The sequence below is a fragment of the Taudactylus pleione genome, unplaced genomic scaffold (genome assembly GCF_031769625.1).
Source record: "Taudactylus pleione unplaced genomic scaffold, aTauple2 ptg000464l, whole genome shotgun sequence".
NCBI classification, from domain to species: Eukaryota; Metazoa; Chordata; class Amphibia; order Anura; family Myobatrachidae; genus Taudactylus; species Taudactylus pleione.
In genome coordinates this window covers 1,173,374-1,461,731 of record NW_028284866.1, presented here as the reverse complement: position 1 = coordinate 1,461,731, position 288,358 = coordinate 1,173,374, and the positions used below count along the sequence as shown (strand labels likewise).

The window sequence follows — 288,358 nt, the reverse complement described above, 5'->3', positions numbered from 1 at the left end:
ACTATACTCTAGCTTCCTGGTGATTACGTTGGCTTGTTTCTGACTTTGGCTTCATTTGTGACCTGACTCCGTCTCCTTCCTGGTACTGAACTTGGTATTCCAATTTGACTTTCCTCCATGACTTGTTTTACATCTGCTCCCTGGTACCATCTTGTCCATTTGGTTCCGACCCAGCTTGTCAACTATGTGGTACGCCTGCATTGTACTCCACTTTATCCAGAGAACACAAGCACCGGTACAAGGGAACCAAGTCTGAAGGCCATGACCTGCATGTCGGACGTAGCTAAATCCAAACCTCCTTGCGGGGGTCCCTCATGAATACCACTGACACATTAGAGACAGTCCCAAAGTACGTGCTAGCATCCACTACCCGTTGTTACAGAAAACTCTGGCCAGAAACATGGATGCCGCTGGTAATCTTTCACCTCGAAGTCTGCCAGAGAACCTCTTAGCCAGAGTCGAGAAGCAAGAACAAGACCAGGCCCAGATTATGCAGTGCCTACAGACACTTATGCAACAAGTTGGTGTAGCTCAGCCACCTCCAGTACAACCAGCACCACCTCCTGTGGTTGCTGTTCAAGCTGCAGGTGCTTTCGCACTACTATGGTTTCTGAATCCCTCAAATTTTAATGGGAATTCCAAAGGCTGTCGAGGATTCCTGTCGAGGTGCCTAACCCAAACCCTCTGGTAAGGTGCCTAACCTTAACCCTCCTTTCTGGTGCCTAACCATTGGCGCGAGAAGTGAACTCCTCCCTATAAAAGGGAGTCCTTGGGCACTAGGCAGATGCCAGGGTATAGGCTTCCATAGTCCGGCATCCCAGTGATTACGCCGGCTCGTTTCTAAACTTGTCTTTGTTTCTTTGTTTGTGACCTGACTCCATCTCCTTCCTGGTACTGCACTTGGCTTTCCGGTTTCGACCTTGGCTTTCCGTCCTGACCTGGTTTACGTCTGCTCCCTGGTACCGTCTATTCCATTTGGTTACGACCCGGCTTGTCGACTACATGGTACATCTGCATTGTACTGCACTCTTTCCAGAGTACACCAGCACCTGTACAAGGGAGCCAAGTCTGATGGCTGCAACCTGCATGTTCAAACCGCCTTGCGGGGGTCCCTGGTGAATACCACCGGCACGTTAGACTCCGCGCCTCAGTACTATCCCGAAGTACGAGCTAGCAGCCATTATCCGTCCGTGAGTTGTGACAGTAGCGTAATACAAGCAGGGGAAGGGAAGAAGCATAATACAAGCAGGGGAGGGGAACCGGAGCATAATACAAGCAGTCACAGTGTGCCGGTCACCAGCAGTCACTTACCGGGTACGGCAACACTGGAGCCCTGTGCGGCGGTGGGCTGTGGACAGGAAGTCCCTGGCGCCCGCTGACGGAGTCCCTGCTTCCGGCTTCATCCCTGGCTGTGCTGCAGAGTGCCAACCTGCAGAAGAATTTAAAGAGACAGATGCGCCAAGTGTGATGTCACGTTTGGCGCGAGAAGTGAACTCCCTACAAAAGGGAGTCCCTGGGCACTAGGCAGGTGCCAGGGTATAAGCTCCCAAACTATACTCTAGCTTCCTGGTGATTACGTTGGCTTGTTTCTGACTTTGGCTTCATTTGTGACCTGACTCCGTCTCCTTCCTGGTACTGAACTTGGTATTCCAATTTGACTTTCCTCCATGACTTGTTTTACATCTGCTCCCTGGTACCATCTTGTCCATTTGGTTCCGACCCAGCTTGTCAACTATGTGGTACGCCTGCATTGTACTCCACTTTATCCAGAGAACACAAGCACCGGTACAAGGGAACCAAGTCTGAAGGCCATGACCTGCATGTCGGACGTAGCTAAATCCAAACCTCCTTGCGGGGGTCCCTCATGAATACCACTGACACATTAGAGACAGTCCCAAAGTACGTGCTAGCATCCACTACCCGTTGTTACAGAAAACTCTGGCCAGAAACATGGATGCCGCTGGTAATCTTTCACCTCGAAGTCTGCCAGAGAACCTCTTAGCCAGAGTCGAGAAGCAAGAACAAGACCAGGCCCAGATTATGCAGTGCCTACAGACACTTATGCAACAAGTTGGTGTAGCTCAGCCACCTCCAGTACAACCAGCACCACCTCCTGTGGTTGCTGTTCAAGCTGCAGGTGCTTTCGCACTACTATGGTTTCTGAATCCCTCAAATTTTAATGGGAATTCCAAAGGCTGTCGAGGATTCCTGTCGAGGTGCCTAACCCAAACCCTCTGGTAAGGTGCCTAACCTTAACCCTCCTTTCTGGTGCCTAACCATTGGCGCGAGAAGTGAACTCCTCCCTATAAAAGGGAGTCCTTGGGCACTAGGCAGATGCCAGGGTATAGGCTTCCATAGTCCGGCATCCCAGTGATTACGCCGGCTCGTTTCTAAACTTGTCTTTGTTTCTTTGTTTGTGACCTGACTCCATCTCCTTCCTGGTACTGCACTTGGCTTTCCGGTTTCGACCTTGGCTTTCCGTCCTGACCTGGTTTACGTCTGCTCCCTGGTACCGTCTATTCCATTTGGTTACGACCCGGCTTGTCGACTACATGGTACATCTGCATTGTACTGCACTCTTTCCAGAGTACACCAGCACCTGTACAAGGGAGCCAAGTCTGATGGCTGCAACCTGCATGTTCAAACCGCCTTGCGGGGGTCCCTGGTGAATACCACCGGCACGTTAGACTCCGCGCCTCAGTACTATCCCGAAGTACGAGCTAGCAGCCATTATCCGTCCGTGAGTTGTGACAGTAGCGTAATACAAGCAGGGTAGGGAAGGCATAATACAAGTGGGGGAGGGAAAGCAGAGGATAATACAAGTGGGGGAGCATAATACCAGCAGAGTAGGGGAGCGTAATATTTGCAGAGTGGGGAAGGCATAATACCAGCAGGGGAGCATAATACCAGCAGGGTGGGGAAGCAGAGCATAATACAAGCGTGGCAGGGGAGCAGAGTAGAATACAGGGGGGAGCATTATACTAGGAGTGAAGCATAGTACAAGAAGTGGGGTGGTAAGCTTAATACAAGCCGGGAAACATAATAAAAACCGTGTGTAGTAAGCTGAGTATAATACAAGCAGGGGGGTGCACTATACCAGGAGGGTAGTACATGAAGTGGGGTGGTAAGGATAATATGAGCAGGGTGGGGGAGACATAATACAAACAGGGAAGCATAATAAAAGCTGTGTGTAGGAAGCTGAGCATAATATAAGCAGGGCAGGGGAGAACAGTAGAATACAGGGGGTGCACTATACCAGCAGGGAACGTGGGGTGGTCAGTATAATGTAAGCAGGGTGGTGGAGGCAAAGCATATTATGTCAGGGGGAGCATAATGCCAAAAGGGGAGGGGAACATAATACAAGCAGTACTATACTTGTTCACTGGGCGATACAAACACAAAACTTTGAGGTCCCTTCAAAATGTTGCTTTTGGTCCCACAAAGTTCTAGTTATGCCCCTGTGAAAGTGAAAGTTAACTAGTTAGGTGACCTCAACCGTGACTGAACTGCATCAAACTCGATCTCTATGGGATGAATCCATCCAACTACACAACCCGTACCCAAAGCATGCCTTCCATCTCTCTATCTGGAACACAGGTGTATCACATACATATCCAGCTCCTTCCTGACATCTGACATGACACTGCATGGCCCTTGCTCACTTGTGCGCCTGTCTGATTATAAAGACGCAAGACTGGGCGCATTTTGTGACGTCGGGTGTCAGCTTGCAGCAATCACTTGCTCTGGTTAGTTAATGTGCTCTGTGATGGGGCTGAGCAGCCTGTATTCTGTGCCAAACCAGTTCTATGACTCCGTACCTACTACTACTATTCTGGTTACTCGTGGGCCTCGGAATATTTTAATTTATCACTTTATTTCACCTTTTTGGCCATGCAACACTGACCTCAGCTCATTTACAGTTATCAACACCATGATTTCATGAGGAGTTCTTGGAAATATGTTGCATTGGTGGCCCTGGAAACTAAACTAACTAGATAGCTTTCTAGATTCAATATTATCACATGTAAACCATGCACACATTTCACATGCAAATAAATCACATGAACGTACATGCCTGCTTTTCCTATCTCGCTCCAGGAAAATGCTGGAGCGTGGACACAATTGAGAAATACTAAAGTAGATGGCTTTTGCACAATTTAAAATCATCACACAAAGCCATACACACATTTCACATGCAAATAAATCACATAAGCACTTTTGCTGCCATTCTTCTGGGAGACGCTGGAGGGCATTCCTGGGTCAGCCCCAGAGTCGTAACTAGACTTTTTGGTGCCCTGTGCCAGAAAGAGCATTAGTGCCCCCCCTTCAAATAGGGACATAACGCACCCGAAAAAGGGCCATGGCCTCATTGGGAAGAGCCAGGGAAGAGATAGGGGAGGCCAGGAGATGTTGGGGATAAAAGAAGAGGAAGCTACAAGTGAGAATGATAATAAATAGAAAATTGACAGGCCCAAACAGCGCCCCCTGCCCTGCAGTGCCCTGTGCCATGGCACTGGTCACACTACCCTAGTTACGGCCCTGGTCAGCCCTACTATCTTTGTAGCACTGTGTGATGTTGCTGGCTATGTGGCCACATGAACAAAGCCTGGTTAGCAGTTAATCTGCTGGTACAGTGATTCTTTTGATGTTTTACTTTTCTTTTGATCTTTTTTTGTTGCATTGAAGGTGTGGTGGTACCCTTCGGCGGAAACATGTTTGCCGACTAACCAGCAATGGCCGTGAGGCTCCAGAAAATTGAGTGGTGGTCCCGGCCGCAAGCAAGAGAGGGCAAGTCTCCCGGGCTGGCTGCCACCCCCCTTTCCCCCACTTGCCTGGCGAAAGTGGGTGGTCCAGAGAGGGCCGATGATGCGATTTGCGCTGAATCATGTCATCATAGCCCCCCCAATTTACAGTTTGGAAATCTCTGTATTGCATAGCGAGAAGCAAGGAAACGCAATTGCGCCGCCACGCAACCGCACCACCCACTATTGCCGCCTCCATGCCCGGCAAAAAGTCTGCATGTATGAGTGGAGAGGAGATGACAGTATAAGCGAGGGAAATAAGAGCACATGAGGGAAGAGGGGCCTGCTCATGAGTGCTTACATCTAAAGGGGATCGGGAGACAGACAGGGGTGACACAGAGGGGAGAGACATTGAGCAAGGAGCATAGAGCAGTATGTTTAAACGAGCTGGGAGGCTTAAATAAAAAAAAGTGGGTCTTAAGAGCCAGTTTGAAATTTTGAAGAGAGGTGTAGAGTTTGATAGGGAGAGGGATAGGGTTCCAGTGGTAGGGAGCAGCAAGGGGCAAAATTTTGGAGGCGGAAGTGGGAGGAAGTAATCAGTTGGGAGGAGAGGAGGCAATCTTTTGTGGAGCGAAGTTGGTGGGTGGGAGTGTGAAGGAAGATGGGGATCAGAGATGTAAATAGGAAAGGATTGGGTGAGGGCTTTGTAAGTGAGTTTGAGGAGTTTGAATTGGGTTCCGAAAGTTAAGGGGAGCCAGTATAGGGCTTGTAGGAGAGGGGAGGCAGATGTAGTAAGTTTGAAGAGGAAGATGAGCTGGGCAGCAGCATTGGAGTGAAGAGAGGTGGGAGACAGTGAGGCCAGATAAGATAATATATACATATATGTTATATTTGTGTAAAATGTTGTTCCCTGACATGCGCAGTGATAGCTGGATGAAGGCGTGTACATGCCCCCCACTCACCCCCAAACCCCACACACATATATACACTCACAGATGCCACTGCCTCACATGACAGTCATAATGCTTCAGCAATTAGCATGAAGACACCAGCCATCCCGAGAACCTGAGGGTTAGTCTGATGACCGATGGTCACAAAGAGTGATCCAATGCTGCATCCTCAGACACAGCAGCGGATCACAGGAACCAGTGGGGGGCGCCTATTTACACAAGACGCCTCCTGTGGCATTAGCACATTTTACCTAATAGCATACGGCTCTGAATCAGGACCTGTGTCGGTCTAAAATGCAGCTCTTCTTAATTCTGCCACTGAGGGGCCTATTCATCATACAATAAATGGCCCGGTAACCATGCAGAAGCACTAGTTTCTGCATATTTAGGTTACCAGACTATTCATCATCAGGGGTTCCGATAGGGGTCTGAGACTTGCGCCCTTACGAGAACAAGCACCATCTTCAGACGGCGCTTGTTCTCGGTTCCCCACTCCTTCCTATGGAAAAGAGTTCCGGAAATGCGAAGAGGGATCTGAACGGATCCCTCCGCCGCGTCCTCACTACCTCCCCGGCGGCTTTGCGCATGTGTGACCCGAGGTCACGCATCCGTAGCTGGGACGACGGGGAGCAGGTAAGTAACGTTTCCCCCACTGCGAGTTGGATAATTAAGTATCCCTCGCAGTGAGTTCAATACTTCATCATCAGAGGCCATATGGCCTTCAATGATGAATAGGCCCCTGAATCTGAACTGCAAGTCACTTTATGTACAAGAGTTACTCAGTAATAATATTCACACACATATAGGTGAGTTCCCACACATTTACACAACCGGGGATGTTTGACAATCTGCTTACATTTTTCCATTAGCTGAGCAGTTGAATGCAAGCCATTGTTTTGTGTTATCAGTTATTTTCTGTCATATGTGGCTGAAAGAGGCTGATTGTGTCCTTCAAAGGCATTCCTGATAGGAAGTCTAGAATACTGGATCTCCCCCATGGCTATATTTTTATTACAAATATACTCTGTGCTGATACGCTTTTGAAACCAAATTATGTGGTATATTCAATTGGGCGCGAGCAGGGCCGGCTCTAGGGGTGTTCGACCAGTGCGGTCGCACAGGGGAGCCACCCGTAGAGGGGCGGCACCCCTCCCCAGGAATCCGATTTCAGCGGGACAGTACTGTCCCGCTGTTTCACCCGCGGGCCGAAGACGCGCACGGGTTGGTCAAATCGGGTGGCTGGGGACGCTTAACGCGACAGCTGTGCAGCGGTGCCGGACCCCCGGAGAGTGAATGGATGCTGCGCGCATGCGCGTGGCAACCATTAACTGACGGGAGAGGCTGGGGGAAGCCCAGCCAGTGACGGAGAGCCACTTCGGCCCGCAGGGTGTTCAAATCAGGAGGCTGGAGACCCTCACTGCCGCAGCTGTGCGGCAGTGCCGGACCCCCAGAGAATGAATGGATGCCGCGCACATGCGCATGGCAACCATTAACTGATGGGAGTGGCTGGGGGAGGCGCCCAGCCAGTGACGGAGTGCTGGGCTTTACCCCCAGCCTGACGTAATTTGGAGGCATGCCATGAGGGCATGCCTACAAATAACGTCACATAGGGGGCGTGGCCTATGGTAATTAGGCCACATCCCCAAATTCGGTCGCAAAGCCACGCGCGATGTTAGGGCGCCATTTCGATGGCCGGCACAGGGTGCTCCGAACCCTGGAGCCGGCCCTGGATGCGAGGTTTAGTGAGGCTAAAACCTCACGCCCCTCGCGGCCAATTTCGGAATGCCCGCGGGATTCAATTAAAAAAACAGTGGACGCGGGGTTTTCATCAATGAAAACCCCGCGCCGCGTAAAAAAAAAGTCACTTACCTGCCCGGGTCTCCGCGGTGGCTTCCCGATTGATGCTAGATCCTATGTGGCTAAAGGACCTCTGTGACGTATCAACCACGTGACCGCTGCAGGAGGCTGGACCGCTCCTGTGTTACCATCCACTAGGGCATAGAGGGGGAATAAATAGCGCGGCGAGCGTAGCGAGCCTGCGAGGGGACAGTTTTGGTCCCCCGTTCTCATACTTGCCCCTCCCCCTTTCAGCGCTGGTCACGTGGATGTGATGTCACAGGTCCCCTGCAGCCCCCTATTCTAGTCATAACCGTGGCTTCCCCTCTCTCTTCTTACTGGAGAGGGGGCTGCTGGGAGGAGCAGGGGCTGCTGGGAGATGTAGTTCTCCCAGCGCCCATCCTGGGGGGCCCACACACACCGCACCGCAGGTCCCACACACACACACACTCATGCACATACAGACACACACTCACTCGCTCGTACACACTTACATACACCACACACACTGCAGAAGAGCCGGATCCCGACGCTGAATGCAGAAGAAGATGCAAAAGACATCGCTGAGGAAGGTGAGTAATTAAGGACTAATTAAGCTAATTGTATACTTCCAATTGCTTAATTAGTCCTCAGAGGGTTGCTGCGGGGGGTGTCAAAGCAAGTCCTGGTGATTTTTCCTTAAATCATCGATTTTAGGAAAAATCACGCTTGTTCAGGAGGTGCGTGAAAAAAACCTCCCGGCGCGTGTTTTTTAAAAACCACGCACCTAATAGAATAGCAAAAAACCCGCACCTGCAGGAAAAACCTTGCAGTTGCGGGTTTTTTGCTAATCTCGCACACAATTGAATATGCACCTATGTATTTTAGGTTTTGCTGTCCTTTCATTAATCCCTTGCGGGTAGATTTACTAAAACTAAAAAGAAACAGTGGAGCAATTACTCCATATAAACCAATTCTAGCTATGATTTAGATTCTAGCACATTCTAGTAAAGATAGCATTTATGTACACTGGAGCATGAAGCCAAGTGTAATGTACTGTACGTGCAAAATAGTGCTAAATGAGACACACCATTGTACACTGTACTGTACTCTACTGCTGTTACTGACCCACAGTGCGCTTATTTATATCTGCTTTCTAGATGTATGGTTCACCATAAAATAGTGCCATGGTGTTAAAGTTACTGCCTAGCATTGATTTACGGTGCTCTCCAGTCCTTGTATATAATGGTGTATTCTAAAATATTTGTCTATACGGTGACAATATTAGAAAAAAATGGCTTCATCACTCACACCCATGCCCTTGACAAGACAATGAGAGCAGGACATTCCCTGCATAACCTTGAATGCTGTGGGGAGAAGGTGTGAGGAATACATTATTCATTAGGGAAAAAGATACAAAAGAAACAGTCAATATCGCCACATTCCTTTCACCAAAGCTGGAATATAATAGTATTGCAGGTAGCAGTATATTTTACCCTTTAAGGGCCTGTCACCAATCAATAACATTTGCATTAAACCATAATAAAAAATCAGCAAGTATCTTATTTTCTGTCTGGAGTAAAGCTGCCCATCCATTACACGATGCGGGGACGACGGCACGATTACGACGCCGTCGTCTCCCGCGGGGTGAAGTGCATACACTGAACGTTCAGACATTCAGTGTATGCAGATCAATCATCCCCGAACATGACAACCTGGCAGCGGTCGTCAGGTTGACCATCATATTCGGGAGATGATTGATGTTAAAAACGACCAGTGGGCACGCGCATTGCTGGTCGTTTTTAACCTTTTACTGCCTGATTTGCAGGCGATTACCAAGCGATGGAGCGATAACGACCGTCGTTATCGCTCCATCGCTAGGTTTAATCGCCTAGTGGATGGGCAGCATTAGTTATGCAATGCACATGTCTGACAGGTTGCTATGGCTATAACGTATGTCTGCACTATAGGGAAATTACAGTAAATAACTGTTTTAGGGATTAGTCACACTCATGGGGGAAGAGGGGTATGTATCACACCTAAGCAGGAGCATACACCATTTATTTTTACCCTATCCTACTATTAACACCAGCAACAATATCAGCAATAATGTCAGTGAATTAGATCAGTTTAAATGAATAGGGAATCTTACATCGCTGCTATTTCTGTTATAGGGGGAGATGTCTCAAACCTTCCAATGAGGACAAGTGAAGTTGTTCAGAGTAACCATATTCTAGTCGCGGCAAATCCCAGAAGGGCCGAAAGCCTGATGGGCCGTTCCAACTGCCTGAAGATCTGGCCTAGCAGCACCACCTCCAACCGACATGCTAAGATGGGTCGTGGAGCAAGGCCCTGTGATGCGTGGCAATGCCCTTGTGATGCATGACCATGCCCATTTTTCCGTGCGCGCACAAAGAATGCCAGGGCCGACTCTTGCCTCCAATCCATCCCTGATTCTAGCCATTATCATTTATCTAGTTCATTCTATCAAATGACAGCTAGAAGCTGATTGGTTACTATGAGTAACACCTCTACTTGTCCTGTTTAGAAGGCTTGATGAATCTCGCCCATACTCTATCTGAAGAAATTATTAAATTAGCTGATCTATAAGTTAACTGATCAAAATGCGTACATGCCCATGATAAGGAGATTAGATTGTGAGCTCCAATGGTAAAGAGTCTGATGTGTCTGAGAAAAAGTATATTGTACATTATTGTCCTATAAGGGTGTTATACTAATAAAAGTATTGTAATAACAATATAATATGATAATTGCTGCAGTAATCTTCAATTCCATGTTTGTACCTAATCAGTATTTCACTATAGCTTCCTAGTGTTCCAAGTCCAGCAGAGAGAATTCTGCGTTGCCCTCAGTCAGCGGCATCACTACATGCGGGAAGTTGAGGTGCATAGTATGTAACATTCCTTACCCCTCCGGCAGGGGCGTATCTATACTGGGTGCAGGGTGTGCGGGGAACATGGGCCCCTGGGTCCAGGTGGGCCCCGCACTGCACACCCTGCAACCATAAACTGACCTGTGCATACATTATAGACTCTGGGCACACTCTAGTGCCCAGAGTCTATAACTCCGGTGCTGGCCGCGCACCGCTTAGTGCCGCCCGCCGGGCGGAGAGGAGCGGGCCCTTGTCGGAGACTGCACACGGGCCCCCTCCTCTCTAGAAACGCCCCTGCCCTACGGTGAGGTCCGGTGGCGTCCCCCTCATCGGCGGTATCCTCTGCTCTGTTGCTGACAGTCTATTGCTGCCAGTGACGGGTTGTTGTGCAATACACATGTACGACAGCGAGTCTGCGCCTGATACTTTCACCCGGCGGGTACTCGGCAAAGCCTGAAAGAATTTGCTAAAGTTGAAAAGACTGTTGCTGGGTCCCCATTGCCGGCAATGAGGACTGTATCGATCTTGCCAGCTGTACATGTGAATAGAGCGACAAACAGCGGTATACTTAGTTTACCACTGTTTGTTAAATACTTAAAGGAGGACATAACCCCTTTAGTGATTGCTACAGGGGTTATGTTTCGTTAAATGGGTTAAATGAAAAATAATTTACCTGCATAATTTAAAGATGCTTCTAGTACATTGAGTCATGGCTGTAACTAGGGGTGTGTAAGTGGGGTGCCATGGATAAAGCCTGCCGAAGCTTCCAGCTTCTTCTTGGCCCTGGCAGCCCCACCCTTTATTATGACATCATGAAGCTATATACAAACAAAACAGAAAAAGTGTTCCAACTTCCAAAAAGGGACACTCATGGATGGTTGGTATATAGAATTATGTGATTACAAATTCACCATTACGTTGACCCAAAAACTAAGATTAGAAATAAATAAAATATAACCTTTAATTAATTCTTTAAAATCTGAGACCAGCGAAATATAAAGTGCAAAGGTGTGTTTGTGTGATATATTTGTGATTCAATAAACAATTAATTAAAATATTGCGTCCACTCACAATTCCATGTTTATATTTCTATAAAGTCCAAAATCAGGTATCTCTAAATTAATAAGGTGCTACAACTGTATTTCATGTAGACAATTAGTTCATTGGCATATTCCCATCACTGGTTCTAAATTTCATCTCAATTATGACGGAACCAATTGTGGGATGCCACTACACAATTTCCCCATAAATGGTTTATAAGTCAACTACCTTACATCTGTATACTAGGCATATTCTATCTTACATGTGATTATTTATAGAATAAGAAACTGTAGCAAAACCTATGTCAGACGGCACAGTACACGCAGGATCACGTGTCTGTGGTTTTAAATCTATTGTAATCCACTCTATGGCCATACTATTATTAGATATGTGAAGACGAGACTGCACACGCGAGATCGCGTGTCTGTGGTGTCTAAAACCTATTGTGACTTAAGGTGCCTACACACATGGCGATATTTTACTCGATCTGGCTGATTCTGACGTATTGGAACGTGTAAATTATTCCCAAATCGTGAGTCCCCACTCACGATCACGATGCGATGCACGTCCCCGCAAGTCACACATCGCATCTTCAGATCTGCCGTGCAGTAGGGCAGATCTGAAAATCTCAAGTCACGATGCACTGGATAGTTTAGGAGGTACGATAGATAGTGTCAAATTGGACAGTTTTTTCAGACCAAATCGTGCCCACGACTGCTAGGGAGGGTTCAGGGGGAAATCGTACACATGGTGGGATTGTGAGCACATCGCTATGTGTGTAGGCACCTTAACTCTATGACTACATCTCTGTCAGTAATGCGATGTGGATATTGCTGATATAGAACCACACTTACTGAAGATTCCCATGTGTTTGGAATCGGCACACCATGTCAGTGAGCTTATGTATTTGATACTTAGTGCAACATTGTTTCCAATATATATCCAGTGAGAAAGAGCAAACAGGATTCATTCATTTCTACAATTAATGATGTTTCATGAATAAAACTAGTAGGATGACATAAATACAATACCCTAGAGATTTTGTGACTAACAATAAAATTGTATATAACCCCTGATCTGATTGTATTACAACACACACCCTATTATATACTTATGGGTGATTCAGATCACAAGGGGGAATGAACGATCTATCTATATGATACTGAAAAGACATTGATGGTGGGAGACACTATGTTAAATAATCACATGTAAGATAGAATATACCTAGTATACAGATGTAAGGTAGTTGACTTATAAACCATTTATGGGGAAATTGTGTAGTGGCATCCCGCAATTGGTTCGGTCATAATTGAGATGAAATTTAGAACCAGTGATGGGAACATGCCAATGAACTAATTGTCTACATGAAACACAGTTGTAGCACCTTTTTAAACATAGGAGTGGTCACTTGATCTTAAATGAGAAGGCAATACCTGATATTGGACATGATATAAATATAAACATGGAATTGTGAGTGGACACAATATTTTAATTGTTTATTGTTTCACAAATATATCACACAAATACACCTTTGCACTTTATATTTCGCTGGTCTCAGATTTTAAAGAATGAATGAAAGGTTATATTTTATTTATTTATAATCTTAGTTTTTGGGTCAACGTAATAGTGAATTTGTAATCACATAATTCTATATACCAACCATCCGTGAGTGCCCCTTGTTGGAACACTTTTTCCTGTTTTGTTTGTATATATCGATCTGTTCCTGGGTGCACCTCCCCATTAGAAATGGTATTCATAAAGACAACTCAATAATTGAAGGAGGAGGAATTGAATTATATAAAGGTCTGTGCGGACGATTCGAGCCCTTTTCTAAGACGTCATGAAGCTCACAGGTAAGTATGGGTGGGGAATGGTTGGGGGGGAATGGTTTTTTGGCTGGACCAGAGCATATTATCACCATGCACTGAGTTGCATATGATCTAAATTTATTCACTTGTTAGAGCCATCTTGCAACTTTTACTAAACGCATTATTTTTCTACATCCTTTTGTGCTTATCAACATTCATATCACCAGACAGTATTGTATATTTGTGTTGCCCTAAGATACGAAAACTTTAATGGTTTAATATTTAGTGGGGTTTTTTTTTATTTCTAGCCAGGACCTAATGGCGGAACTCCCGAAGACAATGGAGTCATTTGCCGCTGGGCGCCCGCCCTGAAGGGGGCACCTGGCTCCATTGTCACCGGGCCATTCTGGGCACTGCTGAGGAGCTGCTTGGAGGAGCGCCGCTGATCGGCGCTCCACCTCCATGACCTGCTGCTACCGGAGTTGTCTATGGTCGCGGAAGTCACTTAGTGTGTGACTGCTGCGACCCGCCTGAGCACCCGACACGCACGTAGAGGGGGTTTTGAGTAAACAGAAACCCCCCCTTGCCCGCCGATCAGTAACAAACAAATCAGCACCGGTGCCAGCGGCGATGTGTTTGTTTTAGCAGTCAATGAGAGTCAGACAGACTCTCATTAGCTGCTTTATCTACGGAGGGAGCTGGGCGAGCTCACTCAGGCGCTTCGCATTCTGGCTCCCGCAGTGGTGATGGGAGAGACCTCATGACGTTTCTCCCATAGTGCCGAGCGGGAGGACAGAGGAGTGGACAGTGGCGGGCGTAGGAACGGGGATTCAGGTAAGTAATCTGTGTGTGTTACATCTGTAAAGGGCACTGCATAGGGGGGACCCACTACTGGGGGCACTACATAACGGGGCACTGCATAGTGGGGATCCATTACTGGGGGCACTATATAATGGGGCAATGCATAGGGGGGACCCACTACTGGGGGCACTGCATAAAGGTGCACTGCAAAGGGGGCCAACTACTGGGGGCATTACATAACGGGACGTTGTATAAGGGGCACTGCATAGGAAGAGCCACTACTGAGGACACTGTATAAAGGTCGCTACAGGGGGTACTGCATAGGGAGACCAATACTAGGGGCACTGTATAAAGGGCACTACTGGAGGCACTGCATAGGGGGACCATTACTGGGTGGCACTATATAGGAGGGCACTGTATAAGGGCACTGCATAGGTGGACCACTACTGGGGGTACTGCATATGGGGACCACTACTGGGGGCACTGTATATGGGGCACTGTATAAGGGGAACTGCATAGGGGGACGGTGGCAGCTGGGGCTGGCATAGGTGCTGGGGGGGTGGTAAATTTAAATTTGGGGGTGGGGGGGGCACCAACATTTATCTTGCCTCTGGACACCTGGGATGAAGTTACAACACTGCCAGGACCACAAAATGTTTGATATATTCAGTTGTTATAACCAGATAAATTGCATCAGTGTGAATGTGCTTCTGACTGCGCTGAAATCTCCAGACACAGCATAAAGGCTCCTGCAATGCCATGTGCAATTCCAAATATATGAAGATTTTTACACATATATTTGTGAATGCTATGAACAGCTCTTTAACACTTCTATCATTTTAGCTAGAATTTTCCATTACAGCAATGGGTATAAGTACGTCAAGCAAGTTCGCTATGATACATCCACATTCTCTTTGGTGAGCACATTTGCAATGGAACATGTCCCCAGAGGCCTAGTCTGTAACTTTCATCTGTCATTCAAGTCTTATCATCACTGGCTGACATGGAATATGCCTTTGTCCTTTATTCGCCATGAAGAAATTAATGTGAGAGAATTGCTGAATATGCTGTCGACATTACTATATATTCATTTTGCTTCCCAGCTTTCATTTCTCATAAAGCTTACAGTGTCGCGGTGGTTCAAGTGTTCATCCTCAATCTCTCTCGTTATTTCCCATTGGTCTAGGCAGTGGTATAACTAAATTATGGGGTGGACGCAGTGTCGAAGCCGTAAGCAGTTGACCGATGTAAGCCTGCGCATGCGTCTCTCAATGGTTACCACAGAGAAACTCAGAACGATTTTGGATGCAAGAGTTGTGGATTTCAGCAGCTTTCCTTGGTTGATAACTGGCTTAGACTGCGTCTAAATATGCAGCAGCGCTGACACAGGACGACATGTTGAAACAGATAAATTGCGCCATGCCATAACGCTGGTGTAAGTTTTGATGGTGAAATCTGAATTTGAAAAAATAAGGGTGAAATTGACCCACGTCGATCCCCCTTTGGCAACTCAACAATTCGCTCATCAACGGCCGTTAACCATTCTCCCATACCCCCTTTTGATTTGATGAAAATCGATACTATCCTAACAAAAAGGGAGACTAGGGGGTAAAATTGCTAAAGGTTGATTTTGCATTTTGAGTGATTTGAGGTGCGATTTTCATTTGATTTGTATTCGATTTTACATTTGGGTATTTACTAAAGGCCAAATCGAATGTAAAATCGAATGTAAAATCGAATTTTAGTCAAATCGGCCTCAAATCGAACATTGGGAAAACATTGGTACTTTTACATAGCCCAACACACAAAACCCGTATTTACTATCATTCGATTTGAAATTACCTCAAAATCGAACTTCAAATCACCAAATGAATAGACCTGCTTCATGCTTTCGATTTGAGCATGAGCAGGTCGGATTGACACAGATACATGCAGACATCAGTGAGATGCCTGCATGTGTCTAACTGTAACAAGCAAATAAAGAGTTAAATGTAAAAAAAATGATGTGAGGTCCCTCCCCCTAAAACAGAACCAGCCCCGGACTTTGCAAACCCAGGTCTTATTGACTAAGTACAGGGAAAAAATTGTGTAGGGTCTCCCTCTACTTAGTACAACCAGCACTGGGCTATGGGAATCAGTGCTTGTTCTGGAATTACAGGGAAAAATTTGCATAGGGTCTCTCTGTAATTCACAGAACCAGCCCCGGACCCTTTCTAATGGGGGACTGATGCCACAGCCAGGGGAGCCCTATCACTGGGCCCCCCAGCCGCAGCATCAGCCCTGACCCGCCTCTCAGCCAATGAACGGCTCCCTCCATTGAACTCAATGGTAGGAACCGCATGATAAACTTTAGTTACCCTGCGGCTCCCACCATTGAGTTCAATGGAGGGAGCTGTTCATTGGTTGAGAGGCGGCGCCTGACCTCTCTCAGCCAATGAACGCTCAGACCCAGACCTTCAAAGGAGAAAGCCGCGTCTGTGCGCTTCATTCGGGAAGGAATAATCATCCATGACCTCACTTTACATGGCCTAGCTCCTGCACTACACCAGCTGTAGGGCTATGAGCTGCCGAATGCTGGGTCTAGCCGCTGCAGCAATTCTGGCTGCATGCTGCCTAGTACTGGGGGACTAGGACAACTAGCTCCTGGTACACCTCCAGCACTGAGATGGGACAGCAGCTAAACTGGGAGGGTCACTCATTATGTGTAAGGGGCATTATTACTGTGTGCCATTATGTGTAAGGGGCACTTCTACTGTGGGCATTATGTAAGGGGCACTACTACTGTGGGCATTATGTAAGGGGCACCACTACTGTGGGCATTGTGCAAGGTGCACTACTACTCTGGGCATTGTGTAAGGGGCACCACTACTGTGGGCATTGTGTAAGGGACACTACTACTGTGGGCATTGTGTATAAGGGGTACTACTATTGTGGGCATAATGTGTATAAGTGGCAGTACTGTTGGTATTGTGAATAATGGGCACTACTGTGTGTCGTAACATAAGGGGCACTACTATGTGGTGTAATGTGAATAATATTGTGTTACTGTGTGGAGTAATTTGAATTGGGGACAATTGTGTGACCACGCCCTGCTTGCAGCTGTCCAAATACGCACTGATGACAATTGACAGCCACCTCTGATTGGCTGATTGATCCTCTCCACTGATAATATATACATTACTAGCATGGCTGCTGCAGACTATTTGTATTATTTCACAATATGTGCATTCAGTCCATAGAAGGTAAGAAGATTCCATTTGATCTATAATCGAGGAAGACAACAGATGTTTGTATTTAATTGAACGTAATACTTTTGTGTTTGCATCAGTACTTAATTGTTTATTCCTATTTTTATAAGTTACATTTAACTTTAGCATTAATTAATAACACTTTGCTGATACAGACAATATGTCTATGGTATATGGCACTTTATGAAAGTACTACTACACTGTCATATACTGTACACTACTACTTTTTCCTGGCACAGATATTGCTATTATTGCTGGTGTACACCTGGCCCATATGCCGCCTTTGCAGAGCTGGACGGATATTGCCATGCGTCCAACTCATTATTCAGTATAAAATAAAAAAAATGTCAGGCCCATGTGACACCTGCGACTATTGGGTACAATGCGTCTGTCATTACATGAGCCCCTTTGTCTCTGTCTCAGTCTTTTTAAGCACTTTGCTGTCTACAAATCAGAGTTTAAAATTGTGCCAAACCACCAGATGTACTGCTAGGTGCAATAGAGCTGAGGTGTAGAATAGTATAGACTACATGATTAATAGGTGACTATTTATTTATTACCAGTTATTTATATAGCACACACATATTCCGCAGCGCTTTACAGAGAATATATGGCCATTCACATCAGTTTCTGCCCCAGTAGAGCTTACAATCTATGTTCCCTATCACATGCACACACACATACACACTAGGGGTAATTTTTGTGGGGAGCCGATTAACCTACCAGTATATTTTTGGAGTGTGGGAGGAAACCGGAGCACCCAGAGGAAACCCACGCAAGCAAAGGGAGAATATACAAACTTCACACTGTTAGGGCCGCAGTGGGAATCAAACCATGACCTCAGTGCTGTGAGGCATTAATGCTAACCATTACACCGTTTGTGCTGCCCTATAACAATATAATTGTCTTTTTAGTATTCATTAATAATTATTACCAAGCAGTTGGGATAGAAGTGTGCTGCAAGTCGATACACGAGCTGTTCGGTGATGTGAGGCTTAAGGGGCGTACACATTGGCCGATATTATGGAGGATTGAACGACAACAATATCTTTATCGTTCAATCATCCATAATATTGACCAGTGTGTATGCCGTCAACGACCAGCAATGCGCGCCCTCGCTAGTCGCTGACGACATCTGTAATCAGCCGAACCTGCAGTCCAACCTGACGATATCGTCAGGTTGTGTAAGTTCAGGAATGAGGGAGGGTGCACGCACTGAACCATATCGTTAACGGTATCGTTCAGTGTGTGGGCTCAATGTCGTTAACGAAATTGAGCACACCCCTGCCGGGGACACACTAAGCGATATCGCTCATGGAGCAAATCGTTTAGTGTGTATGAGCCTTTAGGCTGATCACTGTATCATCTACAAACAGGTGCATTTTGGCTCATTGTTACCTGACTCAATATCGTAGATATATGGGTCAAAAAAGATGGTTGCCTGTGGGATTATTCATTTTAACAGATTTGAGGGGACTTGTTCACCTTCGGCTGTGATCTTGTGGTGAATGCTAGAGATATACTTATGGAACCAATGCAAGGACGTAGAATTTAGACAAGAAGCTTTTTATGAAGAAAGAGAAGGCTTTGGTCTCCAGTGTTAAAGATCTTATTTTTTTAGAACTAACCACAGTGGTGGATAGTATATAGTTTGGTGGATTTTTTTTCCAACTAATCTTGAATATAATCCTAGGATGTAAGCTTAGCTTTATACTTTCTGAATGAAGTCGTAACAATATAATGATTGAAATCCTTGCCCCAGATAATGTGAGGGAGCTAATCATTTGAACTGTTCTTTAGACCTCCCCTTGTTGAAAGAACATATATGGCTCAGTCTAGAATATTTTATAACAAAAATTTAGTTATTTTTGTGCACTACATATTTTTTGATTTGAATGTGTATTAGTTATAGTTTTTAAATATATATTTTTTATTTCCATCAGTATATGCAATAAAATGAATGGATATGCACAAATGTATAATGATGATATTATTAATTCAATAAGAGAATTTAAAGTGTTAAATAAGTGGTGGCTTTGGACTAATGCCTGATACTTTTCAGCCTTTCTGAGAATATATATGATGTGCATCTCAAATGGGGACAAAATAGACTGCAGGTGCTGTATATACTAATGAATAAAGCTGATTGGGAGGAACCTCCTATAAATTAGAGATGTGCGCCGACCCCCGTGTTTTGGATCTGTATCTCCTCTGGTTTTGGATCTGGATTGGTTTTGTGAAAACTGCCCTTGCATGTTTTGTTTTTTGGGTTTGGATATTGATTTTTTCTAAAAAAAATCCTAAAAACAGCTAAATTCACATAATTCGGGCCTGTTTTTGTTGCTACAGTATTATTAACCTCAATAACATATATTTCCACTTGTTTCCAGTCAATTTTGACCACCTCACAGCTCACAATATTGATTTTTTTTTCAACTAGTTAAGGGGGTTGCATCCAGCTAGCTGGCTGACTAAGCTAAGAGACAGCAGTGGGCGACACTAACATGTGGCAGTTCAACTTCGAACATGGCACAGAGTGACATTGCAGTGGTAGACAGGATGACAGTTTAATAAACTATATGACCCCTAGGAATTTTAAAAACCAAGAATGTTTTCCTTAATTAGGTCAGAGGCCCGATGAGTTGGAATGTTTATGGACTGAAGATAGGGAGAGGACGGAAGGAATGATTCGTTTTTAATTTATTTTATGTAATATTTTGATTCTTAAAAAAAATTATGAGGGAAGATCAATCTAGGATCAAGTTCTTCAGTTCCTAAAAGACGTTTTTGATCTGGATTAGGTTTTTTTATTTTTTATTCATCATGATCTAATAAAAAAATGAGGTGGCCTTGCTTGTGGAGGTGCTGCTACAACATACTGTAATCAGACGTTTACTAGTTAGTACTCAGGGAGGTTGTTAGGGATAATGGAACCAAGACTTGCTGTTTAGATCAGAGGAAAGTAGCCTGTAGTTCTCTGGCTGAATTAAAACTCCCAGCATCTGTGATGTTTGCTGGGCCTACTGGAAGTTATTTGTTGACAACAATAGGTGGCGTGCTTCAGGTTACCTCAGCCTGCTTTACGCACTGTATGTACTATGTAAATATATTTGTATGTGACCAATATACACAACTAAGGTTTGTATTAAATGTATTTGAACTTTATTGCACACATACTGGCAGGAAGATGCTCTGTGCTGCTGCTCATATTTGCCCACCCCATCAATTTGGTGGTTCAGAATTTTCTTAAAAAAATGAAAGGGGCATGCAGGAGATGCTGTCTGTGGCCATTACAATGTCTGGACATTCATAAACCATAAAATTAAGAATGTCTGGCAGCAATGCCCCAAACAGCACAAAATGCAAAGGAAAGAGGTGTAGATGGAATTGTCCTTGGGCACTCCCACCCACCCTTATGTTGTATATATGAAACAGGACATTCGCAGTTTAACAAACCAATCACTTCAGCGACAGGGACTGCCACTTGTGGTTTGTTTTGACCCGCCATAAAACAAGCTGCCAATGCGCAGTGGACATTGGTGGCAATGATCCCATACACAAATTGGCTTTACAACATAGGTAATATCAGATCTCATCATCGTCATCATCATCCCCATCAGTGTGTACATCCTCTTCTTCACACAATATGAATTTGTCCCCGCTGCAGTCCACCATTACAGATGCTGACAAGGTTTCAGGCTGTGCTGAAGACGCTTTCAGAGTACACACTGGAGGGTGGGCAACTTAAGTAAAGCAAAGCCAATTTGTGTAAGGGACTCCAAATTGCCTCTTTTTCCTGCCAGTAATGAAATGGACTGTGTGATGCCTATTTGGATGCTATCCCTAAAATAATTATCCACGATTCTCTGAATGGTGACCATATCAGACAAAGTCACGGTAGACATGTCACTCATTGTTGGCAGTTCTTTCAGACCCAACCAGATGTCATTAGTTTTTGCTGACTGATCTGCATCACCACCAGCAGTGAGTCTCTTAGGAAAATTTAGTTTTTTCCTGGCAGCCGCAGAAACTGAAGGAGGAGATGCTGCCGTGTCACGTGCCGCTTGAGCTGACAATTTTTTCACCAACAGCTCTTTCCATCTTTTCAGATTTATGTCCATCAGAAAGAAAGACACAAGGTATGACTTAAACCTAAGATCGAGTATGGTCGCCAAAATATAGTGATCTGATTTAAAGAGGTTGACGACCCTTGGATCTTGGCGAAGTGAATGTAGGGCTTGATCTACAAGTCCGACATACTTAGCGGAATCACTCCATTTCAACTCCTCCTTCAGTTTCTCAAGTGGCTTTTGCAAAAGTCTGATTAGGGGAATGACCTGACTCAAGCTGGCAGTGTCTGAACTAACGTCACATGTGGCAAGTTCAAAGGGTTTGAAAACCTTGCACAACATGGAAATATTTGTCCACTGCGCTTGACTAAGGTACATTCTCGCTCCTCTCCCTATGTCATAGGCTGTAGTGTAGTCTTGGATGGCCTATTGCTGCTCCTCCATCCGCTGAAGCATATAGAGGGTAGAATTCCACCTAGTTACTACCTCTTGCTTCAGCTGATGGACAGTTCTTGCTGGTTCTGCAATCTTCGACACGCAGTTGCTGAATGTCGAAAATGTCCAGAAATCTTTCAGGCCACCAAGAGCATCTCCTGCATGCCCCTGTCATTGCGCCATCAAATTAATTGTGTGAGCAAAACATGGGATGTGTTCGAATTCACCCGCATGTAATGCTCGCACAATATCAGTGGCATTGTCAGAAATCACAAATCTCGTGGAGAGTCCAAGTGGGGTAAGTCATTTTGTAATGATTTCCATGAGTTTTTCAAAGAGGTTCTCAGCGGTATGCCTTTAATGAAACTGGTGATACTCAGAGCAGCCTGCCTCTGAATGAGTTGGCATTTGTTAGATGCTGCTGCTGCTATTTGCACTGTTGGAGGCAAAACAACTACCCAGTGGGCTGTCACAGTCATGTAATCTTTAGTTTGCACTGTCCCTCATATCTGTGGTTAAGTAGACAGTGGTCACAATGGCATTTTGGAGGACATTAATAAGGTTTTTTTTAATGTCCTTGTACAGATTGGGAAATGTTATTCTAGGGAAGTGGAATCTAGAAGGGACATGGTAGAGGGGACAGAGGACCTCCATTAACTGTGTAAAACCCACTGCATTAGTGGTGGATACTGGATGCACATCTAATACCTGCATAGCTGTTATGGCATCAATTATTATTATTATTATCATTTATTTATATGGCACCACAAGTGTTCTGCAGCGCCTTACAAAGTACATGAACAAATAAGTAACCAGCGACTTACAATACAAAACAAAGCAGGACATGGACATGTATAATAAACATTACTATATTAGCGACCTTTATGCCCACATAAGCAGACGAGTATTGGTTGCCCTAGTGGGGAGTGAGAGATAAATTAAATTACAGTAGGGAGAAGCACAAGAGGGTAGGGGGCCCTGCTCGAAAGAGCTTACACTCTTTAAGGGAGGGGCAGACGAACAGGAGTGACACAGATGGGGTAGGCGGAGAGGAAGGAAGATGTAGCAGCAAGTTAGGATAAGAGCTGGAAGAATTTAATGAAGTAGTGTGTCTTAAGAGCTTGTTTGAAAGATTGCAGATAGGTGCAGAGTCTGATGGGGAGAGGGAGGGAGTTCCAAAGGTGGGGAGCAGTGCTGGCAAAATCTTGGAGGCGGGAGTGGGAGGAAGTAATCAATTGGCATGAAAGGCGGTGTGTATTGTGTGAATGAAGAGGGCGGACAGACGAGTGAAGGGAGAGGAGATCAGAGATGTAAATGGGAGAGGAATGGGTGAGGGCTTTGTAAGTGAGTGTGAGAACCTTGAATTGGGTTCTGAAAGGGAAGGGGAGCCAGTGGAGGGCTTGTAAGAGAGGGGAGGCAGATCTAGAGCATTTGGAGAGGAAGATGAGCCAAGAAGCAGCATTGAGCACAGACTAGAGAGGAGAGAGATGGGATTTGGGGAGGCCAGATAGGAGGAGGTTACAGTAGTCCAATCTGGAGATGACCAGTGAATGTATGAGGGTTTTGGTGGCCTTCTGGGTGAGAAAGGGTCTGATCTTGGAAATATTCTTGAGATGGAAATGACAGGACTGTGAGAGGTTCTGAATATGTGGTTTGAAGGAGAGGGAAGAGTCCAGGATGACTCCAAGACAACGCACTTTGGGACTAGATGAGATAGTTATGCCATCTATTGATAAAGAAATAGTGGGACATGATGTTATGTGGGAGGGTGTGAAGATGATCAGCTCAGTCTTAGACATATTAAGTTTGAGAAATCGCTGGGATATCCAGGAAGAGATAGCAGAGAGAAAGTTAGAGATACGAGTCAGTAGAGAGGGGATCTGAGTATCATCAGCATAGAGATGATAATGGAGGTCAAAAGAGCAGATGAGTTTACCTAGAGAGGACTTATAGAGAGAGAATAGGAGAGGTCCAAGAACAGAACCTTGGGGAACACCTACTGTAAGAGGCTGTGGTTGGGAGGAGTTGTCATGAGAGGAAACAGAGAAGGAGTAGTCAGAGAGATAAGAGGACAGCCAGGAGAGAGCAGTGTCACGTAGACCAAGGGAGTGAAGGATATGCAGCAGTAGAGGGTGATCCACAGTGTCAAAAGCAGCAGAGAGGTCAAGGAGAATGAACAGGGAGTAGTGGCCCTTGGATTTGGCAGAAAGGAGTTGCTGACTTTTGTGAGGGCAGTTTCAGTGGAGTGGAGAGAATGGAAGCCAGACTGAAAAGGGTCAAGAAGGGAGTGGGAGGAAAGAAATGTGGTGAGGCAGTTGAAAATAATATGTTCAAGGAGTTTGGAGGCAAAAGGGAGGAGAGAGATTGGTCGGTAGTTAGAGGGAATGTTAGGATCAAGGTTAGGTTTTTTAAGAATGTTTAATGCGCTGTGCAACAGGGTGTCTGCTGTCTTACTTATTCCCCATTGCAAAGGATTGTTTAACAGTCAATTGTTTGATTAAATTAAAAGTAGTCTTCTTCCTGGTCCCCTTCTGGGATGAAGATCCTCTCATAGCAGCAGCAGCAACAGGCGTAGCATTCAAGGATCCTTCTGAGGAACCACTAATTGGAGAGGAGTCAGTCTTTCTTATGAAATTGGATGCAGGACTACTTCTAATCACGATTGAGGATGTTGATGATGATGCAGGTGTTGGTAATGGAGATTGCAGACGTTTGGATTCAGATAGAAGGGAGCAGCTAGGTGACACTGGACTGATTGATGTTATGTTTATTAGCCAAAGTTTCTGAATTTGAAAAACCCTTTTAAATTTGATGAATGCACTGCAAGTGACATAACAGGGAGGAGGTTCCTAGATGGTTAAGGTCCTTACCTCTACTCACTGTTACTTAGCAACGGTTAAAGATGGCCTGGCAAAGGTTGTCTGGATTTTGGTGGAAATAATTCCACACATGAGAAGTTGATTTTTTGGTCCTTTGCCCAGGCATGACAATGGGATTTTTCCCACCATGAGCAACAACTGTTGCCTAATTTACAGTTTTTACACAAACATCCTCTGCATCAACATCCTCATCATCATCAACATCCTCATTATCCTTGTTGTTATCACCAACTACAGAAATATTCTCCGTATCCTCCTGGTGCAATTCCACAGAAGCATCCTCGATTTCTACGTCAGCATGTTGATTTGTGTTGCTCGTCCCCACATTGGTAGAGGGCACACAAATGGTGGAAGGAGGATCCTCTTCAAGTACAGCATTAGGAAGGTCAGGCTCACGCATGGCAACCGCAGACACACTTGGACTCTCCTCGGGATCTGTGACTTTTCTGAGCACACAGTTGGTTCATGTGCCTTAGCGATTTCAATTTTTTTGAAACTTCTACAGGGAGAAGGGCTTACATCATCATAAGATGCAGAAACACCAGTCATAAATGAAGGCCGAGGACTTATCCTTTCCTTGCCACTTCATGTAGTAAATGACATATTGGCAAATTTTCTCTCTCAACTTAGTTTTTAATTTTTTTTCTTTAACAATATAAATCATTGTTTGCTTGATTTTAGATGCCTTGGCTTAAGCCCTGTATGCCCTTGGGACTGAGGCTGTATATCAGCCCTGGCAGTCCGCCCTACACTTCCGTGTAGAGGGGGGCGTGGTAAATGCAAGGGGGCGTGCCACGAGTCATGGGGGCTGGCCTCACAGCACACCCCTGTCTCTTTTCAGCCCAGCATAGCCGCCGCTGGCCCATACACGCCTCCACCCCTTCCGGCTCCATGAAATCTTAATGAGTTCGGAGCCGTTGGGTGGAGGCGGGGGGTCTTTTCCTTCACCCCTCTTCGAGCCGGTCCTAAGGCCATCAGCCCTTCTGGCATATGCCAGAAGCGCCCGACGGCCAGTCCGGCCCTGGCTTTAGTAGATGATGTAGATGGACTAGTATCATCATGACTGGTGATACTGGCAGCAGCTCCCCCACTAGTATGTGGTTCTTGCTCTCCTCTCAGCTGATCATTCTCCATATTCAAACACGAATGAAGTGGAGTACAGCATACATGTCAATTTTTACCAATTTTAATAATACACTGCGGTATCAATGACCTACAGTGTGACAATATTTTTTATGAATACACTGCGTATCCACTAACAGTGTCAATATGTTTTACGAATACACTGCATTTTGCACTTAGTTTTACAATATTGTTTATTTATACACTGCGTATCCACTAACAGTGTGACAATATTTTTGACGAATACACTGCGTTTTCCACTTACAGTCTGACAATATATTTTATTTTTACAAACACACTGCATTTCCAGTGTCAGTATTTTTTACAAATAGACCCCTGCAGCCCCTGCTCCTGGATGGACACAGGCCCTGATTCAGAGCCGGACGCTCTGACAGAGTGCTCTCGCTCCATCCCTGCTCCTTTTTGGAGCAGCCTCCTGGCCGCTCGCATAGCTGTGGGTAACCACCCACAGCTATAGCGAGCAGCCAAAATGATGGTCGCGATGGTCAAGACCATCGCGACCATCGGGCTTGCGACGAGACCCTTGTGGTAGGGTCTCGCTGCCGCAACCCCTAGAGTGCTTTTGGCCAAAAGCACTCCCACTGACATCACTAGTGATGTCAGTAGGGCCGGCCCCAGACGGTAGGTGTTCCCATGGGAACGCCTCCGTCTGGGCAGCCACGCCCCCAGCACGCCCACCAAAGGGGACGTGCTGTCAATCACCATCGACAGCACGCCCCCTTTGGTGCGAGACCCATAACGACGGCTTGGCCGTCGTTATTTGGTCTCGTGCATGCGCACGATGGAGCAGCCTCCGTCGTGCGCATGCGCACTTGGGCAACATCGACCTGCTTGCGAGCGCTCACAGTCAGAAACCAAAGGATGGACACAGCAGCCCCTGCCCTAGATATACACAAAAACCCCTGGATGAAGTGACATAGCAGCCCCTGGATGTACCCAGCAGCCGCTGCACTTGGATGGACACAGCAACAGCAACCCCTGGATGGATTGCACACAGCAGAGATGGACACAGCAGACCCTGGATAGGCACAGCAGCCCCTCTTGGATGAAGCACAACCCTGACAGCCCAGGACTCAGCAAGCAAATGGCACCGGTCACCATGGGGGAGGGACTTTTATACAATCCAAAACCTGCGAGAATCCAACACAGCGGGATGATAACATTTTGCCTCGCTTTGAGATCCGATTCAGGCGGGAAAACCCGAGCTGGAATTGGATCTCGCCTCGGATCTGTAAGTTCAGGTCGGTCCGGTTCTCTGAGTACCGGACCTATTCATCTCTACTATAAATTAGACATCTTCCTGCTTACTGACATCCTTCTGAAGAAATTCTCAGGGGCCTATTCAGCAACACTAAAGAAAATTGATGGAGGTAATCACATGGAGTTCTACATGGAGTTCTACCTAATTACCAGAGGAATTCATCATCCCTCCTCTCCATAACTATATATAACTATATAATTTTTGCATTGACAGCTTTTCAGAAAATAGATACTTTTCCCTGCCTGCTCTAACTTACCGCAGCTGGAATCAGTTCTGCGCATGCTCCATTACGTTTACCAAAGCGGTGCATGCACAGCCCTGATTACAGCTGCAGTAATTCTGTCCCACCCAAATTCACCCCCCCCTCCGCTCCCCTCACCCACCTACCTACTTTGTTTTAAAAAATTTATTTTATTTTTTTTTAACTTTACTGTGTTCTGCCAGGAGAACACACTCAGAACAGCAGCCGGAGCCGGAGGAGGGATCAAGGAACGACGGAGGGAGCTGAGGAGGACCTGCTCACGCTGAAAGCAGGTAAGTGTAACCTGCTATATGCCACCTGAGAATGGCGTATAGTAACACCATCAAATTCCGAAAATACATAATTTTTGGAATTTGATGAATAACCTAATTTCTACATCTCCATACTAATGTATGGGGACTGTGGAAATTAATGCAGACGTACTTAACCAGGAGATATCAGTGATATCTCCTGCGTTAAGTGTGTTAATGAATACTAAAAAAACGGTAATTAAGGAAAATGTCCTTAAAATCGTTATTTTAGTGTTGATGAATAGGCCCCTTAGTGAGAAAGAAACGCGTCAAGGGTGTGCCCAGATCAAGATTGCACACCTGATTTGTACTGCTGATCCACAAGAGACTAGGCTGAATAAACTTCCAAATCTGATTTCCACCGGTGATTAATATTAGCCAGTGAATACCTCACTGCGTTCAGCTCCTTGGATATCATCCATAAGGTTATTCTATCCTGAACCCAGAACTTAGCTGTGGTCGGGAACTCTGAATCCATTGTTGGCTATACCTACTAGGGGAGCAGATCGTCTACATCTGAAGCAGCCCTATAACCGCGGCCTCAGCGGTGGGATACAGCTCACAGTGCACCATTACACGGATCCCCTGGCTGCGGCTACAGCAGCCAGAACTTCACACGTTTCCCGAGCCGCAGCAATAACAGCGGGATCTGGCGTGCAGTTAACACCATACGGACCAGGTGAGCACACAAACCTGATACAGTGGCTCCCCATATCACAAATCATAGAAAAGTTCTTCAGGTTTTTTTTTTTAATATTGTTTTAAAGCTTTAAAATTTTCCAGATTGAAAGACGGTTCCTTTTTGTAGTGTACTCACAAGAACATTGACAAGAAAAGACTTTCTCAATACCTCCCAGATTTTCAATAATTCCTTGTTGGTAGTGTTATGTCCTGGTGGTTTATCTTTCTTGATCAAGTAGTTTTCTAAATGACCTCAGATAACTTAGAAAAAAGGACAGTTCCCCTTGTCCTAGCATATTAACATGAAATCCTCCATAAAATAACAAGGTATTCCACTCACATTTAGTGAAATATTTAATATTTTTGTACATAAAAATCACATCCATTATGAACTAAGTGAGGCGATTGCTCCTACCACCCGAATTTGTCAGGTCAGCATGTAATTATGATGGTAGTCCCGGGATATCTGTCTGCCTCGGCTTAAACAAAACCAGTTATTGCTGTAGGTCAGGGTACAGAGTTTCTTTCCCACATGTAGTATCCACCAAAGCATGTCAAACCTTCACAGGTCTTTTCTTAAGGTGCTTTAGGTACAGTACAGTCAAGTCATGATAGACATAATAGGCAATGTTTGGTAAGGTATCATCACTGGCCCTTTTTTGGTGTCCAACTGGGGATCTGCAACCCCTTTAAAATAAAGACTACATCTAAGCTTCTCGTCCCAGTTTACGGCTCTTAGTCCTCTGGGGGTTCTCATGCTTTGGCTCCCAGGTTATCAGGTATGGCTTCCCAGGACAAGAATTTCTACTGATTGACCTTATCTGGATAGACTTGCTCTTGGGATCCTAGATCACATTGTTCAGCTGGGTTCCTTGCCGACTTGGCTCCACAGAATATGACTTTTGCTCGAAGGACAGATTGTCACGGCCCGGGTTTCGTGGCATGGAGGTTTGCAGTCCTTACCAGTGAGGGCGCTGTGGCGCGGTACTTCTGGCGGGGGAGCTGGCATGTGGCATGTGGCATTGCGTGTATGCAGAGGCTGTCTGGGCGCCACCATCTTGTCTTTGGCCATGTGACATAGCAGGCCAATCGTCTGTGGGTCACCTGCTCTCTCTGGCCTATCACGTTCCGTTACTGGGTACTTAAGGGTGTTTGGAGCGCCCCGTAGTTGCCAGTGCAAGGTGTTCACAGCATCAGCTGTGAGAGAGAGTTCTCTGCGCTCCTGAACCTTAGACTTGGACATTCGTTTATTCCCACTCGCTACAGTTCCCTCCTGCCACATATATTAGTTGTTATTACTGGAATTTAGTTCATCTTATTGCTCATGTCTACCAACATTCATTAAAGAACCCACCTTGCAGTTTAAACCTGTTCCAGTGTCTACTCCTGTTACCACTCCGGGGCCACAACAAATACAGATGATCTGTGGTAAAATAAGACCAGCAAAAGGATTGGGTTTTGGCTATCTGTGACTTTGGGCCTGATTCAGCAAGGAACGCAGTTGTTTATACGCACGCAATCGGCCTAATGTTGCATATTGTGCATGCATATGCATCGCAGTGTGTGCGAACCAGTCACTGCGACCAGGAATGAGATTGCAGTGTGTACGCAGTGTGTAGGCTGTGTTTGAAACATGACAGTTGGGAGCTGATTGGCTGGCACTTTATCACTTTCTTATCACTTTTCACTCTGTCTCCTAACACTGCTTAGTAAATAGACCCCTAACTACTAAGGCCGTACAGAGAACCTTAGCATTCACAAATAAATAAGTGACAGTTACAGAAGCTTATGAGAACTGAAAGTATTTGCAGCTGCAGAGTTCACTTGCATTTTGGGATTTTCAGTCTTTTAAGCCATGTTTCTTTTATTCATAGGGCAGAGCTGACACCCTGAGGCTAGGGTTGGATACTGACTGCCAACATAGTCAAAGGGTTTGTCTGTTCTCTTACTATTGGCTCAGCTGTCTCATCCTCTTCTTGCTATATTACCGTGTGACTTCTGAGGCCTGAAATAACTATAGCCACATTTGTGAGTAGCTGCTGTCTGAATGTGTTTTTTATTATCCTAAAATGGAAAATGTCGCCTCTCTATAACCTGAGTCATACTGGCCATGACTCACCATCTATTATATATAAGATGTCAACATGAATGTCAGTAACTGGATAATTTCAACTTCATCCAGGCACCCTCAGATAATTGCATCTATGTAATCATTTTAGGTATACTGCAGCATGGACAAATATTATGTCTTGGTTTGACTGTAAACTTTATTTACTACAGTATGTTGAGTCTATTTTAAGAGAGGACACAATGCAGAATTGTTTTTCATTATTTCTATTACTCTATTAATGTTGTTCATTTTTGGTGGAGATAGTGAGATTGGTTACATTTATCAGAATGCCATAAGTGGTCCAGGGGTATCCTCTTCTCCCTCCCCATCTCCTCTCCCTCCTCCTCCCTCTGCATATATATATTTTATGAGAAAGTATTAGAAATGTAATTATATCTGCAGTATGTAAGGGGGTTGGTTGGTAAGGATGGAGGTTGGGGCAGGAATGTTTATCATATGCAAGAAAAAGTTCTTATCTGGAAAACAAAGACAGTGTCTTAAATTCAGTTAATTGCTATGCATAGCAGTCATGTTTAAGGAATATACATACAACTTCTCTGTGCAAATATATATTATAGATATATATTTCTTTCTAGCTCCATCAGATATATATGGCAAAGTTTAAAGCAAACTTCAGTTATGGCCTAATGGTGGAACAGTGGTTGGCATAGAAACCTCACAGCGCAGGGGGTGGAGCTTCTAACTGAAGTATGTTCTCCCCATTTTATATGGGTTTTCTCTTTGTGCTCCTGTTTCCTGCAACACCCCAAGGACATACTGGTAGGTTTATTGGCTTCTGGCAAACATTACTCTGTGTGTGCCTGTGGTAGGGCATATAGGGGATGCCGATGTGGATGCATGCCAGTTTGTAGTAGTAGTAAACATACAGATTGGTTCTGTGCATGCCCACACACTAATGCCCTCATGCAGACTTTCTCTCACCTGACACTTGTGCTTGCTAGTGACAGGAAGGGCAGGGAAGGAAAAGGGGGTGTCTAGGCCTAGTACAGTATGATTAGACTTCACCTCTGAAGCGGATAGGTGCTTCCTTGCATTGCCCCGGCATACTTTATATGATTTTGGTGCAAGATTTTTATATTCTGTACATAAGAGAGGGAATTATACTTGCTGCACTTGCACAAATAACATACTAGAAAACACTGTTTGCTATATATAAAATTATATGGGCAAGTACCTAAATCTTTGAATTTTCATTGCAATAATGCACATATGGGGAGATGTACTAAGCCGCGGGAAGAGATAAAGTGGATGGAGATAAAGTGCCAACCAATCAGTTTCTAACTGTCATTTTTCAAACACAGCCTGTAAAGTGACAGTTGGTCGGTACTTTGGTTGGTATTGGTTTATCTCTCTCCACTTTATCACTTTCCAAGGCTTAGTACATCTCCCCCATATAATTTTCTGGCCACAGGTTGATTCAGGAGTAGCAGATGGAAGGGTGCTTGGAATATAAGTTTACAAAGACCAGTAACTGGAAATAAAATTGACGCTTGAGTCTTAGGGAACAGAGACATTTTACGTAAGTGTATTATTTACCATAAATAAGTGTGAGTCTGTCTGTGTGCACATATGTTAGCGGGATTGTTGGGGCTAACGGTCATTGTCTGCCTAGTTTCTTCAGCATAGGAGCTGTTAAATTATATAGCCTGCAAGCAGGGGTGCACTGCCTAGTACACTAACTACTGGGCATAATAAGTGCATTATAAGAAATGCACAGGACCGGCCCAGAGACTTATTAGCTATCAGTGAAGACTGGCAGAAAAGGGATGCATGCAATCAGGAGGGGAATATGGGGGGGGGGGGGCATGACAATTATTACATTATTATGTGTCATTATTACTAATGGTTTTCTCATAAAAATTGTCTCAGATGTCTTTTTCATGCACTAAATCAGGCATGTTAAACTCAAAATACCAACTGGGCTGAATATTCAAGGTCTACGAGTCTGTGGGCCGCAGCAAAAAAAAAGTCTTATGCAATTTTGAAAGGTTTATTATTAATAAAAACCAATGCAGTGCCCCCTGTAGTAGTGCTCCTTATGCAGTTCCACCCTGTATTAGAGCCCCTTTTGCAATGCCCCCTGAATTTGTGCCCATTATGCAATGCACCTTATTGCAGTGCCCTAGTAGTGCCCATTATGCAGTGCCCCAGTAATGCCCCTTTATGCAGAGACCCCAGTAATGCCCCCTATGCAGAGCCCCCAGTAATGCCCCTTTATAAAGAGCCCCCAGTAAAGCCCTTAGTAGTGCCCCCAGTAATGCCCTTAGTAGTGCCCCCAGTAATGCCCCTTATGTTGTGCCCCCAGTAATGCCCCTTATGTTGTGCCCCCAGTAATGCTCCTTATGCAGAAGCCCCCAGTAATGCCCCTTATGTTGTGCCCCCAGTAATGCCCCTTATGTTGTGCCCCCAGTAATGCTCCTTATGCAGAGCCCCCCAGTAATGCCATTAGTAGTGCCCCCAGTAATGCCCCTTATGTTGTGCCCCTCAGTAATGCCCCTTATTCTGTGCCCCCTCACAGGATAGAACAGACCCCACTCACCTGTCGTACTTACCCTTCTTCACTACGGCCCCTGGGCACCGCTCCAGTCCACGCCGTCATGACCTCTGCCGTCCCGCACAGACGCTGTCGCTGACTGGATCTAATTAGATCCAGAGTGGCAGGCGCAGGCGATGCGGGTGACGTCATGGCATCACTCGCACGCTGCATCACTGGGAACGCTGGTCTCTGAAGTGATCAGAGGCTTCTGATCGCTTCAGAGACCCAGCATTGCCAGCCTGGTAAGTAAACACTGCCCGATCGGAGCTGTGCTCCGATCGTGGCAGGGGTGTGGGCTGCATATTATATATTTGTGAGCCCACACTCTGGGGCCGCAGATAATGTCTATTCGGGCGGCATGTTTGACATGCCTGCACTAAATGGACAATTAGAAAGGATGCATTTTCCTAGCACATTGCCGATCTTGAGACATCCCCACTCTGAGATTCCCACAAAGGAGGTGCAAGTGGCATGTGCAAAATGAGGCAGCGCAGTTTGCACCATCACTGCACTGCCCCCAGCGCTGTAATAACATCAATCATGTCATCAAGCCCTAAGTGATTTGTTTTGCAGTAAAATCTAAGGGCCGTCTGTTCTCTGGGTAGTCTGGGAGAACTCACGGAAATTCAGGAGTCACCTACACATTATGGGAGAGTATGCAAATATGCATTAAGGTCATGTTACACATTAGCTATACATGCATACCTTCATAAACACACATATGCATCTGTTATTAACTGCAGTTTCTGCATCTATTATACGCATTTATATTTATAGAGTACTGATGAGGAGGAGGAGTACATGGCTCTGTGTATGTTTTCCATCTTTTTTTAAATAGATTTTTACAACAATTTACATCTATATTGCCACCAAATCTGCATCACTGACTGGGGCTTAACTTAGTGTGCTTTAATTTAATTTATTTTTCCATCAATAACACAGCCAGATCCCCAAGTGGAGTGAAAGAGTCAGCACGTATGATAACAGGTGCTATTCTTGTGGGTTTGAAGCTGTTTATTACATTGGTCAGATGCATTTTTAAAAGAGTTTAAAGTTTGTGCCATTATAACTCCAGGGATGGGGCACAAGCTCCAGAACTTTAGAGGTGGAATAGAGATCAGTGTGCAGAGAAGAAAGGCCTATGCAGTTTATTGTAATAATATCTGGCATTTGTGTGTTGCATGAAACATGTGTTAGTTTATGTGTCATAGAAAGATTGGGAGCATTGTATAAAATAATTAGTAATCTATCTCTTTCATATCTCTCTTTCCTCCCATATATTATACCCACTGGTCAACTGCCTCTTTTATTACAGGCAATATATATTGCAGATCAGATATGTTTAACTTGTTGGAACAGTATGAAAAGAAAATTAGATGCAAGCTGACCAGACACTGGATGAGAACAAAACAAATCTGTTAAGGAGGCAGAAAATTCAGTTTATTTAATAATGTTGGTTTGGTCGCATTGTTTCAAAGCCGTTTACAGTGTCATATGTGATGGTTTTTCATGCAGAAATGTAATGGTGCGTGTTCAGTGTGAGTGGATGATTAGGATCTTGGTTTTTTGTCGCAAAAATATCAATTAAAAAATATTTATAATTTGTTTCCCATGAGGTTTTTTTATACTGGTGCTAGTTATCAGGGGCCCCTGATAATTAAGTATCCAACTTGCTGCAAGTAGCAAACATTGGATACATAATCACCGGAGCAATTGAACATTGCTGCAATGAGGAGACAGCTGATGCGAAGACCAGCTGTCCCTGCGATCTCATCCTATCACTGCTACTTTAGTACTGGTGAAACTTGCACTGCCGTCTGACTTGTGCACATGTGTGAACTGGGGTTCACACATGTGCACAAGAACCTTGCGTTCTGCGAAAAGAGCCAAACAGAAGCGGACCTGCAACCCCTAACCTCCTTCTCATATGCTGGGTATACACTACTAGATATATTGTTGGATCGAACAAGGAACGATATATCGGTAGCGGATTGGTGGGTGTGTACACATAATATGTCTGTGAACGACTTTGTTCACAGACATATCAGGTTGGCCCTGCACCACAGCCGATGCAGATATATCGGTACATCTGTCTGTGCGTTTGGGCGACCCACCGACCGCCGATACACTGGATGCAGGGACCACCAACACATTGACATAATATGTGATGTCTGGCCGGACATATCGAGCGGCCGATTGGTAAGTGTGTGTGTATAGCTTACATAATCAGCCACTCGGTCAGCGTGACAGCCGGTCAAACGCAAAAAGTGTGTACCCCAGCCATAGGAAGGATTGGGGATGCGGGAATAAACGTCATCTGTGCATGGTGAATGTTTCTGCTGTCAAGCTCCAAAAATGTAGTATTTTCGGATCTCGATGAATTCAGATCTTGATGAATATAGCAGGACAGATCGGGACTGAAAGGTTAACAGGAGATATCCGTGATATGAATGGCCCCAATTCTTAATTTCTACAAAAGTAGGTGAAAATTTAAATCCGCATTTAAATTAAATGTAGTAAATTGCGCTTATATGTCACCCTTAGTTCAGTTTTGTGGTGTTTGACAGGGCTGCGCTCCTTTTTGTCCACATATTTTTGATTGGCAGCCATTAGCACTGGTTTTGCCTATCACACTACCTAAAATCACTTTATTTGGTACTGGACCACCAACCCGATGCACCCCTGCAAGTTCTCTGAGGCACCCCAGGGTGCCACGGCACCCAGTTTGGGAACCACTGCCATAGTGTTTTTTTGTATACAACATGTAGCTACACAAGTGTGAACAGTCCCATTGACTTTTATATGTTTTATTTGTCATCCAGTATCATGCAGGCAAACCACATGAAAGTCCTTTATCTCTCTCTATGTATATATATAAAATAAAGTCCCTGGTTTAGGGGTCTGTCTGTTTGTTCGGGCTAATCTCTTGACCACTGGATGAATTTTGATGGGGTTTCACTATTCTATACAGCAGGGTTCTTCAACCTTTTACACAGTGTGGGCCACATTAAAAAAATCAGTGAAGGACCACTAAGTAAGACGCCACACAGTAGCACAATCTTGATTCACCCACTTCACATTACACCACATAGTTATGTCCCTTTTTCATGTATGGCACACAGCAGTGGCCCTTTTACACAATGCCCACAGCAGTAGTGCCTCTTACGCATAATGCCCACAGCAGTAGTGCCCCTAATTCAATACCCACTGTAGTGGTGCCCCTTATGCAATACCCCCAGTAGTGGTAGTGACAGGGGCGTATCTATAATGGGTGCAGGGTGTGTGGGGAACATGGGCCCCTGGGTCTAGGGGGGCCCCGCACCGCATACCCTGCACCCATAATATTACTTACCTCTCTGGAGTCCCACGTCGGCACAGGGGTCCGGCGCTGTAAAACAACTGGAAAATGGCTGCGGTGACCATTTTCCCGTTGTTTGCGCATGCGCAGTACAGGGAAAATGGCCACCCTTATCAAGTGCCCCCTATGCAATGCCCCCATTAGTGGTGCCCCAGTATTAGTGCCCCCAGCAGTAATGCCCCCAGTACTAGTGCCCCTAATAGAAATGCCCCATAGTAGTAGTCCCCCTAATAGAAATGCCCCTTATGCTGTGCCCTCAGTAGTGGTAGTGCCCCATGTACAGTGCCCCCAGTAGTGGTAGTGCTCCATATGCTGTGCCCACAGTAGTGGTAGTACACCTTATTCAGTGCCCTCAGTAGTGCTGCCCATTATATAGTGCCCACAGTGGTAATGCCTCTTATGTAGTGCCACCAGTAGTGGTAGTGCCCCTTATTCAGTGCCCCCAGTAGTGCTGCCCATTACGTAGAGCCCACAGTGGTAATGCCCCTTATGCAGTGTCCCCAGCAGTGGTAGTGACTCCCTTATGTAGTGCCCCCAAGAGTGGTCCCCCTTATCAAGTGCCCCCTATGCAATGCCCCCATTAGTGGTGCCCCAGTATTAGTGCCCCCAGTAGTAATGCCCCCAGTACTAGTGCCCCTAATAGAAATGCCCCATAGTAGTAGTCCCCCTAATAGAAATGCCCCCTAGTAGTAGTGCCCCTAATAGTAATGATCCCTAGTAATAGTGCCCCCAGTAGTAAGGCTGCTTACAAAAAAAAAAATACTACTACTCACCTTAAACCCGCTCTCGCATCTGCTGCCTCCGGTCCGACAGGCTGCTCTTCTGTCTGAACTATGGGAGAGACGTCATGATGTCTCTCCCATAGTGCACTGCACACACTGCGGGAGACGGAAGCAGGAGCTCAGGAGTGAGCTCCAGCCTTCGGCTGGCGGTGAGGTGCAGGTAGGGAGCCAGGCGCCGCTGGTAACAAAATCTCAGCGGGCGCCCGGCAAATGGAGCCTGTTGGCTGGCCGAGGGGAACAGCTCCCTCTGGTAGGCGGGCCACCCGGCTGAGCTCCGCGGGTTGAAGACCCCTGCTATACAGCATTGGACGAGGAAGGTTTAGGTGTATGAACCATTCATCTGTGACAGAAGGGAGCCCAGCAGTGACAATTTTAGTAAAGCAAAGTCACAGAAAACATCTTGTACCAAGCTACTGTATAGGAGCTGGCTAGGGTACTGAAACAGCAAGAGAGCATCTGAAATTGAGTCTTGGAATGAAGCAAGTCACAGAAAAAACTGTTGTGCTGTGTGAGTGACTGACTGCTGCTGCAGGGGCCAAGAGCTGTGCTCTGATCGGCTCTCTGAGACAGTGAGATCCAATCAGAGATAGCAATGTGCCCTGTTGCTTAGCAGCAGCCCAGAGAGGAGAGGGGCACAGGGACTGAGCAGGGTCACGTCTGAGGCAGACAGAGTGTGAGACAGCCTCCAACGAACCCATGAAGATGCCCTGATGCAGACACAGTAGCCAGGAAGGAGAAATTGCAGGCATAGCTATCAGGAATTAAAAAAAAACACCTAACCATCGGAACACCATCAAATGTTTTCCATTCAATGGTGGCAAACATCGGACTACCACCATCAAGTGGTGAAAACACTACCATCGAAACAAAAACATCGATGGACAGTAACCATCGGATTGCAATGTCCATCCCTTCGCTGAACCTGCAGATGGACTCTGGCCATCACATTCTACCATGAAGTGCTCCCTCTCCACCGTGATTTACCACTCAGCCACACACGCCCACGGTGAACAAGAGGCACCTTCAAATGGAAGTCAGCACTGTTCTCGGACGGGGCACCATGCCGAGGAAGCTCAACAGGAAGCCCAGGAAATACAGGGTACATTGTGCAAAAAGGACGCACATCCCAGTGGCCAGGCCCCAGCCAGTTGCAGGGCAGAGGCAGTAGAGATTTTGGTGACACTGGTGAGTTGCAGAAAGCAGGAGTGAGAAGCAGGGTGTTGTGGTGAGATGCAGAGGACTGTGGTGAGATGCAGGGGACTGTGGTGAAATGGTGTGGGTTGTTATTAGATGCAATGGGCTTTGGTGAAATTAAATTGCTCCCGTGCGAAGCCGGGGCAGGTAGCTAGTATAATTCTCAGAGCCGGAACTAGACTTTTTGGTGCCCTGTGCCAGAGAAAGCATTGTCCTCCCCCCTGCCCATTTTTTTAAATAGAGACATAAGATAGTGCACCTGAAAAAGGGCCATGGCCTCATGGGTTAGGGCCAGGGAAGAGATAGGGGCAGCCAGGAGATGCTGGGGATAAAAGAAGAGGAAGCTACAAGTGAAAATGATACTAAACAGAAAAATTGACAGGCCCAAACAGCGCCCCCTGCCCTGCGGTGCCCTGTGCCGTGGCTCAGGTTGCACCACCCTAGTTACGGCCCTGATAATTCCAAACACCGATTGTGCACATTTTTCTAAGGCACGTTATTCATTACATCAAATCCCACTGCAGTAGTGAGATGGTGTAGAAGCATAGAGCAATATGACTACCATCTTTGAAAGACAAAGTAATGAATACTGGCCACAATATGGATACAATGGTCTTGTCCCTTTGAAGCCAAGTCACTGTTGTTAACAGGCAGGTCCATGAAGGCTGCTGGAAGTAACATAAAGGGGTTGGCTTAAACAGAATACAATCCCTTTATTGAAATTTGCTAAGTGATAATAAAATACAAAGAAAGCTGAACCCCCCAAGGGGATAGCTTGGCTGATTATGTGTAAGTAACCCCCCTGCTCACTCCTCCCCCACCTTTATGCACAGGCACACAGGAGAACCTTGCTCTATCTTTGGGTGATCTGTCTAAAAACATAGACTCTGCATGTCTGATACCCAGCAAAACCCGCTCACAATGGTAAAACAGTAATAGGTAGGTCATGTATTTTTGAATTATTGTATACGGGCACATGGCATTTCCAACCTTCTGTATAGGAGATATTGTGCATTTTACATACTCTATGTTAACAGTAGGTATCATCAGTCTCTCCTGCCAATAAGGATACAAAAGGCAAAAAAAATTATTTGGTAGAACGTAGAACTGGTTTCTCAAATTTGGTTTGCCCTACAAAATATATATGGATATTGGATGTTAAAAGAGATAATAAAGGGGCAAATTATTAGTTCTAAAAAAAGGAGATTTGAGGTTCTGTATGGTATATGTGTGTCTTTTTATGGTTGATATATAGTTGGTACATAACATATATACTATCATTCCTAATAATACATCTTTACTTGACCATATTAGCAGGCTATCACATGTAGAGCAAAGTTGATTGCAGAGGTGAGTTTTTAAAATGACCTTAATGAATATGGATTAACCAGTCCTCACCTGTACTGCAGGAGGGTGGGGGGGGGTGAACATGCCCAGAAGGGCAAGCCATTGCATTTCTGACACGTCTAATGCATTCTGAGGCGCACATAAAAATGGTAATCTGACTGCATTACCCATACTGCATTATCTAGTAATCCTTTTGAGGCTCTATAAACACTGAAATAATTATTGCTGTGACAATTACATTACTTAGCTGTGAGATAACCAGATCACAGTCCCTAAAGAGCGAATCTAGTCTATAAGAGGCTAAAAACCTGCATTAGATCACAAGTGCACCTAGAACAAAAGAGCTATAGACATTCTTCCCAAACGGCACACCTGAAACATGACCTGACTTACCAGAGCCCACCTGCTTGAAGGGGGAGGTAGGATGAGTGCACAGGCGGGATATGGTAATTAACTATAAAACATTGCATTGCCCTGTCTTCTGACCCAGGTCAGCGTCTGGAAGAGAAACATAAGGACTAGATCATGCAGTCTGCATAATAAGTGCTGGATTTCAGTCCTTGAGGGCCCATTCACACCTATCCGCTGTTACAGCCATGATCGTCTGAAATGCAAATTACAAATAGGATGAATGGATTTTTGTTGGCAGGTGCTAACAGTACAAAAGATTTGCATGAAAGACTTTTTTTTTTTACCCATTTTCCCAGCACGTGTGTGAACTGTTGTGAGGGCCACAAACATAATAGAGTTTAGCGATTTAAGGAGACGTCAGTTTTTTTTCTGTGGCGCCTCGGGCCTGATTGGCAGCACGTATATTGCGTGTTTTCACACTGCGCATGCTCCAGAACAGAGCACAGATAAGTACAAACAGCAGCATCATTGACCACGTCACTGGATTATTTTATAGCCAGAACTGCTCGCAAAATTGTGGTAGCAAAAACCAACCCCAAGAATAGCGAGCAGTTCATACCCTGGTCGATGTACTCGATTAATCAAATAAATAGCGGACATGACGTAGGATGCGAGCGGCCAGGGGGCGTATTTTTAAAAAAAACTACCGCAAGTTTTGTTCGCTCATTCAGACCTAGAGACGTGAACAGACCGCAAAGAGCGAACGGTTGATTTGAATAGCCACCCCTATTTTCTGGACGAGCGAGCGCTAATTGCGTCCAGCTCTGAATCAGGCCCCAAGTGTTCACCTAGGGGAAGGGCGTGCTGCAAGATGAGAACAACTCTGTATACAGGCAAAAATATGCATTTATTTCCATGCATACAATGCGAGAGCACATACATCCACTTTACATCCAACTTTGCCTTAGTGCCCTTATGTTTACTATGACTTACAGTAGACAGAGCTTTTGCAGCACTTACACACTGGGTTTTAAATGTAATGCAAAAATGACACCAAACTTATGGACTTGACCTGGTCAAAGTTCTGTTCATCGAAGTAGATGACCATTTTAGGCACATCAGAATTCCATGCGTGTGTGACTTCCGGTAGTGGACAGGCAATAATGGTATTTGCCATAAAACATGGGGCATTGGGCTGGTCTGGGCTGTAACGAAGCAGTGTTCGCATGTAAGGAAAGTTCAGTAAGGGAGTGTTGATGCAACTACGGGCTTAGCAGAGTTGGACGTAAGATTAAATACACCCGTTTCTGGTCTGCACCTATTATAGAGTAGGTGCAAATGTGCAGTGATGTCGATGGTTAGTAGCAAACCAAGGGCCTGATTCAGAGCCGCTCGTAAGCGGCCGCTCGTTCGCTCCGAGCGATGTTTGCCCAACTGCGCATGCGTACGGATCGTTATACACATGCGCGAGCCAGTCAGTGCGGTCGAAATTCACGTGCTCGCAAAATAGCGAATGCCTGCTAATTTGAGTGACAGGAGTAGGCGTATGTGGGTGGTAACGGGGGAAGGTGCTTGAAAACGGGGAGTGGAGATCTGAACGCAGGCGTGCTTAAGGGTCAAAACCGGCGTTTTATGGGTGTGCATAATTAAAACAGCAGCGTCATTGACCACGTCACTGGATTATTTTATAGCCAGAACTGCTCGCAAAATTGTGGTAGCAAAAACCAACCCCAAGAATAGCGAGCAGTTCATACCCTGGTCGATGTACTCGATTAATCAAATAAATAGCGGACATGACGTAGGATGCGAGCGGCCAGGGGGCGTATTTTTTAAAAAAACTACCGCAAGTTTTGTTCGCTCATTCAGACCTAGAGACGTGAACAGACCGCAAAGAGCGAACGGTTGATTTGAATAGCCACCCCTATTTTCTGGACGAGCGAGCGCTAATTGCGTCCAGCTCTGAATCAGGCCCCAAGTGTTCACCTAGGGGAAGGGCGTGCTGCAAGATGAGAACAACTCTGTATACAGGCAAAAATATGCATTTATTTCCATGCATACAATGCGAGAGCACATACATCCACTTTACATCCAACTTTGCCTTAGTGTCCTTATGTTTACTATGACTTACAGTAGACAGAGCTTTTGCAGCACTTACACACTGGGTTTTAAATGTAATGCAAAAATGACACCAAACTTATGGACTTGACCTGGTCAAAGTTCTGTTCATCGAAGTAGATGACCATTTTAGGCACATCAGAATTCCATGCGTGTGTGACTTCCGGTAGTGGACAGGCAATAATGGTATTTGCCATAAAACATGGGGCATTGGGCTGGTCTGGGCTGTTAGACTGCCCAAATGACAGACAGCTGGCCCTACTTCTATAAACATAGTATTTATTTCAGAGCCGTAACTAGACTTTTTGGTGCCCTGTGCCAGAAAGAGCATTGGCGCCCCCCCTATTTTTTAAATAGGGAGGTAACACACCCGAAAAAGGGCCATAACCTTATGGGGAAGGGCCAAGGAAGAGATAGGGGAGGCCAGGAGATGCTGAGGATAAAAGAAGAGGAAGCTACAAGTGAGAATGATAATAAATAGAAAATTGACAGGCCCAAACAGCGCCCCCTGCCCTGCGGTGCCCTGTGCCAGGGCACCGGCCGCACCACCCTAGTTACGGCCCTGATTTATTAACTGACATTCCTGCACTGGGTCCCCATGACTGTGTGATGGGTCCTTCTGTAACATCATTAGGCTGATTGTACATACAGTAAATTCTGGCTGTTGTGCTCAGGGCTGCTTTTTACTCCCTCATCCTATCCTGGTGGCTACCAATGGTTCAATGGTCCAATGGTTCCCAAACATTTTGATGCTCTAACATGATTATTAACATTATTATTGTGATTTATTTATATAGTGGACACAGAAGTAAGAGGGCTCTGCTCACTATCCTACAGTCTATAGTATACTTACCTACTCTCCCGGAAGGTCCAGGAGACTCCCTATTTTTCGGATAGTCTTCCTGCCCCACAAACACTGCCATAACCAAAGGTATGCAAGCAGTGCCATCACCAAGAATGCAAGAGCCCTGAGGGTGGTACTATCTCTGCCAAACGGCACCTGTATGTAGCTGGAATGGAACCATGCAGCCAGTGATGCTCCGGCACGCACCATTCAACCTGTAAAGCTGCCCAAAGTGTCCAAAGGATGCTGCGGGCTGTACTTATTTCCTAGTGCTGCCACAAGGCAGCATAGAACCCTGCTCTGGCCCTGCTCCCGTAACAGTGGGTGGATCTCCTGCATTTGCCCGCTTCCTAGTGAAGTGAGCAGGATGGTAAGATAAGACCAATATGGCGCGATTTTGTCCCGCCCCAGGGAGTGGTCACCTGCATGAAAGTGAATAATCAAGGAACTGAGGGCCTAATTCAGACCCGCTCGTGAGCGCTGAGTCCTCGCAAGCGGGTTGATGGTGCCCTAATGTGCATGCGCACGACGGAGGGAGCTCCGTCGTGCGCATGCGCGAGACCCGGGCCATTCATCATCAGGGGTCCAATAGGAGCCCCATGGTATTCAGCAAACTCCAAAAACTGAAAGTTTTCGGAGTTTGCTGCAGAGAACAAGCGCCATCTTCTGACGGCGCTTGCTCTCATAGTCCCGCTCTTTCCTATGAGAAGGAGTTCCAGGGATGCAAAGAGGGATCCAAGCGGATCTCTCTGATGCCTCCTCATTACCTCCCCGGCGGCTGTGCGCATGCGTAGCCTGGACGACGGGGAGCAGGTAAGTAACGCAGCTACGGAAGAAGCTGTGATACTAACCACGGGGACAACTGCTTTTTGGAGCAGTTGTCCCCGCAGCGGAGCAATGATGAATTGCTTCGGTGTCACGTTTCGCCCGCTGTGAGTTGGATACTTGAGTATCCCTCGCAGCGAGTTCAATACTTCATCATCGGAGGCCATACGGCTTTTCTTTGATGAATAGGCCCCTCAGTCTTGCAGTTATGGAGAAAATGTAGGACTGAAATACTAATAAATGACAGTATCTATCATGGTAGAGCTACATTCATAATGTGGCTGGATATTTTTCCATTTAAAGCAATTGGCCCTATCTCGCAGCATGTAAGACCTGAACACTACCATCAACAGTAATGATACCATGGTAATCATTAGGATCATTATTTGTAATGTTTGTGAATGTTCTAGAAGACAGACAGTGCACACGGAACCTCCTATATCCAGGTTAAAAATAATAATCTTTATTAATATTTATTAAAAATATTGATATCTCTGTATGAGATTCCCATTATGGGCTAAATGTAATAGAGTGCGAGCCTGCGCTGCTGCGGCAATATATGCGAATATTCCCGTTTTTTTAAACCAGCAAGCATGTTAAACCCATGGTTCTTTTCCCTGATTTTGACAGCTTCCTCCTGTTATATATAAAGCTGGCAGCCCAGGAGTTTGACCTGTCTTTATTAAGCTCCACCCTGAGATCTGCTAGCAGAAGTGAGAGCAGAATCTCTCCCAAACACATATGGTAAGTCCCTTACTTTGCCACAATTGTTACACTATTAATTGACATACATAGCCACTATGAATTACATACACAGTTGCAAACATTTTAAATGAATGTCCAGGGGCACCTACAATGATACACTACACTCTTAAATAGCCCCACCAATAGACATAAACGTAAGGCAAATTAAATTATGCTTTAAATACACAGAATAAGAACACTGAAAAACTGCACACTGTACAAGGGAAGTGGTAGTGTGCAGTCTGTCAGCATTGAAAAATTGACTTTTTCCAGAACACAGCTTCCCCATGACTTCTAAGTCTCCTACAATAGCGAAAAAAAAATTTGTACAAGATAGATACCCTGGCTAATTAGAAATGGTACATGTGCCTTTATTGGTCTCTTTCTATGCAAATGAGGAGGCAGCTGCAGAGCACAGTGACTCATTTCCTGCTCCAGTGTCAGATTATGGTCAGACTAGTTCAGCAAATGATTCAGACCATAACAGTGCACTGTTTCTCTGCATGTTCCCCTGTCTGTCTAGATCCTGGAACTGAACCATACAGCTCCTGGCTACAACACAGAGTGCTAACCCTTTCACTGAAAGAATCACATTAATACCCCTTTTCCACCTAAATTCCGGGTCTGACCCGGAGTTGGAACAAAGTTCCTATCCGGATCAGACCCGGAATTTTGCCGGCGCCGACTCGGGATATTCCCGAGTCAGCGCCGCTCACACCGCAGTCGGGTCTGCATAGACCAGGCTTTTGCGGAATGAAAGTGGCCGCTTGGAGATGACGTCATCTCCAAGCGCCACTGAAGCCGGACCAATCGGCCGGCTAGCAGCGCACTCCAGGTCATCGTGACCCGGAGTGCGCTGTTCTCACAGCAGGGTTTCACGGGCTACGCCCGTGTTAAACCCTGCTAGTTACCTGGGTTGGATTGCCGGGTCACTCGACCCGGCGATCCAACTCTCTCCCCTTTTACACCAGGGAGCTGCCAGGGTTAACCCTTCAAAAACCCGGGTTTTAGCTCCGGTGTAAAAGGGGTATTATTGATGTGCAAAAAGTCCTATTGCCGACAAAAATGGGAGTTTTTAGTCATAGTGCTCTATATCCCTCTATATCCCTCTGCCGATACATGAAAGGCTTCTTGCCGGCGATTTCACTTCTACAAAAATGTGTTCTTTTTTTACAAATCTCATTATGTTGTTGTTTTTTTTATGTTTTCTCCATATATTTCTACAGACTCTCCCTGTGATGCAGTGAGTTAACCACTTTGGGCCAGTATCACTCAGCAGCTGCAATAGATCTTTATTAAACTGCAGCAATAAGTGATTTTATTATAGTTGAGATAAAAGGCATAAAATAATCAGCTTTATCGCCAGACTAAGGTCCTATTGATAAATAGGAGACCCCCAGGTGTCAGACCATTGTTAAATGATTTTCTTATGTCTCTGCATGTATTTCCTCCACTAGATAGATTGAACGTCTGCTGATATGAACTGGAATGACCAAAAACGCAGCAGATCCTTTAAATCCTGTAAACTGCGAGGTGGGGCCTCCAAGGCTCGGCCTTGTTACTCCGCACATCCCGCAGGTGCTCAATCAGATTTAGATTTGGGGAATTTGGAGGCCAAGTCAACGCCTTGATCTCTTTGTCGTGTTCCTCAAACATTTCCTAAACAATGTTTTCAGTGTGGCAGGGCACATTATAATGCTGAAAGAGGCCACGGCATCAGGGAATAGTGTTCCCATGAAGGGGTGTACTTGGTCTGCAACAATGTTTAGGTAGGTGGTACATTTCAAAGTAACATCCACATGAATGGCAGGACTCAAAGTTTCCCAGCAGAACATTGCCCAGAGCATCACATTGCCTCCACCGGCTTGCCTTCTTCCCATAGTGCATCCTGGTGCCATCTCCTCCCCAGGTAAACAACGCCCACACACCTGGCTGTCCGCATGATGTAAAACAAAACGTGATTAATCAGACCAGGCCACATTCTTCCATTGCTCCATGGTCCAGGTCTGACGCTCACGTGCCCATTGTAGGCGCTTTCAGTGCTGGACAGGGGTCAGCGTGGGCGCTCTGACCAGTCTGCAGCTAAGCAGCCCATTATGCAGCAAGCTGAGAAGCACTGTGTGGTCTCACACATTTCTATCATTATGTCAGCATTAACTTTTTCTGCCCTGTATGCTGCAGTAGCTCCTCTGTGGATCAGACCAGATGGACTAGCCTTTGCACCCCACATGCATCAACGAGCAGTGGGGGCCCATGACCCTGTCGCTGGTACACTGGTTGTCCTTCCTTGGACCACTATTGGTAGTTACTTACCACTACATACTGGAAACACCCCACAAGACATGCTGTTTTGGAGATGCTCTGACACAGGGCCTATTCATCATCGGAGGCCGTATGGCGCCCGATGATTAAGTAATGGTCTCGCTGCCAGGGATACTTAAGAATCCAACTCGCAGCGGGGGAAACTTGAAACCAGAGCAATTCGCCATTGCTCCGGTGCAGGGACAGCTGCTTTGAAAAGTAGCTGTCCCCTTGGTTAGTATCGCAGCTACTGAAGTGGCTGCATTACTTACCTCTCCCCCGTCGGCACGGCTACACATGCGTGACCCGAGGTCACGCATGCGCACAGCCGTCGGGGAGGTAGTGAGGAGGCAGCGGAGGGATCCACTCGGATTTCTCTTCGCATTCCCAAACTCCTTCCCGTAGGAAGGTGTGGGGATCTGAGAACAAGGCAAACTCCAAAAACTGTTAGTTTTTAGAGTTTGCTGAATATCAGGTGTTCCTACCGGCCCCCTGATGATGAATGGCCCGGTAACTAAAATAAGCGGAAACTAGCGTTTCCACATGGTTACCGGGCCATTTATCGATGATGAAAAGGGCTCACAGTCATTTAGCCTTCACAATTTTGCCCTTGAATTAGTTCCTGTGACCCCTGCTTACATTTCTAGGCAGAGGGCTGGATTTTAGCAATGGGTACAGTAGGCTCGGGCCTAATATTGGAAGGACTGCAAGGAGGTTAGTCTTTTATGCAAATATGTGGTCTTGTGAATGAATTGTCTGGGGAATGGATACTGATATCCTCATTGAATGGAATGGTAAATAGAATATTCTTTGGAAAAATGAAGGACACGTGGATGAGAGATAAGGCATAGAACACCAGATTGTCTGTCTACAGTCTCCAATAATATACAGATGGAGCCAGCCACATCACTGTTGCGATGTGCCCATACGTGCGCACGCATCGTGGCATAGCTAAGCAATCACCAGGCTGCGAGCACTCGCAGCCGGCGATTACCCAATTGAAGTCCATGGTGTGCGCATGCATGTGACTGCCATAGTCGTGGCATGCTAGTCGCGCCATCCATGCTGCGATCCGCTCGCATCACAGTATAGATGAGCGTGGCACCATCTGTAAATCAGTCTTTGGAGTCATAACCTTTACTCTGTTGACATTTAGGGGCCTATTCATCATCGAAGGCTGTATGGCCTCCGATGATGAAGGATTGAACTCGCTGCGAGGGATACTCCAGTATCCAACTCGCAGCGGGAGAAGCGTGACACCAGAGCAATTCATCATTGCTCCGGTGAGGGGACACCTGCTCCGATAAGCAGCTGTCCCTGTGGAAGGTTACTTACCTGCTCCCCATCGTCCCAGCTACCTAAGGTCATGCATGTGCAAAGCCGCCGGGAGGGAGTGAGGAGGCGGCGGATCCCTTTTTGCATCCCCGGAACTCCTTCCCATAGGAAGGAGGGGGGATCCGAGAACAAGCGCTGTCTGAAGATGGCACTTGATCTAGGCAGCAAACTCCGAAAACTCTGTTTTCGGAGTTTGCTGAATACCGGGGGGGTCCTGTCGGACCCCTAATGATGAATAGCCCGGTAACCTAAATATGCGGAAACTAGCATTTCCACATGGTTACCGGGCCATTTATCGTATGATGAATAGGCCCCTTAATCTTATATAACTTATCTATACTTACATATCGAGTGGTGAAAAATAAAAAGTATTATATTACTACCAGAATGGCCAGGTATATTTACCAGTTACAATTAAAAAAGCTATTTAGTGAGTCTCAGGACAGTGGAAGTCAATGACAGGGAGAGAAAGCAGCACCATAGGATGAGTTACTACAAAAGCAGGTGAAAATGAACATTATCACTTGCTGTTGTAGAAATTAAGTTTTGGGGCCATTCATCAAAAAGTTAATGCAGGAGATTTCACAATATATCTCCTGCTTACCTTTCACCTCCGATGTGGCCGCTGTCCCCATACACTAGTATCACAGATATATCTCCTGCTTACCTTTCACCTCCGATGTGGCCGCTGTCCCCATACACTAGTATCACAGATATATCTCCTGCTTACCTTTCACCTCCGATGTAGCCGCTGTTCCCATACACTAGTATCACAGATATCTCCTGCTTACCTTTCACCTCCGATGTGGCCGCTGTCCCCATACACTAGTATCACAGATATATCTCCTGCTTACCTTTCACCTCCGTTCTGGCCGCTGTCCCCATACACTAGTATCACAGATATATCTCCTGCTTACCTTTCACCTCCGATGTGGCCGCTGTCCCCATACACTAGTATCACAGATATATCTCCTGCTTACCTTTCACCTCCGATGTGGCCGCTGTCCCCATACACTAGTATCACAGATATATCTCCTGCTTACCTTTCACCTCCGATCTGGCCGCTGTCCCCATACACTAGTATCACAGATATATCTCCTGCTTACCTTCCACCTCCGATGTGGCCGCTGTCCCCATACACTAGTATCACAGATATATCTCCTGCTTACCTTTCACCTCCGATGTGGCCGCTGCCCCCTTACACTAGTATCACAGATATATCTCCTGCTTATCTTTCACCTCCGATGTGCCTGCTGTCCCCATACACTAGTATCACAGATATATCTCCTGCTTACCTTTCACCTCCGATGTGGCTGCTGTCCCCATACACTAGTATCACAGATATCTCCTGCTTACCTTTCACCTCCGATGTGGCCGCTGTCCCCATACACTAGTATCACAGATATATCTCCTGCTTACCTTTCACCTCCGATCTGGCCGCTGTCCCCATACACTAGTATCACAGATATATCTCCTGCTTACCTTTCACCGCCTATGTGGCCGCTGTCCCCATACACTAGTATCACAGATATATCTCCTGCTTACCTTTCACCTCCGATGTGGCCGCTGTCCCCATACACTAGTATCACAGATATATCTCCTGCTTACCTTTCACCTCCGATCTGGCCGCTGTTCCCATACACTAGTATCACAGATATATCTCCTGCTTACCTTCCACCTCCGATGTGGCCGCTGTCCCCATACACTAGTATCACAGATATATCTCCTGCTTACCTTTCACCTCCGATCTGGCCGCTGTCCCCATACACTAGTATCACAGATATATCTCCTGCTTACCTTTCACCGCCTATGTGGCCGCTGTCCCCATACACTAGTATCACAGATATATCTCCTGCTTACCTTTCACCTCCGATGTGGCCGCTGTCCCCATACACTAGTATCACAGATATATCTCCTGCTTACCTTTCACCTCCGATCTGGCCGCTGTTCCCATACACTAGTATCACAGATATATCTCCTGCTTACCTTCCACCTCCGATGTGGCCGCTGTCCTCATACACTAGTATCACAGATATATCTCCTGCTTACCTTTCACCTCCGATGTGGCCGCTGTCCCCATACACTAGTATCAAAGATATATCTCCTGCTTATCTTTCACCTCCGATGTGCCTGCTGTCCCCATATACTAGTATCACAGATATATCTCCTGCTTACCTTTCACCTCCGATGTGGCCGCTGTCCCCATACACTAGTATCACAGATATATCTCCTGCTTACCTTTCACCTCCGATGTGGCCGCTGTCCCCATACACTAGTATCACAGATATATCTCCTGCTTACCTTTCACTTCCGATGTAGCCGCTGTTCCCATACACTAGTATCACAGATATCTCTGCTTACCTTTCACCTCCGATGTGGCCGCTGTCCCCATACACTAGTATCACAGATATATCTCCTGCTTACCTTTCACCTCCAATGTGGCCGCTGTCCCCATACACTAGTATCACAGATATATCTCCTGCTTACCTTTCACCTCCGATCTGGCCGCTGTCCCCATACACTAGTATCACAGATATATCTCCTGCTTATCTTTCACCTCCGATGTGGCCGCTGTCCCCATACACTAGTATCACAGATATATCTCCTGCTTACCTTTCACCTCCAATGTGGCCGCTGTCCCCATACACTAGTATCACAGATATATCTCCTGCTTACCTTTCACCTCCGATGTGGCCGCTGTCCCCATACACTAGTATCACAGATATATCTCCTGCTTACCTTTCACCTCCGATGTGGCCGCTGTCCCCATACACTAGTATCACAGATATATCTCCTGCTTACCTTTCACCGCCTATGTGGCCACTGTCCCCATACACTAGTATCACAGATATATCTCCTGCTTACCTTTCACCTCCAATGTGGCCGCTGTCCCCATACACTAGTATCACAGATATATCTCCTGCTTACCTTTCACCTCCAATGTGGCCGCTGTCCCCATACACTAGTATCACAGATATATCTCCTGCTTACCTTTCACCTCCAATGTGGCCGCTGTCGCCATACACTAGTATCACAGATATATCTCCTGCTTATCTTTCACCTCCGATGTGGCCGCTGTCCCCATACACTAGTATCACAGATATCTCCTGCTTACCTTTCACCTCCGATGTGGCCGCTGTCCCCATACACTAGTATCACAGATATATCTCCTGCTTACCTTTCACCGCCTATGTGGCCGCTGTCCCCATACACTAGTATCACAGATATATCTCCTGCTTATCTTACACCTCCAATGTGGCCGCTGTCCCCATACACTAGTATCACAGATATATCTCCTGCTTACCTTTCACCTCCAATGTGGCCGCTGTCCCCATACACTAGTATCACAGATATATCTCCTGCTTACCTTTCACCTCCAATGTGGCCGCTGTCCCCATACACTAGTATGGGAACAGAAACTCCTCAAGCTCAGAAAGTACAATATTTTCGGAGCTTGACTGCGGGAGCATTCACCATCTTCAGATGCCATTTGCTTCTGCTCGCAGTGCACACCTGCTTCTTCCCTATGGATCCCTCCTCCCCTGACCGGCTCCTTCCGCCAGACACCGAGACTTTATGTGCCTGCTTGAACTCAGGTGCACTAAGTTTCACTGTTCCAAAAAGAACGGGGAGACAGCTGATTTTCGGATCAGCTGTCTGCATGCCGGAGCAACGACAGTTTGCTCCAGTGATTGCGGCGAGTTAATATGTTAATTAATGGATTCCACTCGGACCCCAATAATTAACATATTTAACAGACCCCTATATTATGTGCTTTTATCAAGCATGTAATCACAGCCCCACCATAAGGATAGCAAACAAACAAAACAGAAATGTTTCTGTTTTAGAGGTCATAGTGACGCAAACCTCCACTTGTCACATCAGAATACATTAGGTAGGTTATATAACACAGGCTTTGGTGCCCTGTGGTGTACAGAATCCAGCAGTACCCGGTGGCATAATGCTGAGTGATGGCTGATCGGTAACTGCAGGGGCAGGAGAAGCACTGACAGATTCAATAGTAACAAGTCATACAATCCTGAGCCTTGGAAACAGCATAGAACAGATTCAGAGAAAATGTAGAATTATAGAACATACAATATTCCATGATGGAGACTTGTAGTTCCACACCAGCTGGAATGCGGAACATTGCTTTCCTCTGATAAATGCATTGTCTTTCACCCAGGCTCTCTCTACATTACAGTCCCCATTGAGGGGGGGGATTTTATAATTAAAAGAGCACTAACTCCTCTCTCCTCTCCCTAATTGCCTGCTAGGTGTGCACATTGGGAGGCAAATGACACTCAGGGTAAGTTCATCATGATCTGAATATTTGCTGAGTGTAATTTAAGAACCATTCATTTCTCAAGGGTTTTACATTTTTTCTGCCTGAATTGTACATTAGGATCCTGATTTTTTTATTTTTGCTGCATGCATTAAGGATACTTTTTATTCTAGAATAGACTCTGCAATTTTTTACATACAAATGAAGCATCTGTGTAGCATTCTAAATATAATTTGTATTCAGCAGTCTGAGTTATGCAGTATTGATGAGCCATTTGTCATGGCGTACCATGATAAAAAGCACTAATTGATATAGGCAACAATGCCGGGCTGCTCTTTGCAGACTTGGCCGTCTTTGTGTATCAATAAAGTTACTATGGATTATTCCTAATTTGTTTTTTTTTCATGTGCTGGTCTCCTGGATGCAACGATTTGCGTCTTTAAAATAAAAAAAAAATATATATATATATATATATATATATATATATAGAGAGAGAGAGAGATATATATATATATATATATATATATATATACATATATATACTGTATATAATTGGTCAGTCATCCGGCACTAGTTTTAAATATAGTCAATCTTTGTGCTCCCGTGCCTTCCAAGGGTCCTCAACCCGAATATGTTAGTCAGTAATGGCGGCACTGGAAGACTTGGTAATTTTAGTAAAATGCCTTTAATATCCCACGTTTCGGAGATGAATCCGTCGTCAGGGAAGCAGAGCAAGTGAACATGTATAAACATGGATTCCCACACAGACAATTACCTGATTGCAGACAGCTGATGGACACCTTCCTCCGACATCCACGGCGAGACTCGTCACAACGCTGTGCACAGACCCCGCCGGTGACATCATCAGGACGCATCCCACAGCTATCCAATGAGGCCATAGAATGGATGTCTTAGCAACTCGTTGTAAATTGGTCGCTGTGCAACCCATTGTAATGGTTACAAAAACACATAATAAAAAACATTTACATACATAATAAAATATTTATATAAAAAATATATATTAAAAAACGGCATATGTAGATTACTGGTTAACTATGATGCTCAATATACAGTACTATGATTGCTCGTTTCTGTACAAAGAGAATTCACTTCAACACATTTTATTATGGTAATCATTAAATACCCATAAATGCTATAAAAAGCATTGCAATCCCAGATTCTCATTTAAACCTTTCGGGGCTATAGTATTTAGTTGGAAAATCCATCTACATTCTAATTTCAGGAGCATTTTGCACACTGCAGCAATATTGGCAAAAATACTTGAATCCTACATGATAACAGAATTCAGAGGTATTAGTTGCATACATTTGCAAATATATGATTAAGCACCGGGCCAACGTCAAGGCTCCTCTATACCGGCGTCCCTAACATTAAGGGGTTCACGTCCGAGGTGCATGGCACCCCAAAATAATCCAGCCAAGGACCATTCCCAGGGTATCACACGAAAATGGAAGAAAGGTTATAGTGAAGTGTAAAGTATAGATGTGTAAAAGATAAATCAATAAGTGTTAATATAATAAGAAAGAATTAAAATTACATAGATAATATACAAACAAATAGAAAAGTGATGACAAAATATTTATGTGAATTAAGTGGTGATGCCCTGAAAAAGGCCCAGCCAGAACAACCCTGGGGCCCCCACGCCCAAACGTTCACCCCAAAATAATTATTGCTACCAAATAGTAGCACCCACTCTGGGTCATTGTACTGCATGATAACAGCACATATATAAGATGAGAGCTGACTCACCGAGGAGGTACCCCAGAAACCTCCAAATGGCACTATAAGGACCAGCACATCCTCCCAATGCTGGCTCCCTTCATGCCTCTCAGAAGTACAAATAGAAAGTATGGTGGTCGCTCAAATCAGCTTAATGATATTGCCCAGGTGCTTGTAAAGGGCGGGGTTTACACTGAACCAGAGAAAATAAGGGGTATTCCCTCCAGCACACTGCAGCAATATTGGCAAAAATACTTGAATCCTACATGATAACAGAATTCAGAGGTATTAGTTGCATACATTTGCAAATATATGATTAAGCACCGGGCCAACGTCAAGGCTCCTCTATACCGGCATCCCTAACATTAAGGGGTTCACGTTCGAGGCGCAAGGCACCCCAAAATAATCCAGCCAAGGACCATTCCCAGGGCATCACATGAAAATGGAAGAAAGGTTATAGTGAAGTGTAAAGTATAGATGTGTAAAAGATAAATCAATAAGTGTTAATATAATAAGAAAGAATTAAAATTACATAGATAATATTTTGTCATCACTTTTCTATTTGTTTGTATATTATCTATGTAATTTTAATTATTTCTTATTATATTAACACTTATTGATTTTGGGGTGCCTTGCGCCTCGGACGTAAACCCCTTAATGTTAGGGACGCCGGTATAGAGGAGCCTTGACGTTGGCCTGGCGCTTAATCATATATTTGCAAATGTATGCAACTAATACCTCTGAATTCTGTTATCATGTAGGATTCAAGTATTTTTGCCAATATTGCTGCAGTGTGCTGGAGGGAATATCCCTTTTTTTTATCTCTCTGATGGGTTTGTTTTGATTTTTCAGCCTAATGATGACTTGCTTCACTGATAGTGACAGCTCTTTGGATCTCATATTGAGAGTCGACAGCAGCTGATTCCAAATGCAAATGTCACACCTAGAATCAACTCCAGACCTTTTACCTGCTTAATTGATAATGAAATAACGAGGGAATAGCCCACACCTGTCCATGAAATAGCTTTTGAGTTGATAGTCCCATTACTTTTGGCTCCTTAAAAAGTGGGAGGCACATATAGAAACTGTTGTAATTTCTACACCATTCACCTGATTTGGATGTAATTACCATCAAATTAAGAAAGTCAGCACATCTTGTTTGTTTCATTTCAAAGCCACTGTGGTGGTGAATAGAGGTGAAAATATGAAAATTCTGTCATTGTCCCAATATTTATGCACCTGACTGTATATAACAGGGTATACTAGCATGTTAGGCGCTCTATTCCAGTCTTTTATTTATGTTTATCTATGTGTAGCAGATTACCTCTGGTACAGGTCTTCTGGTTGAGCGGACACCCACATTATTGGGGGGTGCTTCAAATATACCTGAGTTCGAACCATACATACATATACAAGTAATACCACTATATATAAGTAAAACTTATTAGAACTATTATTAGTGAGAGCCTATACTAAAAGTGGCGCTGTAATCTTTCTGTGTGTGTGTGTGTATATATATATATATATATATATATATACACACAGTATATTGTTAAAGAATGTGCAAATTTAATATCACTATTGTAGACTAATTAATAGTCAATCCAATATATATAACTGAATATTAAATTCCTGTTCAAGTTATAGTCACATAACAAGATGACTATATCAAGCTCAGAACTAGCTTGGTTGGTCCAATCCATGGATTCCCACACAGACCAGAGAGGACACAGACCAGACACTATCGCTGCGGCAGCCATAACAGAAGGATGGGATCTCAACACTCCCCAATGGAGAATCTGGCTCCTTTTCTCTCTGATGGATAAGTCTCTCTCTCCCTCTATGGCATGGTTAATGATTTATTTAATAATGTAGTTATCTGTACAGTAGTTAGTTTATATGTGTAAGTATGTAATGATTGGTGTTAGCATCAGGCTTGCCTACCCTCCCGATTTGGCCTGGAGCCTCCCGATTTTCGGGTGCCGCTCCCGGCCCCCCGGAAAGGCAGGCAAGCCTCCCGAAAGTCTCTGACCCTCCCTACCTCCCCCCCTGAAACAACTAGAAACCCCCGCAGCGGGGGGGGGGGGCGGTGACGTGATTCGCGCTGAATCGCGTCATGGTGGCCCCGCCCCCTGCTTCACAACACCGAAAATAACGGCATTGTGAAGAGGGGGCGGAGCCACGATGACGCGAAAGTGCGGTCCCGCCCCCGGCTCCACCCCAATGAGAAACAACCTGACCAGCCCCACCCCCGGCTCTGCCCCCAATGGCCGGGCCCGCCCCCCGCTGCTAGCCGACAATCAGCTCCCTCCCGGAAGGCTGGAGCTGATTGTCGGCAAGTATGGTTAGCATACAATAGACGCTTGTGTGATCTAGGTTCTTTATATTTTTTGTATTTGTAGAGAGAGTAGTGTTTTGTGGGCAGCATGCATAAAAGGAATTCATAGTGGAATCTTTGTGCGTATACACAGCAAGGTTATCAAGCTGTAATGCTTTGATTAAGAGTGATGGTTATTTTGTGAAACAGCACTATGGTGGTTTGTGAATAAACAGCAAGATATGCTGTTTATTGTGAAGTTCTGTAGTGGTCAATTATAGTTTAAATAGGCTTGTTATAATTAATATCATGTGAAATGAAAGCTACAGTTTGTTAATATGGCCGCTTGGACCAATAGTATAGCCTGGGATGCATAGGGATGTGTTATAGTCTTGTGGTTTAGCTGTAATATGGTGTGGTTAGAATTAAGATGGAACTATTCTCTCTCTATACGTCTTCTCTAGGTAAACTCATCAGCTCTTTTGACCTCCATTATCATCTCTATGCTGATGATACTCAGATCTACCTTTCCTCACCTGATCTTTCCCCCTCTATACTGACTCGTATCTCCAACTGTCTCTCTGCTATCTCTTCCTGGATGTCCCAGCGATTTCTCAAACTTAGTATGTCTAAGACTGAGCTGATAGTCTTCCCACCCTCACACATAACATCATGTCCCACTATTTCTTTATTAATAGATGGCATTACTATCTCATCTAGCCCCAAAGTGCGTTGTCTTGGAGGCATCCTGGACTCTTCCCTCTCCTTTAAACCACACATTCAGAACCTCTCACAGTCCTGTCGTTTCCATCTCAAGAATATTTCCAAGATCAGACCCTTTCTCACCCAGGATGCTACCAAAACCCTTGTACATTCACTGGTTATGTCCAGACTGGACTACTGTAACCTTCTCCTAGCTGGCCTCCCCAAATCCCATCTCTCTCCTCTCCAGTCTGTGCTCAATGCTGCTGCTCGGCTCATCTTCCTTTCCAAACGCTCTACATCTGCCTCCCCTCTTTTGCAAGCCCTCCACTGGCTCCCATTCCCTTTCAGAACCCAATTCAAGGCTCTTACACTCACTTACAAAGCCCTCACCCATTCCTCTCCCATTTACATCTCTGATCTAATCTCCCTTCACTCTTCTGTCCGCCCTCTTCGTTCACTTAATACACGCCGCCTTTCATGCCAATTGATTACTTCCTCCCACTCCCGCCTCCAAGACTTTGCTCCTCACCTTTGGAACTCCCTCCCTCTCCCTATCAGACTCTGCACCTCTCTACCATCTTTCAAACGAGCTCTTAAGACCCACTACTTCATTAAAGCCTTCCAGCTCTCATCCTAACTTGCTGCTACATCTTCCTTTCTCCCGGCCCACGCCATTCTGTGTCACTCCTGTTTGTCTTCCCCTCCCTTAAAGAATGTAAGCTCTTTCGAGCAGGGCCCTCTACCCTCTTGTGCTTCTCCCTACTGTAATTTAATTTATCTCTTACTAGCCACTAGGGCAACTAACACTTGGCTGCTTATGCGGGCGTTAATGTCACTAAAATAGCAATGTTTATCCATGTCCTGTCCTGTATTGTATTGTATTGTAAGTCAATGGTTACTTTTTTGTCTATGTACTTTGTAAGGCGCTGCGGAACACTTGTGGCGCCATATAAATAAATGATAATAATAATAATAATAATAACTGTTTGATAGTTTATACCTTCTGAAATATTATAAATATAATGGAATCTGTAGAATGTGTATATTTCAGTTTGATGTCAGCTGGTGATTGTGGTTTGTTGAAGGAGAATGGCGACTGCCATGTGCTTTTCCCTTTGGTGATAAGGCTTTGAACCATGTGCTTGATTCAGTGAAGGTTGTGAATTACTAATATTGTGATAATAGTTATAATCCTAGACTTTAATTGATGTAATCGATTTGTATAGTTCAAATAGGCTTGTTATAATAATAACTGTGTGGAATGGATGTTGCAGTTTGTTAATATGGCCACGACCATGTGGTTTAAACAAAGGATTTCCATGCAGTCTCCATTCCCCCTTACATTTCCCTGCATATCTGTATATACACACACACGTCCCCTTAAGTGTTAATTTTGATGAATATACCCCACCAGTCATCTGTAGATACAGTATCTGCGTTATTGCAGAAATAACTTTTATCCCCTATAAACATACATAATTCATAGCAGAATATACACACTGATCTCCCACCATGCTTTCTAACAACCATCTTGGTTTTTCTCTCTCTCTCTCTCTCTCTCTCTCTCTCTCTCTCTCTCTCTCTCTCTCTCATCATCATCTCTGTATATCTTATATTGTATTTGACTCATATTGTGAGATTTGTATAATGTTCTATATGTGGACTTTATGAGCATCAATTTGAATATATAATCTTTTACTTTAGTACATCTGGTGTTCAAAGGTTATTGAAATCAAATTATCCTAATGACCTAATGATTCCTGGGCAACACTTTGTGAGTTAGGATATTAATTATGAATATTTGCCTCAGACATATGAGATTAAAACAGGCAACTGTACGTACAAAAAAAAAAAAAAAAGAAGGAAGGAATCTACCCACACTTTTACATTATATATATATATATATATATATATATATATATATACATACATATACTGGCTGATGTACTGTTTTCGATTTCCATCTCACAACTCCAGTAATACATTAAGCCTTTGCCTCTATAATAATGCATCCCCTCCACCACTGCTATAGTAAGACATTACCCCCTCACCTCTGTAGTAACACATTTCCCTCCCTCGCCCACATTATAACACATTTGACATTCCTTTCCCTTATCTGTGTAGAAATATAATCCCTCCTTCACACCTGTAGTAACTTATTCCCCTTCCTTACCTCTGTAGTAACACATTACCCCTGCTCACCCAGTAGTAACACATTCACCTCCATCACCTCTGTAGTAACACATAACACCCACTCAACCCTGTAGTAACACATCCACCTCCCTCACCTGTGTTCTGACATATTACCTCTCCTCACCCCATAGTAACACATTCCCATCCCATATATGTGTAGTAACACATTCCTTCCCTCACACCTGTACTAACACATATACCCTCCCATACCTGTGTAGTAACACATTCCCTTCCCTCACTATTCAAATAGGGGAGACACACCAACTGCCAGTGATGTTTGGCATCACTTGGGGTGACAGTTGGTGTTTGAATATTGAACTGTGCTGCAGCCACAATGAGTCAGTCAGTCAGGAAATTGCACAGGGGGAGGAAACATTTTAGCCCTTTTTACCCCCGTAGGAGTTAAATTTAAAAAAATCCCTCCTTAGTGGGTACCTACTTCATGGAAGGCATTTATTCCCTGATTTTCATGTTTCTAGGTCCAGGTGTTTTGGCTGGGCATTGATGAGTCAACGAGGCAGTCAGGACAGATTAAATAGATAGATAGATAGATAGATAGTTAGATAGACTATTATATAATCGGCTTAATGTATCTAGCAGTTGTGCAAAGAGAGTTGGAGTAAGGCATCAACCCCTTCCTTTCATTGGCTTTCTGACCTTCTCCACCAGTAAACCAGAAAGAGAAATTGAGGAAAGAGAAAGAATGAGAGAGAGTGTGTGAGAGAAATGGGAGGAAGATGAAGAAGTTGTAGAGAGAGATATGGGAGGAAGATTAAGAGACAGAGTGAGAGTGAGTTGGGAATAAGAAAGGGGAGACAGAGAGATGGGAGGAAGAAGGCGAGAGAGAGGTGGGTGAAAGAGGGGAGAGCAAAAGGGGAATAGAGATTGGAAGAAGAAGGGGATAGAGAGATTTGAGGAAGAAGGGCATAGAGAGATTGTAGGAAGAAGGGGATAGAGTGATTGGAGGAAAATGGGAAGATAAATAGATGGAAGGAAGAGAGAGATGAGAGGAAGAGGGGAATAGTGTGATTTGAGGAAGAGAAGGAGATATAGGAGAAAAAGGGGGATACAGTGATTTGAGGAAGAGGGGAGATAGATGGCAGGAAGAGGTCAAAAGAGAGATGGGAGGAAGAGGGAAAGAGTGGTGGGAAGAAGAGGGGGAGAGTGATGGGAAGAAGAGGGACAGAATTAGAAAGAGATGGGAGGATCGGGGGAGAAGAGAGAGATGGAAGGAAAGGGAGAAAGAGAAATATTTGGAGGAAGAGAGAAAGATTGGGAAGAGGGAGTTGGAAGGAGAAGGGGTGAGAGAGATGGGAGAAATAGGGGTAGAGGAAGGTAAGAGCAAGAGGGGAGAGAGAGAGATGGGAGATACAGGGGGAGAGAGATGGGAAGAAAAAGGAAAGAGAGATGGAAGGGAAAAGGGGAGAGAGATATTGGATATAAAGGGGGGAGAGATATGGGAGGAAGAGGGGAAACATGAGATAAATGGGAGGAAGAGGGGAAGAGTGAGAGAGATGGGAATAAGAGGGAGAGAGGTGGGGGACAAGGGGGGAGAGGGAGAGAGAGAGAGCTGGGTGGAAGAGGGGAAGATTAGGAAGATAGAGAGATGGGAAGAAAAGGGGGGAGAGAAATTGTAAGAAGATGAGAAGAGAGATGAGTGTAAAAAGGGAAGAAGAGAGAGAGAGATGAGAGGACAATGGGGGGAGTGATAGGAGGATGGGAAAATATGAGGAAGATGTAAGAATATAATTGTAGGAAGAGGGGAAAGAGAGAGATGGGAGGAAAAGGGGAAGAGAGAAAAATGGGAGGAAGAGGGGTAGAGAGAGAGGTGGGAGGAAGCAGACCGATAGAGATGGGAAGAAGAGGGGGCAGAGAGAAAATAGGAGGAGGAGGGGAAGAGAGAGATGGGTGGAAGATGGATTTGGAGGAAAATGGGGGAGATGAAAGGAAGCTGAACAGATAGAGATGGTAGGAAGAGGGGAGATGGTAGGGAAAGGGAAAGAGAGAAATATAGGCAGAGGGGAAGGTGCTGGTGCAATAAACAATTGTCTCCAGTACACATAATCACTCACCGCAGGACTCCTGTAACCAAGTGTGAAAACCAAGAAAAGTGGAGAAAATAGCTGTCACTGCATAAATAATACAAGTACTTAGTTCTAATGAAACAGCTATCTACTCTTAATTGTAGACCACTCTCCCAGAATGTCTTGGAGACTCCTAAATGTCAGCCTCCCGGATCCAGCCCACTTTCCAAGTGAAGTATGCAGAGCTGTTATCCACAGTTCATGGTGAATCCCGTCATTGTGGCCCTGCCCCCCACCGCACAATATGGTAAACTGCGGCATTGCACTGCATGGGTTGGGCTGGAATTTATGGCACCATGCCTTGTGGTTGGTACACAGAATAAGTAAGCATATGTCCAATATATATCACTTGTCACTCAGAGGGTCGCAGCTGTAATGTTTGTGCCTATCTCCGCACCCTGCAAACAGTGTAGAAAAATAGAAAAGAATGATTCAAACCACTACGAAATTGTTGTGTACATAAGCCCTGATTCAGAGCCGGACGCTCTGACCAGAGCGCTCGCTCTGAATCAGGGCCCTCCTCCATTAAAATGGAGCGTCCTCCTGGATGCTCGTATAGCTGTGGGTCACCACCCACAGCATATACGAGCGTGCAAAAAGATGGTCGCGATGGTCTTGACCATCACGACCATCGGACTTGCGAGGGGAACCCTGCGGTCGGGTTTCCCAGCCGCAAGGCCAGGAGTGATTTTGGCTCTATCAGAGCCAAAATCACTCCCACTGACATCACTAGTGATGTCAGTTGGGCTGGCTTCAGACGGTAGGCGTTCCCATGGGAACACCTCCATCTGGCAGGCATGCCCCCTGCACGCCCCCGCCAAAGGGGGAGTGCTGTCAATCAACATCGGCAGCACGCCCCCTTTGGTGCGAGACCCCGAGCGATGGAAAGCCCGTCGCTCGCCGGGTCTCGCGCATGCGCACGATGGAGCTCCCTCCGTCATGCACATGCGCACTGGGGAACATCGACCCACTTGCGAGCGTACTGCCACTCGCGAGTGGGTCTGAATGACCCCCATAATCCCTATTTTTCTTCAAGGTCTGCAGTAACTGACAACAGCACCAGTGATGCCAAATGACATAAAAAAAATCAGGATAAATGTCAATGAAGGTTCACATTGATTTGCATTTTAAGCCTGCAATATCTATCTAAGAAATAGCAGTGTTTTACATATAGAAAACAAAGTATATATATATTACTTTATTACCATCATATCTCTCTAAACTCAAAACTATATGTCGGAAGTGGAACGACTGTAATGAAGTAAAACTACACTCCCCTCCCCAACCCCTCAGAAAGAAAGTCCTGTTACCCCATAACCCTTAAAGAGAGACATTGATTGTGAATCTGGCTGTGACACTTATGTGCTATTTCCTTTCTCGTCCTCGCTGTGTACCAGAGACTCCTGTTATCCTTTCAGTCTGGTCAGATAACCAAAGCAACAGAAGAGAAGGTGAGCAGGTCTCAGCATGCTCTGCCTGTGGTGATACTAGACAAGTGTGCCAGAAGCTGGGATGTGGGAGTAAGGTGACAGTCACTAGGCCAGGTCATTCCTGTAGGCTCATGCTGTCCCACCATGCTCCAGGCTCACAGTTGGCAGTTTACGTGTAAATAGCTGCTGATGGTGATTGTTGATGCAGCTTTACATGCAAACAAAATGGGGTGGGCTTCAACAAGCCGGCAGGTGTAAGATTCCTCTGGGAATGGAACTCCACTGGTTACGTTAGTTAGGGGGGTCATTTTTTGTCGTTCCCAAATACCAGTTCTATTTAAAGTGGCCTCATCATACCCTCTGGAAACGACATGGCGTATAGCTTGAAGTTGAGATTACTGCACTTTTTCAAACAGATGTGGTATATTAGGTCAACAGTTCTCATGTCAACATGCATAAAGTCGACATGGTCGCCATGGCGTCAGTGTCCATGTCGACATCCGTCATGTCTATGTGGATGACATATCGACTTGATAGAACGTCGACCCGCCTCTTCCTGTCCCTGTCGCCCCCTCCCCTTCCAGTGTCCCGCAGGGGGGTTAAAAGTTGGGGAGCAGTGAGCAGAGGGTGAATAGATGCAGGTATCAATATATAGTGCAAGAAGAACATGGGGGCAGCCCAGCATCTCCACGCCCCTTTGAATGATGGAAAGGGGGCGTGCTGCGAGGCCACATCCCTCTCCTGAGAGGCCACTCCCCATTTTTAGGCATGTGCAGAAGTACCCTGCATCATAATCAGCTCTCTGCCCAATCATGCAGCTAGAATTAATGCTGCTCAACTGCATTGCGTCATCACTTACTGCTGAAGGGGAGTAACTGGGTGGCACGGGGGCATATGTTGGGTAAGTTAATGAAGGATGTGTTGAGGACGTGTAGACAGAATTGGGGGCTATGCAGAGTTGTGTGGACACGTAAATACAGCGGTTTTCACATGGATCTCTTGCACCAAATATAGGCCCCCATTTATTAACGAGTTTTATCACCAAAACGAGTGATAAATGTCACTGTGTATGATAAATGGTGCTCCAGCCAATCAGCTCCCAACTGTCATTTTTCTAACGGTTGACAGTTGGGAGCTGATTGGCTGGAGCACCATTATCATACACAGTGATATGCATCACTCATTGGTGATAAAACTCGTTAATAAATGGGGCCATAGATAGATATGTAGGCAAATATCCTAATTATTTTCTGCACACTGAGGACCTCATTCAGAGTCGGTCGAAGCGGCCGCACGGTCGTACGCCACCGATGTTCGCTATACTGCGCATGCGTAACGTTCGCAATGCGCGTGCGCAGACTAGCCGCTACGGCCAGAAATTTCTCTCTCCTTGAACACAGCCAGGTCAGTAGTTTGAGTGACAGATTGAGGCGTTTGTGGGTGGTAACAGGGGAAGGTGCTTGAAAACGGGGGAGTGGAGATCCGAACGCAGGCGTGGGAGTGCATAATTAACAAAGTAGCGTCATGGCACATGTGACATGGGAGGTTTTTACACTGACATGATCGTAGAGCTTAAGAGAGGGTATGGTCAACCTTAAGCTCTACGACCAGTTCCGATGGTTCCCGATGGTCTCGATTAATCCTTATGTGCCCGGAGATGACGTGCAATGCGTACGAGAAGGGGGCATATTTTTTTGAATTCCGGCCGCTTCCTCCCCTTGGTCGGCCAGCTACCGATCCGAACTTAGGGACGCAACTTGTGAGGGAACCATTTGCATATCCGGCCCCTTTTCCCGTACGACCGTGCGGCCGCTTCGACCGACTCTGAATGAGGTCCTGAATACGGATGCAATCGCAGCTGACTTGCGTTTCACTGTACACCAACAGCGGCAGTAATTCTGTGTCCCCCTCCCCCCTCTGCTCACCTGCCCCCGTCCCCGCACTTACCTGCCCATTGCAGCGCCTCTGGCTCCCGAGGCTGGTCTGACACGTGTTCTCCCAGCTGACCACAGTAGTTTAGAAAATTTAAAAAAAAGTTGTTTTTTGTTTTCTAAACTGTATTGTGTTCTGCTGGGAGAACACTTGTCAGACCAGCCTCCGGAGCCAGAGGACAGACCAGAGCGCTGGAGGAAGACGCCGGAGGACCTGCACACGCTGACACAGGTAAGTGTTACCTACTATTCGCCACCTCACAGAGGCGAATAGTAACTCAATCAAATTCCGAAAATGCATAATTTTTGGAATTTGATGAATGTCATAATTTCCATATCCCCATACTAATGTATGGGGCGTGTGGAAATTAACGCAGGGGGATTTAGCAAGGAGATATCAGTGATATCTCCTGTGTTAAGTCTCTTCATGAATACTAAAATATCGTTAATTAAGGAAAATGTCCTTAAAAACGTTATTTTAATGTTGATGAGTAGGCCCAATAGTGTGGGAAGAGCACTTATGGTACAACTAGATCTTCCATTCAGACTTCTCCTGATTTATCATGTTACCCATCCATAAGGAATTCTTACCTATAGGATGAACAGCATATAATGCTTTCCATTTCCTCCATAAGAACATAATAAGAGCAGCCATAACACTGTATATGGGTAATCGGTCCTATGTGGGGTATTGCAGTGTATAGAGGTCCTACTATGCAGATGTGCCACTAAACAAAGAACACCATCCACCGATGATTATTACATTAGTTCTTTCTTTCTGTAACCATCAAGTTACCACTGACTGAAAGAAAGTTGAATTATTATATCACTATAATTGATAGAAAATACAACTACGCACATAATTTCTGTAAATCTGATTTTGCTTTTGGACTCTCTTTAAAAAAATATAAGTGATAAACAACAATACATCTTAGTATCATTTACATAATTTTCATGACACATTTTGAGAATTCATGTGATTAAAATGACAATTACGTAGTCATGTTTTGTGCATTAATTTGATTAAGGAGATTCATTCTTAATTATCATATGTATGAGTTTACAGATTGCCAAAGGCATGACAAGTAAGTAACTGGCATTTTCTGCATAGCAGATTACCCAAAATCTAAATTCAGGGCTGGGATAGAACTCATTCCTGGTTTCCTCCTAAATTTACACATCTTAAAGCTTTACCCTAAAACTCCTGCCTATACTCGGAGGCATGGGTTCAAGGAACGTGAAGTATAACGGGTAACACTTATATTCCCTTATTAGCTAATTAAATGCCTCTGTACCAATTTTCACCTGCCTTTCACTCTGCCTTGTCCTCTGGCAATTTTCCCATCTGTCATCAAATCATTCCTGTCATTTCTTAATTTTATTGCACTGCAGCTGTAGTACTCTGTTCCCTGATGTCTTCCACATTGTAGAAGTACTTTGTACAATATTTCCCTTGTATCTTGTGCAAGTCTTTAGTCTGTCATTATAGAAACAGAATGAAGCAATGCTGCCTAGTTATTATAATGAATGAGTAAAAATATACTGTATTCTTTCTCAGTCATTTTAAAGGATGTGTCTGTAACCCTTCTGAATGTATACATTTGCACTCAGCACAGTCATGTATGTATACCTCTGTACCGTGTATCTCTGCACGAGCCCTGTAAGGGGTTAGTACTCCAATGCATGTCATATCTGCTCCTAGCCTAATGGGAAATGCTACTATCCTCTGTGAAAAGCTCCAAAAAGCACATTAAGTCCCCTTGTAGCTAGAAACCTTCAAGACACCCTCTTGGGAGCTTCAGATTGGACTATTAAAATTCCATCCACAATGGTTTTTGCATAGCAAACAGAACACATGCATCCAGGCAATCTTATATGGTACATAATAGCAAGAGGCCGGTTCTATATGACCACATTACTGGTACACGCACCAGCTTCCATGTAACAGAGGCCCTGATTCAGAGCCGGACGCCCTGACAGAGCGCTCGCTCTGAATCAGGGCCGTCCTTCCTGATTTTAGAGCGGCCTCCTGGCCGCTCACATAGCTGTGGGTGACCACCCACAGCTATAGCGAGCGGATAAAAGATGGTCGCGATGGTCAAGACCATCGGGCTTGCGACGAAACCCTTGTAGTAGGGTCTCATCTGCCGCAAGCCCTGGAGTGCTTTCGGCTCTATCAGAGCTGAGAGCACTCCCACTGACATCACTTGTGATGTCAGTGGGGCCGGCCCCAGATGGTAGGCGTTCCCATGGGAACGCCTCCGTCTGGCCAGCCACGTCCCCGGCACGCCCACCAAAGGGCAGCACGCCCCCTTTGTAGCGAGACCCATAGCGACGGCTTGCCCGTCGCAATCCAGGTCTCGCGCATGCGCACTGGCCCAACATCAACCCGCTTGCGAGCAGGTCTGAATCTCTACAGCTATTCACTACCCACATGCCACTCATACACGCACGCAGGGGGAGTTTCTGAGTACCTAGAACCCCCCCCCCCTGGCCGCTGCTCCATCGCCGTGCAGCTGAACGACATATATATATTTTTTGTTATTAAAAGAAGGAGCAGCCGGAGTTCAGGCAACTGTGCCTGCTCTAAAGGTGCCCATCCACTAGGCGATTTAATTGAGTGATTGAACGAAAACGATATCGTTAGTAAATCGTTTGCAAAAAATGTCTAAAACGACCACCGATGCCCGCTCCCACTGGTCGTTTAGACATCTATCATCGGGCAAACATGCTGGACAATCTGACGATAACATCAGGTTCAGCATGTTTGCAGATGATTGATTGTGCCTACACTGACCGACTGCTCGTTACGTGTAGGCACATCACAGACCTGACAAACGACTGCACGATTACAATGTCATAATAGTGCAGTCGTTTTCATGTCTTCTAGTGGATGGGCACCTTAACACTGAGGGCCTGATTCAGAGCCGGACGCTCTGACCAGAGCGCTTGCTCTGAATCAGTGCCCTCCTACCTAAAAATGGAGCGGCCTCCTGGCCGCTCGCATAGCTGTGGGTGACTACCCACAGCATATGCGAGCGGCCAAAAAGATGGTTGCGATGGTCAAGACCATCGCGACCATCGGGCTTGCGACGAGACCCTGCGGTAGGGTCTCGGTGACCGCAAGCCCTGGAGTGATTTTGGCTCTATCAGAGCCAAAATCACTCCCACTGACATCACTAGTGATGTCAGTGGGGCCGGACCCAGACGGTTAGGCGTTCACATGGGAACGCCTCCATCTGGCAGCCACGCCCCTGGCACGCCCACCAAAGGGGGCGTGCTGTCAGTCACCATCAACAGCACGCCCCCTTTGGTGCGAGACCCGGAGCGACAGCTTGGCTATCGCTGTCCGGGGCTCGCGCATGCGCACGACGGAGCTCCCTCCGTTGTGCGCATGCGCATTGGGGTAACATCGACCCGCTTGCGAGCGTCCTGCGCTCGCGAGCGGGTCTGAATGACCCCCTGAGCTGGCTGAATGTAGGATGCGCAGCTCCTCCCAGGAAGTTCTGATAGGGCATTGCAAGAGGGCCAGGCTGAGCTGCCGCCGGGTAGGGATGGCCGTCGGTACGGATACCATCGATGGCAAATTATAAAGTGGCCATCGATGGTAATCAACTATGCAATGGATGACCATCGATGGCTACACCAAACGATGGTCATCCCTATTCCATGACTGACTGGCCTGTTGGTCAATCAGAACTGGGGTGTGTGGCTTCGCGGGTGTCAAGGGGCGGAGCAATTCTCCTTCTCCCTTCAGATGAAACAAATAAAATAAAATAAACTATTCGGTTATGTTCTTCCATCAATGGAGGGAGACCATCTGGTTCTCCCCCATTCATGGGAAAAACATTCAAAATCAGCCATAAACCTTCGATGATTATGAATCATCGATGGTCGATGGCCATCCCTACCGCCTGATGACTGTATTCATAGCGCTTTCTCCTGGACCTGTAGCCGCAGATGAAATGATGTGGGGGCTGCCCAGTGGGGGAGGGGCTACCGTCGGGGGGTTACTGCCAGAGCCGGTGGGGGGGAGGGTTTGCTAGTGGGGGTGTTCTTTAATAACTGATGCTGTACTTGTTTGCCTGCGCTTATGTGTTTTTGTGAAAGAGGTGTGTGTGTATGTGCCTGTCCATGTCAGTGTGTCTGTGTTGGTGTGTGTGTTTGTGTGTGGTCTTTGTGAGTGTTTGTCAGTGTCAGAGTGTGTCTGTGTGGCTAGATTTTTTTTGGTATTTGGAAACCCCCCTTTCAAAATTCTACGTTTGCCACTGCCACAAATCTCAGCATACATCACTCACAGCCAGCAAAAGAAATATTGCAGAGTATTCCCAAAGCCGGGATCACATATACTGGAAACCTTCTCCAATAAACTCAACCAGAACGCTGCCAACCTCAAACTTAAACAAAAAAAAAAGGTTAGAATGCAATTATACAGTGAAATGGAAAATGAATCACTGTAGGCAGAGATCAGAATCCTCACTTTATTATAATTATTATTGTCATTATTTATTTATATGGCAAAAACCTAACAACTAAATATACACTGCGCTATAACACAGGTCTGCGAAATATAAGGTATTGAAAGCTTTTTTAATAATACTTTTATATTCTTAATTATACTCCTGTGTACATCAAGAAATAGTATATTAAAAAAAATTACCACATCACATTTACCTATAAGGGGGTTACATACATTTTTATGAAAAAACAAGAAGTTTAATTGTTTTTTACATATTTATTGTAAAATACGAAGAAGTGTAGATGATATCACTGTGTTTTTGTCTTAAATACATAATAAAATAACAATAAATCAAATAGAAATAAAACCATAATTATTGAAAAAATCGTTAATAGCTTGTTTTTTTTTTTTGTCTTCAAACTTCCTTTTGTCGCTTTTCGCTTTTAAGCTTTTTCTGTGTCGTCTCTGTGTATCATCCAGCAGTAGTAGTCAGCCATCATGCTGACGTCTCAACGACCCTGGTATCTTCTTTCTACATCTTTAACGTCTTGGTGGAACCATTCACCCTGTTCTTCACTGTAGTCTCCGAGATTATTTGGGAAATGCTCAATATGGGAATTCAAAAAATTTACCTTTAAACTCATATTGTAGCCAAGATTTTTGTAACTATTAAGCATTTCCCTGACAATTTCTTTCAAGTTTGGATCCTTGACATTGCCTCAAATTTTTTAAATCACTTGTTTGTTGTTATTATTGTAGTTGTAGTTGGTGTGTGTATGCATTGTTCCTTTAGACAGTATGGGGTTTAGGCCCCTTGTAAGTTTCAGCTCCAGGCCCATGTGGACCTTAATCTGGCACTGGGCGGGGGGAAGTTTTATGACGAGAACTGAATTGCAACATTCTATACTACCGACTGAATTAATTTAAGACAATGTTTTATAATAAATGTAGGCAGAATACATTTATTACTTTAAAGAATATGAAAAAAATTACTTATTCATAGATACACATGTTGCAGAAAAACGTGATGTGATATGCAAAATCGGGAGACAATTTTGTGTTCAGAAGCCAAAAATCTATAAGTATCACATATATTCATTAAAAAAGCTTTTTCATCGCAGACCTGTGTAATCAGGGTGATGTGGTGTGTCAGTATGTAAAAAGGTGTCTATACACAGCTGGTTCAATTTATAAATAATTTTACTTGTAAAATGGACACAAAATAATTATCACATTAAAACAATCAAGCAAAGTAAATCGACATAAGGCTACATAATAATAACATACAAAACATATAAATAAGTATATACAATGTTGCTAATTGAAAAAAGCAGCTACTGTAGATGGAAATCAGGGCCTGATTCAGACCCAGATGCTATGCTGCGCTCGCTCGCATTGAGCGATTTTTCGCAATCTGCGCGTGCGTATGAGTCACATTGCGTATGCGCGTACCAGTCATTGCGATGGGAAAGTGCTCGCCCGTAGCACGCAGTCGGGCCACTATTTTGAGTGACACATAGTGCCGTTTGTGGGTGGTAACAGGGGAAGGTGCTTGAAAACGGGGGGGTGGATGTGCGAACGCAGGCATGCCCGACCGTCAGAACGGCATTTAATGGGTGTACATAATTAGCAAAGTAGCATCATTACACACGTGACTAGGTTGTATTTTAGCCTGAACTGCTCGCAATGTTGTGGTGGGAAAAGGCTACCACAAGCGCTGCGAGCAGCTCCGATGGCTCTCGATGTTCCCAATTAATCCTAAAACTGCCGGAGATGACGTGTGTTGCGAGTGGCAAAGGGGCGTCTTTATACAGGTGCGAGCGCATAGTTAGTGGGCGGCTTTACACGACGCAGTGAGAGCACATGATTTACATAGCCGGCCCCTTTTAGCCAGCGAGCGGACGCAAATAGCGTCCGGGTCTGAATCAGGCCCTCAGTTTGAATCTATTAGACGATATTGCAGTTTGTAATAAGTTTGGCTGATTATGCTTAGTTCCTAGTATATTATGTCCAGTATGCTTAAAAATAAGTACACTTCATAAATCCATTAAACAAGAACAAATGTCCAGAATATTAATAATATAGTATTATATTGTGCACAAATAGGGTAATATGATCGCATATCTATGCTTTTGTTACTCCTGACTTGTATGCTATTGTTCTCTCCTGGTGTAGACCTGGTGTCCAGTATATGCTACTGTTTTTTTTCCTTGACTTATACCTGATGTATTTGCTACTGTTCTCTGTTCTGCTCTCCTGGCATATACCCAAGTTATATGCTACTGTTCTCTCCTGGTGTATACCTGACTTATATACTACTGTTCTCTCCTGGTGTATACCTGACTTATATGCTACTGTTCTCTCCTGGCATATACCTGAGGTATATGCTACTGTTCTCTCCTGGTGTATACCGGACTTATATACTACTGTACTCTCCTGGTGTATACCTGACTTATATGCTACTGTTCTCTCCTGGTGTATACCTGACGTATATGCTACTGTACTCTCCTGGTGTATACCTGACGTATATGCTACTGTACTCTCCTGGTGTATACCTGACTTATATGCTACTGTTCTCTTCTGGTGTATACCTGACTCATATGCTATTGTTCTCTCCTGATGTATACCTGACTTATATACTACTGTTCTCTCCTGATGTGTACCTGAGGTATATGCTACTGTACTTTCCTGGTGTATACCTGAGGTATATGCTACTGTACTCTCCTGGTGTGTACTACCTGACGTATATGCTACTGTACTCTCCTGGTGTATACCTGGCGTATATGCTACTGTTCTCTCCTGATGTATACCTGACGTATATGCTACTGTTCTCTCCTGATGTATACCTGACTTATATACTACTGTTCTCTCCTGGTGTATACCTGACTTATATGCTACTGTTCTCTCCTGATGTATACCTGACTTATATGCTACTGTTCTCTCCTGATGTATACCTGACGTATATGCTACTGTACTCTCCTGATGTATACCTGACTTATATACTACTGTTCTCTCCTGGTGTATACCTGACGTATATGCTACTGTACTCTCCTGGTGTATACCTGAGGTATATGCTACTGTTCTCTCCTGGTGCATACCTGACGTATATGCTACTGTACTCTCCTGGTGTATACCTGAGGTATATGCTACTGTTCTCTCCTGGTGTATACCTGACGTATATGCTACTGTACTCTCCTGGTGTATACCTGACTTATATGCTACTGTTCTCTCCTGATGTATACCTGACTTATATACTACTGTTCTCTCCTGATGTGTACCTGAGGTATATGCTACTGTACTTTCCTGGTGTATACCTGAGGTATATGCTACTGTTCTCTCCTGGTGTGTACTACCTGACGTATATGCTACTGTTCTCTCCTGGCGTATACCTGAGGTATATGCTACTGTTCTCTCCTGGTGTATACCGGACTTATATACTACTGTACTCTCCTGGTGTATACCTGACGTATATGCTACTGTTCTCTCCTGATGTATACCTGACTTATATGCTACTGTTCTCTCCTGGTGTATACCTGACGTATATGCTACTGTACTCTCCTGGTGTATACCTGAGGTATATGCTACTGTTCTCTCCTGGTGTATACCTGACGTATATGCTACTGTACTCTCCTGGTGTATACCTGACTTATATACTACTGTTCTCTCCTGACGTATACCTGACTTATATACTACTGTTCTCTCCTGGTGTATACCTGAGGTATATGCTACTGTTCTCTCCTGGTGTATACCTGGCGTATATGCTACTGTACTCTCCTGGTGTATACCTGACGTATATGCTACTGTTCTCTCCTGGTGTGTACCTGACGTATATGCTACTGTTCTCTCCTGGTGTATACCTGACTTATATACTATTGTACTCTCCTGGTGTATACCTGACTTATATACTACTGTTCTCTCCTGGTGTATACCTGACTTATATACTACTGTTCTCTCCTGGTGTATACCTGACTTATATGCTACTGTTCTCTCCTGATGTATACCTGACTTATATGCTACTGTTCTCTCCTGGTGTATACCTGACGTATATGCTACTGTACTCTCCTGATGTATACCTGACTTATATGCTACTGTTCTCTCCTGGTGTATACCTGACGTATATGCTACTGTACTCTCCTGGTGTATACCTAAGGTATATGCTACTGTTCTCTCCTGGTGTATACCTAAGGTATATGCTACTGTACTCTCCTGGTGTATACCTAAGGTATATGCTACTGTACTCTCCTGGTGTATACCTGAGGTATATGCTACTGTTCTCTCCTGGTGTATACCTGACGTATATGCTACTGTACTCTCCTGGTGTATACCTGACTTATATACTACTGTTCTCTCCTGATGTATACCTGACTTATATACTACTGTTCTCTCCTGGTGTATACCTGAGATATATGCTACTGTTCTCTCCTGGTGTATACCTGACGTATATGCTACTGTTCTCTCCTGGTGTGTACCTGACGTATATGCTACTGTTCTCTCCTGGTGTATACCTGACTTATATGCTACTGTTCTCTCCTGGTGTGTACCTGACGTATATGCTACTGTACTCTCCTGATGTATACCTGACTTATATGCTACTGTTCTCTCCTGGTGTATACCTGACGTATATGCTACTGTACTCTCCTGGTGTATACCTAAGGTATATGCTACTGTTCTCTCCTGGTGTATACCTGACGTATATGCTACTGTACTCTCCTGGTGTATACCTGAGGTATATGCTACTGTTCTCTCCTGGTGTATACCTGACGTATATGCTACTGTTCTCTCCTGGTGTATACCTGACTTATATGCTACTGTTCTCTCCTGATGTATACCTGACTTATATACTACTGTTCTCTCCTGGTGTATACCTGACGTATATGCTACTGTTCTCTCCTGATGTGTACCTGAGGTATATGCTACTGTTCTCTCCTGATGTATACCTGACGTATATGCTACTGTTCTCTCCTGGTGTATACCTGACTTATATGCTACTGTTCTCTCCTGGTGTATACCTGACGTATATGCTACTGTTCTCTCCTGGTGTATACCTGACTTATATGCTACTGTTCTCTCCTGATGTATACCTGACTTATATACTACTGTTCTCTCCTGATGTGTACCTGAGGTATATGCTACTGTACTTTCCTGGTGTATACCTGAGGTATATGCTACTGTTCTCTCCTGGTGTGTACTACCTGACGTATATGCTACTGTTCTCTCCTGGTGTATACCTGACGTATATGCTACTGTTCTCTCCTGATGTGTTCCTGAGGTATATGCTACTGTTCTCTCCTGGTGTATACCTGACGTATATGCTACTGTTCTCTCCTGGTGTATACCTGACTTATATGCTACTGTTCTCTCCTGATGTATACCTGACTTATATACTACTGTTCTCTCCTGGTGTATACCTGACGTATATGCTACTGTTCTCTCCTGATGTGTACCTGAGGTATATGCTACTGTTCTCTCCTGGTGTATACCTGACTTATATGCTACTGTTCTCTCCTGGTGTATACCTGACGTATATGCTACTGTTCTCTCCTGATGTATACCTGACTTATATACTACTGTTCTCTCCTGATGTGTACCTGAGGTATATGCTACTGTACTCTCCTGGTGTGTACTACCTGACGTATATGCTACTGTACTCTCCTGGTGTATACCTGACGTATATGCTACTGTTCTCTCCTGATGTATACCTGACGTATATGGTACTGTTCTCTCCTGATGTATACCTGACTTATATACTACTGTTCTCTCCTGATGTATACCTGACTTATATACTACTGTTCTCTCCTGATGTATACCTGACTTATATACTACTGTTCTCTCCTGGTGTATACCTGACGTATATGCTACTGTACTTTCCTGGTGTGTACCTGACGTATGTGCTACTGTTCTTTCCTGGCGTGTACTACTAGACTTATATGCTACTTTACTCTCCTGGTGTATACCTGACGTATATGGTACTGTTCTCTCCTGATGTATACCTGACTTATATACTACTGTTCTCTCCTGGTGTGTACCTGACGTATGTGCTACTGTTCTTTCCTGATGTATACCTGACTTATATACTACTGTACTTTCCTGGTGTGTACCTGACGTATGTGCTACTGTTCTTTCCTGGCGTGTACTACCTGACTTATATGCTACTTTACTCTCCTGGTGTATACCTGACGTATATGCTACTGTTCTCTCCTGATGTATACCTGCCTTATATACTACTGTTCTCTCCTGGTGTGTACCTGACGTATGTGCTACTGTTCTTTCCTGATGTATACCTGACTTATATACTACTGTAATTTCCTGGTGTGTACCTGACGTATGTGCTACTGTTCTTTCCTGGCGTGTACTACCTGACTTATATGCTACTTTACTCTCCTGGTGTATACCTGACGTACATGCTACTGTTCTCTCATGGTGTATAGTATTTGCTACTGGGGCAGCAGCCTGTGGGTATCATCCAGCTTCTGCTCGATGCAATGTGCTGTTACGGAAAGGCACATTGCGGCCATCACATTTTATAGGATCGCCCTCCTTATGTTTGCTGCATACACCAGGCCTACAATAGAATGTTATTGGGAGAAACCAATAGAAGTACATAAAACAGATCTGTATATAAAGCAAATAGTACATCTCAATAAAAAAAAATTGTATATATTAACAAATGTAAGTTGTCAATAATAATAATACAAATACTTTTGTGAAAACCCATTATAATAACAGAGTGCATTCATTGAAAACACAAAAAATAAATCAGAAATTGTAGTCTTAAGGTTACCCCAAAAATTTTATAATTAAAAAAATAAAATAAAAATAAGATAAAAGAAATTCAAGGAAATATTGCGAGGGAGGGGGGGGGCCAGGGAGGGGAAATCAACGGAGTCCAGGAGTAAAAAGAGCCTGAGATTGGAACCATGGAGACCAGATCGAGTGGTATTTAACGGTCATGTTATTTTGTAAACTAGTATTATATTCCATGGAGGCATTATAGTTAATTTTTTCCACCAGGGCAACTCTTGAAGGAGGGCGGTGGTCTTTCTAATGTTTAGAAAGAAAGGTTTTAGCAGCATCACAAATATGGATGATCAATTTATCTTGGGTTATAGAAACCCCAGTGAGCGGTGCGTTCAATAATTGCTGTCGCAGGCTCCAGGGTATAGCCAGAACCAGGGGCCTGATTAATCACTTGACAAACATCATTCCAAAAAAGGCGAATAGTGGGACAAGTCTACCATATATCAAAGAATGTACCTTCCTCTCCAACACATTTAGGATGTGGCAGGGAAGAAAGTATGAAGTTTGGTGGGAACTAAATACCATCAGGTAAAAACTTTGTAGCAGGTTTCACGGATTGCTACTCTGATGGAGGCTTTAGCAAAAATTTTTTGCTCTGGGGGTAGAATGCCAGGAGATAATATGATTAAGATGACAGGCTGTGTAATAGGATTGCAAAATAGGAAGTCTTAAGCCACCCGAGACTGTACCCTTACTGAGAAACGAGTGCCGGTTTGTGACCAGCCCATATGAAGCGGTTACAGGCTTTTTGCAAGGAGGCGAGGGCTGCACGAGGAACTACAACTGGGAGGGTCTGGAAAAGATATAGTAAGCGGGGAAGAAGGTTCATTTTAAGAGCATTCACCCTTCCTATCCATGAAATATACATACGATCCTAACTGACAAGATCCCGTTGCAAAGTTTTAATCATAGGCATTAAATTGGTCTCCAGAGATAAGGAAACTGGGAAGTCAGTGTGGACTGTAGATGGGATGAAACATGAAGGGCGAGGGATAACCTGATAGGGAGCCATATAGGGAGAGTTACTGTTGTAGGTTAGGAAAAGATATTAAAGGGCCCATTCAGATTTTAATCCTACTTCTGCCTCATTGTGATCACATGTGTATTAATAAGTGCTACTTGAACACTTACCATCTAATGGTCACACAATTAAACAAAATGTTATAGTTAAATTGTATTACTATGGATAGCAATATGGGCATTACATCTACAGCCCTAATTCCCTGTTCTATTGGCAGATCGGTGAAACTCAACATGTAAAAAATCCCTGACTTGCAGATTTCAACCACTTTCGGGTCCGGAGCTGGGAATCGAGATTGTTCAACATGTTGATTATCCCCAATTCCCCAGCAGAATGGGGAATTGTGCCCATCAGTCACAGATGTATGGGCCCCTTAACATTAATGTTTGCTAGAAACATTGCACCCAATCAGGGCCGGTTCTAGACCTTGTGGAGCTCAGGGCGAAAGTTTCCTTTGGTAACCTGGGCTCCGCGGGCGTGGCATGATCAGGGGCATGGCCAAAAGCAAAAAGAAAAGACATTTGCAGCCCTGCATGCTGCACAGCCATTTGCTGGCGGGGAGGCCATTGCCATAATGGGGGGTGCTTGCCTAATTCTTACCTTAACTTGAAGGCAGGCAGGCCCCTCCTCCTTGCTGCTGCTCCTCCATACTCTCTCCTTCGCAGCCGCTCCCAGAATACCAATGCACGACGTCATGCCTGGCACCAGTTTTATACCCAAACTGTGCACTGTTTTGTTCCCTCCTACTGGGAGTCCCAGAATCCCAGCCGCAGTTACTAACTATAATGGCGGCGGACAAGAGCGGGCAGGAGCCATCAGATTAGACGGCAACGTCGGGGTGACTGCAGCCACGCCCTCAGGCCGCAGCACCCCGGGCAATAGCTCTGCTTGCCCAACCCTAGAACCGCCACTGCACCCAACATTCCCAAATCTCAACACTCCCCATGTCACTCATCACACCCACTCCTGTCCATTACCACGCTTTCCCATACATACTTATATATGGAACAATTCACAATGGATGATTCCCTGGTTTTTCAGTTACATAAGGTAGGGCACCTTGCACCCCGCCAGCCCTTACAGACATGAGCACAAATACTCACCCATTGTAATCTTGAGACATCTTATTTTTTTGTACACATTTTCCGCATTTCCACATGAGCCAATAAGATATTACAGCACCGTGTTGCCTTTAGTGTCATATTAATGTAAGGAATAATCTGTAACGTGGGAGCTTGAACGATGCTTTCAGCTGCTGATCCATTATACATGGAGCTCAATCTTTAATTAACAAGAATCTAGAAGTGTCCAGTGTCAGCGACCAGAAAAAGCAATCAGAGAAGATTTTGTCCTACATAACAAAGGCGTATTGAGGGCAATGACTATACTGGGACCAGCTCTAGTACGTTGTCAAGTGCAACATTAATTCTATACTGTAATCCGAATACGAGGAAACAGACTACACCTGGGACGAAGCACCATTGAGGCACAACCTGAACAACATGCATACATAAAACTCTGCCTTCACACAACTCTTTACAAAGAAAATCATTGAGCAAGTGTATCATAGTGCCTGGCCATTATCCAATTTAAATGTAATATAATTGTTACAGGTGTTCTAGATTTAGAAGATTTAATTTGTGATGCTGAGTCGGTAGTAACATGGATGCAAATCACTATTTAAAAAAAATGCATGCAAAATAGTGTATTTCTGCACAAATGGAGAGCTGTACACATCCAAAGATGTGTTGCATATTAATCTACTTGTGGTAGAGAATTTAGATTGTGAACTGTACTCGGATGAGGACTGATTAAAGTGCTGCAGAATATGTGTGCGCTATATAAATAACTGGTAATAAATAAAATAACAAGAGATGGAACGGAGCTACTGCACATGCCCTCAATCAGTGCATCAGACCAGAGAGCAGCTGCCAGCAAGAAGAGACAGGCGTCTTACCATGAGAGAATGTGTACTTAGAAAGCTCTGTTCAGTCTCGTACTGGTTATATCATATATCTATCTAATGGGATGTTTTGCCTTTTTCTTGTGTACACCCTTGTGTACCTTGTTTTCATGGTTGGCAGATGCTACGCAAAAATGCACATGGTGGAAAGTATAAAATCGATACACAAAATCCAACCTATGACTCCTTTTATTCTTTTATACTGTAACATTGGTGTCTTAACATACGGAACAATTTAGCTTTATTTATGTTATTAAATGATGCATGATAGGTTCACCAGGACCGCCTTTATTATTTGTTGTGTGTTTGAAGTTTTTGTATTGCATTTGTTGAGGCCTTTCCCGTAAAAGTAGAACTGGAAGGTACAAAGCACACCCTGTTTCATGAATAAGGATGAGACCTCAGAAGTGCAAGCTAATTCAGTTCTTTACACTCTCCCTCAGAGCAGGGAATGCACAGTAAGAGCCTCATTCTGATTCAGAAGCATCTGCAGCTGCTTCTCCTTTCTGCTGCAGCAGCCAGCTTGCTGCCTCATGTTAATGTGAGTATCCACCTATCTATGCAAGTATGCAACTGTTTTCATGTGTTAGGCCTCTGCCCACTGTTTTTATGTCCATAACCGCAGCTGTCATCGTTAATTTAGTCTAAAACTGGTGTGCCATCTTCGTTCGTAAGCCTCAAACAAACACGGAAGTCTTCTTACACACCCACAACACTGCCACAATATGGAACAATTACGTGCATCCGCACTGTTGCCATCCAGAAACACCCATATTCATTAACAGAGTGCTCAGTCAATGGGCGAGCTTAGCTGTCCGCTGGTTCAATCTCTGGGGTGGTCGAGGATCTCCCAGTCCAATGAGTAAATTGGATCTGTATGTTTTCATTGGCTTTTCCTAGGCCATCAACTAAGTAGAAGTGATACATAAAATTGGACCTTCTCCTGCCAGGTACAGTGTCATGTGGTCATTTACTAAGGTTAAAATTTCATTATTCTAAATAATGTCTAAGGGTTTAGTGAATTGTGTAACACAAGGTAAGCCATCATACTTAAGCGGCTTATGAAATCTTGTTTTGTTACTTCACACCAAACTCAGGCCCTGATTCAGAGCCGGTCGCTCTGACAGAGCGCTCGCTCTGAATCAGGGCCGTCCCTCTTAGTTTTTAGAGTGGCCTCCTGGCCGCTCGCATAGCTGTGGGTGACCACCCACAGCTATAGCGAGCAGCCAAAAAGATGGTCGCGATGGTCAAGACCATCACAACCATCGGACTTGCGACGAGACCCTTGTGGTAGGGTCTCGTTGCCGCAAGCCCTGGAGTGCTTTCGGCTCTATCAGAGCCGAGAGCACTCCCACTGACATCACTTGTGATGTCAGTGGGGCCGGCCCCAGACGGTAGGCGTTCCCATGGGAACGCCTCCGTCTGGGCAGCCACGCTCCCGGCACGCCCACCAAAGGGGGCGTGCTGTCACTCACAATCGACAGCACGCCCCCTTTGTAGCGAGACCCATAGCGACGGCTTGGCCGTCGCTATCAGGGTCTCGCACATGTGCACAACGGAGCCGGCTCCCTCGTGTGCATGCGCACTTGGCCAACATCGACCCTCTTGCGAGCGCTCAGCGCTCGCGAGTGGGTCTGAATTAGGCCCTCTGTGCACTCTTGCGCCTAAATCTGCACTTAATATGTTCCTCCAATCCACCCATCTTCTCTCATCACATGCACATGTGGAGCGGGGCCCCTACTCTGAGCATTGACCCTCCTACTCCTCACCCAGCCATCTTACGCTCTTACGTTCTTGTGCGCCGGGCGGCAAGTGGCTGCCTCCAACTTCGCCGCGTCAACTTCACAGTGATGCAGGAGTATGTGTACAAGAGAGCAAAGTGTCTTCCCGAAGATTTCACTGGGACGTCGCAGAGAAGGAGGGACCTGCTTGCCGGCACAAGGACCCAGGGGCCCATGTGAGTTGCACACCCTGCATTCACTATAAATACGCCTATGATCACATGGTACATACTCTACCAGCCCATGCACTTTGCCGTAAACATTGGTGCAATTATGCAATATTAGGCTTGTGATGTCACAAAACAGCATTTGCATTGCAATTTAGATGTTCCACAGTTTCTAAGAAAAGAAACCCATAACCTTACTGGCGCATATTACAGGCATGGCCTTTTATATAGTAAGCACCACCTGTATATATATATTTAGTAGATCTTGGCTTTCGGCATGTACAGCACTGCCAGCATTTAAATGGATTTCCGGAGTGTCTGATTGTTCTCTTACAAACAAATACACAGGAAATACAGTATACGCATTACATGGCAGCATTGGTATAAATTCAAATGCATTGTTCCATACTTGCAATTGTAGCTATGCAGCCATGAAATATTAATCTGATCCCAATGCTTCCTTGAAGTATGTATATTATTTTTGCCTCTCCTTGTAAACTGCTGACCTAACTAGGAGTTAATATGGGGGAAGACAAAGGATTATGACGGGTGAATTATAGAGTGGAACACATTATTATTATACAATTCAAGACAGAAAAATACACTACTAAAAATAAATGTAAATGATAAATCAGTTGTACATGGTCTTATCTGGACAAATCAAAGCACAGGAACCTTCCCAGGCATGTTATTTCTTTTCATTACAGTGCTGGCCAAGGTTGATTTACACAGTCTACATTGCTGAACAGAACAACATACAAGTCACTGCTTGTTTCACTCCATCGAGGTTTAACCATTTAAGGCCCATGCTGCATCAGTCAAGCAGTTACCATTGTAAAAATCAAACATTATAGTACTTACTAATTAGAGAATAAAAACTCAAACAACAATGATTAAAAAAAAAAAGAGAAATATATATGCATAATATACTATTTATTCATTTTTTTATAGACAAGTGTTTTACCTCATGTTTGAGCCATAACCGCCTGTTTCTGGCCCCATTAGCTAGAGAATACAGATCCTCAATGTTTATCACACCCGATTACAGCAGCTTTATTCTGGTAACAAGAAGTATCTCATGTTTTCCATGGCTTATTGTTGCAGCCACTGTAAACGGAGATATATTTGGTTTTAACAGCACAGGCGATTACCAGGGCAAAATTAACAATGGGGTAGATGGAGTTACAGCTCCAGGCCTCCATATAAAAATAGACCCATCACAATGACAGCATGATTATGACCAGCCACCCAGCTGGCCTCACAGTCAGCCATAAATCATAAGTATTAAAATTGTATTTCTATTTTCCTCACAAAATGATGCCATTCTTTCTACTTTTATATATTTGTGGAGACATTAGGACTAAACGTGTATTAGGTGTACACGCCCACATGGCACTGGCCAAACCCACTCAGCACTGGCCACTCCTCCTCTACTTCTCACAATAGGCTCTTGATCATTTTCAATCCCAGGTCCATGTGGCCAAAAAATCCTTGCAATGCTGTCATATGTGTAATTGGACTGTAATAGCAATGGAAGCACTGCCCCTGATCTGCCATTTGCATGACTGCACGGTTTTGTCAGGAGACTTCCCATCTAGCAGCAGCAGCTGATGGAGAGGTGACAAGCCTCCCGAAACACCACTATGGAGGAAGAGACAGTGAAAGGCAGTCTGTCCTTTCAATACATCCCAGTCCTGTTTGTAAATGGCATAATCTTCTGCCTGAAGGTGGCAACATAAAGGAACCAACAGTCTGCACAAGAGGTAACTGTACCACGAGCTACAGTGTATCCCCCCTGGGGAGGAAGGCCTTAGCAGGTAAGCCACCAGCAAAACGACATGGTACCCATTGGGCTGTGGATTACAGCTGCTCTGATATGCAGAAGTTTGCACATTTGGCCTTCCGCACAGCCCTCATTAGAGAGGACGAGATGGATGAACCACACATTAAATTGCTAAAGCATTAGGACCATTACTGTTTATGTATGACAAGGCTGACAGGGAAGATTAATCTATTTGCTCTCTCAAGTCTCTGGTAGCTTTTAAATTTGCTCTTCTTTAAGCTAGAAGCATAGCTGTCCTCATTATATGCAAGACCTTTAATTATACAACTAACCCCTGCCAGTCTTGGGGGATGTCCGGAAAAGCTCTGGCAGGTGTGGCCCTTAAATCTATGAAGTTCCCTAATTTAGCAAATCCACCTTGTCCAGGCCTCAGTTCATTGTGGTAAAGGTCTACCACAAAGCCAGCAAGTCACTTACCTCAAGAGCCAGTCAGAAGATTCTTTCATTAGGCAGGTAGGCGCTCCAAAGTCAGATGTCTTGTTAGTCCAGACGTGGACCTTTTTTTAGACAGACCCATTGCTTTGTATACAAAGGATGAAGGGGCCCATTCATTATCAGGATTTTTTCCTGATAATTAGAATTTCTTATAAACTACAATGGCTAACGCTATCTGAAGATGACATTAGTTACTGGGGCCAAGCTCTGCAATGCTTCACATTACAGAGATTGGCAAATCACAGAAATACCATCCCCACAGAAACCTATTGGAGCTGCTATTGCGACCAAAAACATGGAATCACAGCAGATATTGGAGGTGATACTGTAAATTTGCAGATATCCCCCGAAAATAGGGTGAGGGTGAGAACCACAAGGGTGGAGGGCCCTGCTCGTGAGAGCTTTCCAGTCTAGGGGAGTGAGGTTAACACTGGGAGATGAACTGGGAAGACAGAAGGCATAAGTTGAGTGTAAAGGGAGCTAGCAGGAATTGATGAACAGTTGTGTCTACAGGTCACTTTTGAAGCACTGCAGGCTTGTAGAGAGTCCTATAGGGTAGGTGAAGGAGTTTTACAAATCGTGTATTGACTATAAAAATAAATTGACACTTTAAATCCCAATATCAACTCCTCACATTCACATTATAAAACCCTCACCCAATCCTCTATTTACACGTCTAACCTTAACCTTATCTCCCTTCACACTCCCGCCCTCCTAACTCCTCCCAATTGATTACTTCCTCTGAATCCTCCTTCCAAGATTTTGCCCCATGCTGCTCCCTACCACTGGAACTCTCTCCCTCTCAGACTCTCCACCTCTCTTCTAGTTTCAAACGGGCTCTCAAGACCCACTTCTTGTTTTGTTCATACTGTTTCTGTCTACAGACTCTGTAAGGCGCTGTGAACCTCTTTTGGTGCTATTTACAAATACACACCCATGTATGTGCTGTGAGCTGTATGCTTCTATTATAGAACCAGAGCCAGGAGAAGAATCTCAAGTAGCCCATTCTTTCGAACCATGTTTGAGAGCCCACTCCAGCACTTTCAGTAAATGCTGCAGGTGTCCGATTGCCAATTCTGGTTCATTTTCCCCTTTGCCATGTAATGTAATGAGATTTAACAGAGCAGGAAGGAAGATGGAGGGGATGGGGGGGTATGAAGCCCCACTCCCTTCTAAAGGTTTCCAACACAGAGATAATTATTTTTATTATTTATTTATTACCAGTTATTTATATAGCGCACACATATTCCGCAGCGCTTTACAGAGAATATTTGCCAATTCACATCAGTCCCTGCCCCAGGGGAGCTTACACTCTATATTCCCTATCACATACATACATACATACATACACACCAGGGTTAATTTGTGTTGGGAGTATATTTTTAGAGTGTGGGAGGAAACCGGAGCACTCGAAGGAAACCCACGCAAGCACAGGGAGAATATACAAACTCCACACAGGTAGGGCCATGGTGGGAATCGAACCCATGACCTCAGTACTGTGAGGCAGTAATGCTAACCATTACACTGTCTGTGATAATGATACATCAGAATTAGCATTGAAAACAAAGCTTGTGATTTGGAGGGTTTTTATATCAAATATTCAATTATCACAGAAGAAATTTTCAAGGAAATGGGCTTTTATATCTGATCTTTAATTAATAGAATGTTATGCAGTAAAACCTGTGCTCCATACACTAATTACATATCACACTCCTAAAATTAGATACTTAGGGCAGATCATCCCACTAATACGTTACAGCCACCCCACACACATTTACTGAGATCATCGTCACAGCAACCAGTCAACAAGGCCAAAATTCTAGAGCTGATGTAAGTCTATATATATATGCAGGGATGATATGAGCCAAATTGAGACATATACTAACAATCTAATATTTTTAGTTTTTGAGTGACATCAGCCTTATGCTATATTTTTCTTTGGTCTCTGAACAGATAAAAAATAAGACCACAGAAGGACAGCCCTTTCAGTTTGGCATGATCCGTGATGATGAGGTGCATGATGCCACAGGAACCCATTGTGTAACAGTGACCGTGATGCATGGCCAGAGGTGAAGGGTGTGATCAGTTTGAGTTATTATAGAAGATCTGTGTACCATTTGTATAGTTATATATGAATAAGTAAATGCTACGGGCCAATATTGCTTTGAGATGCTCTGTAGAGTTTTTAAATACACTTAATCACATAAAGGACATGCAATCATGCATTGCAGGCAGTGCTACAGAATATTCAGCCCACAGGTTTAAAATAATAAGAATTAAAAGAAAAAAATTGATTAAAAGGGAAGCACTGCCGCATGGTGGTCAGAAGTGGTACTGCAGCAGCATTATACATTCCAGTAGTATATTCTTCAGAGCATGCATAATGAAGGTACAATGTTTCTATTTGTTGCTAGTACACTGAAAGGATATTTTTCTGCTGCTGAGAACAATAACTTTTGCTACAGTGCCTGGGATATCATCTTTGTAAGTACTAAGATGATCTAGCCTAGTTACTAATAATAGAAACTCTGAGACCAAATGAGAAATGCATTAATTTGCAGTCATGTCTAAGTCAGCATGTTATGCCATTGTCTACCTGTTCTTTTCATTATTCTTCCATTCATTGCATCCATTTTGATAGTGTGGGAACTCCACCCAAGCAGTTATTTTTTACCCAAAGTTCAAATGCAGAGTTGGCTAATCAGTATTGAGACGTCACTCACATCAGACAAAGAGCAGGAAGTAACTCCCACATTATGTCATCTATGAATAGTCACAGTAAATGAATGCATTACACTGGTTTCAAACCCATAGTTGTTATCAGTAGGAAACAGATGCACAACACAAGGATACAGAAAGTTGGTGGTGATTGCATCTAGACTGATCATGTACTGATTGCATAATCTGGAAGCTTTACAACAATCTGCGGTTTATGGGCCTGATTTATTACAGATCATAACTGCAACAGCGTACGCAGATCGGTCGATGGTGCATACTGCACATGCATCTCAGTGCACGTGCATGAGGTAGCATTGCGATCGCTCTGCAATCACACACCCAGAAAGAAAGCCGTCGCAGAGTGAGTGACAGGAGGTCAGCGTTTGGGGGTGGTGACGGGGGAGTGGTCACAGAAACGTAGATGTGCCTGCACTTGAATGCTGTTGCATGGGCGTGCATAAATTAGCCACTGCGACGGCATATGCAGCTTGAGTATTCACTGGGTGCAAAAAGATTAGCAATGGAGCCTGGTACTGACAAATTAGTCAGTGCCCCCCGCGGTATGGGGCAGAGCTGTTGATGTGGGTGGAGCTACTTCGGGAGTGAGGGACAGGGAGGGCTGGGGCACAGATTATTTGTTCCTAAGTGCTGTTATATTACTTGCTGTGCTGACATTTCTATTTGCATGTTTTTAATTTAATATATCTAAGCACAATATGTGTTTTGTGTGTATACAGTGCCTTGCAAAAGTATACACCCCCTCTGCATTTTTAATGTTTTGTTGCCTCAACCTGGAATTGAAATGGATTACAACTGTGAAGTTGTGTTTTTTTTTTATATTGTGAATCAAACAACATTTAGGACAACATAACAGAAAACTTCAGCATGCATAACTATTCACCCCCCTAAAGTTAGTACTTTGTCGAGCCATCTTTTGCGGTAATTACAGGTGCAAGTCGCTTTGGATAAGTCTCTGAGCGTTCCACATCTTGCCCCTGGGATTTTTGCCCATTCCTCCAGGCAAAACTGCTCCAGCTCCTTCATGTTGGATGGTTTCCGCTTGTGAACAGCAATCTTCAAGTCTGACCACAGATTCTCAATTGGATTGAGATCTGGGCTTTGACTAGGCCATTCCAACACATTTAAATGTTTCCCCTTAAACCACTTGAGTGTTGCTTTAGCAGTATGCTTCGGGTCATTTTCCTGCTGGAAGGTGAACCTCCGTCCCAGTCTCAAATCACAGGCAGACAAACAGGTTTTGCTCAAGAATATCCCTGTATTTCGCACAATCCATCTTTCCCTCGACTCGAATCAGTTTCCCAGTCCCTGCTGCTGAAAAACATCCCCACAGCATGATGCTACCACCATGTTTCACTGTGGGGATGGTGTTCTTGGGGTGATGGGATGTGTTGGGTTTGCGCCAGACATAGCGTTTTCCTTGGTGGCCGAAAAGTTCAATTTTAGTCTCATCTGACCAGAGCACCTTCCTCCATACATTTGGGGAGTCGCTCACATGTCTTTTGGCAAACTCAAATCGTGTCTTCTTATTTTTATCACTAAGTAATGGCTTTTTTCTGGCCACTCTTCCATAAAGCCCAACTCTATGGAGTGTGCGGCTTATTATGGTCACATGCACAGATACACCAGTCTCTGCTGTGGAACTCTGCAGCTCCTTCAGGGATACCTTTGGTCTCTGTGCTGCCTCTCTGATTAATGACCTCCTTGCCCGGTCTGTGAGTTATGGTGGGCGGCCCTCTCTTGGTTTTGTTCTTTAAATTTGATGATGATGGATTTAATGGTGCTCCGGGGGATCATCAAAGATTTGGATATTTTTTTTATAACCCAACCCAGAATTGTACTTCTCAACAACTTTGTCCCTGACTTGTTTGGAGAGCTCCTTGGTCTTCATTGTGTGATGCCTTTTGTGTAGTGGTTTTGCAGACTCTAGGCCAGCCATTCCCAACCTCGGTCCTCAAGGCACACTAACAGTCCTGGTTTTGGTGATATCCATGCTAAAGCACAGATGGTTTAATGAAAATAACTGAGGTACTAATTAAGTTGCTTGTGCTCAAGTATGGCTATCCTTAAAACCTGGACTGTTAGTGTGCCTTGAGGACCGTGGTTGGGAAACCCTGCTCTAGGCCTTTCAGAAAAGGTGTGTTTATACTGACAGATCATGTGACACTTAGATTTCACACAGCTGGACTTAATTTCACTAATTATGTGACTTCTGAAGGTAATTGGTTGCACCAGAACTTTTGAGGGGCTTCATAGCAAAGGCGGTGATTACATACAGTATGCACATGCCAATTTTCAGAATTTTATTTATAAAGATCTTTTTTATATATATTTTTCTCATTTCACTTCACCAAATTAGACTATTTTGTGCAGGTCCATCACATAAAATTCAGATAAAAAAAAAAAAAGCCCAGGGGGATGAATACTTTTGCAAGGCACTGCATGTGTGGGTGTGTGGGTGTGTGTGTGTGTGTGTGTGTGTGTGTGTGTGTGTGTGTGTGTGTGTATATATATATATATATATATATATATATATTATATATACACACACACACACAAAAAATAGCCTCTGGTGCTTAGCTATATTAAATTAGTGGCATACAAATGTAAGTGTCAGCACAGCAAGTAATATTACAGTACATACCACATGTGTGTGATTATATATTATACATAAATTAGGCACCCCCTCCCTACAACAGATCCCAAACTCACCTGGACACTCGGCCATCTCCGTGACTCTGGGCCGTTCGGAGCTCAGAGGACAGCCAGCGCAGAATGATGTGTGGTATCACATGTTACTGGTGGAATGCACCGGCAGCAGCCAGAGAAGAGGAAAAGAGTCTCGGTGCCATTTAATACATGGAGCCAGTCGCAAGCCAATCACAGCTCGAGGAATGGCAGCCAGCCAATCAGCAGCGGCCGCTACTGATTGGCTGGCTGCTCCAGGGCCCGGGACTGGACTCCCCACAGTCCTCCCTGATGCGCAGCCCTGCTCATTGGAATACACACATGCAGTCTATGCACCTGAGGTCTGAACAGAAGATAGAGCTGCGCAGATAGGATGAGTGGAGTGGATGGGGGAAGAGACAGAGCGGTGTGGATGGGGGAGACAGAAAGGCGTGGAGAGGGGGGGGAGATTAAGCAGCACAGGTGGGGACAGAGCCAAAGTAATGCAGATGGTGGAAAACAGTGGTGCGGATGGGGGGTGGGGGAGACAGAGTGGCGTGGTTTGGGGGGACAGAGTGACGTGGATGCAGGAAGACAGAGCAGCGCAGATGGGTAAGGAGAGATTGGCTCAGATGAGAGAATACAGACAAGCACAATGGGAGAACACACAACAGTAGGGATTGAGGAAGACAGATTGGTGTTTGACAGTGGCACGGTTGGGGGGGACAGAGTGGTGCAGATGGAGGAAGAGTGGCACAGATGAGGGGAATACAGAGCAGATGGAAAGAAAGAGTGGCATGGATGCAGGAAGACAGGGTGGCACGGATGGGGAAAGACAGATTGGTGCGGATGAGGGAACACAGACTAGTACAGTTGGGAGATCACACAGCAGTAGGGATTGGGGAAGTTATAGCAGCATGGAGGCGTATAAGGTAAGAAAGTGTACATGCATACAGGGCCGGTTCTACCGTTACGCATGGTACGCAGCTGAGTAGGGCGCCACATAGTGGAGGGCGCCTCAGCTGTGTACCATGCGGGCAGACTGTGTCTCTGTGACACAGCTGCACCGCGTGTGTAGCGCTGACGGAGTTTGGTCAGCACTACACAGCACAAACACACAGCCGCCGGCACCTGTGTGTTTGTTGTAATTAGCAGCCAATGAGAGTCTCAGGCTCTCATCGGCTGCTGCACCCACTGCCAGAGCCATCTTCCGCCTCCCGCAGTGGGTAATGGGAGAGACGTCATGATGTCTCTCCCATAATGCAAAGCGGCCCGGGAGGACGGACAGAGGAGCTGATAGCGGCGGCTGGAGTAGGAGCGGGGTTTCAGGTAAGTGGTTTTTTAAATTTTTTATTACGTGTGTCTCTACTGGGGGGGGCACTACACGGGGGGGCTACTACTGGGGGCACTACAAGGGGGGGCTACTACTGGAGGGACTACTACTGGGGGCACTACAAGGGGGGACTACCACGAGGGGGGCGCCTCCACTGGGGGCACAACAATGGGGGAGGGGGCTACAAGGGACACTACAAGAGGGGGGACTACTACAAGGGGCACTATAAAGGGGGGTGACCACTACTGGGGGCAGTATATAAATGGCAATACTGGGGGTACTGAATAGGGGGGGGGAACTACAACTGGGGCCACTGTTTAAAGGGCACTGCATAAGCGGTACCACTACTGGGGGCATTGCATGGGGGGGTACCACTACTGGGGGCACTGCATGGGGAGGGGGGGAGTATTACTGGGGTCACTGCATAGGGGGACTACTACTGGGGGCACTATATAAGGGGCTTACTACAGGGGGGACCACTACATAGGGGGGGCGCCAAAAAATATACTCGCTTACCAAAAAATTTGGGCTAGGGCCAGGCCTGCATGAATATACAGAGTATGATAGTTTTAGCAATTAGGGAGCTGAATGTGTATTCTGAATGAGATGGATGTATGGAATAAGAAGGATGTTGGAACCCAGTGAGATTGTTTTGGTGATAAAATGAGAAGATTGTGGGCACTGAGTGGGATGTGTGTGCCACAGAACTGCTCAGACCTCAGTTGCATAGACTGCATGTGTGTATTCCAATGAGCACACAACTCTGTGAATTAGCCGCTAAACCATTTTGTGAGTGACAGCAATCGCACCCTGTAACTGTACCAGTTCTATTGGACATTGTCTTGAGAAAGGTCCCAAGGAGGACCGAAATGCCGACTGATGCTGATGTCATGATGGAATAAAACCTTGTGCTTTAATACTTTAAGTGAAAACCCTGGTGAGTGCACTCTATTATTTTGTTTATATATATATATATATATATATATATATATACATATACACACACATCTACACATGCCCTCAAGGTATTTAATACAAAGACATTTTCTATAATTCATATGACTATAGAGAGCCCTCCAAACCATTGTCTTTAATTTGCCCTCTTCAGTTTGTTGCTTATCCTAATGACAGAACATGCATGTGTAATTGGCTTTCACATGTCTATGTAGATACATGTTTGGAAAAATGGTCTGCCATGTATCATTGCGTTTGGGAAAACAGAGCCATTTATGATCACTGACCTCTTTCATGTATGCAAGACATGCAGGTTTGAAAAATCATAAATGAATGCAGATTGAATAATAACCTGACTGCAATAATTATTAAGAGAAAATATGTAGCAAAAGACTGTGCATTTCCCTTTGCCTCTCTTGTACTGTACAGTTTGGCCATACTGGGTAATACACATTCATTTGGAAGTCAGGAGCGTGGCCAGGTGACCTCCATACCTCATGGGGGGCCTGTTGAAGGAGACCACACACACACCAGCCGATAAATGTCTTCTTCCATCTGGATTTAAGGCCATTCCCCATAATTACATCTGATGTTAACACTGTCAAATTGACGTTCTTTATACCTGCCCAGGGATTGGTTCCCATCACTAACCGTCACATAGACATGAAAGAGTTAAATACAGAGAAGATGCTATCCAGTCTTTAGGTGAAGCAGGAGAATATCCAGACTATTTACAATAAAGGATCGCTATATAATGACATGGGAGAGTTAACGCAGGAAAGTGCATCACAGGCTCTTGGTACCCGCTAAGCGGAATTTCGGACTTATTTTTACAAGAATACATTTTCATCGCATTTACCAGAAGTGAAGTCATCAGGACTACAGCGGCCGGGCACCGGCTGGTACTTTTTTATTCTCTTTTTGGCAGGACCTGATGGGAAACACTATAATACATGTCATCAATATGCAGGATAGGGAGAGGAATGCACATTCCAACACGCTTAATGAAGGCAATCCATCGTAATTAGCATTCAGTGCATGCAAGATGAATAAATAGAGGTAGCATTCATCATTAACAATTATACAGCATTAATTAACTTCTTCACATCAGATTGACTGAATTTCTCTGCATCTGTGGAACACATATCTAGACTATTATTGACAGGTATATATGGAAATGTACATGCCTGTGTATTATACATTGCATGGTGAACATGGTATGAAAGCTGGAGGCTAATTAGATGTATACTCACGCACACGTTACCAGCTCGTAGGTTATCTTTGTTCCAGAACGGCTATAATTAATGAAGCATAGGAATTCTGTAATACAGACAGGAGCTGGCAGACACTCGCTTTCACTGCTCTACAAACATAAGAGAGGTTGGTGGAATGCATATACAGTCAGGTCCATAAATATTGGGACATTGACAGAATTTTCAGATTTTGCACTCTATTCACCACCACAATGGCTTTCAAATGAAACAAACAAGATGTGCTTTAACTGCAGACTTTCAGATTTAATTTGAGGGTAATTACATCCAAATCGGGTGAACGGTGTAGGAATTACAACAGTTTCAATATGTGCCTCCCACTTTTTAAGGGGCCAAAAGTAATGGGACTATCAGATCAAAAGCTATTTCATTGACAGGTGTGGGCAATTCCCTCGTTATTTCATTATCAATTAAGCAGGTAAAAGGTCTGGAGTTGATTCTAGGTGTGACATTTGCATTTGGAATCAGTTGCTGTTGACTCTCAATATGAGCTCCAAAGAGCTGTCACTGTCAGTGAAGCAAGCCATCATTAGGCTGAAAAATCAAAACAAACCCATCAGAGAGATAGCAAAAATATTAGGTGTGGCCAAATCAACTGTTTGGAACATTCTTAAAAAGAAAGAACGCATCGGGGAGCTCGGCAACACCAAAAGCCCCGGAAGACCACGGAAAACAACTGTGGTGGATGACAAAATAATTATTTCCCTGGTGAAACCCCTTCACAACAGTTGGCCAAATCAAGAACACTCTCCAGGAGGTAGATGTATATGTGTCAAAGTCAACAATCAAGAGAAGACTTCACAAGAGTGAATATAGAGGGTTCACCACAAGATGCAAACCATTGGTGAGCCACAAAAACAGGAAGACCAGATTAGAGTTTGCCAAACAACATCTAAAAAAACCATTACCATTCTGGAACAACATCCTATTGACAGATGAGACAAAGATCAACTTGTACCAGAGTGATGGGAAGAAAAGAGCAGGAAAGGAACTGCTCATGATCCAAAACATACCACCTCATCAGTGAAGCATGGTGGTGGTGGTGTCATGGCGTGGTCATGTATGGCTGCCAATGGAACTGGTTCCCTTGTATTTATTGATGGTGTGACTGCTGACAAAAGCAGCAGAATGAATTCTGAAGTGTTTCAGGCAATATTATATGCTCATATTCAGTCAAATGCTTCAGAACTCATTGGACAGCGCTTCACAGTGCAGATGGACAATGACCTGAAGCATACTGCAAAAGCAACCAAAGAGTTTTTTAAGGCTAAAAAGTGGAATGTTATGCAATGGTCAAGTCAATTCCCTGACCTAAATCCGATTGAGCATGCATTTCACTTGATGAAGACAAAACTGAAGGGAAAATGCCCCAAGAACAAGCAGGAACTGAAGACATTTGCAGTAGAGGCCTGGCAGAGCATCACCAGGGATGAAACCCAGCGTCTGGTGATGTCTATGCGTTCCAGACTTCAGGCTGTAATTGCCTGCAAAGGATTTGCAACAAAGTATTAAAAAGTGAAAGTTAGATTTAGGATTGTTTAGTTTGTCCCATTACTTTTGGCCCCATAAAATGTGGGAGGCACATATAGAAACCGTTGTAATTCCTACACCGTTCACCTGATTTGGATGTAATTACCCTTAAATTAAATCTGAAAGTCTGCAGTTAAATCACATCTTGTTTGTTTCATTTCAAAGCCATTGTGGTGGTGAATAGAAGACAAAATCTGAAAATTCTGTCAATGTCCCAATATTTATGGACCAGACTGTATATTTGTTATTATGAAGACACACCTGCAGGCGCTAACAATAAGTGGCATCTTTAGAGCCACAGTGTTGGGGATCTCAATTTCTCTTGACGGAAACATGATTGGTGCCATGTACCCCCAACTTGTAGGTCCAAACAAAATACACACTAATCATTTTATCTATATAACGTCTTCCTCCCAATAGGACTTGAAACACTTTCCATTTGCACAATAAAAAAAAAATACAAATGAACCACTTAAAGGGCATTGCTGCATGGAACGTGACCGTTGTCAGATGGGCTCGCTCTGACCCAGTCACATCCCATGCTACTCTGCCAACCCACTGCGTACCTGCCGTTTTAAATAGGAAATCAGTACCGGAGTACTCATTTCCAGCTGCAAGTCCAGCCCCACTGCAGTGATGTAGCAGCTTCCGACCACTGACATCGCTGCTGAGTGCATACATCACACGTTCCAGAGCAAAAAGTGTAACTGAAGATCCCCACTGAGCATTATTTGTGGATCTCTGCCCTCCATGAGGGGTTGGGGGGGACCTCCATAGCCATAGGAGGGGTGAAGATTAATGCCCAAAGGCAATTTAAAGAATGAGGCGGATACAAAAGATTTTGACACAGAGAATGGCGAGGGGGAACATAAATGGGGACCTATAGACAATAGATGGGTAGGGGCAAAGTCACCGGGGGATCTACTACTTCTGATGGAGTGGGGCAAAGCCGCTTGGGAATCTATCACCATCTGGTAGCATATTGCCATGGGGGAAAGGGGGGGGGGTTAACGTTACAAAGAGGACCTATGGATACTGGAGGGGGGAGGCGGCTATACCACCCATTGGTGTATTTGTATCACTATAGTATTTATATATACTGTACTGAAAAAGCGGTTACTGACTTGATTACATTAAAAAAATAAAATAAAAAACATTTTGTTGTTTTTCAAAAAATTAATTCTCCGTTAACTGGTTACACATGTAACAGAACACAGAAGAGAGCTTAGCGCAGGGTATTATGGAAGTATAGGTGCATTAATGGGAATCTGGAGTAAACATTTAAGTCTTCAGTCTGTTTTTGAAGATTTCTAGAGAGGGCCCCTTGAATTGTACAAGGTAGGTAGATCCATAGCGCAGGAACTGCAGAGCTAAAAGCTCAATCTTCAAATACCGTCTAGGAGTTTCTGGGTTAAGTAGTTCTTCATCTGTGGATTGAAGTGAGCGTACAATATCTATCCCCCTGAATATGTTGGGCTTTGAATGTCAATAAGCCAATATTCAAAGAGCAGGAACGGGAACTAGGTAACAGTCGGGTGCTGCATTTTGTACCAGCTGAAAGCATTGCAATTCTTTTTCTAGGAGATCCACGTAGAGTGCATTGCAATAGTGCAACATAAGGACATAAATGCATGTCTGAGTGTAGCAAGATCTGGTGAAATCCAGTGTGCGATTCTGGCTCAAGTATGTGGTTCCTCAGATGGAAGATGAAAATTTGACCATAGCTGAAATATTATGTTTATGTGTCAATTTGCAATAAAGGACAGCACCAAGATTCCACATACAGGAGCTCATTTATCAATGAGTTTTATCACACACAACCAGTTTCAAAACTGGTTGTGTATGATAAACGGTGCTCCAGCCAATCAGCTCCCAACTGTCATTTTTCAAAAAGATGACAGATAGGAGCTGATTGGCTGGAGATCCATTATTATAGCAACAAGCTTTAAAACTCTTGCGTATGATAAAACTCGTTGATAAATGAGCCCCACAGTTTGATCAGTTTGGTCACTCTGCAAAGACCGTGGCGCGACTCTGTAATACTGAGCTCTTTGCATGCGACCTTTTTCCACTTACAGTGTGTCTTATTCACAAAGTGATGTGAACAAGACGCACATGCAGTTTCTGCTGATTAAAATGATATGTGGCATGCCTATATTTTGTGTGCAACTGCAGGTGTCTCTGCATGCAAAATACTACATTACAGTGTCAGCCTTCTGTGTCCTATGTGCATCACTGTGCAAATAAGTAGCGTTTACAGGGAAAAGGTTGCATGAAAAAACGCTCAGTGCTATCAAGTAATACCATGGCATGGCACAACTAGAAGGGCTGTTTAATGCACAAGGAGGCTAGATGTATGAGGACACATCTGTACAGGTACAGAGCAGGAGCAACTGGGACCTGGAGCCAGGGAGTAATACTCTTCCATGGAAGAGAGTTGTTCTGGGAATGAGTGGATCACTGGAGCAGGTTTAAAGAGGGCGCTCTTAGCAACTAGTGGTAGAGCAAGTCATGTGAGCACAACTCTGCATACGATTGGACTGGAGAGTTCACCTGAAAGAAATCCAACACGGCAGTCGATATAGCCAGACAGTTTGTGTTCAATGGAGAGGCTGCACTTCAGGAGCGCGGTGGACGGCCAGAAGTGCCGGCAACTACAATGTGATAGCCCCACTTATCTTGTCCACGCTAAGACCCCGATGTGTAATAGATGGAGTCTGTGCAACCATGATGTAACAGGAGCTGTCATGCCTGTCCCTTTTAGATCCAGGTAACACAGGGTTTCGGTATGAACAGGTAGCAGACTACAGTGACGAAATACCACATCTTGTATAACATATGACTGATATCACAGGTTTCTCTAGAACAGCTAAGTCATACACAACATTCACTTTATGTCCTATTACTACTGGTTTATTGTCCGATCTCTGGAACTGGCGACCTAGTTGATAATTTGGTACAGGCTTAGTAATGGGTTTCGTTGTTCCGCAGCGTGGCCACCTTTCAGCATGTCATCACTGCCAGTAACACGTTTGGAGGTGTGGGTTCCGGTCTGCCAGCCTATCCAAACACTTCCAGGTCTCTACACAAAATAACTTCTAACAAAGGAGAACAGCTTGCATTCAGATGTACAGAAAGCAGTGAGAGCTAGTAACAAAATACAAAAAGTAGAGTGTAAAAAAATCATCTGTGGAAAGACTTCCTAGGTTTGGGTTAATGTTAGTTCTAGCTGAAGAACAAGTTGCATCTTCTATTCCTAAACCACCATGGGGATAAGATAGACTCTTACCCAACCTCTCCAATTAAAGTATGCATATGGTTAGTGTCCCCTGACTTGGACAATGTCACTTAATCAAAAACAGCCCAGAGAGGCATAAAAGCAGCTAACAGATTCCGTGATTAGAGCATTGCTGATATAAGAGCTTTAATATGGGCTTTGTAGTGCAGATTTTTTTTACCCATTTGTGTTCGTATCAAACAAACTTTTCCCTACATCGAGGAAACTTTGTAAGTTCTTTCACAGAAGCCTTAGGCCAAAGGGCCCTTCTAGCCACTAGGCAGAAGGCTTCTGGCTGGCTGAGGATGCAACGGTATCCAAGGAAGCGTCACATCAGCTCTCAATTTCCTCTTTGCATAATATTTTTCAGCAGATATAGGGGTAAATGTAAGAGCCTGCAGACATCGGCGAGTTCCGTGATTGACTGCCCGATGTTTTAAAGTAGCAGTCATTTAAAAAGCAAAATCAACCTGGTTTTGCCTTTTAAACAACTGCTACCTGAAGTCTGCATCCTATTACATTTACCCTACATAGTCTTACTTGTGCTCCCAAACCATTTGAAGCGTACCACCCCATAGTCTGAGGGCTCCAGGCACAGAGGCTATGCCGCACAGATAAATATAGCTATTAACATATTTTTTTTGATACATGGAGTCTTTAAAAGGATTCTTACATCCTCAAATGTAAGACCCATAGTACTAGACATCCTAATAATAGCTGCATCCACTTTAGGGAACATAGAGCATTATAGAAACAGATTATATATATATATATATATATTCTGAATCATTAAATGAATACACACGTTGTAGCCTTTCAGTATTAGACTGCTGTTACTCCAATTGTGTCCAAGCCTTTAAGATTAAATCTTTAATTAGCCGATATACAGGAAATCCTTCATTCCTACTAGGTTCTTCAAACAAAGATCTATCTGTAGATATGGCTGTTGCTATGAGTTATAACAAGGATTTATAGAGCTGCTTCAGTAAATGTCCACATTATGCAAATCAAACTTTCTAAGGATCTCTAACTTCAAAATATATCAAACTAGAATAATTTGCTTCCATCTCTGGTGAAGCTTTTTCCTCCGCCTAATACTGTAGTAGAGAAGACTTTTTTTTTTTTAACCCCTTATTTGGGTTTTTGTTCCTCTCCTGTAACAAATAACTAGTTCAGTCCAAGCAGTAAGCTATTTAAACTCATTCTGGAAGCTGAATGGTTTGTACCCAAAAGGTTGCAAATGCAGCACATATTCTATGTGAAGGTATCATATTTGCTGGAGGGCTTGCCATAGCGGTGGCCATCAAACATCAATGGTTAGCAACCATTGATGTTCTGATGGCGAGTGTTCCCCATTGATGGGAGGCCGTGGCTGAACCCCCCGATGGTGATCGCCAGCCCTGCTTTGCACAGGCATCATCTTCACATAGACTAACCATTGATGGCTCACCACCAATTGTTAATTACCGATGGTGAAAAACATTGACAGTCAAAGGCAGAATCATTGACTCATCACTAGCCGGCCACAATACAGTAAATAAGCTTTCATTCTAACTTTTTGTCTGTAGTCATAAAGAGTTCCTCAATCACAACCTGTCTGTCTGACCCGGAGCAGGGAAAAGAGATGGAGGAAGGAGAGGGGTTCCCACCAATACCATCACAGCGAATACCTGTCTCTACCTATCCTAAAAAGGTAGCTAACGCATTGTAATGGGCAATATTGTAGATGAATTACTAATATGAAACAGAGGAGGGTGGTGAAGTAATTCATTACTAGGAAGACCCTTTTACAGGCAATGTTGTGAAAGCATGTGGTCCTGTTCATTACACCAATACTGTTTCAATAGAAGTGCCTAATATTGGAAGCGGGTAGATCCCCCAGTGCTGCTCTGGGGTTTAAAGAAAATGCAAAACAATAACAGATGGCAGCCACATTATCGGTCAGCTCTCTGCCCACCATCCCATACCAGCTTCATCTCACAAGCCTAAACCAGTTCAAAAATGGGAAATCCCAAGGTGGTAGAGAGAAGGACAGTGTTGTTTCAAGATGCCCCCATTAGTGAACATGGGAACAAATGTTCTGGCTCTCAGTGCGGGCACCATGAAGCCAAATAAACACTGTTCTGATAACTACTACACACTGGCGGATGACTACAGGGTGATTACTGCATAAACGGTTTACTTAACAGAGTGCAATTTATCTGCTTTGATCAGCTGACCAATAGAGGCCATAATCAGACAAACTATTTCTTTAGAATTAGAAGGGTCAGCTGTGGCCCGTGGGTCAGCTCCATGTGGAAAGATATAGAGTGTGGCAAGTATTCAAGTGTGATTTGCATAACGGTTAATCAAACAGTTGAACAAACTTTTACCAAAATTTGAGATCAGATTATATCAACTAAATTTATTACAGTTTTATATGTTTGATGAACATGGTTTGGAGTACGAGATGCACTAACAAAACTCTTAAAGCTATGTATCGAAATGATAGGAGCTGAGCTGATAACATTTTCAGAATTAACTGCAATAGTAACGAAGTACGATCTGGATATTGTGCCTGTTACAGAGTCATATCCTGGATACTCTCATCAGCTGGACCTTGGTGACCCGGCCGTGAGTATCTCCTCCCCGTCTACCCCATCTGTGTCACACCTGTTTGTCTGCCCTACCCTTTTAGAATGTAAGCTCTTGTGAACAGGGCCTTCTACCCTCTTGTGCTTCTCCCTGCTTTACTTTCATCTACTTCTTACTCCCCACTAGGGCACCTAACGCTTGGTTACTTATGTTCTGCTGCTTATGTGGGTGTTATGGTCGCTAATGTGGCAATGTATATTATCCATGTTCCTTGTCCTGTATTGTAAGTCTTTTGTCACCTGTTTTCATACATTGTAAGGCGCTGTGGAACACTTGTGGCGCCATATAAATGAGAATAATAAACAAACCAATGACATGTGTCACCAATGGCTGCTTTAATACACTTATCGCCAGTGACTACAAATGATTATTATGCCACTTTGCGTCTCAATTGTTCCCCCCCACACCTCTTACGTAAACTCTTATGTAGACTATAAACTTGTTTGGGCAAGGCTATTTCCATTATGTTACTTGTTGTTGTGTAATGTATCACCAGCCCCTGAATGTACAGCACTGTGTACTATGATGGTGCTTTATAATTACAGTAATATCCTCATTTACAACAAAACAATCACATATGTCCAGCACCATCCTACGCAAAGTGCTCTAGATACCCTCTCACAGATCAAACTGTTGCTGAACTAATAGAACCAGCGGCAAATACAATGGTGGGAAGCGTAAAGTCACAGTGACACCTACCAGGAGGAGTGGTCACTAATTTATAATAGAATGGTTCTTTATCCTGCCAAACCATTACTATAGTCTTACACCAGTATGCTGACCAGAAGCAGAAAATAAGAGGACTTGTTTTTGTTTACAATGTATCTGATACTTGTTGAAAGATGTAAGATCTTCAGGAAGAAAAACTAAGTAGGAGCCACTAAAGTCCATCATAGCTTGCTTCTGCTGCTCTGTTATTTAATAGAAAAGGCAAATTCTTTATGGAATAAATATGGAGCACAGTGTTCCAGACTCAGATATTTCATAGAAATACACTTTAATGCAGTTCGCTTACAAACAAGATAGATTTAGTGGTTTGCAAACTACAGAAAGTAATTTACAAGGTCATCTACCCATTCCCTAAACCAGTGAAAATTAACAATACAAACTACAGTAACAAAAAGTTACAAAATAGGTCATACCGAACACACTCAGATATTCACTTTTGTCAACGCAAATTTTTTTTTTTTTCTGGACACATCAACATACTATGAAGATGGAGTAATGTCAGTCTACTGAGCAGCAGGACTTGTGCATAGACTGCACTGTGCGGGCTGGGAGCTATGTTCTACATCATATAATCTGGGAAGTGGACATTAGATACAATTCACAAACTTGTCACCAACTTGTAGGGAGCCTGGGCTGAATGACCAGTTCCTGGGGTTGGGTCCATCTCCTCTTTTAGGGTTGTATCTGTTGCCCAACAACTAATAAGAATGTTCCTTTGGCGTGGTTACTTGGCATGAACAGACGATTTTGTAGCTTCCCTTTGCTTTAACAACAAGAAGAAATAAATGTACAAAAGTCCATGTTACAAAGCTATTACGGACTATGTGCAAGTTCAACTCAGCAAATGCTGTGCCTCCAAGTTCTATGTTCTGAAGAAACCAAAATAATGTAGGCGCAGGCAATCCAAACCCACAGCAGGTACAGAGAGGTAGCAGAAAGCCAAGTCTCTCACACTTACTTGGCAATACTAGACAATTAAGGAAATAATGAAGATTTGAGCCTACAGCAATTTTAATGAACCCACATAAATAATTGCTGGAGCTATACAGGAAGGCTTGCAGATGTAACAGGCTGTATTTGATGTGCAAATTCACTCAAAAACAATCATAAATCCAGCAATGAAAAGAAGGTAATTCAATAGGGAGAATGATGTAGGAACTTTTGCATAGCAATACATTGAAAGCCCTTTCACCAAGACTCAGCTGTGACAGAATCCGCTTAAATTAAAAGATTTTCAACATACAAGGTGAATACATACGGTATGTGTGATCATTCACATAAGATGATTTGCTCATTTATTTCAGTGATAAAAGGACGTTCCGCATGCAGCTGCTATAATGTTTAATGTGCACTAAGAAAGTTATGAAAGAAATAGTATTTAGGTGAAGAACCACTTTTTCCCAAGTGTGTGTTGTGGGCATTTATCTGTAAGTGCAGTGACTCAATCAGATGTCACCTGCAGGATGTCCCCGGTTCCTGTTCCAGGCAGCAGCAGTCTGAACCCACAGTAATCTCACAAACAACACGATCAAAAGTTTATTTTGGGAAAGCTCTTTAAATGTTGATTGCTGACAGGAACAAACGTCTGTTGACAAATAGAACTGTGCTTTTCTAGTATTCATCCAAAAAAGGGCTGCATATGCTAAATTAATTCATTAAAAAAATTATTTTACAGTAACAATTTAAGAACTTCACAGAGAATTGTTTTCCTGCATCCCTGTTCTTGGGGGTGCAGGGGGGTTAACTGGCATCAATGGTTAAAGCGGCAATGACATTTGGCATCAGCATGGCTCCTGGACAAACACTTCACCAAGGTGCAGCACTGGCAATTTGTTTTCATCTGTACAAACTAGTTAAGAACAGATATCCACAATGTGAGAATGGGATGGCTATGTAATGCCAGCTGTCGGGATGCCTCCCGTCACAATACAGACAGCAGCATCCCGATGTTTGGCATCCCTACACAGGTCAGGTAAGTATACTTACCCTCCCTCCTCCCCACCCCACACCCTTCCAGTTAGTTCCTAAACCTAAAATTTCCCCCTTCGTGCCTACCGCCTAGCCCAACCCAGTGGTGTGTGACCATAACCCTCCCCCATAAGAGGGCCTAACCCACCTAACTTACCCCACCCTGCAGCTAACACTAAGGGCGCCCCGGCTTACCTTCGTTCGGGCTGGCGTTCTCCTGGATTCCAGCGTCAGGATTAAGATAGGTGTCGAAATACCGATGCCTATCTTAAATCCTTTCTCGGTTTTGAGACCGGCGGCCTCTCATAACTACATCTCGTGAGGTTAGGTGCAGTTGCTGTACCTACATGCAATGCCTGGCTAGTATTAAGCTCTGGGTCTTGGAACGGTTCTTTCCATTGTCACATGACATATGTTGGAACCGCAGATCCATCATCTAAGGAATCATGAAAAACAGTGTATATTATTTTGAATATACAGGAAGGAAGCAGACACGAATACCCAAGTGACGATCCCACGGGACAAAAGCTTACTCACTTTTCATCTCTTCACAGTGAAATATACCAAGGTCCTGTATTTCTGTAAATAACAGAACACACAAAACTTACACTCCCCCTCTCTCCCTCCCCCCTCCAAAAAAAAAAAAAAAATTGTAAAAAGGCAACCTCTCCGTAAACACAGGGGCAGTACATCTTTCTGGGGCCCGTTAGTGTGATTGGTATACACAGGACAATGATGATATTTTGGCTGCATTCGTCATAATAGCCAACAATGGTCTTTAAGCTTTTTAAAAAAAAAAAAAAAAAAAACAACACAATTCCTTGGACAGCAGGCATTTTGGGAGTGAAACCCATAAAAGATCAGTGATCCTCATGCTTGCACGACAATCTTGGCCCCAGATGACCACTATCTGCCTGGGTGCAGTAATGTACCATGCTGACAAGCCCATGACATACAGTACAGTCGCCCAGCCTGAATGCTACATGATCACAATGATTTAACTTAGTCTGTCTGGCTGCCAGCAAACATTAATCTTAGAAGACTAGTTCTATTCACAGTTAACTGACAGGTTATGGTTTTACTTAATGTAATTTAAATAATTAAAAAAACAAATAAAAACAAAACAAAAAAAAACAAAACACTACAGGTAAATACAATATATACTGCTTGCAATAAATAACAGCAAGATACTGTAAAAATGGTAATAATTAGCCACTACGTAGGACACTGGCATTATCCAAACAATCGCAGCTAAAAACAGAATCCAGCAACTCTGTCCCAGTTTGTCACCCATCAATTACAGGTCCGGCCAAAACTAAATTAATGACCTTAGATTGCTACTCCCTTTACTTACATATGGCAAAGAGATTTTGCAGCACTGTACAAATACTATAAAGAACATTTTTTTTCTTACTTTTCCTGTAAATGGAGTGCATGGTATCAAATGTTATAGTAAAAATTCTCTATTAAACAAAGTCATGTTTATGGTGTAAATGTAGTCTGTTCACATTTGCTCAGTCCACTCAAAATGCACAAACACTATATTGAAAGTTAGCGTCACATTTCTATTCAATCTATGCTTTTCTCGTGTAAGGTTATAGGGCGTAATGATGTTTGCAGTGTACACGATTGCAAGCACTGTGCAGCATCTAAATGACATTTTAATCTGCAGTGTCCCCACTAGAGGGCAATATTATGTCAGAATATTCTCATTTAGCAGGTTAAATATGTGGGTTAAAAAAATGTCCTGTGTTATGCTGGGCATACACTGGCAGATAAAATGACTGAATGACCAACAGGCATATTATCTGGCAGTCTGACAACCAGCAGATGATATGATGGGCATACACTGATATATCTCACAGTGTATGGCACCAGATATCGGCTATTCTTCCCTGGGGAGAAGACATTTCCCCGTTCCGTCCATGTGAAGGTACAAAGGAAACGTGCACCGGTCGGCAGCGCATAAACTGCCCAATGTGGCCAACTTAACTTACAAAACACCGCATCGGCCATCCGGCAGGCCCAACCGATTGATATTTTCGGAATGAACACACAGTACACCAAGGGCGTATTAAGAGGATGAGGGAGCCCGTGTGCAGTCTGCATCCGAGATCCCCTCTTCTCTACCTGGCGGTCAACAGCAGCAGTACCCTCTGGGCATTAGTCTGTGCCAGAGTCACCGGGGAAATGGCGCACCAGCATTTTCCCTAATGTGCATGCGCAAAATGCCAGGAAAATGGATTTGGACTCCAGAGTTACATATTGAACAAATGGGTGCAGGGTGTGCAGTGTGAACCCCCCGCCATGTGCACCACACACCCTGCACACATTATAGACACGCCCCTGCAGTACAATCATATGGGTGATCCGTAGATATTGGCTGAATAGCACAGATAATTGTATAGTGTCGGCCCAGCATTACAGTTTAGTAGATAGAAACAGGGTACGTTATTGAACTGTATGCCGTTACTTCTATACTATGACACGTTCCGCCAGCTAAAATACAGTACTAACTTCTATTTTATTCTGCCTGCAGTATATATTAATACAGGGCACTGTACAGGTCCGCAGCTGAGCAGAATATATATCCAAGTTTAATACAAAAAAATTAAATTAAATTTTGCATAAATACCCCAAGGTAAGCTACGGCGGACCGATGTAATAGAAAGGCCAGGTTTTGTAAGGGAAAGTGGGTCTTTTTTTTTTTTTCTTGCTGAATTTGAATTTATAATAGTAAAAGAATATAGAATCATGTATTTTTACAAAATGCAATGAGACTTACAATAGGCTGGTGGAAAAATAGATACTGAGCAAGATGTCAAAGGTCCAGTTAGGGGATTAAAACATAATAAAGCACAGACCATGAATACTGCTGGTAGTAACACAAAGATGTGTATGCAAAGCTAAAAAATAAAAACACGCATTTGTTGGTGTGCGCTATGCTCCGAAATTCACCATCTGCTTAGGAGGCTCAATGATGTTTAATCACATGCACAGAGTTAGGCCACAGTGATCTCCTAAACGCTGGTAGCAAACCAGTCACTGACATGGAATTTTCATATCATTATAGAACCCATTTCCTGGAAGTATGTGACCTTTGTGTCACAGGATGTAAGGAGCTCCCCCTACAAATACCTAGTGAGTCATAATGAAAAACCATTTGATTCAAGGGAGCCTGTCTACAATATATATGGGCCAATTCAAATAGCTGCAAGGTATCTCGCCTCGCAAATTTGAGCGGCTATATGGCGCACTTACAGTAACTCCGAACTCATAGCTTTTTGTTTAAGGCCCCAGAGGGCGAGTCCAGGACTAGATCTGGCTGCAAATACAGCTGCCGTTTTGATGCCATTGTAACTGTAACTTGCACCATTTCACCCGCTCCCCGGCTAATTGAATTGACCCCATATGGTGAAGATAAGAGGATGAATTTTAGTTCAGTGCCTCATGCCTTAATGATGTCACTGGTTACTAGGGAATGGCAGGGTGAATATTTGTTCAGGTCACAGTGATGATTACACCTTCATGTAGTAACAGTCAGCTGGAAAGCAATTTCAGTCTGTACAAACTAAAAATTACACCACCAATAAATAAAGGTGCAAATAAATTGGCAGCTATTCTGTTACTATGGAAACATTAGGTTAGGTATTATTTATCATAAAGGAGTTGTGCTGTAGTCCCTGGAAAATAGTTTATCTGCAGAGGACCTGTCACTTATTATATGAAGTATTTTCGATTGTATGGCTAATGCAACAAGTGTGATCTAAAAAGTCACCCTCTGTCCTCAGACAGAGCACGTAAACTCTCACTGTGCTATACGCCAAATGCCAAATATCTCACACACAGCATGACTCGCCCCCTGGTGGCAACATCCTACATTACAGCTACCTTACATAGTGAACGCAGAGGAGCAGTAGCATTTTAAGAAACAACAAATCCTCCTTAAGGGCCAAAGGGGCACCAAGAGACACCTGCAATACTCTAGAACTTAACTAGAGGGTCACTTGTGGGAGAGGAGTTGAATGTGAAATGAACAGCTTTGGGGCCCTGTTTATCACAGTCTTGGATGTGATAAAATCGCCAGGGTTCACAACGTGATATTTGAATACATCGCAAGGATGTATCAATTTTTACCAGCTTCCACCTCTTCCCCGCACAGCTTACACTTACCCCTTTCAGAGGATCGGTGACCCCCTCGGTGATCTGGTCATCTAATGGGGACCCTGCTTTGGCCATCTCCAGGTGGTGTTATCACAGGGTTCTCCCCTGTATTTTTTTCACAATGTTCTTTAGTACATTTCAAGCAGATCACATATCCCATTACAAGTATGCTGTACTAAAAAATGAGAGTTATGGTAAAACTTACCTTTGTTAACTCTCTTTCTGCAAAGTCCATAGGGTCCACAGGGATACCTTGGGGTTTATGTGGAGGTTAGGACCAGACAGTTAAAGCTGTTGACTCCCAAGGTGCACTGGTCCTTCCCCCTATACCCCACCCCTAAGCCAGAGGCCCTTCAGTTTGTTAGCAAGCCAATGGCAGGAGGAGGACAAGAGAGAAGGAAGACTGGTACACAGAAGAAAGACTCTCACACACAAGGGAGACGGAGACCGGTGACCAGGAAAACCTAAATTAGAGAAGCCAGGGGCGTCAGGGTGGCTGCCCTGTGGACTTCGAAGAAAGAGTTAACAAAGGTAAGTTTTACCATAACTCATTTTTTTTCTTCAGGGTCCATAGGGATCCACATGGATACCTTGGGGATGTCCCAAACCAGTATTCAAGGGCAGGGACGCTCCTGAGCTGACAGGAGAATCGGGTGCCCAAATGCAGCATCCTGAGAGGCAAATGTGTCAAACGCGTAGAAAAGCAGAAAGGTGGACAGAGGACCATGTGGCTGCCTTACAAAGCTGTTCAGCTGAGGCGCCAAGGTGAGATGCCCACAAAGGTCCCACAGTGAGTGGAATGACCAGTGATGGTAGCTTTCACAGGGAGACCAGAGTGCAAGTAGGTCTGAGAGATAGCCATTCAAATCCATCTAGCCAGGGTCTGTTTGTTAGCTGGCCAGCCTTTCTTATGGAATCCATAGAGGACAAAGAGGATCAGTTTTCCTAAAGGAACTGGTACGGTCCACATAGAACCTAAGGGCACAGACCACATCCAAGAAAGCCTCCCCAGCCGAAACATCGGGTAAACAGAAGGCCGGGACAATTTCCTCATTGATATGGAATTTAGAGATCACCTTGGAAAGAAAACCAGGGCAAGTACGAAGAAACTGCCATGTCTGGATGAAAAATCAGAAAAGGGGGGCGACATCACCGGGCCAAAAAGTCTGACAACCTTCGGGCAGAGGCAACAGCCAGAAAAAAAAGAGAGTCTTTGCTGTTAACCATTTGGGATCCACTGATTCCAGGGATTCAAACTGAGGGCCCTGCAGAGCCTGAAGAACCACAGACAAATCCCAAGGAGCTACTGGAGGGACAAATGGAGGTTGAATGTGGGGAACACCCTGTACAAAAGGTGTGAGCATCCGGTAGCATAGCAATCTTGCGTTGGAACCAGATAGACAAAGCAGAGACATGAACCTTAAGTGAGGCCAGGCGAAGTCCAAGTTCCAGTCCAGCCTGAAGGAAGGCAAGGATTCTAGAGACCCGAAAAATCTGCGGGACATAAAGTCTAGCGCTACACCACTGCAAGTATGCCACACTGATATATACGGGCGTAAGCTGGTTTACGCACCCTGAGCATAGTCTGTACTACAGCATGAGAAAATACCATAGATCTTAAGAGGGATGTCTCAAGAGCCAAGCAGTCATAGATAAGCGCCCCAAGTCCGGGTGTAACACAAGGACCCTGTGACAACAGATCCGGCCGTTGAGGCAGCAAAAGAGGAGCATCGATGGAGAGGCTCTGAAGGTCCGAGTACCAATGTCGTCTTGGCCATGTTGGAGCCACCAGCAGGACAGTGCCTGTGTCTTGTTTGAACTTCTGAAGAACTCGAGGAAGGAGGGAGACTGGAGGAAACAGGTACGCCAGCCGAAAGGTCCACTTTGACAATGCGACTACAAAGGCTGCCGTGGCATTCCTTGTCCTTGATCCGTACATTATCGAGAGGCCATGAAGTCTACCTCTGGGAGACCCCACTTGTCCAGAAGAAGTTGAAACTTCCGGGTGGAGAGGCCATTCCCCGGCCTGTACACGTGTGACGGCTGAGGAAGTCTGCTTCCCAATTCAGAACTCCGGGAAAGAACACGGCGGAGATTGCCGGAATGTGTTTTTTCGGCCCATGTGAGAATGTGAGCTACTTCTGACATGGCTGCCCGACTGCGAGTGCCTCCTTGGTGATTGAGGTAGGCTACTGCAGTGGCACTGTACCTGCACAGACCTTCCTTGAAGAATATGCTGTGCCAGAGTGAGGGCTTTGTATACTGCTCGGAGTTCCAATATGTTGACCGGTAGGATTCTCTTAACCGTTGTCCAACGGCCCTGGAAAGAGTGCGGGCCGGTCACCGCGCCCCAACCCCGGAGACTAGCATCAGTCGTTAGAATCACCCAGTCCAGGACCCAGAAGGGGCAACCTCTGGTTAGGAGAGAGGTCTGTAACCACCATGAGAGGGGCAGACGAAAGTCTGGAGAGAGAGTACTATCGTCTGAGACTTCAGACGATGAGGCAATCCGTTCCACCTGCAGAAGATTAAGAGCTGCAGGGGGTCTTGAGTGGAATTGGGCTATTCCACCATGTCGAAGGTGAAGACCATGGATCCCAGGGCCTGCATCGCTGAGTGAATGGACACTCGGCGACTGTGGAGTAGTCTGTGCACACGTTGTTGCAGTGTGGAGATCTTGTCCGCTGTCAGGAAGACTCTTTGAACCTGAGCATCTAGAAGAGCCCCCAGATGGACTATTCTTTGGGAAGGAACCAGGGAGGATTTCTTCCAATTGATTAACCAGCTGTGATCTAGCAGAAAGGCAATGGTAACCTGAAGGTGTTGCTGAAGAACCTCTGAGCGTAACCTCTTTAATGTATTTGGAGATCTCAGCCAGCTGTTTCTGGAAATACTTTATGAATGTCTGTGGAGCCTTCTCTGTAATCAATGTATGGTAGAGTCTGACTCCCCGACAACGGAGATGAGCAGCCATAATTTTGGTAAAGACCTGTGGGGCTGTAAAGTCCAAAGGGTAAAGCCTGGAACTGATAATGTTGCTGATTATGTTGCTGTGTATGTAGGTAAGCGTCCTGAATGTCCAGTGACACCATAAAGTCTCACGGTTCCATAGCTAGTACTATAGAGCGCAGGGTTTCCCTCTGAAATCCGGGCACCCTGATGAATTTGTTCAGGGATCTGAGGTTGAGAATAGGACGGTAAGCCCCATTCGGCTTCTGAACCAGAAACAAGGAGGAAGAATAACCTGTCCCTCTCTTAGAGGGACGGGAACTATCACACTAACCTGCAGTAATGACTGAATAGCCTGTTGTATAAGCAGGGTTTTGACAGAGTCCGAGGAAAGGCCCGTGTGGAAAAATTGGTGGGGTGGTCGTCTTAGGAAAGAGAGGGTGTACCCGTATGAGACCACTTCCTGTACCCAAGCGTCTGAGGTGATTTTACCCAGCGCTGGAGTCAGAAGAAGTCGGCCCTCTACCCTGGAATCCCCCAGGGTGAGGTCCGCCCCGAAAGGGTGGACGGTTTTATCCTCTGATTTTGCAACAGGACAGCGGATGGCCCAGGCCTGCTTGGGCCTAGGTTTGGCTGACTTAGAGGAAGCCTGCTGTCGAGGAAAGAACTGGCCCCTAGGTTTGCCTTTGGGGCGAAACCCTCTAGAGGACGTTGTCCGTTTAGCAGCTGAAGCAGAAAAGCAGTCTTAGAGGCCGCCAAAGAAGTGACAATCTTGTCCAAATCATGGCCAAAAAGAATGTCCTCATTGTAGGGGAGTGATTCCAAGGTCTTTTTAGAGTCTGCATCAGCCTTCCAGGAACGTAGCAACAGAGAGCGATGGACAGACACTGACATGGACAATATTCTGGGGGTTAAAAGACTTACGTCCAGTGTAGCATCCCCCATGTAGGAAGCTGCATCCCTAATGTGAGCCACAAGGGAAATCATGTCCTGAGAGGAGCTCCTCGAGGGCATCTGTCCAGCCTTCAATCGCCTTGGCTACCCAAGCAATAGCCATGGATGGGCGAGCAGAGGCTCCTGAAAGGGAACACATACAGTTCAGACCAGCTTCTACCTTTTTTTATCTGTGGGATCCTTCAGCGAGGAAGCAGACGGAATAGGCAAGGTAGAACTTTTGATCAACCGCGTGATATGAGAGTTCACAGCCGGGGGAGTCTCCCACTTCATACAATGATCAGCTGAAAAGGGATAACAATGGGTCAGTCTCTTAGTCGGCTAAAACTTTTTACCGGGCGTCTGCCAGGCAGCCATCACACGATCAACTAGCTGATCGGAGATCGGAAACTCTGCAGTTTATCTTTTGTTTCTTAAACAGAGGGTGTTTAGACTTTGGATCGGGTTCATCAACTTCTATGTGAAGTATATCTCTGACCGATCGAACAAGGGCAGGGATCTTTGTCTGTAGTTCCTCTTCCCCTGAGGGAGATTCAGTATTAGACAAATCCGCCTCTCCAGGCTAGTCAGAGGAAGCCTCAGAATCTGAAAGGAGCGTGGACTGAGGAAACCAGAGGACATTTAGGTTTACTAGGTAGTGATTTCTCACCCTGCAATATATTTTTAACAGCTGTGGATACCATCATTTCTAGGGTAGCTGGCAGAGGGGGTACTTGTATAGCCTGTACCTGTTGTGGCAACCCCATAGGGGGAATTACAACATGTACATGCTGTGGCAACCCCAAAGAAGAAACTACTGCCGGGACAGTTAGGCGGTCTACAAGTGAATTTAGCACCTGAGTAACGGAAGCCCAAGGGGTCTCCTGGACAGGGGCTGGGGGAGCTGATGGGCTAGGTGTGTTATAACAAACGGCACAAAGTCCCTCTTGGATTAAATCTTCCCCATTCGATCCTGCTGCACATGATTTACATGAGAGTAATATGGGTTCAGCAGCCATTGTTACCCTTGCCTGAGTTAGACATATTGCAGAGTAAAATAGCACAACAGTATGAGGCAGAATATCACCACTGTGTTTTAACACGAGGGGAGAAGTAAATAACTGCACAATTGGCACTGAATACAACTACTCTGTGTTCCCGGAGAGAGCTGTGGAAGATGGCCGCCGGAGATCTCTGAGGGGGCGTGGTCAGAGTGTAAATTCAGCTGAGTGGTTTAGACCTCTGCGGAATCATGCCCTGAGCTGGGGGGAGGGGCCGCTTAAACAAGGAAAGTTGGCCTCCCCTGGCTGATTATTGACCCCAGGGAAGCTGGTTCCTCACACCATATGTACCCTGGTAGTCTTAGTGGAGCACGCGGACTTCCCCGGTTTACACACTCAGGATCCTCTGGTCTGTCCCCTGCCTGCAAGCGGTAACCCACCTTACCTGTCCCCGAGTTGCAGTCAATGGTCATCCCGCAGGGCCAGCTAGCAAGGTCCCCAGGGAGCCAGTCGAGAGTACCAGACTGAACTGGAGTCGCGATACCAGGAGGGGTGATGAAGTGTCAGCGCAGACATGTCATATACTGATGATGAACACTCAGCATGTAGAATCAATAAACTAATAAATCAAAGAAATAAAATGCTTATGGGCTGCCTAACGCAGCCCACTGTCTAAAACTGTGGTCTGACTCCTGCAGACACCAGAACTAACTGAAGAGCCTCTGACTTAGGGGTGGGGTATAGGGGGTAGGACCAGTGCATCCTGGGAGACAACAGCTTCAACTGTCTGGTCCTAACCACCTAAACCCAAAAAGGTATCCCTATGAATCCTGAAGAAGAAGAAATATGCAAATTTAACAGCCTGGACTCTTTTTTTTTTACAAAAACTACTCCAATTGCCCTTTTATACATTTAGGTGAAACTAAAATAATGTGAAACAGGTGTGAAAACACCAATTTTTATACTATTTTAGTAAAAAGATGATTAATAAAAAGGGCCCTTATTCCTTTCGTTTAACCTGCAATTAACATTATACCAATATACAGTCCATTATGTTCCCTGCTACGAAGCAAACATTAGCAAGTGGTGCAATAGATGTGCTCCAGGCAGCAGACAGTGATGCTGTAAGAGAAGAGAGGACCCCACTAGTACTCATGCCACAGTCATCTCATTCACACAGATTACAGCACTTCCTACCTGTCATCATCCAGACTCTTCATACAGGATATCACACAGAGTACAGCACTTCCTACCTATCACCACCCAGACTCCTCATACAGGATATCACACAGAGTACAGCACTTGTCGTCATCACCCAGACTCCTCATACAGGATATCACAGAGTACAGCACTTCCTGTCATCATCCAGACTCCTCATACAGGATATCACACAGAGTACAGCACTTCCTACCTATCATCACCCAGACTCCTCATACAGGATATCACACAGAGTACAGCACTTCCTACCAGTTATCATCCAGACTCCTCATACAGGATATCACACAGAGTACAGCACTTCCTACCTATCATCACCCAGACTCCTCATACAGGATATCACACATAGTACAGCACTTGTCATCACCCAGACTCCTCATACAGGATATCACACATAGTACAGCACTTCCTACCTGTCATCATGCAGACTCCTCATACAGGATATCACACATAGTACAGCACTTCCTGTCATCATCCAGACTCCTCATACAGGATATCACACAGAGTACAGCACTTCCTACCTATCATCATCCAGACTCCTCATACAGGATATCACACATAGTACAGCACTTGTCGTCATCACCCAGACTCCTCATACAGGATATGACAGAGTACAGCACTTCCTGTCATCATCCAGACTCCTCATACAGGATATCACACAGAGTACAGCACTTCCTACCTATCATCACCCAGACTCCTCATACAGGATATCACACAGAGTACAGCACTTCCTACCAGTTATCATCCAGACTCCTCATACAGGATATCACACAGAGTACAGCACTTCCTACCTGTCATCACCCAAACTCATCATACAGGATATCACACAGAGTACAGCACTTCCTACCTATCATCACCCAAACTCCTCATACAGGATATCACACAGAGTACAGCACTTCCTACCTGTCATCATCCAGACTCCTCATACAGGATATCACACAGAGTACAGCACTTCCTACCTATCATCATCCAGACTCCTCATACAGGATATCACACATAGTACAGCACTTCCTACCTATCATCATCCAGACTCCTCATACAGGATATCACACAGAGTACAGCACTTCCTACCTATCATCACCCAGACACCTCATACAGGATATCACACAGAGTACAGCACTTCCTACCTATCATCACCCAAACTCCTCATACAGGATATCACACAGAGTACAGCACTTCCTGTCATCACCCAAACTCCTCATACAGGATATCACACATAGTACAGCACTTGTCGTCATCACCCAGACTCCTCATACAGGATATCACACATAGTACAGCACTTCCTACCTGTCATCATGCAGACTCCTCATACAGGATATCACACATAGTACAGCACTTCCTGTCATCATCCAAACTCCTCATACAGGATATCACACAGAGTACAGCACTTGTTGTCATCACCCAGACTCCTCATACAGGATATCACACATAGTACAGCACTTCCTACCTGTCATCACCCAGACTCCTCATACAGGATATCACACATAGTACAGCACTTCCTACCTGTCATCACCCAGACTCCTCATACAGGATAACAAGAGATATGGTAAGAACTTACCTTTGTTATCTCTGTTTCTACGAAGTCCATAGGGTCCACAGGGTTGACCTTGGGGTATAGCTGGATCTGGATCCATGGGCACCACGCAGTTAAAGCTTTAGCTGCTCCCAGGATGCACTTGGGTCCGTCCTCCTCTATACCCCGCCCCCGGCCACAGCACCTCAGTTGGTAAGCAGCCAAGGCCGGAGGAGGAGACTAAACAGAGAGAAGGAAGACTGGAACACACAAGAAACCATACTCACAGAAATGGGAGACGGAAAACCGGTGACCAGCCACACAGCCCATTTGAAGCCAGGTGCGTCAGGGCGGGCGCCCTGTGGACCCTATGGACTTCGTAGAAACAGAGATAACAAAGGTAAGTTCTTACCATATCTCTTGTTTTCTACTTCAGGGTCCATAGGGGGTCCACAGGGTTGACCTTGGGGATGTCCCAAAGCAGTACAACTAAGGGCGGGGACGCTCCTGTGCTGAAAGGAGTACCCGGCGCCCAAAGGATGCATCCTGAGAGGCAAAGGTGTCAAACGCATAGAACCTCAAAAACGTTTGAATTGAAGACCAAGTGGCCGCCTTACACAGCTGAACAGCAGAAGCGCCACGTCTAGCAGCCCAAGAGGGACCCACAGAACGAGTGGAATGAGCCTTAACAGAGGCTGGCACAGGTAATCCCTCCTGTGCATAAGCCTCACAAATAACGGAACGAAGCCAACGGGCTAACGTTTGTTTGTTGGCAGGCCAACCCCTCTTGTGAAAACCAAAGAGGATAAACAAGGAATCAGACTTCCTAACCGAAGCCGTCCGGTCTACATAAATTCTAAGCGCCCGGACCACATCTAAGGAAGTCTCACCAGCTGAAAGATCAGGGGACTGAAAAGCTGGCACAACAAGTTCCTGATTAATATGGAACTTCGAGACCACTTTGGGCAAAAACTCAGGACGAGTGCGGAGCACCGCTCTGTCCTGGTGAAAAATCAGGAAAGGAGGGCGACAGGAAAGCGCCCCCAATTCAGACACCCTCCTGGCCGAAGCAATTGCCAGGAGAAAAACCGTCTTAAATGTCAGCCACTTGAGCTCCACCGCCTCAAGAGGCTCAAACGGAGGACCCTGCAGGACCCGTAGCACCACCGCCAAGTCCCAAGGAGCCACAGGAGGTACAAAGGGAGGCTGGATCCTGAGAACACCCTGGAAAAAGGTGTGAACGTCTGGTAGTATTGCAATCCGCCGTTGAAACCACACGGACAAGGCGGACACATGAACCTTCAGAGATGCAAGGCGTAAGCCGAGATCCAATCCTGACTGAAGAAATTCCAAGATCCTAGAAACTCGGAACACCTGAGGATCATAATGTCTGGACTCACACCACTGAAAGTAAGTGTGCCACACACTGTGATAAATCCGTGCTGAAGCAGGCTTGCGTGCCCTGAGCATGGTACCAATAACCGAACTGGAGAAGCCCCGAGACCTCAAGACGGCTGTCTCAAGAGCCACGCCGTCAAAGACAGCCGACCCAGATCCGGGTAAAGGCAGGGCCCCTGAGACAACAGGTCCCGACGCTGAGGAAGAAGGTACGGAGCGTCGATGGAGAGGCTCCTGAGATCGGAGTACCAAGGACGTCTGGGCCACGCCGGAGCTACCAGCACGAGCATGCCGCAGTCCTGCTTGAATTTCCGCAGAACCCGAGGATGCAGGGATATCGGAGGAAACAGATACGCCAGGTGAAACGTCCATTTCACCGACAGCGCGTCCACCAGACTTGCACCTGCGTCTCTTGTCCTTGACCCGTAAACGGGCAACTTGTGATTGTGACGGGAGGCCATCAAGTCCAGCTCCGGCAGTCCCCACCTGTCCACGAGTAGCTGAAACACCTCTGGGTGAAGCGACCATTCCCCGGGATGCATGTCGTGATGGCTGAGGAAGTCCGCCTCCCAATTGAGGACTCCGGGGATGAAGACCGCCGAGATCGCTGGAATGTGACCCTCCGCCCAAGTCAGGATACGAGACACCTCCGACATCGCTGCCTGACTGCGAGTTCCGCCTTGGTGATTGATATACGCCACCGTGGTGGCGTTGTCGGACTGCACCTGTACCGCCCTTCCGTGAAAAGCGGGGCCGGACGACTGCAGGGCCCTGTATACTGCCCGCAGTTCCAGGATGTTGATGGGGAGAAGTGCTTCTTCCGCTGACCAACGACCCTGAAGCGACAAAGAGCCGGTCACTGCCTCCCAACCCCGGAGACTGGCATCCGTCGTGAGCAGGACCCAGTCCGGGATCCAAAATGGGCGCCCCTCGACCAGATGAGCTGTCTGAAGCCACCAAGCCAAAGATAGCCGAACGTCCGGAGACAACACCAGCACCTGAGAGCGGATCCGGTGAGGTAACCCGTTCCATTCTGATAGAATCAGCCCCTGCAGGGGCCGGGAATGGAACTGGGCAAATTCCACCATGTCGAATGTCGACACCATGGACCCCAGAACTCTCATAGCCGAATGGACCGACAGGCGGCAACGGCTCAGGCAACTGCGTATCCGCAGCTGTAGGGAGGCGACCTTCTCCGGAGTCAGGAAGATCCTTTGCTGACGCGAATCCAGCAGGGCTCCCAAATGAACCATCCGCTGTGATGGAATCAGGGAGGACTTTTTCCAATTTATCAACCACCCGTGTGCTTGCAGGCAAGCGATCGTCAGGTGGAGATGTTGAAGCAGTACCTCCGGAGAGCTCGCCAGCAACAGGAGGTCGTCCAGGTACGGCAGCAGCCGTACATTCTGGTTCCGAAGATGTGCGGCCATGACCGCCATAATCTTCGTGAACACCCTCGGTGCCGTGGAGAGACCAAAGGGTAGCGCCCGGAACTGTTAGTGGTGTTGAAGGATAGCGAACCTCAGATACCGCTGGTGTGAAGATGCTATCGGAACATGGAGGTAGGCGTCCTGGATGTCCAGGGACACCATGTAATCCCCCGGTTCCATCGCCAGAATAATGGAACGTAACGTTTCCATCCTGAACTTGGGAACCCTGAGGAATTTGTTCAGAGACTTCAAGTTGAGGATAGGGCGATGAGAACCATTGGGTTTCTGCACCAGAAACAGAGACGAATAATACCCCGTCCCTCGTTGTGATAGAGGAACGGGAACAATGACCCCTGCTTTCAGCAAGGGCTCTATAGCCTCCTGAACCTGTAACGCCTTGGTCTTGTCCTGAGAAGGACTTGTGCAGAAAAACTGGTGGGGTGGTCTGTGCCGAAAAGACAGGGCGTACCCCTGGGAGACCACTTCTCGAACCCAGGCATCCGTGGTGGTATTGTGCCAGCACTGGGCAAACAGAAGAAGTCGGCCTCCCACTCTGAGGTCCCCCAGAGGGAGGCCCGTCCCATCAGGCCGCAGGTTTATCTTCCTGCTTGGAAGAAGGGCGCCGAGCACTCCAGGCTTGCTTCTTGGGTTTAGAGGCCGTCTTACTCGCAGACTGTCTCGGGAAGGACTGACCTTTCGCCTTACCCTGAACCCGAAAGGAACGAAAAGCCGAACTCCGAACCTTAGCAGGCAGTGCCGCCGAAGGGAGGAAGGCCGACTTGGATTTAGCCAGGGTGTCCACTATTTTGTCCAAGTCCGGACCAAATAGTAATTCCCCATTGAAAGGTAAGGCCTCCAGACCTTTCTTTGAATCAGAGTCCGCTCTCCAGGACCGCAACCATAAGGATCGGCGGGCAGACACTGCTGCAGCCGATACCCTCGAGGTCAGCAGACTAGCATCTAAAGAAGCTTCTCCAATGTAAGAAGCAGTGTCCCTCATTTGTCCCAACAACGCCCGCTGGACATCCGGAGCGTCGTCCGGGAAGGTATCTTCCAATGCATTGGCCCACCCCTCAATGGCCTTGGCCACCCAGGAGATGGCCATGGACGGTCGGGCCACCGCCCCGGAGAGGGAGTAAATAGACTTTAAGCAAGTCTCAACTTTCCTGTCCGTGGGATCCTTCAGCGAGGATAACGACGGTAATGGTAAGGTGGCGCCCCGAGTTAAACGGGTGACATGGGAATCCACCGCCGGTGGAGTTTCCCATTTTTTACAATGTGCCTCAGGGAAGGGGTAATTAGAAGCCAACCGCTTCTGAGGAAGGAATCTCTTACTGGGCGCCTGCCAAGCTACCGCCATATGATCCGTCAACTGATCCGACAGGGGAAACACCGCAGAAGCCACCTTAGTTTTTTGAAACTAGGAAACTTCGACTTAGGAACCGGTGCCTCATCCTCTATAAGAAGAATAGCTCGCACCGCCCTAACTAGTGCTCGCACATTAATGGATGACTTGGTATCCATTTCCTGGACCGAGGCGTCCGAGTCAGTGTCATCAGGGACCTCCCCATCATCTGAGGAACCCTCCGAGTCCGATACCTGAGCAGCCCGTGTCATGAGTGGGCGTTTAGAAATCCTAGAAGGCATGTCAGTCTGCAACATTGACTGAAAAGCCGAGGAAGCGGCCGCCAAATTTTGCACGGAGTTGGAGAGCACATCCACCCAGGGTGGAGGAGTCACCATAGGGGCCTGAAAAGGTACCACAGGCTGCTGCGGCACAGGGGAAGCCTGTATATACATAGGCAACCCCGCATAGGGACCCACCGACTGAGACCCAGGAGGACTCCGCAATAACTGCGGGACACCCGGGGAATGGGGGATGGTCGGCTGGGACAACGACCTAGTAGGGAGAGCAGTCGGGACCGACAGACGGTCCGCAATAGACACCAGCACTTGAGAAAACATCGCCCACGGTGGTTCCTGCGCCAGAGAAGGTCTGGATGGGCCAGGAGCCACCTGGCATCGACTACACAGGCCATCCTGTGACAAATCCTCCCTATCTACTCCTGCAGAACAGCGTCCGCAGGAGGCCAACACCGGAGCCACTGAGCGCTCAACCTCCTCGTCTGACATGACAGAATATATTATATATCTGGCACCAGGGTAGAAGTAAAACGCACTCACCGGTGTGCTGAACAACAGCCCACAATATGGCACTGAGTAGCACACAACTGTATGTGACGGACCTCACAAATACGTGATCTATATAAGTGAGGTCAGTAGAAACGCCCCTCCCCCACACACCTGTAGGGCTTGTAGGAGAAGTAAAGGGATAGGTATAAGCTGACAGTAAGTAGAAAATAAGCACAGACAGGCAGCACTAGCAAAAGTCACATACCATGCAGGAAGATATACTCACTGCACCTTTACACTACAATCAACCTGCCCAGATTCAGTGTCTGGGAGGGCTATAGTGCTGTGTACGCTGTCCTTAATCAGGGGAGAGGTACACAGGGGGACCGGTCTGCGTGCTCCCTGAAGATCTGCGCTGCCACTGTGAGAAAATGGCTGCTGGAGACCTGAGGAGTGGCCGTGTAACTGCAGCTCAGCGACGCCAGACTCCGTGCTGAAAGGCGCGCTGAGCTGAGGGGAGGAGCCACTGACAGGGAAGGCTTCCTCCCCTGGCTAGCATATTAACCCCAGGGCTTGCCGGCATCCCGCTTGCCATATATCCCTGGTGGTCTAGTGGTCCCACGGGTTATTCCTCCTCAGAGGGGGAGCCCGCCGCCACCGCTAGCGGCCCCTGGTCTGTCCCCTAGGACCGGGGGCAAAGGACTGCATCTGCAGGCAAAACCCGCGAGCCGCCGCTAATCGGCGACTCGCGGCTTACCTTGTCCCCGGCGACTCCGGCAGCAGTCCAGGGAGGGACCCAGAGTCCGGCTAGTACGGACTCTGGCCTCCCGCCGCGATCCCCAGTGCAGTACTGGCGTCGCGGCGCCAGCGGGGAAGGAGAGCGGCAGCGTGGGCGTCTGCATAGACAGCCCGTCGCTGCCACACTAGAGCCTCTGTTTTAAAATAAAAATCTAACAGGCTCTTTTTTTTTTTTTTTTTAAATAAAAATAGAAAGCTTTTGGGGGCTGCTCCTGCAGCCCCCCTGCGCAGGTGACCCGACTCCGGCCGGGCACCAACTCAAACTGAGGTGCTGTGGCCGGGGGCGGGGTATAGAGGAGGACGGACCCAAGTGCATCCTGGGAGCAGCTAAAGCTTTAACTGCGTGGTGCCCATGGATCCAGATCCAGCTATACCCCAAGGTCAACCCTGTGGACCCCCTATGGACCCTGAAGTAGAAATCACACATAGTACAACACTTCCTACCTATCATCACCCAGACTCCTCATACAGGATATCACACATAGTACAGCACTTGTTGTCATCACCCAGACTGCTCATACAGGATATCACACATAGTACAACACTTCCTACCAGTCATCATCCAGACTCCTCATACAGGATATCACACATAGTACAGCACTTCCTACCTATCATCACCCAGACTCCTCATACAGGATATCACACATAGTACAGCACTTCCTACCTATCATCACCCAGACTCCTCATACAGGATATCACACATAGTACAGCACTTCCTACCTATCATCACCCAGACTCCTCATACAGGATATCACACATAGTACAGCACTTGTTGTCATCATCCAGACTCCTCATACAGGATATCACACAGATTACAGCACTTCCTACCTGTCATCATCCAGACTCCTCATACAGGATATCACACAGAGTACAGCACTTCCTACCTATCATCCAGACTCCTCATACAGGATATCACACAGAGTACTTCCAGACTCCTCATACAGGATGAATTTCACAATTTTCAAAAAAAAGTTTTTTTTTTTATATTAAAACATATTGAGAAAAGTGATTTTTACTGCAAATGGCAAGTACTAAACAGTGTTATTAAATATAAATCTAGCCATGATTAGAACAAAGAGTGGAAAAATACTGATAAAACTCCCCTATTTGCCACACGACGCTCACTTTATATATTAAACAAAACATAACCTATTGTAACGTAACACTGTGGCCATGGAAAATACATCGAAGGAACATCTCTGTAGTTAGTATTGTAACTACTACCCAGTTCCAGTGTCAAAGTAGTATTAAATCCATGTATTGTGGAAATGCAACCTGACTGGGATACAGTATTAGCCAAACACTAACCTCAAACCCAAATTAATGGCACGTGTGATCATGTAGTACACCATTACCTGTCTAACTGACCTGCAAGACTAAACAGAACATTGATCATGTAAATCAGTGCGTACTATAGGCGCGGATATTCAGATCCCCACTCCCTCTGTAACAGAGCTGAAAGTTCACAAGTATCTGTGCTGATCGGTCCCGTTAGGCCAGGATTGTGCAGTAATTGCTTTTCCTTTGGTTTACAGCAATAAACGGTGCTGAGCGTTGGAGAGTCCATTAAAGTTTCTCTTGCATGGCAGGTATGTCATCTCGCCCTGTCCTCAATGCAGCGGATTATCAAACACTGTGTCTGGGAGGATGGAAATCTTTAGCTTCTTCTCCGGCCAGCTATACTCCTTTGGCAATTTCATCTGGGAGGAAGAAAAAAATTTAAAGCAGTCAAAAGCAATCTGGTGACATCAGACTTAGAGATAAACACTCGGCAATCTTTCCACAAACATTGTTTATATTTGAATTAACTCTGAGCTGCCGGGATTCTGCAAATCAGGAAAAATAATAAATGCAAGATAAATTTATCTACACCAGGTGTAGGCAACCCTTGGTCCTACAGCCACAAAGTGGTACTCAGAGGTTTTAATTGGCAGACCCTCTCCTGCCGTGCTGATTCTACCCCCTCGCTCCAACTCCTCCTCTCTGAGGAGACCTATTTGGCACATCAGACCCTCTCCAAACCAGAGAGGCCAAGAGCGGCCTGCATAGCCAGGGAAGCCTGGGCCTGTGGTGAGTGAATGCGGCCAGTAGAATGTCTTCATCTCTGGACTACAAATTAACAGCCTAAAGGAGCAAATTAGCTTCAAAGAAGAAGGACAGAGAAGCCACTAACTAAATGTGTACGTTATTGTCTGTGGTACAATGGTGGGGGCACTCAGGACATTTTTTTGGATTATAATGTTGAACATCTAGCACCCAAAAAGAAAACCAGTTTAACCCTAATCTATACCATCTCCCGATCATCTGATTGACATGCGCTAATAACATGGCCCTTTAAAGTAACATACTTGGAATACAGGAAGCTCAGACATCTTACATTAGCTGACACTGCACAGGTATAATTAATCCTTACATACACTATTGGATATGTAACAGTATATTTATGGCTGGATCACTTAGAATCACTGCTAACCTGTCAGTTTGTTAATTATCCTCAGCGATAACACAATAGCTCAGAAAATAAATACAATACAGTTACTGAGCCCCTGTTACATATCAGGAGTGACCCATCCCAATGCCTTTCTATGTACTCTGCCTCCAGCTAGCCTGTTTAGGAGTATCTGACTTGGGTTAATAAATGAACAATGATTGTGTGACCCTGTTGCTGAGTACTGCAGCAAGTTCCCATGTTTGAAGTGCCAGCCTAAGGCAGCAGCCTGGCAGCATTGTACAACCCTTACTCCCCTGCACACGGTATAGGGCTTACTTCCTCCGGAGTGCTCAAATCTTCTAAGTCTTCCAGCATCCTTTCCACCAGCTCCTCTGTCAGCAAGATCTGCAGAGATAGAATGGTTTCAGCCCATTACTCTGTCTTCCATGTAACAAGCAAGCATTTGCTCTGCCGCAAGGAAAGATTTTATATCACTCTGGATCTCAGAACTGAAAGCTCAGCTGCACAATACCTCCAAATACCCATGTATGCCAGGGAGGCGTCTTTTACATGAGAACTATAAATAGTTAAAGACAATTTTTTTACCCTACAGGCTGCATTCTGCGGGCAGAATCATGGGGCCTGCAGTCATCAGTTCCTTTACACTCGCTGCCTCATGGTGATCGGTCGCAAAGTACTTGAGGTCACTGGGTCCTAGTGAACTGCACTCTCCAGAACACTAGCTGGGATCACAAGTGTCTGCCTCTATATTATGTAAGCAAACAGTGGCCATCACCTACAAACACTATTCTGGCACAGAACGCCTAGGTATATACACAATGCAACTGGGTGTAGGTTGATACAATTGTCTAACATGTAAGGTGGACTTTAAAGGCAGAGGTTGCTGGAAATAACTGCAGCGGTGTGTATGAGAGCCAGGTGTAAGTGACATCGGGTAACTGCTGGAATGACACATTCCATCAGCTATAGCATGCATGCTGCAACAGTTTTAAGCATTAATGAGGTTGCTCACTTGTAGCCATGGTCCATGTGCTGCATATGGGTGCTCCTCCGTAGCAAACGCTCCTTCCACCCCTGTAGACACAAACGTTATGGCTGTGTCTCCAGTAATACTTTTGTATGTAAAGTGCCGTCCATGTAATAGTCTACCCCTGCATTAAACAAAAGAAAAAGTCAGTAGGTAATAGAACTTAACAATCAGAATGTGCAAGCACATATGCCAAGATATTAAAGACATGTGTAAGACTGAAACCCGAGGTAGCTCCTCTAGCAGCAGGTCCTCGGCACCCTCCCCAGGCGTCAGATGTGAGCCGCCCTGCATTCCCACAAGCACACGGGACCTCTTTCTGAGCATGTGTCATTTACTCAGCATCAGGCCCCTAAGTCCTCTGGCAGAATCTGTCCTGGATCCCCCTTTCATGTCCCATTCACATGGGCTTGTGTGAGGACAACAGGACAGCGTAGCAGGGACAGTCAGTATGCTCTGGGGAAAAACCCTGGGGATGTCAGATAAGTGGATGGCAAAGTGTGTGGGATATAAATAAATGGGAGAATGGGGATGGATAACCAGCACCTCCATAAGAGCCCTAGGGTCACAACATTGTTGGTGAGTAAAGTGTAACGCATTGATTACAGCTACTGATGGGCCTTTCATACGTATAATCTGGCGTCTAAATCACCTTAAACAAAGTGGAATGAGTGCTCCAGATTCCTGGTTGAATTTGAGATGGACGCTTTCTAGCTGTCGCGTGCGTATTAATTCATGAGGAATTATGGCTGCAGAACTTTCACTTTCCAAGCTATCTTTACGGCTCCTTAGAAAAGAGAAATTAAGATTGAAACATACTTGTCACGGTGAGATCAATCCACAAAACTAGATAATCCTACAGCAGTTTGCAATCCTGTGTAGATGTATTGTTGTAGCAGAAAATACTCTCGAGATGCCTTTCATTGCATTCTACAAATTGCTACTTCCGACTAGTTGCTGGTCTGCGAGCCGCGAGTGGCTCGCGGCCGATGCCAAATTCAAAAGACCGCCTCTTCTTTTGATTGGCCGTCGGTGGCAATCCTGGCTCGCGGCCAGTGACCGCCGAGACCCGATGCTCAGTCGTGCCTAACTGAGTTGACCCTATAGGCTACTTTGCATCTATTTTTGAGAACATCTAAGTATCATCTACAGCAGTGGTTCTCACACTTTCTTGAATCACGGCGCCATGGGGTATCAGGAAATTTCTGACAGCACCCCTAGGCCAAAAGTTTTTTATTGAGAAATTTAGCAAAGACGATTTAATGAAGTAAATGCTGCTCTAAGGGGATGGACAGTGCTGCACTTTAGTTTACATACTTTATGGCTGGCAGCCACCACTGGTTTTGCCTATCACATGGACCATAAATGGATTTGGTCCTGGGCCATCAATCCGTAGCAACCCTGAAAGTGCCCTACGGCTCCCAGTATGGGAACCACTGGCCTGCAGTAAATGCATTAGTATACCACTTATAACCTCTTCTCCTCCTCCAACAACTAAAAGCAAGCCCAACAGCTGCAATGGCTTCTGCCCATTCACAGACATGCACTACTGGGCAAAAGCAGTCCTCCAGACAATTAGGATCCTTAGAGAAACTGCATTTTGTGGTCAGATTTTAATCTACCATCTGCCACAGTAAAAATAGTACACAAAACTATAGCAAATGGGCACAAACAATTAATGGGGCATGAAGAAAATGAGAGGATCACCTACAATTCACCAATCGGAGAATCATGCAAATCACAGCGTATGCGTCGTCAAATGTTACAGGTCTGACGTTCTATAACAGAAACTTATATGGTCCCTCAGGCATTCCTACTTTATGGACTGCACTAACTCAAAGTCGATGTTGGTATGTGGATGCTATAACGTGAGTTGTGTCTATCAGTGGCCTGGCCCTGACTAGTCTTGATGTTCACTGATCAGTTACAATGTGCAAAAACAAGTTATGTACATAACAATAACAAGAGATATGGTAAGAACTTACCTTTGTTATCTCTGTTTCTACGAAGTCCATAGGGTCCACAAGGTGACCATGGGGGGGTATAGCTGGATCCTGGATCATCGGGCACCACGGAGTTAAAGCTTTTAGCTGCTCCCAGGATGCACTTGGGTCTATCCTCCCCTATACCCCGCCCCCGAGCCACAGGCACCTCAGTTGGTAAGCAGCCCAGGCCGGAGGAGGAGACGAAACAGAGAAGGAAGACTGGAACACACCAGAAACCATACTCACAGAAATGGGAGACGGAAAACCGGTGGTGACCAGTCACATAGCCCATATGAAGCCAGGTGCGTCAGGGCGGGTGCCCTGTGGACCCTATGGACTTCGTAGAAACAGAGATAACAAAGGTAAGTTCTTACCATATCTCTTGTTTTCTACTTCAGGGTCCATAGGGGTCCACAGGGTGACCTTGGGGATGTCCCAAAGCAGTCCAACTAAGGGCGGGGACGCTCCTGTGCTGATAGGAGAACCCGGCGCCCAAAGGATGCATCCTGAGAGGCAAAGGTGTCAAACGCATAGAACCTCAAAAAGGTCTGAATGGAAGACCAGGTGGCCGCCTTACACAGCTGAACAGCAGAGGCGCCACGGCTAGCAGCCCAAGAAGGGCCCACAGACCGAGTGGAATGAGCCTTAACAGAGGCTGGAACAGGTAAACCCTCCTGCATATAAGCCTCAATAATAACAGAACGAAGCCAACGGGCTAGAGTCTGTTTGTTGGCAGGCCAACCCCTCTTGTGAAAACCAAAGAGGATAAACAAAGAATCAGACTTCCTCACAGAAATAGTCCAGTCCACATAAACCTGGAGTGCACGGACAACGTCTAAGGAAGTCTCCCCAGCCGAAAGATCAGGCGACTGAAAGGCCGGTACAACAATTTCCTGATTAATGTGGAACCTGGAAACCACCTTAGGCAGGAAATCAGGACGAGTGCGAAGCACCGCTCTGTCCTGATGAAAAATCAGAAAAGGGGGACGACAAGAAAGCGCCCCCAAATCTGAAACCCTCCTGGCAGAAGCAATTGCCAAGAGGAAAACAGTTTTAAAAGTTAGCCACTTGAGCTCCACTGACTCCAAGGGCTCAAAAGGCGGACCCTGTAAGGCCCGAAGAACCACTGCCAAATCTCACGGGGCCACAGGTGGCACAAAGGGAGGCTGGATTCTTAAAACACCCTGGAAAAAGGTGTGTACGTCCGGCATAGCAGCAATCCTGCGCTGGAACCACACCGACAGAGCAGACACGTGCACCTTCAGTGAGGAAAGACGTAATCCTAAATCCAAACCCGACTGAAGGAAAGCCAGAATACGCAAAACCCGAAACACCTGGGGATCATATTTTCTGGCCTCGCACCACTGAAAGTAAGTGTGCCACACTCTGTGATAGATCCTCGCGGAAGCAGGCTTGCGCGCCCTCAGCATGGTGGTAATAACGGAGCTAGAAAAGCCCCGAGACCTCAGGACGTCTGTCTCAAGAGCCACGCCGTCAAAGATAGTCGACCCAGATTCGGGTGAAGACAGGGCCCCTGAGACAACAGGTCCCGCCGTTGAGGTAGAAGGTACGGAGCGTCAATGGATAGGCTCCGCAGATCGGAGTACCACGGCCTTCTGGGCCACCAGGATCAGTGTGCCTCCGTCCTGCTTGAACTTGCGCAGGACCCGAGGCAGCAGAGATATCGGAGGGAACAAGTAAGCCAGTTGAAACAGCCATCTCACCGACAGCGCGTCTATCAGACTTGCGCCTGCATCCCTTGTCCTTGACCCGTACACGGGCAGCTTGTGATTGTGACGGGACGCCATCAGGTCCAGCTCTGGCAGCCCCCACTTGTCCACGAGTAGTTGGAATACCTCTGGATGAAGCGACCATTCCCCTGGATGCAAGTCGTAACGGCTGAGGAAGTCTGCCTCCCAATTGAGGACTCCCGGGATGAAGACTGCCGAGAGAGCTGGAAAATAGCGCTCTGCCCAAGCCAGGACGCGGAACACCTCCGACATCGCAGCTCGACAGCGAGTCCCTCCCTGGTGATTGATGTACGCCACCGTGGTGGCGTTGTCTGACTGCACCTGAACGGCCCTTCCGTGAAGAGCGGTGCCGGACGACTGCAGGGCTCTGTATACTGCCCACAGTTCCAGGATGTTGATGGGAAGAATCGCTTCCTCCGCCGACCAATGACCCTGAAATGACAAGGAGCCTGTCACCGCCCCCCAACCCCGGAGACTGGCATCTGTCGTGAGCAGAACCCATTCCGGGATCCAAAAGGGGCGCCCCTCGAGGAGATGAGCCGTCTGCAGCCACCAGGCTAGGGACAGACGCACCTCCGAGGACACCACCAGCATCTGAGAGCGGATCCTGTGTGGCAATCCGTTCCATTCCGAAAGAATCAGCCTCTGCAGGGGCCTGGAATGGAACTGGGCAAACTCCACCATGTCGAATGCCGACACCATGGACCCCAAAACTCTCATTGCTGAGTGCACCGACATTCTGCCACTGCTCAGACAACTGTGAATCCGCAGCTGTAAGGAGGAGACCTTCTCTGGAGTCAGAAAAATCCGTTGCTGACGAGAGTCCAGCAGGGCCCCCAAATGAACCATCCGCTGTGATGGGATGAGGGAGGACTTCTTCCAGTTGATCAACCAGCCGTGCGCTTGTAGACAAGCGACCGTCAGGTGGAGATGCTGGATCAGTACCTCCGGGGAGCTCGCCAGCAAGAGGAGGTCGTCTAGATACGGTAGCAACCGTATCCCCTGGCTCCGAAGGTGAGCCGCCATGACCGCCATCACCTTGGTGCCGTGGAGAGGCCAAAGGGTAGAGCCCTGAATTGGTAGTGGTTGTGGAGAATAGCAAACCGCAGAAACCGTTGGTGCGATGTTACTATAAGCACATGGAGGTAGGCGTCCTGGATATCCAGGGAGACCATATAATCCCCCGGTTCCATCGCCAGAATGATGGAACGCAAAGTTTCCATCCTGAATTTGGGAACCCTGAGAAACCTGTTCAGGGACTTCAAATTGAGGATGGGGCGATGAGAGCCATTGGGTTTCTGCACCAGAAACAGCGTAGAGTAATACCCCATCCCACGTTGAGACTGTGGTACGGGTATAATGACCCCCGCCGTCAGCAAGGCCTCTATGGCTTCCTGAACCTGCAAGGCCTTGGTTTTGTCCTGAGAAGGACTTGTGCAAAAAAACTGGCGAGGCGGCCGGTGCCGAAAAGACAGGGCGTACCCCTAAGAGACCACTTCTCTCACCCAGGCATCCGTGGTGGTATTGTGCCAGCACTGGGCGAATTGAAGAAGTCGGCCTCCCACTCTGGGGTCCCCCAGAGGGAGGCCCGTCCCATCACGCAGAAGGCTTATCTTCTTGCTTGGAAGAAGGGCGCCTAGCACTCCAGGCTTGCTTCTTTGGCTTTGAGGCGGTCTTGGGTGCGGACTGCCTCGGGAAGGACTGACCCTTTGCCTTGCCCTGAACCCGAAAGGAACGAAAGGCCGAGCTCCGGACCTTAGCAGGTGTGCAGCTGAAGGGAGGAAGGCTGACTTGGACTTTGCCAGGGTATCTACTATTTTGTCCAGGTCCGGACCAAATAGTAACTCTCCATTAAAAGGTAAGGCCTCCAAGCCTCTCTTTGAATCCGCGTCTGCTCTCCAAGACCTCAACCACAAGGATCTGCGAGCAGACACTGCTGCCGCCGAAACCCTAGAGGTCAGCAGACTAGCATCCAAAGATGCTTCTCCAATGTAGGAGGCGGCATCTCTCATCTGTCCTAACAACGCCCTCTGGACATCCGGAGCTTCATCCGTAAACGTGTCCTCCAAGGCGTTGGCCCACCCCTCAATGGCCTTGGCCACCCAGGAGATGGCCATGGACGGCCGGGCTACAGCCCCTGAGAGAGAATAAATAGACTTTAGATAAGTCTCCACCTTCCTGTCCGTAGGATCCTTCAGCGAGGATATAGACGGCAATGGCAAAGTAGCACTCCTGATGAGGCGTGTTACATGGGAATCGACCGCAGGCGGAGTTTCCCATTTCTTACAATGCGCTTCCGGAAATGGATAATTGGACGCCAAGCGTTTCTGTGGCAGGAATCGCTTACTGGGCGTCTGCCAGGCCACCGCCATGTGATCCGTCAACTGATCAGACAAGGGGAACGCTGCAGAAGGAACCTTAGCTTTTTTAAAACTAGGATACCTCGACTTGGGAGCGGGTGCCTCATCCTCAATCAGAAGAATGGCCCGCAACGCCCTAACCAGAGCCCGCACATTGATGGAAGACTTCGTGTCTACCTCCTGGACTGAGGCATCTGAGGCTGAGTCATCCTGCACCTCACCATCATCCGAGGACCCCTCAGAGTCCGAAAAGTGCGCAGCCTGCGCCATAACTGTGCGTTTAGACGCCCTGGAGGGCACGTCACTGCGCAACATCGACTGAAAAGCCGAAGATGCTGCCGCCAAATCTTGGACAGTGTGGGAAAGCGCATCCACCCAGGGTGGAGGAGCTGCCCCAGGAGCCTGAAACGGCACCACAGCCTGCTGCGCCACAGGGGTGGACTGTATATACATTGGCAACCCCGCATAGGGACCAACAGGCTGAGACCCCCGGGGGAGTCTGCAATAATTGTGGGACACCCGGGGAATGGGGGATGGCAGGCTGGGGCAACGCCCTAGTAGGAGCGGCAGTCGGGACCGACAGACGGTCCGCGATAGACACCAGCACCTGGGAAAACATCGCCCATGGAGGCTCCTGCGACATAGGAGGTTTAGACATACCAGGGAGCGCCTGGCACCGTCCACACAGGCCGTCCTGTGACAAATCCTCCCTATCCACTCCTGCAGAACAGCGCCTGCAGGAGAACAATACCAGAGCCCCGGAGTGCTCAATCTCCTCCTCAGACATGACTTAGGAAGAAAAGGTGCGCACTCACCCGTGTGCTGGACAACAGCCCACAATATGGCACTGTGTAGCACACAACTGTATGTGACGGACCTCACAAATACGTAATCTATATAAGTGAGGTCAGTAGAAACACACCTCCCCCACACACCTGTAGGGCTTGTAGGAGAAGGAAAGGGATAGGTATAGGCTGACAGTAAGTAGAAAAAAAACACAGACAGGCAGCACTAGCAAAAGTCACATACCATGCAGGAAGATATACTCACTGTACCTTTCCACTACAATCAACCTCCCAGATTCAGTGTCTGGGAGGGCTATAGTGCTGTGTACACTGTCCTTGTCGGGGGAGAGGTACACAGGGGGACTGGTCCGCGTGCTCCCTGAGAGTATCTGTGCTGCCACTTGGAGAAAATGGCTGCTGGAGACCTCAGAGGAGGAGTGGCCTTGTAACTGCAGCTCAGCGACGCCAGACTACGAGCTGAAAGGCGCGCTGAGCTGAGGGGAGGAGCAGCTAGACAGGGAAGGCTTCCTCCCCTGGCTAGCATATTAACCCCAGGGCTTGCCGGCTTCCCGTTTATTTACCCTGGTGGTCAAGTGGTCTGGCGGGGTATGCCTCCGCTGGAGGGGGGGCCCGCCGCCACCGCTAGCGCCCCCGGTCTGTCCCCTAGACCGGGGGCATGGAACTGCATTTAAAAGGAACCAGCGCACCGCCGCTAATCAGCGGTGCGCAGCTTACCTTGCTCTCCCCGACGTCTCCGGCAGCAGTCCCGGGGGAAACCAGAGTCCGGCTAGTACAGACTCTGGCTTCCCCTGCCGCGATCCCCAGTTCAGTGCTGGCGTCGCGGCGCCAGCAGCGAGAAGGAGCGGCAGCGTGGGCGTCTGTACAGACAGCCCATCGCTGCCGCTCTGAAGAAAAACTTATTGAAAATATATTTAACCAAGTTAAATAAAAAAAAAAAAAATTAAAAGCTTTAGGGGGCTGCTCCTGCAGCCCACCCCGCAGGGTGACCCGACTCCGGCCGGGCACCATCTTAAACTGAGGTGCCTGTGGCTCGGGGGCGGGGTATAGGGGAGGATGGACCCAAGTGCATCCTGGGAGCAGCTAAAAGCTTTAACTCCGTGATGCCCGAGGATCCAGCTATACCCCCCCAAGGTCACCCTGTGGACCCCTATGGACCCTGAAGTAGAAAAGAGGCTATACCCCCCCAAGGTCACCCTGTGGACCCTGAATTAGAAAAGAGGTTTATCTTTTTCTAGATTTTCTGCGGAACGCAACAGCACTTCTGTGAGTGGGGCATATCTTAGCGACCCATTGTGGTATCAAAACAAACACTGCTGTACGATACATTTCTGCTCAGTCAGTTCACCGTCATATCCCTTTTCATTGCACAGTATTTAGGTTACTTGCTCTGCCACAGTTACACTGAAATGAAGGGGGAACACACCACCTGTCACACGGGAAGACCCTGAATATCATTCCTCACTGCGATGTGCTAGGTCTGACACCACCAGTACTCTGACCCACTGTCGCCGCTCCTTACAATTTAAATTGGACAGGAAGCCTCTGAATAAAAACACTGATAGAGCAAATCGCAGATTTAAGAAAAAGCAATAAAATTGTATCTGGATTACATAAAAAAAAATCTGGCTTAGTGCAGTCTTGCAAGTGGCACTCTATAAAACAACAATAAAAAATAATCCAGTCTCAGCTTTGAATTGCGCGCTGCCACGAATTCGGCACTGAAGGGAAATTTTATTCTCTCAAGTTAATAAGCCTACTTACGGCACTCGGTCGTGGTTCATGCCATTGTGTCTCTGTGTACTTATTGGAGGTAGGATTGGTTTACTGTTTATTTCTAGGCCTCTTCGTAAGGCCTCTCTGATCTGTTCTGTATCTGTAATAACACAGAAAATAATCATCTTACAAAAATGTCCTAACTATTGTACAAGTTTAGCCTGGCGACCGCATCAGCAATTCGGAGTTTGACTAGTTTCCAACACAATCTATAAACATGAAAGTAAACGCCCCGGGTTGCTGCAATTACAGCAGCTGATCCAAGGCACCAATACACAGAATGTCTCTATAGTTCATGGGTTCTAACTTTTATTTAGCTATCAGAGTAACATGATTACAATATGCCACCGTTTATGGCATTTCCACAGACATGGCAGCACACAATCATTATGGAGTATGTACCTTTGCCAGACAATCGCCTTGGTTGGTTTCCAATACAAATACTTCTGCTGTCGTCTTCATCGTCTGGGGGGCGACTTAGGTCATCCCAGGCACACTTGGCACTGACTCCACTGAGGTTTGAACCTTCTGATTCAATTCCCTTATCAACTCTCTCCTGCTTAAAAATAAAAGGGGAGAAAAGCATAAAACTTTGTGGGAGTTTACATGGGACTGTGCTCTCCTAAACAAATGCAGGATGGTTACAGGGTCATGTCCAGGAATCGGTATGAATTACCGCCGGGTACAAGTCCGGCGGTTCAAATCCCGACAGCGGCTGGCCGACATGGCTGAAAATCCAGATCATCCCAAGGTAAGTATTAACTAACCTAACCCCCACCCCCAACCCTCCTTAGGGGTGCCTAACCCTAACCTTCCCCCCAGTGCCTAACCCTAATCCCCCCTCTAAGTGCCAAAGACATTTAAAAACAAAAAACACACACACACGACGCTGTAAGAAGCAAGTTCAGCTTTATTTTGAAGAATCACCCTTAGAGGCTGAAACAGACTTAATTCCCTTTACCACCGAGATCAAAGAATAAAACATCCATCTAAAAATAAAAGGAAAGCAGACACGATCAGGGCTTCTTAACCTGGGTACATATTAGTTGATATTTGAACGATATGCCAGATTCAGACGGATTGGAACGGCAAAACGTTTGAATCGTCAAGTGTTTACGCACTATGCGCGCTCCCGCTGCTTCGTCGCACGCTTCTTCAGGTCTCCCCTCCATGCTGCTCAATCTGAAGATGTGACTGACTATGCCACGCATGTAGATGCGGCAAGGGAACATACTGTGCAATTGTTCACCAAATTGTGTGGTGTGTATGGACCGCATGATAGGTTGTCAGTCGCATCTGCCATCCGGCTGGGTACACCGGTCGTCTAATGTGTAGTTCTGCATTCATATTAGGGCAGAGGTTCCCAAATGCGGTCCTCGAGGCTCCCCAACAGTTCAGATAGATAAGCGATATCGATGGTGGAGCACAGGTGGTCAAATCATATTGACTGAGGTATTAAGTCACCAGTGGTCAAGCATGGATATCCTTAAAACATGGCCTGTATTGTGCCTTCAGGACCGAGTTTGGGAACCTCTGCATTAGGGGAATAACTGAGACCCCATTGATGGTGCTATGCGGTAAACATACTTGCAGATGAGGATCAATCTCGAATATGGTCTCTCCCCTTCGCATATCTGTTATCAGCCAAGGTCCGCCTGCTCTGTATAGATAAATAGAATACCATTAGCTTGTGAAGAATAAAGGACTACGTTCAAATGTGCAGAATATTAGGAAGAATGAAAAAGCGCTGTAGTGCTTCATTTAACACCAGACACTACTGACCATCAGACACAGCAGAATGCCTACAAATAGATGGTCCATGTTAGAAGGCATGGGAGTACTCACACACATTGTAGTAAACATGACACGCAGATGTCAATTATATAAGGAAGGAAAGAAAGAGAAAGAAAAAAGAAAGAAAAAGAAAGAGAAAGACAAAGAAAAACCATTGCAAAAGTGATAAAGAAAAAAAAAAAAAAGATTTGATGTATTTTATATAAAACAGTATAACAATATACATTTTACTTACACAGGTACAGTCCGCAGAAGTTCTAGTATTCCCTGCCCATTCCATTGCTGAGCCGCATGTAGTTCCTCAGTGCAGACACCAACGATCTAATAGGAAGACCAGCATATAAAGTTATAATGGATATGGCAACGGTGAAAGTATAGCTCTGCAGTGCTTCACATTTGGTAACAAACAATAATATAAACCAAAGTGGATATTACACAGACAGACAAAGAGGAAAGAGGGCCCTGCTTGTGAGAAATGGAGTTTAATCCACGAGGCTCAGTGTCACACAGAGCAGATGGCACCAGGAATAAGTACTTTGTGGGGCTAGGTCACCCAAGGCCTGATTAAGAGATGGATGCTAATGTGATTTTTACACAGATCGAGCGTTTGCTATAAACTGCATTGCGAACGCACTGCAAATGTCTTACGATTACGCATGCACACATTTGCAAAATGAGGCACAGGTAATCAGCATTTGGGGGAGGTAACAGTGGGTGGTCATTTAAACGCAGTTACATGGGCAAGGGCAAGATGGCCGCTCGATGCGCGTTGATGTTACAGATATTTAAGCAGGTAAGCCACGTTGTACGCATGAGACGGTAGCGGTGGGCGTTCTGAGGCTTTGGAATGATTAGCATATTTTGGCAGCTGCGATCGCATGAATCAGGCCCCCAGTCACAGCAATGTCGGGTGGGGAGTCAGATGGTTATTTGGGTGTGGAAATAGAACACATGTAAGCTTGTGTGAACAGAGTAGACACGTGATTATCTGGTATAAAAGACGGTGGGGGTCCAATTGGGGGGATATTTTGAAACTTGTGAAGATATATTGGTGCAGTTTTATTTATGGCCTTGAAGGTTAGAAAAAGTGACATCGAAATCAGTAAAATACAGGCGACTAATGTAGAGAGTGACAGAAGAGTGCGGTCAGTGCCAACACAGCCTGCAGGTCCAGAAGAACTAGGGAGTAATGGCCATTAGATTTAGCAGTGAGCATATGAACGACTACCTTAAGCTATCCACACAGCGATATTTTACCCGATCTGACCGATTCCGATGCATTGGAACGACTGGTCGTGTAAAATATGCCGAAATCGTGAGCCACCACTCACGATCACGATGCGATTGCCGTCCCCGCTGGTCGCACATCGCATCTTCAGATATGCCGTGCTGTAGGGCAGATCTGATAATCTAGGATACAATACACAGTGAAAAGTCTGATTGCAGGAGAGATCGTATAAAGACTGGACACCAAATTGTGTGCATATCGTGTGGAGATCGTGTGCAGAGCTGCCGGGGAGAGTTTCAAGGGAAATCGTACACATTGACTGATTGTGTGCAGATAGTTATGTGTGTGGGCACCTTAAGTCCCTTAAAGATCAGTTTCTGCACTGTTAGGGGGGTGACGTGACACCCGGTGACATAGGGAAAACAGTGTCCTGGGGATGTCTTCCCCCGGGCACCACGGTAGGACAGGCAGGAAAGTACAGTGACAGAATCACTGGCGCTTCCTGCAGAAGAGATTATCTGGATGTAATGAAACGCAAAGACACGGACTACCTATGTCAGAACTAGTGACTAACATCAACCCATGATATTGCATGTTATTAAATGTTTTACCAGTATCTAGTTGTAAAAGAAATATAACCTTACAAGTTAAAAAATGAAAAAGTCTCTCTGTAATTGTTGGAACATAAGCTTTAAAAAAAAAAAAAAAAAAAATTCTAAGAAAGCAAATGTGGACTATATGTTTATTGTAAATTTTATACAGTATCTCTACAGTTGTATTTGTGCATGTTTTTATTTACAGCACATCTACCTAACTGTGCATAAATAATTTACAGAACAGCTTTTTTATATTTATTACAAGTGTTTTGCTTACAAATAACGCAAACGGGTCGCCAGGAGTAACCAGATGGAAAAGGATCAAGGGCTGATTAGGTCACTGCACCTATATACTTCATTGAGCCAAGCAAGCTGAAACTATTCCCAAACCGACAATGACTGGAAGACTACTGTGTGCTAAAGCTACATGGTCACTTTAACAACTTGGGGAGTCTCGACTGCTTATCTACCAGTGTAGAGGTCTCTTGCTCACCTGTAAAAATGAGACCACACCAAACGGGGTCTGCACTGGTTGCATCTGAGGGTCTTCTGTCAGAAGCATGTGCTGAATCCGTGACTCGCTGTTGTCCAGTGGACTGTGCCATGATACATGATCTCCACTGCAGAAGGTGTTTTCTGAAGTCACAATGAATGCCTGTTAGATTGGTTTCCACTGACAGATATCCAAAAGGAAAAAATGTTTTTATTTGGCAAAATCTTCCTCTATTAATTAAAAAGGCTGCAAACTCGTCAGTCCAAAAAACCAACTGCATCTCTATATTAGTACATTACAACAAGTGACCAGGTAGCAGGTACAGCAAAGTGATGCCAATAAACCACATTAGGTTTAAATAACTGTTATAGCTGGTCAGAGACAGACATCAATAATGATTTATGCAGTAGCCAAACAAATTATACCTTGTATTTGTCAGACTGAATTTTATGAGAATAGCATTAGTCACATGGGACAATGGGCCTGATTCAGAGCTGAACGCTCTGACCAGAGCGCTCGCTCTGAATCAGGGCCCTCCTACCTGTTTTTGGAGCGGCCTCATGGACGCTCGTATAGCTGTGGGTTACCACCCACAGCTATAGCAAGCGTCCATGATGATGGTCGCGATGGTCAAGACCATCGCGACCATCGGGCTTGCGACGGAGACCCTGCGGTAGGGTCTCGCTGCCGCAAGCCCTGGAGTGATTTTGGCTCTATCAGAGCCGAGAGCACTCCCACTGACATCACTAGTGATGTCAGTGGGACTGGCTTCAGACGGTAGGCACGCCCCCGGCACGCCCACCAAAGGGGGCGTGCTGTCAATCAACATCGACAGCACGCCCCCTTTGGTGCGAGACCCAGAGCGATGGAGAGCCCGTCGCTTGCCGGGTCTCGCGCATGCGCAGTGGGGGAACATTGACCAGCTTGCGAGCGTCCTGCGCTCGCGAGCGGGTCTGAATGACCCCCAATATACCCAAAATGTCTTTACTCAAATTATAACACGGTGAACGTGAAGCAAATGTGTGTATTTTCCTTTCTAACCATCACCAAGTAAATGCTATGTGGTTCTAGCTTCAGCATTTGTCCCCTTTACTGAACAGCTAGAAGCCAGTTTCTACAGCTAGGTTTTCATAATAAGATCTGCATGTAAAATGTTGCTGATGCACTTGTTGGAATGAAACACATAAAATGTGAAAGAATAATACGCCAACTCAATATACTACAGGCATTGTACACAATTACCCTCAAGCTCTAATTTGAAAATAAACTGACCCCATCAAATGAGGGGAACCCCTGTGTTTATTGATAGTAAGATGGGGGAGATTTGAGGCTCTTATCTCTGAATATCCTAACACTTCTGTACTATAGGGTATTATTGTCTGGTGATAACATTGTGTAAAGGTGTGTGTAAGTGTCAGGATAGGTGAGAACATTCACATTACATGCCCTCACCATCCACCAGATCTTCTAGTCTTTCTGAAGTGCATGTGGAAACTGCCTGGAGATCACCAGACAACCACTAGGGGCACATCATTTGAAAAAGGGGACTCTCCTCTTACAAATAACTGTGCCCAACATGACTTAAACCTGGATGGGGAAAATATTCCTCCATACCCAGACTTCATAATTATTACTGTAGTGCAGGGAGCAGACTTCACAAACAAGGGTACCCCTGAGTATGTATGTGGCAGGATCGGGGAGAGGAGCACATTTAAGTTCTCTCCCGTATTACTAGGCATGTAAAATGTATGCATTGTGTTGCCTGGATGGGGCGGTGATAATGGCATCACATTCCTAGCGCATTGATTTTATAAGTTGTCATTTAAAATTTTTTGTCAGTGTTTCACCTTTACATAATGTATGTCCAAAGGTTCACTTTGCCTATAAATACTATGGATTGGAACACTGGATATGCGTTATCCATACATACACATGTACTGTGCATGTATGGTGGCACAGTATTTAGAATTTCTGCTGTGCTGTGTCCTTGGGGTTAGATTCCAATTAGGGCCCCGTGTGCATTTGAAGGTTATCCAGGTAAGAAGGTGTACACACACACACACACACACACACACTTCAAAAAACATACTGGCAGGATAAATGGCTGCTAATAAAATGGGCAGAGACTGATCTCAATGATCTGCATACAGTGCTGTGTAAGTCTGAGCAGACTGGATGTTACTTGCTATGTGTATTTTTAATGCTATGTGATGTTTTTTAGTACACTCCAAATTGCGTTTCAGGAGTTAGTGCCGTGAATCAGGGCCGGGTGGTGCTTTAACCTGCTTAAGCCATAGATAAGCTTATTTCGATCTCAAAAATATGCTCAAGGAGCTGTTACTAAATTTCCTTTTATAGGTACCTATGGCTTATTTTACCTACAGGCTCAATATTATGTGAGCAAAATATCTCAATTAAAGCTCTCTGGACACTATTATTGCAGCCTCCCTTATCTAAGGGACCATTTCATCATATTATAGAATCCTTATAACATCTTTGGAACACTCCTCTTTGCAAACGGGCATGGCACAATGGTTTGAACAGATTTCCTCATTGCCTACTGATGACCGCCTCGCCATGCTATTATATTCTATTAATACGTTCCCGGCAGCCAAATATACCAAAATGTAGCTTCATATTTTTTGTCTGTCCTAGATTCCTCCTCACCGGGTATTTTTAGTGGGTATATTAGACAGCTCTACTTGTCCCGAATGTACTCAAACCCTCCGCTAACCTCGATCACTTTGTGGGCTTGCCCCCTAGTTTGGCATTTTGCTACTACACATTATGCTCCACTTACCCCAGAATGGGCACTTTCTGGTCTTTTGCCACCAGATATTAGAGTTCCCAGAGATGTTAGGAAAGTACTACTAGCAGTTCCATCGGCTGCTCTGAAAACCATTCTGCATTTATGGATCCAGAATTCTGCACCAACTCTTGAGTTGTTTAAGGATAAACTCTTTATTTCCCACATGGAGAGAGGTTGGAGGCGTCTCCCCAGAAAGAAACAGTGTTACAAATATTTTTGTTACTTCGGGGAGTTTCATAGAGGTTCTTCCCCTTTCCACTAAAGAAGCTGTAACTGTTTGCGCAATACTCTGGTACGAAACTTGTATTTATTTAGGTGACCCACCAGTCTCCTCTTAATGATTGTGTTGTTCTGCTCTGTTCCAAACTCTTCCTTATGTATAATTTGATAAAGTGACTTTATAACTCCTGTTTCAAATCTTTGATGTTGTTATGGATGCGGATATCTCCATTTACACAGGGTCTTGTCCATAAATGGATAATGTTACTGTATTGTGCTTTAATAAAGAAATTATATTAAAAAAAAATTCAAGGGAAAAACATTTTTGAATATTTTGTAATGAACATATTTGTTTAACACTATGATCCTTATTTTATATTCATTCTGTGTGTATTTAAGGGGACCAGTTCTCCTTTAATAGGATCTGCTTTTCTATACTGATTCTCTATGAACAGTGTGGTGTATTAGCAGCAGAATGTAATAGTTTTATTTAGATATAAATAACAGTGGTGTCTATGCTAGTCACTAGATTGTGACCGTTTTGCAGAGTACAAGTAGATGGTATATTTAACCAAATACAAAAGGAGGTAGAGTCTTTACTTTCCAAGTGCAGTCAGTGGATTTATGCATGAGGAACGGTTCCCCTTCTTACAGGTCAGTAGAAGCACATGGTGCTTGCAATTCACCTCCCAGATTAATATGTACAGACTCCAGAAACACAAGAAAGAAAAAAAAAAAAAAAAAAAAAAAAAGGTAAAACCAGCAGCATGTACAAAGCAACAACCCAAACCAAATCCAATTGTCCGCAATGAGCTCGCAGCCCAAACTCGCATAAAAGTGATCGCAGCCCCATAGGGCTGTGAGCAAAATTGTGCGAATTCAGGCTCTGAGCGGGCCATGAGGGGTGCTAGTTCAGGTGCCGTTGCTAGCGTTTTAACGACGTGGCAATGGCAGCTTGCACCCTTCTCGGATAATTCGACTGACCCCACAATGTTCTACCCTAAAAATAAAAAAAAAGGAAATAAAAGTGTTATACTTACCAGATTGGAAAACATATCTTGCAAGCCCTTGAATCAACTCTGCCGGCCACGTTGGTGGTGCCGATTCCTCTGGCTCTCTTTTCAGCCGAAAGGAAAGTTCAAAACCAAAACCGCTTGGTCCATCAGCTCCTGTGTATCTAAGCATGAATAGACTGAAATTAGACAACTGGGTTCCCCCTCTACCCTGCCATACACCACATGAAAAACACAGACCCCACATAAGAAGAAAGCTGTAAAAATAAAGTCTTGCTAAAGTGAAATGAAACATCTTTAGTAGTGAAATGTTAGAATAAACTGGTGTTTAATGTGAGGTAATTTTTAAGAAGAGTAAAGTTGCATGTGGGTATTTAACCATTATCCAAGTCAATGTGTAACCAAGTTAAATGTTCAGGGCCGGCTCTAGGGGTGTTTTCAATCAGTGCGTTTGAACAGGGGCGCCACCCATAGAGGGCGCACCCCTCCCCAACATCCCGATTTCCAAGGGACAGTACTGTCCTGCCGCCCGCTGTTCCACCCGTGGGCCGAAGTGGCCCGCGAGTGGTCAAATCAGGAGGTTGGGGACCCCCACCACCGCAGCTGTGCTGCATCCATTCAGTGATGGGAGAGGGCTGGGGAAACCCAGTTAGTGAGGCTCCCCCCAGCCTGATGTTATTTAGAACTGTACCATGCCGGCACACCTCCAAATAAAGTCATGTAGGGGGCATGGCGTATGGTAATTAGGCCACTCCCCTATTTTTGGCCGTGCGCGGCTTAGCCACCGTGCGATGTTGGGGCGCACTGTAGAGAGCTGCCACAGGGTTCTCAGAGCCCTGGAGCCTGCCCTGTAAATGCTATACCCAACACCATCCATAGCTGGTTCCATCTATGCAACTGCACCTCTGCTTGTGAAATTGGCCCTCATTGTGATCAGTGTGGGCTTGTACTAGCCCTATCCTTTGTGCACAAGAAGTGGTGTCTAAATGTTCCAGAAGTCTTGTGGTTTGTTCAGATGCAACCTGAACCTAAGCCACGCTGCAATCTGCACTGGGGTTTAGGGTTCTCCATTTCAAAATAAATGTTCTCAATGTACAAACTACCTTTTAACCCTTTCCAGACCGATGATCAGCAATCGGTGCTCCCAGGTCATTGGAGAGGTCTTTTCTGCTTGTGATGCTGTTATGACAAACCTGAAAGCTCCATAGTAATCTGCTAAAGGTTCTGCCACTAAATAGAAGGGGCAGCACTTCCTAATGATGAAATAATAACGTATATAGATTATCTGCACCTGGTTTAGATTATCTTCTCTACTGAGGTAAAAATAAGGTTTTGTTTTTTTTCACACAAGGTTTATTTATTGTTGAATAAATAAAGGAAAAACTGGGGTTATTTGTCAAATTAAATGACATAGATCACATTAGGATTTTGTTAATTATGTCCCAATGTTTATAAAAACATGATTGAAAAGTGTATTTTCTTCTAAAGCCTCCCAAATTGTTTTACACTTAAGTTGGCCACACACATAGCGATATATCACCCGATCTGGCAGATTCCGACACATTGGAACGACAGATCGTGTAAAATATGGCCAAATCGTGAGTCCCCACTCATGATCACGGTGCGCATCCCTGCTGGTCGCACATCGTATCGTCAGATCTGCCGTGCAGTAGGGCAGATATGACAATCTAAGACGCGATGCACTGTGAAAAGTCTGGATGCAGGAGAGATCGTATGAAGATTGGACACCAAATCGTGAGCAGATAGTATGCAGAGCTGCCGGGGAGAGTTTCAAGGGAAATTGTACACATCGGCTGATCGTGGCAACATCGCTTTGTCTGTAGGCACCTTTACACAACTACTGTCTCCTATGACTCCCCTATGCAGGCTGCTATCTCCACACTGGATGTCCCAATGCTACCTAAAGCTCAACATGTCCAAAACATAGCCCAGAGTCTCCATCTCCCCTCCAATCTCTCTCACTATCACAAGTTTCTTAGTCTTCCATGTCCACTCTGCTTTGCTTCCAGTCCTATCACCTCCTCCCAAAATATTCCCATAATACAACAACATTTACTTACCCAAGATACTACCAAAACATTTACCCACTCATCAAATCCTGCACCGACTACTGCAACCTCCTCCTATCTGACGTTCCCATCACCCGGATATCACTGCTTCAATCCATTTCTTATGCTGCAGCAAGACCAAGCTCTTCCTCACTCGCCACTACACATCAGGTGCCTGTAAGCCTTATGTGGGCTCCTCAAATCCAACTCATATTAGTTACCCTGATCTACAAAGCCCACCACCCCTTAACACATTAACAATCTCACTGCAAAATATTCCATCTCTGGCCCACTTACATCTACCTCTGATCTGTGCCTCGCCTTAGGCAACAACCCCACTCCGGCATCAAATACATGAAACGAGCCATCCGTGTTAAGGTGCATACATACTAGGGATGTGCAGGCTCGGATAGGTTCGAGTTTGCACGTTGAGTTCGGATTTTTCCCTCCAAAAAAACGGAACTCAGAAAGAGGCTAAACGTCATCTTACATAGACGAACATCATCATTCCCGGACTTTTGTCCCGGAATGATGATGTTCGTCCATGTAAGATGACGTTTAGCCTCTTTCTGAGTTCCGTTTTTTTGGAGGGAAAAATCCGAACTCAACGTGCAAACTCGAACCTATCCGAGCCAGCACATCCCTAATACACACGGCCAGATTTTTCTTCAGATCTGAACGAGAACGATTTAAAAAATCGTTCATATCTGAAGGAAAATATGACATATCTGACATGTCTGAACGATGAACGATGCGCGTTCCCGATAGTGAGATAACGATATCTGACATCTGATGTGTTTGCAGTCAGATTTGGACGATTTGAACATTTAAATGCAGTCAAAAATAGTTCATAGTTCAAATCGTTGGTCAAATCGTTCACCTGACCGTGCAAATGTTCCATTACAGAGAAACCATAACGAGTAGTAGAGATCTAAGTCTGAGCCAGTTTTACTAGCTGAGGAGACAAGAGCTTAAAATAAAAACAAATCTGTAGAGTCGGCAGGCATCATTATGTTATATGTACAGTGGCAAAGAGGTAAAATGAACTAGCATTCTCACCTGTGCTCCTCCTGTCAGTGCATCTAGTCCCCTCTTGCAGTAACAAGATATATTCATTGGTTATGCATAACACAGCAGTGTAGCCCATCCCCCATTATACCGTGCATGATCGCTCGCAGATCTTGCCCTCCAGTACTAATATTTTATGGGGCATGAAATCATGTAGAAAGGATTAGTGCTCTTTCCTGTATCACTTATACTACAGTGGTCATGCCCAATCATACTGGCCATCATCAACCCAGTTCCAGGCATCTGATCCCATAGGAACGCTGTGTTAAAGGAGGGGATGGGTTTTAAAAGAAATTCTTAATTATGACTAAAACAACTTAAAAAAAAATTAAAACTATAGAAAGTACTATAAAGCACAGAGTACATGTCCTAGTTAGATAAAAATCCATTTACTAGATCAAAAAACAAAAGCTGTGGGCTCATAGACAATTTAAATTTTTGTTTATTGTGCAGTTACGGGTACTCTGAATACAGGTATTGTACCAATGAGAACAGAATGCAGGCACAGAATTGCTGTGACACTAGGAACAGAAGGCTCCGCACACAGAACACAAGACAATGCATGCAATGTATATTCAGTACTATCAGTGTCTAAGGACCAGTCCGTTCTCAGTGGTAACCAAGAACCAGTAACATTGTATGTGGTCTGAATGAAAGAGAAAAGGGGGCTCTATGTAACTATTGATATAAGTTGCAGTATTTCCCATGGTCACTGGAAGAAAAATCCCTTGTATATAAAACTCTAGGTGTTGGTTTTTTTAATCATTCCCTTGGGATTTGCAGATAATAAATGGACTGCTGAAATGTGCATGAGAATATCACAGTGTTGTGCATGTGGGGGAGAAATGAATGATCCGAAAAGCTCTTATCCTTCGGGATTAGAGCATTTTGCTGAATAAAAAGCCAATCCTACTCTGTTGGTGGCCTCAGTGTTTCCGCATTATTGATGGTGTTAACTAGCTCAAACAAATCACAATGTGAAACCAAATACACTGTAGGGAAAAAGGTTTCCATATGTTAGACATTTCTTCAGGGGAGGTCTACCTCCAGCACAGAGGAGTCGCCTCCCAGCGCCTGGCATTCCCTTCTGCAACCTTCCCAAGATAAAGCATTCATTTACCAGGGGTTTATTGATGTAATATGCTCACAATCAGAAAGGCAGCCAACTCGCGGCCAGTGGCACCTGAACAAAGCAGAACTAAACACTGCAGTCAAGGCAAATTAAATAACCTAAAGTAATTAAACGGCTTTAACACATGTGCTTAACACTCCAGATACAAACAGGTCTCATAACCGATTAGGTTACAGAAATGCCTTTTATGCAAGTGCATTATGAAGTCACCATCTTTATACATGTGCAGTGATGCCTGGCACCTAACTCCTCTGTGGCGCAGATTTATATATATCACCTTTACAGCAGCTTTTGATTAAAAACTAATGTTTATTATACAGAGTAACGACAGGAGATTGACGTAACAGGATGCTTCAATGGGCGACAGAGGAGGGAAAATAGCTAGGCAGACACACATTATTCCATTCCCCATGGAACCTCTTGAAATTCCTGCAGAAATAGGGATCACTGATCCCAGTACTAACAGGTCCATTTCTATTGCTAACTATAGCTATTTAAACAAAGCACAATCCAAAGATGATAAAATACCCAAATAAAGATTTACGTACTTGTCCATACTTAGAGAAGCAAAGCTAGGTGTAACATACAGAGCTAGCAGATGTGTGCCTGGGAGAAGAATAGAGCATTATAGGATATCTAGCAGTACAGATATTGGACAAGGGCTTGTAGGCAAAAACAGAAAAACTATTGTCCTGCATCTATACAGTGATGCTCAGAATGTAGGCAAAGCAGTAAATATATTCTCACAACATGATTTTATGGCAAAGCAATATACTACACTAATTGTACTATCCATTCCTAACCCATTAAAAGCATATAAAGACTTGACCCCCACACTACCCTGTGTAGAAGCTGACAGCAGAGACGTGCCAGGTCTCCTGGTGAGAGAAAGATATACACTGAGCAGCACATTGCAGAACACTAGCTGTTCACACAGAAGCTGGGAACCTGCGCCCCACATACTCCTACAGTCCCCCCCCCTCCCCTGCACCCGACATACTCCTACAGTCCCCCCCCCTCCCTGCACCCCACATACTCCCAGTGCCCCCCCTTTCCCCTGCACCCGATATACTCCTACAGTCCCCCCCCTGCACCCCACATACTCCTACAGTCCCCCCCCTTTCCCCTGCACCCCACATACTCCTACAGTGCCCCCCTTTCCCCTGCGCCCCACATACTCCTACAGTGCCCCCCCCTTTGCCCTGCGCCCCACATACTCCTACAGTGCCCCCCCTTTCCCCTGCGCCCCACATACTCCTACAGTGCCCCCCCTTTCCCCTGCGCCCCACATACTCCTACAGTGCCCCCCCTTTCTCCTGCGCCCCACATACTCCTACAGTGCCCCCCCTTTCTCCTGCGCCCCACATACTCCTACAGTGCCCCCCCCTTTCCCCTGCGCCCCACATACTCCTACAGTGCCCCCCCCTTTCCCCTGCGCCCCACATACTCCTACAGTGCCCCCCCCTTTCCCCTGCGCCCCACATACTCCTACAGTGCCCCCCCCTTTCCCCTTCGCCCCACATACTCCTACAGTCCCCCCCCTTTCCCCTTCGCCCCACATACTCCTACAGTGCCCCCCCCTTTCCCCTGCGCCCCACATACTCCTACAGTGCCCCCCCCCCTTTCCCCTGCGCCCCACATACTCCGAGTTCCCCCCCCCTACACCCGACATACTCCTACAGTCCCCCCCCTTCACCCCGCATACTGCTACAGTGCCTCCCCTTTCCCCTGCACCCCATACTCCTACAGTGCCCCCCCTTTCCCTCACATACTCCTACAGTGCCCCCCCCCGCGCCCCACATACTCCTACAGTGCCCCCCCCCGCGCCCCACATACTCCTACAGTGCCCCCCCCGCGCCCCACATACTCCTACAGTGCCCCCCCCTGCGCCCCACATACTCCTACAGTGCCCCCCGTTCCTCCTGCGCCCCACATACTCCTACAGTTGCATGCACTGTACCAGGACCTAGGAGTATCTAATGGTATTTGACTGTGGAGACAATGAAAAACCCGCTATTATCATGAGACTGACAGGGTGCACTGTACGAGACACATGTCACATTGCTATAGCATCTTATGAGATCTGCGGCTTTCAAGTCTATTCTCAACAGAAGTTTTCAAAACCAGATTTCATTCAGATTATGCGATGGTCTTGTATACCGGACACCGGGTGTGGTAGAACAAATGGACATTCATTAAGTCAACATGTTGTGAATGCCATCTTATAACACGTCACCATTTACAATGTCCACACTGAAAAAAGAGAAGACTGCTCAATGTCTGTATACTTAGGCTGTTATACCCCTTTCAGACATGTAGCAAAAATCCCGGTTTTTGGGCGTGAACACACATGGACCCGGGATTTTGCTATGTGTGAACAGAAACGACCCGGGTCGAAGTCTCAGGTCCATTACCCTGCTCTGTACCAGGATTTTTACCGGGTTTCAAGAAAACTCATTGGCTGTTCGGTGCACCTGCAGATATCTTCAACTGCTGGTGCCCAGACCAGACTGGGGAGCAGACGGGATCCGTGGCGGCAACACCCTAAGTGACTGCAGCAGCAGCAGGCCAGCACCTTTGTATAGGCCAAAACTTTAGATTTATAGTTTTCTTATATTGTAATGTAAAAAAATTTATTGGTTTCCAATTAAAAAAAAAAAAAAAAAACACACATTGGAAACAAACTTTGTGGTCTTTACTCTAAAAATGCTAATTTTTATATGTCGTCATTATGGTGAACAAAAAGCGAAGCGTCCCCTTTAAATCCACACCAAATTCGACAGCAGACCCGGGTGCAGCGTGAACACATCCGACCAGGAAATTCCAGGGTTTTTGCTGTAGTGAGAGTGTGTGTGTGTGTGTGGGTGGGTGGGGGGGGGTTCAGACGAAGCCCCGGGTTGTACCCGTGTATTATGCCTGAAAGGGGTATTATATAGACCTTACAGCAGAGACTTTTACTGGCGTAACAGAGGAAAGCCTGTGTGAGAGGTGTGCTGTAATACGATCCCCAGCTGGACCTGCATAGCTGTATTCACACTGAGGACGCCCACAGTTCCAAATCTGAGAACTCACGTCTGCATCCAATTATCCTAATTGTGTACATTAATTGTTGCATTACCGTCCTACAAGCAAAGGTAACCTAGTCGTTGCTTAATGTGAAATAGGTATTAAAATAGCTAAAACGTAGAACCTTGTCTGGTCTTTCATGCGGCTTTCCTGTTGTTTGTGCAGTATTGTAAAACGGTCTCTCCTACTTTCCATGCATATAATCATGCCTAACCTATATAATATAGTGGACAATGTTCCTAAATTGCAGTGAAAGTTCTAAGATTTTAAGATGAACCAGCTGTATTAAAATGTATTGAATGAGTATTCCACTCAAGTCAGGACTGCGATCAGGTCACATTAAATAAGTCTAGGTGCTAGGGACGTATTGCATACTTACACAGGTGTCCAGCATAAAGGCATCCCTACAAATTATTATTACATGTTGGTAATGATTACTGATAGCATGCGGCTATTAAATCTCTGGAGAACTCCAAAGTCCTGACTCGTTACTGCCTTGTGCCCCTTTCTAGTTTACAAAAAGGGACAGAAATTTTCAACCTGGGCAGCCAAGCACGCTGGAGCTGGGGAAATATTAACAGCACACGTCATGTATGTTCTACATGCGAAGTTATACACAGTTTAGCCTCGCGTAATAAAAGTATAGACAGACAATAGCCGTAACAACATGATGGTAGGCTAGTTACTGTATTAACCCACTGAACTATGGCCCCAAGCTTTCCCAAGAACTACTATAAAACAATGGATAACTGGATGAAATTTGGAGCTCACATTTATAACATGAGACCCACAAGATGCAAAATATAGAGAGCTCTGAAATATGTATAGTAATACCAGTCTAATCGCACCTATTGTTTTATATTAAAAGTACACCCTGTGGGGTCTCACCTGGCACGGTTCTATTGTAATAACAGTATAGAATCTGGAAGTATATATCTAACCACAATACAAGGAAAAAAAAGTCAGTGTATTTGGAAATGGTGTTCGTAGAATAAACACAACCCAGTAGCCACTAAGCACTTACTCATGCACTCTGTTGTCTCCATACAAATCACTTAATCCAAAACTGACATAATGCCAGTGTTCAGGAACACCAAGCGCAGAGTTGCCAAGATTCCGGTACATGCTGACATAGTCTAAGGGATCTGGTCCGCCCAACCTGAAAAGGAAGAGAAAGGATAAAACACATAAATCATGCAGCAACATATGAAACCAAAGCCTTAAATGTATTGTCCACAGAGGTGAGGAACAATGGTCACCAAGCCCAACATACTGACAGTGCTATAACCACAATCTGCAAAGCCAGTCTACTGCCATCCAAAAGGGATGTGCACCCGAACTTCTCCGGAAAAGGTGTTGTTTTTGCACTGGACTATAATAGGCGCAGTTTTTAACAATGAATTGTTCATTATTTAGCACTGACAAATTCAACACTGTTGTAACAGCTGTAGATCTCCTTTATATTGTAATTTCATACTGACTAGGAGATAAGAAAGAGACATAAGAAGTGTCGGGGAGAGGGGGGGGGGGGTGAGTCAGTGAAGAGGGTAGAGTACATCAGGTGCTAGCAGATGAGACAGGGAGATAGAGATCCTCATTGAGGAGTGATGGGGAATGTGAGGACCCAGGAACAGTAGGCGTATTAATGCAGAGGAGTACAGTGATGTGTATGGAAAGGGGGCATGTTGTAGACTAACTACGTACAGCCGACAGAAGTACAGAAATTAATGAATTCAGAGTGGTCTTAATACATTGTAAATTATCATAAATTACCCTCTTCTCCTGGATCTTGGTGGAGGTCCCGGAAGATGTGCTGCGTTCTCATGTTTTACCCATTTTAGATTTAGTAGGTGGCAAACAAACTCCACCACCTCCAAATGCCAATAGAGCGATGTCTCAGTCCCCGTAGGCGCCGACAGGGACTGCTGAGCCGGGACACGCGTTTCACCCTGTATCCATGGGCTTGTTCACCAGTAGACAAGAGTTTTTATTGTATTTAATATAATTTTTTTTCACAAAATAGTTTGACTTGATGACTTGAGTAGAGAGGAATATATTCACTAGGTCTTAGGCGCCTTGTGATTTTTATACTAGATAAAATAAAAGTTAAGTCTTATTTACATATGGGTATTGTCAGCATTATGTTTTGAAGTTTGTGCCCCCACACAGGGTTTTGTTTTCCCTGTTACTCCTACGGACTCTTCTCTTAGGCTCAGACTAGGAGTATATATATATTGGACATGGCTTTATATACAGCCAATGTGCTGCTTCACCCCTTAGTAAACTGAACACACCAATAAGCCCTGTGCTTCATCACTGGTCTTCCCTTCCCCCATCCATCACTGCGTTTCAGATGCGGCCATAGCTTGGACCTCCCTACACTACAGATGAAATAATAGTGCAGCTGTGCCAGAGCGATCACTAACAAACCCCTGCAGTATAGTAATGCCTGACTCATGCCTGGACCCTATTCCCTCAGACACAGTTCACTCATTTTTCTGAAAGTACCAAAACTAATGCATTTTAGGAGATCTACCATAGGATTTGTCCTAACCTGTACCTGCAGTGTGCAAGAGAAATCCCTGCAGCTAAGGACTGTTCCTGTTAGTGTTAACATCTTATACAGACAATAAATTATAGTGTCCTGTAACAACTTCCAATGATCCCAGATTCCACTGTTTTTCTCATCCAGTTCATAACGTGTCGCCTTTTTACCTACTGTCCTGAATGTAATACTTGTCTATTTGATGGACATCGATGGTCGATGTTTGCTAACCATCAATGTTTTTCTTTCAATATTAGTGTTTTTTACCATTCAATGGTGGCATTCCGATGTTTGCCACCATCGAATGGTAATGATTCAATAGTGTTCCGATGTTTGACTTTCTTTAATTCCTTAGCGTTGCACCACCCCTGGCATCTTCCTGGCTGCTGTGTGTGGGCTATCTGTATTACTGAGAGCACTGCAGCAGTGAGCGGTGCTGCCGCAGGTTAGTGACAGGTGCAGTACTGAAGCGCTGCATTAACTGTTCAGTGCCCTACCCCCAATCCCGTCCACTGACAGCCACGCTGAAGGTGTTTTGGGGATGCACCTTTCATATGAATAGTTTTTTCCTATCCAATTCTTTTGATGTGATGGCTAGGTACCATCGCATCGAAATTGGAAGCCCAGCCATCATTTGATGGTGGGCTTCAGATGGCCATTCCTTACAATAACTGGGAGGAAAGGAAGAGAGATTCTGTATTATCCCAATTCTAGAATCCTCTCCTTCCTCTATCCATAATAATTATCACATTTATAAGATCTCTTCTCCTGAAACACATTGTACATTAGTGTCAAAGAAACCTGTAAGAAATTAAGTAAACATGTAGATATGTTCACTGAAACAGTATATATAATTCCATTGCATTGATAGGAGGTACTTCGATACGAAGACCTAACAATGGTTGTCAAAAATAAAAATATAAAACAGTGTGCATTGCACAAGGCTAGATCAAGAGGTTCTAGGATTTGGTTGCATTCCAAACAAGTTTTTAATGAGCCATTAAGCAAGCAACACAAAAGCCATAGTTACAACACAGCCTCTACAATGACAAATGAGACACATGCAATAACACTTAAGCTAGGTACACACTTGTCCAATCCTCCCTCAGGAGCTCAGACTCCAATCCAACCTATAGTAGGCCTGGTGACAGATTCTATATCCAATCTATGCGTATAAACTTGTCCAATTTTTTAGCAGACCAGCTGCCACTCACACAGACATTTGCATAATAAGGGTCAGAGCTACACTGCACGTAATGATCAGTGCAGGATAAAGAAAAGGATACTTTTAAAGAAAAAGCGGGAGACCTCCTCCAATCAATAACCAGCCCAGGTTATTGATTTGTGGGGAGGGGCACACAAACCTACCAACCTCTGAGCCTAGACGGTTACTGGAAAAGAGGGGGAAAAAAAAAAAAAAAAAAAAAGTGTAGGGTTCCCTCTATTTTCCAATATCCAGCACTAGATTGAGCCAGCCAGGGTTATAATGCCAAAGCATGGGAACACCTGCCATCACATTGACCAAGCCCAAACTGGTCGGCCCAGGGCTGGAATTCCTCAAAAACTGGGAGTCCCCAAAAATAAAATGGTGTCGTCCCCCCCCCCCCTCCACCTGTGCAACAACCAGTCCTGTGCTGAAAGCCCAGGGCTTTGCCTCCAACTCTGGTGGCGGTGGGCGCGGGGTTCATGATGTAAAATAATTGATAATATTGTTCTTTACAGGTGGCTTACAGGTCCTAGCAAGCTTGCCCAGGCATGTAAGTAGGCACTTGTGGACCAGGACCAGTGCCTGCATGCACCCGTAGTCCATCTGTACGGGACCAGGACCAGTGCCCACTGGCACCCGTAGTCCATCTGTAAAGAAAATAAATACAGGACACAGATTGTTGAAATAATTTATTGACCAGCACCTTCATCTAGTGGGCGCCGGCCTTTAAACTGATGGCATGGCAACCGCCCCCGGCATCTTCTGTCGTCAGGAGCTCTTACCTGCTCCTTCTCGCTGGACTGTCATTTGCTGCCTCACATTGGCTAATATATCGCAGTGAGCCGCGATTGGCTCACTGCGGCCATCTTGAACTTTAAAAATAGCACCACGTGTGAGCCACTCACAGCTCGTGGCGCCATTTCTGAAGCAGGATATGCGTCATCGGTGGACATCCTTCTGGATTCAGCCCCATCGCCACGCATGGCTGCTGCAGCAGCTGTTGACCCTCCAGCTGCCGGGCAGTGCCGCTAGTGCTGGCATGTGCCCAGCTGACAGCTGCTATAGATTGTGTGTTGAGCTGCCGTGACCAGAGATCGGTCACCAGCTCCGGTTTTAGCAGCCTACACACTTGAATTATTGGTTGACTGATCGCCGGTCGTGCCTCCTGGTTTTTAAGCATGTTTAAAAACCATATGACTCGACCAGGAACAGGTGACAAGATCAGTCGGCTGAGGGTAGACACTTGTCCAATGTCAGACCAACTGGTTGGTTGGGGGTCAGATTGACCGCAGAATGGATTGTACAGAATTGTATTGCATATTCTGATAAACTCATCTGCAGTTGCAAACATGGCTCAAACTCTTATTCCCTGGCCCACTGTAATTTTATTAAACAAATTAGTAATACAAAGAGAGATACAACATAACATCCAGGTGGAGGTAACATGCCTGCATCACAAATCATAAAAGAGAGACCTTTATTGAATCCTCATTGCCCTGATACAAAAAAATTATCCGAAAAAATTTGGCATAATGGATCCCTAGGATTAAAATGAGACACAATAAGCAGGAAATAGTAAATGCTACGCCCATGGTTCCGTTTCCACCCTCATTGTTACAAAGAGTAAATACAGTCCATCGGCTGAATATTGCACAAAATGTAATCTCCCCCAAAATGACCAACAGAGACTACAAACTTCACACACAGTAAAGGCAATTATCCACTACCCGATTAAACAGAGCGATTGAATGATAACGACATAGTTATCGTTCATTCGCTTGTTAATCGGGCACAAATCTGTCAGCTTAATGTAAAAGACGACCAACAACGATGTGTTTTCCCCTTGGTCGTTTTTGACATCTATCATCGCCCAACCATGCTGGTCAATCTGCCGATAATAACACATTGGCCATGTTCAGGGATGAGGGAGGGTGCCGACACTGATGTAGGCACCCTACACTGAACGACTGATCGATCAGTATAGGCACAGACTGTGAAACGACTGCACGATTACAATGTCGTAATCGTTCAATCGTTTCAGTCTGCTAGTGGATACGCACCTTACCTCTTTAACCTGTTCAGTTTGCCATGAGTTGAAAAAGGTTGAAGATCTCTACTGTAACCCTTAACAACCAAACAGCTTTGGCTGCCTGTCCAACCAGGACTAAAGAAAGCAGAGCTACAAATCACAAGCCAGAGGACCCAGATCATCTGCTCATCCTGTGATCAGTATACAGGCCAAATATACTACTTTTATTCAATACCTGTCATAATAATCTAAAACCTAAAATTACCTCCCTTTCATTGGAACTATATTAATTATGAAGTAGACTGTAAGCTCTCACAAGCAGGGCCCTCTTCCCTCATGTGCATTTCCTATCTTCACTAATACCATCTCCTTCCCACTGCCAACAGCGCCAAGCCTTTGGGTTTGGCCGCTCCGCTGCTCATTCGAGTATTGGGTCATTTCATGTCAAGTGGACCAACTTTGAAGATCATCTCCATCTGCTAATTGTGCACTGCAGAGTCGGTGACATTTGCACCCACCCCCAATTTGAGGGCCATGGGGGGGGGGGGATTCAATTGAGAGAGAATCCTTTTGCACAGCCGAATCTGCGCGGCAGCCCCCACACTTTATGGCAGCGGGATCTTGCACAAAAGTGTCCGCTACCGGCTTTTGGCAGGCTGGGCAAAGGGTGAGAGACAGGCTCCTGTGCATTTAAATGCCATGGCAATGCCAATTTGTACCCTTCTCCGCAACTGAATTCCCCTGCATGCCAACCTTCCATTTTATAAAGAAAAAAAAAAAAAAAGAGAAGATGGTCAGGTGGGGACCCCAGGCGACCTGACATGGAATGACCCTATTATGCCTGCTGTTGCAGTAATGTTTATAAACCTTGTCAATACTCTACTATGTTTTGTACGGTCACTTTTTTCTGGTTTGGATCATAGTGTTTCAGTTTATGTACCCTGTAAAGAGCTGCGGACGCCTTGTGGTACCATATAAAGGATAACCGTAAAAATAAAAATGTAAAATTACTTTGGACTCTATTTATTATTAACATTATTTTTACTAAAATAAAGTGAAAAAGGGCGTTTTCACACCCTTTTCACATTATTTTAGTTTAACAAATTTACTACAGGGCAATTGGAGTAGAGTTCGTAAAATAATGTGTAATGGGTCCCCGCAGGTGGTAGCTGCCCTCTTTGCTGCAGGCTCTGGTCTCCGCTCACAGCAAAAGCTCCTTTTCGGAGTATAGGGCTGAAAATAGTTTAGACGTGCCGAGAGCAATGAGGGGACCCCTCGCCACAAAGCCCTGCCCACAGCCCCCTGACGACCGATCGTGATGATCCTTAACCTAAAACCTGCCTGGGAAAATCACATACACAATGGCGAAAGCCACATCAATCGATTCAGTGGTTCCGGAGTTTATCAGACAAACAGACACTCCCATTTATAAGATATATATTGGTCCAATAGAGCACAATTTCACTTGGCTTAAGCTGGGTACACACTAAACAGATATATCTGCAGATGATGGTTGTTTGTACACACTGAACAACCATCATCATCATCATGTGTTCAGTGTGTAGGAGGGGGCAGGTTCTGCTGGTCGGGGGTGGATTCTCTGTAAAGCGCTGCGGAATGTGTGTGCGTTATATAAAGAAATGATAAATAATAATATCTGCCGATTGTCAGGCATTGTATGGCTAACATTACTGTTACGCAGCATACTTTATACAAGCTGACAAATCTAGACTAATATTATTAGAACGTTGTGTCTGCCTGTTTCTTTCCCAAGTTGGTACAACATCTACTCAACTGATTTTCATGAAAACACCATTTTGTAGTGGAAACTCCTAGAAAAAAACCTTCACTTTGTTTCATCTTAATCTGCTAAATTAAAGCTGAGCAATTACAAACAACATTTATTGACATCATCAATGTAAGAGATAGGTGTGGTAACAAGTGCGCAGCTGGTAAGTGTTGGAGGGAGAGGAGCTTTAGGCTGCCTTTCACTTGAAATGGATAGGCTACATAGTAATCTGTGCAGGGGGCACACAGTGACATTGGTGTGAGTGGTGGGTGAATAGGATAGGCTACATAGCAGTCTGTGCACAGGGCACACAGTGACATTGGTGTGAGTGGTGGGTGAATAGGATAGGCTACATAGTAATCTGTGCAGGGGGCACACAGTGACATTGGTGTGAGTGGTGGGTGAATAGGATAGGCTACATAGCAGTCTGTGCACAGGGCACACAGTGACATTGGTGTGAGTGGTGGGTGAATAGGATAGGATACATAGTCTGTGCACAGGGCACACAGTGACATTGGTGTGAGTGGTGGGTGAATAGGATAGGTTACATAGCGGTCTGTGCACAGGGCACACAGTGACATTGGTGTGAGTGGTGGGTGAGTAGGAGAGGCTACATAGCAGTCTGTGCACAGGGCACACAGTGACATTGGTGTGAGTGGTGGATGAATAGGATAAGCTACATAGCAGTCTGTGCACAGGGCACACAGTGACATTGGTGTGAGTGGTGGGTGAATAGGAGAGGCTACATAGCAGTCTGTGCACAGGGCACACAGTGACATTGGTGTGAGTGGTGGGTGAATAGGATAGGCTACATAGCAGTCTGTGCAAGGGGCACACAGGGACATTGGTGTGAGTGGTGGGTGAATAGGATAGGCTACATAGCAGTCTGTGCAAGGGGCACACAGGGACATTGGTGTGAGTGGTGGATGAATAGGATAGGCTACATAGTCTGTGCACAGGTAACACTGACATTGGTGTGAGTGGTGGGTGAGTAGGAGAGGCTACATAGCAGTCTGTGCACAGGGCACACAGTGACATTGGTGTGAGTGGTGGGTGAATAGGATAGGATACATAGCAGTCTGTGCACAGGGCACACAGTGACATTGGTGTGAGTGGTGGATAAATAGGATAGGCTACATAGTCTGTGCACAGGGCACACAGTGACATTGGTGTGAGTGGTGGGTGAATAGGATAGGTTACATAGCAGTCTGTACACAGAGCACACAGTGACATTGGTGTGAGTGGTGGGTGAATAGGATAGGCTACATAGCAGTCTGTGCACAGGGCACACAGTGACATTGGTGTGAGTGGTGGGTGAATAGGATAGGCTACATACTAATCTGTGCAGGGGGCACACAGTGACATTGGTGTGAGTGGTGGGTGAGGGCGCTGCACCCATCAGTATGTATATTACTGCTGGTCAAATGGGCCACTGCCACGACAGGGCTTCAATGCAAGGCAATACAACTAGAACAGCTAATCCATATATATTTCTGTAATTCTGCTTTTGAATCCATCAAATTTTACTTTCAGTTGTGTTTGGCCTCAGGGTACATCACCACAGGCCAGCTAATATCCAACCTTGGCAGCCAGGAAGGTAAGGTTTCCCATGGCAGGCATACATCGTCTATGCATAAAGTTCCGCAAGTGGTTAATCCCTTGGGGTAGGATTCTCAACAGGAGACCCCACAAACCTTTAACATTATAGACAGTTCCAAATCAATCTCTCTCTATATCTATCTATCTATAATTTTACACACATACAAAGTTGTTTAAGTCAGGGCTAGTTCTCGCTGACGGCTCTACTGCACCCTGAAGCCACGGTTTTTGAATATGAGCAATAGTAATAAATTGTTGGTCTTTGAGATGCCAGTGCATAAAATCCAATAGTGTTTCTTGCATCCACATCTCATAAAACAGAGCAGGTACTGCTTGTTGATTTTAGCTGTGTTGAATTTTACAGTCATACTTTCCGCACCAATGTCTTAGATCGCCTATGGAGCCATTTTAAAGAAAGAGTAGATGTCTGAACTCCTGTAGCCCACATAAACAGTGACACCAATCACCTACATCATTAAATAAGAGAACATTGCAGATCATTTAAAGCTGCCAACGCTATCACAAAGAACTGGTCCTACTAGACTACATGATCACAATTACCCAGCATGTCAAGCAACAAATAACTAGTAAATAATACATCACACTCTAAAATTTAGGGACCATATAGAAACGGATGGGAGCCCATTAAGGGCTATATTCATATACATTACATAAAATAGAGATAAAAAAAAAAAAAAAAAATGGAAGTGACAGGCAGATAAAAGTGCCAAAGACAAGCGTTCAGCTAAATAATGACCCATCTCTCTATAGCAATGATGGGCAACAGGTGGCCCCTCTAGTCTTTACTTGTAGCCTCCAGCTGGCCGATATATTACATAGAGGTGTATCATTTATTAAACGTATTCATTTAACTTGCTACTGAAATTTAGGATAAGGTTTCGCTTTTCTGAAGTTTAGAGGGCTGCCCAATGCGGCCCCTCTAGTAGATCAGGTTGCCTTTCACTGCTTAATGCTGCCCATCCACTAGGCGATTAAACCTAGCGATGGAGCGATAATGACGGTCGTTACCGCTCCATCGCTTGGTAATCGCGCGCAAATCGGGCAGTAAAATGTTAACGACCATCGATGCGCGCCCGCTGGTCGTTTTTAACATCAATCATCGGCTGAACATGACGGTCAACCTGACGACCGCCGTTGGGTTGCCATGTTCGGGGATGATTGATCTGCATACACTGAACGTTCAGTGTATGCACTTCACCCCGCAGGAGATGACGGGGTCGTAATCGTGCCGTCGTCCCCGCATCGTGTAGTGGATGGGCAGCATTACTGTATCATTCAGCTTCAGTTAAAATGTAGACAAAGATCGGTTAATCTTTCCCAATCTGCAAGCCTCAAAGGGGTTCTAGTAAAAGAGTGCTAAAGACTGGTAGCACTCAGGGATATGCACCACCTTTCCTTTCATCTCATTTAAAGTTCTTAAAACCAGTTTCAGAAGCAGAAAAATAGATTGAGACATGAATATAATAAGTGTCTGTGCAGTTATCCAGCGTGTGGAATCTATTATACTAAATCTTGAATCACCTGAGTAACGGAACCTTTTTTTTTTTATATGAAACAAAGCACTGGCTAAAGATCCTAATGTCTGGTAATCAACTTTTAAAATAAAAAATAAAATCAAATTAAAGCTCAAACTCCAAATGTCCAATTTATATATTAGCAAGGTAAGCCTAGACCCATTGCAAATGAAGATTAAAGCTAGGTACACACTTAAACAATCATACTTGAGATACTACTACAATTTCAGTAAATGTCACGAGGAACACGCAGATTCATGCGTATACGCAATCTACCTCGCCATCCGTGTCCCTCATCTCTCACAACAATCTGCTGAAAATATTACAACTGGAGCTACACCAGCAGATGTATTGGACAGAATGGTCGGTAGGGCGTACACACTTCCAGGACTGCCCGCTATTGTACCATCGCGACGCAGAAATCCTAGCATGGACATAAATCCAAACCTGCGGGCGGAACTAATTTTGTTGCAGTAAAACATTATCATAGCAACAGACACACTTAAGGCCCCCCCATACACGGTAGGATTCTTTTAAACGATATGCCCGTTTTCGACCGATTGGAACGACATGAAAAGTGCCATGTGTGGTTATGATAACAACGCTGTCGTTGATTGTGATCTATTGAACATGCAGAAAGATCTCAACATGTCCTTCACGATTTGGCACACATTGTTCCATGTGTATGCATGAAGAACAATTTCATGGACGACAAACAATTTGTCGTCACTTTTCCTGGACACTCCCCTCCACCAATTTGTGCCAGCCGATGGAGAGACAGAATATGCATCGCAAGGTTGTTTGCTGCCAAACGATATAGCTTTAACGATTTGCAGTCGGTAACAACCCATCTATGTCGTTTGAGTAATCGTTCCATGTGTATGCACAATACCGTTTGCCCGAGAGTGTTCAGGAGTTCAAGGCAAATCGCTAACGATATTGGATCGTTACCTACATAGTACCATGTGTGTACTTCATATGATCTGCAAGACGATTGTACAGGTGTGTACCTAGCTTTACCTGCAATACTTCCCAAGTACATCAGTGTAATACTGTAAAGGTGCCTACACACTTGGCGATGTGCTCACGATCCGACATGGTGTCCGATTTCCCCTTGAACTCTCCCCGGCAGTCGTGGGCAAGATTTGGTGCTAAAAAAAACTGTCCAATGTGACAAACGATCCATCATGCCTTCTAACTATTCCAGTGCATCGTGACTGAGATTGTCAGATCTGCCCTACAGCACGGCAGATCTGAAGAAGCGATGTACGACCTGCAGGTACGCGCATCGTGAGTGGAAACTCACGATTTAGGCATATTTTATATGATTTGCCGTCACGATTCGGCAGAATCATGTAACAAAAAACACCAAGTGTGTAGGCACCTTTAGATATGAGAGAAGACACTGGTTGCAGGGAAGCTGTAGGCATTAGATGTGGGGGAACTATAAGTCCCAGCAAGAGCGCACATTAGCAATGAATGAGCCACAGGTAACCTGGAGGTAGTGTAGAGGATGTACTGCACTGAGCCCCAGCACCTGCTATACCTAGTACAGTGCGGGACCCCTGAGCAGGTAATCCGGGCTCTCAGTGGCTACTTTAGCAGGATAAAATCGGGACAGGCGAGCTTACCAGTACTTCACTATGGCGGTGACCTGGAGGGGGTTGGGCTGATCCGGATACAGCCTCCGACACTCGCCGTAAATCGCATGCAGCCCAGGAGGGAAGAGAGACGGGAAGGGCTGGGGCGTGGGGCCGCCGCTAGGCCGCATCTCCTCCATCCCCTCCGTGCGCTCAGCCTGGCAGAGAGAGGACGGCGCTCCGGGTGACAGCCCGCTCAGGACTACGACACCCGCTGCTAGTTGGACAAAGTTCGGGTGAGCACCTCAAAGTGCCGCCAGCAGCCCCCGGGTGAGAAATGCCCTCACACAGAAGCTTGTTGCTGGAGTACAGACGGTGCTCCCTCAGTGGGAGGCTCTGCCCGCCGGTCTGGCCAATCACCAGCGCTGTCACATCCGCCCGCACTTTGCCCGCAGCACATTGGCTGATGCCTCAGCGAATCACCGCACAGAGAGAGGATTGGCAATAACGTCGCCGGTGTCTGGGCGCGTCGACATCTTGTCGGTTTGAAAAACAAAGCAGCAGATAGATACTTGAGGTTATGGTTTGTTCGTTTGTTTTTATATTGTTTTTCTATATTGTTTTACAAAGACGACATGTACACAACTTTGTTCTAATTGATGGGATGATCAGGATTTGTTTTTATATTAATATTCTGACAAATTGGATGGTACTAATAAAATCATAACTTATTAGATTTTCTTTGAAAATGGTTGTGACTCCACACATGCTATAAACAAACATGCATTGATTTTTTTTATGCCGTACTCCCCATGATTACACATTCTCCTCCATGCACCCCCCTGTATGATACGGTATGCAGTCGGGAAACCGGCTGCCTTAATAACGACAGCCGGCTTCCCGGCTTCTTTATCCCGGCGTGAGATAAATGACCGGCGTCTATCTCTAGACACCTGTCATTTACCCGACGCTGGGAGACCGGCACCCGGGATCCTGATCGAAGGGATGCTGGGCGCCACGAGCAGACAGACAAGGAGGGTTAGGGGGTTAGGTTAGTTTATACTTACCTTAGGGACGATCAGGATTTCCAGTGCTATTGGGCTTCCGCTGCCGGGTTCTGCTGATCTGTTGGGCTGCAGCTGCCCGGGAATCGAACTGCCGGCCATGCAGCAGCCGGGATTCCATACCGATTCCTATTATACACCCTATGCCATACTCCCCCCTGATTACACATTCTCCTCCATGCACCCCACTGTATTATACACCCTATGCCATACTGCCCATGATTACACATTCCCCTCCATACATTGCCTGAATTATACACCCTTCGCAGCACTCACCTCCTGTATTATACACTCTCTGCTATATCCCCCTCCACTGTATTACACATTATGTTATGATGCTCCTCCCTGTATTATACACCCTCTGCAATCACCAACCTGTATTACTCTCTCATCCATGCAACCCCTGTATTATACACCCTTCGCAGTTCCCACCTCCTGTATTATACACTCTCTGCTTTACCCCCCTCCACTGTATTACACATTATGTTATTATACACCCTGTGCAATAACCCACCTGTATTGCTTTCATCCATGCATCCCATACTTGCCTACTTTTGAAAAAGCATTTCAGATAGATTGTGAAAGCACCACCTATGAGTGCGGTGGTAAAGTGGGCGTGTCCTGCTACATCTGAGAGGCGTGTCATAAACCTGACTTACATCCAAATGTAAATGAGCCCCAAAGCAGTTCGTAAGATCTATTTGTTGATGAAAACACACTAATACTTTTCAGAAAATGCATGTAGCCATAGGGATCATTGTGCCTTATAACCAATGCAGGGAAATTATAGTAATGATCCCATTTGGATGTATATATATCTGTTTTTACTATATATAACAGCTTCATAATGGGGGTAAGATGCAATCAGGGAGAGTTGTCAATTATGATGCATCCCCTATTTATCTGCTGTAAATACCTAATGCAGTGGTTCCCAAACTGTGTGCTGTGGCACCCTGGGGTGCCTCGGGACACTTGCAGGGGTGCCTCAGGTTGGTGGACCAGCACCAAGTCAAATTATTTATTGTCAATGTAATGTAAATATGTGCACAAACAGAAGCACAAACCTGTCCACTACTATATAACCACCCTAAGGATGACATATAAGCACAATTTACTTCACTGCATTTTTTTCCTGAATTTCTCAATAACAAAGTTTTGGCCTAGGGGTGCAGTGAAAACATTGCTGATACTCTAGGGCGCTGTGATTCAAAAAAGATTGGGAACCACTGACCTAATGTATTGCCAATATCACACTCTCTTCTATGGGAATGGGTATGATTCCCGTCAGCGGCAGCCCGACAGGAGCAGAGTGCGAAGCAGCGGAAGCCTGACAGCGCTGGAAATCCCGATCATGGATAGGTAAGTGTAGACTAACCTAACCCCCCTAACCCTCCTTAGGGGTGCCTAACCCTAACTTCCCCCCCAAGTGCCTAACCCTAATCCCCCCTCTAAGTGCCTAACCCTAATCACCCCCTTCCCCGCTGCCTAAACCTAAGTCCCCCGGGGGGTGGTACCTAACCCTAACCCTCCCGGGGGGGTGCCTAACCCTAAGTCCCCCCCGGGAGCCCTAAACCTTACCCTCCCCCCGCGGCTGTCCGCTCGTGGTGCCCGGCATCACTACGATCATGATACCGGGCGCCGGTCTCCCGGCGTCGGGGAAATGCGGGCGTCTACATCTAGACGCCCGGCATTTCACCCATGCAGGGATAAGACAGTCGGGAAGCCGGCTGCCGGTATTTAGGCAGTCGGCTTCCCGATTGCTTCCCCTTCTATGTGCCCCCATATTTATACACCCTCTGCCATACACCCCCTGTATTACACATTCTCTTACATGCACCCCATAATCATACTTACCTACTCTCACAATTTGGCCGGGAGCCTCCCGAAAATTGGGTGGTGCTCCTGGCCCCCCTAGGTAAAGTAGGTAAATCTCCCAGCTAACCCCCGGCCCCCCCATCCCCCGCGAATCCCAGACAAAACCCCACAGCGGGGGGGCAGATGAAGCGATTCACGCTGAATCGCGTCATCATGACCACGCCCCATGCTTCGCAATGGCGAAAATCTTGACATTGTGTAGCGGGGGCAGGGCCAAAATGACGCAATTCTGTGGCCCCGCCCCCGCTCCACCCGCACTGCCGGGTAGTATCCTCCGCCACTCCCCCCTCTACTTCACTACATCACCCTGCTTATCCGTCCTGGCTGCCCCCTCCCGGAGGGGGCTGCCAGAATGTCGGCAAGTATGCCTTTGTCTCTTGTACTGTATAGTGCAGCCCAGGTATTTTCACACCAGTTACACCCCTGTACTGTATATAACAGCTTATAGGTCCTCCATTATATTTCAGAACTGTACCAACCCCCCTCCCCTCCATATCCACATCTATGCTCTCTGTATAATATGGCAGTCATTTTGATGCTCTCTGAACGTTATGTCAGTCACTGCAATGTGGTCTGTATTATATGGCAGTCACTGTGATGCGGTCTGTATTATATGGCAGTCACTGTGATGCTATCTGTATGATGTCAGTCACTGCGATGCTTATATGGCCGTCACTGTGATGCTCTCTGTATGATGGCAGTCACTGCGATGCTCTCTGTATGATATGTCAGTCACTGTGATGCTCTCTGTATGATGGCAGTCACTGCGATGCTGTCTGTATAATATGTCAGTCACTGTGATGCTCTCTGTATGATATATCAGTCACTGTGATGCTATCTGTATGATGTCAGTCGCTGCAATGCTTTTATGGTCGTCACTGTGATGCTCTCTGTATGATGGCAGTCACTGCGATGCTCTCTGTATGATATGCCAGTCACTGTGATGCTCTCTGTATGATGGCAGTCACCGCGATGCTCTCTGTATGATATGTCAGTCACTGTGATGCTCTCTGTATGATGGCAGTCACTGCGATGCTCTCTGTATGATGGCAGTCACTGCGATGCTGTCTGTATAATATGTCAGTCACTGCGATGCTCTCTGTATATGTCAATCACTGCGATGCTCTCTGTATGATATGTCAGTCACTGCGATGCTTATATGGCAGTCACTGTGATGCTGTCTGTATGATATGTCAGTCACTGCGATGCTCTCTGTATGATATGTCAGTCACTGCGATGTTATCTGTATGATATGTCAGTCGCTTTGATTCTTATATGGCAGTCACTGTAATGCTGTCTGTATGATATGTCAGTCACTGTGATGCTCTCTGTATGATATGTCAGTCAGTGGCATAACAATGCCCCCCACAGTGGCTTGGGGGTATGGGGACAGAGTGTTGATTTGGAGTCGCACTGGCAGCCAGCCACAGCAACTATTGAGACTATAGACACAGTGCTGCCATCTTCAAATATGGTGCTGGTCACGAGCCTATCGAAGCTCGTGGACTGGCAGCCAATCAACAGCGGCTGTCGGTCCGCGAGTTCCAATTGGCTTGGGACCGGTGCCAGAATGATGGCGGCACTGTGTCTCTAGTCTCAAGGGTTGCTGCCAGTGTGACTCCAAATCAACAACCTCTGCATTGCAATCCTTACGGGAGGGAGGGTAAGAGGCTGCCTGAGGGGAGAGAGGGAGGATAAGAGGCTACTGGTGGGGGAGAGGCATAATGTGTAAAGGTGGCATTACTGTGTGGCATAAAGTGTTATAACGGGCATTACTGTGTAGCATGGTGTGTAAGGGGCCTTACTGTGTGGCACAATGTGCTATAAGGGGTATTAGTGTGGCATAATGTGTTATAAAGGGCATTACTGTGTGGCATAATGTGTTATAAAGGGCATTACTGTGTGGCATAATGTGTTGTAAGGGGCATTACTGTGTGGCATAATGTGTTGTAAGGGGCATTACTGTGTGCCAATGTGATATAAGGGGCATTACTGTGTGCCAATGTGATATGGCATTATGGTGTGGCATAATGTGTTATAAGGGCACTACAGTGTGTGGCACAATGGTGCGGCATAATGTGTAAGGGGCATTACTGTATCACAAAACCACACATCTTTTTCAGGAGAGTGCGTGCCGGAGAAAAATTTATCTGGAGGGGGGGGGCACCAGAAACTGTTTTGGCAAGGGGGAGCAAAATTTATAGTTATGGCACTGATGTCAGTCACTGTGATGTTCTCTGTATGATATGGCAGTCATTGCAATGCTTGTATGGCCATGCAATATTTGTTGGTCACTGCGATGCTCTGATGGGTGAGTTGTAGTACAGTCAGCAATGCTCCACTGAAAGTGTAGATACCTCACTACCGCAGAATAAATGCAGCAGTCGCTGGCACCTTAATGTAATGGCACCTGCATGTGGCTTGCAGGGTGCCTAGAGCACCACCCTGCAGCCACTACTGTTACTACAGAGCTGCCTCAGCATCCACGATTCTACTTACCGGAGCCAGTTGCAGTGCAGGCAACCCAGCCCCCTAGGCATGATGTAATGATATCATGGGTGTAGGGGGCGGGGTCAGCACAGAGTGCAGTGCCGCCTTGTTACCTGACTGCCAAAAGCAGTAATACTGCCCATACCCCCCCCCCCCTCATCACTAATCACACCAGTAGGCCCTTCATACATTTCAGTTCCAGGCCCATGTGGACATTAATCTAGCACTGCCCACAGATACTCTGTCAAATTGAGATCTAAGGAATTTGAAGGCCAAGTCAACACCTTGATCTCTTTGTCATGTTCCTCAAACCATTCCTGAATAATGTTTGCAGTGTGGCAGGGCACGTTACACCATTGAAAGAGGCCGCTGCTATCAGGGAATAGTTTTGCCATGAAGAGGTGTACTTGGTCTGCAACAATGTTTAGATAGGTGGTACTTGTCAAAGTAACATCCGCATGAATGCCAGAACCCATGGTTTCCCAGCCAGGGGCGTTTTAAGAGAGGAGGGGACCCGTGTCCAGGCCTCCTTCTCCCTCCGGAGTTGCCGTGGTGCAGTAGATTCTGGCTTAGTGACAGTATCTACTGTGCATGCCGTATTGCCAGACACAGCAGTACAGCGCATGCGCAACTCACCGGGAAAATGTCTGCTGTCATTTTCCCAGTGATTTTTGCTGCTCTGCAGAGTTGGCTCAGGGCTGCAGAGCAGCACTACGGGCAGGTAAGTATAAAACTAATGGGTGCTGGGTGTACGGTGTGGGCCCCCCTGTGCACCGCACCCATTATAGATACGTCCCTGTTCCCAGCAGAACACTGACCAGAGCATCAGACTGCCTCCATCAGCTTGCCTTCTTCCCATAGTGCATCCTGGTGCCATCTCTAGTTGTGTTCTACATAATAGCCACTAGGTGGCAATAATACTACAGCAACAATTCAATGGCTAGAAACATCAATGTACAAAAATATTGATTAGAATGATAAATATTTCTTATAAAGTGTTTTGGTAAAGCTACACACAGATTATTGACACCAGGGACACTCAAACTCACAACAGTGTAATTGCTGTGAATTTATTGCCATAATATTTAATATTAATATTGAAACAATATTTGATTGATAAATGATCATCTGGCCACATAATAGAACTACAATCCTGAAACATAAATAGTTTAATCAGCATTGGGCGGGAGGGGTCTCTTTCGTGAAAATTTAGACCAATTGTGTGGGTGCGGGGGGGGGGGTTCGGAGAAATGCAGGCATGCCAGTGCGTTTGTACACCGTTGCATGGGCGTGCATAAATTATCCAGTGCGATGCCATGCACAGCTTGAGTATTCACAGCGTGTGATGAGGTTAGCAATTTCTGAGTAAGGTCAGGGCTTGTGCAAGTGTGCGTGAGGCTGCGATGTTACCGATGGCTTCACAGTCTTGTTAAACATTACGGATGTGTGTAAGGTGAAGTGGGCGTCCTTATGTTGTGCTGCGATGGCATAGCGATTACAATGTATTAGCATACTATTGCATTGAGACTGTGTGCATAATCGCTATTGCAATCGCAGTTGCGATCCGTAATGAATCAAGCCCTTAGTAAAGTACACAGCGTAATTGCTGTGGCAGAGTGACAAACCCTTATTTCCACAGGATCTTTATCATAACTATAAATGAACCATACTTGCCTACTTTTGCAAAATGCATTTTGGGGGGATTGTAAAAGCAACACCTATGAGCATAGCATATAAAACATATTATGCTGCAGTGGTTGCTCAGTACGATTTACTGTACTTAATGAAAGCAGACTGATACTTTTCAGGGATTGGTCAGGTATTGTGTTTTACCCACAAGTAGTTCCAAAAAAGTGGCATGAAAAAGCCTCATTTGAAAATGCATGTTGCCATAGGGAGCATTGTGCCTTATAACCAATGCAGGGAAATGGCACTGATGATCCCATTTCATTATATATGTATATATATTTATTTTTTTCCAAGTATATAACCGCTACATAATGGGGATAAGGTGCAATCAGGGATATTGCTAGACTCTTCAGCGAGATTGCTGCTATGTCAGGGACTCTCCTTGACAATCAGGGAGAGTTTGCAAGTATGAAATTAATTGAAGTTTGACCTCTCCTATAGCTGAACCTCGGAGGGTCACCCACTACTGGCTTTGGTTTCTAGTTTGATAATTATTTGATTAAGACAAAAACAAGACTATGTGCTGATCAAGAAAACACCCTTAGAAATTGCAGTTGGATCACTAGTTTAAATGGCCTCCCTATTTTTGAATCCTATGTCCTTTCTCAATCAATAACTTAGGATTCCCTCTCTTTATACATTTCTTAGCCGGGTTGGGTACGGGACGCTGGCGCCCAGAATCAAAGTGGTCAGAATCCCGACAAGGTTAGGATACTTGTCGGTCGGTATCCTAAAACTCCCCCTCTCCCTAACCCTGCCTTCCTGGTGCCTAAACCTAACCTCCCCCCTAGTGACTAAACCTAACATCCCCATCCCCGTGTCATGCTTGTGTTTGTTTGTGGAACTTTTCTAGAGCCAGTGGATGGAACTTATACCCTTGGGTTAGCTGTGAGAGGCTGAGCAGAATCAGGGGGTTCAGAGAAGCTCAGTCTGGCATTGGATTGGATGGACCATGGTCAGGTGATCAGAACATGCTAAAATTGGATTAAGGTGTCTTGCGCTTTGTGAATAGCAGCTCATATAAAAGATAAATAATAAAAAATTACAAAATGAGCGCTTAAAAAAAAAAAAAAGCTGCATAATAATCATACAAACATATTTAAAATGATAACTTAATGTCTATAGTCTTTTTAGACTAAAATGGGAGCCGTGGTTGCAGCAGTATAAAGTCCCGATGTTAAACCGCATATATAATTAGTCCGTGATGCGGATGTCTAGGGATAGTCAGGGAAGGGATCCGCATCACGGACTAATTATATATGCGGTTTAACATCCTGCTGTATTTTAGTCTAAAAAGACTATAGACATTAAGTCATCATTTATGTTTGTATTTTTATTATGCTGCTAATTTTATCTTTTTAAGCGCTCATTTTGGCATTTTTAGGTAATCAGAACATGTCACAGCAGTACTCCAGGCTAGGCTCCGATGTGCATTACGGCCTAGCAGGAAAAGTCTATGCATCCGGAATGGACAAAGGGCGCTGGCACCTTGCCATGAGACTGGATCACAGTGCGGCAGGAGCTGTAAGTGACCCAGCGTCACAGAAAACAGGACCGGGTTGTCACACCCCGCACCCCTCTTAGTGCTTAATCCTAACCCTCTTAGTGCTTAACCCCTCTTAGTGCTTAACCCTAACCCTCTCCCTAGTGCCTAACCCTAACCTCGCTACTTATCTTCAGGATGCCGGCGCTGGGTTTCTAACAGGTGTTGGGATTCCAGCACTGGCAATCTGAGTGCCGGAAACCCAGCGGTCGGTATTATGACCGCATCCCTCTTAGCCATGTCATTTTATTTCTATTCTTTAAAGAACATAGATCAAAACTGTATGTAAAATGATATACCTCGAATAAATGAAGGCATTATACTTTGCATTGCATTTTGCAAATACAACTACATACAATGCTTTTAAAGCTGGGTACACACAAGACGATTTTTTTAAACTATTTGCCGATTTCCGATGGATCAGAACGACAAATTGTTCTAATCGCCAAGTTTGCACGCAATATGCGCACTCCCGTGGGGTCGTCCGTCACATCTTCATATCTGTCATACATGCTACTCAATTTGAAGAGCTGACTGATGCCCCCATGCATTTGGATGCAACATGGGAACGACATTTCGTGCTGTCGTTCACCAGATCGTGCGGTGTGTACGGACAGCACAATATGTTGTTCTGTCGCATCTGCCGTTGGCTGGGTACACAGGTCGTCTAGTGTGTACCCAACTTTAGTTTGCAATATGCTATATTTTAAATATTATTTTCACACAAGAAAACATTATGGGGGATATGTACCAATCAGCTCCTAACTAATTTTTAACAAGGATACATAACTCCTTTAGCATTCCGGGGAGACCTGTGATTACCTGCATCCAAATATTTCCAGTATCCTGTAACACTACCCACAAGCTTAATACACTCACATGACTAGAGTGTGTATAACAGTGAGTACGGCTGTACACTGTTTAACACCAATAAACCACTGCACTTGGGTAACTGGGTGGGTTGGAAGGCATCTGCTGGTGTGTATAGAAACTGCTTTATCCTCAAGCCTGTGCATTCATATTTCCAACAGACTAAAGATGCTTATTTGAAACTAGCTGAGATACCTGGCATTGCCCGGATTGAAGACTGGATTCTGAAGTATACCTGCAGCATTTATTTATTTACATTGTCCTCCCCTATAACCCTATTCCATTGATCCTGAAAAGGACCCCACTGTTTGCAAACTTGCATGCAAACAGTGCTGGAACTACCGTGCGTGCAAGGGGTGTGGCTGCTATAATGTCCGAGCTGCCTCTGTGGCCCACTGCTTCCCCTGCAACCAGTCACACACACAAGGTGGGTCGGTCCAGTCAGGGCCGTTAAGGGGGGCCTGGGTCTCTGCAATGTTGATTTGGTGCCGGCCCGCCAACTGATTACAGCTGGTGCATTGGCAGGCAATCATGTAGAGACAGCGCTGTCTGTCCATGTCTGCCACTGCCTGCCTAAGCTATTAGTATCCAGAAATTATACCATTTTACTGCCTGCCGGTGTGCCAGCTATAATTAGCTGGCAGCCCGTCCCCAAATCCACACCTGCTGGCCGTTGACGGCACACTGGGGGAGGTGAGAGGCTCCTGGAAGGACATGGGGAGGTGAGGGGGGGCATAATGTATAAGGGACACTACTATTGTGTGGAATAATGTTATATGGGGCTTTACTACTATGTGGCATAATCTGTAAAGGGCATTACTGTGTGGTATAATGTGTAAGGGGCGTTACTGTGTAGTGTAAGGAGCATGACTGTGTGGCATATTGTATAAGGGGCACTACCACTGCGTGGCTTATTGTGTATAAGGGGTACTACTGTGTGGCATATCCTGAGTGAGCTCTGTGTGGCATAATCTGAATGGGATCTAACAATTGTGTGACAGTGTGTGGCCCTGATGAAGTTCAAACCTAGGCAAAAACCTAATGCTGGTCAAACTAAACCACCCTGCCAAATTTGGTGGAGCTAGGTCCAAAACTCTGGCCGTGCATAAAGGACAAAAAGACAGACAGACAGACATGCTTTATCGCTTATTATATAGATTAAATTAAGTTTAATGAAGATACAAAAAATAAGATTGGTACCTTCGTTAAGCATCTTCTGTTATATAGAAGGCTCATGGTAAACTCAGCAGGCGGTAGTATGTTGGCCTTTTTGTGGCAAACTTGCCACCAACTTAAATTGTCCAGACTCTACATGATGTTTTCAGCAGTGCCAGATTAATAATGGCGTGGATGGAGCTCCAGGCCTCCACATAAAAATAGGTCCATCATCAGCATGATGATGGCCAGCTGCCTAGCTGGTCACACAGTTAGCCATACATTATCAGTATTAAAATTGTTTTTCTAGTTTTCTCACAAAATTATATCACTTTTTTATATTTTATATAGAGGAAGACTGTGGGGCTGATTTTATATAGAGGGAGACTGTGGGGCTGATAGAGTATGGGTTGTACACACACACTTCTTTTTAGCCTCACCATACTTGCCTACTCTCCCTGAAGTTGCGGGAGTCTCCCGATTTTACGGGTAGCTCCCCGCACCTCCGGAAGAGTAGGGAGATCTTCTGCATCCTGTCCACTTTCTAGTGAAGTGGGCAGGATGGGGAGATTTAACAAGAAATTTGCAAGTCCGTTGGGAGAGGGAAAGGCTAAAATAATATGAATTGAGTAATTTAGCCCCGCTCCCTCCACGCGTACCCACGAATCATAGCCTTTTCCCGTGGAGGGCTTAATGATGTCTACACCCCAGCAGCATTTCCTCTCTAGGCTGCTCACGTAGAGAAGTTTTGTAAAGTCGGTAAGTATGAGCCACACCAACACAGGGCAGGTTACAGCTCCTTCCCTTCTCAGTATAGGCCCTTGAATATTTTCAGCCCCAGGCTCATGTGGCCTTTAATCTGGCACTTTATACACTGAGCGTTACTCTGTCTCTAGTGGAAAATTGTTTCTCCCCATGCACTGACAGATAATCCTTTGTCTCCTTAGTAAAATGTAATCAAAATGAGAATGAAGGGCTGGACAGCATGACACTCACACATAAAAAACAGCAGTAACTAGACAGTGCTCAGGGGGAGGTGGGACTCACTTTCCAATTATTTCAGCCCAGACTGACCAGTTTGGGGCTGGTGAATGTTTTGGCAGGGGGACCCCACACTGTGTGTCTCCCTGCTGTGCCATTACCACCCTGGCTGGTTCAGGCCGGTGCTGGTTATAGGAAAATAGGGGGAACACCACGCCGGTTTTTCCCCCGATTTTCTTGTCCCAGGGCTCAGAGGTCCAGGACTGGTTATACTTTTGGGGTAGGGAGACCATACCATTTTTTTTTTAATATTCAACCCTTTTCTTCACCAAAAACACACAGAACTACAGTACAGATCACACTGATCTGTGCAGTGATTCAGCACAACACACTGCTCACGGGCACTTCTATTGTTTTCAGCCCAAAACGACAGAACTCGCAAACATGACTGCATAGACCACGGATGGGGAACCTCAGGCCCGGGGGCCGTATAAGGCCCCCAGAATCATTTGGTCTGGCCCTCTGAGCTTTTTTCTGCTAGCCTCATCTGGCTAGGTCACCCTGCAGTCTGAATCTATGCAGCAGTGCCACCTGCAGCGTCCTTAGGACGCTTCAGACTGTCACACCGCTGCCCTTACAGCTCCTGGGAGCATCCTCGGGATGCTCCGGGCAATGCTGTAATCACCGGCGATTGTTGTCCCGCCCCGTGTGACGTCATATTGAGGGGGCATGGCCTGCGAATAATATTATATAGATCAAAATGGCCCTCGGCAGAAAAAAGGTTACCCACCCCTGGCATAGACCATCGAAAAACATGATTTAGTGAAATACAATTCTTAGTAAATCAGTGTGTCATTGAAAAAAAATCCACATGTCCCAGCGCGTTCATTCTCGACCAGACACATTTCTTAGTAAATTTACCCCCAAGGCTGTTCCTCCGCAGCATTAATGTTGGATATGGCTACTGTGTGATGGGGAGTAATAAAGCGACCTGTGACAGGTGTCTTCTTATAACAAACTTATATACCATTAGTGATTGTAACTAGGCAGGGATAGGAATCAGTTACTTGATTACTTATTGACCTGTGATGAAACACAGATTTCTGTTAAGCATGGAGTTGTATAAATAAAACAATTTGTCTAAAAAGTGCTGCTTTGTTAATGTATTGTTATTGTGTATTACTCAATGAACAATGGGCCTGATTCAGAGCCGCTCATAAGCGGCCGCTCGTTCGCTCCGAGCGATGTTCGCACATCTGCGCATGCGTATGGGTTGTAATGCGCATGCGCCAACCAGTCAGTGCAGTCGGAAAACGTGTGTTCGCAAAATTGCGAGTGCCTGCTAATTTGAGTGACAGAATGAGGCGTTTGTGGGTGGTAACAGGGGAAGGTGCTTGAAAACGGGGAGTGGAGATCCGAACGCAGGCGTGCCAAATGGTCAAAACGGGCGTTTTAAGGGAGTGCATAATTAACAAAGCAGCGTCATCGACCACGTCACTTGGTTGTTTCTTAGCCTGAACTGTTCGCATGATTGCGGTAGGAAAATCCAACCACAAGCACTGCGAGCAGTTCAGACGCCTTTCGATGTACTCGATTAATCTAATAAATAGCGGAGATGACGTATGATGCGAGCGGCCAGGGGGCGTCTTTACAAAATAGCGAGCGCATGTTTCGTTCGCTCGCTCAGACATAGAGGCGTCAACAGACCGCAAAGAGCAAGCGCTCAATTTAAATAGCCGGCCCCTTTTTCTGAACGAACGAGCGCAAATAGCGTCCGACTCTGAATCAGCCCCAATGTTTTATGTATTGTAACATTGACTACTTATATGTTTATACCTGTGGCTTGAATGGAGTTGACCCTTGACCTTAAGTAGAGGATCATGCTGTGGTCTCGCAGGAATCGGGATCACTTTTTATTTTATTTTTTAAATTATTTATATTTTAGAAATGGGAATAATAATAATTCAAAAAGCACACTGTGGCCTTATGCAAATATTTTATGCATGGGTTTATTATATATAGATTTGGGAAGTCAGTGTGACCCGGCAAGGAAAAATATTGTAGTATTTTTTGTCCCGATATGTAATTAAAGCTATGTGGTGAAGCCTTAACCACCTGCACATAATTTATCTACGATTTGTAAATTGACAGTTTTATGTGTAATTAAAAGTGCTTTCAGCAATTATAGATGTAATATCTCAGCTGTGTTCGTGAGACGAACGCACTGCACCGATTGGTTAGCAAGCCCTATTTAAATGTGTGACAGTGCGCTAGGCCAGCCTTTTGATGAAACGCGTAGAGTGTGACCTGTGCACAGACGGACGGTCGGATTTTAAATGTCCTCTGGTTTCTTAAAACATGGTCTGTAATGGCAGAGATTGGGAAACTCTGCCATAAGGGATGTACAGATTGGTTAGCAAGCCCTATTTAAATGTGTGACAGTGCGCTAGGCCAGCCTTTTGATGAAACGCGTAGAGTGTGACCTGTGCACAGACGGACGGTCGGATTTTAAATGTCCTCTGGTTTCTTAAAACATGGTCTGTAATGGCAGAGATTGGGAAACTCTGCCATAAGGGATGTACAGATTGGTTAGCAAGCCCTATTTAAATGTGTGACAGTGCGCTAGGCCAGCCTTTTGATGAAACGCGTAGAGTGTGACCTGTGCACAGACGGACGGTCGGATTTTAAATGTCCTCTGGTTTCTTAAAACATGGTCTGTAATGGCAGAGATTGTCAAACTCTGCCATAAGGGATGTACAGATTGGTTAGCAAGCCCTATTTAAATGTGTGACAGTGCGCTAGTCCAGCCTTTTGATGAAACGCGTAGAGTGTGACCTGTGCACAGACGGACGGTCGGATTTTAAATGTCCTCTGGTTTCTTAAAACATGGTCTGTAATGGCAGAGATTGGGAAACTCTGCCATAAGGGATGTACATTGTAATTGAAACTACACAGGACCACCTCAGGCTGATCTGTGTGAGACAGCATGATAACCTAACATCAAAACAGTAAAACTTGCAATATGGCCTAATATACTCATAATCTCTATAATATTCAAGAGACTGGTGGATCACAATGAGCTTTTTGCATTGGGCAGGCGGGATGACCCTGTTAATTTCTGTCAGGTAACTGTTGAGAGCATTTTGCAATTTTCATTTCATTCAACATTTTGTGGCTCGATTGGAGTTGTTCCTTTACAAGAGAAAGTATACAACTGTCCATTATTAATAAAGGAATAACAGAGGTATCTATCCACTTATGGAAGATGAAGCAAAAATCATCTTGATGTGTAATATTAAAAAAGTATAGATATTGTAAGATTTCAAACAAGATGTTTGTCTCCTACTATGATATTCACAGGAAAAAACGGATACATAACTAATTTGATATGGTGTTACAATATTTGAAATCTACAAAACAGCAATAGAAGCCATTTCTTCGATTTTTGGGGGGGGTTTTGCTTGTGGAGTCTAGACGATAGTTTTACTTATATTTAAGTGTCAAAGTACTATGGGCCTGATTCAGACCCGCTCGCAAGTAGGTCGATGGTATGCACTGCGCATGCGCACGACGGAGGGAGCTCCGTCGTGCGCATGCGCGAGACGTGACGAGCGAAGGACTTTCCTTCGCTCATAGGGCCTGATTCAGAGCCACTCATAAGCGGCAGCTCGTTCGCTCCGAGCGATATTTGCCCAACTGCGCATGCGTACGGATCGTTATACGCATGCGCGAACCAGTCAGTGCGGTCGAAATTCATGTGCTCGCAAAATAGCGAATGCCTGATAATTTGAGTGACAGAATGAGGCGTATGTGGGTGGTAACAGGGGAAGGTGCTTGAAAACGGGGAGTGGAAATCCGATCGCAGGCGTGCTTAAAGGTCAAAACGGGCGTTTTAAGGGAGTGCATAATTAATCCAGCAGCGTCATTGACCACGTCACTTGGTTTTTTTTAACTCAGAACTGCTCGCAAAATAGTGGTTGAAAAAACCAACCACAAGAATAGCGAGCAGTTCATACGCTGGTCGATGTACTCGATTAATCTAATAAATAGCGGACATGACGTATGGTGCGAGCGGCCAGGGGGCGTATTTTTCAAATTTAAGTTCGCATGTTTTGCTCGCTTGTTCAGACTTAGAGGCGTGAACAGACCGCAAAGTGCGAACGGTTCATTTGAATAGCCACCCCTTTTTAGAAAACGAACGACCGCAAATAGCGAGCGGCTCTGAATGAGGGCCATAGTGTCTGATCAAAGGGGGCGTGCTGTCGATGTTGATTGACAGCACGCCCCCTTTCGGCCAGAAGCCGGCCCACTAACATCACTAGTGATGTCAGTGGGAGTGATTTTGGCTCTGATAGAGCCAAAATCATTCCTGGCCTTGCGGTTGAGAAACTCAACCGCAGGCTTCTGCTCGCAGTGGCGATGGTCGCGATGGTCAAGACCATCGCGACCATCACCCTGCACGCTCGTATATGCTGTGGGTGGTGACCCACAGCTATACGAGCGCCCAGGAGGACGCTCCATATTTATGGAGGTGGGCCCTGATTCAGAGCGAGCGCTCTGGTCAGAGCGTCTGGCTCTGAATCAGGGCCTATGTTCACTAATATTTATAATCCCATTAGTTATACATTTGTTTGTAATTTACCAATGAAAAGTAGGATACTGTTTTGCTAGTATTGTTCAAATTTAGGATCACAATAAAACTTATTCACAGATGTCATTTATACTGCCGACTGGTGGATCCCATTTTTTTAATCAATAATTTTTTTCTTTGTGTATTTCATCTTGTATATGTGCATTCCTCCTCATTTTAATATGTAGCAAATGTTTGCATTTGTTCTTTTTTAATACATATCAATATTTTTTTTTTTATTTCAATTCTTCCTAGTGCACCCTTTCTTTTTTTGATTCTGGGATTGTGGGTGGCGCCACCCAATTTTTCTTATTGGGAGTGGATATATTGTACAAATATAACTTCAGTTACTGGAGCGGATCACACTTCGTTGTAGTCATGGGCTGTCTTGCCATCAAAGTCAATCAGAAGACATAGGCAGAGATCATTGAATGTGAATAGACATTGCAAACTCAAAATTGATTGCAAATATATTTGCTATCAGAACCAAAACATTGATTATACTGATATTATTAACAGATAATATAGCACACAAATATTCAGTAGCACTTTAGAGAGAATATTTTAGTCATTCACATAAGTCCCTGCCCCAGGTGAGCTTACAATCTATATTCCCTGCCACATGGACACGCACTAGCTTTCATTTATTTTATTTTTTTCAGAAGCCAGTTAACCTACCAGTATATATTTGCAGCATACCTCCCAACATTTTAATATAGCAATGAGGGACAGGGCGCGCACCCAAAAAGGGGTGTGGCTTGCTAAAAAAGGGGGCAGTCTATGGAAAACGGGGCGGACCCTCGCGGCTTCCCCCATTTTCGTCACTTTGGGAGCGTGCCCAGCACTCTCCGAGATGCGCACGGCATCTGTTCTCCTCCTGCACACCCGCTGCTCTGCTATTCAGAGCAGCGGTTTGTGCTCTCCCCAACTTCCCCCCCACCTCGGGACACTGCAGCCCGCGGGTGGGACAGCACCAGAAAAACGGGACTGTCCTGCTGGTATGCTGCAGTGTGGGAGGAAACCGGAGCACCAATGCAAGCACGGGAGGACATACAAACTCCACATGAACGGGAATTGAACTTACTCGGTGTGGTGAGTCAGTAACAGTAACCACTATGTCATCTGATATTTCATTAGATTTCTTTCCATATTGCGGATATACTAGGTAAAGATGGATGCAGATTTACTTTGGAGTGAGTAATCATTGCATAGTGTTGTAATCATTGTGAGTGTTGGAAAAAGCACATAATTAGTTACTAAACAACTTTACACTGACTGAGGATGTTCTCATTAAATGCACATACAGATCCATGACTTGTATTGTTGATGGGCTGCTAGGACATTTATTAACAACTGGAGACTTTGCCAATAAATATTACCTGGGGCCTGATTCATTACGGATCGCAACTATAAAAACGTACGCAGATCGGCCGATGGTGCGTACTGCGCATGCACCACAGTATGTGTTAGCTTTGCTATCACCTACGCAGATAAGAATCCATTGCAGAGTGAGTAACAGGCTGTGAGCGTTTGGGGGTGGTGACGGGGGAGTGGTTGGATAAACCAAGGCGTCTGAATACCGCTGCATGGGCGTGCATAAATTAGCCACTGCGACGGCATACACATACACAGCTTGTGTACTCACTGTGTGCAACGAATTTAGCAATTTCTGAGTAAGGTCTGGTCTGTTGTAATTGTAAATGAGAGGCCGATGTTACCGATGTATACCCGGGACTGTAAGGTATTACGGATGTGAGATAGCAGTAGTGGGCGTCTCTATGCTGGCTGTGCAACGGCATTGCGACAGCATTCATTAACATATTTTCGCAGCGGGTCTGCGTGCGTAATCGCATCTGCGATCACAATAGTGACCCATAGTGAATCAAGCCCAGAGCCCCTTATTGGAGCTGTACTTGGTATTAATCTCTTTAGTCGCAATTGACTTTAGGTTCTCAAACCATAGATTCCAACTATTTTAGAATTTCATGCTTTGCTTATCACTGCTTGTGCCAATGCCTTTCAGCAACATTATTTATTTATTACGTTTTTTATATAGAGCAGCATATTCCGTTGCGCTTTACAATTTGAAACAACATTAATAATGGGTTGCAAGAGACAGACATAAAGGTAAGAGGGCCCTGCTCGCAAGTTTACAATCTATAGGGAATAACATTTCTAGTGGTCCTTTTCAAAAGTGAGAATATTGAGCATTTATATGTTGCAGGATGATTTAGGACTGTTTGCTTATATCGTAATAAATTGATTTTAAGTACTGTGAAAAATCTGTTATCCCAGATATATTTTATGTGGTATAGGGGTATATTTACTAAAGTGCCGGTTTTTAGAAGTGGAGATGTTGCCCATAGCAACCAATCCGATTCTACTTAACATTTACCTAGCAGTGGGGCAGAGATTTGTTCACAAGCGCCTAATGTTTACAAAAACTACATATTCTGATAACATTTATACAATCTAGAAAGAACAGAAGGAGGGCACACTATCGTGAAGCATTTAAAGATAAAAGCTTTTACTTCTGAATTAAGTGCAGATACACCACAGGTCGGGGGGCGCTGTTTGGGCCTGTCAAATTTCTGTTTATTATCATTCTCACTTGTAGCTTCCTCTTCTTTTATCCTCAGCATCTCCTGGCCTCTCCTATCTCTTCCCTGACCCTTCCCCATGAAGCAATGGCCCTTTTTTGGGTGTATTATGTCCCTTTGAAAAATGACGGTGCGCCAATGCTCTTTCTGGCACAGGGCACCAAAAAGTCTAGTTACAGCTCTGCCTAGCACCTTATGATCGCTAGGATCTGATTGGTTGCTATGGGCAACATCTCCACTTTTAAAAACCTGCACTTTAGTAAATAAACCCCCATAGTCTCAATTGATGGTAAATACAAAATAGTGATAGAACCTGGCTGACACTGTCCCTGAACATAGAGGACAAGCAGGGAATACAGCATAGTTACGTCCCTGGAAATGAGATCAGGCACAAAAATAAGTGATAGGCAGAATGACGGCAGCACCTCTTCCTCTCCTGCGCCTGCGCAATCATTGTAAAATGACGAAACGTCCTCAGGACACTGGGTGACGTCACGCCCTTACTCTGGCAGCCGCTGCAGAAAGCAATGCCTGAACTCACTGGCCAATTAGCGTCAGAGGGCGGGGCCTGGCGATGAGAGCGCAGCCGGAGGCGTCATGTGTTCTACGCACGCGCGCCCAGTGTGTCAGCGTTGTGCGCATGCGCCTGTGATCACGAGTGTCATCCCCGTCCGCCCGCTTACCGCGCAGGCGCATAGACACCCGTGTAGCCGGCCCTCTTCAGCTCCTGGTTAGGAGGCAGCCGTCATGGAGTCTTACGATGTGATCGCGAACCAGCCCGTGGTGATTGATAATGTGAGTAAGGCTGCAGATCCCCCCGGTCCCGCACAGCTGTGGGTCCGTCCCCGCGGCTCGGGAGCGCTGTACGGGGGATTATTTTCCCCTTTGTCATTACAACCGCGCCCCTCCTGTCACACGGAGCGGGCTGTCTAAGCCGGTGCTGGGCAGGGGGGGTCTGGGCCTGCAGCTTGCACTGCGGCGTCTGACACGTCACCCTGCGTCCGCACCCGGATTCCGGTCATTATTATCTTTGACGGGTGTTTCGGGACGATGAGGCTGTGAGAGCGCAACCTAACCTGCTGCTGCAGCTGAGCACGCCTCAAGGACCAAAAAGGCGTGACAGCAGCGTTTCCTGCCTTCCCATTGGGCGGAACGTCTGTCACTCAGTGGGAGCATGAGGACTGCTGCTGCATGAGCTCAGCCAGCCGCACCCGGTGCATTGATTGGACGGGAGTCTTATTGACAGCAGCTGTGAGAGATCTGATTGGTGCGTTGCTGGATGGGGCGGAGACGTGCCTGGGTGTGGAAGGATGGAAGTGACTGGTGTAAATAGACCCAGCCTGTGCCCTCTTTGGGCCTGGGTGTTCTTATGGCTGCGATTTGGACTTTAATGCATGGATCTTAGTAATGTGTGCTGACTGGTTACAGCTGGGACCTTTATAAACAAGCTGCTACTGAGATAAAGGGGATCTGTTTACTAAGCAGTGTCAGGAGACAGAGTGAAAAGTGATAAGGTGCCAGCCAATCAAAACAAATGTAATTTTTCAAACACAGCCTGTGAGTTGGCAGTTAGGAGCTGATTGGCTGGCACCTTATCACTTTTCACTCTGTCTCATAACACTGCTTAGTAAATAGACCCCTAAATATAATATAAAGCCCCTTTTTTCTTTTTAATTTACAGGGACTGTTCTATCTAACCAGCTCACTTGAATGCCTGTATTGTTTGTATAACACGGACATATTTCAGTAATTTGCAGCAGTACCTGCCTCAAGTGGAGTTTACAATCTGTGGGATCTATGTACTAAGCCTTGTAGAGCAATAAAGTACCAACCAATCAGCTCCTAACTGTTACTTTATAGGCTGTGATTGAAAAATGACAGGAGCTGATTGGATGGTGCTTTATGTCTATGTACTATCACCACGACACACTTGGGATAATTTTTTTGTCAGAATCCATTTAACCTACCAATATGTTTGTGGAATGTAGGAGGAGACCCATGCAAACACAGGGAGAACATACACACTCCACGTAGATGGGCCATGACCAGTAAGTGCACTCATGATGCTAACCAGTAGAGTAGACTGTAAGCTCCATGAGCAGGGCCCTCCTTCCTCCTATTCTCATTGCCTATTTCTCTTGCACACAGCTAGCCTCTTCACCTCCTCTTTGGGCTTTCTGCCCCTGGACTCCACTCTTCAGTTGTTTTTGTTTCTTCAGACAACCTAGGGCCTGATTCACTATGGATCGCTAGTCTGCTTATACGCACTCAACGCAGTTGCTAATATCAGTGGGGATATGTAAATGTTTGCATTCGCACTGCGATCGTAGCCTAACATTAGGACACCCACTTCCCCTTACTCACATCCGTATACTTTGTCAACATAGCAAAACAATCGGTAACATCGGACCCATACGCACAGTTAAGACAGGTCAGACCTTACTCAGGCATTGCTTACTGGGTGGGTCTGTGTGTCCTCTGCGATCTTTCTCCCGATCACAGTGGCGAGTTCGCGCACTGCGATGCATGCGCAGTACGAAACAATCGGCCAATTATGTGCATATAAGCAACTGCGTTCCTTGCTGAATCAGTCCCCTAGACCGGTTATCTGCACCCACTATGCTGGGTACACAATATTACGCAATTCGCTGTCCCAGCGGCCGATTGGTAAGCTATACACAATTACCAATAGGCCACTCGATGTGTATGGCCTGACATCACAACCTGTGCGAACATTTAAGTTTACCCGCCCAGTTGTGATGTCCGTGTCGGCGGTCCCTGTAGCCAGTGTGCTTGTAATCTATGGGTTGCCCGTACACATGCAGATTCACCGGCTGTGTTGCAGGGCCGACCTGCTATGTCTGTGAATAATGTCGTTCACAGACATATATCAGGTGTACACACCTGCTGATGCACTTGCAAAATTTTGTTCATGGATCAAACAAACGATATATAGCGACAAGTGTGTAGCTAGTATTAGTCTGCTTGACTGAGCTAGTAAATACCCTGCCTATTTTCATAGACAGAAATCCTCAAAACATGAGCTGCTGGTGGGGTGTGAGGGCTGGAACTAAACGCTGGCCTAACAGAATTGTTGAAGAGCTGGCTCAGTAAGCCTTTTACTTGTGTGGCTATGTTGTGCTGATCTGGTGATTCACGCACCAAACTGAACAGTCAGATTACAGTGCTCCCGTCTATATTTCTGTGTTGAATGATGACGCCAAACGCAAATCAGCAAGATTGCTATATCCTATGGATTTTTATATTTGGAACCAAATAAGCTATAAGGATGCTATACAGTGTGCAATTATCAGCCCAATCAGTCAATTATTTGCTGATCGGGCCAATAATTGAATAGTGTGTGCCACAGCCAAGCACCAATTATCGGTCTGTCGAGCATGAAACATCTTTCAGCAAACTGAACAGATGTGATAATTTGTGCTTGGATATACTCGCCATCAGAGAGACGAGCAGTTGTCTGACACTGTGTGGCCAGTATTACAGTGCTTGTTGATGTCTTAATATACCAGATCAGCCTTCCTTTAGGAAGAAAATCTGGTAATGTATGGGAGCAAATGAAAATCAGCCATTTGCTCCCAAACACGGGGCAAAGAAGAAAATGGTCACTCGGACAAGTTGGTTAAATCTGTTTGATTTAAACAACTTGAGCGAATGGCTGATTGTCATTTGCTCCCATAAATTATCTCTCTTAAGAAATAATTCCCCTTCTACAAGTATCTAAAATGGTATTAGAGCTCGCAGCTTGAGTCCGGTCGTCAGCTTTTTCTATGTTTACTATAAGCTCCAAAAATGAGATTGTTACCTTACGGAATCAAATCAATTCTCCTCACAAACGCCATTGGGCTAGGCCATTTCCAAGCTGGGCCTGTTTAGTTGTATGATGATAATTCTGTTGTGGAGAAAGATGTCTATTGAATTTTGTACACATATGAGATAACTATAAGAATACACTAGTAATAATAAACTAATTGATCATCTGAATGGCGCCATTTCCAGTCAGGGTTATGTATTACAAATTATATATTTGTATTTAATTCAATTAATATTCAATCCTTATACATAGCTTGAGACTTATTCGCCTGTGTATGACTCTTTACTATATGTATAATACCGACATCAGGTATTCAAAAAACAAACAAACAACTAATGACATTTGTTTTGTCTTATACCCCTTTTACACCAGAGCAAAAACCTGGGTTTTTGCTGGGTCTACCCGGGTCGCAGCTCAGTGTAAAAGGGTCCCTGAAAAATAACCCAGGTCAAGAGACCCAGCAATTCAACCCAGGTAGCTACCAGGGTTGGACCCAGGATGGACCCGGATAATGGTGCAGTGTAAACGGTGCAACCCGTGTTATCTGACCTGGGTCATGCCTAAAATGAGCTGATTGGTGGTTGTGGAGCAGTCACCTCCCACTTTTTATGACCTCACAGGTTTAGCAGGGCAGACCTGAGTTCAGTGTGAACAGGGCTGACCTGGGGGTAACCCAAGTCGAGTGTGCAGTATAAATGGGTCTGACCAGGGTTGGAACCATGTCAAAAAACCCAGGTCGGACCTGGGTGTTTGGTGGAAAAGAGGTATAAGTTATCTAGCATTTCATTGTTTAAATACTGGGGTTATCTAGCATATGGTGGATCAGTAAACGTATGCCTTCCTTTGCTGCTGCGTATATATCTTATTTCCTCTGCCTGCTTTATTTTTATTCTTACAACATGAGTAGAATATGGGCAGCACATAGTGGTTAGCATTACTGCCTCACAGTACTGAGGGCATCAGTCTGCCTAATTTTATGTTGGTTACTTTCACAAGAGGTTGCATAGAGGCAATGTGACCTCAGGTGTGACCGAATTACCTGCTACTGTGAATCAGCTAAATGTCTTACTAAGCCTCTGAACCGATATTGTGACTTTTCTGTCATTAGGGCTCTGGAGTCATAAAAGCTGGATTTGCCGGTGATCAGATCCCAAAATACTGTTTTCCAAACTAGTGAGTACTGTGTCACTGCTGGTTGTGTGCTCTGTCTGTACGTAGTGTGCAGGGTGTGTAACACGTTGTGTTTTCCCCTAGTGTGGGGCGGCCTAAGCATATTCGAGTCATGGCGGGTGCCTTGGAGGGAGACCTGTTTATCGGACCAAAGGCAGAGGTAAGACCATAAGCAATGTGTCACAATAACTGCGCTGGGTCATTTTCTTGCTAATAGGTGATAGCAGTCGGCTTATATTGCACGGCTAATTGGCTGTGTATTTCTAGAACACTGCAGCTGGATGATTTTAATTTGAAAGTAATTTATAAAAATATGATCTACAACATAATGTGCGTTGTGCACAAACGCCGTCTGTACATAAAGCAAATGTGTGACAATGACAGTAGGCTATGCCTACGAGCCATTGGTCTGCTTTATAGAATATATACTTTAGGTACATGCTGATGACAGCTTAGTGGTATGGGGGCAGATGTATTATTACTTTGTATAAAGAGCCGTAAAGGTCATAGCCTGCTTCACCCATTATTGAGAAGAAGCCGGGCCATGCACTGCCCGGATGTAATAGAAAAGCAGTCGCTGAAGTGGTAGAGTGTTATCTCATCTCTCTGGTGAATCACACTCTCCCTCTTTTGACGTCTTTGACCAGCGCTTGCTGGGAGTCTGTGCATGCATTGGTCAAAACTTCCCAGCGCCACCCACGGTTATTATTGTTTGTATGCACAATCCCTGGCTGCATATTCTGACGGCCAGGGGCAGTGCTGTGTGTGCGACCGCTGGAGCTGTCCGAGGCGTCGGTGCCACTGACCGTTCATAACTTTCAAAACCAGATAAGTGAACTAACTAGGTACAGCGGCGCCGGTAGTGACGGGTATTCTGATTACTTATCTGCATTATTACAGGCAGGGAAGCGGTAACTACAGCACATAACGTGCGCCGTTAACGTTTATTTAACAAACCTTCATACATTTACTCCATGTGGCCTTATGTAATAGACTGTGAGATGCATGGGCGCAGTTCTAGCGAGTCTGTCCATATTTTTAAAGCGGCAATAATTTAAAAGGCAAAACCAGCTTGGCTTTGACTTTTAAATTATGATGCATTAAAATTATTGATGCATTAAAAATTGCGGAATCGCGCCCATGGTGTATCTTCTGCCCTGTATTTGGAGATTTTTTTGCACATGTATAGTGTTAATAAACATTTTCTCTCTAGGAACACAGGGGTCTCCTGTCTATTCGATACCCTATGGAACATGGAATTGTAAAGGACTGGAATGATATGGAACGCATCTGGCAGTATGTCTATTCCAAGGACCAGCTCCAGACGTTTTCAGAAGAGGTGAGGTTTATTTATATACTTTCATCATCATCATAATATTATTATTATTATTTATATATATATTTTTTTAACATAATAAAAAATCAGATTGCCATCATACAAATCATTCTTATATTGCTAGGTTTTTTCTTCTGTTCAATTAAGTATTTTTATTGAAAAAACAAAAGTAGAGAAACAAAAACAGCAATAAATCGCATAGGTTGCACACAGTTATAAAATGTTTGATGTATAATAAATCCAACATAAGCATCAGTAAAATACCAAATAATTGTGCATATTGTCAGTTTTTTTTTTCGTGTACAAAGTATCATTAATTAATATGCAATTTAGATTTAATATTTTTTGCTAATTCTGTGAAAGGAATTCATCCAGTAATGCGGAAGATAATTCCTGCTTATTCCTAACTAGGAGTTGTTGGGGCACAATCTCCACCCATCTATTAAATAGGGTATTATTGTTATTTGAGGCTTTAACATGCAAAATTTGTTTTATTTTTTTTGGTTTTTTTTCTGGGTTCTGTTAAAAGATAATTGGACTTTGATAGGTTAATTGGTGAACTGGACACTAAATATATGCAGTAAATGCTTGTACCTTTTAGTTTAAAATAATGTTGTAAATGCTTTATTATAACAAATAGGACATTAGCAGACTGTAATAGTTGTCTTTGTGAACATGGCTTCTCCTGGCTGCCCAGAGAAACTGTCCACGTGCAGGCAGCACTCAGTCAGCACTGGCTCTTCTTCCAAGTGCCACCTGCCAGTGGGCCTGATTCTGGTCCGGCGCTAGGGAGGTTATAAGCGCAGTTTTCCAATTATCGAAAACCATGTGTGTACAGAATGGGTCCTGTGATCTCGCACGAAGATCCGCCCAAGCCACATCTAGATTGACATGCTGTGGCATTTGGGGGGCAGAGTAGGGATGTGCCTAGGCAGCGTTCCCAGAAACGGGGTGTGACGGTGGCGCAGATATCCTGGCCTCGCATGCTGCCAGTCTGAGTGCACTTACCCCTAAGCTGACACATTACTTAGTTCTGGGAGTTGATTGGTTCATTAAAACATAACTTTTATTGATCCTAAAATGTATAATTACTATAGCAGCGAAGTATCTGTATTAAAAATAAATAGTAGTGTATAGTGTTAGAAAAAGTGATTAAAATCTTTTCCACGTTAAAAAGAGTGTCTTTCAGTAACCAGTTTATTTATTAAAGCTCCTATGGGTGCTTGTTATATAGCTAATAAGTAGGAATATATTTATTTTTTCTTTGTTGGTTTACTAATATTTAATAAGGGATCTGTTATTCTTCCCTTATATGAGATGTCTTATTAGTTATAGGTATTCTTAGATCCTTGAGATCCGTGTGGGAATCTTTAGCAATTTGTGTCCAAATAATACCAATCTGATATTACTGAATTGTTTGCCTTAAATTGATATTATGATTTATATTTTAGTGTTCAATGGTATATGATAGCGATGTGACTATATTTTATGATACAAATTATGTATTTATTATATGTGTTGGACAGGAAGTTGCTATTCTGTTTATACTGTGTTATTTGTAACTTTCAGGATTTACATTTTGCACATTAATGAAAACCATTGTTATTACACATTTAATCGCTGCTCTGCAGTATACGATGAGAGTACGATCTCCTGCAGTATCAAATAAATAACATTGATAACACCCTCTGTGGATACTTTGAAGGGAACTGTGTAACAATATAATAAAGCTACATAATCTAAGGAGACACAGAACCTCACAATTTAGATACATAGGGCCATATGCAATTAGCCCCGAACACTGTTCGGGCGCTAATTGATCGGCGAAAAACGAGGATTTTTTGCCGATAATCCCAGATTTCCGCCGATATTTTTTTTTCTCCCTATCCTATTAATTTGGGCAAATTAGTAGGATAGTTCGCCCGTTAACATATAGGAGCCGTGATAAGCTTGCGTCCTACGTGTTCTCGCCTTTTTTTGGGCGAAAAACCGGCACTTATCGTGGATTATTTTTCGTGACACATCAGGTCCCGAAAACTCCCCCCCCTGATAAGTGCCGTTGTCAGGCTGACTTTGGGGCTACTTGGATAGCCCCGGGCGAGCTAATTAGCCGCGATAATTTACAGCAGCTAATTGGATATGGCCCATAGTATCAACTTCACACAGAGAATACAGCAATTGAGACAATTTATTGTTAAACAGTTCCCTTCAGTATCCACAGAGGGTGTTATTTAGCAATGTCATTTATTTGATGCTGCAGGAAATCGTATTCTCATCGTATGCTTCAGAGCAGCGATTAGAAGTGTAATAACTGGTTTAATTGATGTGCAATATGTAATGACTGAAAGTTACAAAAAAACACAGTATAAACAGAATAGAACCTTCCTGTCCAACAAGTATAATGAACACACAATTTGTATCATAAAATATAGCAACATCGCTACCATATACCATTGAAAACTGAAATATAAATCGTAATATAAATTTAAGGCAAACAATTCATTAATGAAACAAGGGGTCTATTTACTAAACAGTGTTAGGAGACCGAGTGATAAGGTGCCAGCCAATCAGCTCCCAACTGTCATCTCACAGACTGTGTTTGAAAAATGACAGTTGGGAGCTGATTGGCTGGCACCTTATCACTCGGTCTCCTATCAGCTCCCAACTGTCATCTCACAGACTGTGCTTGAAAAATGACAGTTAGGAGCTGATTGGCTGGCACCTTATCACTTTTCACTCTCTCCTAACACTGCTTAGTAACTAGACCCCTAAGATTGGTATTATTTGGGCACAAATTGTTAAAGGTTCCCACACGGATCTGAAGGATCTAGGAATACCTATAACAAATAAGACATCTTGTATAAGGGATGAATAACAGATCCCTTATTAAATACTAGTATACGAACAAAGGGGGAAATAAATAAAAATATTTCTACCTCAGGTAACAAGCTAATATTAAATATTAGTAAACCAACAAAGAAAAAATAAATATATTCCTACTTATTAGCTATATAACAGGCACCCATAGGAGCTTTAAGAAATAACAAACTGGGTACTGAAAAACACTCTTTTTAAAGTGGAAAAGATTTTAATAACTTTTTCTAACACTATACACTACTATTTATTTTTACTACAGATACTTCATAAAACAAATGTAGACCGCGCTATAGCTGACAATTCACCAATGGATAAATGACACTTGAATGACCACAAGCAGGCTTCTCTGTATCATGTAACAATTTATTATACAGAAATTCTAAAAAATGTAAACATGTAGATAAAATGTATCAAATATTGTTGATACCAATAAAATATATTGTAACTGCCTTTGAATAAAGATATTAGCAACATATAATAACAGTGCTTCCTATCCAATGAACCCTTCTCATCAGCAGATTCACACTTTTAAATCACCACACTTCTATTAACTTGTCCAGACTGATTATCCCAATAAAAAATAAATAAAATTCTCCTTAATTGTAGATATATATACTGCAGTATTTCACAATAAATTTGTTTGGAATTCCTCAGTTACTCCATGGGATAGCTTTCCAGTAAATGTCCAGTTTGTTAATACAGGCTGGGGCTTGTAGTGCGCCAGTACAGCAACACTCCATAGAGTTTAATTAGCCATGTATCATGACCATATGTATAAATATCAACAGAGTCTATGGTCCATTATTGTATTTGTAAATGACCATGATATATCTGTCCCAGTTGGTTGTGGATTTATTTCTTAGATGCCCGTTGTGCCCCGGGCCCCCGCAGCAAATAGAATGGTAACCCTGTACAAGGATCGCGGGCAGCCGCCCGGCGTGTGTAAAATTCTTGGTATATAACTTAATGGGTACAGCTTCCGCCTTGTCCTGGAGTCATGGGTACACAGCCTATCGATGTTAGAGGGCTGCCACTGGGTGATACAAATGAATCGATGATTGTAATAGAGGTATAGGTTATTTCCAAGGTCGTTAGGTGAACAAGGATATCCCAATCGTCGCGTTTCGCTTGCACCTTGGAGCTTTTTCAAGACAGGGATATCCAGATAGCATGACATCCTATATATAGGAAAGTTTTAAATTGCACATATTTATGGTGTTTCTTTCTATATATGTCAGATTTGCCACTGACATTTAGTCCAGCTGTATTGCTGAAACAATTCAACTTTTTTTTACTATAAATCTTTATGTATTGATATACCTCTCTAAAAGCGCTGAGATTACTATAGCCTCCAGGTATTTGGATAGCTATAGTATCTTTTGTTAATACAGATACTTCGCTGCTATTGTAATTATATATTGTAGGATCAATAAACAATAAAAGTGTTTCATTAAAATATAAATCAACTCCCATAACTAATGTGTGTCATCTTAGGGGTAAGTGCATTGAAGAAGAAACCCCTTCTTTTTTCTCATTTTCCTGTAAGCCAGCTTATTATAAGGGGCATCAGTAGTACTCCTGTCTATGACAGGATATGTTAAAAGAAGAATATTCTATTATAGAGCTATTCACTAATAAAAGACATTAATACCCCTGACAAGCCACTTAGATTAATAATCGACATTAAGTGGTTAACTGGTGCGGGAATATAATTCTGTTTTCTCTGTCTGAGTAAGCTGTAGCTGGTCGTGATGGTGATCCCATGCCGCGTCTACGGATGCTGCACTCTGATCGCTATTGCTGTCAGGAGGCATCTGCTTCTTATAGACGTCTCCTGCAGTATATGCTGGACGATATTGCACAGCTGCTTCCTTGCGGTTGTGCAATACTGTCTGAATTTGAATCAGGCCCAGTGTCTTTTCTTTTGTCACATTATAGTCACACACAGACGGTTATTACCGCTATCCAAAATCAAATTTCAAACTTTTAGATAGGTGATTACATGGCCTGGCCCATCTTATTACTATGTGGTCTTGTCTTGAGCTTCGGTAAGTATAAACAGTGATTTATTAAATTCCCATTTTACATTGCATCTATTGGGGCGGTCTAATAATGCTGCTTAATTTCCTGAAGACCTAATTGGTATATTTTTATTGCACCATAACCTGCAAGTGAAGAAATAGCACTTTTAGTTATTTTGTTGATCATCAGTACAAGAACCGGTAATGCAAACAATTATAGCAAGAAAATGTGTTTATAAAAGGGATTTTATATAATTTTAGATGATTGTTCACTCTTATCTTTTTATATGTTGGCATTAGATACGTTGTACAAAACTTATTAATAAAACCTAAGATTTGCTGTATTATAATATTTGCATTTACTTTAGGCAAATGTAATAAAATGTGACTATGGATGTACCCTGTAAAGATCACATGTGGTTTCCCAACAGCATCCGGTTTTGCTAACAGAAGCTCCCTTGAATCCGCGGAAGAATCGCGAACGAGCGGCAGAAGTTTTCTTCGAGACCTTCAATGTTCCTGCTTTGTTCATCTCCATGCAAGCGGTACTGAGCCTGTGAGTGTCTCTCCCTGTGTACATGTTATAGCACCTGCAGAAGGTTACTGTGCAGTGGGAACTGTGTGGATATTGCTTGTGGCCAGATCTTCCATATTTGGTTTATTGAGAACTAAGTATGGTTTGCAGTTTGTCTTGTTGGGAAGCATTTTCCCCCACATTGCGAAGTGGGATGTGACTTTTTTCCCCTTAAAGGCGATTTTTCACACGATATGGCCGTTTTCAACTTATCTTAACGACCAATCGTGTGAAAAGTAGTGTTTTCATACACGATTACGATCCGATGCGCGTCCCTGGCGTCATGTATCGGCATTGTAGATCAAATGGTTTTGCAGAAAGATTTCGACATATCGTATTTGATTTGACGCACTTTTGCTGAAGTACGATGCGATGTACGATGTCTAAAATGGATGCTGCCTTTTATACCCCCTTGACATTTCAGCAGATGCGTTGTGTGTGTATTTGCTGCATACGATATATCGTAAACTATTTGCAATCGTTTAAGATCCATCGAATCGTATAGTCGCTTGTACAATCGTACCTTTTCTAAACACACATCGTACAGAATGTCAAGGGTAAAATTTTCAAGGGAAATCGTATGTTCTATTGGATCTGCTACAAATTGCCCCGTCTGTGGGGGCCTTTATTAGTGGTGGTAGTGGGCAATAAAGGGAAATTCCAATGTGAGCGCTACCCAGACGTGCGTGTTTGTTTTGGAGGGTTCTTTTTTAATGCAAACGATCATCAGTTATATCATTTTAATGAATTTGTAGATGTAACCATTAGAAAAGTAAACTTGATAGCTATGTTTTGTGGATAATAATTTGCCCACATGCCGTGTAATGTTGCATTGTTTGTCTGCAAAACATGATTTACATTGGGGAGGACTATATATCTCTACAATAATATGTGGTTTGCTGTGGCAATATTATGTCTATGCAATATATGGTTTGCAATGGCAGGATTATAATATGTGGCTTGCAATGGCAGGATTATAATATGTGGCTTGCAATGGCAGGATTATAATATGTGGCTTGCAATGGCAGGATTATAATATGTGGCTTGCAATGGCAGGATTATAATATGTGGCTTGCAATGGCAGGATTATAATATGTGGCTTGCAATGGCAGGATTATAATATGTGGCTTGCAATGGCAGGATTATAATATGTGGTTTGCAATGGGAGGATTAGAATATGTGGCTTGCAATGACAGGATTACAGTGCATCCGGAAATTTGTTCACAGCGCTTCACTTTTTCACATTTTGTTATGTTACAGCCTTATTCCAAAATGGAATAAATTAATTTTTGTCCTCAAAATTCTACACACAATACCTCATAATGACAATGTGTAAAACGTTTGTTTGAGATTTTTAATCACATGTACATAAGTATTCACAGCCTTTACTCAATACTTTGTTGATGCACCTTTGGCAGCAATTACAGCCTCAAGTGTTTTTGAATATGATGCCACAAGCTTGGCACACCTAGCTTTGGGCAGTTTCGCCCATTCCTCTTTGCAGCACTCTCAAGCTCCATCAGGTTGGATGAGAAGCGTCGGTGCCCAGCCATTTTCAGATCTCTCCAGAGATGCCAATATTATGTCTCTGTAATATGTGGTTTACAATGGCAGGATCATGTCTCTGCAATATGTGGTTTACAATGGCAGGATCATGTCTCTGCAATATGTGGTTTACAATGGCAGGATCATGTCTCTGCAATATGTGGTTTACAATGGCAGGATCATGTCTCTGTAATATGTGGTTTACAATGGCAGGATCATGTCTCTGCAATATGTGGTTTACAATGGCAGGATCATGTTCTGCAATATATGGTTTGCAATGGTGGATTATGTCTCTGTAATATGTGGTTTGCAATGGTGGATTATGTCTCTGTAATATATGGTTTGCAATGGCAGGATCATGTCTCTGCAATATGTGGTTTGCAGTTGCAATATTTTGTCTATGCAATATATGGTTTGCAATGGTGGATTATGTCTCTGTAATATGTGGTTTACAATGGCAGGATCATGTCTCTGCAATATGTGGTTTACAATGGCAGGATCATGTTCTGCAATATATGGTTTGCAATGGTGGATTATGTCTCTGTATTATGTGGTTTACAATGGCAGGATCATGTCTCTGCAATATGTGGTTTGCAGTTGCAATATTTTGTCTATGCAATATATGGTTTGCAATGGTGGATTATGTCTCTGTAATATGTGGTTTGCAATGGCAGGATCATGTCTCTAATATGTGGTTTGCAATGGCGGATTATGGGCCTGATTCAGATGTGTACACAAATTCTGATGTTTACGCAGATAGAGCGTTTTGTCAGCCATTGAGCATACGTGTAAGACGCCCGTGCAGCAATTGTATTGAATTAGGTGTCTGCAATGGTGAGGTTATGTCTCTGCCATATGTGGTTTGCCGTGATTATCCCTGTGACGTACATGTCTGGTGATGGCCTATTTTTCTGCATAAGATTACAGCGGCAATTTGCTGTGAAGAAGAAAGCGTCCTTGTTGGGTATAATGTACTAAATATTATGCTGTACCATTTAAACATGTATGCATCCTTAGAAGAAAATAAAAGCAAATAAAGGTGCCCGTACACGGGACGATTTTTAGCACAATCTTGGCAGTTTCTACAGGTTGGTAAGTCCAATCATTTGAAAATAGTTGTATTGTGAGTCTTTTGCAACCCCGATGCGCGCCCCCGCCATCTAGTTGGATCGCAGATCAGATGGTTTTGCAGAGAGATCTACGATCTCTTTTTTTTTTTTTTTTTTTTTTTTTTTTTTAGTGCAACCTGATTCACTTCTATGTATCTTATGCTATGATCATGACGATCAGTCGTACACCATTTGACCACATCTTATGAAAAATTTCAAGGGAAATCGTACAACTGATCTTACCAACTTTTGAATCTCACCGTGTATGGGGGCCTTTGGATTTTAACAGGATTTGGTTTGGATCTCAGACAGTCATCTGTGAGAATTCGGAGAAATGCTAAAATAATGTCTTCAGTACATCCCTCTGTCCTTCAGCTGTATTGCACCTGGATGTAACCTATTACTTAAGTAACTGCAGCTGACAGTAGAATATCGGGCAGGGTTCCATCTGTTTGCCTTTTTGGTTATTACGGTAGGAAACCTTGGTTTATTTTTTATTGCACCTCCCAAGTGACGCACGCAAGAACAAGCAAGGTTTTCCTGTCCTAATGGCTCGGGCAGTAGTAACAGCGCACAAGGATAATTGCTGTTAATTGAGTCTGCTCCTGTGTATTTACCTCTGCAAAAATAATAATAGGATAAAACAGACCTGCTAGTAAAATTGGGGACATAGAAACAATTTGGTAAAGCTCCTACCACTAGGGGTCAGGACCTCTCTTCCTAATCCACAAGAAAATGATTTAAACCTGGGGCCTATCCAGTTAACGACATGAAAGTCTGAACGTCCAGCGTTCAGACTTTCATGTCGCTGAGGTGCAAGCACCACAATGAAAGACGTTCACTGAACGTCTTCAGTGCAGGAGCCCAACCTCCCTATCTATTAACATGCCGAACCTGACGACCGTCGTCAGGTTGACCCGCATGTTCGATAGATAGTCTGGGTCGGCAAGGACCCAACGTGCACGTGCATCGCTGGTCCTTGCCGGCTATCCACTAGCAGACTTTCTGCACGTTCCGACCAAAACCTGGTTTTGGTCTTATTGTGCAGAAAGTCGGCAAATTGATAGGCTACTCTAACTATTTGCTATTCAGTATCTTCTAACACTGGCAATAAACTAGACTGGCTGTGCTCATTTGAATTCTGCTTTGGTTTTTGAAATGGGTAAAATCTGTAACAAGAATTGACATTCCCTTGTTGTAGTACTGAGAAACTGTGTGTGTGCGTGTGTGCGCGCGCGCGTTCTACTTTTGTTACCTGTTTTCTCTTATGGAGCACTGATAATCGGCCCCGTCTGGCTTTTGTCAGTCCGGAGAGTCATGCTGGGTTCTGTCCTCATGTACAGATTGGTCGCCTTGTGTTACGTAATTTATTACCAGTGAACCTTGTACGTGATTATATTTCGCAAATAAAACTGTTATTGGCATTGTGATTGGGTTACCATTGCTGATATTTTTTAGACGTTTTCAGGCCTCGTCTGCTGCCTGCACTTGGCTCACACTATTAAGACTAAAAGCGCATATCCTCTACACGACTAGTGAACGACTTAACGATAACGACATTATCGCTCAATCGCTCATTATACTGTGCAGTTGATATTGTGACCACACTGAACGATATGTCACTCAGTGCAGGCACCCACCGCATTCCCGAACATGAACAACTTGACGATATCGTCAGGTTGGTCAGTATGTACAGGCGATGACAGATGCCTACAACAACCAGTGGGAGCGCGCATCGCTGGTCGTTGCCGGCATATTCACTGCACGATTAATGAACGATAACGATGTCGTTAGCATTCAATTGTACATTCATATCGTGTAGTACATATGCGCCTTAAGAATCTTTCTTCTCGCAGCCTAACCCTACCCGTGGCTCCTAACCCTTTGACATTGGGAACATGTCGACATTCTGAGAATATCGACATGTTGCACCACGTCGACAGTCTAATGACGACAGAGTCTCAACATGGTAAATGTTGACCATGTGACTGGATATCCCTAGGTTAATGTTTGGTAATTAAACAGACTGCTAAGCATTCTACCACGCTCACATAAATGTACCTTACAGAACTCGTCGTTATGCTTGTGTATGACCTAGCTGATGTACTTACCACTAAGGCATTGTGCATGTGACGGCCGTCAGTAAATATAACTCTGTTCCTTTATTGTGTATTAGATACGCGACTGGGAGAACAACAGGAGTTGTGTTGGACTCTGGGGATGGAGTTACTCATGCAGTCCCAATATATGAGGGCTTTGCCATGCCTCACTCCATCATGAGGATCGACATCGCTGGCCGAGATGTCTCCCGCTTCCTCCGCCTCTACCTTCGGAAGGAGGGCTATGATTTCCACACCTCAGCAGAGTTTGAAATCGTTAAAACCATCAAAGAGGTGTGCGCAGCTCCCTTTTGTTCATCTGTGTACTTTGTTATTCAGAAGCTATTCAGGTAACTACCAAAAACATAAAGAAAAGGGCCTCTGTAGACCACTTTGCACCCTCAACAGCTTCAGGGGACGTTCGCCTACATGCACCTGGACCTGCTTTTGAAAGGATGTGACCCCTTTCTACCACAAGAAATCTATCACTTGATGCTATTAATGATAGGGGAATATGCTGTCTCGTTCCCTAGCTGACAATGTGTATTCCTTAGGCTTCTGTATCTGAGGAAACCTCAGCAAGCAGCTGTGTACTCTTTATCACTGTAGCCAAAATCGCCCGTCTCTTCCGCTTGCCATGGTAGACTAGTATTGGGATCTGGGCGCTCAGTCTTTTTATACATGACCCTAATGCATGATATAATATTATTTACTAAAACTGGAAGTGCCTGCTATGAATATGCTCCATTGTTTGCTTTTATTTACCACCTATTTTCTGTATGACTCTTCAATAGGAAAGCTGGTGACTTATTTATCTCTATCTGTCCTTTATATAAATAGCGTGCATGTTACCTGTCCATAAATCCACAAAAGGATGAGTCCTTGGAGACAGAAAAGGCTCAGTATTACCTACCTGATGGAAGCACTATTGAGGTATGTACATTGGGCTGACTGCATTTATTACATCTTCTGAATGATGTATAAAGTTGGCTGCTGCAAGGTCAGATTTGAAAGTGTAACTAAATTACTAGTAACATTGTTTCTGTAGCTGTGCAGCTCAACAGTGATCCTGCATAGTGCCTACAATTCTCATGAAAGTATTGGGTGGGGGGGGGTGTTTTTGGGGTAGCCTATGTACCCTACCCTATATCTTGGAGTATTCCCTATTTTCACTGAGAGTCTAGGGGGTAAATTTGCTAAGATGGGAGTTCTATTAAGAAGTGATGTTGCCCATAGCAACCAATCAGATTCTACTTCTCATTTATCTAGCACCTTCTAGAGGATAGTACCTGGAATCTGATTGGTTGCTATGGGCAACATCACTTCTTAATAGAACTCCCATCTTAGTAAATTTACCCCTAGTAGATGCACAAGTTGTGCAACAGTGTTTCAGGACCATGAAATCAGAATCTACTTGTGTTTTAAATACATTTACTGGTGCAGTCTACAAGTGTATATTTAATCGTTTTTGGAGTTTACAACAACTGGAGATATTTAAGTGAAATTTGTGATATCCGAGACACTGCTTACTACCATGTCACTGCACTCAGGCACATAGACACAGACACACACTATCTCTCTCTATATTAAAGGATACTTGGTCGGCCTCTTGTATGAAGTGGCGTTGACACAACAATAGTTTGCACTCAGCTGCATATCAAATGTAAATACAGCATTAATGCGTTTGAAGCTCTCACGATATGGGGCCTCTTACATTTTTACATTTATTTGTGGATCTTACTAGTAACACATACATAAAGCAGCTTCTTATTAAGCCCTCTAAGGTCTGATCTGGTTGATGTGGAAATTGTAATAGAACCCTCCTCTCCATCCCTAGACTGGGACAGCCTTACGAGCCTTCTGAAGTGTGTGATGAATGGGTGTGGTGGAAAGTTAAGCTATGGTTGGATGAAGTAGGAGATGCTGCTATTTCCAATCCTGCTAATTGCTCAAAAGCTTTTTCTGCTTCTGTTTAGATTGGCCCAGCCCGATTCCGAGCTCCTGAGCTGCTGTTCCGGCCAGATCTAATCGGGGAGGAGTGTGAGGGAATCCACGAAGTCTTAGTCTTTGCAATTCAGAAGTCAGACATGGACCTAAGGCGAACATTATTCTCCAACATTGTGCTGTCTGGAGGATCCACTTTATTTAAAGGTGCACTTAAACCGCGACACTGCATGTTCTTCTAGTCTGAGCCTTTCTAATTGTGTATCGTATGGAAAAGTTCTGATGCACTTCCCAATTGTAAATGATTTGGATAGCTGACATTATTAGGAGGACCTAGGCTGTTCTGCAGAGCTTTGGTGCCATTCATAAGCTGCAGGGGGAGATGTATCAATCCTTTAATAGAAATAAAATGGAGAAGTGACCATAGCAACCAATCAGCTTCTTACTGTCATTTCATAGACTGTGCGAGATAAATGACAGTTAAAGTGGTGGGTACACACTTGCCGAGCACCCGATGGGACAGGCGATGGTACCGATGAATGATATATGGAGTGGGCAGTACACACTGCACAATCCAGTGACTGACCGCCCGATATGTTGTTCACCAGCACCATTGACCTTGCCAGCGTTGACAGCTGCATGCATGGATGACATAATGGCCCCGATGTCAGCCAGCGTAGTGGGTACACACTAAACAATGTGCTCGATATGTCAGCCCTATCCGCAGGCCGACATAGCTGGCACATTCTAGAAGATATGTCGTCCGATTCGCTGGATCGGATGACATATCGTCTAGTTTGTACCCAGCATTAAAAGCTGATTGGTTGCATTGGACAGCTTCTCCACGTTCTCTTTTCCCAAGGCTTGATGCCTCTCCCCCACAGTGTTCTACTGTTGTCCCTTTATAATAAAGCTGCTTACAGAGATGTACACACTGTTTAGATGTGAATTACATTATTGCAGAGGTTCCCAAACACAGTCCTCAGGCTCCCCAACAGTTCAGGTTTTATAGATACCTATGGTTGAGCACAGGTGGCTTAATTAGTACCATAGTCAATTTGATTTAACCACCTGCGCTCAACCATGGATATGTCTAAAACCTGAACTGTTGGGGAGCCTTGAGGACCCCATTTGGGAACCTGTGCATTATAGTAATATTCGTACATTTTACTACTGTTTCATTAAAATCTCTGCTACATATATTAAAATCCAAAATGTAGAACCTAAATCTTGTCAAACCTGAAGGTGGTGTACCCAAACGGTCTCCCAGTAACTACAGGTCTTACACTGCACCATAACTCTTTCTGTTTCAGGTTTTGGGGACCGACTTCTAAGTGAAGTGAAAAAATTAGCACCAAAGGATGTAAAAATAAGGGTACGTTGTGCTTTATAGATCAGATATTTTTTCCAGTAACGTTTCGTGCTGATACTTCATTGTAGTGTGTACAATAGCTGCCACCAGTCCTGTAATCAGTGAAGGAGACTTGGGAATGATTTAGTTAGTACTGTAGAACTGATAATGTCCGTAGCCTGTACACTATGCTCTGTGATTAGCTGTTGTGTAGGCTGCACAAGTAGCTTGTTTTTCCTTTTATCATACTTCTCAGGCGGATATGGTTTTATTTATAGCTTAATATATTGTTTAGAATTAGGTTTTTTTTGTACCTTAACAGTAACTTCTTCTTCTTCGCCATAGATATCTGCTCCGCAAGAACGATTATACTCTACATGGATTGGGTAAGGAGTATTTCTATATATTTATGTTCAACTGAAAAGATTTAGAGTAAATTCATAACTTAAAAATTAGATGCCGGAAGATGTCTTGATTGGGATAGCAATACCAAAAAGGCCTTTTCATACCATAATTGTGAATAGCTTGTGCATTAGTGGCATAAACAGGAATGTATTATAAATGGTGTGTCATTACTTGTGCAGTGTTCTGTATGTGAATGTATCTGGAAAATACTATATACTTGCAATATGATTGACAGTCAGGGAGCGTTTGGGGGGTGGTAACAGGAAGTGGCGGCAAAGAACGCAGGTTGTGTCGCGACCGTTTTCAGAGCATGTCACAGTCTGCGATCCCGTATGCTGAGAAAGTGGCTCCGGTGTCTCAATACACACGGACATTCTTTGCAACCATAGGGCTACTCAGTACTCCGCTTATTGAAGAGGCTGTGTTCTTTGCGTCGTCTTCGTACGCAGATGCTTGGATTTGCAAAGCCGCAGGTGGCGTCTCAATGCGTTGCTCAGCGTCTGCGACATTTGCATATTTCCGCACAGCAGCTGCGATGTTATTAGCGTCCGTCTCTGAATCACTGGCGTTACATGACCCTCCTATAGTGTACTGAACTAATACACTGCCATTACAGAGTAGCAGTCGTGGCACCAGCACAAAATGGCATATGGTCAGGGAGTCCACCATGATTTTCAGCCATTTACTTACAAATGTAACCCCGTCTGTCTGCAGCAGTGGGGATTGACTGGAAATATCCACCAAGCACAATATGGTTATTAAGAAGATCAGTGGTTCTAAAGCTGGTCGTTGGGTCTCTCCACAGTGCCAGTGTTAATAGTTCTGCACCTAAGAACAGAGATTGGCTTATTATTGGTCTAGGTTAATGTATTAAGTTGTCTACACCGGTGATTAATCCATCTGTTTCATATCTGGCCCATAGAGCAAGCACTTGTTGATAAGCTAGAGCCAGGTTGGGGAACCACTTCTAGGGATCACGTTGTACAAGGGAAGCTTGGATGAGATTTAGGAAGTCTTTCTGTATTTAATTTTTACTCAAATTCACAAAATGGCTGCCTTCACTATGTGCAGGCAATGGGTTCCCTCTAATTGCGGCCATTAATGAGCAATGTTTGGGTGTGGTTTAGGAATTCATGACAATACTGAGCGAGGCGCGGCACCATACCTACCTTAGGGCAAGACACACTTCATACACATTGATGGAATATCTGAGCCAACACCTGGAAACTATATTGCAGTTTTAATGCTGTTTTGTGTTAAAAGCAAATGAAATGTTTTCTCCTTTTTCAGTGGATCCATTTTGGCTTCTCTGGACACCTTCAAGAAAATGTGGGTCTCAAAGAAGGAATATGAAGAAGACGGGTCCAGAGCTATCCACAGGAAAACCTTCTAACGTCCCGAAAGACCAAGTCTCTATCTGTCCACTTCAGTTTAAAACTCGCTTTTTGAGTATGAGAGTATCGTCAGGAGGTGACTGGTGGGTGTGTATGTCTGTGTGTGTATGCGCTCTCCAGCATGCCAAGAAGTGGTCTAACCAGGGGAAAAGATCTGGTATTGTAAAGGCCAACCGAGAAATCCATGGAGGAGAAAGCCTTTATCCCATTCCTATTTATGTGTATTACGTTGCACCAGGGTTCGTAAATGGTCTGTTGCGGAAAATATTTGATCGAATATAGCCAATTTACCCATAACAGATAAACTGTACCTAAGATCTGGGAAAGATCCGAGTGGTGGTGGATTAAGATCTGTCCCCTTTATGCGAGTCTGCACTTATATCACCTTACAGAATGGCAATTACTTGCGTCTACAAAAAAAAAAAAAGAAGTTTCTCAAAGTTGTAACATGTCAAACTAGTTTAAAGGACATGATTATTGGAAATGTTTCTATTGCATGATAATAAAAGTACAGTATAGATATAGAGTTAGACATCTGGAGTTTGTTTTCGTTATAAGGGATACCCTTGTAGCCGCCTGTCTGCAGGTCAGCGTAGGTCATTTTGCAGAAGGACCTCGCAGTGCAAACAGTCATTACCTGTTACTTCAGGGCTAGAATACCTGCAATGCTCCACTCGGTCTGGGGCTAGAATTCCTAGCATCCTCCGCCGTGTTGCAAAACATGCTGGGGCTTGTAGTTCCACAGAAGCCGGCACACTGCAGGTTGCCTACCTCTGAGTTCTTGTCTTTGTTTACGTTTTATTATTTTATCGATTACATTGAAGTGCATACTAATTAATACCACTATATAGCAAAATGTACATTTACATAAATGGTGTAAAATGTCACTATAATTCTATCTGCTTTCATTATATTTTCTATATTACCAGATTGGCCTTTACTACTGTTTTTTATTTGTTTTCTCCATCCTCCCAAGTCTGACAAAGCGAGGGGTATTTTGCTGGTGTGGTGACAGCACAGGTCTACAGGACGCTCACATTGCCCTATATTGCCTCAGCCGTAGTTTAATTCTCAGACTGCAACGTAATTCATTATTATGTAACTGTAGCAGCAGACGCTGGCATGAGCCCCCAGGACCTTCCCTTTCAGCATGATATCTGCTCTGTGGAAATGTCAGCCATCTCCATTGGCGATAGCCGCTTCTAGTATCCAAGTATACATTGGTATTTTTCATAACCCAAGCAATTCTTATATGTACACATCCAATGACTTCTATAAAATGATGACTTATAGCAAAATGATGGTATGCACATTCAGCGTAACAGCAGCAGAGTGATCCATAATGGTCTAAGGACTAAGCCTTGGAAATAAAGTATCAACCAATCAGCTCCTGTCTATCACTTTATGGGCTGTATTTGAAAAATGACAGAAGCTGATTGGTTGGTTCTTTGTCTCCATCCTTTTTCTCTCTTCAAGGCTTAGTACATAAAGTCCTGTTTATTTCTGAATTGTACTGATCTGAGGGATCAATGACTAATTTAACTTAAAGAAAATAACAGTAAGAGAAGTGGCCATATGATACTAAATTATATAAGGGTGTCCTTGTGTCTCTAACCTGAAGCTGCATATGTTTTACCGTTTTGTATTTATTACTGAACTGCTTTCATATTCCAACACTAAACACTTGTCTTGTAAATGTATAACAGTTGGGACTATGGATCGTGTACATCAGTGGTACTGGTAACTATATAATATCAGCACTTTCTTTGGGACAGGATTATGTACCATTGTCTGGTTACTGTATACTGCCTTTCCGCCAAAGAGGTTGATGTCATTAAGTATGTAGGAGTCCTGTTATGCTTGTACACATGGTTTGTTGTGAGCCCAGGGCATTTGCTGTGGAAGTGAAAGGAAGACCAGCAGCTTTATAGAATGTTGGGTTTCTTAACTTAAGTCTACACAAAGATGACCTGTACTATATCTCTGTGCTAGTGACACTTTATTATTAAGGACGTTAAGTGTTGTAGGCACCAATCATTCAGCAGCCACATGAGTCATGAAACCGGTTCTCCTGTAGAGAGAGGCTTATACCATTACTCCCAGTGAATGAATGAGTGCAAGTTTATAATTACCAATGGTGTAGCTCGGTCATGTGATGAATTGAATATTTGGCCATACATTCTATGCTTTAAGTGATGATGTTGGTTTAAGATGGAAAAGGAAGTTCATGCCAAAATCCTCCTCTGTGTTGTAATTGCAAAAAAAAAAAAAGTTTACACTATTCATGTTTGTATTGAATTGCCATCTGCTAACTACACTATATTACTCATAAGATTATACATGTACAATACAGCAGCAGGGAAGTCCTGGCTGTGTCAGTCATTATGTCAATGAGATCATCCTTCTACTTTTCTTATGTTAGTTCAGCTGTGTTGTATATTACTGTTCTAATGGTTATTGATTTTAGTAAGTTGATATTAATCTCCTTGTTAAAACAATAACTCCAGGTGGTATATTATTTAAGGTCCCGTTGGTGCAACACTCCCAAGACAAATAAAATCATGGGGGGGGTGTAAGGGCATACCTGCACCCATGTACGTAACTCATTTCCAGTGCCCACACCATTATTGTTCAGGGCGGCTGTCCAACCACTATCCCAACTTACTGGCTGCAGACCCACCCTGAATCCAAATTTATCGGGTGCTGCAGCTGGGTCCCAGGAGTTTTAATAGATGGGTGATAGGTGTGTTTTTTCTTTTATTATTATTATTTATTACTATACAGCATAAAACACATGGCTGCTGGGTGTATTTAAAGAAATGGCCTCACACCTTGTTATAGGTGAAAGCTGCATTATTGAGAATCTAGATCTCCATACTGAATTGATTCCATGTGCTCAGTTGAGACGTCCCCCATAATTTCTATTTAATGGCAGTCAGTAGCGTTTATCAGCTTGCAATTTTTTATTTGTAGTTCCGTCATTTGTAATATCTGCCTGATCCTGTACCGTGCACAAGTAAAACTGTCAGCTGGTGACTCCGAAAACACATTCAGAATCCTAAAATAAAAATATCTTATTCAACCGGTGTCATGTGAAGAGTTCTGGCGCGTGCCTATTGGAATGACTGACGCGTAACAGCAATATTGTGGAGAAAATATAATTTTATTTTTATGGCAAATTATGACCACACCTGAATATGGCAGTGATGCAGTTGGTCCAGCACAAGGCTAAAGGATGTCCTGAGATGAAATGAGGCATACATTCAGACACTTGGTTAGTTGAGTAGCAATGTAAATGCTAGATAAAGCAGAGTTTTTACCTAGTACAATCTCAGATTTTCATTGTAAACAGTTTACTGTACCATAAGAAGCTGAAGAGATCCCAGGGGAAACATTTCACAGGTTGAAGAAGGTCATTAGAGAAGACTGATTTTGAGATATCGGAATGTATAAAGCCAGCCTTCATTATGTACTTGGCATTATGTACTCATGAGGTCAGTTTAGGAAACAGCTGGAGCAAGTTCTGACTAATGGAGGTTATAAAATCCTCATCTATGCTCAGGGATAAAGAATGGTTCAGCAACATCACTCATTGTCCTGTGCACCCCTATGGGGGTGTGAGGCAAAATAAGCGATGTTCTGGTCGCAATGTGTTGCTGTTAGGAGCATTCAGACAGCACATCACCCATAATTGAAGCACCGTCTAAATATCTGACTGAGCCCTAATAGTGGATTTTAAATGTAGGCTGTTTCTCATCATCAGGAGCATTAATTCAGGACAGGACATTATACATTAAACCAAAACTCCCTTTTGTGTTTTTTCTTAGTAGTAGTTGTAGGAATGAAAATAATAATAGAACCGATATTTTTCGATCAAACACTGATAATTTTGTGGTAATGAATTATGGTACGCTGCATAATAGCAAGTGTGGTTAGTCTTTTTCTATTAGACGGTTTGATAATTTTACCAGGTTAGAAACACAATATTACCCAACAATATATCACGTTTGAAGCATATAAAATGAAATATAAACATATAAAATTAAATGCAAAAAAACGTTTTGGCACAAATGTAAACTTGGTTAAAAGTATAGATTGTAAGGAAAGAACACTTTAGGGCCAATTATAATAGCCCACAAGATGCGGCATGATAGGCCATAGATTTAAAGCGGCGATTCGTTTAAAAGGCAAAACCAGTTTGGTTTTGCCTTGGAAATAATTGCTGCTTTAAATCTAGTGACGATCTCTCTGGCTCCCAAAAATCTCAGCCAATAACCCTTCACCCCTCAAATTAGGGAAGCCCATATTCAGTTGCAATAGATTCTCACAAAGGTGATTGGTGTTTGGAATCTCTCATCATCAGGCAATATGCTTGAGGCTATCCAATCAATTCATGACGGCAGTTGCTGCAGTAAAGGTGCATGAAGTAAAACAATCGCAACACTCTCGAAGTGGTTTATCCTTGGTCAGTATAACTTTCCCTGGCTGTACTCCCTTGTGATCACTCGCACAATGCAGACATCTTCCCTTACTTGCCAGCAAGTAAAAATCACACAGGACCCCTGGAATGTCACTACTACATAAAATATATCAAAGGTTTCTATATTATCATATTCATTGCTCTCTGCTTCTCAGATGTCATTGCCTGCCTGGAACTCCAACCTCTATTGGCAATGGCACAAGTTGCATTATGTCACATGGTCTTGGGATGGAAAACGTATGCTTGTTCTCAGCAAGATGACAAAGAATCAGTTTGATTAGTCTCTGGTTTTGGCATCTGTTCCTGTAATTATGTAACTGGCAGAGAAGAAGAAGATCCTTGAAGTGGTTTTCCATTTTATAAAAATATGCCTTCTCCTATTAATAGCGCTTTAGCCAGAATCCCACCAATCACTAATTAGCAGGGTCCCTGATGTGTACATATAGCGGTGACCTCTGCTGATGATCTTCAGCTCTGCTCGGCTCTCTTTATAGTAGGGTTGGGCCAGTAAAGTGCCTTTAAGGGTTCCAAGTTAGAGCCGTCGCATTGGATCTCAATCAGAAGTGGACCCTGCTAAATAGAGCGATTGGCAACATTCCTGCCATGTAATCAAAAATATAAAAAAGTACAGCAAAGGGGTAGTGAGCAACCCAGTGCTACATGGTGTAATCACTACCAAGCTCCCTGTTCTGTAGGAGGCCACATATATGGTATCATAGCAGAGACTGTGCTGCATTATGCTTTGTGGCGTTAAGTACTGCACTATACCAGTAAGGACGTTATTGGGACAAATAGACACCTATGCCCAGAGAGCTCTGTCATAGCCAAAGTTCGTAACCATTGAATTGACACGAGCAGCTGTCCTTCATATAGTTTTGACATCCTGCGGGAGTGTGTTTTCAGGCTGAGTCTGGCGATAAGCTTTCACCGCTAAGAGGCGTTTTCCACGTAGGGTGAAATGGGACCAGGTGAAGAGCTGGAGGAGAGCGCAGGTTATTGGAATGAATACCAAGAGATAAAAACACCCTTGGCGGAGAGTGGCTGTTAGTACACGGCTAGAATCCATCTGTGGTTCCGTACTTATATTATTCATAGCATCCCGCTGAAAGATATCGTATCCTACAATAAAAAATTAACACATCAATGGAACAGGATAACAAGTAAACATGCCTCTACTCAACTTGTGTTCCAGTTATAATAAAATAATTATTTACAATATTCTTTTAAATATTTTCTTGGTGTCTTACAAGATATAATAAAACTATTTAATTTTGTAGCCATGCTCTAGGACTAATTGCATCTACTTAAAAAAACCGATTTTGTTTACAATAAAATCACACAAAACACTTGTTCCAAGGAAAAAGAATAATACAGGTGAGGAAGCAGCCTCTTACGGCACACATCCACTAGACTATTAAATTGAACGATAACGTTCAATAGTTTGCAGATCGTTAAAAAAAAAAAATGACTACAATGACCAGCGATGCACGCTCCCGCTGGTTGTTTAGACATTGACTTATTTATTAAGTTTCTTATATAGCGCAGCATATGCCATTGCGCTTTACAATTGGAAATTAATATAACAAAACTGGGTAATAACAGACCGATATATAGGTAGGAAGGCCCTGCTTATACACAAGGATAGGTGCTATATATTGCATTTTGATCCAATCAGAATGCAGAGTTTCTTGGTGGGCTGCATGATCCAGTCGCACAGGAATGGCGGCCAAATATCAGGAGGATGTGAAAGAAAGACAGTATGTGAGGTTATGTGTGGACTGTGACAGGGGATGTAATTAGACATGGGAGCTATGAAGGTTATGTGGGGGGTTCTGGAATCTGATAAGCTTGCCTGAAGAGGTGAGTTTTCGGGGAACGCTTGAAGGATTGGAGACTAGAGGAAAGTTATTGTGCGTGGTAAGGCATTCCATGGAGTGGGTGCAGCACGAAGAAAGTCCTGTAACCGTGAATGGGAGCAAGTAATGCGTGGGAATGAGAGACGCAGATCTTGTGCTGAGCGGAGAGGTCGGGTTGGGAGATATTTTGTAATGAGTGAAGAGATGCATGTTGGTGTGGTTTAGTTAATAGCATTATGTGTAAGTAAAAGTATTTTATATGGAATACGGTAGAAAACCGGCAGCCAATGGAGGGACTGACAGAGCGGTGCAGCAGACGATGAACGTTTGGCAAGGAAGATAAGCCTCGCAGCTGCATTCACAATGGATTGTAATGCAGATAGCCTTTTTTTGAGAAGGCCAGTAAGGAGACTATTGCAGTAGTCAATGCGGGAAATAATAAGTGCATGGATTAGAGTTTTTGCAGTGTCTTGTGAGAGATATGGTCAAATTTTGGATATGTTTTTTAGATGTATGTAACATTATTTTGAGACAAATTGAATGTGGGAAACAAAGGACAGTTCAGAGTCAAGTATGACTCCCAGGCAGCGAGCTCTTGGGGCAGGGTGGATTGTCGAGTTATCAACAGAGATCAGGTTGGTAACTGTTATTGGCTGGTGGATATATAATTAATTCTGTTTTAGAAATATTAAGTTTCAGGTGGCGAGATGACATCCAAGATGAAATGGCAGAAAGACATTCAGTGACACGGACCAATACAGATGGTGATAAATCTGGGGGAGATAGGTAGATCTGAGTATCATCCGCATACAGATGGTACTGAAATCCAATAGAGCGGATTAGTTTGCCAAGAGAGGTGGTATAGATTGAGAATAACAAAGGACCTAAAACAGAGCCTTACGGTACTCCAACTGATAGAGGTAGCGAAGAGGAGGCAGAATCAGAAAAACGAACAGTAAAAGAGCGATCAGATCGGTAGGAAGAGAACCAAGAAAGGGCTGTGCCTTGAAGACCTAGGGATTGTAGAGTTTATATGAGAAGAGAATGGTCAAAAGTGTCAAAGGCAGCAGAGAGATCTAGAAGAATTAGAAGTGAATAATGGCCTTTAGCCTTGGCAGTGACCAGATCATTTACTACCTTAGTCAGTACTGTCTCCGTGGAGTGTTGGGAACAAAAACCAGACTGAAGTGGGTCTAATAAGTTGTGTGAGTTAAGAAAGTGTGTGAGGCGGGTGTAGAAAAGTCTCAAGTAGCTTGGAAAGGCATGGGAGCTGGGAGATAGGACGGTAATTTGAGAGTGTTGGGGTCAGAATTTTGTTTTTTCAGAATGGGAGTAATCACTGCATGCTTGAACAGTGATGGAAAGATGCCAGTAGAGAGAGAGAGATTACAGATTTTAGTTAGGGTTGGGATGAGCACAGGAGACAGAGCTTTACTGATTTGTGAGGGTATAGGATTTAGAGGAGAGGTAATAGAGTAGGAGGATGAGAAGAGTGTAGATACTTCATCTTCATTGTGGGGTCAAATGAAGAGAATGTGCCAGAGGGTTCAGGTAGGGAATTGAGCAGGTCATTAGCTGAGGAAGAGAATAACATTTCATTTCGGATCTTATCAATCTTGTCCTTGAAATAGGAAGCAAAATCTTGTGCACAGATAGTAGCAGGTGGCTTTGGTGAGGGAGGAGTCACTTGGGTTTAGAGGCTTGAGCAGAGATTAGAGATTGGAAATAGGTTTGTTTGGAGAGTTGTAGATGGTCTTATATGTGAGGAAGTCACTTGGAGTACAAGACTTTCGCCACAGACGTTCTACTTTAAGTGAGAGTTTTTGTAGATGCCTTGTTAAATTAGAATGCCACGGTTGACGTCTAAGTCTATGCGGTGTGTGATGGGCAGCTGGAGCTACTTCATTGAGGGCTTTTTTATAGAATCTGGTTTAGGTGTGATGCAGCAGTCTCAGGAGAAGGGAATGTAGAAATTTGTGAGAGTTGTTGTTGTAGAGAGGTAGATAGTTGTTGAAAGTTAATAGCATTAATATTTCTGCGGGTTTTAGGAGATTTGGTTGATTTCAGTGACATTGAGGTTGATGTAATGGAGGGAGAGTGTGCAGGTGATAAGGTTGTGATCTGAGAGAGGGAAAGGATTAGTGAAATCAGAAACAGAGCATAGTCTGGTGAATACAAGATCAAGGCAGTGGCCATCCTGATGAGTGGAGGAGTCAATCCATTGGGAGAGGCCAAGAGAGGAGGTTAAAGAGAGTAGTTTGGAGGCATGAGGAGATTGTGGACTGTCAATGGGGATATTGAAATCACCCATAATGATGGTGGAGATGTCTGAGGATAGGAAGTGAGGGAGCCAGGCAGAAAAATGTTCAAGAAATTGTTGAGGTGGCCCAGGTGGGGCGATGGATAGCAGCAACTTGCAGAGAGAAAGGGGTGAAAGTCCTGATAGAATGTACTTCAAATGATGAAAATGTGAGTGAAGGTACCTGTGGGAGAATTGTGTATGTGAAAGATTGGGAGAGTAATATTCCTACTCCACCTCCTTTACAATTACCATGCCTGGAGGTGTGTGAGAAGTGTAGGTCACCATGTGAAAGTGCAGCAGGGGAGACAGTGTCTGATTGTGTGAGCCATGTCTCTGTTATTGCCAGAAGGTTGAGGTTAGTTGAGATAAAGAGGTCATGGATGGATGTTAGCTTATGGCAAACTGAGCGTGCATTCCATAAAGCACATTTTAGTGATTGGGAGGCACGCAATGTTTGAGGCTAGCTGGATTTATATTTTTGTTGTGAGTGTGGTATGTGGGACGGGCCTGGATTTGGTGATATGCCACCAGCTAATAGAAACAGCAGGAGAGAGATATAAGTATATTTGTGGGATGTGTATGACAGATTTTTATAATGACAGGTTGTGGATGTTATTGTCAGTGTGTATAAATAAGTAAAAAACTCATGTGTGTTTATAAGAGGAGAGTAGATGAATGAGGCGGCAATATGTACAGAAGGATGAGCTGTAGGGAGAGTAAAGGAAGTAGTAGCCTTAGAGATGAATCCATGGAGTGAGATAATAAAAATAAGTTTGATACATTGTGTATTAAATATTTTTGAATTTTAGACATCCATCATCGTACAAATATGTTGTACAACCTGATGATAATGTCAAGTTCAGCATGTTAGCAGATGATTGATGTGCCTAGACTGACCGATTGTCAGTCTGTGATGTGCCTACACTGAACGAGCAAACGACTGCACGAATACAATGTCGTAATCGTGCAGTCGTTTTGAGGTCTTTTAGTGGATGTGTGCCATTACAAGCCTTGTTGCAACAATCATTTTAGCTCCGTGAGTCTTTCAATAACATTTAAACAACGTAATACCATGCACGCACAGTAAAAGGTCCTAATTGGTTACATCCAGGTACTGCATTGGGACTCCCATTAACCCCAAAAACAGATCACGTGAGTGGAGTACTAAATTATATGGCAGCAGAAGAGATTTTAAACATTGTACAAACCTTACATATAAGCCCTATGAAGAAACATTTTTACATCATGTAGTACCTTATGTAAAAATAATGACATACATAACTATATAAGGACATCGTTCCCTTGCATGTCAGAGGTATGGATATGACACAGGCATTGATAACCGAATTTGTGTAAGTAGAAAACTTTAGAAAAAGGTGAATATTGTATAGTGAGTGGAAATCAGGTTTTCTTCAGGGTCCATAGGGCTCCACGGGGGAGACAATGAGGTGTAAGTGGGACTTGGAGGACAGGACACCAACAGCAATGCTTTTCAATCCCAGGATGCTCCGGTCCTTCCCCCTATGCCCCGCCCACAGCCTGAGGGTAACTCTGTTTTGTTGGTGTCCGGCGGGAGCTGGATAACAGTTTTAACAGGGGGCTGCTTTTAAGCAACCCAAGCTTATTTTTAGGATTCTAGTTATTTTCATTTATTAACTACTAATGAGCAGCAGCACGAGAGAGTCCTTGGGACGTCTGTACTAGTGCTCCATCACCCCTCCGCCGCACCGTGACACCAGCTATCGGCGGGGCTCTGAGGGGGATCTAGCTAGCAGAGGCTCCCCAGACTGCAGCCAGGAATCAAGGGGACAGGTAAGACGGGGACCTGTGTGTATGCGCAGTCCCTCCTCTGGTCTTAGGAGACAGACCGGAGTGGACACCGCTTTGTCTGGCACTTCACTAGACCACCAGGGCATTACAAGCACTAGTGCAGGGCATATGTAAGGCCAAGGGACCCAGTGGTTAAAGTCAGCATCGGAGAGAAGGCGCTCTCCCTGCGGCCCTCCCCCAGCTCAGGTCGCCATTCCACTGTGGTCTTGCTGCTCCCTGAGCTGTTCCTCCCTCACCCTCTGCCCCTCTGAGACTCACGGCAGCCATTTTCTGCATTCAGGTCTCAGGGAACGCTGGGTCCAGTCTCCCTGTATACTTCTCCCAAGGGCCAGGTTATACAGCGCTATAGCCTACCAGCCACTGCAGTCTGTGTAGTTGATTTTAGTACCCACTGCAGTTATATTGTATATTCTGCATTGTATGTGACTTATGCTAGCTTTGCTGTGTTTTCTTTTTCATAATGACTGTCGGCTTATACCTTTTCTTTTCTTCTGATATAACCCTGGCATAGTAAGGGTATAAGGGGTTCATTGTACCTCACATCTCCATCTATTTGTGAGGGCTATCACATACTACATATCGCTGTTGCGCACTACACTGTGCCATATTACACATACAGTCAGGTGCATAAATATTGGGACATTGACAGAATTTTCATATTTTGGCCTCTATTCACCACCACAATGGCTTTGAAATGAAACAAATAAGATGTGCTTTAACTGCAGTCTTTCAGATTTAATTTGAGGGTAATTACATCCAAATCAGGTGAACGGTGTAAGAATTACAACGGTTTCTATATGTGCCTCCCACTTTTTAAGGGGCCAAAAGTAATGGGACAAACTAAACAATCCTAAATCAAACTTTCACTTTTTAATACTTTGTTGCAAATCCTTTGCAGGCAATTACAGCCTGAAGTCTGGAACGCATAGACATCACCAGGCACTGGGTTTCATCCCTGGTGATGCTCTGCCAGGCCTCTACTGCAAATGTCTTCAGTTCCTGCTTGTTCTTGGGGCATTTTCCCTTCAGTTTTGTCTGCATCAAGTGAAATGCATGCTCAATCGGATTCAGGTCAGGGGATTGACTTGGCCATTGCATAACATTCCACTTTTTAGCCTTAAAAAACTCTTTGGTTGCTTTTGCAGTATGCTTCGGGTCATTGTCCATCTGCACTGTGAAGCGCCGTCCAATGAGTTCTGAAGCATTTGACTGAATATGAGCATATAATATTGCCCGAAACACTTCAGAATTCATTCTGCTGCTTTTGTCAGCAGTAACATCATCAATAAATACAAGGGAACCAGTTTCATTGGCAGCCATACATGCCCACGCCATGACACTACCACCACCATGCTTCACTGATTAGGTGGTATGTTTTGAATCATGAGCAGTTCCTTTCCTTCTCCATACTCTTCTCTTCCCATCACTCTGGTACATGTTGATCTTTGTCTCATCTGTCCATAGGATGTTGTTCCAGAACTGTAATGGCTTTTTTAGATGTTGTTTGTCAAACTCTAATCTAGTCTCACTGTTTTTGTGGCTCACATCTTGTGGTGAACCCTCTATATTCACTCTTGTGAAGTCTTCTCTTGATTGTTGACTTTGACACATATACACCTACCTCCTGAGAGTGTTCTTGATTTGGCCAACTGTTGTGAAGGGGTTTTTCTTCACCAGGGAAATAATTCTTCTGTCATCCACCACAGTTGTTTTCCGTGGTCTTCCGGGTCTTTTGGTGTTGCTGAGCTCTCCGGTGCGTTCTTTATGTTCCAAACAGTTGATTTGGCCACACCTAATGTTTTTGCTATCTCTCTGATGGGTTTGTTTTGATTTTTCAGCCTAATGATGGCTTGCTTCACTGATAGTGACAGCTCTTTGGCTCTCATATTGAGAGTCGACAGCAACTGATTCCAAATGCAAATGTCACACCTAGAATCAACTCCAGACCTTTTACCTGCTTAATTGATAATTAAATAATGAGGGAATAGTCCACACCTGTCCATGAAATAGCTTTTGAGTTGATAGTCCCATTACTTTTGGCCCCTTAAAAAGTGGGAGGCACATATTGAAACCGTTGTAATTCCTACACCGTTCACCTGATTTGGATGCAATTACCCTCAAATTAAATATGAAAGTCTGCAGTTAAAGCACATCTTGTTTGTTTCATTTCAAAGCCATTGTGGTGGTGAATAGAGGCCAAAATATGAAAATTCTGTCAATGTCCCAATATTTATGCACCTGACTGTACATCTGGGTTGGTCACTGTACTGTGTCAGATTGTGTGGTTCATTATTCTTGCAGCGATGTCTGGCAGAGGTAATAATGACAAGCAGCCTGCTGCTCCTACTCTGGTGTCTTGTAAGTGCTGCTCAGAAGGCTTAACTTCAGAGGACCTCATTCATGATGGTCTTTGTGCATCTTGTTATACTGCCTCGGGCCCATCAGCCATGGCATCTTCTCCTCAGGACCTACCCTGTGCTACTTTTTCACAGATTCTAGCAAAAATTGCGGACCACCTGTGGTAGCTCCCCCTATGGGATGACCATAGGGGGAGGCAAATTCTTTGCCTCCCCCATGGGCAGACATACTTTGTACCTCAGTGCAGAGTCTAGCGGATACCTCTACAGCCTTTCAGCAAATTCTGCAAAAAGAGAGACCCTTACCTAGTAAACCTACTAAGCGTGCTGTGTTATATTCCCAGTACACTCAGCTATCATCATCTGGGGAGGCAGAAGATGCAGACCTCTCTCACTCTGACTCCCCTTTGGGAGACAAGGAGCCCCCCTCTAAACTGAATATACCTGCACTTGTGAGAGCTCTAAAATCTATTCTTCAAATAGAAGAGACAGAATCTGCTCCTAAGGCAAAAAGCCATCTTTTAAACGACAAAAGGTAATTTTACCCGAATTTCCTCACACTGACCAGCTTTCTGATCATATCAGTGAAGCGTGGAAAATGCCCACTTAAAAGATTTCAGCTGCGTAAGCGTTTAAGCTCCTTTTACCCTCTTCCTGCTACTGACTGCACTAAATGGGAAGTTCCCCCAACAGTGGATTCCCACGTGACACGTTTAGTCAAAAATGGTACCTTACCTATCTATACTGCAACCTCCTTGAAGAAGACTACGGACAGAAGAACGGAAGCTTGTCTAAAGTCTATATACTCTCTTACAGGAGCTATTACTTGCCCTGCTAGTGCTACAGCCTGGGTGGCTAAGGCCATTTAGAGTTGGGCAGAGGCCCTAGAAGAGACATTTCCCTCTGATGCTTCGAGGGTACAACTGTTCTACATAGCTCACATTAGAGAGGCATCCTCCTATTTGGGTGAAGCAGCTATAGATACGGCTCTCCTAGCCTCCAAGGCATCTGCCACTTCTGTAGTAGCCCACCGTATTGTTTGGCTCGGCTCAAGGAAGGCAGATGCGGACTCTAAAAAGGCTTTGGAGCCTCTGCCTTATTCAGAAGATATCCTGTTTGGAAAAAATTGTGACTACCTTGGCAGCTTCCTAGCCGGCGTTCCTGCCCTCTGCATATAATGAGAAGCCTCGGACGTCATCCTTTCGTCCTCAAAGAAAGCTAAGACCGTACTTTTCAAGGCATCAACTAAGGCTTCCAAGACTAGGACCAAGCAGACCTGGGCCTCTAGATGTCCACCTACCAAATCTGAGGACAAACCCTCAGTCTGACGGGGCGGGCCTCTCCGAGGGCTCCCAGGGTGTGAGGCCAATTTCTTCAATTCACCAAGTTCTGGCTCAGACCACAACAGACGCCTGGGTAAGAGAAGTGGTCTCCCACAGATATGCCCTCTCCTTCCTGAGGTGGCCCCCCCAGCAGTTCTTTTGCACAGGCCCTCCATTGGACCCAAGCAAAGGCCCTGTTGCTCAAAAAGACCATTCAGTCCATACTGCTCTCCGGAGTAATAATTCCGGTCTCCTCCGCACAGCGAAGGAAGGGCTATTATTCTACCCATTTCTTAGTTCAGAAACCCAACAGGTCTCATCGGCCTATCCTCAACCTCAAGTCTCTGCACAAGTTTATCAGGGTGCCCAGATTTCGTACGGGAACCCTCCGCTCTATTATGGCAGTGGCCTACCTCAATCACCAGGGAGGCACTCGAAGTCGAGCAGCAATGGCAGAAGTGTCCTGCATTCTCACATGGACCAAACGCCATCTCCCAGCCATCTCCACAGTGTTCATCCCAGGAATTCTCAATTGAGAAGCGGATTTCCTAAGCCGTCACTACGAGCATGCAGTAGAGTGGTCTCTACATTCAGAAGTCTTTCAGCTTCTGGTGGACAAAGACACAACCACAAACTTCCAGTGTATGGAGCCAGGACAAAGCCAACGAGGCCTTCGTGGACGCATGATCTGTGAAGTGGACCTACCATTTGAAGTACCTCTTCCCTCCAATATCCCTTCTTCCTCAAGTTCTTCAGAAGTTCAAACAGGAAGGGGGCACAGTCCTGTTGGTAGCTCCGGCTTGGCCCAGATGCCATTGGTACTCCGACCTTCAAAGTCTCTCCATAGACGTTCCTCTTCGACTTCCTCTACACCAGACCTGTTGTCTCAGGGTCCCTGTCTACATCTGCTCATTCTACTCGCTCTGTGGGCCTCTCATGGGCAGCCTGGCGTGGCGCCTCTGCTGAACAACTATGCAAGACAGCTACGTGGTCTTCTGTCCACACCTTTCTTAGGTTCTGCGCCTTTGATACATTTGCCTTTCAGGATGCTTCCTTCAGGAGCAGGGTTCTCCTCTCTGCTCAGGAGCGTTCCCGTCCTTGAGCAACTCTTTGGGACATCCCCACGGTCTCCCCTGTGGAGCTGTGGAGCCCTATGGACCCTGAAGAAGAAAAGGAGAGTTATGGTAAAACTTACCCTTGTCAACTCTCTTTCTTCGAGGTCCATAGGGTCCACAGGGCACCGGCCCCTACGCACCTGGCTTCTACGGGTTACTTCTCTTGGTCACTTGTTTCCTTCTCTGTGTGAGAAGGTGATTCTTCAGTGTAGCAGTCTTCCTTCTCTCCTATCCTGCTCCTACCTTGGGCTTTATTTAACAAAACTGAGTTGCCCTCAGGCTGTGGGTGGGATATAGGGGGGGAAGCATCGGAGCATTCTGGGATTGAAAAGCTTTGCTGTTGGTATCTGGTCCTCCATGTCCCACCTACACCCCACTGTCTCCCCTGTGGAGCCCTATGGACTTCGAAGAAAGAGAGTTAACAAGTGTAAGTTTTACCATAACTCTCCTTTTTGAAAGACCAAAATGAGTAATTCTTCTAGGGTATCAATCTTAAATTTAAGAAAAAACAGTGGCCAGGCTGAGAAGCCCCTGCATAAATCAGAGTGGTAATGCAAAACAGAAGCAAACATCAGATATGGCCTATAGCCTTAAGTAAAGCTTACAATGGAATTTTTTGTTGGTTTGAAATGAATATATGTTTCAGAAGCTTTGCCCACCTAGGCCTTCATTCCATGGGAGTTTACAGACGGTGAATGCTAAAGCTGTGATGGGCAATTAAAAGCGAATTACCATTTATTTACTAGTCACGACTTATGCTGGGCATACATTGTCAGATAAAGAGTCTTGTCAGATTGAAAGAAATTTTATCTAAAAGCTCCGGATACACTGCTAGATGCGTCCGGCCAATTATCGGACCAGTCGCACGTACTGGAAGATTTTTCATGCCCAACCATCCAATCCTCAGTGATCGGTCGCAGCCATACACCAGACCGATCCACCGATAATCTGCCTATCGGGCCAATAGATGCATAATGTATGCCCAGCTTAAATGGCAAATGATTACCACTAATTGACACCACCTTGCCCAATAAATGCACTTACCTCCGCTGTTCAAAAATCTTTAAAGTGGAGGGAAGGAGGAAGATCAGTTGGCTAAACTAATATTAATAGGAGCCGTCAACATCACTTAAATTGCCTGCTGGGCAAGCAGCATTTGAATTCACATTGAACAAACTCTGCTGTACATCAGCTATAATATATGCTGATATACAGAGAAACATGGTTTGATCTTTGAAGTGAAATATCAATACAATACAATGAACATTTATAGAAATATAATAAACTTAACCCCAAGTCAATCAACTGGAGTTTTATTCCTACAATGAAATGATGATGTTTTGTAAACTGTTCCATTTACCTGTGTAGACACAAAGTAACCACATGCCGAACAGAGGCGCAAATGTCTGACCAGGTTTGGTAACCAAGGCAACCATTCCAAACATTAGCGCTGAAGCTGCCTGTTTTCTGCAGTTAAGCACAAAATCTTCATCCACCAAATCGGTGATCACCAGGTTGAGTAATTTACATGTCCCCTCAGTGAAAACACGGTTGCTGCAACAGAAAAGTAGAGTATTGTGGTTGAGTTCATGCATCACATATAACTTTATATAACAATTGCCATACAGGTTTTTTTTTAATTTTTCATTCATCTTCCATGGTAAAGTCATAGCATTACTATACCCTTGGCCGAGCCATCTGACGATTGGTAAATGCATATACACTTACCAATCGTCCACTCAATGTGCCAGGCCTGACGTCACAACTGGGAGGGTATTTAAATTAATCTGCCCAGTTGAGCTGCTACTCACCACCGGGTCCCTACAACATGTGTTATGGGCGATCGGTAGGTCGCCCGTACACTCCAGCCGATGCACAGATACATCGGTCATCTGCCGATGCGATATGTCTGTGAACGACGTTGTTCACAGACATATCGGGGATACACACCCACCGACGCGCTCGTAGTATATCGGCCGTGATATATCGCACAGTGTATACCCAGCTTTACCCAATACTTTTAGTTAACACTTTACAGGATTTGTCTTAGATTCAATAAAGAGGTTATTAGGTGTAATTGCAGAAATAAATTTGCATATAGTCTATCTTTTTGTCTAATGGTGAGTACAAAAGGGACGATTAAAATGCACAATATGAACAATAACGATATCATATAGTTATCGTTCATATCATGAATTTTTGGTCCCTTCCAACCCACCAACGACCTGCGATGTGCGGGCACGTATGGACGATAACGATATCGTCCATCGCCCATGCATGCAGGCCAACCTGGTCGATATCAACAAGGTTACTATAGGTACCCGCAATCGTTGATCGCGGGTCACTGGCCGTCGTTGGTGGGTTGGTGGTGTGCTGGATGATCGATATCGATCATCCAGCACTCCGGGAAGGTGCAGGACAATCAGTCAGCGATATCGTTATCCCTGACTGATTGTACCGTGTGTACGCACCATAACTCTGAAGCTGAGTACACACTGCCCATGGATCCGGCGACAGGCTGATCCGCCGACACAGCGGCCGATCAGGTAATCTATACAGACTTACCGATCAGCTGCTCGATGTGTGTAACCTGACATCACAAGTGGGCAGGCATTGGAATTTGCCCGCCCAGTTGAGCTGAGAGTCACCGGTAGTCCCTGCAGCAAATGAACGGGCGGTCAGCTGACTGCCCGGTCGCACAGCCAGATGTGTCGATATATCTGCAGTTATATCGGGCATCTGCTGTGCTGCAGAGCAGATGCCATATGTCTGTGAACGACTTCATTCACAGACATATTAGGGGGTACATACCCACCGACACACTCGCGATATATATCAGCTGCCCCATTGAACACCCTATATATTGTCCAGTGTGTACCATCGCTTAAATACTATAATACCCTTATCTTATTTCACCCCAACCCCTATACAATGTATTGATATGCTCTGATTCTGGGTGCATGGCTTAGTGGCAAAGGATAGCCTTGAATTGTCTTGGGGGAGTATCAAGGTCCGAAAGAACAATAAAAAGCAGGGGGCGCTGGAGGGATAAAGTAAGAGTACTGGCTCTTTATTTCATGGTAAGGGCTGTGCAGCCTGTTGCAGCAACAAATGGCCCTTTCCTATCCTATGGTGGTCTCTGCCAGACAGGCTGGAAGGGGACCCAACTTTTCCTTCGCACTACAGGCCGCACTAAGGCCCCCATGTAGTAACGAGTTTTTATCACCAAAACAAGTGATAAATGTCACTGTGTATGATAAATGGTGCTCCAGCCAATCAGCTCCCAGCTGTCATTTTCTAACAGTTGACAGTTGGGAGCTGATTGGCTGGAGCACCATTTATCATACACAGTGACATTTATCACTCGTTTTGGTGATAAAACAAGTTAGTAAATGAGGCCCTAAGTGTTGATTACCCAGAAGTACAAAGTGGGGAACTGATAGGTCATCATTAGTTGCCCTCTGATACACAGAACGGCAGCCACGTGTGGGCAAATTGGGGTTCTTATACCTGCGTTGGGTGATGACAGTAAAAGGGGTGAAGCGATGAGAGAGGGGCTACACAGGGGTAACAGAGTGGATTTCATGACACAGCAAAAGCAGCTCTCTAGTATTGTTGTGACTTTCCAATTCTCGTGGACCTGCAAGTTCCAGCAGCTATCCCAGGAGCAGATTTATATAGAAAATGGGCCTCTTCCTGCACACCCTGAACATACATACATACATACATACATACACACATATATATATATATATATATATATATATATAATTGGAGGTGCTACCTGTGGAGACAATTCATATATACACAAATAAATACAAGTGCACAACTCCAAATTAACTGATTACAAATAAATACATTTTTGCAATCAATAGAGGTTTTAGGCATAATCTTGGCCAAGGTTATGGGCCTACCCACCACATCCGGGTAACCTCTGTAGGGTAGGTCCTTAACATACTAGGGTTCTAGCGGTGCCTTGGGGTGGCTTAGCTGGGCTAGTTTGGGGGTGTCCTGCCCTCTGGATTTGAATCCTAGTATGTTAGGGACCTACCCTAAAGAGGTTACCCGGATGTGGTGGGTAGGCCCATAAGCATGGCCAAGATTATGCCAAAAAAACTCTATTTACTGCAAAAATTTATTTATTTATATATAATCAGTTAATTTGGACTTGTGCACTTGTATTTCTTTTGTGTATATCCCAGGAGCAGATGTCAGGAATAGCAGTTATGTCAGCACATACAAGAGAAATCAGTACCAATTGCACATTATAATCAGCAAGGGGGTAAATGTCCATCTGTCACCATTGCATTTGTTTTCTAAATGAAATAAAACTTTTAATTCCATTATCAACATCATTACTTAATACTGTTTTATGTAAAGTAAACAAAAACTTTAAAATTAAAAATTTTAAATCATTTGTTTTGCGTAATGGCTTAAATAGGTGAGAGTGCTGGAATAAATTAGTGAAACCAAGGAGGCGACGACCCTGTAAAGTTTGGGAATCACTGATTTAGTGGATTATACCCTGTGCACAAATAACAAAGCGTAGATGGGGGAACAAACCTGGCTATGAATATACAAAGTAGGTATATCTGGTCGGGCCCGGCTAGAAGCATCACCACACTAAGAACCAGCTTGAGCATGAATAGGCAGCGCACAACATTGTATACCCCATATTTCTGACACAGGGAGAGGAAGTACATGTTGTTTAGATGGGGGGCTATATAAGAAACACCTGAAAAGAGAGAAAAAAAGGTATAAGTCCTCCTAATAATGAATAAAGCAATGTTAAGGTTAAAGTGCTGCTTATACAAATATGGTATAGTTTATCCAGGCAGTACTGCAAATAAAGGCGGGTATCCACTACCCGACAGTGAAAAGACTGAACGATAATGATATCGTTTAACTACACTGCAGGGTGCCCACACTGAACGATATGTCGGTCAATGCAGGCACAATCAATCATCTGCAAACATGCTGAACCTGACGATATCGTCAGGTTGACCAGCATGTTTGCACGATGATAGATGTCTCAAAGACCAAATTTTCAAACGATTATCGAACGATATCGTAATCGCTCATTTTAATAGTCTAGTGGATAGGCAAAGAAAATTTAGAAAACCAAGAAAATAATTGTTGTTGTTAAGTAATAATCAAGTGGAGCATGTTGTACAGATAGGTCAGCGGCAGTCACAAAGTAGCGGTATGGACACATTTCACTGTGACGAAGCGCATCAGTACTTTACATTGGGACCACCACTGGACTAATGGTTACAACAGCCTCAGCTCAGTGATAATCTTATGTGCTGACACATGATCGCCGTCTGATTATTCCTGCAGCCATTATAAGGAGCACTGCTTAACCATTAGGGGTCAATGGGCCTTATTCAGCAGAACGCAATCTGAACGCAGATTCCTGATGGTCAGGGATCTCCGCAGGCGCCAGACCCGTACTGTGCATGTGCAGTACGGGTCCTGCGTGTTCACCCTCAGTCCGGCATCAGACTGTCAGTGATTGACAGTCCAAAGCTAGGAGAGGACTGCCAAGCTATTGGTGGAAAATACAGACCATAGATCTCCAAATTAAGGGGAAACTTCAAAAGTGACATTACATTTATTCTGTTACCAGCAAGTGTGGCTTTGTGTTTGAGCACTGGCGCTTAGCCACTACTTAGCCAGACAGGTCAGCAGGTTAAACTTACCTAGTAAAAAAGACCCCGTAGAAAGAGAGATTCTGTCCGACAACAAATGCTCCAGGAACAGGGGGAAAAAATTACTGTTGAAATGACAGTGAAAAACCTGTGAAACAAAGCGGAAACTTAGCAACACATCCCTTACTACAGTACATGTCATTTATTCCATTTACAGAGTGTGTCTGACCAGAACAAACCCTGAATGAAGATATGCAGTAACAAGTAAACAGGGTGTGTATGTGACAGCACTGCGTTACTCCAGATAGCAGTGTTATGGATACTGTACACTAATGACCTTCTAATCACCAAGATAATGTGATGTCTGCAGATATGACTCACAATACACGTGCTGGGGGATAATCCATTCGAGTATGGTTATTTCATAAATCAAACATTTATTATTTTGGGAAGCAGACAAAAGACTGAAATACACGACGGTTCCATTGTATGGGAGGGGTTGGGTATGAAATCCCGTCTATCCTAATGCCACTGCTCAGAATACCGAACAGAGGCATCCCGACAGCCAGAATCCCGAGCCCCTTAGGAACGCATGGTAAGTATTTACCCTATCCCTACCCTAACCCTCCCCCCTCAGTGCCTAAAACTAACCTTCCCCTCCCCGCACCTTATCTTGTGCCTAACCCCGCTAGCTAACGCTAACCTCCCCCTAACACCCCGATACGTACCTTCGGAATGCCGGCGGTCGGGATACTGGTGCTGGGATCCCGACCGGTCGGGATTTCAACGCAGGTATTTAGACCGTCGGCATCCCGCACGCCAGGATGACGACTATATCCCATATGGGAGTTATATACTAACATTCTGAACTATGAAGAACCGCAAGTCCCCAATCAAAAAGGAGAGATGTCTTAATATTTGATCATTTCCAGCAACCCATCAATTAAATATTTTAACTCAATGATTTATAACTCCAATCCTCAAGTACCACCAACAGGTCATGTTTTCTAGATTTTTTTGAATCATACACATGTAAGTTCATCTATTTTGCCTGATCAGTAGTTTCCACAGACAGAAATTACGCGTGTTCATTCTAACACCCTGTACCGGTCAAAACCCGTGCAGTTCCTCTTTCCTGCCTGGGGTATCGCTCTGCTCTGGTGCTTCTAGCACACTCAAGTCTGTCTTTAAGCAGTTTGTTGCATAAGGTGATCATCTGCCTGTGTGCACGGGTGACCGACGGACTGACCTACATGCTGGCTGCGGAAACCAGCGACAATGAAGTCACAACTTACATACTGGTCGTCCAATTGGTGTTTAAGCAGTCGGTCGGCCAGCAAAGTCTATACCCCCACATTAAATTTACTGAAGAACAATCTTCATAGACTTGTCCTAAAAACATTCATCATCATTTGGGGACACAAACTCAGCTCGGTTTACATCAAAGCGCTATCAGTGAACAAGTAGGTTGGCAAAGATGGGGGTAACTGATTAGGAATATTATTAAAGTGATAAATGCAACTGCAATTTTTTTTTAGGTCAGTACTTCTCAGGCTCGGTCCTCAGGACCCCAAACAGTTCACGTTATCTAGGTCACCCAGCAGATGCCCATCTGTATTCATTACTCACTGACTTATGGGCATGTTGTTATTATCATCCTCCTTTATTTATAGGGCGCCACAAGGGTTCCGACAGCACCACACAAAGTACATAAAAAAATTAGCAAACACGAAAACAGCAATTTACAGTACAAAACAATACAGAATAAGAACATTGTTTATAAACATTGTTGAAATAGTGATCATAACACCCAGAATAAGCAGCAGGGCGTCAGCTACCAAGTATTGGGTGCCCTTGTGGGGAGTTTGAAGTAGATGATCGTATGAGTGAGGGAAGGAGAAGCACATAAGGGAAGAGGGCCCTGCTCGTGAGAGCTTACATTCTTAAGTTAAGGGAGTGTCGCTGAACTGGTTGTGAACTCAGACGCTTAATCACTCACATAGAATGCCCTACTCTGACGAGATTCTGCCCCTAGCATGTGGCTGGTGCAAGTTTGAATGGTGCGTCCAATGGTAGCGCCTGAGACACACCAAGCAGTATTTCAGCAATCTAAAGATACTCAAAGTTGGTGTCTTAGTCCTTGCACAAGCAGACACACTTATGTACATCAGGGAAGGGCTTGTACCGTTATAAGCATAAAGTCGCACAAGCTACACCAGCAAAAGACATAGACATAGACACACACACACAAGGACGCGGCAGCACCAGATTCAGAATCAAGCCCATTGTGTATTTTGGCCTAATTATCAAATGGCAGAAACAGCCTCCCCAAACTGAATAGTCACCTTGCTGGATCTGGCTGAGGATTTCCCTAACATATGTAAAATTCCACTAAAAACTATAAAAGTGCCCGCACATATTGAGATCGCTTGAGTAATATAATGGTGTATTTGCAATGACTGTAAAATGTACAACTGAGCGTGCACATAGCTTGGTAACTTAAGAGAAGGTTCAATCTTACCTGCACCAAGTTCATGCAGACAAACCAGACAAAGTTCCGGTGTTTTGATAGTTGTTTGAGGTATTCGAGAAGAGTGATCTTTTTCTCAGGAGAAGCCAAGGGTTCATTCACATATAATCTAAGGGAGAAACACTGCAGCATTATAGCGCATCGTACACCAACATGTAACCTGTAAAGTCTGTTCTCCGACATGCTAGTGTTGTAACAGTTTATATAGAAAATCAGACCGTAAAAAAATCAGTAAAAAAAATCCTACAAATAATTATACAATACCACTAAAATGGTATTCTATAATTATTCTCTTTATTTATATAGCACTAACACAGTGAATGTTTAATCATGCAAATGTTCATTTCTTTAGAAGCTAATAATAATAATAATAATAATAATAATAATAATAATAATAATGATGTTGTTTATGGAGGAAAACAAAGCATCTGGAGGAAGCCAATGCAAACACAATATGGGAAAAACATGTAAACTCCACAAGGATAATGCCCCGACAGGAATGTATCCCATAGTGAGGCAGCAATGATAGCCACTGTGCTGTTTTTTAAATGATTCAAACGTCATTATGAGCTAAAAAGTAAAAAAAAAAAAAAAGAAGTATTAGAGTAGTTATATGTATATTGTCACTGTAGCCATTGTGGCATGCTTGTTCCTATCCTGGCACTTAAAAAGCTTAACTGAGAGGGAAGGGCCAGATGCTGGGCCAACAGAACAAGGCTAGAGGGCATCAAGGTGGTCGGTTGGTGGATGAAGCAGAGCGTCAGCTAGAACCAGCTCATCCCTCATGTTAGCGTTTATCTAGATGGCTTTTGGTCTCTTACGTTGCTGAGTGGCTGATGACCGCCTTCTCCAGAACACGAGCTGGTAAAGTTGTAGGGTCCCACCACATCCTCTCCAAATCCCTACTGATGGAGAGAGGCGCAGAAACAATAACCTGCATTTTCTTGCGCCTGGCTTCATCAAGTCTCCCCCTTTGGTGACCAAACCATGGAAGTATACTGGCATGCCTTTGCCACATAGCTAGATAGAGCACCCCCTTTGCCCACACATAGCGCAACCTTTTGTGGTTGTCTGCATTGCTTACCGCCAAGCAAGGGTCCTTGTAATGAAGCTGCTGCCTTCCACACAAGCCAAGACCTACCAAAATCTGGCAAGAAGGAACAAAGGCCCTCATTCAGAGGCGGTCGCAAGAAGCGGTCTCTGAATGAGGGCAGCCACTGCCTTTTTTTTAGTGCGGTCTCCTGGTCGCTAACTAAGCTGTGGGTTACCACCCACAGCTTAGCGACCGACCAGGTTGATGGTCGCGATGGTGAACACCATCGCTACCATCAGGGCTTGCGACGAGACCCTAAGGTTGGGTCTCGGCAACCGCAAGCCCCAGGGAGTTTCCTGCTCTGATCGAGCAGGAAACTCCCCACTGACATCACTGATGATGTCAGTGCAGCCGCCCACAAAACGGTAGGCGTTCCTTAAGGAACGCCTCCGTTTTGGAAACCACTCCCCCGGCCCGCCTACAAAACGGGGCGAGCTGTCGATCAACATCGACCGCCGCCCCTTTTGTAGAGAGCTCTGGAGCGAGAGAGTTTCTCTCTCGCTCCGGGGCTTGCGCACGCGCAGTGCGGCCACTGCGTGTGTGCACGGCTAACCATCGACCCGGTTGCGGGTGCATCGGCGCTTGCGACCAGGTCTGAATGAGACCTAAAGAGCCTTAAATGCTTAAGACTGAATGGCTCTAGTAACTGAATCTGATTAGATGGGAGGTGTGTATTGGATGCAAAAACTATGACCCAAATATAATTCTAATTACAAGTGATGTCACCTTTTATAAAATGTGTTTATACTAAACATCCTATTCCGCAACAGTTACATTACTTTATATAGACACCAACCATTCCAGAATCATTCATCCAGAAACTGCGACAGTCAAATTCTAGTTGGTATTTTTCACCTATTAATGGATTGCTATCCTACTGGATCACATTAGAGCTCTGTTGTGGTGGGGCTTTGCATTATACAATAGCCTCAATATTAGAGCTGTACATCATATACTAACCAACAGTATATTGCCCATGTGGTATGCTGACATGCAAATCAGGATGTGGCCATCAGTGTAGGGCAGGGCATTGCATGCTGATAAAATAGTGTAGTGGTGTATTTAATTATAGCTTTGTATTGTTCCTAAATCTCACTTTCTGTTTAAAAAAAAAAACACCCAAAATCAGAGCGCCACTGCAAATAAGTTACTCCTATAATGTCAAAAGGCTTCAATGTTATCAAGTTTGAGACAGTGATTGCTGACAAACAGTTTAGATATTTCTGTACATAGAGGAAAAATGTGCGTCTTTTTAAACGGCCAACGTACTGTTTAAGATACATGTAGGATTTATTGGCATGTTGCGTGAGTTGACACATCATTAACTTAGGTACAGTATGATATATTAGGATTAGTACATGACGTTGAGATGACATTTGCAGGAGTCTAATGTACAGTTCAAACACGCAGCAAGGATTAGGCTGTCACTCAGAGGAGGCAGTAACAGACATTTTTAGGAGATGTTGTTATGGAAATCCAATCTTAACGCCTTATTCAAACACAACCTTGCAAAAGTTTAAGTAGGTCTTTTATGTGTGTGTGTTGCCCTAATCTTAATCTCTATTGGAAACCAATCCATTCCCTTCCGAAGGGTACATATTGGCTGTGGCAGTAACAAGGGACATCAGAAACACTGACAAAAATTCATGGGGGAGGAAGGGGGTGAAGAGGCATAGGCGGCAACTAATGGCATGGGAGGGACTGTTCCAGCAACCGGGTGTCTGTGTGCATTGCCACTCAGGCGTTGCCATTTAGGACAATAAATGTGTGATCTTCTATACAATACTACACACAAGTGTGGTTTACAGTAAATCCTCATCTGCACCTAAAGGCGTGGTGCTGTGGTGATTGTGGAGAGGAACCTGCTAGTGCTATAAACAAAACAAAAACACCTCTAAGAAATGGCTACGTACATCACCTGGCGGACAACCAGCAGTTACAGGGATATTACTACCATGCTTCACTTCCACTTAGACAATAATATTGTAGAACATTTGAATGAAAGTTGTTTTGCTTAGCAGATCTTTTTTTGTAACAATTGTTTATATTAACGGGAGTTGCCAAATAGTTTGTTCTGCTGACACAAGGTTCAATATTGAAACAAAAGATGACAGTTACAAGAGTCTAAAGTACCGATCATATGGAATCGCGAAATACTTTTAGCGTTATTAACTTTTGGGGTGACCCCAGGACCAAAGGAAGGATACTAAGCACCTGATGCCCCTTCAGCCATTAAGGCACCTTTGGCGATAACCTTATACACACGGTACGATCTGTACCACCACGACTTGAAAGATATATTTCAAAGATATCGTTCATAGATATCGTTCAGAGATATCATTCAGAGATCATTCATAGATCGTTCAAAGATATCCTGCCACATATCTGAACAGAGACAATTGATGATATCGTCCAAGTTGGCCTGCATGCATGGACGATGAAAGATATCTTTATCGTCCATGTGGGAACAAGCATCATTGGTCGTTGGTCGATTGTTCACTGCCTATGAATGAACGATATGAACGATATATCGTTCAACGATATGGTTATCGTTCATGAGAATCGTCCCGTGTGTATGCAGCATTAGTCTACCTTTATTTTTATTCATTGGATACCTATAGTGTTTTCTTGTATTATGTAGTAGATGCCATAAAAATCTACATGACAGTGAGGGAGTACAACTGATTTGCAGACATTTGGACTTATGAAATAGCATGGTGCTATATGCACAAACTTAATGTAACACTTAGCAACAACATTTTTGAACTCTTAATTTTTTTCTGATTATTGCTAAGGGTTACAACACCTGTGGATCACATGTCATATTATTCAGTAAGCCTCAATTTATCGCATGGAGAAAGCAAACTCCTTCCCTATAATAATTCATTTGAACTTTATAAACAGTTGCTGTGTACAGCATTGTGGCACCTGGACTACACAAATTAGACTGACATTTTGGGGGTTGGACAGACATTGACCACAATGTAGCCCATCACTAAGGCTGAAGGCAAAATGGCTTCCTCCATGGGGTCTAAATAACAGCGAGCCTGATTCATTACCGATCGCAACTGCGATTACGCACGCAATCAGCTGATTGTTGGTTACTGCGCATGATAGCAGTGCGCGAACCGGCCACTGCAATCGTGACTGCGATCGCAGTGACTATAGAGACCCATCTCAGAGTGAAGTGCAGACAGGAAGTGCCGCTTGTGGGTGGTAAGGGGGAGGGGGTGATCGGCATTTGAACGCCGTTGCTGGGGCATGCATAAATTAGCCACTGCGATGCCCAATGCAGACTGAGGAATCAGCATGCGATGAAGTTAGTAATCTCTGAGTAAGGTCTTACCGTGTGCAAGTGTGCGTGAGGCTGCGATGGTACTCAATTGTACCAATGGTTTCGCAGTCTTGCTAAACATTACGGATGTGTGTAAGGTAAAGTGGGAGTCCTAATGTTGTGCTGTGACGGCATAGGGATCGCAATGGATTAGCATACTACCACAGTTGAACTGCCTGCGTAATCGCTATTGCAGTCGCAGTTGCGATCGGTAGTGAATCAATCCCAGTGATCCAAAAACCCCATTTGGACAGTATCAACTGTTACTTGAAACTACATAATTTGCATCCCTTCAATTGCAATATTTCACACTTACTCTTTCAATATGGAGCCCTGGTCTTCAGCAGCTTTCCCCCCCGTCTGAAATCGTTGTTTTAGCAGCCATGTTGAGACAGTAAACCCCAGGGCGGACACTGCTGCCAAGATCACACAAAATATCCTAAAGGAGAAAAAGTCTTCCTTGTTCCAAACGGTGTAAGATGCAAAAACGGATAGTGAACCAATAGCGCTAAAAAGTGAACAGTGAAAGTTCAGTCTTGTCCTCTCCACTGCTGACACGGCAAGGTCAGCTAACAAGGCATTGTGGTTGAGGTCTACCATGGTGAGGAAGCTGTCGTACAGGCAGAGACAGATGAGGAATTGTAAGCCAGGGTGAGCCCAGGATACCCAGAATGCCAGGAAAGAGAGTGCAAACAATGGTCCATTTCTGCTCAAAGCATTGAGCCTCTTTAGCACCACTTCAGGGGTTGAGATAACTACATTGGACCTGCAGCAAGAAAATATACACCTCAATATCATTATTTTAAAAGTTGTCTTAAATCTTGTTTAGGGAGATAGTGGATATATTTGCAGTATAATTAGAAGTATTACATTTTATTGAGCATTTACGTTTTCAAGAAGTTTGACTGGGTTCATGTACTAAAAATTCTCTAGGAAGGGTCACTGACCAACATATACCTAAGCCTCAGCAATGCCTTGTCCATTGCGTACTCCAGGCATCAGAGTCTGGAAATTTGTTTTCAAGTGAGCAAGGCTGCAGCGTAGCGATGGCTCCAACCACTGTAAGATGACTGTAACCTGACCTCCTGTCTCTGCCCACTCACTTTAACAATGCCCCAAACTTGGCGACCCAGAAAATACATCAAAGTGGGAGATTTTCATGTGTGGGAGTAGGGGTCCTGGGTGTTAAATCACACAGCTATACAATTGGGTTCCATACAAAAGGTTGACGGTTAGGCACTAGGAGGGATGGTTAGGCACTAGGAGGGATGGTTAGGGTTAGGCATTAGGAGGGGTGGTTATGGTTAGGGTAAGGCACTACGAGGGATGGTTAGGGTTAGGCACTAGGAGGAACGGTTAGGGTTAGGCACTAGGAGGGATGGTTATGGTTAGGCACTACGAGGAATGGTTAGGGGTAGGCACTAGGAGGGATGGTTAGGGTTAGGCACTAGGAGGAACGTTTAGGGTTAGGCATTAGGAAGGATGGTTAGGCACTAGGAGGAATGGTTAGGGTTAGGCACTAGGAGGGATGGTTAGGGTTAGGTACTAGGAGGGATGGTTAGGGTTAGGTACTAGGAGGGATGGTTAGGGTTAGGCACTAGGAGGGATGGTTAGGGTTAGGCACTAGGAGGAACGGTTAGGGTTAGGCACTAGGAGGGATGGTTAGGGTTAGGCACTAGGAGGAATGGTTAGGGTAAGGCACTAGGAGGGACGTTAGGGTTAGAAAAAAAATAATGTGTCGACCATTTCCATGTCGAACTTTTGAACCAGACGACCTTCTGTAATGTCTAACTTTTGTCATGTCGACCTTTTTCCATGTCGACCAAATTAGTGTTGACATTTGGTATCAAGCCCATAAAAGTAAGGGGGAAGAGAGATTTTGGGGTCTATTTACTAAGCCTTAAGGTGCGTATGCACTAGACAATATTTTACATGATTCGCCGGATTTAGACGCATCGGAACAACAAATTGTGTACAATAGGTCCAAATTGTGACTGCCCACTCACGATCACAATGCGTGTACCCGCGGGTCATACATCGCATCTTCAGATATTGCCTACAGCAGACAAGATCTGCCAATCTCGTCGTACACGACGCACTGGAAATCGTTAAGGATGCACGATAGAAAGTCAGATTAGACACTTTAGCACCATATCGTGTCTTGGAGCGCCGGGGAAAGTTCAAGGGAAATCGCTCAATCAGCTCCTAACTGCCTTGTCACAGGCTGTGTTTGAAAAATGACAGGAGCTGGTTGGCTGGTACTTTATCTCCATCCAAAGCTTAGTAAATAGATCCCAAAGTCTTTTAATATGTATTATGTTTACATTTAAAAAATAATATTGACCTGCTGACTTTAAATATTTTCATTAGACGTACTGTATATATTCATTACACATTTTGTGGAAAGCAACTGCAACAGTATTTAATTGCATTACATAAAAAAAAAAAACTATATAACAAAACAAAAGCATTAAATGGTTTTACATTACTTTTCTAATTAAATATATTACACAGTTCAACAGAATTCTGCATAATATATAAAAAAGCTGCCTTCTCGCAGACATGCCTACAGGGGATCTATGAAATACCGCCGGACGGTTCGAATCCCGACGCTGGAAGACCAGCAGTGAAGATCCCGACACATAAGTATTTTCTATATTCACCAACCTAACCCCCCCCCCCTAACACTCCCTTAAGGGTGCCTAACTCTAACCCCCCCACCCAAGTGCCTAACCCTAATCCACCCCCTGTAAGTGCCTAAACCTGACCCCCTCCCCCCCCTGCAGCCTAAACCTCCCGGGGTGGTCCCTAACCCTAACCTCCGCCGGGGGTCCGCCCTTCCCCTAGCCCAACCCTAATCCTCCCGGGGTGGTGCCTAACCCTAAGTCCCCCCCCGGGAGCCCCTAACCTAATCCTCCTCCCCGTGCGGCTGTCCGCACCTGCCGCCCGGCTTACCTTCAATCGGCATGCTGGGCGTCGGGCTCCCGGCGTAGGTTAAATGGCAGGCTTCGGGATTTCGACGCCTGTCATTAGATCCCGCCTATAGATAGTTCTTAAAAAACAGCATTTTCCCACAGAAGGATTAAGCTTCATCTTTGGACGTTTTAGCAAATACATGTAAATCACTCTCTCCTTGTCTACTAGCTAGAATTGCTGGTTCTCCAGAATGGATTATGGTGGCAGAAACACAGAGAAACAAATCTTTATTAGGTCTCATCAGTGCAGGAATTGGATTGATTTGCTGTACAGAGCTTAGGAGAGTCTGCAAACAGTTCAGCTATATTCAGAACATACATGTTAATACATCTGGGTATTTTTAAGTTTCCTGAAGTCAGCAGACTTACTGTTTTGTGTTCAGGAAGATGCGGTCACTTAACCATCCAAACAAAGGATCGTTCAGGCTGTTCCATATTAAGAATATGGTCTATAATAAAAAATATACCATTATATATAACAAGTGTGTGGAAAGACAGGGCTAGCTACTAAATGTAATTCGCATATATCATTTTTTGCAGATAATTACACAAAAAAAACCTCATCAGGGAAACAATATGTCCCAAGAATAGCGTCGTGGAGAAGGGGTAGGGAGGAGGTTACTAACTAACTACCTGGGTCCAGACCTGTTGGAGAGGCCGTGTCTGCCGACCCTCCCCCTCTCTTACCTGTCAGCAGCCCCTCTCCCAAGCCCAGTGGCTGCAGGGCACAGTGATCACTCCCCCTTCCCTTGGATGTGCCCCTGGCTGAGGGGCTCACTGCACCCCTCTCCAGCGTCACTGTAATTCCTTTTTATATTTTTTTTCCCTAAAGGGCAGACATAACCACGGCCCCACAATTAGACCACGCCCCCACAAATAACCAGGACCACAACATGCGCCTAATCTGAGAAGGAGAAAGGTTTCTCCTGTCTGAATTCATTAACTTACTGAACGTCAACCAACTAAATTTCAAACTAAACACAGATGAGACAAAGCTCCATTATATTCTTAGATCTTGTACTAAGTCTCTGGAGACGGCAGATTGGTGACAGACACGTATAGGGGGAAAACAGCGACTAGCTGCATCTTATGCTTCTCTAGATCACACTATCCATCTACCCTGAAAGGTGTCCTATAGGGCGAATTTTTACAAGCTAAACCAAATCACTCTCAACGTGAGACCTCAATAGAACATAAGCATACTGTAGAAGGCAGGCAAGAGGCTACAGTCAGAGCAATACAGACGCCATGCAAAGCGACCAGCATACAGACAGGACATTTGTTATTATTTCTCCAATATATAGGTTGAACACTAGTGATAATAAAGAACATGAAAATGAGATTCAGATAATCTTTTAGTATTGAATAAAAATATACCAAGGCCACCCTTTAAAAACAAGGACATGTACTGAAATCAGGTTTAGATCTGGCTGAAATAATTAGTTGGAGAAGGTCACAAAACCTGAGCGACAGGCTAGTCCATAACCATTATACATCAAAGAGTAAACACAATACACTTTACAAATGTGGCAGATGCAATGTCTGGCATCCAAACCAGTGACCTTTGCATGATGGTCTCTGTAGTTCTAGAGCAAAGTTCAGTGCACAGTAGCGTTAAGCTCCTCAGCCTACGTCAAACTACAACTCCTGGCAGGACACGGGTAACAGTCCTTCTCTCACAATGCTGGTTGGATAACTTGTCTGTACAGGGATGCGCTATTGGCTGCATGTGTTCCCGAAGCTGCACAGTTACGCTGTGTCAGTGTTGTTTCTATGTCTGAAGAGACTGGGAGAGAGCAGTGATTTCAGCATCAGAGCCAAATCAGGAAAAGCCAAGGCCCCTCAGGCTTACTGATCTCTCATCAGGTAAGTGGTATGGTGGGTTACTCTAGCTGCCCCAGAGGGGGCGACATTCAGTGAGGGATGAGTCAAGGATGATGCCTAGAGGGACAGAAGGAGGGTGGTAGGTACAGAGAGGAGGGGAGGTGGTGGGATCCTGGATGGTAATCACATATGAGCGCTGTACTGTAGGGTCATTGAGACGCAAGTTATCCCTGCCCCTTATAGATGGAAACGGTTTTCATTACACCCATACTTTTAGGTTATGCCTATTAGGAGGTGTGTATCTTTGCCGGCTGTAGCCATCCGCTACATTGAAGGCTGTCCATGTTTACAGATGTGTGCAGGAAAACATACAGGCTCCTGTGTATGAGCACATTTCTGCAAGTCACAATTTCACTTTGAACATATTTTGCAGAAGTTGTTGTAATGAGTTTTTCAGAGATTTCCTTTCTGTTCACGGCAACCAGATAAAAACAGGCCCCACGCACAGTGTACAATTAAAATACGGATAGCACCGTCCCAAATCTTAAACCAGCCCCCGAGTTGGGCAGCCTGGATAGCACTGATGAGGAGTATTACTTAATATGCGTAACACTGGACACCAATAGGCACACAGCAGTATAATAAACAAAAAGAGAAATAATAGAGCTAGAGCTGCTCACCTGAGTAACAGGTTCACTCTTGTAGTCTCTGGTACATAGGTTCAGTAATGACAGCCAGACAAGGGTGAGACAGAGGCGAGTCCAGTAACCAAGTCCAGGGGTCTGATACACGGGTAATCAAGCAGGCAGGCAAGGGTGAGGCAGAGGCAGGTCCAGTAACCAAGTCCATTGGTCTGATACACGGGTATTCCAGCAGGCGGGGGGAGACAGAGGCAGGTCCAGTAGGCAACCCAAGGTGGAATTTACAGGTGAGCAGGCAGATTGGGGATTAGGTAGATACAAGTCCAGAAACACTAGCCGGTTCTCCATATGGGTCAAGCAAACGAGGTGCAGCACCATTCTCAGAGCAGCCGCTCCTGGGGTCTGCTGGTCTTACTGATTGGCCTGCAAGTTATCTGGGGCTCCCTCCGTCCGCCAGGCATCCTCGCATTGCTGCACTTTGTTGTTCAGTGCAGCTACCACGCTCATCCACTTCTTAGCTAGACACTGGGCCACTCTCCTTGCACCTTTGTGGATGTCAGGGCTAGGATGTTTCAGTGCCTTTTCTAGCTCTTCGGACACATTGAATAGGTCTCTTGATGATATGGAATAAATTCCTCCATTACCCCAATGAGTCTCACAAGGTCCCTTGTTTCCATGCAGATGGGTAGTTTTCCCAATGCAGCTAATAACAATGTCTTTAGCCGATGTTTCCATGCTAGAGAGTTATATAGGGACTCTCTATACTGGGGATCCCCCCAGCTGCTGCCCTCCAGCTCCCATGTATTACACCCCAGGTGGGGAATGCAGGCGCAAAGACAGGCAGCTGCAGCAGATGACAGATCTGCATTGGTGCTCTGCATCTTGGTCAGTATTGCTACGAGCTGCTCCTTTATTATGGCGCTGATCTCGCTCCATGGGTAGCGCCTGTGCCGCTCTATCAGCTCCCTGAGCAGGTGTAGAGCGCTCAGCTGGACTTCTTCGCTGGCATAGTTGACGTACCTTAGTATACGGAGCAGAATTATATTGTTTCCATGGCAGCTTTTCCTGTTGTATATCTGCACTATGGCCATTAATGCCTGCAGCACTGTCGACATAACTGCCACCATCTCCTTTCTCACTGTGCGCAGGAGAGCCATGATGATGGGATCATCAGGTTTCTTGGCCTCCTTTGGCGATGACCTTATGCCATTCATAACACACTGTAGGGAAGTTAGGCGTATGTCATCATCACAGTCATCCAGCGCAGTCAGTATGTCAGTGATAACGATGGTATAGACTCCTGACATACAGCTCTGGTGTCTGAGTTCTGCTGCCACTGTGAGACTTAGAAGCTTATTGCTGATACTGCAGAGACTTTGCAGGGCAGCAATCTGACATCATGGATGTTTGGATTTCACATACGATGTAGTCCATGTAATATCTCGATAACAGAACATGTAGTCTGCTAGCTGTCTGCCAGTCACTCCCTGCCTGCTCTGCTGGTATCATCACTCTCACTACTAGAGGCAGAAAGTTGTCTGTTAGTAATGAGGCAGTGTCCGCCCTCACCTTTAATATGTCCTCACTAGACTACCGTGGCCTTATCGTCTGACGCCGTGGATCGGCAGCAGGTGCTTCTGCTGCCATGTGGCCAGCGTACCTGGTCGGTTGATGCAGCTTAGGGGAGGTAGGCATTCCCCCGGCAGCTCCTCCTCCAACCCAGACGCGGTCCCATCAAAGGTTTTTGCACATCTGAGTCGCTCAGCCTACCCGCCTCGTGTATATGAGATGCTCACAGTACACTATTGGTGCGCTGCTGTAAGCGGTTGGTCTCAGGAGGTTTTGGCTCAGTCTCCCTGTATACTCCCATGGGTCACGTATATAGTGCACTATGGGCCATTTTCAGCAAGGAACGCACGGATGCAGACGCACGCAAATGGACAATTGTTGCGTACTGCGCATGCCATATGCATCGCATTGCACGTGCACGAACTAGCTACTGCGATGGGAACTGCGTTTGCAGAAACTACGCAGACCCAGAGCACAGTGATTGACAGGAAGTGCAGTTTGGGGGGGTGGTCGTGCAAACGCAGGCGTGCCTGTGCGTTTGGACTGCGTTTTAGGGGCGTGCACATTTAAGCCCTTGGGGCGACGGACAAAGCCTGAGGTCTAGTTGCGCGCAGGAAGTGGCAGAAATCCTGTGTGAAGTCAGGTCAACCACTATTATGCTAATGTGTTCAATGGTTCGCGATGTTTCCGCTGTCTTGCAGGGTATAACAGGAAGCAGGTTAAAGGGAAGTGGGTGGCATTGTGTATTGCTAGGCCTCTGCTTAATCTGCGTGCGTATGCATTTATTAGCATATACTCGCAGCAGACGGGTGTGTGCATCTGCATCCGTGCGTTCCTTGCTGAATCAGGCCCTATATCTTCCCAAGCATTGTGTTTTGAGTAGCTGATTCAAAGCCCACTGCAACTAAATTGCATATGCAATGCGACGGTTTGCTAGCTGCTGTGTTTATACAGCCTTTTACTTCTGTCAGTTATAGCTATCACTGTTTTTCTCCTCATCCCTCTGTTGCAGGTGTGTGGGGTTTTCTTATACTTCACATTTAATTGTTATTTGTGAAGGTTGTCACATTACATTGCATTGTTACCTTTGAAACAGATATGTCAATAAGTAAAGGGAATCAGGACGGGGAGGCCCCTGTGCTAGTTTCATGTAAAGCCTGTGTAGCGGGCTTGACCTCTCAGGACTTGGTTAAGGATTGTTTGTGTGCTGTCTGTTATAAAAGAGCCACCTCACCAGTCCAGTATACCAGTCCCTGTACAATAGCCATCTTGGGTGTCTTCCTTGTCTCAGATTATGAAGCAGTTGTGGATCGTATGGCTACTCCCATAATGCCTCCTTGTATGGGGTACCCACAAGCATCTCATCCTTCCTGGAGGGATGCTTATGCCCACCCAAGTCAGAGTATGGCTCAGTCAGCGGTTGCAAGCAGACCGGTAGTTCAGCATATGGATTCAGACGCATCAACAGACGAATCAGATGATGCGCAGGGCTCCTCTCCGGGGTCTAGCTTAGGGGAAGAGGACCATCCGTCCTCAGTGGATGTTCCTTCTTTAGTGAGGGCTGTTAAGTCAATCCTAGATATTCAGGCTGATGAACCAGTTCCTAGTAAGAAAGGCTCCAGTGTTTAAACCCCAGAAGGTGGTCAAAACGGAGTTTCCTAAATCTGAGCAGCTCACTGAGCTTATGGAAGAGGCATGGGGTAACCCAGATAAACTGTTTTATGTGCATAAAAGATTAACATCGTTGTATCCTTTCCCAGCTTCTGAATGTACTAAGTGGGAGGTGCCTCCTACTGTGGATGCTCATGTGACGCACTTAGTAAAGGAATGCTACATTGTCTATTCCTTCAGCATTTTCTCTTAAGGATTCTACAGATAGGAAAATGTAAACATGTCTTAAGGCAATATTTTTATCATCAGGAGCCGCTACTTGTCCAGCTATGGCTGGAGCCTGGGTGCCAAAGCTGTTGAGGAATGGACAGGGGCATTGGAGGGCTTTCTACCAGATGCTACCAGAGAACAGATGAAGCACATCTCCCACATACGGGAAGCAGCCTCCTATTTGGGAGGAGCTGCAATAGATGCTGGAATTTTAGCTTCTACAGCATCAGCAGCGTCAGTAGTGGCACGCAGGGTCCTTTGGTTAAGATCTTGGTGAGCTGATACAGGATCAAAGATGGCTCTGAAAACTTTACATTTTTATGGAAATATACTTTTTGGAGCAGAGTTAGATATGATAATAGCTACTCTGGCGGCTTCAAAATCTGCAGGTCTGCCATATACGGCTACATTGAAGTCTAGGCAGTTTTTCTTTTTGTTTTTTTCATCCTCAGGGATGAGCAAAGGAACAGTCTTCCTCCAGACAGTCTAGTTTTTATAGGACAACCAGGCGACAAACTAAGAGGTCTGGGTCGGCCAGACGTCCAGCATCTAAGCCGGACGACAAACCCTCGGCCTGATGGGGCAGGCCTCCTTCTTGGTGGGGGATGCTGGCATCAAACAACAGCAGATGCCTGGGTCCGAGAAATGGTCTCTCAGGGGTATGCTCTCACTTTCCGGAGGCATCTTCCCCAGAAGTTTTTTTGCACAATTCCTCCATCAGGTGTGGTAAATGTGGCCCTTCTGGAGGCCATTCTTTCCCTGCAGCAGGCAGTGGTAATAATACCGGTTCCTGTGTTACAACAAGGACGGGATTATTATTCCAATCTATTTTTGGTACAGAAACCGAATGGGTCTCATCGACCTATTCTAAATCTAAAAACCATCCACAAATTTATTTGTGTACCCAAGTTCTGTATGGAAACTCTCCGGTCAATTATTTTGGCAATGGAACCTGGGGATTTTATAGATCCCCTTGACATTCAGGATGCGTATCTGCATGTTCCTATTACGCCATCCCACCAACAGCTTATACGGTTTGCTATCCTACAGTAACATTACCAATTCCAGGTGCTGCCCTTTGGCCTATCAACAGCCCCTCTCAGGTATTTACCAAGATAATGGCAGTCATGACTGCCTATCTCAGGCGTCAGGGAGTCAGAATACTACCATATCTGTACGAGCTTCTGATATTGGCAAAAACTCCAGTTGTTTTACAACACCATCTTCAGCTGACCATAGCCTGCCTGCAAAAGCACGGCTAGATCAGCAATTGGAAGAAACCCTCTCTTTCTCCCACACAGCAGATGCTACATCTGGGAGCACTTCTAGAGTCTCAGGCTCCAGGAACAGAGCTACATCCAGGTCACCAAAATTGTTACTTTGCAAAACCCCATGCATAGAATTTAAACCCATGTCATGGGGAACAATGGTGTATACATTTTTTACATGGAGAGTGCATAGGATGGTGCCCAAAGGAATATGAACCAAACTGTTCAATTTTAACAAAAACTGAGTTGTGTCCTTCAAAAAGGTAGGCTGACTCATAATTAATGGCTGTAACAAAAAAATCCAAAAATTGGGAGATGGGTTGCAATAGGGATCCCCGGGCAGAAACGATAGGTCTGCCCGGAGGATCCCTAGCATCCTTATGTACCTTCGGTATAGTATACATGACAGGTACTAACGGGTACTCTATCGTAAGAATATCAAACGATTTTTTGCTGATTAATTTATTCTGTAATGCCATGATCAGAATGGAAAGCCTTTTTATACTCCAAAGAAGGATCCTGCAATTTGTCATCTATATTATCATGTGCACGTGCGGGTTGTATTATGTGGGTCAAACAATCCGTACGTTTAGAGAACGGATGGCGCTCCACGGTTCCGCCATTAGAGCGGCCCTAGAGGGACGAGAGAGCGAGTGGCGCGTCATTTTAGGGGTGCTCAGCACCCTTTAGCATCCCTAAAATATAAAATATCGACCACATCACTAAAGATATTAGAGGGGGTGACTGTTGTATAAATTGAGCCGCGGTTCATGATGACCCGTGTCGTGCCGCATGCCGCCTGATTGGCCGGCTTCAGTGGCGCTTGGAGATGACATCATCTCCAAGCGGCCACTGCAAGCAGTGCCTGCCCGAGCGGCACGAAGCAGCGCACCCCACCTGCTCTCCCGGCCTCCGGACCACTGCAGGATAAGGTAAGTTGGTCGCGGAGAGGGAGGGAGGGGAAAAATCGCTGGTCACCTACGCCGGACAGCCGGGTCAGTGCTGACCCGGATCAGGTGTGAATGGTGCCGACTCGGGCATAGCCCGGGTCGGCGCCGCAGTGTAAAAGGGGGTCTGATCCGGGTTGGAAACGTGTTCCAAATCCCGGGTCAGACCCGGGGACTTTGGTGTAAAAGGGGTTACTGCTAACAGAGGGAGACATACACTTCATTGGACTGAATAGAGTTTTACCACTTGCTTGGCGCTGGGTCTCATCATTTTTACACACTGGGAGTATATGATGCATCTTCATATTTAAATTGCTATTAAGGAATCTGGTTACATTTATTGGTTGAGAAACATCCATCTAATCGTTCCAGTAAAATCTTTATAAGAACTACTTGGCTTTTAAAAGCCTTCCTAGGAATTTCTCCCTATCAAGGGACAGAAAATAAGCTTATACTACTGAGTGTTCTAACCAATTCCATATCATCAAGTGTTTGTTCAGACCAGTTCCATGTTTGTGTTTACCCCTGATGAAGTCCCGTAGGTGGACGAAACGCGTAGGGTCATCGCTTTGAAAAACCTCCACCTACCACATAAGAAGTCCACCTAAGAGCTCACATGTGTAAAGGTGTAGGTGGCAGATAACAACATCTATCCTTCTGTACTGGGGCAGGTTTACTAAAAGTTGTTTTATGCGATTTATGTATTTATTTGTATTTTAAATTGTTCATATTTTTACCTCTGTTGATATACCAAGAATAAAATATTCAGGTATAAGAATTATGGGCTACCATAGGGCTTTTATTTTATGAACAATATCCAAAACATAAACTTATGGTGATTTGAAGACTAACTAGAGGGTTGTGTTTGACCAACAGCTAATATTGCAATAAATCCCCCTAAGTGGTGGAAATTTCTTCTGTTCAATTAATACTCAAAGTTGTAGCGCACCAAAGGTACCCCTTCTCATATATATATATATATATATATATATATATATATATATATATATATATATCACAGCACACATTTACATAGATCAACTATGGAACTAACCTCTCCAATCCAGAAAGACAGCTTGTCGATCTTGTAAACAGAAACAAAGGTGTCCACATAGTACAAGAGGAAGACATTATGCAGGACAGAGAGGAAGAACGACAATGAGCCATAGAGCACAGCTGTGGGGAGGTGGAAAACTGCTGCCACAACTCTCAAGCCCATGTTAAGTTATTCAGCAACAGACGTCAGTCCGTATCCAGTCATCCATACCATCTGCTGCTACAGAATGCCCAAACCATTTGTCCTAAAAGCCAAGAAATAAAATAAAACAAAATAGAAGCTTGTTAATATCACAATATACACCACAATTTTACCGAACAGACTGTAAAACCCAAAAAAGAGGATGTCACCTGATAAGCCAATAAACTTCTGGAATCAATAATGTGCGACTATTAGGTCACTGTCACCCGGTACAGCTCTGAGAACTTAAATAGCAATCAGAGAATGTACACGTACAGACCTGCTGAACAAGATTGTCTGTTTTACATTAGTACATAAAAAAATGTAACTGCCTACTGAAAAACGTCTCCCATCAATGTGCATTATTTGTGAACAGCCGTAGGGCTGAACCTGCCAGCTCCAACAAACAAAGCCCAAATTCTGAATTTCATTTCCTTGCCCGTAAAAATGATGACGATAAGCAGGCGTACAGTATATCAGCTCAGAGAGATACACTGTTACTTTGTTACTACAGTGTGCTAGAGGGTACAAATCTATTTCCCACTTACTGTTTTCTTGTTTAATTCCAGCAAATTTACATTGATATACACTGATAAAACAGATTTATAGGACAAACGAAAAAAAAAAGTTTGTTACATAAAACAGCTAATAATAATACTATAGACGTATTTCAGCAGTAAATATTTATGGTGGAAACCCCCTTTACTGGAAGATTAACATATACATCTGTGAGTCACAAGATGACTCTAGTTTCAATGTTACATTCAGGGACCCTTTCATTACAAGAAAGGTGGAACATGGAATAACATTGTTTGTGCAAGACACCATAAACAGATGAGAGGAGAAGAGTTTAACAATAGCCCATAATCTAAGTAGTTAATTACTGAATTGTTACATTACAGACCCATCAAGAAGAAATTATATGGTGTCTGAATGCGGTCACCATCTATAGATAAGTTTATTGCTCACTGAAGTCCAAACCTGGAACCTGTAACACTATATACAATGTTTTTCTTGACCATTTGCTTGGGTAAATCTGTACGGTTACTGTAAGGTGAAAAAATTACAGACACCTGTTTTAAAGCAGCCATTGGTGCCTGGATTTTCTGTGCAGCTTCTTGGAGTGATACGGTTGGAAGGAGAACCGTATCACTCAGCCACTATAGAATTTCTCTCTTTGGTGTATGGGCACTCCTGTTCTCTCCTGGGACCTTACTCAAGTGGGCCTACTCCTTACCGTCCTACCTGCTTCAAGACACCAGGATTTTCAATCTAGTCGATTCCAGAGCCTCCACCCAAACTGTCCTAGATTCTGGCCCACACCTAGTACTCTGGGCAGAGGCTTCGGCCTTCCTTAACACCTGGAAATGCTCCTGGTATTCTTTTGTCTTTGATTTTATCCCCTGCCTAACTTCACAATTTGCTTGCCTTGCTTACTCCACCTTCCCCAACATGCACTGTTTCAAATGTTTCCTGAAAACAAACTTATTCCCCCTTGCCTACCTGATCTCTTCCTAACCCGGACCTCCTTCTCGCATCCTTACCTCCCAATACCACCACTCCTCCCCTTCAGAATGTAAGCTCTCGTGAGCAGGGCCCTCCCTCCTAATGTTTCTTCCCATCTGCTCAATGTACTTTCTCAGCCTGCTGGCATATTATCAACTTTTATCTCTATGGTGCCACAAGGGGTCCGCAGCGCCTTACAATGTTCATACAAGAAGCAATATGAACAAAACAAGAAAAAAGTGACTTACAGTACAGAACACTGCAGGACATGGACATATAAATATTTAATCATTGTCATAATACCCAAATAAGCAGCATGGCAACAGAAACCAAGGGTTAGGTGTCACTGTAGACAGAGTGGAGGAGATAGTGGTATAAATCAGGAAAAGGAAAAGTACATGAGGGAAGAGGGCCCTGCTCGTGAGAGCTTACAGTCTGTAGGGGAGGGGCAGACAGACAGGGGTGACACAGAGGGGAGAGACAGTGAGCAAGGAGTATAGAGCAGTGGGTTAGGATGAGAGCTTGGAGGCTTTGATGAGCGCCTGTTTGAAGTATTGTAGAGAGGAGGAGAGTCTGATAGGGAGAGAATTCCAAAGGTAAGGAGCAGCACGGGCAAAAACATGGAGGTGGGAGTGGAAGTAATCAGTTGGGAGCTGTTCATTTGTGGAGATAAGTGGGCATATTGGAGTGTGAAGGGACATAAGGTCAGAGATGTAAACAGGAGAGGAGTAGGTCCTTTAAGCTAGTGTAGGGTTTATAGGAGAAGGGAGACAGATATAGTACGTTTGGAGAGGAAGATGAGCCAGGCATGTTAGTTATATGCCCACATCTGTAATTAGGTGTTATTATGTATGCATTGTTATATTTACTAAGCTTACCCAATTTTGCATCTTGCTCTGTACAGAGCACCAAAAGTTTGCGGCACCTATTAACTAAAGGCTAATAATAATTATATTTTTCTTTGGAAATATGCTCGCTGTTGATCACAGAGTCATTAAACTTTTTTATTATGTTTGCAGAAGTTGTGATGGCAGCTGCTCACCAATGTAGGAACATGCTGTGGGTATCTGGATGCAAGCACTGTGCTAAATGGCTGTAGGCAGTTGATGATTACCAGTACAGTACTAGCCTGTCTGGTGTTGATTATTAAATGCACACTGCGAAAGTCTGTCTCTGTGCAGTGGATGATTACAGGTATACTGCTAAAGTCTGTCTCTGTGCAATGGATGATTACAGGCACACTGCTAAAGTCTGTCTCTGTGCAGTGGATGATTACAGGCACACTGCTAAAGTCTGTCTCTGTGCAGTGGATGATTACAGGCACACTGCTAAAGTCTGTCTCTGTGCAGTGGATGATTACAGGCACACTGCTAAAGTCTGTCTCTGTGCAGTGGATGATTACAGGCACACTGCTAAAGTCTGTCTCTGTGCAGTGGATGATTACAGGCACACTGCTAAAGTCTGTCTCTGTGCAGTGGATGATTACAGGCACACTGCTAAAGTCTGTCTCTGTGCAGTGGATGATTACAGGCACACTGCTAAAGTCTGTCTCTGTGCAGTGGATGATTACAGGCACACTGCTAAAGTCTGTCTCTGTGCAGTGGATGATTACAGGCACACTGCTAAAGTCAGTCTCTGTGCAGTGGATGATTACAGGCACACTGCTAAAGTCTGTCTCTGTGCAGTGGATGATTACAGGCACACTGCTAAAGTCTGTCTCTGTGCAGTGGATGATTACAGGCACACTGCTAAAGTCTGTCTCTGAACAGTGGATGATTACAGGCACACTGCTAAAGTCTATCTCTGAGCAGTGGATGATTACAGGCACACTGCTAAAGTCTATCTCTGAGCAGTGGATGATTACAGGCACACTGCTAAAGTCTGTCTCTGGGCAGTGGATGATTACAGGCACACTGCTAAAGTCTGTCTCTGGGCAGTGGATGATTACAGGAACACTGCTAAAGTCTCTGGGCAGTGGATGATTACAGGACCACTGCTAAAGTCTCCGGGCAGTGGATGATTACAGGAACACTGCTAAAGTCTCTGGGCAGTGGATGATTACAGGAACACTGCTAAAGTCTCTGGGCAGTGGATGATTACTGGCAACTTCTAAAGCCTGAGTCCAGGCTGTTGATAACTGCACACATGTGCAACTTCCTAACTCCAGGCAGTTTCTGAGGTGTCTTGAGTACTGCAGTTTTGGGAACACTCAGCCACTAGAAACCGTTTTTTTAACAGCTTGTCAGGGAAACCCATTCTTCAGAACCTGTAGAACAACATGAACGATCTCTGTGGTTCAGAGGCACACAACTTTCATAAAAATATCTCTTGTGGAGCTACTGAACCCAGACACTGCTGCAGTCTCCAAAGAGGCCCCTTGAGAGCGTGACTACCTCCAGAGGCACTCAGCAGAGTGACAGCACTTCTGAAGAAAGCGGGTCAGAGTAGAGTGCCAAGATTGTAGAGAGGACCATTGAAACAAAAATCCATTATGTGACCATTGCTAATTATTATATATTTCTCTGTGTTGCAGCCACCTACCTTTAATAAAACTGCAATTACACTTTATATATCTAGAATATTAACCAGGGACGGATTAAGAGAGGAGGGGCCCATGCGCAGCCTTCATGTGGCCCCCATCCCATTCCCTCACTGGCGCATGTGCCAAGTAGACTATGGCACTGTGCCAGAGTCTACTGTGTATAAGCTGATCTCCAGGAACATGGCGCCCACGCCATTTTCCCGGTGATTGCTCTACTGCGCATGTACACATCTTTGGGAAATGGGAGCCACACCACTTCCCCATGATTTCTGCAGCGCCGACAGACAGACAGGTAAGTGTTGTCTATGAGCGCTCATTAGCTCCTGTGTTCAGAAGGGCCCACGCTATACATCATGCACCCATTACAGATACACCCATGATTTTACCGGATACAAAATTCTGCTTTCTCTATCAGACTGTAAACTCCTTAGGACAGGACGACTGTTACATCTTATTTTTATAAAGAACTAGAGGAATTGCACTGCACAGCTCATCCATATTCAGGAAAGTGACACTTCCAGTGACAAATCATTCAAACCAGGGACAGTTCCAGTCTGTACTTTATAGTAATGGCCAATCAGCGGTGCTGCATCGATCATTCTGACTGATGCGGGTTCACTTGTCTTCATTTAATAGTTATTATTTGCCAAATGCGCTGTCAGTGCATTGCGAAAAGTTTGCGCAGTAAAAAAAAAAAAAAACGACAAAAGAAAAGCCGATGTTTGCACAGTGGATCGAGAGACGTCGGGGACCAGATGAGTATATAGCTGTTTCCACATCATGATTTTTGGATCTGACGTGCACGCTAATGCAGCCACAACTCCGTCTATATGCTAATGCCGCAGCCGAAAGGATTCGTACAGAGACACCCATCAGCTGCTGCACTAGTCCGCACCATACAACATTGCCCCAGCCCTACGGAGGCGCAGATCATCCATCTGAACATGGCCGCTGAAATCACTGCAACTACAACAAAAGATGCAGTCGCTGACAGCAACACAGCCGCTAGCCACCCCCATTACCACCCAGAAACGCCCACTGAAGTCGCCTCTGCGCCTAAACTCGCTCAGCGGCATCGGGACGCATGCGCACACTGAAAACATCATTCGGTTGCACGCGGCATCAACTAGAGCGCACCTCTGACCCAGCACCCGTCTCCAGTACTTATCCAAAAATGTTTGCGTCAGGCATGAAAATTAATCTTTTTATAAAGAATCAGAGATTGGTGCCCATCACCATTACCCTCTGTGTGCCTTCTATGTGGTACCCTATGGAAGATGCATTTCATTTGCAGATTATTCTAATAATGTATACATAGAGTAATACAAAAGCGCCAGCAAAATGATATGATGAATCAAAACTGGCAGAATAAGAGCAGCAGCTTCGTATGGTATATAATAATATTACTAAAGTAATAATATCTAATCACACTGAGGCATCCAGAGGCCCATACCTCATCCCGGCTGTCTTCCCGTTGGTGTAGTAGGAGACACTGACCTGTCATATCCAGGGGATCTCAGGCCTAGACCCTGCACTGAGGAGAAGCAGTAGCACGGGATCCGGATATCTCTGTCCTCACTTCCTCTTCCCCATGGACAGAGAGCGGCAGGCGAGCGCCGTGCTGCGGCCTATAGTAATGCGGAAGGAGCCGGCGTGTGATGAGAGGAAGCTGCGGGTATTACAGCTACTGCTGCTGCCACGGTGGCAGAGAGACTGGAGCACACTACACACACAGGTCACTCACATCCTGCACACATCGGTCCCTATGTACATGTCATATAATGGGAGTCTGTGAGTGACACTAGCTGTGTTTTTATCACTCTCAGCGGCTGCAGGTCCCATTGCTGCTGTCATATGTACAGTAATAAATAGAATTGCAAGGGAGGTTAGCAACCAGATTCACAATGAATTAATACATATGGGACTGGTTTATACTGAACTCTAATAACCCTTCGCAGTGGCAAACGAAGGATTTCTAGATGTGGGTTTCCAAATGCTAGAGTGAGTATGGCCAGTCCATAAAGAGGGCATAATTAGCACTTATCCAGCTTTAATATGTGTCATACAAAGTGTATTGTGTGTCATAATTCCAGCATATACAGGACCAGCGATCACAGTAACCCATTATATGTGTCATACATAGTGTATTGTGTGTCATAATGCCAGCATATACAGGACCAGTGATCACAGTAACCCACTATATGTGTCATACATAGAGTATTGTGTGTCATAATGCCAGCATATACAGGACCAGCGATCACAGTAACCCACTATATGTGTCATACATAGAGTATTGTGTGTCATAATGCCAGCATATACAGGACCAGCGATCACAGTAACCCATTATATGTGTCATACATAGTGTATTGTGTGTCATAATGCCAGCATATACAGGACCAGCGATCACAGTAACCCATTATATGTGTCATACATAGTGTATTGTGTGTCATAATGCCAGCATATACAGGACCAGCGATCACAGTAACCCATTATATGTGTCATACAAAGTGCATTGTGTGTCATAATTCCAGCATATACAGGACCAGTGATCACAGTAAGCCATTATATGTGTCATACATAGTGTATTGTGTGTCATAATTCCAGCATATACAGGACCAGCAATCACAGTAACCTATTATATGTGTCATAATTCCAGCATATACAGGACCAGCGATCACAGTAACCCATTATATGTGTCATACATAGTGTAATGTGTGTCATAATTACAGCATATAAAGGACCAGTGATCACAATAAGCCATTATGTGTCATACAAAGTGTATTGTGTGTCATAATTACAGCATATACAGGACCAGTGATCACAGTAACCCATTATATGTGTCATACATAGTGTAATGTGTGTCATAATTCCAGCATATACAGGACCAGCGATCACAGTAACCCATTATATGTGTCATACATAGTGTATTGTGTGTCATAATTCCAGCATAAACAGGACCAGAGATTACAGTAACCCATTATGTGTCATTCCTAGTGTATTGTGTGTCATAATTCCAGCATATACAGGACCAGTGATCACAATAAGCCATTATATGTGTCATACATAGTGTAATGTGTGTCATAATTCCAGCATATACAGGACCAGTGATCACAATAACCCATTATGTGTCATACATAGTGTAATGTGTGTCATAATTCCAGCATATACAGGACCAGTGATCACAATAAGCCATTATATGTGTCATACATAGTGTATTGTGTGTCATAATTCCAGCATATACAGGACCAGCGATCACAGTAACACATTATATGTGTCATACATAGTGTAAAGTGTGTCAATATTCCAGCATATACAGGACCAGTGATCACAATAAGCCATTATATGTGTCGTACAAAGTGTATTGTGTGTCATAATTCCAGCATATACAGGACCTACGATCACAGTAAGCTATTAAATGCGGCAGTAGGGCTGTCTTGCCTGAGCTGAATGTTTTTATTTCAGATGTGAGCACCATTACATAGCATTGGAGCAAGTCCGGGAGTCTGGGGGAACAGCAGAAGAACCTAGCACTGCCCTGGACATATATGTACATATTGGCCTCCTTATGCCCTGGATAGTGTATTATTATACAGTATTAATAATTAACCCTACTGATAGTCTATAGCTCTGCACCCCTAAGGGCTATTTCACATTTGCCGGTTTTGGCCGGGCGGCAAAAAGTAAAAGCAGGGAATCAGCAGGTCCTTTCAGACAGCACAGCTATGGCACGGTCATGGTCCAACAGCCAGAAATATCTACTGTGCAGGACGGTGCCGTGCCGTCCCTGCACGCCAGTAGTGTGAAGGAAACAATGTTTCCTTTCACACACACAGGCTTCTGCCGGCCGGGCTTGTGCAGCAGCAGCTGCTCTGCGCATGCCCAATTGGTTGCCCCCCCAAAAAAAATACAAAAAGCGGCTCAAAGCCGGTACTTGTAAAAGCTTTAAAACCCGGCCTGATACCGCCCGGTTCTTGCCTGGCCGGCCAAAACCGGCAAATGTGAAACTGGCCTAACAGTGCATGTTTTCCAGATCTCCTAGTTGGTGACCAGGTGTATTTATTACTGGCTCACACATGTTAAAATATCCACAGATGGTGATAATTATTTAATTTTGGTTACTGAGAAGAACATACAGCATTAGTAATATTCTATTATATTACTATTTCTATTGTGGACATGGTGTGGGCTGGGGAGGGGGGTTTCCAGGCAACCAGAAACCACCCCTGCATTTGTCTGTGCTGCGTTAGGCGCACCTCTGGGACTCCCAGGTTAGAGCGCAGTGCCCCTGACAGGCACCTGTTATAAAATCGTCATTAGCACCTAATTAATTAAATTCTAAAGGTGGCCATACATCTGCGACGGATCGTCGCGATGCAGGGATACGATCAGAAATTTCCGATCGCCCATCAGAAACTTCCGATTGCCCACCATCGATGTTCTGCGATCCGTCGCTGGATCGCAGACATTTATCATGTTAAATGTTGACGATCGCGATCATTATTTGATCGCAATCGGCAAAATCCAACATGTTGGATTTCTGCAATCCCGCGATGCCGGGTTGCAGCATCGCGGGATCGCGCCAATCCATTGCAGATGGATGGGGCCCATAACGCTCTTAAAGTGATCAGTGACCTTCATTAGGATGTACAAAGAGAGAATATATGGAAATCTGATTGACAAAACCACATTAACCTTAAAGCAAGTTAAAAAAAAATCCTAAATTTTAAGAGGTGGAGTGTGCCTAAGAGGCTACCCTGGATAAACCTACATATTTCCGCAAAAAATACTCACAACCTTTTTAATTTTCATTCCTAAAATGAGCAAAATACACAAAATTGTGAGAAAATAAAAAGAAATACGTACCTTCAAAAGTCGGACGAGTTCGGGCGCAATGAGCCTGAGAGGCCAGGAAGGTCACTACTGCACTCCATGCAGGCGGTGGGAAAACTGACTAGGGGGGTTTCAAACAGCACCTAAAGATAGGAAGGTACTAGGAGGGGCAGGCCCTTGCGGTGGAGAGGTGAGTGAGAACAGCTCTGTGGCGCCTGTCAGGCCAGCTACTCCTGATGCAGGGTTAAAATCGTATAATCTCCGTAGTGTGCTCTGATGCTCTTTTATATTATAAGGGCATCCTATGGTGTTGGACGCAAGCGCAGAATTAAAGGATCTCACGCAGAATTGGACGTAAACACATTTAGGGGCTGATTCTGTGGCTGTGTTTGCGTCATTCCGCGTAAACCTAATTTACTACCTAACTGTAACATACTTGCCGACATTCTGGCTGCCCCTTCGGGAGAGGGCAACCAGGTTGGCACAGGGGGGGGGTGACGCGGCATAGGTGTGCGGGGCGTGCCGGCATGATCTCAATGATCTCGTCATTGTGGCCACGGCACTGCTATACAATATTTACGGCATTGTAAAGTGGGAGCGTGGCTACAATGATGCGATTCAGCACAAAGCGCATCATTGGGCGCCCAGCCCCCCCTTTTTACTCGGTGAAGTGGGGGACGCCGGGTGGATATGAGGCACTGCGGAATACTTGTATGCCTTTCTGGGCAGCCGGGAGCAGCACCCAATTTTCATGAGCCTCCTAGCCATTTTGGGAAGGTAGGCAAGTACAGTATACTTTTAATGCAAGTTTTCGTAACCGCTAATACGAGGATCAGTGCAGCCTCAAGCGGGAAGCCGCTCCCCCAATTGTTTTTCTTTACACTAGGTTTTCCCAAACTCGGTCCAGGTTTAAAGGATATCCATGCTTGTGTGCAGATAGTATAATCAAACTGACAGAGGTACTAATTAAATCACCTGTGCTTAAGCGTGGATAGCCTTGAAGATGACAAGGAGAATTGCCCTCAGCAACCATTCAGAGTGTAGCTATAATTTATCTAGTGCCATCTATAAAATGTTAGCTTGAATCTGATTGGTTGCCATGGGTAACCCCTCCACTTGTCCCTCCATGAGAGGGAATACTGACAGGGACAGTAGCTGCCTCGTGTTTTACAAACATGGCTGCCGTGTTTTTAAAATTTGACCTAGCTCTACCAAAGGAGATAAAGCTTCTCATGAGGAAGATGGCAAGTTCCTCATGGGAGCGATAAGGTAAAGCGGGTGTAGAGCCAGGCCAAGAACAAAAATAACAAGGAGCGCAGATAAACAATTTAGTAAAGAATTTACACAAATACATATACGTTTAAAAATACTTTGCAATATATAATAACACAAAATACACTCTGATACAATCAGTTTTCAATTCTCCTTTGTTAATAGTAAATATAAGAAGTAACGAAAATAATATAATGTGCAGTAATGCAAGAAAAGAGTCCGCCTTGTATGAGCCCAATTCAGGGCAGCTATTTAATGTCCTTGTTTAGTATTAAAGAATCAACAGCTGATAGTCTGCATATCCCTGTCTCCAAGAATGCCAAGTAAGGCACTTAACTCCACCTCCCTTAAGAAACACAATATCCAGAGTAGTATGCCCACAGTGTAGCGGGGAAGCCCATTTCGTCTTGGAATGGGCGTATTAACAAATTGTACTGTATACATTGTATGTAATATCTATTTTCTGTAGGAAAAATGTCTTTTAAATTGTATAGCTGAGAGGTAATTGACTGGCTAGAGTTTACTTATTGTCCTAGACTCAGTGTGCAAGTTGTTGCTGTCTGTGGTTTTCTCTCTTGAAGCACAGATCAAAGACTGGGGTCTGTTTATAACACCACAGGGGGTCAGGCTTACAGGCCAACGAGAGACAGACCGACCAGCAAGGTGTCAAATCTTTCTCCTAGCCAGCTGAGCTTCCAACAGGATGGAGCGAGCAATTACCTAACCCCTGCTCAGGTGACCAGGAGACCCTGTATTACAGTCCCCTAAACAATAGAAGGCTTAAACTATGGCAAGGGGGGTGTGATCCAGAGCAGCCTGTGAAAGGGAATAAAAATGTGTGTTTGATATGAAACACGGTTCATTCTGCATGAGGCTATCAAAGGATACAGATGATCCCTAATTCGTCATTGGGAAGGCCTCATCCCAGAACCATTTAATCCAACATGATCCGAATGGTTTGTTTCTCACTTTTTAATTATTTGATTTTCTGGAAAGTGTAAGTAACTGTGTGATTCTTTAACATTATATTCTTTGTAACTTTTTGTACATAAGCTTTGAAGACATTCTTGAATTAAACATTAATTCTAGTTCTGGATCTGTGTTTTTATGACCCAAGGCCTGATATGGCTCATGTTACCTATTTTTCTAAGTAACAAATAGGGATCGCACATGTCCTATGAATAGGCCTGCCATGTCGTCTCTATAATTCGGAACACATGTGAATTTCACAGATTCTGTGGCTGATTAATTAAAACCAGCTGAAATGGAGACTTGAAGTCAGCCAGCCACATAATCTGTGTAATTCATAGTTGTCCCAAATTAAAGAGTTAATATGGCAATCCTACCTATGAATAATATGTTATTATGGGCCTGATTCAGCAAGGATCACAGTTACTTATATGCACGCAATCGTCCGATTGTTGCGTACTGCGCATGTGTATGTATCGCAATGTGCAAACCAGCCACTGCGATCGCAGAGGCTACGTAGGTCTATCAGAGTGATTGACAGGATGTGCCGTTTTTGCGTGGTGACCCGGGGGGGTGGTCGGCCGAACTCAGGCATGGCCGTGCATAAATTAGCCATTGCGATACCAGATGCAGCTGAAGCCTCAGCGTGCGCTGAAGTAACAATTCCTGAGTGAGGTCTCACCTGCCTTCACTGTGCGTATGGGTTCGATGATACCGATTGTTTCGTTGTGTTGCCAAAGTATACAGATGTGAGTAAGTGGAAGTGGGCGTCCTTATGTTAGGCTGCAATCGAAATGTGAATGCAATAATTTACATATCACCACTGATATTAGCAACTGCGCTGCCTGCATATAACCAGAATAGCGATTTTTGCTGAATCAGGCCCTGTGTTCATTTATTTCTTAAATAACCAGAAATTATCAATGGAACAGATAAGACATCCTCTGATTTGTAAGCTATAATGCGACAGAGAAAATCAATTACACTTTATCACATTTACATATGGATAACTCCCTGAGAATAATGTTATTTTCTTATTTAGAAATCTGTAGACAGAAGTATTTTCTTGATTAAGCTATTGTTATTACAATGCAGGATGATTACATACTTAGGGGGGTATTTATAAAAGCTGGGAGAGAGGTATTTATCCGATTGGTTCCATGATTGTGATATTTATGCAAATACCTCAGTAGAAAGAGAATTCCTACCCAATAAAAACCTCATTGCTTTCTTACATCTTCAAGGTCAAAAAATACCTCCAGATTTAAGAAAAAAAACATTATTATGGAACACTAGAAAGCTTTGGCATATGATTAGACATAGTGCCAAGTTAAACCCTTATAACACGCTATTTCTTCCACTTTTACATAACCTAAATTTTCAAGGACACGCTACATATCCATTTACATTATGGAAGGTTGGAGGGATTAATAACATAGGCTGCTTGGTCAATAGAGACACAAAACAACTATTATCGTTTTCAGAAGCAGTGGATAAATATCCGACCATAGCAGGTCATCCCATAGTCTTTCTTCAAACAAAACACCATATTAACACGGTGGTCAGTAATTTTACAGATAATGATTGGGAAAATTCGGTAGATACACTTTTTATGCGCGCTCCTGTTATCAGGAAAGCTATTTCCCACTACTATATAGCCTTAACAGATAGTATGGAGCATTCTGCTTCAACTACAGGTATGGTAAAGTGGCTGTCTCATTTTCCTCCATTAACCATCAATGACTTATTGAGGGCACTTGAAACTCCCGTAAATTGTTTCCACCAGCCATGTATGTGGAGATGTTTTTAAATGTTTTTCATCAAGCGTATCTGTCCCCAAAGAGAAGCTTTAAAATGGGCCGTTCAACTTCACATTCTTGTTATAGATGTGGAGAGGAGAACGCAAATTTATTTCACTGTTTCTGGCTTTGCCCATTGGTCAGAATTTTCTGGCTTCAAATAAAGCAATATGCAGAAACCAAATTAATAAATTATTTACCTTTGACGGCAGAGTGGGCTGTGTTGGGCATTCTGCCACCAAACATTAAGATAAGTAGGGGAGGAAAAAGGCTATCATTGGCTATAAGTGCGGCAGCCCGCAAAACTATTCTACAAGAATGGATATCAACACTTACTCCATCTTTACCATTATTCAAATCTAAACTCTTTCATTTATTTCGAATGGAATGGGTGGAGGTTATCTTGGAGAAAGAATATAAAACGGAGACATTTTTTGATGTATGGGAAAGCTACAGATCTACGTTATCCATTGATATGAGACGTCAAATATACCAAAGTCTTCATACTACTTCATGGTATTTAATGCGGATGGTCGATAATTATCCACCTATCATTCTAGATACGTCCCCTGAATAGATAGGCTGGGGGGAGGTAGAGTTCTTTTCTTGTCTTTTATTTTAATTTCATTTAATTTGTTATATATCAATGTAAATATATATGTTGAGTGTAATTACAGAGGATGTTATACTATAGCAATGAAACCTATGTTATTTCAATATATGGAAATGTACATCTGTTTTTTTCTGTAGCTCGGTCTACTGTGATTGTATTGTATTTTCTGTATGTGGAAAATCTGTTATGCATGACGCTTCAATAAATAAAAAGAAATTTAAAACAAAAGCTGGAAGAGAGATAAAATTGAAAAAAAAAATAATTACCTACCAATCGGCTCCTAACTATCATTTTATAAACACAGCCTGCAAAATGTAAATTGTAAGCAGATTGGTTAGTACTTTATCTCTCACAATTTTATCTCTGTCCCAGCTTTGATAAATACCCCCCTTAGACTACCTCATAAATATATATGACTATGTTTTCACCAGAATCTAACAAAAATCAGAAAAAGGACAAGACTAGGTGTTCTCATACCTTTACAGGACCGCTGAAAGCTGCAGATCGGTCGTGTGTTATATCTTATTATGGCTACCTGTACTGAGAACACACAAGCTCAGGTGATATACTTTGTGTACAGAGTGAGGTATAGAAATGTGCCTCATCAGCCTTTGCCACGTTTACCAGTAGGCGGTTCTAGGATCCTAACGTTTACATACATATTGTTATGTGGGGGTTAATAGGAGGGGATGTAGTTGATATCTACTGTTCCAAAAAAAATGGTGACCTTGCCTAATTCAACATCGAAATAATAAGAGTAGAATTGGCTTTAATTTAAACACCATCTGTGTTGATGTTACACCCAACAAGTAAACAGATTGAGAATTTAAGGTGTCTTATTTTTGTAAAGGATGTTGACATTTAGTCTATTTAATACTTGTAAGATTCCATGGACCATATGTGTACCAGCAGTGACCAATGTATACAGAGAAATTAGTTGATTTGTTCAAAGTTAAATAGAAAAGTTAAGAAAAGAAAACAAAGACACAATATATGTCGACACCATATGAATTAATTAACATAATTGCCTGTGTAAAGTCTAGGAAGTGACAAGCATTATTTTCCAAGTACCTTCAGCATAATTCCTAATCCTCTATGAGTCAGAGAAAATCATACTTGATCACGTTTATTTGATAGTAGGCAAAACCGCTCAGAAAGGCTACTGTAATAGTACAAATATGTTCCATTCATACCAGGGAGGTACATAATGATCTACATTTACTTACAATATATTGTTGTGTAGAGGAGTGTTATACAATTTTGGTGCTATCAATGTCTTCTAACATAAAAGTACACTAGTGACCAAAATAGCCAAAGTAGCTTGGTATATTGATGATCAGAACATTGCTCCGCTTTTGGTGCAGAGCATTGCCATATACTGTATGTATTGCTAAGGCATTACATATAATGCAGCTCTGCTCGAGGGGACAGAGCATTTCAGTGCATGGAAAGCTGGAGAGAGCAGCGCAACGGGCCGCCTGGTAATGACTAAAATAATTACAAAGAGTGCATCCCCTTGTGCCTCACCGATTGTAGAGTGTCACTATTTCCATTACATATCATTCATCTGTTTTTGTGTAAATTGTGGGCTGCTCCTCTCCGATTATCTGATAATGCTCATAGATTTCCATTAGTCCTATAATTACTTTCCCTCTCTGTATACACAGTTAGCGGGAAATGTAATAACCTGCTCTCTGCGGGCATCGGTGGCTTTCTGGAGAATCTGCCCAATGTTTTAAAGGGCAATCATTTAAAAAGGTAAAACCACAGATGACCTGTATTAACGTATTGCTCTAAGGTTAGATTTAGCAGGCTAGTCGTAAAGACATTCACATAATTATCATCCTTTTACTACGTCATTTTGTTGTTACATTGCAAATAATTCTAATTGTATTACTACTTGTGTTAATAACGGCTATTTGCAGTTTGTAGATAACGACTATTTGCAGTGTGTAGATAACGGCTATTTGCAGTGTGTAGATAACGGCTATTTGCAGTGTGTAGATAACGGCTATTTGCAGTGTGTAGATAACGGCTATTTGCATTTTGTAGATAATGGCTATTTGCAGTGTGTAGATAATGGCTATTTCTGAAGGTGGGTACACGAGAAGCAGTCGGGAAGCCGACGGACGGAATCCCGACCGTCGGCTTCCCAACTGTCTAATCCCGGCAAGGAGTTAAATGACATGGCGTCGAAATCCCGACGCCTGTCATTTTACATACGCTGGGAGGCCGACACCCGGCTTACCGATCGAAGGTAAGCCGGGCACGGACAGCCGCGAGCAGGGGGGGGGTTAGGTTTAGGGTTCCCGAGGGGGACTTGGGGTTAGGCATCCCCCCGGGAGTTTAGGATTAGGCTAGGGGAAGGGAGGGTTAGGCACCCCTAGGGGGAGGTTAGGGTTAGGCACTCCCCCCGGGGGACTTAGGTTTAGGCGGCGGGGAAGGGGGGGGTTAGGTTTAGGCACTTAGAGGAGGATTAGGGTTAGGCACTTGGGGGGGAGGTTAGGGTTAGGCACCCCTTATGGAGGGTTAGGGGGTAGAATAGGGTAGGAAATACTTACCTTGGGACGATCAGGATTTTCACTGCTGCCGGCATGCCGCTGTCGGCGGTCAATCGTACTGAATCCGTGTACACACCTGACAGATATATCTGCAGATGATGGTCATTCATACACACTGAACGGCCATCATCTGCTTGTGCCCTCGGGTCACGGTGGGCGGGACTCGGCGGCCGGGTCGGGGGCGTGTCCCGTCCCCCTCCTCGCAGCTGCCACTGTTTGTGTACGGGCGGTATGCCGACCGCCCGTACACACTTGCCGATGAACAGATATGTCTGCAAACATATCTGTCCATCGGCTGTGCAGCACAGCCAATGCGATATGTCGGTGAGCGACGACGTTCACCGACATATCGCGGGTACACACTGGGCGACGGGCAGCAGATATATTGGCCGATCAATTGATCGGCCAATGTATCTGTCAGTGTTTACCCAGCATTACTTGTCATCATGGTTTTATAGTGGTATGTCAAGGGCAGGTCATTCAAAGTAACTCCTCATTCTAAAGCTGGGTACACATTAGACGATTTTTTAAATGATCTGTCGTTTTCGTCTAGTGTGTACGCACTGCGCTCCCACGGGGAAGTCCTTCGCATCTTAAGATCTGCCGTACATGCTGCTCAATCTGAAGATCTGACTGATGAATCTCATGCATTTTGGATGTGGAGGGGAATGACATATCATGCGGGCGTTCACCAAATTGTGTGGTATGTACGGATATGTCAACTGTCACATCTGCCGTCAGTTGGGTACACAGGTTGTCTAATGCGTACCCAGCTTAACTGTGGGCCTGATTCAGAGATGGCTGAAATGCCGATTTCTATGCCGCTTGAGTGATTATCGGTAATTTGCGCATGCCTATGGGGCACACTGTGCATGCGTTGGTTCATTTTCGTTACCGGTGAGGATTTATTTAACTATAAATCTATGTTGAAAGGGCAAAAAGAGACTTGTTGTGAACAAGCATGAACGGCAAAACGCGCGTCAACCCTATCAATCTCTCTTCTGACGTCGACCCGATCAGCTGATCAAGCAAACACGCTGATGAACTTTCTCCAGCACGCTGATTCATATCCCCGTGCTGATGCTCAGCTACACACGGCAACTCTAGCCCTGCACAGACAGGCAGATCAGCTGATGAACTAGCTGACCAAGCAAACACGCTGACGAACTTTCAACAGCATGCTGCTTTATGTCTCCGCGCTGATGCTTAGCTACATGCGGCAACTCTAACCCTACACAGACGGGCTGATCAGCTGACGAATTGACGGATCCCCCAGTGCAGGCTGACTCCTATTCCACTGCTTGTGATCAGACATATGTGGCCACTCAATCCCATAAAGTCGTGGTAAACAGGAGCAGCGCTCCAATTTAATTTGTCTTATTTAGCGTAAAGGGGATATGAATGTTTCAATATTAGCAGCTAATATGAGATCTCAATATCTTTTACTTTACTGATATTATTCACAGGTCACATGAACTACTACTCTGTTATTTTCCGGTGGTAATATTGACTGGTCTGGGTGAATTTAACCCCTGCAATAGCAGATTGGCACCAGGGGCTATCTAACTCCCATTAAAAAGGCCCTTAACAAATACCACTGTACTATATTTTCTATAGACACTAGATTCCTTACTCTCTCATTACCGGGTCAACACGTAAGAATCGAATAACCGTTAAAAGCAGAAGTAAGGAACACTTAAAGTGTCTTACTATTATCTTTTACTTTATTTTTGTGTTGTGACTTGTGTTCAAACTAATCCTTACTTTAATGGGGATAACAGATTGTTAATATTATATGTTAACTTTATCAGGATAGATTAGTCTGTGCGGACTGTCTTTTCTACAATTATCCTAATCCCCTCTAATTATAAGCGATTATTAGATGCTGCTACCAATATTCGTTGGGCTATATATTTCAATTGATGTGTTCTAAATGAAACTATTAGATCAGGTTGTATTAACCAAGATTGATGTCACCATATAGATTGACAGATGTTTACTGCTGCCGATCATGACAATTTTCTAATTTATAGGGCATGTGCAATTTATTGATTTCATATTAACCACTCATTGTATCTGTTTAAAGGTATAACGATTATAACATCTTTATAATCCTTAGATTATTGTGGTATAATGGATAACTGCTTCCTTTTGGGGCAGTGTGTAATCTGATGTTACCTCTTTACAGATTAAGGGCCTGATTCAGACCCACTCGCGAGCGGCTGTCCGCTCGCAAGTGGGTCGATGTTCTGCACTGAGCATGCGCACGACGGAGGGAGCTCCATCGTGCGCATGCGCCAGACGCGACGAGCGAAGGACTTTCCTTCGCTCATTGTGTCTGATCAAAGGGGGTGTGCTGTCGATGTTGATTGACAGCACGCCCCCTTTGGTGGGCATGCCAGGGGCGTGCCTCCCTGACGGGGGCGTTCCTAAGGGAACGCCTCCCGTCAGAAGCCGGCCCACTGACATCACTAGTGATGTCAGTGGGAGTGATCTTGGCTCTGATAGAGCCAAAATCACTCCGGGCCTTGCGGTTGAAAACCTCAACCGCAGGCTCCGGCTCGCAGTTTCGATGGTCGCGATGGTCAAGACCATCGCGACCATCAAACTGCACGCTCGTATAGGCTGTGGGTGGTGACCCACAACTATACGAGCGTCCAAGAGGACGCTCCATAGTTATGGAGGCCGGCCCTCATTCAGAGCGTGCGCTCTGCTCAGAGCGTACGGCTCTGAATGAGGGCCTAAGTGCATAACTGTAGAGGTGCTCTATTATTATTATCCTTTTGGTAATCCATATGGAAGTATGCTGTAATTGACATCATAAGGACAGTGGGCCTGATTCAGAGCCGGACGCTATTTGCGCTCGCTCGTTCAGAAAAAGGGGCCGGATATTTAAATTGAGCGCTCGCTCTTTGCGGTCTGTTGACACCTCTATGTCTGAGCGAGCGAACGAAACATGCGCTCGCTATTTTGTAAAGACGCCCCCTGGCCGCTCGCATCCTACGTCATCTCCGCTATTTATTAGATTAATCGAGTACATCGAAAGGCGTCTGAACTGCTCGCAGTGCTTGTGGTTGGATTTTCCTACCGCAATCATGCGAACAGTTCAGGCTAAGAAACAACCAAGTGACGTGGTCGATGACGCTACTTTGTTAATTATGCACACCCTTAAAACGCCCGTTTTGACCGTTTGGCACGCCTGCGTTCGGATCACCACTCCCCGTTTTCAAGCACCTTCCCCTGTTACCACCCACAAACGCCTCATCCTGTCACTCAAATTAGCAGGCACTCGCTGTTTTGCGAGCGCTCAATTTTCGACCGCAATGACTGGTTGGCGCATGCGCATTACGACCCATACGCATGCGCAGTTGTGCGAACATCGCTCGGAGCGAACGAGCGGCTCTGAATCAGGCCCAGTGTACTTAGCAATTGATATCATTTGGGATATATGGCAAACATTTAGGGAATGTGCAATAACTTCTCTGCTATCTATCTGTGGATCATGTGCAATAGAGTAATGTCTCAAACACCTTTATAACCTATTATATAGGAATTGTGCTATCTTTTGGAAGCAGCTTTCATTTTAGGGCATTTTTGCAATACCCATAATATGTGTTATTATTGTCATTAATTTATAGATCGTGTGTAGCATAGTCACGGTAATAACATCACAGTAACCCGTTGGAGATTGTATTTGAATTTAGACTATATGATAATAACTGATATCTATTGGAACATATAGTAAAAATTAGGGCATGTACAATTTTTTTGCTGTCAACTTATGGATCATGTGCAATAGTGTTATGACTAGAACACCTGTATAACCTACTGTAACAAGAATTGTTTAATTTTTAATTTCTTGGGAAGTAAGTTTACTATTTAGGGCATTTTGCAATATCTATAACATGTGCAATTATTGTCATTTACTATAGACCATGTGCAATATAGTCACGGTGATGACATCATGGCAACCCTTAGGGAATTGTGCTTTAATATAGACTATATGATCAGTATGACTAAATAGGGAATTGTGCTAATTGTTTAATTATCTCAATTGTGACAGCATTGGACGTGTGCATTAACTAATAGAACTTATCAATTGTTAATAATATAGTATACTCATTGAACATCTATGTTTGAAGATTGATTCTTGAATATATAGATTACTGTAATATTCAGGACTAGTAATAATATTTTTCGCCACTATTTATTCACCAGAATGTTATATTATAATAAGTAGGTAATAAAAGTTAAGTTTTAAATAAAATCAAACATTACATTACCATTAAAGAGTGCCCCAAAATAGGTATTTTCTCTTTTTGCCCTTGCAACATATATTTATAGATACATACTATAATTCCTGGGAGCACCACCAACACACCGTTATTCATATGGTTCATAACCAAGAACAATAACATGTTACAGTTGGTTTTTGATTAATACATATCCATTTATTGTCTTTTTTCCTGTGCAGGGTCCACACTCCCATTTCCCCATTCCTTTTACATAATAAGGATTTATTTAACGCAAAGTGAATGACAGGCAAGAACCATTTGTGGGCTGCAACAGGGAGGTGGTGACTCAAACGTTTTTTTTTTTTTTAGGTCATGTCTCTGTCTGTGACTGCGATATGCAGTCAATGGGGCTTCGGTGTCTCCGTTTTCACAGGCAATCAACTCGACTATAGGGTTACTCAGAAGTCCGATAATTGACTGATCTGCGACCGAGCTGTGTCTTTGTACATATCATGTCGCTGGTTGGCATCTCAATACATGTCCGGGTGGCTGTGACATTTGCATATTTTCGCACAGCCCCTGCATACAAATTTGCAGCTGGAGTCCCAAACACTTGCTGGAGATGTAATATAGCGGTAGGAACACCTTTACACATTTGGTGGGAATACTAACTTCTCCATCCTTTCTGGAGTAAGGTGATGGAGACAGCCAGTCTCATTCTGCCTTTTTGCAGATGACACAAAGGTATGCAACAGGGTAGACACACCAGGAGGGGTAAAACAAATGATTGATGATCTAGGTAGACTAGAGGAATGGTCAAGAACGTGGCAACTACAGTTTAAATCCAAAAAATGCAAGATCATGCACTTGGGTCTCATAAATCCAAAGACTAAATATAGTATTAATGGCACTATACTGGGAACTACTGAAGAGGAAAGGGATCTCGGAGTCACTACTTCAGGTGACTTAAAGGCAAGCAAACATTGCAACAAAGCAATGACGAAGGCAAGTCAGATGCTTGGTTGCATAGGGAGAGGAATCAGTAGCAGAAAGAAAGAAGTGATAATACCACTGTATAGGTAATTGGTACGTCCTCACCTCAAATACTGTGTTCAGTTCTGGAGGCCATATCTCCAGAAGGATATTAATACATTAGAGACTGTACAAAGAAGGAAGAAGGGCAACTAAAATGGTGCAAGGTCTACACCACAAAACGTACCAGGAAAGACTAAAATAATAGACATGTTAGAAATGTTCAAATATATAAAGGGTTTTAACAAGGTAAAGGAAGGAGACATTCTTCAAAGAAAGAGAAGTATTAGATCAAGAGGACATGTTCTGAAACTGGAGGGTGGTAGGTTCAGGGGAAATTTGAGGAAAGATTACTTCACAGAAAGGGTAGTGGACAAGTGGAATAGCCTCCCATCAGAGGTGATAGAGGCGAAGACAGTAGAGCAATTTAAACATGCATGGGATAGACATAAGGATATCCTTCAGAAGAAGTAAAGATCAATAAGGTTTGAGGTAACAATATGTTAAAAAATTAAGCAGACTAGATGGGCCTAGTGGTTCTTATCTGCCGTCAAATTCTATGTTTCTAACCCCGTTATAGAGTCATTTTGCCGAATGGCCCTCTCCAAGGCCTCTATACATAGCACAATACCAATGGAGATAAAGGACAACCCTGGCGAGTGCCAATAGCGATCCAGACAGGTTCCGACAGGTCCCCGTTGACCTGCAAGCATGCTGAAGGGGTGGAATAGAGAGCTCAGATTTGGACCCAAACCCAAATGCTCAAGTACACCCAACAGAAAATCCCAATCTACCCTGTCAAAAGCCTTCTCTGCATCCTTTGAGAGAAGAATGGCAGGGGTCTTCTGACGAGAAGCTTTGTGAATTAAAGCCAAAACCTTTGTGGTATTGTCCCTAGCTTCACGGCCAGGGAAAAAATCCCACCTGGTCTGAGTGGATTAAAGCATGAAGGAGCACCTTGAGATGATTGGCCATTAACTTAGTGAAAAGCTTCAAATCGACATTTAACAGAGAGATTGGCCTGTAACTAGAACACTGTGCCAGGTCCTTCCCTTCTTTTGGGATAAGTGAGATATGGGCCAAAAGAGACTGAGAGAAGGGTGAGAGATCTGAGACTTCTTTAAAAGATCTAAGCATCTGAGGTGATAATTCACGAAACGTCTTATAATATCCAATGGAGAAACCATCCAGACCTGGGCTCTTACCATCAGCGTCGATTTTATAACCTCCTCCAGTTCAGACAAAGTAAACTGTTCTTGGTGCATGGAGTTGTTACCGCTCTGGGTCCCGTGCAGTGCATACTTGCCTACTCTCCCGGGATGGTCGGGTGATGCTCCCGGCCCAAAAGGCCTGCTCCACGCACCTGCTCCCCCCTGCCGTTCGCTTCCCCTTGTACTTGACCGATCCAGGGGAGCTGATCACGCGATTTGCGCTGACTTGCATCATCGTGGCTCCGCCCCCGGCTGCACAATGCCTGTAATCTCGCCATTGTGTAGCGGGGGCGTGGCTGCGATGACGTGATCACTCAATTACGTCCCGCCCCCAAATTTGCATCACGCCCCCCTGCTCTGATGAACTGGCTGCCTCCTCAAGTCCCCCCTCAAGTTTGCCCGCAGAATGAAGGAGACTGTCAGATGATGCTGAGGGGTAAATTTACTAAAGTGAGTTTTTAGAAGTGAGTTTAAAAAGTGATGTTGCTAACAGCAACCAATCAGATTCTAGCTATTATCTTCCAGAAGGTGCTAGTTAAATGTTAAGTAGAATCTGATTGGTTGCTATGGGCAACATCACTTTTTAAACTCGCTTCTAAAAACTCTCACTTTAGTAAATTTACCCCTGAGAGTCTGTATTTTAAAGTTCAATGCAGGGAAACAGATTCCTTAATTTTTAAACACACCCCAGGCATAGGGTTATGACCCATCCAGGACAGTCAGGAAAACAGGACATCTGTCTGGAGCTTTTAGCAATCCTGGCTGGCCCTCTCTCCCCCTCCTTTGTTGCTGATCTATATTCCTGGAATGGTTACGGGATTAGCAATGCAGGCCAATCATCGAAGGTGCTAGGCCTTAGCGGTGCGGCCAGGGGGCAAAGCTAAGCTCTGTTCACCTGAGACCATCGGTGGAAAACCATCGTTGGTTGTTAACCGTTGATTGCCATCCCAATCCTGAATCTAATTTTATAGAAAAAAGCACTGTTTATAACCACTGTTAACACATGGATGGTAAAATGAGAGCTATTTACAATGATTTGACACTATTTAAAGTGGTAATTAAACAGATTTTGAGAAATGATAATCTTTGCCATCTTGATGTTTTAATTTGGCTCAGTATCGTATAGGCCATGTTTTTTGTTAAGGTTAATTTATATTTTGTACTTTTGAAATTCAATTAATGTATGAAAAATAAATCAGATTGATCTATAAGAAGAATCATGAAATAATTAGCACCACAGAACTGATTTCCGTGGCAACCTCAAGTGATTGCATTGTTTTACAGACCAACCACTGGAGTCTAGAGAATCACACAGTGCCGTATCCAGGCTTATTTATGACTCAGCTGTGACTTTGTGTGTAAAACAAGACAGGAGGTTTACAGTATTTATACTGTCAGCCAGGCAAGTAATCTGTAGGATTAGAATGTTACTAATAAGCAGAGGAGCCAGGGGAATAGAAAGTATACAGAATTGATGCTAATAAAACTTTGTGTAGCCTGTAATCTTAGAACCCATTGCAAATGTTCCTATTTAATTTCCATCACAGTAATATATACCTACATAGGGTAACCATGCAATAGTAATAATAATTAACTCCAAATAGAATGTAAAAGGGTACAGACATGGCCAGATAGGGCATGAGGCATAATGAGATGGCTCTTTCCTGCAATCGGTGTGGAGGATATCCGAAATGATTTTTTTGGTTTATTGTATGGTTGATTTTGTGTTTAAGGGTCTATCACACATTTACTGATACCACTTTTACACCGACCTAAAAATCCCGGGTTTATGCACATCCCCAGGGACCCGGGGATCCCACTCAGTTACTGTACTTGTTGTTCCCGTGGCACCCTGCAGCATAAACGGCACGATCCAGGTCACGATGACCCGGATCGTGCCGCATGCCACCCGGTTGGCCGGCTTCAGTGGCGCTTGGAGATGTCATCTGCAAGCATCCACTGCAACATACTGCAATATTCCCAAGCCGACTCGGGTGTGAACAGCGCCGACTCGGGAATATTGCAGTATGAACAGGGTAAGTTCCGGATTGGATCATCTGTTAGTAAATGTATGATTTAGACCCTGAAATACAAAATCTACCAAATATTGACCAAAATCGACCTTTAGTAAATATACTCCCAGGAACCTGACTTGAATTAGCATTTTGCGACCTATTCATAGTTGGTCTCCAATACAAGTTACAACCCACTCTGCACAGGTAGCAAAAGTGGCTCCCTCCCCTTACAAGTAACAGAAGCAGATGTGCCAGGAATACACCAGAAGGTTTCAATGTGTGCAAAAATAAAAGATGACTAGCGCAGTACACAATTCATACACATTACAGTAAGTGGCAGGAAAGGGTATATAAGAAGAACCCAGGTCATTTGTGGTCTGTGAAATGTAAATCAAACAAAATGCAAATATAAAATGTTAACTTTTTTAAAGTCCACACTGATAAACATATCAGCAGCTTACCCCTTCCCAAATAGAGTAGGAAACATGCTGTTGGAATCCAAACCTCTCTGAAATTCCAAGATCTGAGGCGATCTGAGCAGCAGCTCGGCTCTCTCTGTTGCCACGGATCCTTATCCGAGTCAAAGCCTTGAGATCCCGCTGTCAGATCTCGCGGTTCTGGTTCGGAAGTGCCAATTTCAAAAGTCCCATTGAAATCAATGGGCTGACCGCTGATTGGCTGAGAGAGCAGTCTGTCACGTTCTCAGCAAGCAGCGCTTCTCCATAGACATCAATGGGGCAGATGCTTCAAGATGGAGGCCCCCACCACATCGAGGACACTGCCGCCTACATTGCTGACACCGCCGCAGTGCCGGCACCCCAGCACTGCCAACAACTCCGCACTGAGGACACCGCCGGCACCCCCACACTGCTAACACCACCGGTACTACTGCACTAAGGACACTGCCAGCACTCCTGCACTGCCGATACCGCCAGAACTCCCGCACTGAGGACACCACTACCTCTGCACTGCCAACACCACCGGCACTCCAGCACAGAGAACACTGCTGGCTCCCCTGAACTGCCGGCACTCCCTGCACCCATGAACTGCCAACACCACCAGCACTGCTGGCACCCCCAGGCTGAGAACACTACCGGCACTCCCGCACTGAGGACACCGCCACCAGCCCCGCACAGCCATCACCAATGGCACCCCCGCACTGCCGACACCGCAGGCACCCTAGCACTGAGGATAATGCCGGCACCCTCTGCCACAGTAAGTGCACCATTGGTGTATCCAACCTGCACTGTATTTGACCTACACTATTAACCCGCACTGTATCTGACCCACACTGTATGGTACCGGCACTGTATCCAACCCGTGCTGTATCCGACACACACTGTATCCAACTCACACTGTATCCCGCACTGTATGCGACCCACGCTGTATCAGACTTGCACTCTATCCAAACCGCACTGTGGGCCTGATTCAGAAAGGATCGTAGTTGCTTACATGCACGCAATCGAGCGATTATTTCACACTGCGCATGCGTATGCATTACAGTGTGCATGCGCGAACCAGACGCTGCAATCGCAATGCGAATGCAGACATTTGGATATCACCGCTGATAGTAGCAACTGCATTGCATGCGTATAAGCAGAATAACGATCCATGTTGAATCAGCCCTGTATCCATCCCACGCTGTATCCGACACGCACTGTATTCCGCACTGTATCCAACCCACGGGTACGGAACACTGTTTTTATGGTTGTTGAGATTTGGGGAAACTGCTCATCAAAAAGGCTGACTGATTGGGGCTTTCCATGGGCACAAAGTGCCAGTCATCAGTGGCCCATGGCCCCCAGGAGGGAGGTACATATTAGGCACTCAGAATAGGCATGTTCTGGGTGCATGTGCAATTGTGTAGGGGGCATCCACGTTTGCTGTTGCTACTTTACACATGGTTTAGTTTTTTTTTTCTTTGCTATTTGTTAACTACTGCTACTGTACAGCAATTATTTTCCACGCACGATTCTTAGTAAATTTCTGTGTTGGATTGTTTTCTATTGAAAGTACTTGTGAGTTGATTCGATCGGTTATTGCCCACATACCCTAGTTAAACCTCTGCAAATTAGTAACTGTGCGCGCGTGACAAAAATGGGTGTGGCTACTCGTCACTCTGGGAACATTCCTTTCCATTCTAGTTTGAATCCCAGGTATGACTGTTTTTTAGATAAATAAGAATGTGTAGTAGCTTGATACAGTTAGAATTCACAGGCTTTCACTATAGTAGTATGGCTCCATTGGTAAGATGTCTAACTGCAAAGCATGGAGGGTTCTATGTTCGATTCCAAACTATGACTGTATTTTAAATGAATAAGAATGTGAAGTAACTTGATATAGTTAGAATTCACAGTCTTCCTTCGTAACAACAGAAGACTCCATTGGTAAGCTGTCTGACGGCAAAGCATGAAGTGACAGGTTCGATTCCCAGCTATGACTGTATTTTGAAATGTGAGTATGACTGAAGGGGAGGATATGCGATCGGGCGCAGAGAGGAGATTCCTGCCCGGTACTCACAGAACAGGACGCTACCTTACAGAGGAATGTTTCTTGTATAACGGCAACTTCTGGATACTCTGCCCAGGCCGTGGTGCCCCCCTCTGCTGGGCCTGCCACGGCGCCCAGGGCATGTGCCCTGCTCGACCCCCCCCTAGTTACGCCACTGCTAATTTGCAAAACATTATTTAAACAGAAATAACTACTGTGTATTTGTACCACTGCTCTGCTGCTTAATTTAGCCAGCCAGCCTTTGGCCTATATTGGTGAATGATATTGTGAGCTGTGAGGTGGTCAAAATTGAGTGGAAATTACTGGAATTAATGTTATTGAGGTTAATAATAAAGACAAAGTAGCCGTGCTTTTAGCGTCTATCTCTGAATCTCTGCAGAAATGTTTATTAACCTTGTCCACGTTCTGCAATGCTTTGTAATGTAAGTAATTTTTTTCTTGTTTCGTTCATACTGTTCTGTTTACATACTCTGTGCCTGATTCAATGATTTTCGCATTGCCGATATTTATGCAGATTGAGCGATTTTTAGCCATTGCGTATACGTGGAAGCTGCATTGCGCACACGCAGTGATTGTTTTGCGATTACGCTCGCACAAAGGATTCACTTGCAAAGTGAGTGACAGGTAGTCAGCATTTGGGGGAGATAACGGGGGGTTGTTAGGCAAACGCAAGCATGAGAGCTCTCAGCGTGTCACGACAGCCACAGTGCTTGAGACAGGCCAGACTTACTCAGACGCTGTGTGGCTGCAAGATCTGTGTCGATGTTCCTGATGGTCATGCTGTTGCACGTCGTTTTCACGGATATGAGATGGCAGCAGTGGGCATCCCTATGCTCGGATGAGCTTTGGAAACAATAGCATGTTTTCACTATTGCGATACGTAAGAGATCGCAGCTGCAATGGCATTTGCATGTGAATCTGAATCAGTCCCATAATCCGGATATACAGTATATTACTCCCGATTGCAAAATAGACGGAAAATTGAAAAAAAAAAATTACCCCATTGTCTCTAATGATGACTGAAGCCAGTTTGGTAAAGAGTGACCATTTGAGAAACATAAAGCTGGTGGACAGGAGCGTAATGCATGTAATTTAATATTTACGGTACTGTCTCTTCCAGCCTCAGTGTGTGCCAAAGCTTGCAAATCCTGGCTTTACCCTAAGGAGCATGCACTTGGGATTGTGTGCCAACCCTCTACAATAGAAATATTATTCGCTATCACCAGGGTCATGTCAGGTAAGGTAGAATGAGATGCTGCTCAGGGAGGTAATAACAGGGCATTGAGTAACTACACTAATTGTAGCTTCAGTTATCTGCAGCTCCACTTACTGTTACGTGATTGCAGTCACCAGACAACATGCTATGTGATAAAAGACTTCCATCTTAATAGGTCTTGGAATTCCATACACTTCTAACAAATAATATATATTACAGAACTACAATAACTGCCTCCGACAATAGGCGGATTAGGTGCCCTGTACTTGCCAGCATGTATAATATGAACTCTGTAATAACGGGAAATACACCTGTACACTTATGTGAAATGAAGGTACACCCTGTTTCAGATATGTGCTTACTGCATGTCAAGTAATAGTGAACAGTTATCTAGTCAACAACAAGGAAAATACTGCTAGGGATTGACTGGCCTCTATCAACACAGTAAATGATAACTGTCATGACTGTACCTTCCGGAAAAGAATGAACAGGTTACGATTTCATGGTAGAGTGGCCAGGAAAACTACATTTTTAAAAAATAAAATTGTTTCAAGAAATTACTTTCCAAAATCAAAGTTTGCCTAATAATAACCCTACCCTAATAGGTAAAGTACCAACCAAACAGCTCCTAACTGCCATGTTAAAGGCTGTGTTTGAAAAATGACAGGAGCTGATTGGTTGGTTTTTTATCTCCACTTTATCTCTCTCCAAGGCTTGATACTTCTCCCTCAATGTGCACAAAACGAAATAAATATGAATTATCTGACACTCTTTAATAAAGCAATGTCACAATTTACTTAAAAATCAGTTGCCATAGGAGAAAACAAGCATTTCCTACACAATTTGGCATTAATATTACATAGTCAATAATAGCTATTTTATATTCATGCAGTCTCTAAAGCATAACTAGGTGCAAGGGGTGCAGCTGATATGGGGCCTAGAGCTGAGGGGGGCCCATCTTCCTTGTCAAAGTTAAATGTGTTATATACATTTTTCACCATTGGGTACATAGGGGCCCTTGCAAACTCTAGGGGCCCTGATTATGCCGCTGTAAATGGGGTAGTATCCAATTTAGTTTAAAGGAAATGTATGAGCTGGTATTGTAGTAAATTGTTCAATCTAATGAGGTGTGAGCATTAGTTGCTCAATAAGATCTTTGACAGCTTCCTTGGATATGCTTTCAATCTATTGGTAGGGGTGCAAGAATCTCTGCAATGGGGTTACCTATGTTCATCCAGAGTTGTTAGGGTAAACAGTCTCCTAGAGGCACCAGTGAAAGCTATACTGGCCAATAGCCAAAGACTTAGCGGGAGTTCCCTTGCGATCAGCCATGCTGTGTCAGAACTGCCGGTCAGCTGAAGCACAGCTTTCCCCCAAGATAAAACACTGATGGGTTAATTCTTTTATGTGGCATCGTCTTAAGTCTTTTCTTTACAGACAAATATTTTTCCTTTGTTTTAGACCCTAGCTCAGGTAGACACTAGAACAGATCCCAATGGGGTACCTACTACAAACTGAGTACTTTGGGGCAGAGCTGGATTAAGGCTTTGGGGGGCCCGGGGCACTTAAGCCAGGGGGGCCCTAAAGTCTAAAATTAAATTCCTAAGGGATGGAAAACGGCACTCGGTGTTTATTTACAGAATTTGAAATATACAGCGAGCCGGGGTCATATAGCAAGTTGTATATTTCAAATTCTGTAAATAAACACTTCGGAGTGCCGTTTTCCATCACTTACGCTGCATCTACTGTACCTGGCACCCTTGACAAAACTTTGGACACTGAAGTGCCCATTACCTCTATACGTATATATATATATATATATATATATATATACACACTGTATATTGATTATATATATATATATATATATATTACATATATATATATATATATATATATATAATACCCCAGGTTCCGTCCATAGTATTAAGCAATACACAGCAGGGAATGGTTGGTGGCACTTACAACATATATAAAAATAAGGTCCAACCGACCTATATAGTTAAACATTTCAGTCTTTATAGACTTTTTTTCTGGAACTGAAATGTTAAACTAAATAGGTTTTTTTTTTTATATATGCCGTGAGTACCGCCAAACATTCCTTGCTGTGTGTGTGTGTGTGTATATATATATATATACACACATATATATACACACACACACACACACACACAGTGTGTGTGTGTGTGTGTGTGTGTATGTATATATAATTATATATATATATATACATATATACATACTATACATATGTGTATATACAGTATATATATATATATATATATATATACACACACACAACCACACATTCAAAGTAATGCTACCTGGAGCCTTAATTTATTCAATTTTAATTGATAACTAAAAAAAGTCACTACTCTCTGTCTTACTGTATCTGCTCTCTTGAGATGATGATCCCTTTTGCTGGCAGACAGTGACACAGAAGAACTGCACAGCGCGTTCTTCTTTCTCCTCCTCGGGTGATCCTCCATGTGCAGCTGTGCCCGTGATGCCCCCTCCTTCCCTGCAGCCTGCACGCCGGCCGGCCAGTCCCTGAAAGCCTGCTGCCTGCACAGCCCTTTTCATTGAACGCGGCTACCGGCATCCCAGCAGCAGTGCTCTGCGTCGCCGCGCCGTCTGTATGACGGCTATCAGTACAGCTGCCGCTACTGGTGTACACTCTGCTACAGGCAGCGCTTCAGATGGGATCGGTAAAAAAGATCCGATCTGTGGCAGGGGGCCCTCTCAGAGAGGGGGGCCCGGGGATACTTGCCCCCAGAGCCCCCCCCTTAATCCGGCCCTGCTTTGGGGAGGCTCAGGGAACTCCCTCCGCTATGCAGTGAATCCGCCATCTAAATTCAGCCACACCACCATTGGAAATGGATTGAGCTTAAAAGAGGAAGCTGAGCCATCCAGAAGAGGTCCTTGTTCTACATTCTATTTTGGACAGAATGACTATCTGAGATTAGTCTAGGGTCAGATACCAGTTTTGCATCCTACTAAAGCCTTTGTGGACCTTCTTGTTTTGTGGGCAGACTAAAAGTCGGTAGACATTAGTACGGATTCATTTTGTACTGGTAGTGGCGTGATTGAAGATTGGACAGTGCACCAAAGGAACAGTGGGGCTGATTCAGCATTGGCGGGACAGTCTGCTTTTCGGAGACTGTCCCACTGCTTCAGCCGCAGTATCCAGAACAGGGGTGCCGAGATGGGGAGTGAGTGGGTACTAATTACCCGGGCTTGCTGGAGGCGCCCGAACCCCCGTTCTTAGTTGCCGGAGGTGCAAACTGCCCTGTGTGCAGTGCCGGCTCCCTCACTGTAACAGGAGCCGAGCTCTGCATTTAATGCTACAGTGCAGCCAGGGGTGTAGCAAGGGTGGTTCCAGTGGAGCATGTGCTCCGGGCGCCAAAATGGACAAAGGGTGCCATCCAGGGTTCTGGAATTCATGGGGTGCTGCACAGTATGACGGATGCCTGTTAGCTTTATCTCGGTTTGTTTGCTCTATATCCTAAATAAGTTATGAATCTGAGATCCGTTTCTACATTTCATGCTCCTTCAAGCTGCCCAGATTGCCTCCCCTCTGGCCCTCCCTCCTCTATGATCATTTTCTGTCACATCCCCTTCCCTGTCAGATTGATTACATTCACTTCTCACCTCTTTATTCCCTCCCCTCTCTACGCTGTGATCGGCTCTTTGTCCCTGTCCACTCCTTTCTTATTGGCTTCTGTCATCATCCCTCTCTGATTGGCACTTTCCTCTGCTCTTTGATCCCCTCCCTCTTTCTTTCTTTCTTCATTCATTCATTGTGCTTCAATGGACTTAATAGATACACATCTGAGGTAAAATCCTAAACTTCAATTATAAGGTATGAGTTTAAAAAAATTCACTGCTTTGCTATTTAAAGTAATGGAGGTGTTCCCAGACATGACCATATAGTGTTATTTGAAAGGTCTTTTAAAAAATATTAGGAGACCTGAAATAATAATAATGGTGGTAGACAGAACATGACATGGTTAGTACGCAGTACTCACATTAATATAGGTGCAATGTAAATTTGCAAAGTAGGCCGTAATTGCAGTCATAAGCTGTACACCCTGTGGAATCTCGCTCTAGCACATGTACTCTGTCAATTTAAGTTAAATGATCAGAATATATAATACAATCTCCTCTATTGACTAATAACAATGATTCAAAGGAGATAAAAGTCAGATCCCAGGTGCTATACATAAATAACGTGGTGCCAAAGGAGCTACCCCTTAATGTCAGATCATCAAAACATTCTATTCCCATTCCGGGAGACTTGCCTACTCTTGCGGGGGGGGGGGGGGGGGGGAATTTTCGGGAGGCTCCCAGCCGTCCCGGGAGAGTAGGCAAGTATGCTGTACAGTATGTATGACCCGCTGCATGTGTGACTGTATGTGTGATCCAGTGTATGTGTGACCCGCTGCATGTGTGACTGCTTATCTAAGCTGCTGCATGTGCAACTCTGCATCTGTGACACAATGCATGCGTGACTCTTCATCTGTGTTCTGTTGCAAGGTTGCCTACATGTATGACAAGGCATATGTGACCCTCTGTTTTTGAATGTGTGTTAAATAAATTTTTCCTCTTATTTACCACCTACTAGTGACTCTATCTCGCTGGGGCGATTCAAAGGTGGTCGTAGTTGTAGCGGCACAACTTTTGTAGCAGCCACTACTGCATCTTTATGCTAATGCCATGGCAATGGGCATCCTATGGAGCCGCCCCCTGGTTGCGGCGAGAACATACCTATGTGCTTACAAAGATACACTAGCACACCATCGCACATTGCACCTGCCTGTGGCAGGAGCAGAATATCCAAGTGACCATGGCTTCCGCTCTCCGTACAATTTCGTCTTTTAGGCGCAGTCACTGACACCTACGTGCCCATGACTTAGCCACCCCCCAGAATCGCCCATCTAAATTGCATGGATCTCCATGCAATTTTGATCTGCGTCTTCTGGCGTTAAACGATGCATGGGCAGAGGTATATCCTTTATCAGCGTCCATCTCTGAATTACCCCCACTATCTCTGTCTTGTGAGGCTTGATGTTTATGCTTGATCTGGTAACCTTAATATTGCTGCATCTCTGACTATTGGGTGTATAGTGTGACATGTATTATGCTTTTTTGTGCGTGGTTAAGCAACTTTTTTGTTATCTTTGTGCACATGGGGGGTCATTCAGACCCACTCGCGAGCGGCAGTACACTCGCAAGTGGGTCAATGTTCCCCACTGCGCATGCGCACAATGGATGGAGCTCCGTCGCTCGGAGTGTCTCACCAAAGGGGGCGTGCTGTCGATGGTGACTGACAGCACGCCCCCTTTGGTGGGCGTGCTGGGGGCGTGCCTGCCAGACGGAGGCGTTCCTATGGGAACGCCTACCGTCTGAAGCCGGCCCCACTGACATCACTAGTGATGTCAGTGGGAGTGATTTTGGCTCTGATAGAGCCAAAATCACTCCTGGGCTTGCGGTTGAGAAACCCGACCACAGGGTTTCACTCGCAAGTCCGATGGTCGCGATGGTCAAGACCATCGCGACCATCTTGTTGGACGCTCGTATATGCTGTGGGTGGTGACCCACAGCTATGCGAGCGTCCAGGAGGACGCTCCATATTAATGGAGGAGGGCCCTGATTCAGAGCGAGCGCTCTGGTCAGAGCGTCCGGCTCTGAATCAGGGCCATGATGCCTAATATCAATTTGTTGCTAATAAAATAAATTGTTAAACACACTGGAGCAAGTGCAGACCAACACACATCTACAAATGGTTGCCGTTCTGCTCATGGGTCCAACTTCGTCTTTTTTGCCGACCACAAATTGTGCCTGATTTTGTGCGCAATTGCAGACAACTCTGCCTCAGCCCCTTTGCACTTTTATTTTCCCTGACAGTGTTTTATTTTCCCTGAGACCAATCTCATTGGCTAATTACCAGTGTGGCCAAATTCTTAAAGCAGTTGACAGCTAGGTGGGGCCCAAGGAACCTTAATACATACCTTATAGCTGTCCTGATATGTGTTTCATAGTCCCAATTTGAGGTGTGTGTGTGACCTGGAGGACAATCAGAAGACAAAATGGGCGGAATTCAATTGTTTTAGCGCGCCCGATCTCCTGTCTAAAGTGACGGGAGATTGCAGGGCGCTATTGAATTGATGCCAATTATCGCACTGATCGCGCCCATAGAGGTCGGGTTTAGCCAAGGCCTGGATTACAGGCAGGGCGACAGGGGTGGTCATCCCGGGGCCCCCACACACTGTCCCCGGCCACATCCTCCTGATCAACCATTTTTTTTTTTCTTTGATCGGAGCCGCCTGCCGGGTCCCGTGATTAAGCCCCACCCCTCCCGGAATTTTTTGAGCCATTTGGTATGTCACTGTGTCTTTAGCTCCTCCCCCTCATTGTTATTCGTGACTGCTTGCTGCCATGCCCAGTGCCCACATGGGGTGCAATGCCTGCCGATTGAGCCCTGCTCCCCTTCATCTAATGCCGGACTCAGCTGGGGAGAGGCAGTCGAGCAGCTACTCCAGAGGTCACGTCCTGTGCGGAGAAGGAGGAGATTGGGCTGGACGGCTCAGACCTATGTGTAGTCGATCTCCTTGTCCCAGAACCGGACCCGCCTAGAGCAGCGCAAAGAGTTCGGCCAGGACCCAGAGGAGGATAGCCGGAGACTAGAGCGGAGTCACAGGAGAGTGACAGGGAACAGCAACAGCAGGAGGAGGAAAAAGGTGCATATCTTTTACTGTGCACATACTGTCCTCCCTCCCTGCCCATGTCTGCACTGTCTACCTTCCCAGTCCTGTGTATATAGTCCTCCCTCCCTGTCCCCCATGTATATACAGTCCTCCCTCCCTGCCCCCTGTGTATATACAGTCCTCCCTCCCTACAGTCCTTCCCTCCCCTCCCTGTGTATATACAGTCCTCCCTTCCTGCCCCCCTGTGTATATACAGTCCTTCCCTCTCTGTCCCCTCTATATATACAGTCCTCCCTCCCTGCTTCCCTGTGTATATACAGCCCTCCCCACCCTATCCCCCTGTGTATACAGTCCTCCCCTCCCTGTGTATATACAGTCATCCTGCTCCCTGCCCCCCCTGTGTATATACAGTCCTCCCCTCCCTGTTCCTATGTGTGTACTGTCCTTCCTCATACACATATATATATACATATATATATATATATATATATGTTGTGACACAGTCAAGATAGGGGTCCCTCTCCTGGTGTAGATAGACTCCCTCTTTACACACACAGCAGCCGGAGAAACAGGACACAGTTCTGGGGTTCTCATGCAAGCTGGACGGAGCCAGTCTTTATTGTACCATACATATAAACAAAATAAAACATAAACAAAATCCTAGCCCGTCTGGGCTCTAACTAGACAGTAGGTTCCCTCACTATCAGAACACTAAACAAGTTCACGTCCACAGTACTTACAGGTTTGTATCAAACAGTGTCTCAGAGCAAGCTAGCCTGCGGGCCTGCTTTCTGCCACAACTAAACCCAGCTTATATCAGCCATTTCCAGGTGCAAGCCCTAATGAGCCTGCTACCAGGCTGAAAGGCCCAACACCTGGAGTGATCTGTGGATGGAGCCCTCCCTCTCACATCCACACCCCCAGGACCCATTCCGGCTTTTCACCAAAGCCGACATTTCTAGTCTGTTTTGTCAAACAGACTTTTCCTAGGGGTTTTAAATCACATAGGACAGGAATCTGGGACACACATAGAAGCCATTCCAAACTTTTTCAGTGCTTCTATCACAATATATATATATATATAATGATGGGGGCCCCCACAGGTTTGGTGCCCAGGGGCCCCCACATACCTTAATCCGGCCCTGGGTTTTACTGCATAAAATGGCTACCCCTGACCAAAGTGCTGGGCGCGATCTCGAAAAGTGCCGTTTGGGTGCCCAAATGGGTCACTTAGCTCATACCCCCCAATAATGGAGTTTTCTTGATAGGTCCTCTCGTTCACATACTTATAATGTTCGGCCACCTAGATGATAGTGCAGCTTTAAATATTCCAATGTATAACAACATCATCAGATATGCTTGGAGTTTATTCTGGTGGCTCTAGCTATGTGAAAAGAAAGGAATTCATATTCTATAAATCTGGAGGATTACACTGCATATTCACTGTTACTAAATGTGTACTTATAAATGAAATGTATTGATAATAAAAAAAAAAAGGTTTGCGGATTTCTCCTAGTGTACACCCTTACATGAGAAGGTGGCGGACATGTCAGAACTTTAGTGGGCAAGTTGTGTTTATTGAAATAAGAGGAACACTGAGTGACAAAGAAATGGATACATTGGGTATGGAATGTCAGATAAATCTGTAGCTGTGCACTTGCTGCAAGCAGTTGCTAATGCAAATGTTTGTGTTCCTGGTAACCGCTTGTGTGCTGTCTGTTGGGAGGAGAATGTCTGATTATCTGGGTGTGAATGTTACAGTGATGTAGCATGTTTACATGATATGAGCACTAATTTACTGATCACTTCAGGGGACTAGTTTCATTTGCTGTTGGACGTCAGTAGAGCAAAACAGGATAAGTGTACTGACAAGCCACTTTGCTGTTATGTCACTATGGCCATAGCAGGCTGGAGCCAGACAATGAGAACTCTCCCTGAATACAGGTATGATCATAATAGGATATAAGCGCAGATTGTATATTTTACTAATACCTTACAGAACAATAATTATACTTTGCATATAAAATATTCTCAATAATTTTTTTTTGTATGTTTATTCTGTTCATGTCAGTTTTTATGTTCTTACAGTAGCTACACAGAAGAGATATAACAGGTACTGTAGTCATTTATCTCACTACTTTACAGTGATTTTAAATGGGCCAATGTACCTTTAGATAGCAAACATCCATTTACTAATTTATTCTCGGTTAGTCTCTCCATACTTTTTTATTTTATCATTAATTAGTGAGTTGGTCTTGGCTTTCAAACTTTTGTTGAAGTGGCTTCCTAAGTTTCATAAAATGTGCAGACCCGCACAAGGTGGGCATGTTCCCCTCTTAGTCTATCTAGGGTGTTTCGAATCCCACTGTATACTCCTTGGCATTGGCGTATCTATAATGGTTGCAGGGTGTCCGCTGGACTCCTAACAATTATTATTTTTTTTTATTTGTCTCTTAGATTTTTTTTTTTAACTTAGCCCTGAAATTTTTAGTTTTTATTTTTTCACCACAATGAAAATATGTATTTGGGGGGGCTTTTTGACAAATTCACACCATACGTATTATGAACTGTAAGTGGAAAGTGGACTATATAAATACTCTGGAAGCAAGCTGCATAAATACATAGATATGCTGGAAGGAACAAAATATTAAAAACAAGTTTAAAAAAAAAATTGTGGCAAGTCAAAAATAAAAAGGAAATAATACATAAGAGAAAAGGCGTACCAAATCTGTGTTGAGATTCAGGGCAAATTGTGAATAATAATAATACTGTATAATAGAAATAAGAATCCAGGGTGCACTACTTCTCCCAGCAGGCTTATGGGTTTAGCAAAATTGACCAGAATATTGAGCTTTGTGCTTTTGATGGCATATATATGAATATTCTCTGCGCCGTTCATGTCTAGGCCACAGTTCATGATATACTATAGGCAGTGGCGTAACTTCATCCCAGGTTCCTGGAGGCAAGATAAATGTTGGTGCCCACCCCCCCAGCACCTATGCCAGCCCCAGCTGCGCTCCTCCATGCAGCTCCGCAGCAGTTCCCTGAGCGGCCGGATGACAATGGAGCCAGGTGCCTCCTTCAGGGCTGGCGCCCGGCGGCAAATGACTCCATTGTCTCCGGGAGTTTCGCCACTGACTATAAGTAAAAATAGAGGTAAAATTAGATTTTAAACAAGGTGCAATTAACCTAATGAAAGCAGAATGTAGCACAAGGGGGAACCTGGCCTCTGTGTTCTCAATAATCCCATTCATTTCATAGTGTTACAGCCCGATAGTATGAAAGACTGTAGTGATGAGAAATGCTTCCCAGCAGTAATGTATACTCTAATGTTACATAGAATGATGCATACGTTTACACTCCTGTAGAAGCCCAGCAAAATTGAACAAATGTGGCATTGTTTTGTTATAGATGGGAGATGAAGCATTTTACTATAATTACTAGGGAATATATTTTAACGCTATCCTTTATGCGCACACAAAGAGGTGCTAAAACAATGTGTGAAAAAAAGCTATGGCTTTTGTGGGAATGGGTATGGGTATGGTTCGATTCCCGTCAGCGGCAGCCCGACAGGAGCAGAGTGCGAAGCAGCGGAAGCCCGACAGCGCTGGAAATCCTGATCGTGGATAGGTAAGTATGTACTAACCTAACCCCCCTAACCCTAACCCTCCTTAGGGGTGCCTAACCCTACCTTCCCCCCCAAGGGCCTAACCCTAATCCCCCCCCTTCCCCGCTGCCTAAACCTAAGTCCCCCGGGGGGGTGCCTAACCCTAAGTCCCCCCCGGGGGTGCCTAACCCTGACCCTCCCTCCCCCTAGCCTAACCCTCCCGGGGGGGTGCCTAACCCTAAGTCCCCCCCGGAGCCCTAAACCTAACCCTCCCCCCCCGCGGCTGTTTGCTCGCGGCGCCCGGCATCATTACGATCGGGAGGCCGGGCGCCGGTCTCCCGGCGTCGGGGAAATGCGGGCGTCTACATCTAGATGCCCGGCATTTCACCCATGCCGGGATAAGACAGTCGGGAAGCCGGCTGCCAGTATTTAGGTAGTCGGCTTCCCAATTGCTTCCCCTTTTGTGTGCTGAAAAACACCAAAACTGCAATTGTCAATGTATTCTAAGAGAGAAAGAAACATTAAACTTAAACTGTAATATGAATCATCTGTTCACCTCCGTGCTCAATAACTCCAGTAGTTTGACCACACCTGGGTTTATTCACTTCAATTTGACACATCTGAAAGTGGAGAAGGAGCTCCTCTCCAGACTTAAGACATTGTCATTAACCTTGGTGCAGGTGAACCTCTTTTTTTCCAAAGAGGTTGACCTGCACAAAAAATCAACTACAATATGTCAAACCAGTAATGACTGGCCATCGTCGTGGCACTTACTAAATGGAGGCACCTTCTGAAGGGGGGCAGATTTTCTCTCTCTATCCACGTTGACTTCAAGAATCTGCAGTACACTCATGGGATGAAGAGGTTGAACTGTCGTCAGGCATGGCGGGTGCTATGCCTAACCAGGATTGACTTCGTCATAACATATTGACCTGGATGCTGCAATGTCAAGGCCAATGCACTCATCTTGAAGGGTGAACCTATACCTCCAGAATGTAGACATCTCTTTGAACTTGCTAGACAGGATACAGGTCAAAGCTGCAGGGCTCACCAAGGTCTGCAAAGCACCTGAAGGCAAGGTTTGTTCATCCTGGCTGCCAGATGGCGGCCCGGCAATGGGGGCATGACAAACAATTCATGAAATTTGATAGCAAGCACCCAGTGTTTGATAGCATGAGAAGGAAGCATACATTTATAAATATTCAAAAAAAGTCTCTCACATTGATCTACAACGCGTTTCACAGTGGATGACAGCTTCATCAAGTGGTTACCAAACTCAGTTGAATGGACAAATGGAGCAGCTAAATAATCCCTGGAGCAGTTTCTATAGTGTTTTGTCTGGAGGGTTGCGTTCACTTGGCAGCTGAGGTCTGCATGGTATCGACACCTGGTTCATAGGTACGTGTGGTAGGTACGTGTGGCGGCAGTTCATTGCCATAGCAACCCGGTCTGCTCTGAAGCACTGCCGGCATCTTGGTCCCGCAGCGTGTAACCTGTCGGCATTGTGATGGCCTCCTGCTCCCTCTGCTGATGATGTCACCTGCTGGCTAACTATTTCCGGAGCTTGGTTACTACTACAAGCGCCTGGTGTTCCACCTCTTGAAAGTGGAGAGCACTGTGACGCACTCTTTATTTTCTTCTTCTAGGGAGGTTTCATTCCCTGTTCCAAGATGGGTATTGGACTTAGCTACTGTGCATTGCCAGCACCATCTTGTCAATGTGTTGAGTGTCACCCTAGGAGACAGCAGTCGAAGCTCCAGAGAAACCCCAGTATTACTACCATCCACAACAGCTACCAGCATTCCTGTACCGCTATCTGGTGACCAGATACACTCAACAGCTGGTGAGTTGTATATCACCCTGCTCCGCTCAAGCTCTGCTCCATCTAAACCAGTGTATAACAGTGAGTACAGCTGTATATCATATAGCACCAATAATACCAATCTACTGGTTAAACAATTGGGCTGTTTGTTGTCTCAGGGCATCCGCTGGTGTGTACTATTACTCTGCTACATCTACAAACCTGTAAACACGTACTTTACTTATAATCGAATTATGACAGAATTGTGACAACTGCTACCACCTTCTTTTCCAGATTTACCAAAACCAGTGGTGAAGGACCTATTTCTAAGATGAAAGATGGCCCTACATCTTGGAGGAAAGGGCCACTAGACAATATCTAGTTAATTATTGACTCCCACAGTCAATAATCTGTGGGAGTCTGGAAGGACTTAATTCCTGATGAACACTGTGACATTAGGTCAACTGATATTCATTGGCAGCACAAACGGTGTAATGGTTAGCAACTGCCTCACAGCACTGTGGTCATGGGTTAGATTCCCACCACGGCCCTACCTGTGCGGAGTTTGTATATTCTCTCTGTGCTTGCGTGGGCTTCCTCTGGGTACTCCGGTTTCCTCCCACATTCCAAAAATATAATGGTAGGTTAATAGGCTCCCAACACAAATTAACCCTAGTGTGCATGTGTCTGCACATGTGATAGGGAATATAGCGTGTAAGCTCTACTGGGGCAGGGACTGATGTGAATGGCCAAATATTCTCTGTAAAGCACTGCAGAATATGTGTGCGCTATATAAATAACTGGTAATAATAATAAAATAATCATAACTGATATTCATGCACCTGCTCTGCTTGACAAATCCTTCAGGCTGCATCATGCCAATCCAGGGGCAGATGTAGACTTTTCATTTAGTGGGCTGCAGTTTAAGAATTAATCCTAAATCCGCCCCTCTCTACTTCAGTCTCTTCCCACTTCCAGTCTTGGCTCCTCTTATTTTTAGACAGTGACCACACATCATAGCCTTTTGTCTATTAATTATTTCTTTTTACTTCTATCTCTTTTATTTCCCTTTCTTTATAATTTTTCCCTCTCTTCTCCCTTGTCTTTATGACCCTTCCTAAGCACTCTGCCCTCTCTCTCCAGCGGCTCCATGAGGCAGCTCGCCCCCTTATCTCTCCCTTGTCTCTACAATGTAGCAACTATATATAGTGACTAATGGCCAAATATGTATTTTCTGCCCATCACCCTCTCTCCTCACCCCTATATATGTTATGCCCATCACCCACTCCCCCCACTGCAATCATTTCAGTGTGAAATTCAACCAGGTGACGTGTACAATGACACTGCCTGTTAATTATGCACGCCTCTGAAACGGCGGTGAGGCGCTCAGGCATGCCTGCGTTCGCACCTCCACTCCCCCGTTTCTAGTGGCCTGCCCCTGTCACAACCCATAAACGGCTTCTCCTGTCACACACTCTGCTGGGCTGTCTATGCGCAGCGAGCAATCGCTTCCCGATCTCTCGCAATGGTTCGCGCACTGCGATGCATATGCATGCGCAGAAAGCGATAATCTGCCAACTACGAGCGAACGCATCCTAGTGAGCGGGCCTGAATCAGCTCCAATGTGTGAAGCCAGACACTCTGGATGGTTTGGTAATTTATGCACAGAGGTGTGTACTGTGTACACAATGTGTGACTCCAGACACACCTGAGGATGGATTGGTAATTTGTACACAGAGGTGTGTACTGTGTACACAATGTGCGACTCCAGACGCACCGGACGATGGTTTAGTCATTTGTACACAGAGGTGTGTACTGTGTACACAATGTGTGAACCTGGAACAAAATAACGATCAGCATACACTGGAAGTGACGACATTGCACAGGCAACTTCCTGGTGTCCAGAGTCCAGTTATATACCCAACAGTAGCAGTTCATTGCAGGTCAGTGACCGAGACTACGCTACCATTGGTTAAGGGAACAGTCAGGTGAGAAAGACTAACATGGCGGTACCCATGACGGCAACCTCGTAAACCAAGACACGGAGCCACACATGGAAGTCCAAAAAGCACCTAAAGCAGAATCCTCAGTGCGTCACCCGCCACCGTACCTGACATCTGACCGCACGAGAAGTCAGGGGAAGCAGGTGCTGGGGGAGTAACATCCGATCCTAGGCCGAACCCTGACAGTACCCCCCCTTTTCAGGGTGGACTCCGGACACCCGCAAGGCTTATCAAGAAACTTCCTGTGAAACCCTTGAATGAGTTGAAGAGCATGGACATCTGAGGCTTTGATCCATTCACGTTCTTCCAGTGTTTACCATATACGGCAAAGAACGAAGTGGTATTCGAAGAAGAGTGGTATCTGAAGTTATGGGAGAAATCGGCCAAGGTAGGAAATCGAGCCAGTCATCCTGCGAGGAGGAAAGAAAGAGTCTGATAAAGGTCCCCAGTTCCTGGTTCACCCTCTCGGTTTGGCCATTAGTGTGGGGATGATAGGCCGATGAAAACTTCAATTTAACTTTAAGAAGCACAAAGAGCCTTCCAAAACTTAGGCACAAATTGAACTCCTCGATCAGACATTATCTCTTTTGGAAGACCGTGCAGCCTGAACACATCACGAATGAAAATTTTGGCTAACTGTGGTGCCGAAGGAAGACCGACTAAGGGGACAAAGTGGGCCATCTTCGAGAATTGGTCAACAATCACCCAAATGGTGTTATGCCCTTTAGATGGTGGCAATTCAGAGATATAATCCATGGAGAGATGAGTCCAAGTAGCATCAGGAATGGGTAGGGGATGCAAAGGCCCGGTGATCTTACTGTGGGTTGTCTTAATGAAGTCTCTGACATATTTTTTCATGGTAGGCCACCAATAGGATCGCTGCAGGAGCTTGAAGGTTTTCAGAATGCCAGAATGTCCAGAGTAAAGAGCAGCATGAGCCCATGTTAGCAATTTTTTCCGTAGCGATGGTGCGACAAAGATTGTACCTGGTGGAGGAGACTGGAGTCGGGTGGATGTGAAGACGTGAGGATCCAGGATTGAATGAATTTGAGGTTGATCCTCTTCCTCTTGTGGAGACAGGAAAGATCGAGAAAGAGAGTCAGCCTTCTTATTCAGGACTCCAGGGCACAATTACAGTTTAAAATTGAATCTCAAAAAGGGACCAACGAGCTTATCTAGCATTTAGTCAGTGGGTAAACTATAGGTAGACCAGGTTCTTGTGGTCTGTGATGATTGTAATGGGGAACTTCGCGCCTTCCAAAAGGTGTCTCCACTCCTCCAGTGCCAAACGCATAGCCAACAACTCCTGATCACCGATGGAATAGTTCTTTTCAGATGGAGAAAACTTCAGAGAAAAGAAGCCGCAGTCTTCCGTAGTCAAAGACAGTACAGCCCCTACTCCTACTGAAGAGGCATCCACTTCTAAGATGAAGGAATTTTCCAATTGTGGTTGATGAAGGATTGGGGCAGAGGAAAAGGCTGATGTCAGACGTTGAAAGGCTTCCACTGCTGTAGATGGCCAATGAGAAGGATTGGCTCCTTTTTTAGTGAGGGCTGTGATAGGAGAAACTAAGGTGGAGAAGTTGGAGATAAACCTGCGATAATAATTTGAGAATCCCAGGAATCGCTGAGTGGCTTTTAAAGAATGGGGTTGGGGCCAGTCCCGGATGGCACACAGGGCTCGATTCAGACCCGCTCGCTAGATGCGTACGCTCGTTCCCAGTGTATGCAAATTTGTCAAACTGACGGCAAGGCAGGCGAATGCACAGCAAGGCATAAGCACACCCACTATGTCTTGGCATGCGATCCCTTTGTGTATGCAGATGCCCACCAGCCTGTCTTAAGCCGCCCACTTGCACACGTCATCTCCAGGAAGTGTATGCAACCATCGGTACAACGGGTACCATCGGATGCATTTGCAGCGCTTGAGGTTGACCATACCCTACCGCAAGCACTGCGAGCACTTCAGTGTGAAAGTCAACAAGGTGACGTGTACTATGACGCTGCTTGTTAATTATGCACGCCTTTGAAACGTTAAGACGCTCAGGCACGCTTGCGTTCGCACCTCCACTTCACCGTATCCATATGTATTGTTTAGTATAGGTAATTTTTATATTTCTGTGTATTACCACAAACTTACAGAGGGATTCTGCAGCTGTGAGCTAATTAATAAGCAACCCATAGTGTTTATTTAAAGTGCACACAGCTGGAGCATTTTTTTCTGTTGTATGCTCGGCAAGCGTACGCTTCCCAATTGCTCGGACTAGTTTGCGCTTGCCCACTGCGATGCATGCGCAGAATGCAAACCATCGGCAGCTATGAGCGAACGCTTCCAGATCTGAATCAGGTCCACAGTTTGTCCGGATCCATCTGTAGAGAATTCCCATTTTCCCAGGAAGGAGGTCAATGCCACAATCCCAGGAGCGATGGGGGAGTAGCTGGTCCGCAGCTTGTTCATTAAAAACATCATACAAATCTTTATAAGGTGCAGGTAAACAGGAGTCGGAGAAGACACTTGATCGATCAAGAAGAGGCTTACTTGTAACTTGATGGATATGCACCGGAAGTACACTGGTCAGACATCGATGGAAGCAGCCAGGACCCCAAGCTAGGATTTGCATTGTGGCCCAGTTCAGTGTGGGATTGTGTCTTTTAAGCCATGGCAGACCTAAGATTAACTCGTAGGAGGTTTTTGGAAGCACTAGAAGTTCCAGTTCGTCGTGGTGAAGACAACCTATTTGAAGACCGGAAGAGTAAATGACGAGATAGCGTCTCCAGAAATTATAATGCCATCTATACCGGAGATATCAATTTTGTTTAGTAAAGGAGTGAGCGGTATATCCGAGGTCATGGCCAGAGACTCGGAAATGAAATTTCCAGCAGCACTTGAATCAATCAAGGCTTTCACCTCTTTTGTCCTTGACTTGTGGGAAATGATCACTGATAAGCCATCCCATTTGATGGATAGTCTTTTAACTATCAGCCCCAACTAGACACCCCCAGTACCAGTTAGGGTCTTGCATTTCCTGCAAGAAGAGGACATGTTTTGAGGATATGATCCGGGGCTGCACAGTAAAGACAGAGGCCCTCATTCAGAGCTGCTCGCTATTTGCGGTCGTTCGTTCTAAAACAAGGGGTGGCTATTCAAATGAACCGTTCGCTAATTGCGGTCTGTTCACGCCTCTAAGTCTGAACGAGCGAGCAAAACTTGCGGTTGTAATTTTGAATAATACGCCCCCTTGCTGCTCGCACCATAGGTCATGTCCGCTATTTATTAGATTAATCGAGTACATCGCACAGCGTATGAACTGCTCGCTATTCTTGTGGCTGGTTTTTTCAACCGCTATTTTGCAAACAGTTCTGAGTAAAAAAAAACCAAAGTGACGTGGTCAATGACGCTGCTGTATTAATTATGCACTCCCTTAAAACGCCCGTTTTGACCTTTAAGCACACCTGCGTTCGAATTCCACACCCCCATTTTAAAGCACCTTCCCCTGTTACCACCCACATACGCCTCCTTCTGTCACTCAAAATAGCAGGCATTCGCTATATAGCGAACAAACGATTTTCGGCCGCACTGACTGGTTCACGCATGCGTATTAAAATCCGTACGCATGCGCAGATGTGCGAACATCGGTCAGAACGAACGAGCGGCCGCTTACGAGCGGCTCTGAATCAGGACCAGAGCTTGTTCAGAAACCGACGGGTACATTCAGTCACTGTTAACCAAGACTTGTTGACCTGCATGGGCTCTTCTTTACTTGTAGCAGGGGAAGGCGGACTTACCTCTGAAAAAAAACAGTCCCAGAAGCGGTCCTCTCGACCTCTACTTGCCATCCGTTCTCTATGGCGTAAATCAATCTTGATACACAAGGAAATTATAGTGCGTTATTTAGCAAATTTTTAACCATGTTTGCACCCATTTTCATGTACCCTAAATTTGCTGGGACTACTTATTTTTGCCAAAAAAACCCTGCTAAATGCTATTCTTCACCACTTGTGCAAAGACACTAAATAGCACCAATTGAGAGCATTTAAGCACCCCAAATAGCTCCAGCAGGGCTACTCGGGGTTATCCATAGTTAGGGTGATTTCCCTAAATCTGACAGGACTTTTCGCCGATTTCAGTTTCGCCGGGACGCGTCTTCGCATCCTTTGGAATTGAACAGGGCGAATCACGGTGACGAGCAAGATAGTTTTCCAGAGGTAAAACTAGCGATGATGGCGAAAACCGCAATGCGAAAAGTTCGGGCCTTTTCGCCGGCAATTGAATATGGCCCATAGAGGGTTATGTAATAAATTCAGAGATTACAGAAATGGCATGATTATGGCAAATTTGCCACTAAATTTAAAGGGTCAATCAGTAATAAGGAAAAACTAGCCTTATAACTGATTGCCGCTTTATATTTATCTGTAAATTCGCCAAAATAACCCCAGTTCCATACTCCCATAACCTATTACATATTGTAAACCCCATAATGTGTCCATGTCTCAACAGAGAGTCACATAGACTATGTAAATTTGCTATATAACTTAGTTCAACAAGGTTAGCGAAAGCTGAGCGCCTCATGCAGTCTCCTTCAATGGGATTATGGACAGAACATCAGCAGTGTGTAGTAAAACATCTTCCTCCATGATCAAAACCTTATTTGAAAGTTTTCTGTTGTAATAAGCTCCTGAAAATTATTATTGTTTTTTTATTCTTCTATCCACAGGTTGCAACTTTCAAACAGAAGGAAAACTCTAGAGTAACTATGATTGACCAGTATAAAGTATCTAGAGTAACAATGATTGACCAGTATGAAGTATGTAGAGTAACAATGATTGACCAGTATGAAGTATCTAGAGTAACAATGAGTGACCGGTAAGAAGTCTCCAGGAAAGAATGTACCATTATGGTTTTAATCCTCAGAATTACTATACGATAATGTTTCATCCGCAAAATACCCCAGTGCCTTACCCATTTGGACCCTATTCAGAATTGTATAATGGATTTGCTTTTCCACCTATACAAATGCACAACTTCAGCAGCCGGCCCTCAGCTTTCCTCGCTGGGGATCCATACTATCCTCAAAATTATTCTAACGGACATGTTGAATATCATCACTTCTATGGCGTTAACCCACTATATGCAATGCCAAGTTGGCATTACCCCAGTTACAATGCAATGCCAGCATATATTCCGTGGATGAACAGTAATCCTCATATACACCAGAAAGCAGTTTCTAACGCATGGCCAGAAGACTTCACCATGAAGGGAGAACTTCAGTGGG

General features: G+C 44.7%; 3 protein-coding genes across 5 annotated transcripts; 1 reads left to right on the top strand and 2 right to left on the bottom strand.

The window, feature by feature from the left end:
• Window positions 1-120,935: 120,935 nt before the first annotated feature.
• SUFU (SUFU negative regulator of hedgehog signaling) lies at window positions 120,936-160,309 on the bottom strand. 2 transcript variants are annotated; one of them, XM_088448671.1, is made up of 12 exons: window positions 159,944-160,309; window positions 148,633-148,767; window positions 140,301-140,437; window positions 136,233-136,375; window positions 134,151-134,236; window positions 133,709-133,781; window positions 132,524-132,680; window positions 132,110-132,221; window positions 124,099-124,233; window positions 123,432-123,570; window positions 122,735-122,803; window positions 120,936-121,667 (listed from the first exon to the last, which is right to left on the bottom strand). In XM_088448671.1, the coding sequence occupies exons 1-12, from the start codon at window positions 160,090-160,092 to the stop codon at window positions 121,578-121,580; spliced, it is 1,425 nt and encodes a 474-aa protein (XP_088304797.1). In that variant the 5' UTR covers window positions 160,093-160,309; the 3' UTR covers window positions 120,936-121,577. The 2 variants fall into 2 exon arrangements, with proteins under 2 accessions (XP_088304797.1, XP_088304798.1); XM_088448672.1 differs by having other exon boundaries at window positions 132,524-132,677.
• A 19,097-nt stretch (window positions 160,310-179,406) lies between these two features.
• ACTR1A (actin related protein 1A) lies at window positions 179,407-203,528 on the top strand. The gene is made up of 11 exons (XM_088448701.1): window positions 179,407-179,584; window positions 183,730-183,794; window positions 183,876-183,951; window positions 185,005-185,130; window positions 190,457-190,581; window positions 195,430-195,646; window positions 196,193-196,285; window positions 197,329-197,503; window positions 198,610-198,671; window positions 198,993-199,033; window positions 200,343-203,528. The coding sequence occupies exons 1-11, from the start codon at window positions 179,537-179,539 to the stop codon at window positions 200,443-200,445; spliced, it is 1,131 nt and encodes a 376-aa protein (XP_088304827.1). The 5' UTR covers window positions 179,407-179,536; the 3' UTR covers window positions 200,446-203,528.
• Window positions 203,529-203,590: 62 nt separating this feature from the next.
• Window positions 203,591-246,434, bottom strand: SLC68A1 (solute carrier family 68 member 1). 2 transcript variants are annotated; one of them, XM_088448700.1, is made up of 9 exons: window positions 246,160-246,434; window positions 240,476-240,722; window positions 231,661-231,740; window positions 228,633-229,082; window positions 223,881-223,998; window positions 221,411-221,507; window positions 220,272-220,443; window positions 217,069-217,262; window positions 203,591-206,045 (listed from the first exon to the last, which is right to left on the bottom strand). In XM_088448700.1, the coding sequence occupies exons 2-9, from the start codon at window positions 240,638-240,640 to the stop codon at window positions 205,792-205,794; spliced, it is 1,530 nt and encodes a 509-aa protein (XP_088304826.1). In that variant the 5' UTR covers window positions 240,641-240,722; window positions 246,160-246,434; the 3' UTR covers window positions 203,591-205,791. The 2 variants fall into 2 exon arrangements, with proteins under 2 accessions (XP_088304826.1, XP_088304825.1); XM_088448699.1 differs by having other exon boundaries at window positions 246,204-246,434.
• Window positions 246,435-288,358: the final 41,924 nt, after the last annotated feature.

Coding starts and splice junctions, on each gene's coding strand:
- SUFU (XM_088448671.1), bottom strand. CDS start 160,092: ATGGAGGAGATGCGGCCTAGCGGCGGCCCCACGCCCCAGCCCTTCCCG. Junction 123,571..124,098: donor CTCATTCCACTTTGTTTAAG/GTGATTTAGACG, acceptor TGTTTAATGCAG/GGGTAGACTATTACATGGAC. Junction 121,668..122,734: donor ATTTGAGCACTCCGGAGGAA/GTAAGCCCTATA, acceptor TCTTCCTCCCAG/ATGAAATTGCCAAAGGAGTA.
- ACTR1A (XM_088448701.1), top strand. CDS start 179,537: ATGGAGTCTTACGATGTGATCGCGAACCAGCCCGTGGTGATTGATAAT. Junction 183,952..185,004: donor TTATCGGACCAAAGGCAGAG/GTAAGACCATAA, acceptor TTTTCTCTCTAG/GAACACAGGGGTCTCCTGTC. Junction 190,582..195,429: donor ATGCAAGCGGTACTGAGCCT/GTGAGTGTCTCT, acceptor ATTGTGTATTAG/ATACGCGACTGGGAGAACAA.
- SLC68A1 (XM_088448700.1), bottom strand. CDS start 240,640: ATGGGCTTGAGAGTTGTGGCAGCAGTTTTCCACCTCCCCACAGCTGTG. Junction 217,263..220,271: donor CTTTGTATATTCATAGCCAG/GTTTGTTCCCCC, acceptor TTTCTGTTGCAG/CAACCGTGTTTTCACTGAGG. Junction 206,046..217,068: donor GTTACTTTGTGTCTACACAG/GTAAATGGAACA, acceptor TTTTTATTGTAG/GATACGATATCTTTCAGCGG.